The sequence below is a fragment of the Odontesthes bonariensis genome, chromosome 21, assembly GCF_027942865.1.
Source record: "Odontesthes bonariensis isolate fOdoBon6 chromosome 21, fOdoBon6.hap1, whole genome shotgun sequence".
Classification (NCBI taxonomy): domain Eukaryota; kingdom Metazoa; phylum Chordata; class Actinopteri; order Atheriniformes; family Atherinopsidae; genus Odontesthes; species Odontesthes bonariensis.
The window spans coordinates 27,214,281-27,449,484 of NC_134526.1; the positions used below are offsets into that span (position 1 = coordinate 27,214,281).

Below are 235,204 nucleotides of genomic sequence, written 5' to 3' on the forward strand. Positions count from 1 at the left end.
GTACCGAACCGTGACCCCCGTACCGTGACAAAAATAGTTTCCGAAAATCATGAGTGTGAAGACCACGGTGGAGAGAGCAGTAGTATGCAGCCTGCCATTGATGCTGCTAATGCACCTGTCGTTAGAGGGGATAGCGACTCACACGGGGAAGGAGATGAAGAGGACGAGACGGATGATGGGCACTTGGAATCTGCGAGAAATAGTGATGGCGATGAAGCAGGTATTGTCAGGGACACTTGCGATGGGCAAATCTGGACGGACGCCCAGTTTACACAGAAAAAAAAAAGTTATCCATGGCTGAGGAATATATTTTTCCATGCTGTGTTTGATTATTGGGTGGTCTATGGTTTAATTTGTCTGCAAATCTATATTGAAATCGTAACTTCGTAGAAATCGTAATTCCCAGAAGGCAGTGTATTTTTTTTGTTCCCTTATCTATAACACCCATACTGAGCCGCCAGATTCACCCCCCCCTCTGCGTTCCGGCACCTCCCACTTTACAAATTAAGCACTGCCACAGCGTATCAAGCCTCAAATATCACCTCAACGCTAAACATGTAGCAGCTAGCGTGGAAGCTAACGGGGGCCCAACGCAGCTTAACATCCAAGATTCTACTGTGTTTTCATGCATGCTACATTCAGATTTCAAATAGGGATATGTTCTGTGTTTGTTGAAATATTGTTGAAAATGTTAATTTTCTAAAGGATAAAGTATATGCGATTAATTTCGATTAATTAATTTCAAAGCCTGTAGTTAACGCGATTAAAAATTTTAATCGAGTCACAGCCCTAATATATATATACACACATACACATAAAACAAGACCACATAACAAAGTAAGAACCAAAAACAAAATCATATACATAACCTACAAACAAGACAAGAGGGACTTTACATCAAGAAGCATTAGATTTTAGAGATTTTAGAGCCTTTGTGGCCATAACCTGACCCCCTGAGGAGGTTGTGCTCGACTTATCAAGAACTGGATCCCACACTGCATCTACAATGAAGGAATATTCTGTTAATTCTAACATTTTTGATGTAATTAAATTGTAGAAATTGCTGTTGAAATCATTAGGAGCATATGCTGATATAAGAGCTATTTTCCTTGCATTAAATTCTATTCTAGCAATGACAAGCCTACCCGTGTCGTCTGCCCAGGATGTTATAGTTCTCATTGGAAGACTGCTTCTAGCAACAATGGCCACACCTTTAGTTTTCGTGTCAGCAGAGGAGAATGCTACAGTATTAAAGAATCTATTAGCAAGACGACCAGCGTTAGCTGTCAACAAATGCGTCTCTTGCAACAATGCTATGTCAATGTTCTTTCTCTTCAGCATACCAAGAGTGCTAGCACGTTTGTGAGGAGCATTCAAACCACCACAGTTCCACACTAAAATGTTAAGTTCACCCATAATCTAAAGGAAATGTTCTGAACATGGTCAAAGACAAAATGTTGCTATAGCCCTCTTTCTGAAACAATTCTGACACAAGTGCAACCAAAGCAAAATCCCTCATTACACAGCACAAACGAGACGTGGACACAACATATAACAAAGGAGAAAAAAAGAAAAAGAACATGAACATATAAACATATAGTAAACTGTAAAGTAGGTCTGTGATCATATTGGATATGGGGCAGCCAGGGGGAAGCAGCAGCCCAGCATCATAACAATAGCATTGATTGTAGCTTGGGTAAAATATATCTGTGAAGCTGAGGCCCCATACATAACATAGAGGACTCGTATTTTAACTTTCAAACCATCCATATAGCCTACCGAGTAACGTTAGGTACCACCGTGCCCACAAAATACAGATTTAACTGAACATAATGCAAAAATAGTCCTACTGCCATAATAAAACAAAACAATAATGCATCAGCATAGTTATATCAGGCTTATTGGCAGCTTACCAACTGGAGAGCATCAGGTGGCTAACAAAGCGCCGACTAAAAAGTTACGGTGCGTTCACACCAGACGCGGTCGGGCGACGCGATTACATACAAAGTCAATGCAAAGACGCGATGAGACGCGGATTCGAGCCGGCGGCGCGATGAGGCGCGTTGGGGCGGCGCGGTGAGGAGCGGTGAGGCGGTGGCCGCGCGAGTGAAAATATGCGATTCGCGCGAGTTAAAAAAATCCAACTTTGGCGAGATATTCGCGCCAGACAGCCTATCAGCGTTGAGATTCTGGACGACAGTGACGTGGAGACAGATGGACAGGCGCCCCGCAGCTGAAACGGAGCCGCGGCCCAGCTGCGGAGCGCCTGCAGCCGGCGTCCCGCCGAGAGATCACGGCACCGATCCTCCCGAGCAGGCCACCAAACTGGGTCCCGGCGAGCCCGAAACACCGCTGGAAGCGGCCGCCACGGGAGGAACGGTGCCGTGATCTCTCGGCGGGATGCCGGCTGCAGGTGCTCCGCAGCTGGGCCGCAGCTCCGTTTCAGCTGCGGGGTGCCTGTGGTTGGTGTCCTGCCGAGAGATCGCGGCACCGGTCCTCCCGAGCGGGTCGTCGGGCTGGGTCCTGGTGGGCCTGGGGTGCCGCTGGAGGCGGCCGTCATCCAGACGGAACTCATGGAGAAGGCGGTGAAATTATCTGAGCTGAATGCACCACCGGATGATGTCACTGACGGCATGTGCGTTTCAGACGAATCTCGGACTGCCACAGCAGGTACAAGGACGCGATGGTACTTATATCAGCCATGGATAGCCCCTTGAGCTATTCACTCGTTTTTTTACTCGCGTGAAAGAGGCGATTGAGGCGATTGAATTTAATTTACACCTGCGGCAACGATCGCGCGAGTAAGGCGGTGCGAATATTCGCACCGCGTTTGGTGTGAACGCACCATTAGTCCTCAATGTCCGGTGACAGCAGGATGTCTGTCCTGTGAAGTACTGTGATAAAAACGAAGCAACAGCCCACACGTACCAAGTCTTAAATTCGGCAGGTAGCTGATCCGCTAGGCATCACGCAAGGACAGAGTTCTGCCGCAGAAACTGTCGGTGTGAGTCTAAAGGCTCTAGCATGGTTGCCGCGTCTGCTAGCGCGAGCGGTGTTGATGACGTCACGATTTCGTGCCCGCCATGTATAGTGGCGCAAGCAGCGCAAGTCGATGCGCCAGTAGTTGCAATTTTCTCCGTCACAGAGGTGGCGCTGCTACGTGAAGGTTACCGCTCCTCTACAACCACGAAAGTGGAGAAGAAAACAATGCTGCTGTCAAGAGCAGGAACACTGTAATTAATGATACTGCTGCAGTATTCGGATCATTTTAATTTTTTAATTCAGTTAATAGAGGTGAAGGTTTGAAGCCCCCGGCATCAACAGAGTCTCTGCCCTCTTCTTTGCCTTCACGTATCTGTCCCGCAGCTGCTTCCACACATTCTTACAGAACTCTCCCTCTTTCCCCAAAGTTCTGCCAATCTCTGTGCACCAGTTTTGGGAGTTTGCGTGCTCCCTGTGCTGTTTCACTGCAGTTTCGTACAGCTGCCTGTACAAACGCACCTCCTGACTGAGTCGGTCTCACATCGGTCCATCCGGTTCGTTGTTCTCGGCGCAGCCAAGTTACAAAAATCGACTGGTGCATGACAACGCGCAGCGCCGTCTTTTCAAGGCAAGCGCCATGCCTGAAACGTCATTTTGACGTCACGGTCCGCCACCGCCGTGACAGACGCGGCAACCATGCTAGCGCCTTAAGGTCAAGGCGAGGAAGCGCCGTCCTCCCGCGCCGAAGTCTCCAGGCATGGAGCCGGCACCGCAGCCAGAAAATCCTCCACCTCCTTGGGTGAGGTGAAGGCTTTGTACCTTAACTTTCAGAGTCGCCGAATAAAGTAAAAAGAATTCCAGACCCTTAGCTCGAGCTGTATCTATAGCCTGGTGAAAACTTTGGCGTCGTTTGACGGTGAAGTTGCTGAAATCTGGAGAAAAGCGAATCCTCCGATCTCCAATGGAGAGAGGGTCTTTCCTGGCCGCACGCAGAATGTCCTGGCGGGTCGAGTAGCGAAGCACGTTGAAAATCAGGGTGCGGTTAGCTCCTCGGTTGCGGGCGTTGTCGTTGTAGATTCGGTGCGCTCTCATAATCTCAATCTGGATGTCACCGAGAGTGGGGAACCATTTAGGTAGAGAGTGTGAAAGAAATTGAGTAGCATTGGACCCCTCAATCCCCTCTTCAAGGCCAGTGACGCGGATATTACACCTTCTGTTCCTGTCCTCCAAATCGGCTAGCTTGAGCTCCATAGCCTGAAAAGCCTGGTCGTGCCGGTTCAGTGTACTGGAGTTGTTTACGACGGTGGTTTTCAGAGTATTTACGTCGGATCTAATGGTGCCAAGGCTGGCCGCCAGCATGGCAAGCTCTGCCTGGATAGCACTTAGCTTCTCGTCGTTATCTTTCCCCACCTGTTGAATCTGGGAGAGGCGCGGTTCAAGGTAGTCCCGCTGCTTCTGCAATATGGAGTCGGCAATGACGTCAATATCTTGACGGTTGCTTTTGTTTTTAGTAGACATCGTTGTTATCTGTCTTTAGCCAACACAATAGACCAGTGTGAAAACCTATTGCTCCGAGAAAATCAACAATTTGGCGATGCTGGGCCGAGAGCTGAAAGCCTAAGCCGCCATCTTATCCAGCCGATCACGTGACTCTATATTGTGCAACTTTTAATGTGTGTCACTGTAGCCTATTGTACAAGTAAATTTCCCTCCACTATTTAAGCTTGGGCTCTGACTACGTCTTAAAATGTCTCTTGGCATATTTAGTACCCCGTGAAGTCTACGCTACGCTATTGAGTGAATATCATCTTGTTAGTATGGCTAAGGACACACTGTCAAATACATATGTGATGAGTTAAACATGAAAATAGCTTAGTGGGTAGGCCTGTGAGAGCCCAAAGACCTTACGGTGCAGGCCCGTAGGCAGAGCGTGTTCTACAAAGTCTAAAAAGATGCTTGTGGAGGCATTACAAAAATGTATATTTTGAATTCGTATTCTTCATCGAAAATGTATACATTCTTTGAATACAATACTGCCTGAAACAGTTATCTACAGTCTCCGTTTCTTACTTTGAAATCCTCTCAAAAACACAGGAAATGCAATTTCAGAGGGTTGAATTTTCAAAATTTTCCGGGAACAAAGTCCCAAAAATATACAAAAAGAACCCCCCCAACCAAAATCCTGGCTAAGGCCCTGGTTGATTGCACTAGGGACAAAGGAAAAGTTGTATCTATTGCACTTTTCCCTTGGTAGGTGGAACTGAAATGTAAAAAAATTGACTTTAAAGTCTGGAATGTGCACTTTGATCACTTATGAATTGAAACTCAAAGTAAAATGTGACTCAGTCCCAAACATTATGGAGGGCACTTTATTTAGATTAAATACATATGATTGTCTGTGACAGACACAGCACACCTGTATTCAGATTACTCTTGCATTCCTATCTCCAGTTTCTTACTGGCTACATATTCAGATTCTCTGCTCAGCCTTTTAGTTTTGTAGACAAACGATCACTGTGATTTGTTCAGTCAACTGTCTGAATCTGTTATACTGGAAATGTTCTAGAGTGAAGACCCTATTGAAGATTGCCAGAGTAAACAAACACAGACTGAGCTATGACCTTCAGGTATTGCAGCTTCAGCTATGGACTGGGCTGCTCATGGACACTTAGGTATGTACTGATGGCCCCGTTGTTCTGTGTGAAGTGAACTGCACAGGGCATTCAGCCTTGAGCGATTATATAAGGTGGGTGAGTAGGTGAGTGGGTGAGTAAATGGGATGGGAAGGGGTCTTGGGTGGGGGGTTACAGTGGAGGCCAAAGCTCGGGGGGGAAAAGCTGTTCAGTCTTCTTGTGTGGACTTTTATTATTTTTTAGTGTTTGCCTGATGGTAGAATTACAAGGAGAAGGTGACCAGGGTGTGATCAGGGTGAAATGATGCTGCTGGCCTTCTTCCTCAGACGGTTGGTGTCAGTCCTACCACAGTGTGGTCTTCAACCCGAGGTGTAGGTCTTTCTGCTCGGTAGCGGTGCAGCTTTTGTACCACACCGTGATGCAGCTTGTGATGATTCTCTCAGTGCTGGTTCTGTAGAAATTCAGCAGCAGTTTCTGGGGGAGCGGTACTTGTTTCAGCTTTGTCAAAATTAAACAATCTTTGTTGGGCTCTTTTGACCAGGCTTGAGGTGTCGAAGGTTCATGATAGATGATTGGACAAGGTGACTCCATGAAACTTTGGTCTATCCACACTCTACTGCTTCTCCATTTATGAGAAGTAGGATGTGGGCTGTACTTTCTGTCTTCTGAAGTCAATAATCATCTCCTTGGTCTTTCTGGTGTTAAGGACCAGGCTGCTCTTCTCACACCACTCAACCAAATGTGCCACTTCAAGCCTGTGTTTAAGCGTTGTCAGTAATCAGCCAAACGACTGTTGTATCATCCGCAAATTTTATTATAGTGTAGGATTGCTGGATGGGGGTGGAATCATTGATGAAAAGCGTGAACAGCATTCGACTCAGAACACTGCCCTGTGGAGTCCCTGACTTCAGCATGATAGAGATGAAGAGGTGCCTCCCCACTCTGACTTGCGGTGGGCGGCTGATAAGGAAGTCTAATATCCATGACATCGTGAGAAATTAAAGCCCAGGTAGTGCATTTTGCTGACCAGTTGTTGTGGAATTATAGTGTCAAATGCGGAGCTAAAGTTCACAAATAACATCCTGATATAACTGTTTGGTTTCTCAAGATGTGTCAAGGGAGTATGGAAGCCAGTTGTTATTGCATCCTCCATGGAGCAGTTTGCCAGATAGGCGAACTGATTTTTATTAAGGTCAGGTGGTATGACGGATTTAATACAAGACAGTACTAGTTTTTCAAAGCACTTCATCACTACCAGTGTTAGTGCCACGGGCCAAATGTCATCAAGACACTACACATTTATTGTTTTGGGCGGCGTGCGTCGATAAAGTCATCACACTAGACGCGTGTGCAGAAAGCTTCCTATAAGCCCCCCGATAGCCCTCAATAACAACAACACGGCAGCTATGAGCTAACAGTGCAATAGTACGTGTTCAGTCATTCATTCGGCTTAAAGTATTGGTGAAATAAAGACAGATAATGCCTTATTTAGAGGCTGTATTGTCTATGCCCTGTTCTTTCCCGTTATATGTATATACGCGGATCTCGAGTAATCTAAATATCATACGAAGGACGCCGACTTTCACCAAACTGTTATCGGTCAGTAGATGAACGTATTTTATGCCAGAAACAAGGTCCAGGTTTAAAAAAAACGAACTTCTCCTTTAAAACAGCATGGCTTCGTAGTAGAAGAGTCCAGGTGCTGAACTGACCTGCCTGCAGTCCAGACCTTTAATCTACTGAAAACATTTGGTGCATCATGAAACTCAAAGTACAGCCAAGAAGTTCTACATCAAACAAAAATGGGACAACTTCTCTCTCAAAGTTCCAGCAGCTGGTCTTCTGAGTTCCAAGATGTTTACAGACTGCTGTTAAAAGATGAGTGGATGCTACACAGCGGGAATCAAGGTCCTTTGGCAGCTTTTTTAAAACATGTTGCTGCATCAAATTCAAGATGAGTTAATATTTTTCATTAAATAGTAAAATGTCTCTCTTTCAACATTTAATATATTTTCTATGTTCAACTGCAAATAAAATATTGGTTCATGAAATTTGCAAATCAATGCATTCGTTTTTTATTTACATTTCACACAGCGGCCCAACTGTTTCGGAATTAGGTTTGAAGCTGAGAGAAGGACACTAACTGGATTACAAAAAACCTGTAAAATGAAATGTTTCAATTTATGGTTAAGTCAGGCGAATCATAAATGGGCTAAAAAAAAAATCATCAATATGACCCATATCATTTTATTTTTCAAAGAGCTGTAATTCATAAGCTGAATTTAACCCTGATTCGCCAATAACCACTGCACCTACAATGGTCTACAAATGCATCTGCTGCAACATACATCCTTAGAATGACACACCATCACAAAAAACAAACAAAAAAAACATCCACTTACCGAGAATCTGTTGCAAATTTGTAACATATAAGACAATAAAAACAACTTTTTTTTTTACCACCCAATACAGAATCGTTTCATCCATTACGCCCATCCTTTCACGTTGTCAGTCCTCAGTCTTCTATATTTTTTCTTTTCAAAATGAACTCTAAAAGTCTGGGTTTTAATCCCACGTCGAAACATCCACCCTCCAATAAGCAGAAGGATAAACACTTGGTGCACAATAAAAGCAACATCATCAACGACATTAAAAACACGAGTGTGGGACTTCACGCTGTGTCTTTAATCGCACAATTTCAGTATTTTACATTCCACATATGGACATACTCCTGAAGGGATTGTCGTCTTTCTCCACCAAAGAGTGCAAATATGAGTGGGGGTGGGTTTCTGTGGAAATGGGTGAGAGTGGGGGGGGGGACACTCAATGATGGACATGGAGAAAGGGGACTGAGTTGAGGATGGAAATGGGAATGCGTAGGACGGGGTGGATGGACAAACACTGCAGGGCAGACGTGTTGTGAGCAGATGTTGCTTTCCAGATGTTTTCCCTGGGTAAGTGATAAAGTTGAAATGGTCGGTTGTTACAGTTTTGTGTAACAAGCTCAGCATCAATTTCTTTTTTTCTTTTTTATAAAAATAGCCTTAAATCTGAGAGAAATAAGAGCAGGAAAGATGAAGACTGTCAGGTTTATTTTGTTGCTTGGTTAGAAAGACGGTAAATTAAGTGGATACGGATCGCAAGTTTTAAGGTAACTCAAATCCTTCTTTTGCCTGACATTTTACTGCCACAATAAAAAGTGTTTATATCCATGTAGCTTTCGTAGCTGGAGCCCTTCTTTTGCTACCCCTTGTGGCACCACTCAGGCCATGTTCAAACATGACTTTTGTGTTTAGGGGTTTGTTACTGGATTAAAAAGAAGGAACTGATGAATTCCTCACTCATTAATGCAAAAAAAAAAAAAAGAAGTTATGAAGCTGTTTTAGTTAAAATAAGCAGTTCCAGGTCATTATTTTGTCAGAGCACATTGAGCTGTCATGCGGAAAACGTACTTTTGTGAGCCTGGTTGTGCTTTCACGATGACAGCCAAGGTCATAAAGATGTCACCAATAGGTGGAACTTCCTGCTGCCCGAACATAGCTTTAATATGGCATTAATGTCCAGGTTAAAGTGGCTTTGTGGTGAGGAGGATGGCTGCTGTCTCTCTGCTGTGCTGGTGCAGCCGATCATGGCTGAAGGCAGTGTGCTGTAACGTGCTGGTGTGGTTTCTTTAAGATAACAGGGAGAGGAGTTGTCTAGTGATCATTTGACTGAGAAAGAAAGACAGAGAGGCTATGCTGCCAGCTCAAATCTAAATCAAAAAGCGTAAAGCTGACCTCAGTTTTCCCAAAAATAAAAAAGGGAGATGGAGAGGAGACTTGATCTAGAGGTATGCAACGGATTGGTGAGCGGAGAAGTTTAGTTAGTAATTCCAAGGTAAAGAAAAACCATTGTAATGTACCATGACAGCTGAAAACCATTCATTAATATCACAGATAAAAATACAAGTGAGTGAAATGACACCTTTTTGCTACCAGACGGATTTGTAATCTGACTGAGGTTGGGAGCACAAATTTGGCCACTGGTGGCTCCAATGCCACACACAGCCGTGTGAGAAAGAAAGTACGTCCTCTTAAAGTTTAAAATTTGATAAAATCATGACTTGGAAAAAAACCGATGGGTTCTTACCAGGTCCTGAAATGAGGTCAACACAACATCAGATTAACAACACATGACGTATTAAACGGTTTCATTATTTATTGAACAAAGATTAGGCCCAAATGCAGAAGCTGTGTGTGAGGGGAACTCGCTGGGATGTCCACTCCTGGGAACATTCGTATCTTGAATGTTTTTTATTTGTCAAAAATGTTTCTCTCTGTAGAATGATGGACACCCAGATTGATAGAGCAATTGCTTCACTCAGATCATTGCTGATGTCTTTCCTCCTTGGCATTGTGTTAACACACACCTGAACGCTCCAGGCCAGAAAACTGACAAAACTTCTGCTTTTATAGAGGTGCTCACACCTGCTGATGATCGATTATTCAAGAATACTGACTTAGCGGCACCTAACTGCTACTTAGCCTTTTAATTCATGAAGAATTTCTTATTAATTTTTCACACACTGGTTCTGAAAATCCCACTTTATCCAAGTCAGAGTTTCAGAGGTGCTGGAGCCAATCCCAGCTGCCATTGGGTGAGAGGCAGGGTACACCCTGGACAGGACGCCACTCCATCACAGGGCCCATTTTGGCCTAGTTTCCGTTAAATAAATAATGATACACAGTAATATGCCATGTGTTGCTGTTCCTTGCATTTACCTAAATTTAACCTGGTTAAAAAACAGGTGATTTATCTTATTTCCTGATGGGTAAAAGTATTGAAAGAGGTTGTACTTTTTCTTTCATGACTGTACAAGAGGCGTAACATTTATAAAGACAGCATATCAGCATATCTAAAAATATGGAATATCTCTATATTGTATTGTACATATTTGGGTTATGAACCTCTGTGAGGCACATTAACATATCTGAATCAATAAGCCAACAGTCGCCTGTCTGAGGCATGATCCGGTTCATCAGGGCGTTCACAGTGATATTGAGCAGAGTGCAGATGGCGGGTGTAAACTAGCACAACTTCATCATCCTGTTGGTGTGTGTGTGTATAGTGTATAGTCAGCACGTTCCATTTACATACCCTACAATTCGTAACACTGAGAGTAGTGGCGCTGAAAGGCCATGTCTGAGTCCCTGTTGCTTTTAATAGGTGATTAAGAGATGACACTGCTTTTATATAGGAATATTATACGACAGCTACAAACAAACAGGAACACGAGAGATGTTGGAGGAAAGAAGACGGGGCTATTAGGGGATACAGACATTGGGGTTTTAGTGCAAAGAAAAAACCTGATAATTAATTGTAGTGAATGGCAATTGGAGAGATGGTTGGTGGAGATCTTTTCCGCAGTGAGTATCTCTTACTTAAAGTTTCTGGGAAAAGATGGTAGCACAGATAGTCTTTTCATTGGCTTGTCCAGCTCTGATGCAAAGGTGAGGGGAAGAATCCGAAAGGGTCCGTTTTGCGTGGCGATTGCTGGTGAAATTTCCTGAGTCCCATCGCCAAAGTCATGCCCTTACCTCTTACATCCGCTTGTTAAAACCATATCCACAGGCGAACACTGCTGACTCACTTGCCGTTTATTCACCTCGGGATAAGGCCAAAATGGCTTCAACTGCAGTCCCAGCTTCCAGCTGTCATTGTCCCTTGACAATTTTCTTTTGCTTGTCACCCCGCACTTGTTGTCAGTTCACGTTCCAAAATAAAATCGGAATTCAAAGTGACTTTTGGTCCCACGTGTGGTGATAAAAATGAACAAGAGGAGAAATTACAAAGTCTGCCATGACAGCTGTCAGGTTTGATCCATGGTCTGATTAAAAGACCCACTTGGTGCTGTTGAAGGAGCAGCACACTCAAAGGGTCCATGCAGCCAATTTCTTTGTGCACTGTGTGTACATATATGTATATATTTACATGTATATCTAACTGAGCATGTGTATTTGTGTTGCAGACAGAGGGGCAGCTGCACTGAGATGAGGAGGTGAGGTAGAATCTGTTGGTTTTAAGGGGGGTACAGGCAAAAAGGGAAGGCCTGCAGAGGTAAGTGACACAATCCCCTCCCGACCACCACTATGTGCTTAGTGCTGAATCAGAAGACAGTGCGGGGCTGAGGGGAGGAAACTGCAGAGCAACTAACAGGACAGGGTCGCTAATGATAACACACGCTGATACACTGCGACAGGTAGTGTGTGCAGCTCCCTGCTTTACGGGGAGAAGGAGATGAGTAACAAAACCAGTGAGGTACAGTAAATACAGGTAATGGGTGTAATGGGAGGTAAATATAACAGAATGGGTATGTGTCGTGTGCAAGTGTGCGAGGTAATGAAACAGGAGGTATGTGTTGGAGAGGTATTCTATCTATTTATACAAATAAGCAAACATCCTGTGCAGGATGTTTACTTATTTTATAAATGATAAAAGACAACTTTCTTTTTGTTAATGTTATGAACAAAAAAGTACTTTCTGTAAACATATTAAATGAGAATAGGCAAGATCACATCGCTATGCCTCTCTTTCTTCACACTCTCAGCACAGTAGGCGATACTAATACTTTCAGTTAAGTCACAGCAGTAACATGAAATGATTGATTTTTCTTTGGAAACCTAGGGCCAGCAGAAAAAAACTGTGAACACAATACTAACTGAACTCGAGAGCTTACTTTTTCTAAGTAACTGCTTGCTAACAGTTTTGTCCCCTGGGAGAAAGTTACTTGACATAAATCCAGTTCTGTGTAAGGCGTACCCCTCAGCACACTAATAGTAAGCATTCTACTGGCAGCAGGAAAGGATTTAACGGGCTGACATTTGTGTACGTATCAGCATAGAAAAACCTTTAAACATGCTATTTTTGGTGAAAGAACACCTACTGGTCTCTCTGGCTTTCAGTGTTGTTATAGATTTTGTTTTAGAGTGTGTTTCCCTCAAAAGATTACTTCAGCTATAAATGCTAAAGTAAGGTAAAAGTAATAGCAGCGACCTGAAAGACTATAATGAATTCCCAGTACTAATCAGTCAATTTAAGTTCTTCTTCTGGGGAGATTTGGTAGAAATTAAGCTTAAAACGTAGTGTTTAACGCTGGACCTCTTTTCAACATTTCGAGAATGATTGCTTTTTGCTGCAAGTTTTGGGAGAATATTTTCAAATCATCGTCTTCAAAGAGAGGAAATGGCTACAAGACGTAATAGTGAGAGCAAAACTGGAAACGGGAAAGCAGAAATCTGGCTCTATCCTCTATGCCAGTCAGTCATCCAACTTTCAAAAAAACCAAAAGAATTAGTTAATTCTACTCTTTGGACAGAACCAGGCTTACTTTTAACCTCTATTTCTGGAAAAAGCTAAGCTAACTATCCGCTGGTTAGCTTGATCCTGTATGGACATTACTTGTCTATACAGGACAATGTCCTCTTGGACATTACTTATCTGTACTTTTAGGCAAATAACTGGCCCATTTTTTTTTTTTTAAACAATACTTTTTTTCTTCTTTTTTTTTTTTAACAGATGAGTCCTGCTGTAGCAACACTACTTATTTAGTGATTACAGAATGCACTGTGATGCTCTTGACATTTTGCTACTTTCATGCGTGATAATAGTTGTCATGACTTCATACACAAGACGCGTATATATGAAACACAGAGGTACTGAGGCCTGCATAGCTCCATGTTTTCTACTTGGACTAAAACCCCCGAAAACTAAACAAGAAGAAACATCTTACAGGGTATGAGGTAATAGTGTAGGGATGTGTTTTGTGCATGTCCATTCTGTGTGTGTGTGTGTGTCTCTCTGTGCGAACATGTGTGTGAGGGAGGTAGGTTGACAAATGTTCACAGGGCCTCAGCGGTTTGAGGGGAGGGCTGCAAGCGCAGACAGGAAAGAATTGACTGAAAAGAGTGGGGCAGGGATTGTCTGAGGAGCTAATGGTCAGGTCCCAGACATAAAGAGAAACACTTGCCTGAGGTTGCAGGTGGGTGTGCAGCTAGTAGAGACAAAAACAAGCCCCTCAGTTTGCATTAGACGTGTAACAGTACAGCTTTCCATGCAGATGCAATTTGTGTTTGCATATAGATAAACTGTATTTTTTTGGCAGTGTGTTCCAACTCTGTAAAAACACATGTATATGTGTGTGTGTGTGTGTGTGTGTGTGTGTGTGTGTGCACCTCTCAGACAGCAAAAGCATAGCCAAATTTCCTGTGTGTTTCTGTTTCATGATGCTGATGTGTCTTTGCTGGTGGCAGACAGTAGTACTTATGAGTGTCTGACAACAAAAAGGGTGGGGAAAAAAATAAGTTTATCGGGCACGTTCTCACTGATCGAAAACAAAATCCAGTTATTCCTCATCTCTCGTCCATTTCTTCTTTCACCAAAAAACGGCCCCAATACTGTACTTTTATCAGAGAGAACAAAGTCACACTTCCTGGTCCTCGAAGACCTCCAAGAAGAGTGGGGGAAACAGTTCATTGGGACATTCGACCTTCATGTGGAGGAAGCGGCTGGCGTGGCAGGCCCCGATCATGCGCAGATCCGTCACCTTCATCAGGAGCTTGGGCCAGAAGTGGGGAATGTTGTGCTTACGGTAGTTGATGTAGTGCTCATATGCCAGCAGGTAGGCCTCTTGGCACTGCTCAATCTTCTCCATGCTGGTCAGCCCTGAACGGTCTGGAGCAAGAAAAAAGATATGTTATCCTGGATATACAACTAATAAACGGATTTTTCAGCCTACTGTTTTTCATGCATTTTTTAATTTGTGCATCATAAATCTATCTATCTATCTATCTATCTATCTATCTATCTATCTATCTATCTATCTATCTATCTATCTATCTATCTATCTATCTATCTATCTATCTATCTATCTATCTATCTATCTATCTATCTATCTATCTATCTATCCATAGCATACATAATATGAATTATATATTTTCTATAAGTATAAGTAATGCACAAGCCATAAATTGGCTGAGTGTGAAATCTGTGTTAGACCTTGTAGCATGTACTGACTGTACTGTAAATACCCCCAAAAATCTGTCTGGATAAGATTTTTTATTCTCTCTTTTCTATCAGAAAGTCATAATTTTTTTCAGTCCAATTTCCATTTTCATGTTTATGGATGGAATCTTCTTATAATTCATTGTCCAATAATGACAATACTACAATTTTATATTTACAATTAAACAAATGTGTGAGAAATGACATGAAACATGAAGAGCTACATGAAATTCCTTGTTTGTATTTCATGTTTTTCTTTCTGCACTGAATGACACCATCATGTAACCTATTTGCATCACATTAAACTAAAATAGAATGATGCTTTATTATTCCCTAAAGGGAAGATGAATGAAGATGAGGGAAAGGTTGTCATATGAATTATTGAGGAAAAATTCTTAGAATTAATTAAAATACAATTAAAACCATTTGAAAAGCTGTTGTAAATTGGCATGAAAGCGTTGGGGTGTTTGTAACCTGAAAAAAAACAAGTTGATGATGCAGAAGAAATGTCAGCAGCTGCGCAGGGCGGCACACATACAGCTGACAAAATATCACAGGTCACCTCATTTGTTAAACAATATCAATGGAAACTCACAATGTCCAAGAGATGCAGCTTGTCTATATTCCCAATGCCCATAATTACACCATCTGTTGTCAACAAGCACTGCTTTCCCTCCTTTTTTCTTGCCTATGTGTCTGCCATCCCTGTGTGCACATTTAGTCTGAAAGTGTGTAGAGAGGCATTCGTGTCCGATATAGCCTACTGCAGCCATATCTCAGTGAAAGACAGTACATTCCTTAAATTCCCACTGTGTCCACATCAGTGCTCCAAGTTTGTCCAGTTTATCAGTGTGGGATCATGCATTCCTTATTATGATGGATGGAAGAAATGTTTTAAACTTCCTCCTCCTTGCCTTTCAATTTGGCTCCAACCCTTCCTTCTTGCCTTTCAATTTGGCTCCAACCCTTCATCCTAGATGTCTTATTGCATTGCTCAGGCTTTGGAAACCTCGATCTGGTCCTTTATGTAAACAACTCTCCCATTGGCAGCATTATGCATCATATGTTAAAAAGTTCCAGAAATAGCAGCAGAGATTATTGCAGCAGCACAGCATTCAAAACACAGTTGGAAAATATTTCAAAGATTCATCTTTAAACAGAAAGTCTCAACAAAATGCCATACAGTCTGCTCAGACCAAGACACTTATTACATTTGAAAGCCCCTTCAATATCCACGTTTGCATGCAGACACACAGGATACCCACGGACATTAAGACGTAAACTGAGCAATTACACCTACACTGGCTCTAAGACAGCTCACTGTGAGAGCTATCCCTCATCCATATCTTGGCTATATTGGCCAAAGGACTCACCATTAAACAACTCCCTGCCTTGAGGCTAGTTCAGCATACCTCAAACAAAAGGTGCTTTCAGCTTTCTGCGTCTTTTTGACACGATGCATGATGGTCCTGAAGCAATGCTGGTTAGAAACGTGGTCCAACTTTTACTGTCAACCTTGTCACATGATACTAAAGCATTGCAGGACTGAGGTGGCTGCATGTGACACACATAAGATACTTCAGCTGCTCTTCACTGGCTCACCTCTCTAACTAAATAACTCAACCTGTAATATGCAGAATACTTCACTGACATCACAACATCTGAAACGTCCTTATTCTTGGTTCCTCAGATCAGTTTTCTTCTGTGGTTATCTCGACTTTGAAATTAAATTATAAAAATAAAGTAGTTACAAAAGTTTTAAAAAATGATATAGTAAAAGAAATGTGGGATAGATTTGATACTTCTCTATGATTTCTGTGTCACCAACGTCCATTGAATTGTCAACATTTCATCAAAAGTTCTCCTGTGCTGAAAACTGTCTGATAAACACAATTTCCCTCCACAAAACTCTGTGGCATATTTATTTAGTCTAAAAGGAAATCTGCATTTCTTTGTAACTGGATGGAGAGATGTGTTAGCTATATTGTACATTTGATGAACAGTAGAAGGAACTTTCTTCAGTATGCAAAATTATTTTATTGCTTTAGTCAATGTGAAACCCCACTTGTTTCTTATCTTCCAGAATGAGGTAGGCAGTTTTGAGTAAGCAGTGAAATAAAGAAGTAATAGATAAATACTAAACCAGGCTAAGGTTTTTTTTGTTTAAATTTACATTCAACCTCCGTGTAGGCTGCTACTACTGCTCTCATTAAAGGCCAACTTCCACTAAAAACCGGTTTTACTCGCTCCTTCTGAAAAAGGGAGGGTCACCCCTATTTACATACACATACCAGGCTTCCAAGTGTTGCGTCACCTCTACAGGCTGTGTTCCCGAATTTACAGAAACAATGCAGAGCCACGAGCGAATCAGAAAAGCCTGTACATTCTACGTCAAACTGAAAAAAGGCGTTGCCCACTTGGGATTATGCCCGCCCATGGAAACCCGCCCCCCTCGGACGGGCCCTATAACTAAGCAGAAACCTGTAGTCTGTGGGGCTCCTCATTCCTCCTCATCGAGCCTCTCACTACCACCTTTCCATCAACTACATTTGACACTGAGCATATACAGAATGTTATTTTCAGGAGTTGCTAAAAAAAACAAGCAAATAACTAGCTTAACCTTTCCTTGGCTAACCTAATACTAAAATGCTAACGCTGCACACGGAGACTTCATAGCCACCATGGCAAATTACATAGACCGCGGAACGTGTTTGAACAAGGGGGGGCCACAATCGCAAGAGGGGGTCACCAAAATTTTAGGTCGGACTTGATGCATAGCCGAGGCTATGCACAGTATACACGGACACGCACGTAATGCCATCAGTCATGTCAGCCAGCACAGAACAGCGCAGAATAAAATGCACAAGAAAGGTACATCGGTGGTCGGTGGTAACGCAACTGAAGCTGCTTGCTTGTACCAGTACTAAAGCACTATGAGAAACACTGAACTCAGAGAAGTGCACGTTCTGTGGTGCTTGGTCAGAGGAATGTATGGGAATATGCTTGCTGTTTTATCAGAGCTGGGCGTGCGCGCATGTGTATATGAGAGAGAGAGAGAGAGAGGATGCGGATGCACATCACGTTGCCAGGATGATTTTACTTTAAATGTCCAAACAGCCAACAACACTAATAACCCAAGTCCAAAATATGCCAGCACAGAAGTGCGCAAATTGCCAAAACAGTCAACACAGCACAGAAGGCTATAATAGCCTACATAGATGAATCAATGGTCATGACTTTAGCCCACAACATGCCAGCACATAACTGTGCAGAGTAAAATGCTCAGTACACAACAAAAGCACCTCAGTAAGATGTTAACTCAACTTAAACTCGCTTGTATCAGTACAATGCAGTATAAAAACATTGAACAAAGAAGAGGGACAGGGACGTCTGGGTTTCTCTGCTCAAGCTGCTGCCCCCGCGACCCGATCCCCGAACAAGCGGAAGATGATGGACGGATGGAAGAGTGCACACGGCGGTGCTAATAAAACCATTGACTTACCCTTAAAACTTCCCAAAGGCCTGCCTGCCTCTCAATGTCCACCACTACTCCGAAATCACGCTGGTCGAAGCGCCTATCGTTGTGAAGAACCTGTCCCTTGCACCCTCCTGGTTCTTTTTAGCACATCGGGATTGCTTGGTTAATGAGGCGTTGTAAGATCCGTGTAGCACTCACTTGAATAGTGCCCATGGCTAGCCTCAGCGAGGTTTGGTTCGGTTAGCGTAGTAGTTGAAGATTCGGTGAACATTCGTCACCAGCCCCTTTCACACTGAGACCCGCTACCATCGCGGGTCCAAATTGCCACTTCGACCCGCGTCGAGCAATGTGAAAGCTTGGCGTGTTAGGTGACCCGTGTAACTTGATGTAAAACAGAGTGAAACTTGTCCTCACCTGTCGGTGTTGTTCTGAATCAGCTGTCCATTCTGTCTTTTAAACTCCTCACGTCACGCCACGCCCACGTCCGACCCGCGTCAATTGCTTTCACACCAAACTCGGCTCGGCAAAAAGACTAGGGTCCGACGCGGGTGGAAAGGCGAGTCGAGTTGACACGCCAGCCCGGGTCGTCAGTGTGAAAGGAACAGCGGACACGCTAAATTCGCGAATTAAACGCGGGTTCTTCCTCAGTGTGAAAGGGGCTTCTGTTGCTTGGTTGGTCCACAGTTGAAGGTTGGGGCACAGCTGTCCCATCAGATGATGCTGTGCTTTTTACTTCTTTTGCTTTGAAATATTCAAAAATGGGTTTGTGCCTTTTCATTTTGGTTGTATATTCCGTGCCACGAACAGTCTCTACAGTCTACCACAATCACTACTTCTGCTGCGCGATTTTCAGTGCTGCGCTGTTATAGGCCTACATTTTGCAACATTGACGTGTGACGTGAAAAATATTTGTTAAGGAAAACGCCTGATTAAATTATTACCGCATGGGTTGTGTTTAAGTTTGATCTTCAACAGGTTTTGAGTTGAAAAAAAACTTGCAGGCTCTTGGATATACACAGAGCGGGGAGCGGGGGGTTCATTCATTCATTCATGGGAGGGAGCCAATCAGAGACGCCTCATTATCGCGTCACGGATATGCATGAGAAGGACCGGAAAACCCTGTTGTATCTCATCAAGCCATTCTTCCTGCCCACAAAAACAGCTTGAAACAAAGCAACCACAACGTTTTTTTAAACAGAACCAACGCTTAATCCATTCAATAACAATGGTGACCACAGCAGTATTAATGAAATGACGATGGAAGTTGGCCTTTAAAGTGAAGTTGGCATTTCTACAAGATCAACTGCGTTTGTCAGATACTCGCGTCAGATGTCATGTCAGCAGTTCTCATTGGCACATAGACTTTATGTGCCCCAGGCCCCAGGCAGGCACCTAAAGAATGGGCATCAGCTTTTATCTTTTACTATTCAGCTTACCAATCAGTACAGTACAGTATAGTGGGCTTAGATAAGGTAGGACTTAAAGAGATAAAACCTTCAGACAGATGGAAGAAGATAGGAGCTAATTTCAGCAATGTACAGTGTGAAGAAAACAAGGTTTTTCAATTATTAAAATGTATTCCACTAATCCGCAAAAGTAAAAGGATAATGTGGGCTGTTAACTAACATTAGTTGTGTCCCCTCACCTGAGCTCATGAGCAGCACAGCCTGCATCAGCGCCACCTCGGTGTCATCCAAGTTGAACTGCGCCAGACTCCTCCCCAAATCAAAGATAGCATCCGACACCACCCCCAACCCGCCGTTTTTCAGCTGCTCGCGCTTCACAGCCATCTCTCCGTTTAATGTCAGCGTCTCGCTTTCGGGGTCGTAGCGTACGGCGGCGCGCAGCGACATGATCTCCATGCAGCAGCCCTTCAGCAGGATGATCTGGTCTTCACAAGGCAGCTGAAACCAAACAGGGAATGATAAGAACATGTAGACCTATAATGTAAAAGTCCTTCTCTGCTATTACTCTATTTGGTAAAGCTAACTTCAGCTACTAAAGCTGCATGGAACCAATAAAGTCCCCGATACCTTAAAATCTACTTCTTTACTTTGTTAACATGCTCATATGGTGTTTTTTTTTTTTTAAAGTGTTACAAGACATTATGAAGACTAAGACTAATCATAAAGTGTGACAATGTTCCAACCATTTAACTGAGAGACAGTAAGTACAAGCAGTCATGTTTGGTAAGTCATTTTCTTTACACCTGCTTTTTCACAATACATTAGGGCACAATACATCTGCCAGAAGAGGTTCCCTGCAGCAGCCACCTGCTCCGGCTGACTGGCCCAGTGATGTACAGGCAGTGACCCCTCTCCCTCCCTCTCTTGAATTTGAACCAAAAAATTTTTTTTTTTTTTAAATCGACCGGGTTTTCCGCTAAATTATTTATACCATTCATACCTGCCATTTATCTAAGAAACACCATGAGTATATCCAGACTTAATGTGTTTTCAATCTGTGCCACTGTTGTTTGCAAATAATAAATCCATACTATAGTGGAAAAAGCCATGAGCAGCCTGCCCACAAATCAGACTGTCTGTGGCCCACGGTTTTAAAAGATCTTCCCAGCGAGGCGGCAGGCAGACAGACTCATACAGCTGTACCAGTGTGTTGCTGAAAATGAATTAAGTGCAAGGCGTTGCCGCATCAACTTAAAGGTGTGAGATGATAAAGATGATATGTCAAGAGTTTGTTTACAGCTGGTTTCCGCTGCCCCCAATGTGGCCTGAAAAATCCTTAAAAACAGATGTATCACTGATCACCGGGAAGTTCCTCCTGTAAAAGAGAAATCTTCGTACACCACCTTAAAGTAAGGACAGATATTTTATCTTTATATTTAATTCTTTAAGGTAAGCCCTATCCTCGGCCCTATCCCCCTGTTTTTTGCATGGATAAAAGTTTACTTTTACTTTGGGGATCAGCCATGGACCATTTTGATGGCTCTCCAACTTTGACCTCACCATGAGTTTGATAGTGTCTTTCCACAAGCTACTTGAGGTTTTCAGGAGAAAGCAGCAAAATGAATACAGTAATTAGGAAAATGACAGATAAAATGTTCTCTTCTATTCTTCCATTTAAAAGCCGTACGCATGCCTCTTACCTCTGAAAAGAGGGGCAATTTCTTGGCAAAGTCAACAACACGAGTAATTGCCGGCGTCATGATCTTGGTGAACTCGCTGAAGACCTCCAGGTCGACCTTATCTCCATCTGAAGTGAGCACCTGTGGACCCTGACCTATATCATCAGGCTAGAAAACAGGACATAATAAATGTCATGAATCCAATCATAGCTGGGTCGAGTGAGATAGATATACTCTATTTATATCGATACAAATGCAGGCAGAGAGCATGCATGCAGAGATTTGATCAAAAAAGTGTCTTTATATAAAAGTGTCTGATTCAGAGAGAGAATGCTGCCAAATATTCACAGCTTTCAGTTCACAGCCATAGGAGACTTTGTGAACCACCAGATGAATAAGTGAGGGTCATTAATGGGATACTATGAATCAAGAGGACATAAATACACCATATACACTGACATTACATTTTCTAAAGAAGTGTGCACTGTATCAACATATCTGTAATTTGCCACAAATCCCCTCTTAGTATTGTATTTTTTGCTAAATGCATATAATCAGGTGCTCTTTTTTAACAGGAGGAGAATCATTAAGTCATTTTTCAAGAGAGTTTCCCAAGCTGGGTCTCAGCAAATCACAACCAATTCAAATTGTAAAAGCCGTCGCCATGCAGCAGCAACAGTCACTGTGCTCTGATTGGCTCTGACACTCATTCCCAAGGACAGAATGCACTCTAAGCTCCTGGATGTCCTTCACTTTTTCTGATCACAAAATCTTCAAAAACCGTATTTAACTGTAAAACCTTCCTTGCTTTTAAAAAACAGTTGCCAGGTAACTGTGATGTGATCTTGGTGTCAAGGTTTCCATCGAAGGCTGAGACGCGAGCAACAGCCTTGCATGCGGCGCCGATCACGTTACTCAGGTGAGGCAGTGAGCTATCAAAGCATCTGTTTTTCTGTCATGTTGACTTTTTTGAAGTTGAAAATACTTATGACTCGCTATGGGGAAAACGTTCTGGAATAACAATCCTCATAAAATAAGGAATACATGGGTATTAAACAGCAGCCTGACCAACATGCCATTTAATTTCTGGTTACAAGTTTTAAAAAAAGGCCTGAATGAAAAAAGCTTAATTTGTTTAAAGGGATGTAATTCGTTCCAAATTAATCAAAGCAACCACTATTGTGCTCAGTATGTACTACATAAGGCTCTGTTTGTCCACAGATAATAGCTTACTAAGAACTTGCGCTTCTGTTTCCAGCTGGAGCCTTGGGCGTTGGTGTGCCGGTGGGCCTCGGTCACCATCCTGATCAGCTCCCACTCGGTGGTGTCTGGCTCCGGCCTCACCTGCAGCGTCCGCACCATCTCTTCTCTCCTCCGTCGCTCTCGGTTCTCCTCAATCAAGCGCCGCTTGGCCACGCGCTTGGTCTCATCCAACACCACTGAAAAGAAAGGTGGTTGGAGAGAATGTTGGGGTGAGCTGGTGCAGCCGGACCAGTGCTGGCACAATGCTAAATGTCTGGCAACGTGAGACGACTCCTGCTGCTGTGAATGATAAAAACATCTGTGATATGCAGTTATGTGAAAAAGAAAGTAAGTAAGTGGAAAGTAAGTTGCAGCCAGATCTAGATAGTTAAATGATATGCATTTAAGTGTGAGCGTCAAGTGTGAGCTTGAGTTTTGGCAGTTTGCTAATCTGCAGCATTCAGGTGTATGTTAACACAATGCCAAGGAGGAAAGACATCAGCAGCGATCTTAGAGAAGCAATTGTTGCTGCCCATTAATCCGGGAAGCGTTATAAGACCATTTCTAAACTATTTGGACTCCATCATTCTACAGAGGGAAAGATTATTTACAAGTGAAAAACATTCAAGTCGACTGTCAATCTTCCCAGAAGTGGTTGTCCCAGCAAGTTCACCCCAAGGTCAGACTGTACAATGCTCAGAGGGGAAAAAACCTCAAGAGCTACATCTCAGACTCTACAGGCCTCAGTTAGCATGTTAAATGTTAAAGTTCATGACAGTACAGTTAGAAAAAGACTGAACAAGTATGGCTTGTTTGGAAGGGTTGCAGGAGAAAGCCTTCTCTCTCTAAAAAGAACATGGCAGCACAGCTTAGGTTTGCAAAGCTGCATCTGAACAAACCACAAGACTTCTGGAACAATGTTCTTTGGACAGACCAGACCAAACTGGAGATGTTTGGTCATAATGCACAGCAGCACGTTTGGAGAAAACCAAACACAGCATATCAGCACAAACACCTCATACCAACTGTCAAGCACGGTGGTGGAGGGCTGATGATTTGGGTTTGTTTTGCAGCCACAGGACCTGGACACCTTGCAGCCATTGAGTCTACCATGAACTCCTCTGTATACCAAAGCATTCTAGAGTGAAATGTGAGGTCCTCTGTCTGACAGCTAAAGCTTGGCTGAAACAGGTCAATGATCCCAAACACAGCAGCAAATCTATAACGGAATGTCTGAAAAAGAAAAGAATCGAGCTGTTGCAATGGTCCAGTCAAAGTCCAGACCTCAGTCTGACTGAAATTATGTGATGTGACCTTAAGAGAGCTGTGCATAAACCAATGCTGCAAAGGTCAAAGAACTGAAGCAAAGTTAGAAAAAAAAGTGGGCAAAAAAATTCCTCCACAATGATGTGAGAGACTGATAACATCATACAACAACGATTTTTAGTTATTGCTGCTGACGGTGGTTTTACAACTACAGAGTCATCGAGTGTTTTTCACACACTGCTTCTGCATTTTAGTTTAATTTTTGTTAAATAAATAATGACACAGTGTAATAAGTCACATATTGTTCCTCATCTGAGGTTGTATTTAGCTCATTTTAAGAGGTTTGTTCAAAACCAAATGACTTTTGCCCTTAAACGTAAACTCATGGAGTTGAAAGAGTGTTTACTACATTTTTCACATGACTGTAAGTCACAAGCTGAGATGACTCACGGTCCATGGCCATGCCCACAGCGATGCACTTCTTAAATCGGCACAGCTGGCACTGATTGCGGGTGATCTTGTCGATGATGCAACAGCCTTCATATTTACACGAGTAAGCTGGATGGAGATTTTTCTGGATGGTCCTGCGGAAAAAACCCTGAAGAGAGATGAAAATGGAGAAAGATTGGAGAAGATACAGTGGAGAGGAACAAATCAGGTCACACAAATCAAAATGAATAAATAAGATGCAGAGAATTCAAACACGATTCTTTGGGAATGCATAACTTCATAACGACTAAATCAAATCAATCAATGAAGTGTTCTTGTGCTTAGGATTCTGATTAGGATTAAATAAACAGATGGGTGGCATCACATGGTGACTGTGTATCTGCATGCCAAGAACAGTTAAATAACTAAGCGATGACCCGGCTGAACATCTCTTACAAACTGCTTTCCGAACACTGTTGAGAATGGAGTCCCACTGTGGACATGAGTTACAGAAGCCAGATTTTAAGCAGAAAAGATAGTAGAGTAACTAAATTTACTACGCTACCTTGTCAAATCCCCCAGTATAAAACACAATACAGGAATAGCACTCCCCTTAAACTGTTGCTAAAAACCCCATTAAAACTTTAAAGCCACTCCGCTGCTGGTGAAATATATCAGAACAATGAAACATGTATTTTTGTACAGGTATTGAGGGGATAAACCAAGTTCATTTATCTGTCTAGACACTGCTGCAGGATCTCTGTGCCTTTAGTTTTCAGGCTTCCTTCCTGAGGAAGCAGCCGTCTGCTTGGGTGCGAGAACATTAAAGTGAAGTCTAAAGTTCATCTCTTTTAAAGAGCCTATTCTTAATGTGATCAAAAGCCTGTGATCTATTTGTTTGAATATATCTTTCTTTGTTTGTCTTCTGTAAACAGCCCACCATTTTTTCTTCTTCATGCTTTTTACCATTTTAATTTGCTTTCACTAGTGGTTCTAGTGGTTAGTGGTACTAGTGGTTCTTCTTTATTTTCACCTTCTTTCTTAGGATGTTTTGTCTAAATTTTGCGACTACATAAATAGAGTTGTGTTGAGTTGAGAAGCTGAAATAACATGCCGAAATATTCCTCAGACACGATATTTCAGCAAGATAAGGGAACTCGGCAGCTAATATTTATGAAGCCCTGTATCATCATACTCCTACCTCTGTGTTTCACTGCTAGGACTATGTATTCACTGGGGTATTGTTGGCCAGGGTCTCAACAACCATACTGGGCCCTAACTAAGCTAGAAACACTTATCTTCTTATCATCTGACCAAAAACTGACCAAAAACTGTGTTCTGTGTTTTTTTTCCCTTTAACATAAGTTTATGTTATGCTACAACACTGGAAAGAACTTCCAGCGTCAGACTTGTCGGACCTCTTATACACTTAAGTGACATCAAGACGCCAGGTCTTCCCACGTCACGCCCAACTGCAAACTAAGCCACACCATCTACGGCTGCACCAGGAGACATAAATCTCCAACACAGGAGGGGGTGGTAGTCAATTACACTATTCAGCAAGGTAAACCGGAAGTCCACTTACATTAAAAAACTTAGACAAAGCTGTGTTTGCATGTGTCTTCATGTCTGTATTGTCTGAATGGAACAGTGACAGCAGTGTACTCCTTCTATAGGAAGAGGCGGACCCAGTACCGATTCAACATGCTGATTCGGCTAAATAGAAAAAAAAAACAGTCAGTAGTGTCCAACAGTGCTGTAATTCGTTACATACCAAAGACACTGGAGAGAAAGAAGTTCACTGATGTTCCAAACGGCCGATTATCGGCTTAGTCCAGGAGGACTGTTTCACAAACTCTGATTTCCACTAATAACTGCTGTAACAAGTCTGAAGCACCTGTTCAAAGCTGGGAGTTTGTTCACCGTTGGAGAGGGACTGCGGCTGCAGCTCTGACGTCGAGTTCTACACCTCCTGATTACTGCTGCAACTGTGTCTCATGTCTTTTTTTTTCTCTTTTAGCTGCCTTCTGTATCTTTTCCATCTTTGAAGTCTCACACACTTCAAAGTTGGAAAGGTTCCCTGGTGGTTCTGTTTGATGTGAAGCCATGGTGCAGAAAGTTCATCATTTTATAAGCATCTCCATCTCGCTGGGCTGATTAGAGATCACGTGTGCACTCAAGTTTGGTCTCACTGATCACAGATTTTCTAACTTGTGTGTCTGTGATGTGTTTTATTTTTTTGAAAACTGTCATGCCTATCATCTCAGTTCAGGTGATGGTTTAAGTGAACATTTGATTCTCCTCACATAAGCCTGGCCCTCTTGTGTCAAAGACCCTATTAGTAAGTGACAGACTGTACCTTGCAACCCTCGCAGGTGATGCAGCGGTAGTGGTATCCGGTGGCCTTATCCCCGCACACCACACACGGCTCGTCCTTCTCCAGATAGCTGGGGATGTACCCTGGAACAGAGACGCTAAGAGCTATAGGAGAAGAGGAGCAGATTGATGAGGAGGTTAGGATGGGGTAGATATGCAGGCGGGGAGGGTGTTTGAGGGAGTTTGACATGACAGGGGCCAGAGAGGGGGAGAAAAAGAGTGAGGATGGTGATGAGGAGTGGAGGAGGGGAGGGAAGGAGGGGGCTGAGCGTTATCACAGGAGCCTCAACAAAGCACCTGCACACAGGGCCCCAGGAGACTGGGAAACAGGGTGGAACACAGTCATTTCTGCACACAGGCCTCACGTCATGACAGCTTATGAGGTTCACACTCCCAGGATTCACGAAAGCTTTTCATCTCAAGTTTTCATTTGCTTATTTATCACTCTTGAAAGGTTTCTCTCAGTCCTTTGATCCTTTGAACTCGCACTTCCACAGGCGCATGTAATCTGCTTCTTTAGATCTCCAACCTCTAAGCTCCCGTTGTTGCAGGGGGACACAAATATGCTTTTGAATATTTTAAGCCACTGACATAAATATCCAACCCCCACACCGCTACCTCCACGCACATCTTTATACACACAAAAGTCTAACAATCCAAGTCAGCACACACACACACACACACATGCAGAGGCTTCGGTGAAGCAGAAGGGCTAGGAGCACTCCAAAGAGGGAGGATTTATTCAGTTGATCTTCTTATGAAACCATACCAAGAGAAAAGCTACATCCCTCAAGTCTGCACAACTACATTCCTTTTAACTGGAAAGTGGCAGCTTACACTCAAGATAATCGTAAAAGCTAATAACTGAATCATCGACATGCTTTGGAAGAATATTTCCAATTTATTTAGTATTTAGTATTCTGTACCTTATTACATTTTCTCTTTATTAAATTTGGAATCTTTGTTCAAAAGCTTTCACTTAAGAGTCGTAACAAAATGTTCTTTAGCGACCTAATTTCTGTGATTTCTATCCTGGATCAACTGTATCAATAATTTTGATGTTTTATTCGATCCATACAACTGATTTTATGAGGTAAACGCTTCTGGAAATATTCACGATTACAAAAAAAATAGAGGAGGACTCTGTTAAAGAGCTATGATTATAAGTCGACTAATGAAATAAAGAATGAACAGAGGGGCAGATTTTCTCAGAGAACAGACGAAATGCGATTCATCATTAGATTAATTCTTATTCAATTTGATATGATAAACTATTCGAAGAATAGTTTATATACATGGAGTGTTTTTACTCACAGAATTGTATTTTCACGGGATTATAATATTCTCTGATAGTTCTTTGTAAATGTTGTGTCTTTGCTTAATGATGTCAAATATTTATTCTATGTTCTTAGGATGTTTACCAAGGCTTTAGCTTGAGATAAAACTGCACACGAAGATGATTCACATCACACTGCCACCTTCTATAATGAAGCCTATTTTTCACTTACATTTAACCGAAAGAAGTTTTTTTTTATAAATGATTTAAATAAAAACAAAAGGAATTCCCACAAATCACAGTTCAGTTAGACAGGACTAAGGATGCATCGATGGCAGTTTAATTTTTTTATTCTGATTTTCTTTCTAGGATTTATAATCAACGGGTGTAATTTTTTAAATTGTTGTTTTACTTAAACTTTAACTTTTAGATGATCTCCAGAATTACACCTGGCTGTGGGCCCTTTCTCCCCCCTAGTGGACAGGGAATCCAAAAAAACCTCAAATGCTCCCAGTCCCTGGACAGAGATATTTGTTCAAAATCCAATAGAAAAGGAATTACTCTATATCCCCTTTAGGCACCAGATTATTGGTCCAAAACATTTTTCTCTTTTTTTACTCATCTCAAAATATAAAAGTGCATCAGAGAAAGGCTGTATTTGTACTTTTGGAATTGAAAACCAATGTACCGGGTAACAGAGGAATGCAACAGAGTACCTCAAGGTTGTTTTCAACAGATGAAGGTCCAGTAAACTGAGTTAAATATTAATGGCAAGCTTTTCTTCAAACAAACAACATCTCTGCCTTGTTGCCGGATATATTTTTGCTGTTTATCACATTTTCACCTAAGTTAGACGCTCAAAGGTATTACATAATGTTAGATTTCGGTCTTCCTTACTCACGATGAAAAAGCTGTAAACCGAAAATGTGCTTGCCTGAGGCTGCGTTGCTGCGAAAAACAATGTGTAGTTCATGATACTATGTTCACGGTACCTTTACTGACCGAAGAAATATGCTGAATATCAGTCGATCCCCCAGGAGCTAACAGTGAATGCTTTTTTAAAATGTAAATGTCAGCAGTAACGTGTAGGATCATCAGTAGCATATATGTCCTATGGTCAAGTGGGGAAAATTACATTTGGTTATGAGGGATGCTAAATAAAACAAGCTCCAAATGATGTTTGCTGTTGTAATTGACTCTAATTGAATCTGGTAGTTGTTTACTTAAGCCATGAACTTTGATAGTTCTGTTAACAGCTCTCTACGACAAACCTCGTCTAGGTGAGCAACATAGTGTTCAACTTAGCCTGTAAGATGTAAAATGACGATAAGGAGGTAATCGTGTGACAAAGAGGAGACCACTCAAGGCTCAGGGTGGAGTGGCAGGCCACCCTGCTCACTGAACAAATCCGCCAGCACACGAAAAGCCTGAGCATCATCGTGGAAATCTGTTGTTATTACTTCGTTGTTTGGTGGTGGCAAAAAAAAAAAACAGCAAGGAGAGGACAGAGTCGATGAATTCTTACCAGACATGCTCTTCACTGAACACTGACTGTTCTTCCTCTTTCTCTTTGGCACATCTGGCCACCTGTGAGGGAAGAAAGGATGAGAAGGAAGAGTGAGGCAGATAACTAACAACAGACATATATTTTTTTATCTTTTTACATATTTACATATTTTATTTGGATTGATTTGATTGATTTTCAGTGTGGATTGACTCTTAATTCACGTTCTTACATTTAAAACAATCTAGAAGAAAATCAAATCAGCTCCGCTGTAACTCACAAACCTGTTTTACTATTATCATTATTTTCAAATTCATGCCTTTAGCTAGCCTGGCTGACGCGTCCACATCTCGAACTAGGTGGGAACTAGGTGTGCATTTTCTCGTATTTGAGGCGTGGTTTACGAATGCCTGGAGCCGTTTATTGGGCGCTACGAATGTCTATCAAATGGCGTCTGGTTCTTCCCATGCTGCTTTGCGTGCAATTCATAGCCAATTGTATCACTAATACCAGATGAAGTATGTAGAGCAACAGAAATTCGACGAAGAAGAAGAAGAAAAAAAAGTCAAATAAAAGTAAACTTGCGTTCTAAGCCACTTAAAACACTTTCTAAGACTGCGTCGAACGGTAACGTTGTGTCCGCTGCCATGTTGGATTAACACTCTACAAGCTTCGGTGTCGCGCATAGACGTCGTCATCGTCTTGCTGCCCCCCCCCCGTTCTGTGATTGGTTCCCTAACTCAGGCAAAAATAAGGCCGGTGGTTTCCAGGCTGCCTTTGCAGTGTGAATGAAATCGCGCGCAAAGCAGCATGGGAATTCCCAGGCTAGCCTTTAGCTGCATGAAAAAGAAAAATGATAAACCTCATACAGCTCATTGTTAAAAGAGGAGTGGATGCTACACAGCGGTAAACATGGCCCTGTCCCAATTTTTTTGAAACACGTTGCTGCCAACAAATTCAAGGGAAGCTGATATTTTCCATGAAACAGTAAAATGTCTCAGTTTCAACATTTGATGTGTTTTTCTATCTTCTACTGAGAAAAAAAAGAATTGTTTATGATATTTACTGGCATCGATAGACTTTCATATATTAAGCTAGTAGCACAAACTTAAGTAAGCTGCAAATATTATTTCTCATGAAATATGAATTTTTAGTCATTCCAATGGAATTCGTCTGAGGAGGTAACTTTTATGTAATTATATTGCACTACATAAAATACAGGTAACGATCACATCCGGTACAATGGATGCACTGCCATGAAATTTGAATGACATATCTTACTGAGTTTTAGAAGATACATAAAATTTTTATACGAGCTTGTGTGAATTACTTGCGCGTAGTTAGTGTCATACATACAGTAAACAGCAGTTTATTTTCTCTCAGTTTGGATAATCATGGAGAATTCCTGACAGGAAGAGTGAGATTTAAAACAATTCAAACTTGAAAAATCTAATATAAAGTCCCCTATGTAGTGAGTTAGCCATTTTGTTACAATGTATGAAAATGTAACTGTCTTCTTAACATCTATTATAAAGTACAGTACAAACTCATCATGTATACACTAAAAGTACTCTTCAGAAGCTGTAAAGAACACTACGTTCGTTAAAATAGACCATAAAACATATTAAAGCTTTTGTTCAGCTCGTTATCATAATTTTCTCATCCGTTGAGAACAATATTACTTCTCAGACACTTCAGCCATGAAGTGAGAAGACAAATGCATCAGCAGCTGGCTGCACCATTCCCTTGTGAGTTCTCTATATAGAGAGCACTATATAGTGGGTGATGGAGTGAGTGAACAATATGAACACAGCCAAAGTGTTGGTCTGAGTAGCGGTTAGCTTGGCTCAGTGGTCAGAATACGGCCCTCCTGAGAGTTAACTAACCACAATCTACTGCAGATAAGACCCTAACTATTCACAAGTACTTCACACTACCCATATAAAGAAGAAAAACAAACAAATGTCCCTTTTAGATTCTCTAACCAAGCTTCAATTGTAATTTTTAATGTGCTCCTTGTTTAAATATTTATGCTCTTCAGTCAATGTCAATAGTTACTTGCAACACAACGACAAGCTAACATTATCACTGTGAGCATTGTTAGCCTGCTAATGTGAGCATTTAGTTTTGTATGCTCAAAAGAAAAACAGAAGAATTATATTCTGAAAATACTGTTGTTGGACTCGGTAGTAAAAGGGGATGTTTAATCTGTCACTGCCAAAATACATCTATCCATCAATATATCTATTTATCTATCTATAAGAAATGGTCTCAAATGTAATTTTAGAAGAAACACGAATAATGTCAGGTTAGCACACATTGTGCTTTCAATGGTTTTAGGGATTACTCACTACTCAGTAAATCATATCAATAGACAAACACATGCACACACATATTCAACACCTGCAGATTTCCAGGACAGAGATAATTCCTTTCCACATCTGTTCACCCCTCCTCTCTGTTTCTATGATTCTCTGTCCTTCGTTTTTCTTATACTCTCATGCTTTCTGTCTATCTACACGTCTGTCTGTTTGCTTCACAGCCCTGCCGTTGCCATTTTTCCTCTCCTCCATAAAATCTCCCTCTGTGCCTACCATTTTGCTTACGTTGCTATAGGCAAAGCTGTACTCCCTTAAATGATATTTTGTCCTCCCTGTGAATTTTTGGTTTTCTCCCTTCTTTTCATCCCATCTCTCTCCTCTCCTCTTCTCTTATCCATCAGCAGTATTAGGTAACACCACTGCTCTCCTAACAAACCCACTTTCCTCTTCCAACCAAAAGCAAAAAAACACCTACTAAAAAAAATAAAAAAACAAAAAACCAAAAACGCCTCTATCTTGGTGCTTGGAGCAAACACATTAACTTTTATTGCAGTACACACGGTCAGTAAGAAATGTGGTAGGAAACTTTGTTCTCTGGTTTCTTATCAAAGTGAGTTAAATTACCCAAACAAAAAATTATCATTTTCAAGATGTCTCCCAATTCAATAAATTATGAGCTTTGTGTCAGTGTTGACAGGTCTTTGCCCTCTGTATGGTTCTGATACCATTACTTTAAACTGTAATGATTGAGACTGCTGTCTAGATGCTGCTAATTCAACGGTTTGTGTGTGAACAATGACTTAAAGCAGACAGCAAACATAAAAAAATAGATATCAAAACTGTAAAAAGGATGTTCTGTACAACTAAATTTTGGATTCTTTTATTACTGATTAGCAGACAGAAGAAAAAAGAAAAAACAATTGAAGCATTTAATGTTTTATAACGTTACAAATGTTTTTTTTCACGGTTTTTCTAACTTTTTGCCATTCCTCCAATATATGAAGCGAAGAGGTTGGGAAAGAGAAAGGAGGGAGAGCAAAAACTAGCTTGAGGATGAAATCAAACCTGGGTGTAATTCTATGTTACTACCACAGATAGCGAGCTATGTTTACACTATGCTATCAATTTAGAGCATCTGTTAGAACATGGGGAAACTTTAAACGTTAACTTTGAACCCATTTGAAATAAAAATAAAAAATAGTTCCCTGTCAGTGCTTCAGACCATAGGATGTGTAGATGGATGCAGTAACGAACGAAGATAAGACCATAAAGTCACATAAGTATGTCAGCATCAGGTGTTCAGTGTTGTTTGACTGCCTGCTTTTCACCAGTACAGTCTGCTACACCAGCCCCTTTGCAAGGGGCTCATGAAAATGCAATCAAGGGGCACGATATTCAAATACAAAGAGTACATTTCAAGTAAAAATACTTTTCAGAGGAATTTGTCGCCCATTTTTCGCATAATCTTTTTTATTTATATTTTTGAGGTAGCTCCACACAGAACTTACGATGATTTTACGATGTATAGAGATGTTTCTCATCTCTGTACAACAGCATCAATACAGACAGCCCTACAAACATTTTAATGGGGCCTAGCAAAGTGAAGTCTTCTTCTGTTGTTGTTTCATGGAGACTGGCAAACAGCTTGGTACATAACTGCCACCTTGTGGCCATAGGAAATCATTACTTCCTGTTGCAGGTTGAAATAAGGCCAAGTATAAGTCCCATACCTAGATGATAGCAACATGTATTATTCAATATATAATATTTTAACAACAATTTGAAGATCATTGCCCATCCCTTTTGATAAATGTTGAATTATAAATTGAGTTGATATCATTGTCAAAAGCACCGTTGTCAGTCTAAAGCTGTTAAACCTCTCTGTTTTGAATGGTGTCATCAATAAATGAAAAATCATTGCTTAAAATAGCCCACTTCGTAAATGTATGTATTGTTAACAACAAACACTGCAGTTATAAATACAGACAGGAGCCAGTCTGGGGCTCAGCCTGGGGGCATCAGCTCAGAGATCACTGCCTGAAAGTCATGTTGTGGGATGGGAGTTTTGACAACAGATTGATTGTTGAGCTGGAATGGTTTATAGTATCACATGCAAGTCCCCTTCCCCAAAATCAAATGAATAAAACAAAAAAAAAACAACTGAAGAAACACCAGCACACTGACATCACATCGGCACCATGTTCTCTTTCCGTCTCAAGCAACAGGAATGACGCAACACATCAGTTTACCAAAAGTACATCGAGAGTCATGTGAATCTTTAGCAGATTAGAGGTTTCAGTTCAAAATGCCAAACATTTAATTGGATCAAAGTCATTTAACGTGATCATCACTTGGAAATTCAATTTGTCAAATAATATTATCAACTCAAAACTAGAATATTATATTCCCTCAAACACACCAACCTGTTGATGCAATATGGTTGTAAGATATGCATGTTGCTCCCTTTGCAGGAATATTAGAAGAAGAGAATGTAAATCAGCAGCTTTCTCTGCTGTTCCAGCCTCACTGGATTTAGTGCACGTGTCCCATCCAGCTTTGTTCACACGAACACAGACTGCAGCTGCAGACCTTAAATTCCTGACAGCCAACGTCCCAAATGGATGCAAAGTACAGTAAAGTCGAACTGGAGTTGGTACTCTCAGCTGGTATATCTGTATCTTCACTGCCTCAGACTGGCTGCTGAGAGGGGACGGCAACTCTGTTTATTTCCCGCCCCTCTCTTCTCTCCCTCCCTTTCAGCTCTTGCGGTCCAGCCTTCCTCTCTGTCTCCCTCCTCCCAACCCTGTCTGCATGCATGTGTAGTCCCTCAACCGATGGCATGCTCTCTTGTCATCACAACACACTGCTGTCGTGCTCCCATCCACATCATACATTCCCTCTTGCTCACTTATGCTTACTGCCCTTGCATCACTCGTTTTGTCTTGTTTTTTTTTAACTCAAAGTGGTTAAACTCTTTCTCTGTCATTCCTGGGGATTTTTGGACATTCAATTGCCGTCTGTTTCTCTTGCATGTTCTCTGCAATTCTTCCCTTCTTATATTTAGGTCACTTTTCATCTTTCCCCAGTGAAAAAAATCCTCCCTCTCCCTCCAAACTCAGTTAAGCTTTAATGTTAACCTGATTGCATAACAGACGAATGATGCAGTCTCTCCAGTGCAGCTGAGGGAAGGCTTATGAGGACACAGAGATGCAAGATATCCCATTAAATTAATTAGACCGGTCTGTAATCTCCTTTGGCTCTGAGTTTAAAAGTTATTCTAAAGACCACAAATACAGTTGCATGGAAAAAATTTGCAGCTGATAGGTTCATCTGAAGCATAACAGCAGCACAAGATAAAGCACAGATAAATACTGAGGACCCGTTTTGATGTATCTTTAAAATAAAAGTTGGACATTCTGTTATGATTCTTATCTTCAAAGAAGCACAACCCATTCAGCAGTTTTTCTATGTAAATGCCAGTATGTTAACACTCTGTTGGAAGCATTTTTCAAACTAAAGAAAGGCCAGATTTCAACAATGACAAGGCAGAACAATTACATGTACAACAATACATGTTATCTTTCATAAACTAGAGCATGAAGTTTATAAAACTTAAATGAAATTGCATAAACAAATTCAGTCTCTGCTTCAAATTGATATATGTGATAGCTAAATACTATTTTCTAAAATATTCATACAGCAACTGAGGGGATACAGGGACATCAGTACGGGTAGGGTCAGTACAAAGATTACCACACTGCAACACACAAAATCCTTGATGAAGAAGTGCTAAGACAAAAAGCAACAGCACCATCTTTTTTTTTTTTTACAGAATGAGATTAAAGTATCATCGAATATGATATAAACATACTTATTTACTTAACTGTTTGACAATATCAATTCAATTTCTATTAATGTTGTTTCCATTGTCATCTGTCATTGCAGCCCTTTACCGCCTTATTCCTCTTTCATTTAATCGACAATGTTAGCCTTTAGTCGAGCTCCAGCCGAGCACTAACTGTTTTAGCAACACCTCAAGGTAAATTCCACAGCAGCAGTTATGCATCAGAACAGAACAGAACAGAACAGAACAGAACAGAACAGAACAGGGAACAGCATTGAAACTTAAAAACATTTATTTTAAAGAAAACAAAGGCTAAGCTTTTACGTTTCTTATTGTTGACTAGTAATTATTCAGTGTTACGTCTAAATCACATGGCTGCTCTTCGACCTTACAGTAGGTATTTCAGTTGGTTGCAAAAGAGAGATGTCATACACTAATCCATCCTTTTGTGTGCGGTCATGCGTAAAAGTTGAAAAGCCTCCATGGCTGTGACGAGCCCCCGAATGTCATTGTCTCAGCCCCATAAATTAATTTGATGTGGGAGGAGGGCTAACTGGGTGGGCCACTGACCTAAGGGACTTGAAGAGGGCTAGTTGCTTTCTTCTCTATCAAAGCAAACACACATGCACACACCAATGCAGTTATGTCATTATTAGTGCCTTCACACTCATGTTCCACAGTGCTGGTGATACTTCCTAAAGCATTTGTAGTCAAACTTTGTATGAGGTTTTGGGCAGACGCTGGTCTTTTTGTCCCATTTGCCTCATTAGCACCTGTATTTTTTAGTAGGACCTTAACAGAAATTCATTAGTTTTTTGTGTTAGACTACAAAATTAAACATGTCATCAAACAATAAGAATAGAAACAAATTAAAGTCCTATTCAAGAAGCTATTATGAAAAAAAAAGTCAAGAGTTTAAAAAAAAAATGCTAATCCCTAAATTTTGGTCACAAAAGCCCTCTTAGCCATGGAATGGCTTGAATAGGATTCTACACCATCTCCTCATTCAGTGAATGGGATCTATCAGTAAAATGATTTGCCTTCACTATTATCTGTTCACTTGCCCAATTATTTTCTAACTCTGTATATTTGAAAGCTATTCTTAATTAGAGACATACATCTTGTCTTGTTCTCGGGTTGTCAGGAGGTTATGACAGAACTGTAGCCATGCTTGACAGAAACATCCTGATGAGAAGCCACAAAACCATCTACGTTGCACAAAGCATTGGCAGCAGAAGGAGAGCCTGAATCAGAATTCAGAAGGACATACACAATAAACATCCAGTTGAAATCCAAATGTGTATTTATAAAGTCCCATGGCATCTTAGCTCTGTCATTCTCCACCATATTTGGAGGCATCTTCCACCCTGAGTCCAACCCATTCTCCAAACAGATGTCCTTGTGCACTATTATCGGAAGTGTCTTTGCACAGCCAGCTCCTGGGCTCTTGTCTGGTGTTGTAGATCCCAGCCTCTATTACTCTTGTGCTCAGGGCCTGTCCCTGAGCTCCCACAATCAGTATTTCCAAGACCAGCCATTTCTAGCCACTGATAGTACTACTTGATATCAGCCACCTCAATCTGTGGGTGGTATCATGCAGAGGTTTATCTTTCCATGATGATTCTTCCTCTTTCTCCCTCATCCTCCTTCCTGTCACTGTGTGTCAGCTACCTGAGGCAAGAAATTAGCAGCACTGGGGCCATCTTCCTGATGTATTTCTAGATCTTCATGGTTGATGCCACATTCTATGGAAACTAGCTTTAAACTGGCCTATAGGGTTGTCCACCACAGTTCATTTGAGTTCTTGATGAAGGCTCTTAGTGGCCTGTTAAGTCCATGTGTGAAGCAATGAGTCATAGGTCTGATCTTACAGTCTTGAGAGACAGTTCTTTCGATCAGCAGCTGGTGTTGAGATCCTCTATAGTTATGCTCAATTCACGTCTGGGATACACTTTTTTTTTTAGCCATATTCCTACTCATCTTATCAGTTATGATGCCTAAGAGAAGCTTCCATGTTGTATTGAGGCATGTTGTTGTCTGGTAGTTGAGTTTCATGCACAGGACCATAATCTATTCAAGGCCTTCAGGGAAGCAAGGTATTTCCAAAGAACTTTTATCTAACTGACAAAAATCATTCCCACTATAAAATAAATAATCTACAATTGCTTTAATTCTAAAGATTGCTAATTTCTCCAGCCAAAGAAGTCTTTATGAACTTCCAAAATTTTTCCCAGGATTAATTGCAGTTAAGCCTTGCACTAGTTGATGTCAAAGTGCTGAGCCTAAAATCAGAAACAGATGATATAAATTTAACCTGTTGTCCAAAAACAATTAGAGCAAAGCATGTTTCCAAATAACACATATAGTTAAAGACCAGGCCCTCTGGAGTAATGTTCTCTGCTTAGACATAGAGCTGTTTGGCCACAGTAGGAACCTTTCTGGATGAAGAACCTCGTTACTCTTTAAACTGCTTCTCAATTCCACGTCTCTACATTCTGAGCTAGGTGACGACAATGCGGAAGCTAATCCATCAATCACTGGCCTTTGGTTTGAGTATCCTGATAATGATCTATACTTATACACACCACATCAAATCAGTTGGGATTCCCCACTTTGATTTCTGGTTTGTCAGGACAATTTGTTCTTTTTTTTTTCTCAACACGTGTGAACATTAAGATGAGCATCAAACTGTTTATGTAAACTGTGCTTCTCCGTGACGTTTAGTTGCTTAACCCATTTGGTTTTCATCTTGTTGTTAAATGGTTATGTAGTTATAATTTCACACTATTGGTCACACATTAGGAGAAGAGCGTGAGTTTAGATCAAAATGTGAGTTAGCCAGTTGGATAGCAGTGGACTTTTTGATCTTCTTACATACTCCAACATACTAGAAGTGAGCATAAAACGTACAGTTTGAGTGTAAGGCCAAGAGTGTTTTATAATAGAATAGAATAGAATAGAAAAATACTTTATTCATCCGTCAGTGGGTGAAATTCAAATTAGTCAAGTAGCTCAAATTTTTTTTAATATTTACAATGATTGTATATTAGACAACTAATACTAATACTATTACTAATAATAAATGACTAAATGTTTTAGGAGCCAATAATAACTTACCTGCCGATTAACTCTTACAGGAGGATTCCACTCAGAGGCATATCAAATAACTTACAATATACAGAACTTCCAGATTTGCAAGATGTAATTCCAATTTGCATTTTAACATGGTTAAATTGAACAAGATTAGTATTTGGTTGATGTTAAGATCAGGGCAGAAAACAACAGCTGTGGCATTGTAGATGGGATTTCCATCCATCCATCCATTATCTATACTGCTGAATCCATCGATCGGGTCGCGGGCGGGCTGGAGCCTATCCCAGCAGTCAATGGGCGAGAGGCGGGGTACACCCTGGACAGACCGCCAGTCCATCGCAGGGCCACACAGAGACAAATGAGACAAACAACCATGCACACTCACACTCACTCCTAAGGACAATTTAGAGATGCCAATCAACCTAACATGCATGATTTTTTGGACAGTGGGAGGAAGCTGGAGTACCCGGAGAGAACCCACACATACACGGGGAGAACATGCAAACTCCACACAGAAAGGCCCCAGCTGGGTGTTGAACCTGGAACCTTCTTGCTGTGAGGCGACGGTGCTAACCACCACACAACCGTGCAGCCCTGCAGATGGGATTTAAGGTCCCTAAATTTTTATTTGATTTGTGGACGTATCCGATTTTTCTTATTCAGGCTAGCATGCTGACCTCATCTAATAAGTCTGAAACTGGCAAGTCTGCTCCCTTCACAGGGAATCCACTTAAGATCAAAAGAGGAAGAACTGATGACAGTAATTGTTGGGAGGCAGATTCACAGCAGTTTGTCCAAAAAAATAAAAAAATCCCCACAAAGTGTTTATTTACATGTGCCTTCTGCTTCACGTGTAGCAAAAAAAATATATATACAACAAAAAAATATAACTGAACAGTTAACTTAGTTGAACTAAATAAAAGTCAACATAGAACTAGTGATGTTACCTCCAATGACCTCCCCCAATCATGTTCCCCAGAGTATAAAAGCAGAAATATTACAGCACTTCTTCCCTTTGTCTCTGAACACATGGTATGGTGAGTAGCACACTTAAATGTTAATTTAACTTATTCTAAGGAAATATAATTCAATAAATTATAACTGAATTTAACAATACTTGTCAGTGTTTATTTAAACCAAAGATGTTGAACTGTGAAATATATAAGCAAACATAATACAAAAAACAAACCCGGGATAGTCTGTATCTGTAAAATGATGATTACAGATAGTAAAATTATTGAAAACAAACAAGTATGGTGAACTAAAGATGGTATTAATAAACGAGACTCATTTATGGTATTAGTGGTCTCACCCACTTTGTTACAGTAATGCTTTCCATGCCCTTCCAACTCATTAAACCCAAGAAGGTGGTGAGTAAGCATGCGGAACAGAGGGTTAATATGGGCGGGATGACAAAGACTGATGAACATTGTTAGAGAACTTTAGAGAGAATAACAGCCTATTGCTATGATGAGGGTTCCTAATGGGGTACTCCATCCATTTTTGCACTTGAAGTTCACTTAATATGTCACATTGAGTTTTTACTTGCTGTCTTCAATGTCCCTGGAGAAACTTGCACAGAACATTAAGCCCTCATTACAAAGTACCAGGGTTGAGGTTTTCAAACTATAAAGATGTCCTGGAGGATAGTGAAGCAGCTGCCCAGAATCATCTCCATGGCTGAGGTGTCAAGCATCCTGCAATTCGCTTGTGTTGAGTCAAATGTCCCGAGCTGCATTGGATAACCCATTCACAGCTGGGCCTTCTTAACAACCACACTTCCTGAGATGGATAACATCGCAGGGATCGAAAAGCACTAACTTTCTTATTCTTCCTCCGTCCAAAGAAGAATGCTTTACTGTAATCCGCCACCACCTGCTTAGTCTTACTGATGTTAGAGGAGAGGTTATGCGGCTGGCTCAGCTACAACATATCTCTATACTTTAGCTCTACAGGCCCTGACAACAACTGCTGTGGGCTTTACAGTGAAGCTGCAGGCAGGTATGGTCCTATAACCAACCGCTTAGTGGGAAGACAAGCTATTCAAAAGAGAACATTAGAATTGATTTACAATGCATAGCTGCTGATTATAGTTGATTTGGTGCAAACGGTGCACAGGATCTCATGTGATGGATAATTGTCACGCTTAAACAATGAATAGAATAAATTTCTCTGAGAAAAATCCCTGCCTGTAGCTATTATCTCATACTGCTGTCACAAGGCCAATGGTTTAATATGTTAATGTGCCTGTGTGTGTGTGTGTGTGTATAAACTATCATGTGATAAAGGACAGGGTCTTTCAGTTTGAAGGTTTTATGCATCATGACATAACAAGAAATGATCTGGTCTGTGCCAAGTCTTAAAATGGAGTAAATACAACCTAGAACAACTCATGACACTCTGCTATCACATACTGAACAAAAGTTATAATAAAATGGAGAGGCAGTGTTTGAAAAACTAAGTCTACCCTTGCTGCTTCCACAGATATCTGGGCGGGAAATGACAGCTTGGTGCTCCGCATGAAATGCACTTCATTTACTAATTATCTGCAAGTGTGAACACCTCTAAGAGCAGACGTTTTGGCAGCTTTCTGGTTTGAAGCGTTCAGGTGTGTGTTAACACAATGCCAAGGAGGAAAGACATCAGACTAGGGTGCATTAATGCCTTTGGAACTGGAGACTTGAACTTGTTTCCGACGATACATTGTGAATAAAATATTGGTTTGTGAGATTTGCAGATCATGGCATTGTGTTTTATTTAAATTTTACAGTGTACCAACAGTTTTGGAGTAGGGTTTGTAAAAACACAGCCTTGGAGACGCACTGTACAATCTTCAACATTATGTTGTGTTGAAACAGCAACTCTTCTTGAAACCAAACACTGAAACAAAAATACACCTCTGTCCTGAATTATTCACAATTTTGAGAAAAGCAATCCTTTCTGCTCACGATGCAGCAACCTTCACAGGTGGCTCGGCAGGCAAAACTGCTACGAGGCTTGTGCTGCTATAGGTGATAAGCACAGGTACAGAGAAGACAACGCATCACTACAAGAGGACAGATGGCTTTTTGTAAAGAAGTGGAAGAGGGATGAAGCCAATTTAACAAGCTGAGTCACGCGGTTTCTGATACAGTAATCGCTATTTGAGACTAGATACAAGATAAGATATTTATCTGTAGGAAAACAGGTAAAAACATGTTTGAGCATTCTCAAACATAATAACAAGGGCCAACAGTCCATATACTGATATTTAATGACAGATTGCATTATACTCTAGTTGAATGTGTGTAGAGGCTTAAAAATAAACATCAAGTGCAGTGTTTACTTTAGCACGGACCGCCGTCATCAGTGTTTTAGCTCATAAACAGAAATGAGACCCAGTGTGATCGGACAGGCATGATCTCTGCTTCATAAACAACATAATTGTCCAAAACAAAATAATCAGTTTGTGGCTGTGCCAGCGTACAAATCAATAATCACTTTAACACTTAACTTCTCCGTATAACAACTCAGAGGCTGATGTGCGGGCTTGTGATGCAGTCCTGCTCAAATTTCCTGCCCATTAAATGTCCAGATTCTATAAACTGATTCAAGGTGCTTTGCAAGCTGGGGCCCGTTGCACAAAAGTAGGATTAAGACATCCAGGATGAATTACTTAGCCAGGTTCAAGGAATCCAAAACATGGGCGCCCAGGCTTAGTTGGTTGCACAAAGGCCAAGCCAGGATGAGCAGACACGGATTCATCAAGCCAGGTGAAAGCGATCCTGGATAAGTGCTGCACACGGCTTGCTTAAATAGACCCCACGATCGATCATAGATTCACTGATTCACCATGGCAACAAGGGCGGCGTATTTCTCCCCAGCGGAGCAAGAATTATTAATGGAAACCTATGAAGAGGTGAAGGAGAAAATAAACAAAAAGGAAATACTGCCACAGTTAAAAAACAAAGGGAGCAAGCGTGGCAAACCATTGCTGACCGCCTGAATGCGTAAGTAGTGCACAAATACACACTCACCACTCCACTGAAACTATCACAATTAGGCTACAATCCAAATAAAATGTTAATTAACATATCGTCACCTTCCTAAAATAATCGCCCAAGTCATTTTTTGGCATCAAAGGTGTGGTCCAAAAAATGCCTAAGTCATTTATTTAATCTTAGTTTTTATGAAAAACAATAAGTGTTCTTATGTCAAGCATCCTTTGATACATACTTACTGACTGAAATTATTATTTTATGCTATAATTTCACTTTTGGGGGGAGTTTTTTGTGTTTCCTGAAAAACCTGAAAAAATGACTTATGCGATTATTTTAGGAAGGTGACGATATTTGAAAACATATTTGTAGCCTACTTTGATTATGAATAAGTTGAAATTGACTGCATGTGAGTGAAACTATGTAAATGTAACTCCATGCTCCTCCACTGTTCATTGTGTGTGTGTGTGTGTGTGTGTGTGTGTTTTTGTGCGTGTAGATTTAACATGACTGGGCCAAAACGGACATGGCAGCAAGTCAAAGTGAAATATAAGAACATCCTGCAGAATGGTAAGTCCCCTGACAAATACTTAACAAGTGTACTTTTTATTAAGAATGTGCCTGCCCACACATTGCCTGTACTGTGCATTAATTGGTTTAACATCTTATCATTTCAGATGGTCTGCAATGCTAACTATTTGTTCAGTAATGTTGTGGCAAAGTGGCCCGGCTCGGTCCACGACTCCCGAGTGTTTCGGAACTCGGAGATCTATCGGCGCCTATCACAAGGTGAGCCACAGAACCTCTATTGATAACCACTTTTAACATCATGGCTGTGTTAAGAATGTCACTACTTATGAGGTTGTGATGGTAACATTTTGTATTCACAGGTGAATTCCTGGGTGTATTGCTGGGTGACAGAGGGTATGCCTGCCAGCCTTTTCTGCTCACTCCATTTGCAGACCCTCTGGAGGCACAACTGGCATACAACCATGCCCATGCCAGAACAAGGGCCCGGATCGAAATGACATTTGGCCTACTGAAGGCACGCTTTCAGTGTCTGACCCACCTGAGAGTCAGCCCAGACAGGGCATGTGATATCATTGTGGCCTGTGCTGTCCTCCAGAATGTGGCCTGCCTGAGAAAGGAGAGGGCCCCCAGAGTGCCAGCTCTCATAGACTGGGACATTCCTGCCATCTTCCCGGATGACGACTGTGGTCGACTGGTCAGAGACCAATGTGTTAAATTATCTTAATTAATATTGCATGTTTATTTAAGTTGGGCCTGCAATGGCAGAGGATTTTTTGTTAGGTTTTTGTGCTGTATAGGCAAGGCAATTTTATTTGTATAGCCCATTTTTACAAACAGTTTGTCTCAAACGGCATGCTTTGATTCTGTGCTTTTTGTCTTGTAGAGCACTGTGTGACTTCAGTTTTGAAAGGAGCTGATGGTTTACTTGCTTTGATTCATCCTTGTTCAATAAAGGAACATCATGGTACTCTCTAATGTGTATTTATATGGTGATGTACTTTATGTGTAGTCTGTGGGAAACTAAATTATCTAGTGGTTCATCTAAAATCATCAGTTATCTAAAATGATTGTAATTAATGATCACAAATGTTTCAATAATGATAGTGGGTATAGTTAAATGTTTTAACAATATGTTCTAGTCAGTGGAATAAATATTGGTTTTCATTTGTGGCGACCGCTGACTGAGATAAGGAATGAGATTAAATAGATCCTGGAACTTAGCCTGGTATGGAGCAGGCTAGCTACATAGAATAAATCTCCATGGTAACTTAGGTCTGAACATATCCCACTTCCCTCTATCCCACTTTTGTGCAACTGGATCACGGATAAGTTGATCCAGGATAGCCAACATATCCCGGCTTAATCCCTTATCCTACTTTTGTGCAACGGGCCCCTGGTGTGTGTAAGAAACCAGGCTGATGTGTTGTTTCTCACTTTGCATCCCAGTTTTTCTGGGGCTGGAGGATTAAAAACAGAATGGAAAAAAACAAACTTCAACATAGGCAGCCTGGTTATAGAGAAGAAAGCAGTGGGGGCACTTCATTACAGCAGTTGTAATCATGAATGAATAATAAATGTTGTAACTGCATCACAGTCACTGCCACTAAATCTTAAATTGCATTGATTTATAATACAAACTGTTAAATAACTACATACCCTAATATTTAGTTTTTAAATGTCAGAGCTATGTCACCTGTGTGACTGGATGCTCTTTTGACAAATTTAAAAAAAAAAAAAAGGTTTTAATTAAGGTACTGAAAATTTCCTAATTCTTTTTTCTTTATTTAGTGTTTGCAATAATGACACAAACAGTAAGCACCAACCACGATACAAACTTTGATTTCTAACTGAAAACTGGAAAACTACAGACTGTGCAGAAGTCTTGATTCAGCCCTGCATTTTTTCATATTTTGCTTCCAAAGAGCCAGATCATTTAAAGAGGTCTTAAGCAATAGTTATCCAGGCTTTCTGAAGGTCATTAAAAGTTTTTCATTGGACACTGGCTGCTTTTTCACACTTTTTCAATCCAGTTTATACCTGATCATTTTGAAAGGAATATGTTTTTTGTTTGCCACTTAACACTCACCTAGGATTCATTCAAGCATGAAAAAGGCATCTAACTCAAGGGATGAACCAGTGTTGTGTCTACACATAACAGACAACTTAGTAAAGAACTTTGTTTTTGTGGCAGGATGTGAAGAAATGTTGGGTACGCAGCACTTTATGAAACATCCCACCGACATGACTGTGACCTGATGAAGAGTTTTGTAATGAAAGCTGACATCTGTGCACACGTTGGGTTTTATGAACTTATTGGAAAGCACTAGCTAGATTAAATACACTCAGAATTAAGGCTGATTTATGGTCGGAAACCAGGTCGTCTGCGTGTGTGTCGCAGTTAACGCAGACATGCCCCTGCCCCTTACGCAGACACTCTGGTGCACCTCCCCAAATTGTAACTCACCGCAGACAGTGCCGCAGATATCGCCGCAGGGAGGAGAGAAAGGAGGCCTCTGATTGGTCAACTCTACATCCGCTCTACACTATGCGTATTTCCGGTTTGCTAACCGGCTAATGGTGACGCTAACCGTGCTAACCGTGACGATTCTTTCGCCTCTCTGCCAGCTCCAGTAGTAGCAATATTTCTTTTATTTCTAGATAGATCAGCTGCATCTCAATCAAAGCGCGCATTCGTCCAGTCGCCACCCACCACACCCACAATCCTAGCTTGTTCGTGATTGTCCCTCTTGCGTTGTGGCGTGGGATTAACATAGCGCAGACAGCGCTTCAAAAGTAGGCATAAATAAAAAATAACTGCGTCGTGTCTGCGACACGCTCACTGCGACACACTGCTGCGAGAGTATACATGGCCCTTTAAATGGTAAATGGACTGTACTTGTATAGCACTTTTTTAGTCTAGTTGACCACTCAGGGCGCTTTAATTCACGGACGCATCGGTAGGCAACGTGGTTCAGTGTCTTGCCCAAGGACGCTTCGACATGTCCGGAAGCCGGAAGTTGAACCGCCGACCTTGTGATTGGACCTTCCATAAAAAAAATCTAAAATATATACTTAGATAAAACTATTGACAAGAGTAACTCTTTTAGCCATTTTCACCAAAACATAATGTCGGCCGCTCGAGGGGACACAGCTAGTACGACTAACAAGCTACGAATTAAATGAGATGTTGTCACCTTTACTGTCCAACTCTGAGGGAGGGAAGAGAATCACCAAACCTGTTGCACAGAGAAGCCCAGATTTAACCAGCTTTTGAAGACCATGGTGCTTCGGTAAGCTGAAATTATAAAGATTACTGTACAGAAATCTTTTACCTGCACTCTACAGTTAAATTAAAGCCCAAGTGAAGGATTCTCTGACATGTGAGTAGCCATCACGTGTTTTGTGAACTTCTTTGGCAACTGACTAAAATAAAACAGATTATGTACGGCACAGAGGTTGGTCTCTGAAAAGATGCAGATATTGAAGGACAGCATTCTGGTCTTACAGAGCGCTAAATAAAATATGAATTCAGATGGATGCATGTCTTAATGCAAATGTAGGTATATGTGTTTATATACTAATTTGAGGATCTGAGACACTGAGATGCATTTAGTCGATAATTCCTGGATCTTAAGCAAATCAAATTTTGTAGCCAGCCAAGAGTCATTGCTCTAATGAAAAAAAGTGTTTTTCTTTTCAACTGAAAATTCTAAGTTGGAGTTTTGGGGCCGTGCAAGAACATTCAAAATTGTCTGAGCACAGCCTTTAGGAAAAGTTAATGGAACTTTAGAGCTTTCAGAAGCAAAGTTACAGCCACAATGTTCCATTGCTCCATTTAGCCGACTTCGTAAATCTCAAGCTGATGAGAAATACAGTTACCAAACTGTATGAGGGACACCTGATGTCCCAACGTACGATATACAGATATCTAAGCAGCTTTTTTGAAAATACAGATGAACGGTAAACAAGTAGAACTGCATATTTGAAAAAATTGTGGCTAAAGAGTGTTAAAGAGTCCTGCCACAAAAACCCAGTCATGCTCTTGATTTCCTCCTTCACCTCGTTCTGCCCTGCAGAGAAGCAGCTGTCTGTCATCTGCATACAAACTAACATTCCCCGAGTTATTTTACAGGACAACCAAAAAACACAGACTTAGTTTAAAGGTGATTTTATCAAATGATGTTGCATCTGTAAAACTAGAGTCTGTGAATACACATGTAGTCTCAACATGTCTTTTAGTAGCTATTTCTCTATTCTACTACTACTCTCACTCTATTTATAACTTACAAAAATAGAAACATGACCAGTTTTATTAGGAATTCACTTGTATTTAAATACAGTAAATGAGAGCAGAGATAGCGGAAACGAAGCAAACAGATGCTGACACTGCTGACAGTAGATAGAATCCATATATTTACTGTTCTATATGGTGGTGCGGTGGTTAACACCATTGCCTCACAGCGAGAGGGTTCCAGGTTCAACTCCCAACTGGGGCTTTTCTGTGTGGAGTTTGCATGTTCTCCCCATGTATGTGTGGGTACTTTGGCTTCCAAAAAACATGCATGTTAGGTTAATTGGAGCCTCTAAAATTGTCCCTAGGAGCGTGTTTGTCTGGTTTGTCTCTGTGTGGCCCTGTGATGGACTGGTGACCTGTCCAGGGTGTACCCTACCTCTCGCCCGTTGACTGCTGGGATAAGCTCCAGCCCCCCTGCGATCCGACCGATGGATTCAGCGGGTATAGGAAATGGATGGATGACAATCTGAATATTCAAATAACCATATCTGAAAATGTAATTTTTTGGCTATATCACCCAGTTCTAATGCAGCAAGAACACACTCTTTGTTGTGAGGTCATGGAGGGGACAGCAACACATGACTCTCGCTTTCAGGTTTTCCATTTGCAGACACATTCGAGCAATGTGCATAAAAATGCTGATTCCCTGCCAGAGCACACTACACACTGAAGGGCATGTTCACGGGGTTAGCACCCGCTGTCAGAACCCTCACATTATACTTTCATCTGCTACATCATACAGCATCAGTAATGCAGAAAATGATTAAAAAAACACTTTCAATCAGAAATGCATCTCTTCAACTATGTGTCTCATCTTCATGTTTTTCCTCAAAAAAGCTAAAAGCTAAACCAAAGCAGGCTCGCTCTGAGATTTTGGTTTTGCTTCTGGATACAGGATTGATGACAAACTTTCACACTTTAGCGCCTTTAAAACCAGCTGACATGGATCTTATTAGTATTCTACTTGACAAATACACAAGGATAATCTAAGCGCAAAAAAATATAATCCTCTCATTTGCAATATGAAATAAAGCCTCTGAAAGCTCTCCAGCACATACACACAGTTGCAATCCTTCTATTTAGATTTGAACTGAATTGCATTGTTGAGCGCCAACTGTCTCCTGAAATATTCATAGGGCTTCACATTGTAGTTGATTCTGACACAAGCGCGTGCACACACATACACACACACACACACACATAGACGCACAGCAAATTCTATTTCAGACCCCTACTCCGGGCTACGTGAAGCTATGTGTGTGTGTTCGTGCATGTGTGCGTACGCTCAGTTGTATCAAGAAAGCTGTGTGAGTCAGAAATCACAGAGGGGAGGAGTCGGGGCATGAGGCAGCTCTCATCAGAACACGTGCATGCTCACTGACACTATGTGAGAAACGCACATGCGCACAAACAAACGGCTGAAATCCCCTGTTGATGTTCACATTTTGGGCCGTCCTGAGGTTTTCGTCTGCATTCTGAGGCTTCATCTGCGCTCCATATTTCTAATCCAGCTGTCTGCGCTGCACTAATCCACGCACACATCTAATACTCGTGCATGTAAGCCCACACACACATATAGCACATAAAGCCAGCTGCGAGTGGTTTGTAAAGCTGCATAAACAAAATGAAAAAGTAAAGTTTTTTGTTTATTTAAATAGCTTCAAGCTTGTTGATGTTATCGAGAAAAAGATTTGCATTGTTGCCGTTGCTCCACTTAAAATAAGCCAAGTTGCTAACTTTGATGGCTTAAGTACAAACAAATCAAAGCCGAGCAATTACTATATCTTACTTGTCACATAATATATCTCTGCGGAATGAGACACCGAGCCCGGGGTGTTCTCTGTAAAGTAAATATCTAACGATGTGTGTGCAAGATGTAAACATGGGGGTAACTGTGTTTGTGTCCATTATGCAAAAATGTTATACATGAAATGAGTCCAATAATCTATTGTCTAATGAAATCCCTGTGTGCTGCTCTGGTGACATGTATCTCTGCTAAATACATTAATAAAATTCCCCTAAGAGGCTGCAAAGAGGAGTCTGACTACTCCACAATACTATATAACCAAACATCATTTTCACTCCCTATTGGCCATTGAAAATAATACAACTTGAGGCGACTTGTGCATTAGTTTAATTCTTTGGATCCAGGGGAAACTTCCATCTTTTATATTCAGTCTTCATAATTTACTAATGCTACTCTGTATCAAATCTATGAGTTTATATATTTAACCTTGTACAGCGCCTTGTGAGAGCATTCACCCCCTTGAGGTCTGTTCTATTTTGTTGCATACAGCCTGAAATTCAACCTAAAATGTTTTGGGATTTTATGTGATGGAAAGTCACAAGATAATCCAAATACCTGCAATGTACTGGAAAATAAACACACTCATCTCCTTTCTTTTGAAGCTCTAAAATTAACTAGCTAAAAGAAACTTGTAGAAAACTCTAAGCAGCATGGAATCTTTTAATAGAAATAATATGGCACCATAACACGCCTCCCAAGAGTGTGTAGACACCAAAACAGAAGAGGTAATAGAAAGATTTCACTGAAGTGGTCTAAGTGAGTCTAAATAAGAACCAGTTCTTTCTGTTTTGACGGCTAAAGCTCTGACTCCAGTACTAAAAAAAATGTGGTGCTACTCTGGCAAACTCAAACCACTCTTTGCTGTGCTAAAGCAAAGTTGCGTTATGGAAACCAACCAGAACAAGTAAAACGTTGCAACCACCATGTTTTTTCTGTTGAATTCAAAAGATAACAATAAAACTGAACTGCAACATGGATGAAAAGTCAAAGCAGCAGAGGAAGAACATGAACTCAGTATTCATGTCATGCTGTTCAATTTTTTATATTCCACAACTATGAACGCTTCCCAATGCATTGCATAGAGCGACATTCACAATAACAATAAAAATGTCTAAATGAATACTGTCAGGTGTTTTAACAAAACCAGCTGGTGTGTACAGATCCTGCTTACTGTGTTTATATTGCTGTTCATTATGACCAGTTAGTGTGAATCACTGTTCGGCGTTGCAGACAGTGTTCACATACACCAACTGTTTTTTAAAAACCCTTTATAAACTTCTGTTGACTGTTGATATTAAGACATCCATTTGCTGGGAAAACGTAACAAACATTGTGATCTGCTGATTTGTGAAAATCAACTGTCCACAGATTTGCAGTCCATCACATTCCATCTGTCTCACCCTTTCTCGTCTCCCTCTGATGAGTTGCTGTCCTGCTTGTTGAACATTGGCTCCATTCTGCCTCAGTCCCATCCAGTGGCCAATCACAGGACAAGGAGGCGTAAACCAAAGTTGTCAGCCTGCTCAGCATTGGCTGGCAGCCCCTTCAGCAGTCAACCATCGGTGGCGGTGTGTGTGAACTGGCTGAGAGGAGCATGATGGGTGGGACAGGAAGCTGTAAGGGGCAGAGAAAGGACAAACATCAACAACACCACCTAAAAAGAAACCAAACTCATTTGGGGTTTTCTTCTGTTTTTTTGGGAGGTCTTCAACACTTTCTAAAACTGCTATTCCATCAAATATACATCTTATTTATTGCATATTTCTATAAGAAATGTAGGCTATACGGGCTTCCTGTGCATTTAAAGCTAATATGTATGTTGTCAAAATATTGCAGTTCCATTCCATCAGATTGAATTTAAATACATGATTTAAGCAATTAAATTCTAGCTCAGCATCTGCTCTCCTTGTACTCTGTTATTTAGATAAATTAGATAACTGCATTGCAGTCTAAATGTTATTCCTCACTTATTGCTGAAAGTGGCTTTAGATAAAAGCTTCTTCTAAATGACTAAATGGTTTTGGCTAAAAATAGAGTGCTCTGGATAAATTTGAAGTGGAAAAATGAAACCTCTACAGCAGTGCCTGTTTTAGCATGTGTTTGCTTTGTCTAATTTCAGCCTCCTCGCCTCTCCATCCTCCTCGTCGCTGAATTTTTTACATCCAAATATTTTGTGAAGAACTTTCAGTTTTCTAAAATACACCTGGAGGGGAGAGGAGGCTTAACAGAGAAGCCATAAGCGAGGACATGCCAGTGTATCTTTTACGGTAATTTTTTTTTTGGTGCCTGCGACTTCTTGGGGGTGTGTGGCACATGTTTCCTGCACTGTAAATTGAATTGAAAGTGAATATGTATACTGACAAACAGATATAATGCTCATTTGACATGTGCTCATCCGGCTATGTGCTGCAACAAAACAATATTATGTGTCACATGTCTACTTGACGTGAGTTTAAAATGATGCTCTGAAGCAAAGACATGTCATTAAGTTAAATGCCTGTAACCTCGCCTCCCTGGTGGGTGGGACTGAGGCGCAAATAGAGGAGTCGAGTGGAGGAATTGAGTTTGTACAAATTGGGAAATGAAATTTAAGGATGAAATCAAGTGGGAACAAACTATTTCGTCATCTGGTTATTGATTGATTCCTTCAATTCCTTGGCCTGGCCACCATTGTAGCAAAAAGACGACATCTGTTACAGGTAAAATAATCAGGGATGGCTGTAGCTCAGGACGCAGAGTGTTTTTCTTTTAATCAGAAGATCACTGACTCGATTACCAACTTCCCATTCCGCATAAAGGTAAATTAAAGCTCCTCTGATTGACATTGTTAGATTGTAATCTTTTAACGTGTTACTAAAAAGTTGTTGTAATTGTATTTACCACGGGCCTCAAAGACTGTTGAAGAAGACAGAACGTTCTGGATATTACAACAACGTGTAATGTTCTTAACTATTGCCTTATATGCGGATTTGCTACTTTCTGGGTGATACGTTTAAGATCAAAATACTAGTCATCATACAACACAAAATTGCCAAACAAACCTGAAGATCTAGTTCTTAAAGCAACTAAGACAAAAATCATTTGGACAAAAACAGCATGAGTTGCTTGGAGAAGCAGAGAAACCTGGACCAACAGGTCAGAGTGAGGAGGTGAGAGGAATATCGAAGGTTTTTCATTCTTAGGTATAATCGTCTGAAAAGTCTGAAATTGACTTAAATGCATCTGCAAACATGAATGGTAATACTGCAGAACCATAAGCACGAAATGTTTTGGCAAGTTGATTTTCTGTACCCATTTCAGGGCTCCAGACTGTGACCATTAAATTGCATTTTGCTACCATTATTTTAGACACTACAATAACATTTTCCAAACCACCAGCACTTGGAAAATTCCCATAATTTATTTTTTTCCTGTCTGTTCTTTTTATTTATTTTGAAATTTCCATCATATGTTCACTGAAATAACAGGAGAGAACAAGAAAAAAGTCTATGTTTGAGAGTATAATATGAGTGACGGATTATACCCTTATAATTCCGCATGTTGAAGTATCCTTGGGCAACATACTGAACTAATATTGCCCCCAAATGTGTCCCTTCACTGTACCTCACTTTTGATAAAAGCGTCTGCTAAATGAATCACTGAGTGTAATCACTCAAGTAGAAGAACAACTAAACATGACAGAAGGGGGATGGAGAGTTGATGAACAGAAAGAGAGAAGCCACAGCAAACTGCTAGGCTAGAAGAAATAGCACCATAGAGAATGTGAACATGACATCACGCTGCAATGAATTTCAGATTGTTTACGCATTTATGCTGAAAGCATAAAGCACTGAGGCTGTTCTTTGTATGCAGGGACCCTGAGCAGTTCAGGATTTTCTTTTGATGCACACACTTTAGGCTGTCCTTCTTTCTACTGAATGATAAACATTTCTGACTATGACTTTATTTCATGAACACACAACTGAACCCAATTTCAATTCAGTTTATTCACACAAAAGTCCCCAACACAAGACAACTCATGACACTTTACAAGATAACAGGCTAATACAACTCTAATAAACAGTTTGATTAAATGTTATCCTAACTTAATCAGTCCAATTCAATATAATGTAATTCAGGTTAATTCATGATAGTTGAGTTCAGTTTATAAATGTGAACAAATGTATGTGAGAGCGACATGTTTGGTTTACTTTACTAAATTACCCCAAATAAAAAATGTAAAAAAAGCGGTGGGGGGTTCCAGGGATTCAAAATTTGGCTCATTAGTTTGTAGAACTTACACACAGTCACTTACACACAACTCACGCAAAGTACATCCATCCAGTCCAAAAGTTAAGTTTACAGTGTAGAGGAATCTGAGAAGATGTGGGACATCGAATCAATAATCCGGTCCAACGTACGGATCTATGATTTTCATCTTATTCCATTCCTCAAGATTAAATCCATTTTCTCTCTGTTCCTGTCTCAGTCTCTCTGTCCACTGAATTTGACCATTTTCACAGAATTTTTAGCCAAACTAATCCAAAGCTAAGTAGGCAGTGAAGATGGCATTTGACAATAATGGCCACATGCAACGTCTGGTTCAATGAGCAGAAAACTCCTGAGCACAAAAAAACTCAACACAAGAGCAGTCCCAGTGCATCTCCCAATGCTGCATAAAAAATTCCTGGATCCAGATCCGTATCAAAAGTTAATCATATCTATGATGGGCCTCGTCCCACTTCTGGTAAAAATTTCATACAAGTGAGTAATCTTACAGAAAAAAACAGTAGCTGAACCAACCACAAAACCTCCTGGATGGAGGTAGGAGTCTCTGTGCAGGGATACTTAGTGTCGTTAGACCAGTCAAGGTAATTCAGTTAACCACAGCGGAGTGTTAATGCCTGAGTGCAGTCTATGAGTGACATAATACACTTACTGCAACTGATATCAACCATCAACACCAAAACAGAGAGGATGACTGCGCTCACCGTTTCACACACACACACACACACTGATGTAGAGTCCTAAGCAGACAGAGCGACACGTTTCTCTTTCATCATGTTCACATTGTTCTGAAATGTCCTGACCAAAAGCCTTGTGCTCAAGAGTTGTCATTTTTCTTGCTGGTGGATCCAAAAGGTACTGTACATATGTATGAAGAAGAAGTTATTCATTTCTTTATCCTCCGTATATAAGAGACTGGCCAACCCAATGGGAACACCAATAGTAACGCAACAGGCTTAACGGATTTGTAGAAGAAAACAAAGCCCAGCATGTTAGATGTTATAGTTAATTTTGTGGGCCTGTTTGTAGATCAAGAAAATGATGATAAGGATACAAAAGTTTCAACGATATTTGTAGACATAACATCTGTTCTTGAATGAATCTCTTGACGGATTCATCGGACCCTCACGTGGAAGCGCCCTGACACAGACCTTCTGTGTATATTCCTTCTGCTTTTACAATACACCCTCTGTGTTCTCTGTTCCCTGCTTCAATCCTGCATCTATTAGAGGAACCAAACCTAATTTACTATAAGCTACTTAGAAGTACTCTTACAGGAATTTCGTCTAAATTGTTTTCGTCTGTTTTCATGGGTGTTTTTCTGACTTTCTATGCTCTAAAGTTCACGGCTACATATCAATAATATGTACAGAATTAAAGGTAAATTAAAGCTCCTCTGATCGACTTTGTTAGATTGTAATCTTTTAACGTGTTACTAAAAAGTTGTTGTAATTGTATTTACCACGGGCCTCAAAGACTGTTGAAGAAGACAGAACGTTCTGGATATTGCAACAACGTGTTGGTTCTGAACTATTGCCTTACATGCGGATTTGCTACTACCGGGTGATCCATTTAAGATCAAAATACTAGTCATCATACAACACAAAATTGCCAAACAAATCTGAAGATCTAGTTCTTAAAGCAACTGAGACAAAAATCATTTGGACAAAAACAGCATGAGTTGCTTGGAGAAGCAGAGAAACCTGGACCAACAGGTCAGAGTGAGGAGGTGAGAGGAATATCGAAGGTTTTTCATTCTTAGGTATGATCGTCTGAAAAGTCTGAAATTGACTTAAATGCATCTGCAAACATGAATGGTAATACTGCAGAACCATAAGCATGAACTTTTTTGGCAAGTTGATTTTCTGTACCCATTTCAGGGCTCCAGACTGTGACCATTAAATTGCATTTTGCTACCATTATTTTAGACACTGCAATAACATTTTCCAAACCACCAGCATTTGGAAAATGTCCCTCATTATTACTTTTTTTCCCTGTCTGTTCTTTTTATTTATTTTGAAATTTCCATCATATATACACTGACGTAACAGGAGAGAACAAGGAAAAAGTCTATGTTTGAGAGTATAATATGGGAGTGACGGATTATACCCTTATACACCAAACTCTCAATGAGATGTTGGCCACATTTGGAACGTTGGTGAAGGTCTGTCTCCCTTTGTTTTTGGTGTGTGCGCCCTGTGGCAGTTTTTAGACTATTGGCTTCTTTTATTTCAGCTAAGTCAACTTATAAATCAGAGTCAGGGCTGATGGTGAGGGAGCTCACACTGATGGGCAAAGGAAAGCGGTAGTGACGACAGAAAGCTAACGGCTAACTTAATATGTTGCACAAAACAATGTCATTTCTTCTTGTAATTCCAATAAAACAAGCACCACTTTGAAAGCAATGTTGCCAGGTGGAGTGAAGAAACCGAAAACCAACAGATAGAAAACACCTCTGTAATACATTACTGAAAAATACAAAGTACACTCTAGGGCCGGCACGGTATATGTATTCGTACCGAACCATCACCGTATTATTCACTGAGTCTGGTCCTTTCTTTTATTTTAATTTTTTATTTTCTTTAGCACAAGTTTCTTGTGTTTATATTGAATCCTAAATTGTCTTTGTTTTCTAAATTGTCTTCCCATCTGTCTAGGTACCTGACTTATCGCACTTACTCTAGCACTAGTTTTGCTCTTAGCTGTTTGGTTTTGGAAGGAAATGCACTTATGATTTCTTGTGACCTGAAGTTCTTTTGCCTTCCGATGTTGAACGCACTTATTGTAAGTCGCTTTGGTTAAAAGCGTCTGCAAAATGACCGTAATGTAATGTAAATGTAATGGTAAGGGGGTCACGGTTCGGTACGCGCATTGCCACGCAGTATACACACGGTACGGAAGTTTAATATTGATCTGAACGCGGAACTGTTATTTTGCAAGAGTTTCCTTCAGGACCCATTTAAACACTGCCACATGCAAGCTCTGATTGGTACGTAGAGATATACGCTTTCGGACAGAGTAGTTATAAGAACGCAGTTGTCAGAACTGTCCTACTCGAATTTCGTTCTGATAACTGTCCTTCCCCAGCGGAACTGTTTCAGTCTGCATTCGCACATGAGTCGGGATTGATGCGCAGCCGTCTGCGTCAGTGACGTGTTACGTTAGCCGTTTAGCGCCACATTCAACAACAAAACAAAACAAAATAAAACCAGCAAAAAGTAAGGAGAGAAGAAAAAACACCACAAAGAAGCTAATATGGAGAGCGGGGAGGCCACCGTGTTCATGGTCTGCATGATGGTGATATTAATCATGGACGATCACATCAGGCGTCTAATATCGAGGCTGGAAGAGCTCACAGAGAGAGTCAGGATCAAGCGCAGGCGATACTTCTTCGTTTCATGAAGGAAGAAAGGAGAGCAGAGCGCTGCAGACAAAGGAGACCAGTGTAAGTTTAACTTATTAAACACCCGCCGGGTTCTGTCTGTGTGGTATGATGAAACATTTCAGCCGTGATAGCATGACATGGGGTGTAGCTACCGACCACCAAACACGTCCGTCAGATGCGTTCTATAGAACCATGAAAAGACCCGACCAATTACGTCTCCCAAATGTATTACAACAACCCCTGGATAGGAATACATGCAGAGCAAAAAAAATTACCGAAGCAATTGGAATTTACATCGTATCTGCTATGTGCCCATATTCCACTGTAGAAGAGGCAGGATTCAGATATCTATTACATGTGCTCGAACCTCGCTACACGCCTCCTTCGGCACTGTACCGAAAATGTACCGAACCGTAGGGTCCAAACCGAGGTACGTACCGAACCGTGATTTTTTTGTACCGTTCCACCCCTAGTACACTCTCATCGTTACTTCTATTTTAAATCTATATGGTGTTCTCGATCCCCTTATTGCCTAACCTACGAACGTACAAGGGCTGCATGATGATGTAGTGATTAACACTGTCATGTCAAAGTTAGAAAGTTCCTGGTTAGGCTCCAGGTCCCTGTCCGACCTTGAAGTGTTTTAAGCGGGTTATAGAAAATGGATGGATGGATGCATGTCCCCCTTCTGCTCTGGTGCGTTCTGTCTTCTCATACAGCTGCAGCTAATACGTCCTGGCGGTTGTCTTTGCTGTGCATTCATGTGCTACTTTATTTGCCTGGACGCTGGCCACGAAAGGATACACAGTAGGGGACTTTTTGCCACTATTGGTTTTTCGCGATGGTTTGGTGTATAAGAGCCCTATGTTGAGGCTCCTGTTGTTGTCACAACAGAGTGGTTTGAGCTGTTACCTGTACCCAGTCCTCCTGCTATTCTTCCCCAGACCCTTAAATGACACAGCCAAACATTTTTAATGAGAACATGATGAGAAAATTATGTACTGAAAGGATAAAAGATGTACTTTGTGTTTCAACAGTAAATGCTCATGGTGCTGATAGGGTAACTATATTGAAAAGAATATGAAGGAATGCACTGTTCTCTGTGAGGTTCAATATTGTCGAGAAAGCTCGACCACAAATTGAAAAAAAAATGTTCGTCACACCGCACTATCGAATTGCTCTCCCGTTACCTAATTTTAAGACCATTGTTGCCAGGATAGATTTTGTTTTGTTTGGCTAAAAACTGTGAAATCTAGAGTAGACGAGAAGAGACGGAAAAGAAAAAACTAGAAAGGGGATGGACGTTACCAAAAATGTCTGAATTGCACCATTAAATGCAAGATTTGCTAATTAAAAAGCTGGTATTCTGCCGAAATCTGATCCCTTGCTAAATCCGGCCCTGTTTTTTAGCAAAAAACATATTATATTCAAGTCATCGAAACAAATACTACCAAATACATTCATCGATGTGTTTACTGTATGAAATCATATGCAGTGGATTTCTATTGAAAATAAAAATTTGTTCTGATATTGAAACATGCATGACGACAGATATGTTTCACATTTGTGAATGACAGTTTGGAAATAGAACCTGATCTCACAGTTTGAGCCAGGAAACAATGGCCCTCATTTATCAAGCCGTCGTAGAAAGCATCGTATATATGAGCGGAGAACTCGTCGTACGCAGAGGCTCAAGTGAGATTTACAGAACATGCGTACCACACCAATCCCATCGTAAAACCGAGCGGCTGTTGATAAATCCGGCGGCTGAAATCCATCGTAATGATCCTAACCACGCCTTCTACAAAAGGCCGCACCTCTAGAATTTGCGACATGGATAGACGAAAGGCGGCAAAGAAACGCTGTCAACAGCGTTGGCGATGTAAATCGCAGACCGGACAAGTTATGTATTTTCCCCTACTGTGATGGTCAATAAAATGTGATGAACTCCAGATTAAATGAAATCTAAAATTGAACGATGTTTTACTTTTTCTCCAATAAGATCAGGAAGAAGTGGTCCGATATGAAATTGGCCAAAAAAAGAAGGTCGCAGCTGTCCCACGCAGCATGTGGGGGGGGGTACAATCCAGGTTTGGATTTGAGTGCCTTGGAGGAGAGGGTGGCTGGCCTGATTGGAGCTACGTCCTCATCGGCGTGCCAGGGAAACTTGACACTGATGCGCCCATGTCAGAGCTCAAGAATGGTAAGAATGACTGCACACCCCAGACGTTTAAATAACACAGTTGCTTTAATATTCAACACAAATGAGTTTCCTAATCAAACTAATATTTTTCATTCACAGATGAATCCGAAGTGGCATCCGGGCAACCTGACCCGCGCGACGAATACGCGGCCCCGTCAACATCCGAAGCCTCTGCCTCTGCCCCCCGGTCTGCAGCGTCACACCGGCCAGCCGTGTTGACCACAGAGGTCCTAGAAAGACAAACAGAGATCGTGAAGTGGATGATGGCTTTAACACACACCATGCAATCTATCGACAGTACATTGAAAGACATAAATGAAACACTGAAGTCACAGAATAAATGCTGAAAGAAATCCTTGTTCTCCTTTCTTTTTTCCTTGAATAACAGAATGCTTACCAAAAGTCAGAATCGCTGAATAAGTTCCTCTCTCCTCCTGAGCGCTCTTGGCTGTGCAGGCTGGTGGTAGGGATCTCTGGGTGTGGGGTCCTCTGGATGTACATCTGGAAATGGCACTCCAGTTTTTTGGGCAATGTTATGGAGATCCCCGCATGCAATAATAATATTGCATACCTTTTCGGGCGTATAGGGTTCCCCCCGCAGCCGAGAGACAGATCCAGCTTTAGGAGCCCTGTGCACCTCTCCACAGTGGCACGCGTGCGCGTATGCGCAGTGTTAAAGCGCCTCTCCTGTTCGGTGTGAGGGTGCGCGGTTGAATAATGAGCCATCACTCTTCCAATTACGGAGTTGTACTTGTTTAATTTATTTAATTTGCGTTTATGTTTATATTTATGTTGAAGTCAAATAAAACATGGGCCTTCTTTGAAGTGATAAGTCTGTAATTTTAACCAAGGGATTTGTTGCGACTCCTGAGGCACGCACTAGTGACGCTGCTGTGTTGCAGTCACCGCAAGTCAAAATGGAAAAGTGCGTACACCGGCCTCAGACCTGTCGTGGCGATTTCATCTTTCCTGCGCTCACGATGGATTTGATAAATGCCAACCTTTGCGCAGAAAAGAACGTACACACGACCTACGCACGTTTTTCGTCTTATGCAAGTTTGATAAATGAGGGCCAATATCTCTGCACAGTGAAGGCATTTGTGATTTTTAGAGCACTGTTCTCTAAAGTTCATAAAGTTCTTCTTTACTGTGTGTGGTTTTAAAATTCATGCATTAGGGCAGTTTGGTCTTTCTTTAAATAGTTTATAATAATGATGTCTGCAGAAATGCAGTTAAAATGGAAAAAATATAAAAATTTTACAATAAAGTTCATTTAAGTGGTGCTCTTACATTTTGTGCTGGTGCTTCTAAATTTTTAAGTTAAGAGCACTGGTGCTATAAGTTAGTCTGGATCCCTGCACTTGTGAGACTGATGATGTTTTTCCAACATTTGAGAAAAATAATGTAGCCTTGGTTAATCATCACTGCTAATTGTGTCATTTTTCAGTGCCAGCAGTGTTCAGAGCGGATTATCCTGCTAACACCATGGACCTCTGCCAGGGATTAAAATATTACTGTCTATTCATAGTTTTGGGCAGCACTCTTAATCCTTTTGGTGAGGAACAGTACATTTGAAATTAGTCAACTCAATAACGCTGTTTCATTTCACTGTAAAAATTCTCATAACCTGTAATAACACTAATTTTCAAGACTTGTGTGACCCTTTACGTCTGGCTAGATTCAAAAACCACACCAGTCACATGTTTGGCACAGTTCCACTGCATTACCTTACACATGGTAGCACACATGGCCAGACGAGGGCAACAGCCCTACCACAATACTATTAGCCTGGATGCAAGAGTGTCCTGAGCTGACCCGGTCGCTACAGGGATCAGCCTTCAGAGGCTGTTCTCACTGCATGTAGCACGGCCGCAGAGAGCCTTCAAAATAAGCACTTGTGAATCGTTGCTGATTTGCAACGCAGCTGCCTGTGCAAACTACCATAATATGTTATTTCAAAACTTAAACTTACGTGCATATTTAGTTACAATCAGGAAGTGCTCGCTCAAAGAGAACAGTTTTGTAACTTCACTGTTAATTACCTGGAGGAGACTTGTGCTGTGACTTGGTGCTGAAATAATAAAAACTCATGAAGAAGACACAGATCATCATTTGCTTGTTTTTTGCTTTATAGAATAAACAAGTTGAGGACAATTCTCTTTATTTGTATATTATTAACTGATTAACCTGAATCCATTTCGACTAATTGTTATGATTACCTGTTCATCATTTGATCCCTTTCCTCAATCATTTTATAAACTTGTTCTATGAATACAAAAATATTGTCTAACCTTTAATGTCACATTCTGTAAAACCAACAGTCAAAATCCCAGAAATTCAATTAACAAAACTAAAAATAGGGGTTAGACTTGGTATCGAAGGACTAGAAACTGTAACTGGCATCTGATATAATTTGTAACAACAAAACTTCCCACAACCCAATGTTATCTCATAAAAAGTGCAGGATTAGGAAAATGCCATTTGCAAGCAGACGTTACGTAAAAACATTAACCTGAAAACCTTCGTAATGAATAAGCTGAAAGTAGGAAGTGTGTATTCTTGCTTTATGTGATTAACGGAATCAGTGCAAATATTTCACAAGAACTACTTATTTTGGGTATTAGGAATAATTTCTCTCACTTCTTTGATTTTCTATAAACCACATTAATCACTTAGCCTAGTCTATCATGTATTTGTATATTAATTAATCTATTTTTAAAAAACTACGGCAGAGTGGGCACGTTAAAGAAGCTGCATTCAAAAAATGAGTACAGTTTATTTCAGTGTTTTTAGACTTTGTCACAATGAGTACTATTTACTAGTTTCATTTCGGTCACTATCAATATACTTTCCATGCTTTCCTATACTTAACCTGCAGAAAGTAAAGAAAGCCGAGTTCCACTTCTCCACATGTAACAGTAGATGGCACAAGAGTGTGAGAGATCCCACATATTTTCTGCCTTTCTGACATGAGTATGAACTTGTAACATTCATAGAAAAATTCAAAATAAATATAAAATTGATCTCATTAAACTTCTGAAATAAACCTAAAATGAAATATCTTAGAATACACAACTTATCAAATATACAAAGTCTGTTTAAGAACACAAAGACAAATGAAGCTATTCTGAGACAAACAATAAATTATATGTAGATGTTTTTTGCTATCTGAAGGAACCTTTAAACATGATTTTTTTCATGCATAACCATGACCATGTAAGTTCCAAAATATTTTAGAAATGCCAAGGTAATATACAACCCCTCCCTAATGTCCAGGTTGTTTAACTGTTGACCTTTGAGCTAATCTGAATACATTTGATTCAGATGTTGTTTTAGACCATCAAAATCACACGCACAGATCTCAGTTCCACTCTTTGCCTGACAGGTACACATGTACACTAATTCACTAAATCACCTTTCAGCTGCACGTGCAGCTGAATTCAAACACACCTCAAGTCTTTCACTGACTATGCCGGCTTTGGCTGAAATCCAAGCCGATTAGACAAAGAGAGAGCAGTGCAGAGTGATCAAAGAAGACTGGGTTTCCCTCCATACCCCGAAAGCACCTTCTCTTTCTCTTTCAAAGCATCTCTCCCTTTAACCTCCTCCAAATTCATCACTCATTTCCTATTTATGCTCTCAAAAAGGCTGAGCACATGCAGCACAAAAGCTACTTTGTCAACAAGCTGTTACTTCAGATTATCTACATTTAATCATTTCATTTTATCAATCAAATGTACTCTGAAGCTCTAGAAAAGCTAACAACTGAGCTTTAAAGTGAGCCTTTGTCAACAGTGAAACTGATCACTGACTTATAGATAGATAGATGATAGATAAGTACTTTATTCATCCCAATTTGGGAAATTGTTGTGTTGCAGCAGCATACAGTAAAAGATATGTAAACAATTAAAGTGAAAACAATAAAATAAAATAAAACAAAATAAAATAAAATAAAATAAAATGGGATGTTTATAAATAAATACTAAAAAGAAAAAAAACACACAACTAAGAAAAAGTGATAGAAAGGACTAAAAAGGTGAAAAATCACCGGGAGCTGCTGCAACAGGCTGATACCTAGGGTGCGCCAGAGGGATATGTCTTAAATTATCTTAAACAACTTGCCTTTTCATGGCTTAAAAAACAGTTGGAAACATTGTCTTATATCAAAAACAAAATACTTGCTTCTTTCGTACTGAAAGGCACACCTCCAGTTACGCCACAGAATTAAAGTTTGTTCTGACAGCTGCCCTTCTATAAGGGAGATGAACTCCAGATACTGCAACTGGTTAGAACCTTAGAACAGCTGCAATTTGATGTGTTACAGTTCACTGAGCGATCCTAAAATGATCTATGATGTGACAGCAGTTGTGAGTCTCATGTACAGTCCATATTAGCTTATGTGTAGCTTAGCTGAGGATAATGTGCAGATCCGAATCAGCTGCAGTAAGATATCAGTAGCTAAAGCCTCATCCAGCCAGGCTGAAGTAAATTCTTAGAAGGCCAAACTGGGGTAAAAAGATTAGGATATTCTGGGATAAGATAATACACAGTAAATGAGCTAATCACTGTTGGTGGAGAAATTCTAGAAATTCTCTCACGTGTCGTTAACCTGGCCTGGATCCAACAATGTAAGCACTTGACATGGCTCGCTTTCATCTGACAGGGTACAGGCTCAATTTACATCCTACCAGCTACTTTGAGTGCTACCATGCTAACGATGACAATGCTAAAATTATTAAAAAGGAAGTTCGTTTTTTTAAACCTGGACCTTATTTCTGGCATAAAATACGTTCATTTACTCATCGATCAACAGTTTGGTGAAAATCGGCGTCCTTCTGACGCTATTTAGATCACTCGAGATCTGTGTATATCCATATAATGGGAGTGAACAGACAATTGACAATACAGCCTCTAAATAAGGCATTATCTGTCTTTATTTCACCAATACTTTAAGACGAATGAATATATGAATTCGTACTTTTGCACTGTTAGTTCAGAGCTGACCGTGTTGTTGTTATTGGGGGCAGATCTCGAGTGATCTAAATAGCGTCCGAAGGACGCCGACTTTCACCAAACTGTTATCGGTGAGCAGATGAACGTATTTTATGCCAGAAACAAGGTCCAGGTTTAAAAAAAATAAACGAACTTCCCCTTTAAGGTCCCATCACAGCAGGTGGAAGTCTGGACTTTGACTGGACCATTGCAACAGCTGGATTCTTTTCTTTTTCAGACATTCTGTTGTCGATTTGCTGCTGTGTTTGGGATCATTGTCTTGCTGATGACCCAGTTTCAGCCAAGCTTTAGCTGTCAGACAGATGGCCTCACATTTCACTCTAGAATACTTTGGTATACAGAGGACTTCATGGTGGACTCACTAACTGCAAGGTGCCCAGGTCCTGTGGCTGCAGAACAAGCCCAAATCATCAGCCCTCCACCACCGTGCTTGACAGTTGGTATGAGGTGTTTGTGCCCATATGCTGTGTTTGGTTTCCTACCAACCGCGCTGCTGTGCATTATGACCAAACATTTCCACTTCTGGAAATGTCTGGTCTGTCCAAAGGACATTGTTCCAGAAGTCTTGTGGTTTGTTCAGATGTAACTTTACAAACCTAAGCTGTGCTGCCATGTTCTTTTTAGAGAGAAGGCTTTCTCCTGCAAGCCTTCCCAACAAGCCATACTTGTTCAGTCTCTTTCTAACTGTACTGTCATGAACTTTGGCATTTAACATGCTAATTCAGGCCTGTAGAGTCTGAGATGTAGCTCTTGTTTTTTTTTACAGTTTCTCTGACTTGCTGATGAACTTGCTGGGACGTCCCCTCCTGGGAAGATTGACAGCTGACTTGAATTTTTTCCACTTGTGAATAATCTTTCTCTCTGTAGAATGACGGACTCCAAATCGCACCTGAATGCTCCAGAGCAATAAACTTCTAAAACCTCAGAGAGCCACAGAGATGCTAACACTAATTGATGATCAATAAATCAAGCGTATTCTAAATAACAGCTAACTGGCTGATACTTACCCTCTTAATTCCTCTTACAGGTGTACTAAATAAATTAATAATCAATGACACATTGTAATATGTCATGTGTTGTTGCTAATTTGTGGTTATGTTGACATATTTGATAAAGCTTGGTAAAATAACTAGATCATTTTTATTACATCCTGATAAATGAACCCTGTGAATTCAAAAAGGGTGTTACTACTTTTTTGCATGACTGCATACTATTACTGTGTCCTTAACTTTTCTTTTCTCTGATATTCTCTGTTATACCTGCTCTGGTGTTTTTTTGTTTTTCAAAGTAAAGATTCAATGCTTTATGTATCGGTATTGTACAAATACAATTATGCTGAATGAATTGGACTGGACTGGAAACAGGATTGCATGTAATTTTACGTGAACTGAACTTGTTTGCTTTCTTTATAAAGTGCCATTAGATGACCTCACTTGTCCTAATCAGTCTGGGTCAGATAAATGCGAGCTCATAATGGGAAATGACAATTTATTCTCAATCGACATTCAAGCTCCTGCAAAACACGTGTATCACGTTTGCACATATTCTAGAAATTACAAAGCAATAAGAACATTGAGCTGAAAGCCAAACAGCTCAGAGAAGATGACAGTTGAGCCTTTGAAGGTCATCTTGGAATTATTCCGACGCTCAACCTTTTCTTCTCCTCCTTCTTCACCTGATGAAATGATCACAGTCCCTTTGACATTTAGTTTTTATTAAAAAGTTCTTTTGTCTGCCAAACTGCTCTGCACATGCGTTGAAAGAGTTGGTGTAAATGTCCTTATCCATATTTCCATCTGACACAAAAAGGAGACGCTTCATTCCAAGTGAAAGCGTTCCCACCTCAGGCTGCCCATCCTCGAACTTTTCCCTCGTTTCTTCTCTGTCCTGCTAATTCCCACTCCTGGTTCTCCGAGTGCCAGCAGCGCCGTGTCTTCCTCCACTACTCCCTCGCTCCACTTTCAGTCTTTTATTTACAGCCATCATCTGCTGTCTGTTCATTGTTTTCCCTGCTCTCATTGACTATGTATGGCCGCCGTTTCTCTGCCTGCTGCTGTAATTACGCACTGATGAGAGAGTGAGGATGTGTGGGAGCCTGCTTTTGTGTGCGTTTTTCTGTCTTCTCAGTGTTTTCATGTGACTGTGGGAGATTGCCTGTTTACGACCATGTATGCACTAATGACTTAGTATTTATGTCTCGCCCTCTGGTTTGCAGCTGTGTGTTCACTTCATTGTGCATCTTTGACTTGCGTCTTATCTTGTATCACTAAAACAACATTAAAACCATCTTCTTTCTCTCGATTTGACACTTCTCTGCTCCATCTGTGAACACTTGAGAGGGGGCCAGTTCACGAGTGAACAAATGTTAGCAATAAAATTGCATTCCAAAGTGTTTCTTTCAGATTCCATGAATTATGGATATGATACGCCCCACAAGTGCTGTCATATCATTACTACAGCATGTCTCTCTTTGTATGAATAGATCCTCTGCCAACTTCAGGTATCTTGAAATAAGCTTTATCATTGAGATTTCATAGAAGAAAAGTTGCATTTGTAACACTTTGCACAAGCCAAAGCGGGTGTTTTACAATTAGATGGATTTCTAACACCAAATCTGTGATAAACACAAATAAATGTGTTAGATGTTTTAGATTCAGCAAATGAAGTAGAGGTGACAGAACAGGGGATTTTATTCAGTACCAGCATCTGTAAAAACACCAGATATACTCGTATATAGTGGGCCCAATTATTAACTTGTTTCATTCCTAATTTGTTTTTTTTTTTGTTTTTTTTTTTATGTCAAGCACTTTAAAGAGGAAAGCCAACACTTCAGTGCAAAGTTGACAACAAAACTGAGTAACTGTGATATTGCTGACATAGTGCTGAGTTCACTTGATATCTTAGGAATAACAGCAAAATGTTGAGTAGCATCTTTCACTATAGAAACAGATCCACGGTGATACGCCGACCACTAAAAGAAAATATGATAACAGCATACATGGAGCATTTTGTGCAGAAGAAGACTTAGGCACTCACAGACAGGCAGTCACACATGTCCACTGAATTCAAGCAGTGTGTTTCACTTCTTAATTTTAACGTTGTAAAAATGCCTTTGTAACATAGTAATAACTTAAAACAGCAGTGAGCTAATGGTAATCTCAGTGTGTACAGGTCAAGGATGGAAAGCACTGTTGGATATGTGTGACCTTGGAGCCCTCAGGGGGCACTTCATGAGAGACCGTCATGCAGCCATTATCAGTAAAGTCAAGGGCTCAGGAGTACCTTGGAAAACCATTTCCAATCTGACCTGGAACTGTGTTACACAAGGAGGGAACCATATATCCAAGTTCTCTAGAGACAAGCTCATCTCAGATGGACAAAGAGACCGTGAATAGATGTTCCGTGGTCAGATGAGTTCATGTTTCGGTTAGTTTTTGGAAAGAACTGACGTCTGGTCAGAGCTTGGAAAACGGCTACAATGGACAGAAATTTTCAAAAAAAGATTAAAAAAAAACAAAGTTCTGCAACCTTCACAAGTGGCTTCTTAACAAGTCTTAACAGACCAAACTGTCCATTAACTAAAGTAACTGCAAGGGAGATGATTATCAAAAATACAAATGTGAGGATATTACCTTTCTCGTGTCTCTTCTGAGAATTTGGACCGATGAGCAAAAAACAGTAATTCCTCAACTTCATATATAGCACTTTCAGATAACAGGTGCAGTCTAATGGGCTGAGAGTTTCTTAAAAGACAAAAAAAGTGTGAAAATTAAACAAATATATGATGTTTGAGGGTCTAAACCACAGGAAAAGTTCCTACCTTTCTCCTCTGCAGTGAACAGTGTTACAGCAAAATACGAGGCTACACTGTAACTTAAACAAGAAGGCTGGCTGGAGCAAAAGTGACATGTTTGTATAAAGCCCAACAAATGTGAAACGCTCATAAAAATCCAAACATACTTACTTTGTTCTCTGTAGTTGTGAAATTGACGCTTTCAACTGTTCGTTCTTTATGACATGAATAAGCTCACACATACACATAAGCAACTTAAAATTCAACACTGACCTTCAGCAATCAAAGCTCTCCAGCACTCTCCACATCCCTGCAGCCTCTCATCCTCCACCTCTCCCTCTTTGTTTCCATCTCCCCGATCCTCCGCGTTCTCTCCCTCTCTAATGATCAGCCACTGTGAGGACTGCCAAGAATGTAAGTCTGCCATGGTTGACCTTCCTTTCGCCTCTCCTCTCCGTTTACGTGGATGCGTTAGAATGACGGCACTCCCCCTCATCTCTCTGTCCACTGTTAATGTTATTCATTCAGCAGGGGCCGAGGCCCGGCTACAGCTGCATAATTGGCCCTGATGCTGCTAACACGTAGGAATAATCATGATCCGACACCCAGCATGCTGACCCAACAAAACAAAAGCAGGGCTGGTTCAGGGACCATTGCAACAACTAATTGCTCCACTCTATTTTGTTCAACTGTATGTGAAATCCTAGCAGTTTCTCATTTCTACCCAGCTGAAATATCAGTTGACAAGAACAGAATTTATTAGGCACTTTAAATGTTTTTCAGTTGATTGTAGAGGGTTTCAGTATACACTTGAATGTAACACATCAATGATATAATGAAAGTTTAAAGCTACAGACATATATACCAAACAATAGAAAAAGAAAACGATAAAGCGTGCCTTCTACCAAAGTTTAATGTTGGTAAATGAATCGGAAACTTGAAATTGGAAGACAAATTTAGGCTTCCCTGAAACAGCGATTAGGGAAAAAGATAAGAAGGTGACTGAATGAATTGGTCTCGGGGCTCCAAACAAATATTTTGCACGGCTGCACTGGTGCACCAAACTTTTCCTCACATACCATATATATGAATCTATATATTTTATGGAAGGTTGGTGTGGCATCATCGTTACGCTTGGTACCACCAAGAAACCTCGATACTAATATAAGCAAGAGACATAGAATTAAAGCCTAAATAGATTAGACGTCATCCGGATTAAAAAGATTGCCAGGACTAGGGCTGTGCAATATATCGAATTTCGATCGCGATAACGATATTGGTGTCAAACGATCTCAAAATGAATAATATCGAATATAAACGATATTATTAAAAAAAAAAAAAAAACGCTGAAGAGAGATTAGCAACAACAACATTGGAAATGGAAGATATAGGGCAGGCTCAGTTAATTGAGAAAAAAGGGAGAAAAAGTTCGGTGATCTGGGACCACTTTAGATTTGAAGAAAAAGATATAAGTGTGTGTTTCAAAATGTGAGCTTATACACCCTTTTCTGTATGGATATGTCTAGGTGTTTTAGTAGGGGTCGTTTGGACAAGAATAAAATATAGTCATAATTATGACTCATAATACAAAATATACAGTGTTAACAAAAAGGTACTACTGAAGCCTATAATAATTATACTGTATGTGCTTAGCACTCAACAAGGTGTAGCTCTAGTAGAGGTAGACCTAGGCCAGCAGAGGGCAGCCCATGGGATATTTTTTGCCGCTGGCAAAAAAAAACAACATATATATATCGTTTAAAATATCGTGATATATATTTTGACTGAAAATATCGTGATATTGATTTTTCCCATTATCGAGCAGCCCTAGCCAGGACATACTGATGGCAAGTGGGCTACTGGAATAAGACATTCGTGGAACAGAGTGGAGAATCTCCCACTGTTGGAATGCTACCATTCCAGCAATCCCAGTGAGAAGGGATATATGTGCCAGGGTGACAGGTCAGGGGGGATACATCATCATTCTCAGCATCCGTGAATGGGTACCGAGCCCCATCAGAAAGCCCTGATAAACTTAACACAAGGGCAGCTGACCTGGGATGGAGGATCGTGGATGATCTTGATACTTGAAGCCTGCGTGGCCTTTTGCCAAGGCTAAGCTACAAAGTAGAACAATAAGCTGATGTACATCACAGCTGCAGTGATCCTGTGTGAGGCAGTACCCCCCGTTGAGATGAAGGTTGGAGGCCAAGATCGAGGCAACACGGAGGGAGGTTAGCTTCAGAAAGGTACAATGAAGAGGGAAATCCCTAAGAAATACAACAAATTCTCCATACTTGAGGCACTAGAGACTGCCAAACAACATTTCACAGCTCTGGATACACCTATGAGAAGGTACACTGGAGAAGATTAAGCTAGAAGAATATATGGGATGTTCTCCACCTAACCATCCAAAGTATATGGTCAGAACAATACTAGTAGAGTATATAAGAGAGAAGCATCACATAACACCAATGCTCCATGGCTAGTGGATCTGAGAGCTGACCACAGCAATCGCCCTGAACAGGAACCAGTGACCATAATGGTGGCAGACATCCAAGAGTCTCAAGGAAGAAGAGCTGGACAGCACGAGGTCTGATACACACGACTGGCTAAAGAAACTAACTGCCCTCGATGAACATCTAGCAGCACAAATCAACCAGATGCTAATGGATGGAACCCACCCAGACTGTGCACCACGTGGATCCTGAGACGTCCAGATCCAGGTTGACAAGCAGGTGATGGCAAACTACAGAAGATGTAGCAATTCCAAGTGACAGCTACATCAAGAAGTGAACGCCCGTTCCTCTTATATAGCGTACTACGTGCTATATAAAACCGTTTCTACCTGCCTCCCAATAGGGATTAGTGTGGGCGCTCTAATTATTAAGTGGAAAACTAGACCAAACTCCAATCACGACAAGGTGCCTAAATTAAGTGGTTTTAACTATTTACAGCTATAATATAAATCAGGAATGTGACTAAAAATATTAGAAGCATTTATATGTTGCAAGTGCAAACACATAAACATAAACAAACACTGTTTTATGCACAACTGAGCTGACATGCAGATAATAAAAGCACATCAGAATACAAGTATCTGAGCAGAAAAAAATCTTGTGTGAATAAATCATGCAAACGTCTCCAACAGCGTTGACTGAAGCACCACATCGAAGGCTTGATTGCTCAAAAAAGCTAAGTGTAGAAATGGAGACTGAGTGTTGCAAAGGCTGGAGTGGTTGATTCAAGTAGCATTGTCAATAACAACCTCCCCCCCCCCCCAAAACTCTCATTATGGAGGGTGACCGCAAAGCTCAAAGCTCACACAGTGCTGGGGTTTAACAGAGCAGCTTAACCACAGAGGGTTATCACTATTGACCCTTTACTAGGAAAGAAACATCCATAATCATGGATGTTGATCTGCATTATGTGCTCATTTTCTGTGTGAGCAAAGCGACCAAAATACCACTAAGAAACGGATGTTCTTTTTGCAAGGACCTTATGAGATTTTAAATCTCTTCTAAACCAGGACAAAAACAGAAGTACTGGCCATCGGTCCAGAGGCACACAGAGAGGAACTGTACTCAAAACTGAAATCGCTTTCCATTAACCGGTCGGACGAGGTAACGAACCTCAGAGTTTTTTTATCCAATTTTGAATTTTACATCCCACATTAGAAAAAGAACAAGAGAGGGTTCTTTCATCTGAGGAATATTGCCAGAGTGACAGTGACACTGTTCCTCTCTCAACCCAAAGCAGAGACACTGATTCATGCTTTTATCACATACAGAATCAATTACTGTAACACTCTTCTTTCTGGTCTTCCTAAAAAGAACATCTCTCCACTCCAGCTGTTACAAAAATCAGCTGCGTGTCTGCTGATGAAGACCAGAAGGACAGCTCATATTACTCCAGTTTTAAAATATCTGCATTGGCTTCCCGTGTGCTTCTGGATTGATTTTAATATTCTTTTATTGGTCTTTTAAAACTGCAGTCGGCAAGTTTTCAAAATTACGAGTCTAAAGTCGGAAAATTCGAACTGATACAACTTTCAGGTCCCTCCCCCAACCTCTACCAAGCTCCGAATCGCCCCCCAAACCCCTCCCCCTCTGTGAACGAGGTTGTGCACGTGAGTTCACACCAGTGTGAGCGCACACAAGCTGGGGCAGACTCACGCTCAGCAGCGTGTGCACAAGCTGTGATCGACAGGTAGGATTCCTCCACCCTAACTTGATTGGTTAAAAACAGCCGGGAGCGCTCGGTTTTTGCAAGCATGATTACAGGCTTCAGAGGGAGCTACAGATTTCGTTATTTTTCCTAAACAGCCTATTTAATATTCTACTTCCAGAATCCCATGACAGTTCAAGCTAATATGACTAAAAAAAAGTTGCCGACTGCCGCTTTAAAGCTCTTAAGGGTCTTAAGGGCGGATTATACTTCTGCGTCTATCGTCTTGACGTGTTGCTTTGCTCTGGTCGCGAACCACTTTTCATGTTATGGTTCTGCAACCTCGGTCTGGAATTTCTCGGGACGCACAGCAGTTTCCCCTCGCGAGAATTTCGGTGGGCGGTGACGAGAACTTCGGCGGCGCTGGCGGAAGTGTTTGTTTTTACAAAAAAGAAAAAGTGTATGCAAGATATGGATTTGGAGTTGCTCGACATCGAAGAAGAACAGCTTTTTTTTTGGAGTTGGCGAAAATGCAAAGGTGGAAGCCACACAGACAACCGGAAAGGCACACCGAGGACCAATCACAGCCGCTTTTGTCTGCGCACTTCCGTTGGTGGTCTGCGTCCGTCCGACGTGTAGTCAGGATTTTTCTGAGGTGCACGACGACGCGCGCAGAGCCTCTGCGTGGGGGAGTGGTCAAGATTTTGACGCTCGCAGAGGCTCTGCGTCCGAGCGTCAGAGGCTTTGCGCCTGAAGCATAAATCAGGCTTTAGTCCACAATATCTATCAGATTTGCTTTTATTTCATGAACATCCTGGGGCTCTCAGCTCCTCAGAAGCTGGTATTTTATTTATTCCCAAAGGGAGGACAAAAACTTACGGAGAGGCGTCATTTAGTTATTACGGTCCTCGTCTCTGGAACAGCCTTCCTGAGGACCTGAAGGCTGCTGGGAGTGTTGATACTTTTAAGAGCAAACTTAAGACCTTCCTTTTTAGTAAGACTTTTAGTTGAATCTTATCTGTTTTAATACATAAATATATTTTATTTACATTTTTCATGCACACGATGGTGAATGCCATACACACATGTGTTTGTGTGATATGTGTGTTGCTAGGTTGAGAATTTGGATGGGTATTGGGTGAGTGTGGCTATTTTATTGTTGATTGAAAGAACTTTGTGCTATGACTATTTTGTATGAAAAGAGCCTTGTAAATAAACACTGATTGATTGATAAAGTCTAATAACACAGGATTATGGCTTTAGTAGCATTTGCTGATGAAGATTTACATTTCGGGAAGGGATTTTCTGAGTGTTAAGGTTCAGCTCTGGATTTTAAGTATCGTCAAGCTGATTCACTTCTAATCAGATGCATTACCATAGCAACTCATGCTGGAGACGCTCAAGATAAGAGGCCAAACCATGTAAAAGCACCACCCTCTGACCAATCAATTCACTGAGGAAATTAAAAAGTGAAGAAGACGTCAGTTTGTTTACAGTCAGGGAGTTTGTGAGATACTCTCTCACTGTTGTTCCTGTTGACAGATTCTTGTGGCTTATCAAACTTGCAATCAAATTATGAGAAAACTGAAAAACTTTTTGTTTTGCAATAAAGAGCTTGGCTGAGAATAAACTTTTTACGATAACTTTACATCAATGGTCCCAAATGGCCCGATATGGCCCGCCACGTAATTTTTTATGGCCCTCCAAAATATGTCCGTAATGTATTCCATCCCTCCCGCACAACCATCAGTCTTATTTCTCCCTGTTCATTCTCTATGGCGACTCCAAACAAGTACATAATTCCTTTTTTTTTTAGCCACTGGTAGGTGTTGGCTCCTGCACTAATCTCAAAGGAAATAATACCTTTATGTCTTCAGATGGCTTCTTTTTTTAAAGATTTTATTAAAACAGCATTGTGTTGTTAAATAGGCTGAGTAATAGTAAATTAGACTTTTAGATTATTTGCAAAATAAGTTTTGCAATATGTAGGCCTATTGATTTATTGATTAAGAATGTGAAAGAAGTTGTGTAACTTTCAATTGTCAAAACAAAATGTGTTAGCCTACCTGTTGGAATGCAAAATAAGTTCTGTCATTGGCGATTTATGGATAAACAATTTTAAGCCATGGTTTTATATGGCATTAAAATGTTTTTTTTATGGCAAACAGAATTGTGTGAGTTCACAAATGTTGGAATAAAATGTGATTTCTAAAAATGCTTAAAAAGGCTTTTATCTAACATTATTCATGTTATTATTCTTATTTTGTGATTTCAGCTATTTCCATTTAAGACTATGCTATATAATTTTTAACATGATAGTAGCCTAACATAAATGATACATTGAATGGGCTAAAATTTAGCTAAGATATATCTTCTGTATACAGTAGGCATATTTACTGTAATTTACATGGAAAATCTCCAGCCTCCGGCCTTCTCCAAGGGCCATGCAGAGCGAGCCGGCCCTCTTTAGAAAAAGTTTGGGGACCACTGCTTTATATGAACAATAAGGCCACGGACTGCTTTGAATCGCTTTTATGCATCTATGTTTCTTTGTTTGGATGCAGCAGCTGTGTTAGTTTTCAGCCTAACAGAAAAATGTCTGATTGGTCAGAGTATGATTGGTCAGAGGCTAGCAGCTCCACCTGTTTTACATGAATGCACATGACCAGTCAGAAAACCTGGGTGGACTTACCAAGTTGATAACCAGAGCTGTAGTACAGCTAAGTGAGGTCTCCATTGTTAGGGTTAGTTAAGCCAGATCATCTTAAATTATAATGGATATGTTAAACCTGCCTTGTAACACAGGCCTCAGGTCTTAGAATTGAATAAATACGATCTCAAATTAACAACTTGCGACATTTTAAAAGTGCCATTTTTTATTGAACAAAAACTAAAACAAAATGCTGTAAGTTAGGTGCACCTAGGAAAGATCATTGGCAATCATCTTACAGAAGAAATTGTTGCTGCTCAATAATTTAGGAAAGGTTATAAGGCCATTTCCAAACTATTTGGAGTCCATCATTCTACAGAGAGAAAGATTATTTACATTTGGAAAAAATTAAAAAAAAAAGTCAGCTGTCAATCTTCCCAGGAGTGGACGTCCCAGCAAGTCATCAGCAAGTCAGACCGTGCAATGCTCAGAGAAACTGTAAAAAACCAAAGAGCTACATCTCAGACTCTACAGGCCTCAGTTACTGGTTAAATGTTGAAGTTCATGACAGTACAATTAGAAAAAGACTGAACAAGTATGGCTTGTTTGGAAGGGTTGCAGGAGAAAGCATCTTCTCTCTAAAAAGAACATGGCAGCACAGCTTAGGTTTGCAAAGCTGCATCTGAACAAACCACAAGACTTCTGGAACAATGTCCTTTGGACAGACTAAACCAAAGTGGAGATGTTTGGTCATAATGCACAGCAGCACATTTAGAGAAAACCAAACACAGCATGTCAGCACAAACACCTCATACCACCTCATACACCTGATGGTGGAGGGCTGATGATTTGGGCTTGTTTTGCAGCCACAGGACACAAACACCTTGCAGTCACTCAGTCGGCCATGAACTCCTCTGTATACCAAAGTATTCTAGGGTCATATAACAGGACAATGATCCCAAACACAGCAGCAAATCTACAACAGAATGTCTGAAAAAGAGAAGAATCAAGGTGTTGCAATGGTCCAGTTAAAGTCCAGACCTCAACCTGATTGAGATGCTGTAGTGGGACCTTAAGAGAGCTTTGCATAAACCAATGCTGCAAACCTAAGTGAATGTGAGCAGGATTGTAAAAAAGTGTGCCAAAATTCCTCCATAACAATGTAAGAGACTGATTATATTATACAGGAAAATATTACTTCAAATTATTGCTGCTTAAAGGGGAACTCCGGGGCATTTGAAGCGTGTTTCCATTGCTAGGGGTTGTCAAATAGTAGGACAGATAGATAGTAGGACACAGAGAGGTGCGTATCTGCGCTCCCTGTGTGAAGATCGCTCTGTCCGCACAGCATGTCATGCGAGGCTAATACGTGGTGGCTAAGGGGCAAGCGCTAACCCTTCCACGTAAAACAACAACTTGCACACTGCAGAAACGTCACACCACTTTATAACCCATCCGACAATAAAGTCACAAGCCTTACCATCAAAACCATATGCATGGTTCTCACATTACTGGCATGGGGACGTTACAAAACAACTTTATAAACAGCATGTAACTCACCGGCTGGTTGTAGGCTCGCGCATGTGAAAGCCCAAAAGAGTCGATGGAGAATAATCCCATATACAAAACAATTATCTTCTCTAGAAAAACTGCGTTCAAGTATTTAAAACATTACAACAATACATGCCCAGTAATATTCTTGTAATGTTTTAAATACTTGAACGCAGTTTTTCTAGAGAATATAATTGTTTTGTATATGGGATTATTCTCCATCGACTCTTTTGGGCTTTCACATGCGCGAGCCTACAACCAGCCGGTGAGTTACATGCTGTTTATAAAGTTGTTTTGTAACGTCCCCATGCCAGTAATGTGAGAACCATGCATATGGTTTTGATGGTAAGGCTTGTGACTTTATTGTCGGATGGGTTATAAAGTTGTGTGACGTTTCTGCAGTGTGCAAGTTGTTGTTTTACGTGGAAGGGTTAGCGCTTGCCCCTTAGCCACCACGTATTAGCCTCGCATGACATGCTGTGCGGACAGAGCGATCTTCACACAGGGAGCGCAGATACGCACCTCTCTGTGTCCTACTATCACTATTTGACAACCCCTAGCAATGGAAACACGCTTCAAATGCCCCGGAGTTCCCCTTTAAGGCTGTGCTTTTAGTTTTCACTGTTGTAAACAGTAAATAGAAAATCTATAAAATCTTTGTGATCATGATCTTTGTGGATTCATGACCTAATTCTAGATAAAATGCACTTCTTTATTGTATCTTTAATCTGTAAGTCATGTCCAATGGTTTCATTTCCTTTGTAAAGTATATTTCTAATTCTGTTTGTCTCTGATAAATAGTATATTTTAGTACCTGCAGCTCCAATGGCTTAATTTCCTTACTGGGTGATTAAAAAGTCACATATTCTACCAATATTTAATTCTAACATCTTACGACCTATCCATGCATGTTTCTTTTCAGCCAGTAATTACCTTCCCAAAGTATGCCTAAAAAATCCCAGATTGCTTACTCACAAGAACAGACGACAGCTTATTGTGAACATAGCAAAACACAACCTAATACATGCAGATAAGTGATAAGCAATGTGTTCAAACCTAAAAACTTCAAATATGTTTGGTAAGTTTTGCATATATTGAAGGGGAAATGTCACCTGTTTTGTGTGCTGGGGAACATATATTTGGGAGTCTTAAGTCACCACAACTTGAAATGTAAAAGAACCCCACAACCTTCGTATTTTGTTTTGGGCCCCCTAAAACCAAAAATATGTCTTTAATGGAGCTGTTCAGATTTGCAGTAGAAACATAAGCACTCTACAAGGTTATTCTGTCTTATTTTCTCATCATCCTAAATTCAACATATGCTGACGCTGCATTTGCTGTACCTCAGAAGTGAGAAGCTTAAACTTTCTTTCTTTTTACTTTGCTATTAAAATCAAATCCCATCAATAACAATAGAGCTCAAATAACATAATGCTCTAGGAGAATCTAATCCTTTTTAAAATCCCGACAAGGAAATCAGACTTCTTATTGCCATACAAACTTTTTACCGGTCGAAAGATTGAATTACAGATTTCCCCATGGTCTTTAAATGCACCATCATCATAACACCCAAAAACCATAATATATAAACAAAACATGTTATACTGGACATAAAAGCAACAGTTCCTAATGGTACCCACTAAAAACCTAATACAAAGGAATGGAGCAACAGTGGAGTCCAGAGTTTAAGAAGCAGATTTGTGATGGAGGAATTGTGATTGGAGTTCGTGCACCAGTTCAAAGCATGACTCGGAATGAGATTGTGCTTAAAAGACGGATCAGTAGCCTACTATCTGTCAATGGTCCAACTGCAGATAAGGGAAATGGAAGTAAATGAGAATAATCTAAAGCCTTTTTTTATTATTAGTTTGATGTGTGGTCTGAGCTACCAGTCTATTATCTGGATGCTCTCTCATTTTGTGTTCCCACGGTTATTGAGTACTACAGATCTCAGAAGAGGCAGACCCGAGGCAGAAAGGGGAGTTTTTGTCCAGTGGGTCACTCCACGCCCTAAAACAATCCGCTTGCATAGAGGAGAAAATAACTGCACAGCTGTGCAGGTTTAATGCCAGCTGTTAATCAGGGTTAAAGATTCAAAGAGTAAGGATAGTTGAACAGCCTTATAAGCAGCGATGAGAGGTGAAATAGTACTTTAATCTAAGAAACTGGGACTTGACACTACTAATCCCAGAGGGAAATTATATTGTTGCAGCATTAATAACATATTTAGTGTTTATAAAGAGCAGAAGTGAAAAAAAACCAATAGACATACAAAGAACAAATAAAAAGGCATTTTATATATGATATCAAATGAGTCCACCCTCCTGGAATGGTCTTTATAAAAAGGAAATCCACGTGCATCTTTAAATGCATTGACTTGTTCACAGGTGAACCGTAATCAAATCGTTGAGAGAGCAAAGATTCAGAGCTCTACTATAAAACAGGTTTACATTCAGGCTGCCACTGAGCCGAAACTAAATCAGACAGTAACGTGGTGATAAACTATGTCATGCTCTTTAAATGGCTGTGTAAAGCCGTTTGACTGCTGTATGTTAGATCGTTTGTTCATGTCACAATAAAAAACCCTCACATTGTACATTTAAGTGAAGCTGTAATGGACACATTCTGTGTTTACATTTAAAGGCATATTAATAAGCAAGTGTCAACAATAATTATATTCTATTATACCTAAATGTGTATCCATGCCTAAACTTATACTACACATCATGTATAGATGTTTGTCTTTGTTCGGCAGGGATAAAACATTCGTGACCCGTAAAATGCCCTGAGGAAGCATGTCATTAGAACTGAAGCTACTCGAAATGACAGTGTTCCAGACACACAATATCAAGACATCTACAAGTACTCGTTCAACTTCTCCATGCCACTGGCCTGGAGGAGTACTAAATCTGGATATATGATGGTTGGCTTTCAATCAGACAAAAATATCTTTTATCCTTTGATACTTAACTTTAACTTCACAGTTGTGTTAGCATATGCAAGCAGCCACTGGGGAGGATTCATCCCTTCATAAGACCCACTGATTTTCAAACCACTTCTTGTGTCATTTGGCATACCTCAGCCTTTTCTCCCCGTTTGCCTTCCTTAAGAATGGCTTCCTGACAGCCACCCTTCCATGGAGACCATTTCTGATGAGGCTTGGGCCGACAGTAGATGGATCAACTGAAGGTTCAGATGCATTGTTCATTCAGATTGTTCTAGAATGCGCTGCTGAGGGTGGCAGCACGTTGGAGTAGCTCTGTACCTCACATTGAGATTTATTCTTTTTTCTAAATTTCATTCCTGTTTTTTCTTGGAAGAAATTGCATTTTTTGGACAACTGTTCCTTCCTGCCTTGGATGCTGTGCAGCTGGATTGATTTTTCCCAACACTTTTGTATATTTTGCTCTTTTGTTATGATGCATAACCATAGCAACAAGGTGGTTTACAACAGGGAGCAGCTGATTAACATTGGAAAAGCAGAAATAATTCGACAACTGAAGCCAGAAATCCCACTGGAATTGAAAAGGAGGCGTCGTGGATGCAGAGCAGGAGCAAAGAGGAGAGAAAGAAAGAAGAAGTTCAAACCATCTCTGCCATCCGTCATCATGGGCAATGTAAGATCGTTAGCTAACAAGTTGGATGAACTTCTAGCCTTGACAAGGACTCAGCAAGAATATCGGGAATGTAGCATTATGTGTTTTACTGAGACATGGCTGCAGGATCATATCCCCGACTCCAGCGTCTCTCTGCTGGGCTTCCTGACTGTACGAGCAGATCGAGATTTAAAGAGTAGCAGGAAAAGGAAAGGGGGTGGATTGGCAGTGCTTGTCAACAACAGATGGTGTCACCCAGGACATGTTACTGTGAAGAGTCGTCTCTGCAGTCCTGACATTGAACTATTGGCAGTAGGTTTTCGTCCATATTATTTGCCAAGAGAGTTCACCAGTGTTGTTTTGGTGGCTGTTTACATTCCACCCTCAGCTGTTGCCGACACTGCATGTGATGTCATCAGTTCCGTTGTTGCTCAGATACAGACACAACACCCCAATTCTTTTGTGGCAATATCTGGTGATTTTAATCATGCCTCACTCTCTGCTACACTGCCAACTTTTCAACAGTTTGTCAGCTGCTCTACCAGAGAAAACAAGACATTGGATTTGTTTAACACAAATGTCAAGGATTCATACATTTCCAAATCAAGACCTCCCCTGGGTAAATCAGATCACAACCTTGTTTTTCTCTGTTCAGCATATAAACCCCTTGTCCAGAGACTACCTGTCACAAAAAGGACTGTTAGAAAGTGGTCACATGAAGCTGAAGAAGCCTTACAGGGTTGTTTTGATTCAACCGATTGGATTTCTATTTGTAAGCCACATGGAGAGGACATTAATGCCATGACTGAGTGTGTGACTGACTATATAAACTTCTGTGTGGACAACACCATCCCCACCAGAACAGTGAGATGCTTCCCTAATAACAAACCCTGGCTCACCAGTGAGCTAAAGGAACTATTGAACAAGAAAAAAAGAGCCTTTAGGGAGCGAGACAGGGAGTTACTGAGGAGTATACAGAAGCAGCTCAAAGTCAAGATCAGAGAGAGCAAGGAGGTGTATAGAAAGAAGCTTGAGAGTAAACTGCAGAGGAACAATATCAGAGATGTGTGGTCAGGAATGAAGAAGATCACAGGCCTCAAGCAGAGGGAGGATCGGATGGATGGAAGTCTGGACAGAGCAAATGAGCTGAACACATTCTTCAACAGGTTCAGTTCAGGAACAAGCTCACCATCCTCTCCTCCTGTTCCCAGCCAAAGAGACATCCCACCCTCCTCTGACTCACGGCTTTCCTGTAACATCTCCACCTCCACCTCAGTCATGGATTCTTCTGCTTCCACTAGTTTGTCTTCAACCCAATCAGGAGATGCTGTTGTCCCCTTTGCCTCCCCCTCCCACTTTTCTGTTTCTAGAAGTCAGGTGAAGAGGCAGTTGGAGAGACTGAACCGGAACGAGGCTGCAGGTCCAGATGGTGTCAGCCCCCGAGTCCTGAAGGCCTGTGCAGAGCAGCTCTGTGGGATTCTGCAACACCTTTTCAACCTTAGCTTGACCCAAGAGAAGGTACCACTGTTGTGGAAGACATCCTGTCTGGTTCCGGTACCAAAGAAAACTCACCCTTCAGTCATCAATGACTACAGACCTGTTGCCCTGACATCCCACATCATGAAGGTCCTGGAGAGACTCCTGTTGACCCACCTGTGTAAGCAAACCAGCACATATCAGGACCCCCTGCAGTTTGCTTATCGCCATGGAGTTGGAGTTGAAGACGCTATCATACACCTGCTTCAACAAACCCACTGTCATCTGGACAAAGCTCCTGTCATCTACAGAAATATTCAGATGACTCTGCAGTTGTCGGGTGTATCAGAGATGGACAAGAAGCTGAGTACAGAGAGCTGGTGGACCGCTTTGTGGCATGGTGTGGGAACAATCATCTCATCTTGAATGTTAACAAAACAAAGGAGATGATTGTAGATTTCACGAGAAACAGGGTTAGATCAAACCCTGTTTCCATCATGGGAGAAGAAGTGGAGGTGGTTGAGGAATATAAGTACCTTGGTGTTCATGTGGACAACAGACTGGACTGGAGACACAACAGTGAAGTCATCTACAAGAAAGGACAGAGCAGACTGTACTTCTTGAGGAAGCTAAGGTCCTTCAAGGTTTGCAACAAGATGTTGCAGATATTCTACAAGTCTGTTGTTGAGAGCGTCATTTCCTCTTGCGTCATCTGTTGGGGCAGCAGCATTAGAACCAGGGACCTAAAAAGACTCAACAACCTGATAAGGAAGGCTGGTTCTGTTCTGGGGACGACTGTGGAACCTCTGGAGACAATAATGCAAAGAAGGATATGAGAATTATGGACAACCATGAACATCCTCTCCATGAGACTGTTATCGGAAAACAGAGTCTCTTCAGTCAAAGGCTTCTTCAGTTTGGATGCAAAACGGACCGCTACAGGAAATCTTTCCTGCCCACAGCCATCAGCATCTATAATAACTCCTTGATTTAATTGAGCTACATCAACATTTAATTTCCCTCTGGGATAAATAAAGTATTTTTGAATTGAATTTGAATTTGAATCTCTCAGGTCTTTGCTGGATTTCTTTTCATATTTCTTAAGAAAGAATCACTTTCAGATACTGTTCAATTGTTTTTTAGGCCTGACCCTTCTTCTTTTGTCCTCAACTTGTCCAGTTTCCTCAAAACTTTTTAAAACCACACTGCACACCATGCTGAGATATGCCAAGTAACAGCCAATAGCTCTCAACACTGCTTCATCCCTTGAGTTATTTGCTTTTTTATGAACGAATCACTTTAAAAGAAAAAAATCAGGTACAAAGACTGGACTGAACCAACACCCCCCCCCCCCCCCCCCCAAAAAAAAAAAAAAAAAACTTGAGAAAGCCTGAAGAACTATTGCTCAAGAACCATTTAACATAAAGATATGAGGAATGGCAGTAACAGGGTTCAAGGTTAATTTAATCATCATTATTCAGTCAGAGCTTGTATAGGATAAATAAGAATTCCCCTTCTTGAATTAATTAGTTTTTGCCAGATGAAGTGTGAGTGGACGAGCAGCGACAGCAGGTGAAAAGATTAGCAGCTAGGTGTCATTACACTGATACCACGAGTAAAACTGGTAACACTGCAGCTGATCCCGCCAGTCGCTTTCATTCAGCTCATGAATGGTGAAACTGTGTTAATTCCTGGAGCTCAGTGAGTGTGTCATTACCGACACGTGCAAGTCTTGACGTGCCTCTTTGCTGCTTTGATTGAGAGCAGTAGGTTGACACAAGATGAGAAGATGGATGCACGGCACTGCAGGAGTCATCAGGCTGAAGATGCAGCCAGAAATAGCTGGACAGAAGAAAGATGATCTCCACAGGAGAACAGCAGGGAAGATGTAAGGAGGATATTGAGAGACAAAAGAATTAGAATAAAGAAACACAGTCTCTAGAGAAAACAAAGTTCTTTCTTGGCAAAAATTGTATAAGAGAGATGTGTGTATGAGACACAAAAAAAGATGGATTTATAAAAAAATCTTTTAAACATTTATTAGTTGGATTTTATCATTTTTGTCCAGCACAGGGCACACTGAGGTCTTCCCTTGGACAAAAGAGCTGAAAGAATGACTGAGGGTAACAGATTTTCACTCCTCATTGAATGCACCGGGCGCATAGGAACAAAATTACAGACAGTCTTTTAAGCAAGCATGTCATTGGTTTGGAGGTGTTTCCCTGTCAGTTTGTTCATAGGGGAGACTCAAAATTCTCACAATCTGATATTCCTAAAAGAATAAATGTCTACTTTGTCTGTAAAAGAAGTAAATGCAAAAACAAATATATACACTATATTGCCAAAAGTATTCGCCTTTACACGCATATCAACTTAAGTGACATTACATTCTTAATCCATAGGGTTTAAAATGACATCAGCCCATCCTTTGCAGCTATAACAGCTTCAACTCCTTTGGGCGAGCTTTCCACAAGATTTAGGAGTGTGTTTATGGGAATTTTTTTTAGCATTCTTCCAGAAGCACATTTATGAGGTCAGACACTGATGTTGGACGAGAAGGCCTGGCTTGCAGTCTGTGCTCCAATTCATCCCAAAGGTGTACTATCGGGTTGAGGTCAGGACTCTGTGCAGGCCAGTTAAGTTCTTCCACACCAAACTCGCTCATCCATGTCTTTATGGACCTTGCTTTGTGCACTGGTGCGCAGTCATGTTGGAACAGGAAGGGGCCATCCCCAAACTGTTTCCACAAAGTTGGGAGCGTGAAATTGGCCAAAATCTCTTGGTATGCTGGTATACCGCATCCGACGCTTTGTATTGCACTTGGTGATGTGTGGCCTGGATGCAGCTGCTCATCCATGGAAACCCATTCCATGAAGTTCTGTATGCACTGTTCCTTAGCTAATCTGAAGGCCACATGAAGTTTGGTCTGTAGCGATTGACTCTGCAGAAAGTTGGTGACCTCTGAGCACTATGCGCCTCAGCATCCATTGACCTCTGTCATTTTACCACTTCGTGGCTGAGTTGCTGTCGTTCCCAATCGCTTCCACTTTGTTATAATACCACTGACAGTTTACTGTGGAATATTTAGTAGCAAGGAAATTTCACGACTGGACTTGTTGCACAGGTGGCATCCTATCACGGTACCACGCTGAAATTCACTGAGCTCCTGAGAGCGACCCATTCTTTCACAAATGTTTGTAGAAGCAGTCTGCATGGCGAGGTGCTTGAATGTATACACCTGTGGCCATGGAAGTGATTGGAACAACTGAATTTAATTATTTAGATTGGTGAGTGAATACTTTTGGCAATATAGTGTATCTGCCGATAAGGTGGAGATGCTTTTATTTCTGAAAAAAAAAGAAAACTATTTTTAAGTGATTTCACTGGGCCTAAATTTGTTGACAGAAACTGAAAGGCATCTTGCTGCATTCCCCTGTTTCTATTACCTGGTACATCAGTTTTACATCACTTCCATAATCTGCGATTATCAAAATAGAGCAAAAGGTTTTGACTATAATCTGATGGAAGGGGGATGTACTGTAATCCCTTTTGCTGTTGGATTTCGATGTAATAGGTCGATCTGGGATTTTTTAAAGGGCACTTGAGCCCTTTGGCCTGGTAAAGTTTCAGAGAAAAGGCTAAATTTGTGTCTTTTGGACATTGTTTTTGGAGTACTGTTATTCTTGCTTATGACAGCAGTCAACATCCACAAACTTTGAATAGGTTTCACCATACTGTCTTACCAGGTGACTTTTCAGATGTGTTGTGCTACCACTGGACTCATTCAATGCCCTAATCAGCTCGGTGATCAGCATGCAACATTTTCAGTTGACCTATCTGCAAAAACCTCTAATGTGCCTCTAAGCTAATTACTAACCACCAGAAAACCCAAAAGGGAAAAAAAAATACAATGACCTACCAGTAGACTGAGGAAGATTTAGAAACATAGGAGAGAACGAGTGTAGCCAAAAAGAGCCACAAAAGTGTGGGTCAGACAGAGACTGAACTGATGTAGGGCCCACTATATCCATGATATTGAAGGGGTTTGGATTCAGTAAAAATGATAAAGAACAGATGTTCTAAAATAGTGTGCAAACTTTGTCATCGCTTGGTGAATGCCAAAATGGGGAACACAACTTATTTGTCCAATCACTAGAACTGCTGCCAGCCACTCATAGAGAGCATGAAAATGTGAGCCGATGTTACTCGGTGCACCAGTTCGTGTAGTGCAAGCCTCAAACAGAAAAACATCATCTCATCATTTGTGGATGCCATCCCATAAAAATAGCATTCAAAACGAAGTAGTTTCATATTTCATAGAAAAATGATTCAGTCTTGTGATCCAGACTTTTATTTGGAATTTCTGATTACAGTTACAGATTTTGGTTTTAAATGAATAGTTTTATAATTCATTATAAGGAGAGAAACGCTGAGTTCTCTCTGGTCAATAAACTGTTCTAGAGTTTATTTGTTTGATGTTGTGGTCATTTCTAGTATTTTTTTTTTAAATTGACAGCATTTATAAACTCGAGATCGATCAACATAGAAAATAATATCATGATAATATTTTTTGCCATGTCGCTCAGCCCTACCCTTTTATACAATTGAATTAGATTAATTTATTTTCATTTGCTTATTCGTTTTTTTCAGACACGGAATTTTAGATTTTATGATGCATTACAAACTCTGTTTGTATCAGACATCTTGTTTTTTGCTTGTTCTTCACAAGTAGCAATGCACAACAAAAAAAACACATCAAAAAACCCTGGTCCAGTCGCACGTCAGTGTCATGTGTGAAAGTACATGAGGAGTTGTCTGTGGCTGACATGCTTCTGAGCCGGAAAAGGAGGTAGTAACTGAGGTGAAATGGGATATGTGTGTAAGGGCAAGCTCTCATCGCCAAACGCACCACTAGGGATGGGAATTGATAAGATTTTTACGATTCCATTTTCGATTCTGCTTAACGATTCGATTCTTTATCGGTTCCCTTATCAATTCTCATTTGGAGAAAAAGGACAACAAACCGGTCGATTAGCATTAACTTTGTTTAGTTTAGGAGTAACACGAGTCATGACCTTACAAACCCAACAACGGTGAGGTCCACATTCGTCTATCATGGCCTGGGTAATTTAACTCTTCCCTGCTCTGGTGAAAGGAGAAGCTGGAGGTAGACGTGAACTGGGGGTAGTACCACCAGCCTCTGGCTCTGAGCCAGTCAGGCTCTGCCTCTCATGATTTCATCTAAATGTAATGCCTGAGAAGGCATTCATTTAACCTTAACCGTTACTAATAGCAGGTTTTACAATGAGGCAAATGGCGCTAACATGATAGGCAGTGTTTGTTAGTTAGATAGTTACCTGCAGTGTAGGCCGAGGACATGCTAACGTTGCTAACGTTGCTAACGTTGCTGGGTTCAGATTCACCAACGTTAGTCCGGAGCGGATCGAAAGCGTGACATTCATTCATAGTTATTGCATGTTGGTAGTATTTCCTCCCTTTGGTGAAATATTCACTTTGCAAGTTGCCCTGTTGTCATCTTTTTTAGGGATGTGTAATCAAACTTTCAAGCGTTTGTACCGCTTGGGCGCCATGTTTACTGTTGACTGCTGGCTGCACTGGACTCGCCACACAATGTTGCGTGGTGACGTCATTCGCGCCCACTGGAATCGATAAGGGAATCGTTTGCAAAATTGCCAAACGATTCCAAGGAATTGAAACACTGGGAACCGGTTCTCAACAAGAACCGGTTTTCGATTCCCATCCCTATGCACCACTCTAACCAATGTTGCTGTCGTCACTCAGCTGATTCCTCAATGCCAGCTTGATGTGTGTAAGCATACAATGATGCGGGGCTGAGTTTCCTGTTTAGCATGTGTGAATGATCAAAGAGTAATAATTGTGGGTTTATACGGATGTCTTTTTGGCGCAGATGAGAGAGAAAGGACTGGTGTTGACTACAGTGCTGACAAAAAGCTTGCACCTCCTTATTAAGACAAGACTCACCAGCAACATTCAGTTTCCAGGTGATTTGCTCCTACAGAGCAAAAGGAGGTCTTCTGTGTATCTGTTTCATGTATCATACAAGTAGAGTCTGGACAGGCAGACAGAGCTGCTTTTCCAACATTTTCCCGGTTCCTATTTTCTACCATTTTCTTAAGTAGCTGACTGAGGAGAGTCAACAATGATGGCGTGTTTATAAAATGTAAAAAGATTTTGAAAAAAAGAAAAAGTTTTCCTTTTCCCAAGGGGAACTGAAGGCAGCCACATGCCACCCATACACTCTCTTAATCTAAAACAATTGTGAAAAGCTGCTGGGGTTCAGAAACTTACAGCGCGTGGATACAAAACCCTGTTGTAAATTTCAAAGGATCCAAGAAGCATATAAATCATATGGTTTCTTCAATGTTTAAAAATCAGGTTATAATTCCAATGGATGCATCTCAACACCCCTAATATTTGCCAGAACGTCAAGTAACTTATTTTAACACAGAGAAAGTGGTGGGAGCAGCCTGCCTTGCTCTCTACAGAATAACGTCAAAAATAAATAAATAAATGAAGCACTAATGTATCTAAAGCTTTGTGATGAATGCGGTGTGTCTTGTTTGCTTGATTCACAGACTTATAAATGATACACATGAGGATTTCAACAGGCTCCACTATAAAGGATTCCGTAGAGAACTACTGACAGAAATGCAATATAGTATTCATAACTATGTTTTCATCTGTGTAGAATCAAATTACAATAGCAGTCGTGTTTTTGATAACTTTGAACAAGCCACTTATATCTCCAGGCAGCACTCTTCCCTGAAGACTTTTGCTTTTTTCGCTGCTAAAATTACAGGAGAAATATGCGCTGCTCAGACTGCTTAAGACACAAATATTGATCCCGGGGCTCAATGTGCAGCCATCTTCTTTTTTAATGAATAGAATTTTGTCAAGGAAATAGAGGGGCTTCTTCTTCTACTGTTATATTAGCTTTCAGACAGGCAGACTGAATGCCTGCATGTTTCATTTCTGATCACCGGTTTTTTGAACGCACGCAAAGATGAAGATATCAGTGCCTGTACTCATAAAAACCAGTTAGCTTTATGTTACACATCAACACACACACCTTTTTCACACACAGCGTAACTGCTGCATTAGTCTCAGAGAGCCACAGATGACTCATTCAGTGATCCAATTTCATATCATACAAACACAATCACACTTGCAGACACACAACGAGATAATGTAATCTCATCCTGCCTTTTGTTGGCCCCCTGTGTCCTTTAATGCAGCAGTAGATCAATGTGCCACTTAAATATACTGTACATATGACCTTACACACACACACACACACACACACACACACACACACACACACACACATCTGAGTGTGTGAGCCCCTCCAAAACAGGGGGAAAAAATTTCACACAGATGCACAAGTGCTTGGCTCATGTTCAAGCTCTTGGTCTGACTGGCTGACGCCAACTCTGTCTTCAATACATCACTGCGAATCAGCCACAGGTGGTAAGGGGGAAGGGTCTGTGTTGCCACGGTAACACAAAGCAGAGGGTGGGGAAAAAAACACAGGCATTAAGATGTGAGGAGACTTTCAACGAAGAAGAGCGCTGCGTGTGAGACTGCCTCTAACTGACTGAAGCTGAGGGGTCCTGAGGTGAGGCCAGGACACTGTTCCTGCTGGATCCCGCCTCATATCTGTCTTCACGTGTAATCTTACCATCCTGATACCTCCCTCCAACCTTCACTCTTTGTTCAACAACAAATAACAGGTCCGATATTGTATCCATGTATGCCGCAGAACAGCGTAAACATGCAGGGGTCACACTGAGCATTACCTCAGCAGCTGTCTTCCAACTTATCAAAACTGCTCCATGTTCAAAGTAAATGAACACAATAAACTAGGCCATGTTGCTTCCTCCCTTGGGAAGCTTTGGTGTTACATTGATGACTGAAAAGTCTGCTTTCCATGATGCAGGAGAAAATATCTTTTGATCGAGATAGATAGATAGATAGATAGATAGATAGATAGATAGATAATTAGATTTATAGAAATGTATCTATATTAAATAGATCAATTTTTATTATTCATCTAATTTCTAATCCCAGCATTTATTCCTGTATTCATTTTTTGTCACATTTTCCCACAATTTATTTCTTAAATACATTTATTTCTGTATTCTATTCTTTTATTTAAATGTTTTTTAAGGAAACTTTTTAAGTAAATAAGTAGGAGGAAGATGAAGCCCAAATCACAATATTGTGATAAAAATGAAAACAAACACTAAAACAAATTTGAATTAATAAATGTAACAGACAATTAAACAAAAAGGTGAATAAAAATAATAAAAACTCGAGCAGCAATAATAATAGAACATTTTATGTTGTTTTTTTGTAGAATTTGCTGGCATCTTCTTTTATTCATTGAGCCCTCTATGTAGTTTTCTATTTGTTTGGAGTTTTGGCAGTTCAGTCCTCCATATTCTGCAAGTAAATGAAAAAATCTGATCCAACTGGTCTAAACACATAATTTTTGAGTGTATTGTCATCATGCGTGTCTGTCCGTCTGTCTGCTTTGGACAAAAATGTCCCCCTCCGCGAGAAGTAAACTTTAAAGTTCTACTTCAGTTTCAGGACTTATAGGGGAGTTAAAGGCACCGAAACCATCTCCCCATGAGCTGTGGAGCCATATCTCAAAGACCGTTCTTGTACAATAACTGAATGATGAGAGGCTGAAATACTGACTGATAATTTTATATTTACTATGAGCTTCTTCTCCCAACAGTCTGTGAGTCGAACTATTTTCCCATTTTCCAACATCTTCCCAAGAAGTGCAGTGTGCTGTTGCAGGAGAGTTCAGTTTCAGTTAATGACATTTACTACACAGTGGACCCTCTATCTTTCCGTAATCTCTAGTCTGTCTCAACTCTGCATCATGTAATACAGCGGAAATGTCATTTAAATGTCACACAGTGATGCGCAGGAATTAAATGATAACAAACGAAAAAATATACAAAATTAAAATATTCCTCTATTATTCACTGGGATAAAAAGTTGAGGGATTGGACCATATGAGTAACACTTGAAAACAAGCCTGTAGAGCTTCTTAGTGAGAAAATATAAGGGATGGATACATGGATAAACAGAAAACAAGGAAACTCACCACTGCATTCTTCTTTTAAAGCTGTTTTATGCTCCCCCTTTATTGTTCTCTGTCACACAATACGAATCTTTTCCGACTTTATTCTCTTTAGATCCTAGGGTGCATAATGCCCGCCATTAGATCTGCAAGAAGGTATCTGTTCTTTGTGTCTTGTCTGCAGAGCAAGAACAAATGATGAGGCTATCAAGATTGTCCTTGGATTGCCTTCATGTAGTGATGAGTAAAGTCGACACAAAAGGGGTAACATCTGATGTGATCTCTCAAAGCTCCATGGGTAACTGCTGTCTTGTGCTCCTGCTTAGAATTGTTTGGTTTGTGTATGATTTGCAAATGATGTGAAGCTTCCAGCCAACCGGTACTCCTGAGTCACTTTGCTTCTCCAGAGGCCTCCCTGGCTACTGTTACTATACTGTTGCCCCCGAGGCAAATGATAGAAGCTGGCATAAGTTGTCTACTGGGTAGGTTGTAGCACCAGGTTAGTGAGCATGCGTTACCTGCCGGGCAGATTAAAGCACCAGGATGGATTCTGTTGCTTAAAGTGTTTCTCCAGAAGCTGTGATAACTGAGGTATATAGTTGCCTGCCAGGTACACCATGCAGAGGGGTGAGGCTACAGTCACCTTCCAGCAAAAACACTAGCCTCTGGTCTGGGCTAATGTGGATCAGTTCAGTTAACTAAGCAGGTTAGAGCTGGCAGGTGGTTTGAGGTCTAATGTCAATGCTGGTTATTAGTGAAGAGAGCCTGAAAGGTAATACAGGTTGCCACGGTAACAAGAGCTACAGGTCACAGGTGTGTTCTCGCCCTATATTAGTCCGTACCTCTGGATTAGGTAGAGGAGGTAGGCGGTGGGAAGGAGTCCCTGAGGTTAAGTGGAGACAGGTTGCATGTAGTGACAAAAAGAAGGAACTTCTAACAGATGATGAACTGCTGGTACTTCCTTTTTTGTTCCTTTTGGGAGGTAGAAAGCAGACGGGTCTTCTCTGACCAGGTCAGAGTAAGATGGAGGGAGGTAAACTTGTGCTTTAATCAGTCTCGAGTGTGCTCTGTTTTATGTTTTTCATAAAAAGAATGCTGGTAATTTGCCAGGTTCCATCTGAAATTGCTTCTTAGATCCGTCTCTTCACTAACAGGTCGGTTCTGTCAGGGTGTCCGTCTGTAGAGGAAGACAAACACAAAAAAAAACATTAGAATAACCACAGCTTGGCTGATGGACATGGATACTGTTAGTGATATTCATGAGCACAATCTCCAGTCACAGATGGCTATCGGATGGCGTTCAGTTTGGTTGCTTCAGGGAAACTTCCAAGCAACCTGAAAGCCTTTATCAGTGCAAACATAAATAATTAGCATCAGCATCAGCTTCCAAAATGTCACATGGATTACTTAAAGATGCTTTCATAAGCAAGCAACCAATACATTCATACAGTACCATTGAATCACATTTCACAAGAAAAGAATGGAACTTAACAGGACTCCAATGGGACTCAACAGTCGTCCAAACCCCTGGATAAGCTTGCAACAAAGCAGTGTGTTGATATTTTTATGCTAAAATATAAATATCTATATTTATAAATATGTATTTCAATAAAATATTTTTACTACGTGGCCCTGTAAATGGGATGGCTGTCCATGAGAAAGGAAAAAAAGTTCCCTCTGAATCATACATGTAAACCTGATGACATCATCATTTTCACTAAACATGCATGCACCCGACAGTCTGGGAAATATTTTAGTCGAGAAAAAAGCTCATCGACCAACAGATTAAAATGACCATCTCTGACCATCTACACGTTGCTCTTACAGCAAAAACCCCTCCGCTGGGTCTCTTTATATCTCCATCTTCTAACAACAAACAAAACAGGTCTTGAGCACACTGAAAAGATGACATCCAGCTACCGGTCAGGATGTAGAATCTATGCCTGTGTAAGAAGAGATATATTGGCGTCACAGAGGATGAATTACGTCCGGTATACAATGAGGGAGAGTGGAAGATGATATAGATGATTAAGAAAAAGCAGCGGTTTTGAGTAACGTCATACAGAGCTGGTCTGTCTTAGATTGTGATTATCAATTGATCTTCAGTTTTTTTAATCCATGTTCAACGTGTTAAAGGGGAAGTTAGTTTTTTTTTAAACCTGGACCTTATTTCTGGCATGAAATACGTTCATCTACTCACCGATAACAGTTTGGTGAAAGACGGCGTTCTTCGGACGCAGCTCTGAACTAACAGTTGAATAGTACATGTTCAGTCATTCATTCGTCTTAAAGTATTGGTGAAATAAAGACAGATAATGCCTTATTTAGAGGCTGTATTGTTGATTCCCCGGTTCATTCCCATTATATGGATATACGCGGATCTCGAGTGATCTAAATAGACTAAATAGACTTTCACCAAACTGTTATCAGTGAGTAGATGAACGTATTTTAAGGTCCAGATTTAAAAAAAAAAAAAAACTTCCCCTTTAAATAAGATTAAAAGAACGTCAACGCAGTCTGAAATACAAACAGAAATACAAGGGCGGACTGTTGCCTTGGTGCATAAAAAGCATGATTTACTTGATACAACTGTTTTTGTGAGGATTTTTGTCATGCCATACTTAGACCTGCTGACAGTTTTATCTAGCTGTTTAAACACACATCAAATGGGTTTGATATACATTTTTATCCATTTTGACCTGATTATATCCCAAATTCAAATGTTCAGAGCTTTAATAGATCAATTTATGATTCATGTACCGATTTATTTGCTATCACTTGCCATTCCCCTCTGCTATTTATGAGGGAACTAAACTTACAACATGAGGTTGAACGCCTTCCTTCAGAGACATCCATCCATCCATCCATTTTCTATACCCGCTTAATCCAATTGAGGGCATGGAGCCTATCCCAGCTGTCATCGGGCAGGGAACACCCTGGACAGGTCACCAGTCCATCACAGGACCACACAGGGACAAATGAGACACACAATCACTCCTAGGGACAATTTAGAGTCACCAATTAACCTAACATGCCTGTTTTTGGACGGTGGGAGGAAGCCGGAGTACTCGGAGAGAAACTACGCATACACGGAGAGAATATGCAAACTCAACACATAAAGAGCCGGGATTTGAAAGCTCTTGTTGTGAGGCGACGGTGCTAACCAGCACAGTACCATGCAGCCCTTCTTAAGAGACATCAACAGCAAAATAAAAGTATTGAAAATCAGTGTAAAATCGTAATTACATGTAGAAGTGCAAAATATTTCCTCTCTGCAACAATAATACTACCTAAAATCACAAGTAAGCATGTCTGTAACTGTGATGATTAATAAAACATGAGAGTGATTACAGCAAAAGTGACAGTTCAATATGTGTTTCTGCATGCACCAGTCAGCAACAGCATCAAAGTCACTGACAGGTAAAGTTTAGATCTTGCATCTATTTTTTTTACAGATTATATTTGAAGAACGTACGGACATTCAAAGGGCACAGGTGATCTGTTGTCTCCATCCCAGTAGGACGCTGTCAGTTGGTCTTTGGTCAGAGCTCTTTTGGTTGCGACCTACAGAATATAAGTAAAATGGTCATAATATCATGTCTAGGGATGGTAATCGAAAACCGGTTCTTGTTGAGAACCGGTTCCCAGTGTTTCAATTCCTTGGAATCGTTTTGCAATTTTGCAAACGATTCCCTTATCGATTCCAGTAGGCGCGAGTGCAGAAAGCAGCCAACAGTAAACATGGCGCGGTACAAACGCTTGAAAGTTTGGTTACACTTCCCTAAAAAGACGACAACAGGGTAACTTGCAAAGTGAATATTTCACCAAAGGGAGGAAATACTACCAACATGCAGTAACTATGAATGAATGTCGCGTTTTCGATCTGCTCCGGACTAACGTTGGTGAATCTCAACCCAGCAGCAGCAACGTTAGCATGTCCTCGGCTAACACTACAGGTAACTAACTAACTTACAAACACTGCCTATCATGTTAGCGCCCTTTGCCTCATTGTAAAACCTGCTATTAGTAACGGTTAACGTTAAATTAATGCCTTCTCATGCATTACATTTAGATGACCATCACTAGAGACAGAGTCTGAGTGGCTCAGAGCCAGAGGCTGGTGGTACTACCCACAGTTCACATCTACCTCCAGCTTCTCCTTTCACCAGAGCAGGGAAGAGTTAAATTACTCAGGCCATGACAGACGAATGTGGACCTCACCGTTGTTGGGTTTGTAAGGTCATGACTCGTGTTACTTCTAAACTAAACAAAGTTGATGCCAATCGACCGTTTTTCCCCCAAATGAGAATCGATAAGGGAATCGATAAAGAACCGAATCGTGAAGCAGGATCGAAAATGGAATTGGAATCGTAAAAATCTTATCAATTCCCATCCCTAATCAGGTCTGATCGGTATGTTAGAACTGCTCTGTGGTGGAGACGGACGCAGTGACAAACAAATATGGAGGGTTCATTCTGCAACAAAAGCCGCAGAACTTGTTCAGTCTGCAAAGCTGCTACTGTATGGAAAATCTATTTGAATGCACATAATGTACACTCACACAGGAGTGCATACACACACAAACACAAACTCACTATCCCTGGAAATCTTTCTCTATCTGTGCAAGCTGCTTCTAGGCTCCTTGTCCTTGTCGGACTCACAGCTCTTTATGACGCTTTAATATAACGTTTGTTCCCTGCATAAAACCCATCACCCCTCATCTCCACAACAATCATTTTAGTCAAGCTTTGTCCTCCATTTTTAAAAGCATTATACATAAATGAAGGCTGAGGCCCAAGGATGCTGTTAGTGCCACTTGTTGAAGCCCTAACAACTTAAAGAGTAGACATACATTCTTAGACTTAATGAAATCATTCTAACATTACACTCACCTGCTTACAAGGAACAAGTTCATCTGTCAACTAAACTGGGGCCAGACTAGTATGCTGGTTAAAATTACACCTCATCACAGTAATTGTCTTCAAAACACATAGAACCATCCAAGGCAAACAGGTGAGAACACAAAAGGGATGTAATTAACCATCAGCAGGAAACGACAAATGACAGAGGCACTGAGATTAATCTTATGAAAGCAGGCCAAAGGAGAGAGAAGCAGGAATGAGGGTAGAGTCGTTTCATACAATATGCATCACCCTGAAAGCAGGCAGGAGGATGAGTTCCATCCCCCACCAGCCACAGTGACAGATGTACAGTGTTGGCCGCAATAGAAACTAACTAGAAATACCGTACAAGTGTTAGAAAGTGAAAAGAGCTGATGGCTGCCTGCCAGTTTGACAGTGAAAGAACAAAAAAAAAGAGACCACTGGTCACAAACTTACCAGTATCTGGCGACAGGGGAAAGAGATTTCAATTGCTCTCCAAATTCTGTCTTTTTCTCTCCGTCTCTTATTTCATATGTATCAATGATAATATGTGTGTCCACAGCCCAACATATTTTGTTCTTCTTTCTACGATCAAAATACATTAATGAACACCATTCTTGCTCATACTGAACCCAAGCACAAGAGGTAGGGAGGAGAGATTAGATAGTATTAGAACATATTTAAAGGTGCACTGTGTAACTGTAGGGGCGGCTGTAGGAGAAAAAACAGTCGCCCACCAAACGGAGGGTCGGTGGTTCGACTCTGGCTTCCCTGGGTCACTTGTTGAAGCATCCTTGTCAAAGCGTCCATGGGCAAGACCCTGAACCCCACGTTGCCTATCGATGCATCCATCGATGTATGAATGTGTGTGACTATAGAAGGAATGTATAGCCCTTCGTAAAGCTAAAACTGCTTATTATTCATCATTGATAGAAGAGAATAAGAACAATCCCAAGTTTTTTTTCAGCACTGTAGCCAGGCTGACAAAGAGTCCGAGCTCTGTTGAGCCAGGTTTTCCTTTAACTCTCAGCAGTGATTATTTCATGAGCTTCTTTATCAATAAAATTGTTTCTATTAGAGAGAAGATTGATGGAGTCCTTCCCACTATTATCAGTGATGTATCATCAAGTACAGCAGCTTTAGAAGTATCTTTAGAGCCTGATTTGTATTTAGACGGCTTCTGTCCAGTTGATCTCTCTGAACTAACAACAGCAATAGTGTCTTCCCAACCAGACTGTTCAAGGAGGTTTTCCCATTAATTGACACTTCCATATTGGATTTGATCAATCTGTCTTTGTTGACAGGATATGTACCTCAGCCTTTTAAGGTTTCTGTAATTAAACCTTTACTTAAAAAACCTACTCTTGATTCAGAAGTGTTAGCTAATTATAGACCTATATTCAATCTCCCTTTTATGTCTAAAGTTCTTGAAAAAATAGTTGCAGCTCAGCTTTGTGATCATTTACATAGAAATAATCTGTTTGAAGAGTTTCAGTCAGGATTCAGAGTGCATCATAGCACAGAAACGGCACTGGTGAAAGTTACCAATGATCTCCTCTTAGCCTCTGATAGCGGACTTGTGTCTGTGCTTGTCCTGTTGGATCTCGGTGCTGCATTTGATATGGTTGATCACAGTATCTTATTACAGAGACTTGAACATGTTATTGGGATTAAAGGAGCTGCATTAGGCTGGTTTAAGTCATATTTATCTGATAGATTTCAGTTTGTCCTTGTAAATGAAGAATCTTCCTCACACACCAGAGTAAGTCATGGAGTTCCTCAGGGTTCTGTGCTTGGACCGATTCTTTTCACTTTATACATGCTTCCATTAGGTAACATTATTAAACAGCATGGCATAAGTTTCCATTGCTATGCTGATGATACTCAGTTGTACTTATCTATAAAACCAGATGAACCCAATAGGTTGGTCCGACTACAAGCATGTCTTAAAGACATAAAGACCTGGATGACTCAGAACTGTCTGCTTCTAAATTCAGACAAAACTGAAGTCGCGCTTCAGGGAGAAATTGTCTAGCTATATAGTTACTCTAGATGGTATTTCCTTGGCTTCTAGTTCTACAGCGAGGAACCTTGGAGTTATTTTTGACCAGAATTTGTCATTTGACTCGCATATAAAACTGGTTTCTAGGACTGCTTTCTTTCATCTTCGCAATATTGTTAAAATCAGGAACATCTTGTCTCAGAGTGATGCAGAAAAACTAGTCCATGCATTTGTTACTTCAAGATTGGACTACTGTAATTCTTTATTATTGGGCTGTCCCACATATTCTCTGAAAAGCCTTCAGTTGATCCAAAATGCTGCAGCCAGAGTTCTGATGAGAACTAACAGGAGTGATCATATTTCTCCAGTTTTAGCTTCTCTTCATTATCTCCCTGTTAAATTCAGAATAGAATTTAAGATTCTTCTTCTCACATATAAAGCTCTTAATGACCAAGCTCCATCATATCTTAAAGATCTCATTATAAGATATTTTCCTAACAGAGAACTTTGCTCTCAAACTGCAGGTTTACTTGTGGTTCCTAGAGTTTCTAAAAGTAGAATGGGAGGTAGAGCCTTCAGTTATCAGGCCCCTCTCTTGTGGAATAAGCTGCCAGCAGACACCCTTTCCACTAAGACCAGGCTTAAAACTTTACTTTTTGATAAAGCTTATAGTTAGGGATGGCTCAGGTGATCCTGAAACATTCCATAGTTAAGCTGCTATAGGCCTAGACTGCTGGGGGAGCTCATCTGTCACACCTTTCCTCACTTTACTCTCTTTTTCCCTTGTTTAATTTCTCAAATGATATTATGTACATGTGACATTATTGTGGTCATTAACTCGTGTTTCCCTGTTCCAACAGATATCCTTTGAATGGTGTTACAGTGTTTTTTTCCCCCTCTTTTCTGTCTTCTCAAACCCTAGCTGGTCGAGGCGGATGGCCACCCTTCCTGAGTCTGGTTCTGCCAGAGGTTTCTTCCTGTTAAAAGGGAGTCGTTCCTTTCTACAGTCTCCTCAGGCACGCTCAGGATGGGAGATTGGACTGAAGACAAGTTTTGGTGCAATCTGTTGGTTTCCTTAGCTAGGAAATTGTTTTTGAATTGGCTCTATATGAATGAATTGGATTATTTCATAAATAATTATGATCACAATGAATTGAATTCCAATTGGCTTGAATTGGACTTTATTATTTAAGTGCCTTGAGATGACATTTGTTGTATTTGGCGCTATATAAATAAAAATTAATTGAATTGAATAGACTAAGACATGCTGTGTGTGTGAAACGCTATACAAGTACAGTCCATTTACCATTTAACTGTAATAATCAACTAAATCTATCAACAGAATGTGAGAACAAATTAACTATAACATACCAAAGATAGCAGCTAGCACTGACTTGTATCTCTGTGCAGTACCAGTTTGAAACTAATTGAGATGGGGTAGTGAGTCCCGTAGCGTCCAGTTAGCCCACGGCCAAATAGGAGAAAAGAACTAGTGTACTAGTACAATGCTTCTCTTATTCAGTTTATGATTCCAGCCTTAATGCTGACAGACAGATAATTGATGACTGAATCCATAAACACAACAATGGCTGAAGGTCTTGACAATCTTTAAAGAGCAAGTTAAACAGGACAGCTGACCATATTTTTTTTTCTTTATTCAGTGTCTTATCAGCCACACACAGCAGTCAGAGCGCTCTCAGTTTGGAGAATCAGGGAGAAATTGTCAAGAAGAAGCTGAGCTGACAGCTGCTCAGAACAGTGACACAGAAGGAAAAATGTTTACCACGGAAAACTATCATAAATATCATAGCGGTTCTAGGTGTGCACGTGTTTTATTTGTCACCGTTTTCTCCTCTGTAGTAATACCTATAATACTAGAATCTTGCAAAAAAAAAAAAGTCCTTGTTTTCAGTTTGATCCTAATTCAAAAACAATTATTAGCTTTTTCTTTGTGAGACAGAGGGGGGGCTACTTAAGCCGCATTCGGACAGAGCAGTTCTAAGAACGGTCCACCTCTAAATCCGTTCTATGAACTGCCCTTCCACAGGGGAACTGTTTCATTTTGCATTCGAACATGAGTCGTGACCTTGATAGGGACTGATGTGACGCAACCGTCTGCGACAGTAACGTGTTACTTTAGCGCCACACTCAACAACAAAACAAAACCCGCAAAAAGTAAGGAGAGAAGGAAAAAACACCACCAAGAAGCTATCGTGTTCATGGTCTGCTTGATGGTAATATTAATCATGGACGATCACATCGGGCGTCTAACATCGAGGCTGGAAGAGCATACAGAGAGTCAGGAGACGAAGAATCGAGCGGCAGGCGATACTGCTTCATTTCATGAAGGAAGGAGAGCAGAGCGCCGCAGACAAAGGAGACGGCGTGTAAGTTTAACTTAATAAACACGCGCCAGTTGTGTCCGTGTCGTATGAGTAAACATTTCAGCCGTTATTCTACTGTTTGCGTTGAGGAGATTAGGAACATGAAGAAGCAGAAATCTGACAAGGGGCGTAGCTACCAATCACCAAACACCTACGTCAGATGTGTTCCTATGGAACCCAGAAAAGACCCTGCCTCGGAGAAGGAGCTAAAATGGACAGTATGTGACTGAAAGGTCATCCTTAAAATGGAGTATCGTTTTTGTGGGTCCCAGAGCTATAGAGTAATACAGAGTTACGACAAGCTTTGATGTCGCCGCTATGCTGTCACGTGGTTCATGTAAGCCTCAATAGTTCCAAACGTCACAGCGCTGTCAGTCAGTTTGAACGGGTCTTAGTGGGAAGAAGCACAAAAACGACAACTTTAAAGGGGAACTGCGGTATTTTCAACATTAAGCCTCTTTTATTTGACATTTTGTACTGGATGTTCGTTGATATTACTCCGCCACCGCTAAGAAAATAGTGCGAGCATGAACGAGCTGCCAAATAAAACACGACAGACGCAACTTTTCGCAACGAAATTTGATATGGATTACCAGTGCACACCAGGAACCACTCCAGTTGATTATTTTGAAAACGGACATTTATTGTGCTTTTACGGACCTTTTTGGACATGCGCATGACTTGCCATTCTGAAGCAGGTTGAGAAGAATCAAAATTAGGCAAATACCGGAGACAGCAGTAAACATCAAAAAAGCGGTGAGGGGGGTTCTAAAACACTGCAGACGACTCAGAAAAGAGGCTTAATGTTGAAAATACCGCAGTTCCCCTTTAACATTTACGACGCAATTTTTGGTAAATATTGACCAATAATGTGCATTGATTACTACACTGACTATTTTGTATTTTGTCAACGTTTTTCTTTTTTGGAGCGGCAGAAACACATTTATTTTAAATGGTAGAGGGTACCCCTGCATGCTAGCAGGGGACAGCTATACCTTATCCTCCTTTATACTTAAATCATGCCAGTGGTTCAGCTTACTTTCAGATATAGATCCTTCAACAAAGCATGATATTACTGTCTGTTCCCAGGATTTTTTCCTGTTGTCCCAAACACCATCTGTAGAAGATGTCATTCAGTCTGTCTGCTCTCTCTGGTGTCAGATGGAAAATAAGCTGAATGGCAAAGCTGAGCTAAATAAATTATTTTAAAGAAGCTTTAAATGACTTGGAGGGAAATATGTGGCTGTGGATGCTTTGACTGATGAGTTGACGGATGAATTCTTCTTTTCTCTAGAAGACATAATTGTTCTACATTTCATTTTTTGATTTTCATGTGAACTGAATACACGTATCTGTAACCCTGTTTATTGTGCTTCAAGCCAGAAAACTATTGTAAAATATTAATTCATTGATTAAAATATGAATCTAAAAACTTTTTTTCTGGTTAAAACCATATTAAATGACAAAATAAATGAGTCAGTTGTGCAAACATAAACAGATATCAACCAAACATTTTATTATAAAATGTCATCATGGAAAATGTAAAACAAGCCTTAATAAAAAAGTTTATTTACTGCTATTTATACTGTTAGGTAAATCAATCTGTAACAATGAACTGTATTTGATCAAATTTATGGGTTTGGACATTGTAGAAATGTGCTGAAGCCCTAATGAGGGATCCGTGGCAGCAGCGACCACCACACCTGCTGACCTCCCTGACAGAGAAATTCATAAATTCATTATCACAGCTGCAAAGTCATGCTGAAAAAAACTTACTTAATTAGTTAAAGACCAGTCAGCTACTGCCTCACAATGCCATAAAATTTTGGAATTTCATCAACTTACCGGAGAAAATACTTCAGAAATACCAAAATGTATTAAATGTATTATTACTATAGGCCTATAATAGTATTTTGGTAATGTTTTAAAACCTAACAATCAAAACAACTTTACACAATATCACCTGACAATAAAAAGTTAACGGACTTTAGTGAAATGATCACATTAATTACCTCACGTTAGCCTCCGTTACCAAGCTTTCAGTTAGGTCCCTAAATCCATTACATTTTTAACATCAACATCGACATTTCATGCAAACCAAATGTAAAAATAACGATGTCTAACAGTATACTTCTGAAAGATAATGCTTAAAAATTTAAAAAACGTTTAAAATGCTGTTATTTCATTAACTTACAAGTAATTGTTCTTGACGAGCAATCGAGATCAACGGAGCTGCGTCTCTTGTTTGGAATTATTGGCGTCTCCGTGACCCACGTGACTTCCGCATTCCTTTCTTTCTATAGGTCTATGTGTCGCCACTCTCTTTTTACACCACTCTGGATGGACCCAAAAGAAAAAAATTGCTGAACAATAGCAACTAATGCAAAGACTTAGTCTAGAACTTTTCTGTTTTTCTTTTCTTTTAACAATGACACAACTACACAGTAACTGCAGTCACATTCTTCAACATCAATCAGATAATAGAGGCAAAAATTATGCGCAGGAATGTTATTGCCAATATGCAAAAGGGGAAAAATTCCCAGTAACTTTTTTAAATCCAGCATTGTTGAACATTCTGTACACCTACCAATCTGACCTTTGTAAGGGGAAGTTAGTCAACAGACCATCACACTGTTATGTTTACTGTGTCCAAGCACGCTGACTCATCTACTGTCAGTAGAAATGCACATTGACCTACTGCCTGTTTTGCTGCATATAGACATGAAGTCGTACAGTAGCTCAGCTTTTTTTCTTCATTCATGGTGATTCCTCAGTGATTTTGGATGTGGGAATATTTGGAACCTAGAAAACAGACATCACCCATCCTACACACACTGTAGGTATTCAATCACGTGTGTGTGTGTGTGTGTGTGTGTGTGTGTGTGTTGAAGTGTTACACTACTCAGACCCCTCATGTTAACAGTTTAACATTTACTGACAAGATATACATGCGCTCCCAGTAGCTGGGATGTAAAATTAGGATCATATGCTTGTTAGAGCATGTGTTACATGTCAGAGAAATGTATCATACAGTGCATGCAAAGTAGAGGGAAGAAAAGAAAGCCGTGGGATGCTAGGAAACTGGTGCAGCCGTTTTTGCAGTGCTGATAGCTGTATGAATGTACACACCAAACACCAGGCATGTATGAAAAAGGGAAATTAAATACAAATATTTCATTACCTTACAGCAATTTTGTCAATTATTTTAAATATCATAGTTAAAGGGACACTGTGTAATATATTAAGTAACTTATTAGCTCAAATCAACATATTCATTCATAAATTAGTCCTCATTGGTGTAAAATTATTTCTGTCAACAATCTCACTTATCTTCCTGAGCGAAGAATCACTTGTCTGTATCTACATAGAGCGGGCAAGCTCTATGGAGGCTGCCATGTCCTTCCGGTCTATGAAAAACAACGAAGTGCCGAGAGGGACATAAAGCACTTCGAATCGCGTTTTCCCCAACGCCAGGCCTGATAGCGGAAATGATGTCATTTTGACGTCACGTTTGCACGCAGGTATAAACAGAGCCAGTCTACGCCATTAGACATTCTCTGGTATAAACCAGCCTGAACGGCATGCACTTTTGTTCGCAATGAAAGACCATAGTTATGCCACGCCACAGGAGAAGGGATCCTCATTGCCAAAAAAGCGAAAAAGAGAATCTTGACACATACCACCTGCCGTAGTTCAACAAGTTGCAACGCACATTTGAAAACGCGAGGCGGTAGAGAGCAAATTCATTCGACTTTGCAAAATAAAATTGCACCACTAGATGGGGGAAGAAATAATTTGATGTATTTAAAAGGACTTCATTCTAAGATACCAATTCTTGTCAGTGATATATTGTCTTCATTTTATTTTTGAGGTGTTCGGATTTTCAGCACTTTCTACAATTTAAGGTCCACAGAGCTGCTTTTTTAAAAAAAAATTTTATTCAAATCTCAGGACCAATAGAAAGCACTAAGTTAAATTTGAAGCTTTAATAAGCCACATGCTTAACCTGTCTCGATCAACTTTAATCTGTTCGTCAGACTGATCAATCTGTATCAAAAACATTGTCTGCTTTTTTAAAATTAAGAAATTATTTTAGTTCCCTAAAGACTGGCTGTCTGGTGCTCTTTGCTTTGTTGAGGTTACAGTTAAAAAAAACAACATTTTGTAGTAAGAAGCTAGTCACAGATAATTCTACTTTTAGTCAGGGCTGGGCCTGCATTGGAACTCCTTGATACATGGGAACTGAAATTTCTCAAATACTGACATTCATAGTTTCCAAAGTGGCCAAAGCTGTAATTTGGAGGCCTTTAGACACAAATCTTTCAGTCTCACAAATAGATATAAGCTGATTCTGGTCTTGTTCCTGTTTTATTGTGAAGCTTCTTAGCTGAAGAAAAAGTTTTTTTTTGGTGGAGTAAAACCTAGTAGTTTGCTCCTTCCGTGCTGCAAGGCATAGATTCACATGCAGTGAATACAGCGCACCGCTATATATAAATGATATTTTCTGGTTGAAATGATAAGCTAATGATAAACATAACGCTGTGAGGAAAATCGCCTGCTCTGCATGTGGAGTCTCTTTACGTTCTGTAAATAACTTTATATCATCTTTGCTAAATTGGAACCCATCCAAAGCAGCCTACTAAGGCAGAGTTAGTAATGCAACATTTTCCATCGGCACTCATTCCGTCTCTGCTCCTCATTAAAACTGACTGAGTACACTTGGCTTCTTTTCAACATCCACTAAAAGATGATGCACCGGCAGTGTCCCCTCCCCCCTTATCTCCTCTCCTTACAGGCTGATTTCCTGCTAAATGACTCTGGACCAGCTTAACACAGATTTTCATTGAAACGAGGTGCCGGGTGATGTCTAAAAAAGATCTTGAAGTAAAAAGAGAACATGTCACGTCCTTACAGTCATATAGCAGATCATCAACAAGAACTGATCAAATTATAACGAAGCTGTCACTGTCAGTTACATCTCATTAATGCTTACATTTTGCACTCTTCGTGAGCAAACTCTGAAGTGTGGGCTATTTGCACTAAATTTAATCTAAATCCAATGAAATACATAATAGGTCGATGCATGTGCTTGATTAATCTAACAAGACACTTGTTTATGAGATTTATGAGATCTGCCAGCGTTAACAATGCGAAATTCCCAACCTCATTACGTAAAAGCAACGCTTTTTATCTTTTAAAATAAAATAAAAAAGATGTTTCAATCATCAACTCTTGACACAGTTAGCAGTGTTTTAAGCATTTTTAAGTAATGATCTCAAATAATTCCAGAGACGAGTCTGCACAAGTCAGTTACCTGCTACAGTGGAGGAAGCAGAAGCCAAACTCTTTATTCATTATCAGATGGTGGAAAAAAAGAGCCATCCGTCTCAGAGCTGTTGCCATGTTTTTTTCTGAAAGACTTGCAGCCCTTCACTGCAGTGGAGGCGGGGGTAAGGTACACTATGTGGTTACTACTTCAGAATTGTTAATAATTAGTCAAGTAATTCATCTGCCAAAGTTTTAGTGTTGAGTTAGAGCTGTCCTGACAACCGATTTTGATTAATATTTTAATTGTGTAAGACCATGTTTATAATATCATGAGTTGTTGCATGTTGAACCACTGATCCCAGGTGTGTGGTTTTGTGACTGAATTACAGCTATACAAGGCTGCTCTCTGCCCAAATCAAATAGGTCACCATTGGGTGTTTGTACATGCAGGCTGAAATTGACAGTTATTAGCAACTTGATAAAAATCCAGTTGTATCTAATAAATAGGTTTCTATTAAATCTAATGTTAAAATATACGGTGGGGTATGCTTCAGTGTTGCTGCTCACTATATTTCTGTTTTAACATAATAATGATAAAGTGTCAGAAAAAGCAGCTAAAAGCTTCATTCTGCTTATAACGTCATTTTATTGTTCATTGAGTTGGATGTTTTTTTTACACACCTCGGCAAATGTTAATAAATATTGACATCAGCATCAATAACATTCCAGCACTGTATAGTATGTGCTTATACACATTCGCATAGTGGGTGGGTAGTTGGGGGATGATTACAATGTTCTTGTGCGTATCTATTTTGAAAGGAAAAATGTACTCATGAAAGTGAACGTGAGCACTAATTGAACAAATAATTATCAGTGAAAATGCACCCTTGAGCATCTTTCAGCTCTATCATTTGCTTCCTCTATAATGACACATTTCTGCTGCTACTGCTGCTGTCGTTGTCATGAGTCAATATTTGCAGGGTAAAGTGTCTTCAGACAGACAGATAGACAAGAGGTCACACAGGTTTCCAAGACCACAGCACATCGCCTCCTATATCACTGGCTATGCGACCACAGGGTACACTTTCATGTGTGCACGCCGGCCAAAGCAGGAAAAACAAGGTTACACACATGAGGACAGCGCACGAATGAACTGATGTTACCGGGAGGAACAGAGACGAAATCAACAATTCGAATGTTCCCACAAACCCCATTTTTTCCCCTGTTAGCATCACTGTTGAACTCTCATTATGTTCTCAATAGCAGCTCAAAGACGTGATTACTATACCGTGATGGCCTGAAAACAAATAGACTGCCTCATCACTGCAGAACTGTGCATGATGCACATTTCAGCTTAGTGGTGAATAACATAGTTAAACCCAGCATGTGCTCAGACATTTTTTACTGAATACACCTCTTGTGAAGCCATAATGAGCATCCGTGAAAGTAGCAACTGTTTGTGGTAAGTTTTCAAGAGGCAAAAATTGATTAAGTGATCATGGGTTTACCCTTTCATATGAAAGAATTCTCTTAACTGATACACACTCATAAACTTACGATTCTATCTTATGGTTTTTGGCATAAAACATTCCCCAGTCCCTTACCCTAACTCTAACCATCACAGATAAAAGTCCAACTCTAATCCTAACCCTAATTAGACCTAATAATAACCAGTGTTGGTCAAGTGACTTTTAAAAAGTAATTAGTTACAGTTACTAGTTACTGCTCCCAAAAAGTAATTGAGTTAGTAACTCAGTTACCACATTGTAAAAGTAATTAGTTACTCAGCAAAGTAACTGTGGCGTTATTTTTTTATGTTCTATAACGCTGTTACGTTCTATAACATCTTTAACATCAAATATGTTTATATTAACTGATTGAAGAATAAAAACACTATATACAGTAATTTAGAATATTCGGTATTTATTTGAACTCAATAGATTGCAGCCTGCCATATGATGCATAGAAATAAAAACACAAATATTGAATATAAAATGGTGATGGTGGTCACCTGTTTCCGACCCCAAAAATGGAGTGTTGTTTGTTTTCAAGTGGCTCGTTTCCTTCGCTGGGGCTCACGCTAGCTGCATTTGGGCTTGGGCTTGGGTTAGCAGCTGCAGAAGCAACAAGTGTCATACTCGCATGGGTTGATGTAAGGTGCTTCATTAGATTTTAATTACTTGAGGCAGACGTGGATAAAGTTTTTTTCCCTGGGCATAGTGTGCATGTTACATACACATTCTTGCCTTTTATAGTAGTGCCGGTACTTCCAGTTAGAGAACGCTACCTTTGAACTTCCCTGGCTCGTCGCCATTGTCACTGTCTCGTGTGTGTTTAGCAGTAGTCGTCAGCGCGTGCAGTGAGACAGCGTGAGTAGGTCATCCGCCCACCCAGCCAATCATCATCGCATTTGCAACGGTGTCATCCCCACCCCTGCTCTCTCCAGGCAGCTTGCAGCTGATGTGTAGCCGAAAGCCTACAACCAAATTGTAGTAACGCGCCACTTTATATTCTCAGTAACGATAACGGCGTTGTAACGATGGGAAAAGTAATTAATTAGAAACGATAACGGCGTTGTAACGATGGGAAAAGTAATTAATTAGATTACTCCGTTACTGGAAAAATAACGCCGTTAGTAACGCCGTTACTCCCAACACTGATCATAACCTAATTCTAAACTTAACCTTAACCTTAAAACCAAGGCTCTCAAAAATCCCTTTAAACGGGTGAGGCCCACCCTTAGGTCACAGGAAAACATATTGCCAAAGTATAGTAGGCACCTTGTTTTTGGACCCTATAGCACAGGTGGGAAAAAATAGTATAACCATGAATGGGGATAAAGTGACAAATCAAGCAGAAGAATTGTGAAAGATGGAGGAGATGTAAGGAGAAGAATATTGGGTAGAACGGCATTAAAGAGTAGAGGGAGAGGTGAATGGTATATTTATGGATTAGCTGTATATGACCTGTATATTGTTGAATAGCAACCATACGCCTGTGCAAACTGCCAGAACAGTTTAAAAAGAAGCAATCTCCTCTTTTCAGTGGCTGAACTGCTCCTTCATTTGTGCGACTTCTTGGCAGAAGCAAACCCCGTGCAGCTCACAGAGCCAGAACGGAGGAGGCGAAGGCATGATGACGGAGGAGAAGTTTCAGGGATGGGGAGATGAACAATGACAACGATGAAAGGACAGCAGAAATAAAGAAAATGAAGTTTCAGAATGGAAAATGGGAGAGGCGTGGCACGATCACATTCAGTACCAGCATGAAAAAAAATTAACACAACATCATTGTACTTCATTTCTGCTTCACCAAGTACAATAGAGTTGCAACTGAGAACTTTTAAAACAGACCAAATCTACAGTTATCTTTAGACGGAAATAAAAACGTCAGCTTTTGCAGGACTTTTTCAAACCTTGCCTGGTGATGAGGACAAGAAAACCTACTTTCTTTCTATTGTAAAATAAAAAAATTTAAAAAGGCAATAAAAAGTCCTCGAATGCTCAGTTTTGATCACAGCATGGTTTCCACTTAAAGGATAAGATCGGTTTTTTGACATTGGGCCCTTGATTTCACATTATAGCATGATGTTCTACTCACCCCTGCTTGTTGTTGAACATTTGGAGCTGTTCCGAAGATATTCGAGAGGCGTCTGGCTGCTCTCTTGAGATATTCGGCCATGAAACGGTTTCCTATGGGCAAGCTTATACAGGCACAAACTATGCTGTTTATAATTTATTAATTACTCTACACTAGCACTGATAACGTGGAGGTGCGTCGCTTACTTAAAAAAATCCGGGTTATTGTAATTTTGATTTTTTTGTCGTAAAGTGGGTGTTACTGACGTCATCGTCGTGCTACTGCCACAGACAGCCCACAGACCTGCTGCCTATTTATTCATTCGGCTAAAATTCAAAATTAGTAACCCGGATTTTTTTAAGTAAGCGACGCACCTCCACGTTATCAGTGCTAGTGTAGAGTAATTAATAAATTATAAACAGCATAGTTTGTGCCTGTATAAGCTTGCCCATAGGAAACCGTTTCATGGCCGAATATCTCAAGAGAGCAGCCAGACGCCTCGCGAATATCTTCGGAACAGCTCCAAATGTTCAACAACAAGCAGGGGTGAGTAGAACATCCTGTTATAATGTGAAATCAAGGGGCCAATGTCAAAAAACCGGTCTTATCCTTTAAGCAGGCTCTTTCTTCTGCATAGCAACACCAACACCTAAGACAGGGTGTCAGCATCATATCACTCAGCAATGTCTTGCTTAAAAATAAATCACACATAAAGGAAACAGGAGTTAAAGTGTCTCTCTCCATCTACAAATGCCTGTGATAATCACATTCCTCTCTATAGAATCATAGCACTTAATTTCTACCTGCTTCAACCAGAGTCCATGATACTAAGTAAAAAACTAAAAAACACTTTTTTTCTCATGATGTGAAAGAGCTGTTAAAAACAGAAAGCGATATGGACACCTTTTTTTTCTTAGCTAAACAAAACCTCTACCTAATTATATACTGTATGTGGTACCTGTCGTGAGTTTCAAAAAGCAGAATGAGAGAAACAGCCTTCAGCAATCCAGTTCCTCTCCTTTGGAACCAGCTGCCACTTTGGCTTTGTAAGAGTCTTCTTTCTATCCCTATTGGGATCTCTTGGTCCCTGCATCAAAAAACCTTTTCTAAATTGTGCCAATTTAATTATGGAATTACTTTTAAAATGACCGCCAGCACAGTGGTCAGAACCATTGAGGCTAACTAATGACTTCGGAATGACTTGAGGGGAAGTGTACCGATCTGGTATTTCATGAGTTGTCACGAACATGGGGTTTTGCGCCATGTTTTTAGTTTTGTGTTTTATCATGTTTTAGTCTCTCATGCCTTGGTGTTTAGTCTTAAGTTTTCTAGCTCATGTTTAGTTTTAGTTTTGCCATTGTTTTTCCCTCACTCCCTATGTTCAGGTCATTAGTTTCACTCACGTCAACTGCATTCGTTTTCATCAGCTGCACTCATTCACTCATCAGTCCCCACAGTATTTAGGTTCCCTGTTTTCTCACAGTCAGGGTGAGATTCTTGCACATTCACCCTTCATGCCACTCCACGCCACGCCAAATTGAGTTAAGTCAAGTCTTTTGTTTTTTCATGATCATGTTTTCTTTTCATAGTCTCGTTCTTGTCATCCGGCTCCGGCCTTATGTTAACCTTGTTCTGTTTCTGATTAATAAATCAAGTCTTGTTTTTGAAGTCTGCATCCGTGTCCTTACGCCTCGCAACCAACGCATCGTAACATGAGTGAAGTTGACATTTTTTAACGGGAACATACAGAAATATTTTAAAGCTAACACCTAGCAGCAATCAGTGGTATTCCACATTAAGGCACTACTGCATTGGGTTCTGTCACTTTTTCTTTCAAGTTCAAACGTCTGTTGGAATGTGGAGACACTTTAAAGGGATATGCCACCCCCAGGCCAAATTAAGTGTATCCCCGCATTCCCGAGACATAAATAAGTGTGTGGGAGCGTTTTCCTGGCGACCCAGGCATTGTCCGAATCTCACAGCACTGACCACTGCTTGGTTGCACGTAATACATACATGCTAGCGTCGCCAGTGTCGCCAATCGAAATATTTTGCCCAACGTGAATTAATTTACTTGATTTACCTTCTAATTACTGTGTGAGTGGTGTACTTTCACATCGAGTGCAAATAACTGTGTAAATCTACACGGAAGGTTTGGTTTGCTCATGTCGGTTTGGGAACTAGTTTCCAGTGCAGAAAACACAGCCGAAGCACACTCCACGCTACGTCTTTGGGAATCCCCACCCCCGACTTCCTCAAACAAACCAGCGTGAAGCAGCCGGTGGGGGGGGTTCCCAATGACGTAGCGGGGAGTATGCATACCCTGGTAACATCACAGAAAATAAGCCAATGTTGGGTTTGCTATGTTGCTATGAAAATGGAGGGTGCAAAACCTTCCTCACAGGACAGTAAAAAAGGCAAGACATCTACTGTCTTGCTTGGCACTGGAAGCACCACATATATGTGAGTCAGTGTCTGGTGTTTACCATCATCGGACTGCCTGCAATTAGGCACAGTGAGCTCATAAAAAAAAGCCATTGCCTACAAAGCAAAATAATTTACATGTAAGGATATGTCCATTATGCCTAATGGTACAGTTTCATGAGAGGGGTTTCAAGTTATCATGATGGAACTGGAACTATTCTATACCCAACAGTGACATCCTGTTTACTAAGGAACTGACAGGAAGCCACAAAGCTGTTCATGTTGCAGAAGTCATCAGCAGCATACTGGACGAATCCAACATCTCTCATAAGGCAGTTGTAGCTGATGCCACGGACTACGAGTTCAGAAAAGTACAGAACTTGACTTTTGGAAGGAGTGACTGCCTTGTCATACATTAGCTTAATCTCTAAGAACAGAAGGCAACAAACATGTTCCATATGTGGTCAATGGTTTTGCCAGATTTCTTTGCTTAAAAAAGTGTTGTATGCTCCTCTTGAGTAGCCTCTCACTAAAACATCCAAGTAGTTTATTATGTTACTTCAGAAGACAAACCCATTAATCCCTGCACCCTAACTTTAATCCCAAACGGTGGAATTGGATGTAGTTGAATTGGAGTTTAATATTGGCAAAGTTGGATCATCCCACTGTGAGTCACGGCCAGATATACTTGTCTATTGCGAGGTGTCGTGGCCTTTTAAATTTCCAAATGATATATTTCCAAGAAAGGCCGTGGGTGGCAGCAGGTGGTTGTGTTCTTGACTTGCACGCACTTCAGTTGTTAAAATATATAAAATATATGTAGTTTATTTTTTTCTTTTACCAACAAAAAATATGAACAAAACAATAACAAAAAATTCTTACGATTTAGATGAAAACAAAAGTTAACTTATTTGAAATGAATAAGATCTGAAAGTGGTCAAAAAATCATTCCACCACCACCTCCCATCCTCACACCAGACATTTGACAAACAAAAAAGAGCCCCTGGTGTGTTCTTAATCTGTATGATTAATGGGCGGGTCCAAAAGTCACCAAAATAATATAAACAAATCTCAAATACAAAATGAACCCCAGATCTTGACTCCAAATTAACCAAAGTATATTCCAATATCCCAAAGAAAACCAAACCGATAGAACCCATGTGGTGCTCCTGTGCTGCTGATCACCTGGTTAGACACAAAATTCTTCAGTCTGACAAACTGTGGTCTGTTTGTCAGGTAGTCATTAATCCAGGTAATTGTTGAGGCCTCCACCTGAGTCTTCTGGAGTTTCAGACGAAGCAGATCAGGCTGAATTGTGTTAAATGCACTGGAGAAATCAAAGAACATGATCCTCACAGTGCTGCCTGCTTTGTCCAGATGACAGTGGGTTTGTTGAAGCAGGTGTATGATAGCGTCTTCAACTCCAACTCCATGGCGATAAGCAAACTACAGGGGGTCCTGATATGTGCTGGTTTGCTTACACAGGTGGGTCAACAGGAGTCTCTCCAGGACCTTCATGATGTGGGATGTCAGGGCAACAGGTCTGTAGTCATTGATGTCTGAAGGGTGAGTTTTCTTTGGTACCGAAACCAGACAGGATGTCTTCCACAACAGTGGTACCTTCTCTTGGGTCAAGCTAAGGTTGAAAAGGTGTTGCAGAATCCCACAGAGCTGCTCTGCACAGGCCTTCAGGACTCGGGGGCTGACACCATCTGGACCTGCAGCCTTGTTCCGGTTCAGTCTCTCCAACTGCCTCTTCACCTGACTTCTAGAAACAGAAAAGTGGGAGGGGGAGGGAAAGGGGACAGCAGCATCTCCTGATTGGGTTGAAGACAAACTAGTGGAAGCAGAAGAATCCATGACTGAGGTGTAGGTGGAGATGTTACAGGAAAGCTGTGGGTCAGAGGAGGGTGGGATGTCACTTTGGCTGGGAACAAGAGGGGAGGATGGTGAGCTTGTTCCTGAACTGAACCTGTTGAAGAATGTGTTCAGCTCATTTGCTCTGTCCAGACTTCCATCCATCCGATCCTCCCTCTGCTTGAGGCCTGTGATCTTCTTCATCCCTGACCACACATCTCTGATATTGTTCCTCTGCAGTTTACTCTCAAGCTTCTTTCTATACACCTCCTTGCTCTCTCTGATCTTGACTTTGAGCTGCTTCTGTATACTCCTCAGTAACTCCCTGTCTCGCTCCCTAAAGGCTCTTTTTTTCTTGTTCAATAGTTCCTTTAGCTCACTGGTGATCCAGGGTTTGTTATTAGGGAAGCATCTCACTGTTCTGGTGGGGATGGTGTTGTCCACACAGAAGTTTATATAGTCAGTCACACACTCAGTCATGGCATTAATGTCCTCTCCATGTGGCTTACAAAGAGAAATCCAATCGGTTGCATCAAAACAACCCTGTAAGGCTTCTTCAGCTTCATGTGACCACTTTCTAACAGTCCTTTTTGTGACAGGTAGTCTCTGGACAAGGGGTTTATATGCTGAACAGAGAAAAACAAGGTTGTGATCTGATTTACCCAGGGGAGGTCTTGATTTGGAAATGTATGAATCCTTGACATTTGTGTAAAACAAATCCAATGTCTTGTTTTCTCTGGTAGAGCAGCTGACAAACTGTTGAAAAGTTGGAAGTGTAGCAGAGAGTGAGGCATGATTAAAATCACCAGATATTGCCACAAAAGAATTGGGGTGTTGTGTCTGTATCTTAGCAACAACGGAACTGATGACATCACATGCAGTGTCGGCAACAGCTGAGGGTGGAATGTAAACAGCCACCAAAACAACACTGGTGAACTCTCTTGGCAAATAATATGGAACCATTGAACCAACCATTGAACCAACAAGGTCTCCTCATGACCAACACTGCACGAAAAGAGGGATTTGTGTCACTGTGGACGGCAGTGAACTTCCGCGAATTTGCCTAATTTTCGGACGCACCTGGGCGCTTGCAGGCAGACAAACTTTAAGTTTGTTGAGCGAGAAAATCGTCGGAAACGAACCCGACTCGCGGCGGGCTCTCACAGCGGGTGCTAATGGCCCAGCGATTAGCACCCCGCTGTGAGAGTGCCTGGACCTTTCACTGGCCTCGCTGGTATTGGACGAAAAAGGCACGTGATTACATAAAAAAGCTCCTGTAAAGCTGACCGCCCATTGGCCAATAAGGTTAATATATGCATACTTTATATGGGCATATCACTCAGCAATTATGATTAATAATTGTAATTATGATTACTAATATTCCTGGGATGTTTGTGTACTTCATATATTCACGTCATTCTTATAAGCTGCACTATGACTAGGCTAATGCAGACATGAATGACGTGAATCTATTGAGGAAATGAAAAAGGAAACTTTTTTTTTTTTAAAGCGCTTTTATTGCCACACCACACAATGTACATAGCTTACATTGTAATAAGAACCATATTGATTATAAAGAATTGAAAACTTTATACACACACACTGCTGTAGCCTACAATATACACAATAAGCCTAAACGCCGCCGTTTGGAATCCGCATTCTTACTCCGGTCCCTGCAGGGTCTGCGGGAGTTGTCAGACGTCCTCATCCTGGATCAGAAGCTGGCTTCTGGGAGCTGTTGGAATAACCAATAAATAATCAAAACATAGTCTATCCATGCACAGCATATTGACAACTTGTCTATAAAGTAACGAAAGTCATATTGACAGCGTATATGTTCTTACTCTCTTTCACTCTTCTGTGGTGAGACTGTGAGTATTTCGGGTTGGCTTCAAGACGCGCCTGTAGCACAGCACACAGGTCCGTCACGCAGCTAAAAAAAACAAACAAGAGGAATGAATAAAATGACCAGTGCTTAAAAGTGTCAGTGCCAGAGCCGTGGTAAAAGTCAGCGCCGCTCACCCTCGATAGTGTCCCCGTCTGCCTCTCTGAAGTTCGGACTGTTTGTCACCGCCTCCTTCAAGCGACTCGTTACATCCATATTGTGAGGTGACAGTAGCCTGTAAAAACAATAGGCCTATGGTTAATAAAAAAAAACTGCATTGACGTAACGTAACATCGGGTCCAACTCAACTAGATATTGGGAGAACATTCACTTATTCTTACCCTTGACCTGGATTATAATGCCACGGTGAGTTATGCAGGCGGCGAACTGCTTCCTATAAATTGAAAACACGAAATTCATTTTTTTAAATAAAGCAACTCACACTGGTTTTCACGTGATGGACACAATTAAGTTGAGTTTAGCCTAAAGCCACAGTCAATAACCTACTCTTACCGCGATTTTCGGATTCTGTATCCGCCTTCTCTTGCGCTCTTCAACTTCTCTGGAATGTAACTTCAGTCCGTTCTCGACGGCCATCTTGCCTCCAACCTAGCGAATCTCTGGTCGATTCCCTCCAGAACCCTCTCCACGACCGTATCCACAGTGCTGGCCACCATACGAGACATCCCGGTCATAGCATTCAACAGGACTTTCATTTTATCTGCCTGTAAGCAAGTGAGTAAGTAAGTTTAATAGACAGCACATTTAAAATCAGCGAGAACTGTCCCAAGTGCTGTACAGTGTCAACAAGACTAAAATTAAACAATCAAATGGTCATGTGCAAGTAGAAAAAAACACACAAACCTGTAGACCCGCAGAGAGTTGCTGGGGAGTTGAAAGCAAGTCGTCTTCCAGCCATTGTATTCCGCAAACCAGGGCAGTTTTCACAGCACGGGACTCTGTCTGCCTTTCTGTCTGCCTTTCTGCCGCCAGATCTGCTCTTTAAACTTTTTGTTTACACTGCACGACACAATGTTTCTCATACGTGATTGAACGAGAGCTTATGCGAGCCGTTAAGCTCCACCAATCATATGCGTACACGTCATTACACGGAATACTCGCGAGACAACCTCCCGTCCTTTTGCTATTTAATGTTGTCTGACCACAGCTGGCAATTTGCACTGTTTTGACACAAAAATGGACTCTGCAAGGACAAAGAAAAGACCTCGGCGATATTGTGACCATTGTGACACCGAATTAAGCCATACACAATAAAACACTGAGCGCACTACTGCACATTATGTATACAGGCCAGATTTCTATATTTTTATTTCTATATTTCTATTTTATTTAAGAAACCTTTTAGAATATTGCTGCTGCATGCTTATTTTATCTTTATCTTATCTTTATTATTATACATTTGGACATCCAGTGCGGGCAACAAAGAAAAGAATTTCATTGTTCAGGGAAACACGTTTCTAACTGCACATATGACAATAAACCTTTGAATCCTTGAATCCTTGAATTTTGCCCACAAAAAGCGGTATTACAAAAGAGGTGTTTGGGAGAAAAAAAAACAGATATGCATCACCTGTCACCAGCAGACAGCGTGCACCTCTTCTTTTTCAAGACAACACAGCAACAAACTTGGCTGGAGTTGGAGGTGATAGTGATGAACGTGTAGAAACAGGCCTGCCCACCCCCCACCTCACCTCACCCCACCCCACTTGAAAATGACTGTGGCAGCTCCTGACCTGATCACTGGCATTTACATATTAAAGGCTCTCCTAAGTAGGGGAGGGGAGGGGGGCATGGGGGAGCAGTTGCCAGGTCAATTTGCGACAACTTGGGCCAAGTTTTCACTTTTACCACCGCAAATGCAGGGGCTTAACGTATGCGGACATGTAAGGGGCCACATACATCCACAAATCCCTCTTTTCATGCAGTGCAAGTACTGTCATTAAAAACCTGCCCAGTATTAGATGTTGAGAACCAATTGGGTTGTTGCTATGATGGGAATCTTTAGATTATGACCAGAATTGAATTAGACTCATCTTACAAGAGCATTGTTATTGCAAATTTGATATTGATCTTGTGCACTTCAACCTCCCATTTTCATTCTTGTTAAAATAATCCCATACCATATGCATGTTTTTTATCATCTGAATCCAATGATTTTATCTCTTTTATCTCTTTTTTTATGAAAGTTAGTTCATATTTAGTGGATAAGAGGTGTATATTCACTCAACAACAGCACTGTTTCAAAATGTAGAGACCAATTGGCAGGAATATAGCCCAAAGACTTGCTGGCTGTTGCATGCTGATCCCTCAAGGAAACTTTCTATAAGCAGCTTAAAATACCACCATTGAGTTACTGTTTCAGTGACAAAACAGGTGAAATGCATTGCTTTCTTCCATTGCAGCAGCCTTCTTTGTTTGTTAGACCATACTGAGTATACCAATGTCAAATGTAGCAACCATCAGCGCTAGTTGGTGGACAGCTCTTTAAAACCTCAAGTTCAGTTTTAAGCAGTTCAAATTTTAATCTTATTTTTAACTGAACAAAACACTGACCTTTACATTTTCTCCCCATCACAAGGAATTAAAATAAAAAAGTCCTAGTATTGTACTGGTATTTGTTAAAAACTGAACAGAAATGAAAGGTTACTTACATACTGTATATGCTGCTCTTTATTCACAAAATATTGGTCCTAAACCTTTTCCTCTCTTTTTTTTCATTTTCTTTTTTTTTTTTAATTCATCTCAAATCATAAAAGTGAATCAGAAAGAAGCTGCATTTGGACATTTGGAATTTAAATCTAATATACCATGTGATAAAAATGGAGGAATCCTAAAATGTACCAGTAAAAGTTTTTATTCACAAATAGAATAGTCAGTTTTTTTGTCTACTGCATTTTCAGTCAAGCTAGACCCGCCACCCCCCCCCCCCCCCCCTTCACATATCAAAAATTTCTAGCTTTGGGTCCTTTTACTCAAGTGGAAAAGCCAAAGACATGTCGAAGCATGGCTGTGTCTTCACTGACCAAAAAAAGATGAAACTGAACTAGATGAAAATCATCCAATTCTGAAAGCCGGAATATTTCCATTATTTATAAGTGATCGAGAACTTGAGGACAGTTAATATTCTATCTTGTAAAAATTCCCAATCATGAACAGTTCTCACAAAGGGACAAATGTACATAACTGTGCAGTGTAGTTGGGCATGTCACTGTAATATGGAGTTCTGTTTGGTTTGATTTAGCTTTGGAACCACCTTCAAGTGGACAGTTAGGGAGCTGTAGTTCTTGGGAACTCTACGTTAGTTTAATTTTTAAGCGTCAAGTTTGTCACATCAATGGCAACTGGGAGATGGCCACCTGCCATGGACTAAATGCAGTGGTAATTTTCTCTTACCAATCAGTGGTAAGAGAGAAATCTCTAAGTATCAGCTTAGCTCACTTTGAACCTCAACCAAGGTGGTATCAAAAATGGTACCAGCAACCGAGTTTCCACTATGGAAGGCCAAAAGACTAGAGTTGCATCGAGTTGAGCTTACCATGCAATATAAAAGGAAATATAATAAATATAAATAAAGTAATAAAGTATGTCAATATCTGATGGGAAAAAAATATATAGTAACAAAAGTCTTTCCCCATCCAAATCTTTCCAGCCATTCTGGGGAACTGCTTTCTACACTCTTTCAATTCTCTGACTGAGGAAATCCTGCTCAGTTTCAGATTACACACAATGAAGTGTTTGTCTTTTTAAAGGCCAATAACCCATTTAGGATGTCTACAGGCACTTTGCACCTCCGCTGCTTTACAGTTTGTAGTGTGTTGTCCTCATTTCCAGCCAGGGTTTCAACAGCTAGCGAGCAATGTCTCAGGGCCAAAATTTAATGTGAACATGTTGTTTTTCATTAAGAATTTCATGCTTTTATGATCGTATAAAGAAAAGTTTTGCACATAGGTTTCCTAACAAGCCTTAGCCTATATAGAATCCGACTGGCGGTCCAAAGAGAGATATTCAACATGTCAAGAGTTTGATAGTATTATCTTCCTTGCTAACATTTTACAAAATAGCACAATAGAAAGGACCTGCATTTCAAAATAACTGGCTTCAAACCAATAATTCCACCAAGCATGGGATCCAAAGCTATGGAGTCCAAGTATTTTTTTGATAATAAAAGGTTATGGTGGGACAAATGTTTCATCTTTCTTACTCTACCCCTTTAACTAGCTCCATTATGACGCAGAACATGTTTCTTTATTTTCACGTCTTGTATAGCAATTATCAATTTGTTAGAGCGTCAGTTAGACAGATAAAGTCAGTTGAAGAATGCATTTTCAACCAACTGCGTAAGCTTTGTTTTGATTATCTGCTTAGCAACGAGAGATTAAATACTCTAGCATTACTTGTCATATCAACCAGAAAAATCAGTGGTCAGCACTCAGCAGCCAGAGATGAAGATTAAAAAATATTCACTCTACTTAGGACAGTTGTGTGTGTATTAGTACTTGAAAGTCAGTATATTTGAAGGATGAATCGGTTTTGTGCTATAATGGGCTGAGACAGAGAGTATGTGTCATTAGCATAGAAAAAGTCATCAGCAAGAACATATTAACCAGATGCAAGCATAAGAAACCAAAAGAGAGCAAAAAGGATGACGAACAGTGGAGGTTGTAAACAAACACACCACCTCAGTCATGATGGACAATTCTGATGGTTACACGTGTGTGGAAAAGAAACACATGATTATCTTAGCATAGTCTCTTATTTAACTAAAATAATTAAAAGAAATAAAGGTGGTCAGTGGCTAGCATTTCATCTGAATATTTTACTACAGAAACACCAGAGGTTATTCGGCAATGAAAACGCTCTCTCCACCTCTACCACTATCACCCAACCCCTCTCGAGACATAAAAAAACCTGTAAATTTACTGGTTTCATACAGCTGACACAACTATCAAAAAGCCAACAAGGGCCTCGATCAAAGGACTCGGTTTGAAACACAGGCAAACATTGTGAGTTAATGCTCATACCTCCAGTCCCACTGTCATTTCTTCAGGTTGAAATATAGAAAAATAAAGAAATTGCCTTTAAATGGGTCATCACGCGACCATGTGCCTGAACCAAAGTTCTTTGATTCTAACCAGATGATAGGTTCAGCTGAAGTTTCAACATTCAACATAGAAATATAGAGGATGACACACAAAGGTAACGGTGATGGTAGCAGTTGTGATGGACACTTAGATAAGAGCAAAAGCTCCCTTGTGTTTTCATGTTTCATAATGTCATGTGGAGAAGTTTTTTCCAAGTCTGATAAGCTTAAACAGCCTGTGAAACAAAGAGATGCACGGAAATGTCTGTCTCAAGGTGACAACAAAGATTTCACATCTCAGTTTACAGAGATGTTGCTTTCATTAAACAGTTTAAGTATTTTTTCTAAATCGTGCAGAATAATGCTGCATGAGTTCGGGAAAAGTGCATATTTGACTGCTGACTGTAAATATTTAAAGTTACTATGCAGTTGACTTTCTAGGAAGGATGCGACAGCCAGCTTAAGGAAAATAATGGAAAGCTAGAGAAATTAAACTAGATGCACATATTTTCAGTTTGCAGATAGTTTCAAAATGTTATAGGGATCTGAAAGAGAAAATCCGACTCACTGACAAAGTGGAAATGAATGACCTACACGAAGCAGCTCCGCAAACCTGCTGAGATGAACATATCAAAGGTTCCATTCTGTCAGTTTCACAAGCAACAGACCCTTCGGATATTCTCCAACCACAGAATTTTCTGCTGCTCCACTCATGGGTGTCTTGTGAATGTAAATCATTTCTATTCGAGCCACATGTGTTGCTTTGTTTGGTGGGTTTCTCAAGCAACAGAGAGATCAGCATCAAAATGTGGCTTGGCCACATTGTGTGCCATTGCCGTCACTGGTCACATCTATGGGTTACATTTCACTTCACACCTATTTGCTATACCTGTGCTCAGGGCAGACTGAAGACTGTCCAAAGCATGGTACATCATAAATATGCTACAAAATAAACAGCAACCATTCATATTCACAGTCACACCCCCAGAGTTTGAGTGTAGACCATTTAACAAGTTACACAGCTGTGCTACATGTGATATTGTAGTGTGACTTGGAATCTCTCCCAGAACAATACCAACTGGGTGATAGAAAAGATAATACAAAAGGGTGGAAACACAGAGGAGATGCATCATTTTCTTGAGGTTTAAAGCTTAGTAAATCAGGAGTGTGTGAAATAGAAATTGACACAGTAAAAGAGCTGGCGGGCTGCACGGTGCTGTGGTGGTTAGCACCGTCGCCTCACAGCAAGAGGGTTCCAGTTTCGAATCCCGGGTGGGGCCTTTCTGTGTGGAGTTTGGATGTTCTCCCCATGTATGCATTGGTTCTCTGTGGGTAATCAGGCTAAAAACTAGCTTGAACGGCCATTGGTAGCAAACCCCTTAACTTTTAAACTTGAATGTAATCTACTAATTATGACGGAGGAAATTAAGATATAGCTTGGTGAAGTAGGCGACAAATGTGGAAACAAATAAGGCAGTAAACTGTAGCTCCACGCTAGCGGCGCTTCGCGCCAAACTCCAACGTCTGCATGCTAAGATGCACACACGGTCAACATGCCGATGTTTAGTAGCTAGTAGGTTTACCACATTAGCCATTTTTGTTTAGCATGTTAGGAAGATAAGTGGCACTAAACATTACACACACCAACACCATCATCAAGGAAACCCTGCTACTACTGGGGCTGATACAAATTAAAGCTTCGCTAAAATATGAAAGGCACAATGTTCTTTTGAAAAGAAAGTATTTCAAACTTTACCTCAGCCTCAATACAGCGTGGAGCTGGAGTAAATACCTGATCGAGGCTCGTCTTTAAGAGAACAATCCACCTTCAGCCCCATTAAGATACTTTTCCACTTTGTACCTTTAACAGAGGGGTTTCTAACTTAGGATTTTGGCCACGCATTCGCCAGTGTTAATGATGTCCTCATTGTTTAATATTCCTGCTACGAGATTCTGAGTGAACTGACTCATTGTCATACACTTTTTGCTGCAGTATCCACACATTACACAAGATGGCCACAGGCACTGCCGTGAGGTCTGACATCAGTCAAGTTTCATTCAATATATTCAGGATCCATTCCATATATTCAAGGTTTCATTCCATATATTCAAAGATTAAATTCCTGAACATTTCCTGAATGTATGTATGTATGTACAGTATATGTAAATATGTATCAAAAAGTAGACCAGACCACTTCATAATGGAATTTATTGCAAAATATACAACAAAATACTTGGCTCTGGTTGTCCTCATTTACATTTTCAGTACATATCGGCCCCTTTTAATCATTTACATAATTTGACAGGAAGTTGAAAACAGCATGCAAAAGAGGAGATGGGATGAAGATGTGTATGAAAGGGGCTTGCAGAGGAGGCATCAAAGGTATGAAGGCTGAAATGGCTTTTTTTATAAGACAGCCTGTTTGACATTTGCAAATTGGATGCACTGAGGGGCATCAACTATCAGCTTATGTAGTGGGACTGTCAGCTGAGCCTGGCTTACATCACATTCTCATAAATCACATGAGTACATTTCAGAACTCATATGGACAAAGCACCCAGAGGCAGCCCATGGACCACCTCAATTAAGTCCAAGACTTCATTAGATAAAAACAAAATGACCCCTGACATTCCTGCATTTTGACAATTTTTTTCGTACTGTAACGACAGTGTGTCCAGAAGCAAAGCAAAAATAAATAAATAAATAAATGAATAAATAAATCACAAAATGGATGCAAATCGTCATAAAAAGCCTCCTGGTAATCCACTGATTAATACTTTCATGACAAAAATGGTCTTTTTTTTTTTTTTGAAGGTCAGTTCAGTAAAACACTAAATTGCAGATGCACCTTCATAGTGATGGTGGCTGTGCCTCATTTTTAACATATTCTGTCTCATAACTCCAGTATGCATGTAAACATTATTGATTTGGTGATTTCATAATAAAGCCAGTGTCGTCAGCTCTGTATGTGCGCCTGTAGAAGCTTCAATGTTGTGTCTGCAGTCCCACAGGCATACGTTACTTTCTAGGGCTGTTATCAAATTTAAACTAGGTTCTCTGCGTTTTCTAATAGGTCACAACTAGGTAATAGTCCTCGACAGACCTCGATGGACAAATATAAATGATTTTATAACTGAGCCCCAGAACACACTTTGCAGTTCTAGAACAGTTATCATTTTACTTTGGTTATGCCATGGACAGGCATTTTAGGTCAATTTTCCTGTATAGGGATGGAGTTAACCAAGAGCAGACATCTCCATACTTTGTCAAAACTTTTGGTTCAAAGGTTGCATGTTTAATATGTCAGATAAGATTGTTACATTCAAGGAGAACAATATCAACTTTAAACCTCCAACTATAACTATACGAAAAAAAAAAGCCTGAGGTTGCCACCCGACTCATTAATCAAGCGTATTTTTACAAAGCATTGACGATGTTCCAGTTCATTTAACAATGTGGGACCCTTTGATTACTTTAACTAAATCAAAAAGAGGAGAAAAGGTTACCCACCCAAGTCCAAGAACATTAAAACTCAATTAGATCACTGGCATTTACCTAAAAATTAATCTCAGGACACTTCAGGGGTCCGTTTCACGTAGCAGGTTCAACCAACTCTGAGTCTATTCCTGATCTCTGAGTTGATCTACTCTGAGATAGAAAACCCTGAGTTTTCGGTTCCACAAACGCTGATTTGAGTGAGGTTAATCAACTCTGAGTAAGTTCACCTTGAGTTTAGCGCGTGCACCACAACTTTAAAAAGCCAGCATCAATGGAGCCCCGATTCGACGAGTCACCTTGGCAACGGGGAAGAGGAGGGGCTACGTTTTTCACCAACCTCGAATTGGAAATCTTAATGCGCTCATACGGCGAGTTTCAATACGTTTTTAGAAATAAGTGCAACACCGTTGCAGCAGCAAAAGTGTAAGTTTAAATGTAGTCCTTTGCAATCACAATAATATTACAGGGAAACTGCTTGAATCGTAGCCCATTCATTTATTTCATTTAGGTGCAATCCCGCAGGAGAGAAGCGCTCTTGGCAGAAGTTTAAGATGAAATATAAAAACATTGTTCAAACAGGTGAGACCTCGGCATGGAGGTACCTCATTTTGATCATGTTTTACACTGTAAAATAAATATTAAGTGGCTATTTGACTGTGCAGTTATTTTATTCCCAACATAATGCTGTTTTCACACACATAAACTATGTCTTCTCATCTATACCATCCATCCATCCATTATCTATACACCGCTGAATCCGTCAGTCGGGTCGCGTGGGGGCTGGAGCCTATCCCAGCGGTCAATGGGCAAGAGGCGGGGTACACCCTGGACAGGCCGCCAGTCCATCACAGGGCCACATAGAGACAAACGAGACAAACAACCATACACACTCACAGTTAGCCTGGCGACGCCATCCTACGTACTTCCGCCCAAAGATTTTGGCTCCGCACATAGTCTGGCCAAATCCCCCTACCTCGGTTCGCTCAGTGTTTTGCCAATCAGCAAACAGTTGCGAGTGGTGACGCAGAACTCACGCGCGGAGTCCATTGTAGTCCATTTAATTGTAGTTCAACCGCAGCGGAAATAAACGTGGCGACGGAAGAACGCTAGAAGCTATCCATGAAGTTGTCTCAACTCTGGAGAGCATTACACAATTAAAACGAGAGCAAGAGGAATGCCTCTTCAATATTGTTAGTGGCAAGGATGTCGTAGCTCTCCTTTCAACTGGCTTTGGGAAAAGTTTGATTTATCAAATGGTACCGGTATAATGAAAGCGGATGTGGGAAGCGTGATTCGCGAGCTAGAGCCTCGCGAGAGTAAGCATGAACCTCGGCGCATAACTAACGTCATTTCTAAACATTATGATTGGTTAAGGGAACTCCGTTACTCCAATGAATTTAAGTTGCTGGGTAAGGTCCCGCCCTCCATGGAAACGGATTCCTCTTGGGTTTTCCCAGACTGTTTGACAGAGTCAACAGTCGGCTTTCGCCCAGGCTAACTCACAGTCACTCCGAAGGACAATTTAGAGTCATCATCTATATCATGTTCTGTTAAATAATTAAGCGTATTTAAACTAACACAGACTTCTACTGAGCCAACAGAAAGAAGGCAGATGCCCGTAAAACGGGTGGTGGGCCACCACCTCTAACGGGAGGCCAGTGGCTGAGGGAATCCACCCCCAAGACACGAGTGCCTTTATAAAATATAATAGGCCTATATATGTCTTTTTTAAGCCTATTCATACAAATATTTATTTGTCTTTTATGTCTTTTTTTTCTTTTGTCCCAACACATTCTGATGGTGCCGCTCAAAAAGATAATTGTCTGTAAATGCAAAAATCTATGCGCGGTCTGATAACCATCTCCGACGAATATTTATTTCTCTGCGCAATAATGCTGCACCTTCATCCACGGGATCGTTGTCAAAAGGACATGTTCGTGAAAAAAGTTGCCTCCTACTGTGCCTAATGGACTTATAGAAGTAGAAGAACTCGCTCTGCTGACTGAATGAATGAGGAAATCAAATGGCGTGTGTGGCTGAAAGAGGGCGGAGACAGAAAGAAACTCGAGGTTTCTTGAATAAAACCTGGTCCCGACCAGGTTAGGTTCAGAGAGTCTGTTACTCCGGTAACTGATCGAGAGGTTAAGTTACCTCTCTTTGTGAAACAGGCTAGAGTTACCCCTCTTTCTCGGGGTTGAGTTACCTCCCTTTGTGAAACGGAAAACTCAGGGTTTCCCTCATTTCAGGGTTAACCTACTCAGAGTTTTCACTAAACCTGCTACGTGAAACGGACCTCTGGCCACTCAACCCAGATTCAAGATAATCTGTAAATCACTTTAGTCCAATACAGCGAGATCTGTCCTTAGCTCACTGACCTGACAGGTGTGGGAGATGGATTCATAAATCTGGTGTTTGACACTAATTGAATATGATCTGCATTAAATAAAGATGTATCTGTCTTAACTGAAAAGAACTGTGTCCTTAAGAAAGAAGAGCCAATACCCAGAGGTTCTACACTATTGGAGCACATTTAGAGAGATTTACAAAAAAATGTCATCTGGGGTTGGGCAATAATTCGATCTTGAAAATTTTGATCGATCTCGATAATCTTCTCGTGACCTACATTTCATAGGCTATCACATGGCAAAAGTAAACACAGCAACAGTATCAGAGGCTGCAGGTAGGACACGCCCACTTCCCTGTTGTGAGCAGCATGGCTGCAGTTGCAGAGAGAGACAGAGGGAGAAGAAAAAGAAAAAAAAATAAGTTGGAAAAAGGAAGAGAAAGTTAGTGAAACAGGGGGGTCGAAGAAGGCGAGAATAATGCAGAGTACGAAGGCGACGACATATCCACACCTGAATCCAACGATAAGTCCAACTTCAGCCAAAGTCGGGAACCGCACTTTATTAACCCCCCAGTATTATAGTGAGTTGTCTTCACGAGCAGTTGTGGTCTCTCCAAGGTAGGTCTACAACTGAACGACAGCACCCACTGATACATGGCTCAGTGATGCTGATTCTTGCTCATCTGCTATTTCTTTCAAAAACACTGTCCCAAGTTGGGACAGTGTTTTTGATTGGGACAGTTGGGACTCCCAACTGCTGCTGGGAGGTGGTTCTCCATGTTCTTCCTTTGCCTCTCCTCTGAACACCCTCTGCAGATCCAGCTTCAGCATCTCCTTAGCTCTCCATAGCAGCACTGATGTCTGAGAAAAAAAGATCTTTGTACCTAAAATAGAGTAAATATATTAGCTGTTTACAGATAAGTTTGTGAATATCAGTTACATTTCAGTCACATTTTACCTTCATCTAACTTAAACCCATTGTGTACTTTTTCATACTGCAAAATCTTTCTTTATATCATACTCTCTCACACTAAGTAAAGAGACAAAGAAAATACACAGTTATACAGAAAATACACTTTACCTCAGGTCGACTACAGTTAAGATGCAGTAGAGAGGATTTTTCTCCTTGTCAACAAAGCATCTCTTGATAGCTGCAGCTAAAGTCTCCTTCATTGTTTTGATGCCGTGGTCCTCGTCTGTTTCTCTGTTTAGGAGTCTCAGAGGGACGGTCACAGCAGGAATGACATCCGAAGCCAATGAATCAGAGGAGCTTACTTTTCGTGTTAACTCCTCAAACGGAGCCAGGACAGCTATAGTCTTTTCCAAAAGTGCCCACTGGTGAGCGGTGAGATTTTCGGGAAGCTCATGCTCAGATCCGTATATTCCCAGGGCCCTCTTCTTCTCCAGGAGAGACTGCAACATGTAGAACATACTATTCCAGCAAGTCTGCACATCTTGTTGGAGCCTCTTCACTTGCTGGTTGAGCTGCACCTGGATGTCTTCGAGGCACGAATAGGCAAGAGCAGAATGTTTAAAATGTCCAACTATTTTACGTCCCACTGCTACAGCATCAGCAACACTCCTCTGTGCTAAAAGATCCTCATGCACTGCCAGGTGGAGGGTGTGAGCGACACACGGCAAGCTCAGGAGTCTAGCATCACTCATGGCTTTAATAATGTTTTTAGCGTTTTCATGCAGCACAACATTAAAGGGATGGTTCGGAGTAGATTCACCCTAGGGTCATTTGAACTGTGACATCCAGCCAAGTAGCCCACCCGAAGTTTTTCCGATCTTGGCCGAACATCAGCAGGGAGCTTCAATGTAAGATGAGGGTTGATCTTAAGAGGTCTAAAGTTTTTACGTTGCTATATTCTACATGAATTTTTATGTTGTAGAGTTGTGAATTTATTTTATCAATGGAGAAATTGAGCAGCCTTGCTTTGTTGTCTACAGTAGTAGATCAACCCTCATCTTACATTGAAGCTCCCAGATCAAGGAAGTGACGTCGACGCAGCTTTAGCAGCAGAGAAGCTATTAGGCTTGTGTTGATAATAATAAACTCCTGGACTATGTACAAACTTCCAAATGCATCGTTTTGTGAGTACAGACCATATTTGTACTACTGTAGAAGTTTGGTGTCATGGCATGTGATTTTAGTGTGGTAATTTTGGAGATACTGCCAGGGTCCGTTAGCGCTTGTACTAAGCTATTCGGGATAACTCGGTAACTCAGCTGATATTCGGCCAAGATCGGAAAAACTTCGTGTGGGCTACTTGGCTGGATGTCACAGTTCAAATGACCCTAGGGTGAATCCACTCCGAACCCTCCCTTTAACAGATGTTTAAGGATCCCCCAGGTCCGAAGCATGTCATCAAACACACCTGCGTGGCTCGGCTATTATGTGAACCCCAAAGTTGTTTTGCATGCAAGACGACTCTCTGCGGTGTAAAGTCTCCGTCGATTCACTGTGCAGTTAAACTGATAAGGGACACTGGACTAACACTGCTTGTCCAGATATCAGTGGTGAAGCTAACGGATGAAACGCCTTCTAACAGGCTGTGGACGTGCCTCTCACAAAGTGGTGAAGCTTTGCTGAGCATAAATTGCAGACCGCTTTAGTTTTGTCACCATCATTCACTTCGAAATACCTCCACACGGCTGACATAGCTCCATCTTTTTTACGTTACACGTAAGCCACGTCGTGGTATGTTTCCACCCCTCACTTGACTGGAACATGTAAGCGCAAACACATAGCAGGAAAATTAAGCTCCTGTCACACTGGTATCGGTTCTGTAGTATCGGAACACTTTCATGAATACTGAGTACAAGTACGAGTACACGCACATGGTATCGGTACCGATATTGATATTGATCTACTTAAAAGTGAAGTTGAAATGCAGCACCACAGATGTTGGGGTTACATACCAGCTCGGAGAATCAGATTTATCTTGTATTATGGTTGTTACAGACTGTATGTGCACATAGTTATAGGGGATGAGCAATACCATAATTCATAGGGATGTCACGAGAATCGATACTTTGGTGCCAAATCGATGCGACAATTCTAAAAACGTAACGGTACTTGTTTTTCTACAGTATCGTAAGTACCATAGGTACCGGGGATGCAATTCCTCCTGATGTAACGTGGGCACCATATTCACCTACAAGTGTTCCAGTGTGCCATTAAATGCCAAAGGAACACGGAAGATGGCAACTGCAGCGACGACAGAGTTGTGTCTGGAAGTACTTTACGTTTGAGGTGGATGATCAGGGATTAGTAATAGATTCACAAAAACCTAAATGCAAACGGTGCCAAAGAGCTTTTCAGACGAAAGGAGGAAACACTTCCAATTTAGCAAAGCACCTGAAAGACAGACATCCCAGATTTATTCACAGAATTCAAGGTAAGTGAGTTTCAAGTCATGTTAATGTTCACTTTGCGGGCAGATTAACACCCATTGTTCTCTGTTGAATTACTCACGAACTCCCCATTGCATAGATATGAAACGCATATCACAACAAACAGCGGAAACAGAGCTTTGCAAAGAGAATCTGTACTGAAATAATCACATAATGAAGACAAACAAACAGAACAAAGTTATGTCTTTGCAAAGTACGGCTACATAAGTTGCAAAGTCCACGTCACTACACAATGCACCGTATATCAAAATAAACAGCAGAACGTACCCTTTCAGAAAATATTCCTCGTTTCTCTGTGAAAACGCAAGTTATCCGGTTTTGATATACATCAAATATTGTATCTGCTTACATTGCAAAGACTAAAGTTGTGTTCAAAAGACGTGCGCAGATCACCTGTGCGCCAGTAAGCTAAAGCTACAGAGCACATGCGCAATAGGCACTAAGCAGATATTTTTTCAAACTAGAAAGCTGCAAGCAGCTGTATGCGGGACCGAGTGTGCGCACGTTGGATGTGCGCACGTTGGGCATGCGCTGGAAGCCGTAGTCACACAGCTCTGCCCACACGCACGATACCCTCTGCGTACGTACGAGCACATAATAACCCCAATGCAGAGGTGTTTTTGAAAATTTCTAGGGGGCGCCACTGAGCCCACACACGATACCCTTTACCTACGTACGAAGGCGACAGGGTGGATGTGTGTGCAAAGTTTCATGACTTTGCGATGATGATAAGGTTTTCAAACCACAAACGCCATCACACGATTTTCACCGCCTTGCCACGGCTACGCCCTTTAAGTTTTGAAAAAGTTTCCCCATGAATTTTTCCCCCCATGTCTTAAGAGTAACCTGGCCAAGTTTGAAGTCTGTAGCATTAAATCTGTAGGACGAGCTCGATCTTATGCAAGGCGTGGAATCGGTCAAAAATGGCACCAAAATGCACTTTCCATCTAAAATGGCCGCCTTCCTGTGGATGTGGGACCATGTCGGCAAGAGACTTTTTTGTGCGTCTGGGCATGATGAATGAGTGTACCGAATTTTGTCATCCCACGTCAAAATAACCCCATTGCGGGGACCATTTTTAAATATTGTAGGGGCATGGCCACTCCCACACCGTTCAGAGTTTGAAAAAGTTTCTCCATGATTCGTTTCCTCCATGTCGTAGGAGTAACCTGGCCAAGTTTGAAGCTTGTAGCATTCAATATGTATGAGGAGTTCGATAAAATGCGAGTTGTGGAAAAAAAAAGAGACGTTTCCAACGACCAGCAGGTGGCGCTATAGGAGGATGTCACTATGATAATATGTACGCGTTCAAGCTGGGTCCAGCAATCACCGTATGAAGTTTGGGACAGATTGGATAATGTATTTGGGAGTTATAAGCGACTTAATTTTTTGAGGCGAGTGATGGTGAGTCATCAAACTTTGAAGCGTCGCCACGGCCACGCCCTTTAAGTTTTGAAAAAGTTTCCCCATGAATCTTTCCCCCCATGTCTTAAGAGTAACCTGGCCAAGTTTGAAGTCTGTAGCATTAAATCTGTAGGACAAGTTCGATCTTATGCAAGGCGTGGAATCGGTCAAAAATGTCACGAAAACGCACTTTCCATCCAAAATGGCCGCCTTCCTGTGGACGTGGCACATTGGCGGCAAGAGACTTTTTTGTGCGTCTGGGCATGATGAATAAGTGTACCGAATTTCGTTGTCCCACGCGAATGTAATCCTATTAAGGGGACCATTTTTAAGAATTATAGGGGGCGCTACAGAGTCAATGAGCGACCCCCAAAAATATAAAGTTTAGATTCTTTCATGTCGTCGACTGACAGGTGGCGCTTGCAAAGAATAAGAAGACGGAATAATAAACCTTACAGATACAATAGGGTCCTTGCAGTTTCACTGCTCATAAACCTTACAGATACAATAGGGTCCTTGCAGTTTCACTGCTCGGTCCCTAATTACTAAGTTATAGAATATCCCACTATGATGGTTCTGATATTGCCTGATTCCAGACATTCTCTCATACACAAATATTCTCTACTGACAGCATTCTATGATGAGATACATGCAAAAACACAACAATTTCATAAGATGAAATCTTTTTTTTTCCCTTCATATATAAGCTAATATAAATTATGTGCAAGTATTATTATATGAAAGGATAGGATATCTGGATTGCCTAGACTGTTTTGAAAAAAAACAAGATAAAACTTGTATGGCTGGCTCTTATAATGACCAAGATAAGTAAAGGTAGTGAAATCATCCCGAAAATAGTCTCGGGCCCATAGGGTTAAAGGTATGGTAGGTAATCCTGTTCAGAAACACATTTTGTAATACTGGGTGAAATGGTCCGTCTATCCTGAGAGAAATCTATACAAGATGTATTTAGAAAAAGGGACGGAAATAATCAGACCTCTGTGGCAGCTGCAGGACTGAGAAAAAGCAGACCAATCCGAGATCAGCGGGACGCTGATCTCGGATTGGTCAGCCTACAAAAAACCAATCAGATGCATCTGCGCTTTCTGCCTACGCCCCCCTCTGTCGGCTCCCTCTTCCGCGCGCGCACGCGGTTCTAAAACGTTCTAAAACGACTTTATACCGCAAGAATGACAGATAAAATGCAGCCGAAACCACCAATCCCCTTACTTGTGACGGCTCCCCCCGCTAAAAAGGGAAGAAAAAGAAAGCCGGCGGCAGAAACGGCTGCTACTAAAAAGGCTACGGATAAAGCCAGAAACAACACCAGAGTCAACATCGGTCCAGCGTTTGAGCGGTGGAGACAACTGAGGGATCTGAAGGGCCTGCAAAGCGATGCAGCTAGTGATGCTCCGATCAGCATTTTTTGGACCAATCACCGATCACCGATCACCAAAGTCATGATCTGCCGATTGCCGATCACTGCCGATCACGGAAGGAATCGGACATTTCCATGCCTTTCATCTAGCAGAGAGTGCACCATTTATAGAAATTAAACCGCCAGAGGTAGCTGGGGACATGTAGAACAAGAATCTGGTGGAGTTTGCAGAAAACAATTGTTTTTTTTATTTTCTATTAATATTTTAATCTGCCCATATACATCATCCACTGGGTATGATTTCAGCATCAGATTATTAAACAATGATGCAGTGAAATAACTTGAAAATCTCCAAAGAGGTAGCTGGGGACATGTAGAACAAGAATCTGGTGGAGTCGGCAGAGAACATTTTGATTTGGTTCTAAAGGAAGTTTTCAAATCTGACTATGCAGAAATGAGTTTGATTCTGAATATGCTTCAATAATTTTGTTCTATCATTTTGTTTTAATCATTAAAAAGAATGTAGTAAAAAAACAACCAAGTAATGACAGGCGTATGTATTCCAACAAATGAAAAATCAACTTCGATATAGATTTCTGAGTTTACGGGGTGCACTTGAATGCACCATAAATCCGCTCACACGCTTTACCGTACAACGCGATGTAAACGGGCACTCAATTTTCAAGTGTAGCTAGCGCGAAGCGCAGATGGCGTGACCGCAGTAAGTTTCACATCTTTCTGACACACTTTGAAGAAATTCCAAACAGGAGAGGTCATGTTGTCGAGATGCACTGTAGAGGTTTTGCCTGTTCGGTTCTGTACACACGTCACGTACCACATTAGAAAGTGGTCGCTAGTAATTTACGTCAAAAAAAAAAAAAAAAAAAAGCTAGTAATTATGTCACATGATCGGCTTTTTGATCGGCATATTTTTCCGATCGCCGATCAGGCTATTTTTGGGCATTATCGGCCGATCATGATCGTCAGCCGATCGATCGGAGCATCACTAGATGCAGCGGTTGCTTTCTTTCTGTTGGACAGGTAATTATTTGTTTTGCTTCGGGGGGATTTGTTATTTTCATGAAATATGTAAGGTTTGCCAACTTGGCTACTTTTGTAGCTCGTATTAGCCTAATGCTAACATTAGCGTCTTCTCCGTGTTGTTTTTAGCCATGAGAAGGATCCATCAACTTCCACGCCGTCGAAACACAGACTGATGAGACCCCCTCCCCCACCTGTGTCAACAATTTATTCTTCTGAATCTCTGTCCGACCGGTGAGTTCAACTTGCTGCTGCTGTGAACATGGCTTTGACAAACGTTGTCTTTGTTGGGATATATGTCACTGGCTCTTCTATGGACTATTTGCTGGTATATGCTATGCAGAGAGGATGGGGGCAAACTGAGGATCTTCTCAACAGTAAATATCAATCTTCAGGCTGTTTCGGTCCATCAAAACATCTTCCCATAAACTGCCAAATCAGTGCTGCAGTCCTGTGTTGCATCCTTGATGAATGAAGACATTTTTTATGTTGATGCTGTGCTGACAATATTATATAATTGTGTAATCTTCACAGAGAGGATGACTTCTCACAAGCTGGAGTTCAGGAGTTAAACATTAGCTGCCCAGAGGAGACAGCTCTCCAGCAATTGGATGCAAGGTATGTTATGGTAGTAAGATAATGTGTCCAATTATTTCCAGAATATAACTAAGAGTAAATTCATGGTCTGTGCATTATTTCAGCGACATGTGGTGATGTAATATTCCCTAATTTTTGTGTGTGTGTTTTCTGTCTTTTTAGCATGTCACCACTGGACCTGAACATTGATGTTGATGCAGATGAATTTAATGACATTCGAAACTCCATGTAAGTTGCTGTGTGGTGTGCAGAGATGTTTTTACTCTCCTGTTTGTGGAAAATTGTATTCATTTTGTGAATTTTTATATTGTTTTCTCTGAATTTCTTTTTTTTATAGCATTGACTGGGAAGATGAAGATGAATCCTGATATGGAGACACTGTCAGTGTCATCATTAGAGGAAGATGCAACCAGGGAAGTGGACTCAGATGATGATGACAGTGACGATCCAGATTTTAGGCCTCGTATTTGTGTTAGGTAGTTTCAATACCTTCTAGCTCCACTTAGTCAAGTTATTGTGTTTTTTATTGTAATTTCTCATAGCTGTTCTTATTACAACAGGACTGGCGGTGCTCTGAAGACTACAATTTGCTTGGAATCACTTCAAGAAATTAGCATGGAGGACACTGTACATGATGCTCCAGACAACGCCCCAGATCCAACTATGGCAGACATGTCAACACTCCCTGATGCACTAAAAGTCATGGTTGAGGATGACATAATTGGCCATCCGGCATCCATTGCATATCATGACAGCTTGAAGCAGCTTGCCGAGTATCTCCTTCTCCCTGTCAGCGTGTGTTCTGCCAAGGACCCAAATAGGAAGGGAGAGTGCAGGACACCTGGACCATTCGAAATCAATATCAGGTCCAGGGGAACAGCTGCTGTCATAGAATGGGTGAGTCTTTATTTTGCATAAAATAGTATTACGTATATTGGGACATTTTTTTTTTTTTTAGGAATCAACTTTAACAAACATAAATGGAAAAGCTTATAACATAAGTGCTGTAGGGTGGAGGTTGTCAAGGAGAAGAAGAGAGCCTTTTAGGTCAGGAAACAAGGAGGCGACAAGGAGAGCTCCTTCAGCGACAGACTGAAAAAAATAATGTGTAGTATTAATCATTGTAGTTGCTATAATGTGCTCTTTCTCCGCCTGCTTTTTTCCAGGTGTGTCCTCGAGGTCACACTGTTTGGAAGTGGGCTTCTCAGCCAATGTTGAAATATGGGATGGCAGTCGGAGACTTCATGCTTTCCACTAATATCCTGCTATCGGGCAACAATTACGCCAAGATCTCACTACTGTTCAAGTTTATGAAACTTGGGATGGTAGAGAGGTCGTCATTCTTCAGGATCCAGGACTCCTACTGTGTGGACACTATAAAGGAGTTCTGGGATGACAAGAGAGCCGCAGTCATTACCCAGCTCAAGTCAAAAGGGCCTGTTGTAGCTCTGGGTGAGTTAGAAACACACGCATGTGTTCACAGATACACACACAAGCGCACATGCATTATTCATATGAAGCACAATATAATCTAAATGGATTTATTTCCAAGAGATGGTATTTGGCAAGCCATATGCATATTGATAGTAAGACCAAAAACTACACAAAATAAAATAGTTGAGTGTAGACATTGAAGAGTAGGATAAAGTATACTAATATTTTATCGGGGGATTTATTTGTAAGATACGAAGTGCTGGACTGACATATTGCACAATGGTTTTTCATAAAGTTGGATCAGCATAAAATGCCCTATTTGGGACAATGTTTTTATAACTTTTTCTCTGTTTTTGTTCTAATTTATTTTCAAAGGAGATGCTCGCATGGACAGTCCTGGATTCTGTGCGCTGTATTGTACCTATACTGCCATGGACAATGAATCCAAACAGATAATCTGCATGGTCAATATCGACAAGCGTGAGACCATGCGGAACTCTGTCATAATGGAGAAGGAGGGCTTCGTGCAAACATTTGAGAAATTACGTGAAGAACTCAACATTGAGGAATTCTGCACAGACGCTCATTCACAGATATCAGCCCTCTTCAGTAAATTTATTATCTTCTTTTGCTGTAGGAGATTGTTTCAGCAATCCAACTTTGTGCATATAGTCCCATGACACAATCATCACTTACATTATTATGAATCGATGATGATTGGTATTATGACTTAGTATTTATCCTCAGACTTTTTTGTCCTACAGACAACAAAGGGAAATATAAAGATTGTGGTGTCCGACACACCCTGGACATGTGGCATGGGTCCAAAAGTTTGGGGAAAAAAATTCATGCAGTAAGTTCATGATCTCTCTGTAGATATAGCTGGATAAAAAAAAATAAAAATCATCTACGCCAATTATCTTCTCATAAACCTATTTGACATCCCAAAAATGTATTTGTGCTCCATTGTCAAGGCAGGACAACAAAGGGGGTGCACCATCCTTCAGATGTGGAGTAAGGATGTTTGCAACCACTTCTGGTACTGTTGCAAAACTGCAGACACATATGAAGATTTCTTTGTAAGTATTATCAAAATTCATCTATCTAGGGCACACTCTATTGCTGAGTAGTTATTGGGCAAAAATGGTTTAAATTTTTATTGACCAAATTTTTCACAACATGTGTAATTTTTTTTACCATAGGACAGGTGGACTGGACTACTTCACCATGTGACAGGAGAACATGCGTGGGCCCTTGGTGCCTGTCATCATGGTCCCTTGGTGGAGGACAGAGAGAAGGAGTGGATCCAGATGGGTTCTATGGCACACCAGAGACTGAGAGAAGTAGTCCTTGATGCACGCTGGCTAAAGAGCATACACAAATATCTACATTTTAGGTATGTCAGCATAGTTCTATGTTCAACTTACTGTTTTCTCCTATGAAAATATTTCACTGTACTTCTGTATTTGCCCTGCTATTTCTTCATTTGTACTACCAGAGTATAAAGCAATTTTATCTTTCATCTGTGGTCTCAGGTCAACTGCAGAGTTGGAGTCCTTCCACAATCATATTCTCATGTATGCCAGCAAGAGCTTCTGCTTTTCACCGCCCGTGTACACTGCTCGAGTCCTGTTGGCTGGCCTGGACTACAATCACCACGTTGACAGACCAGTCAAGAGAAGGGCTGATGGCTCTATTTTGTATGTTTAATTTTATGTGGAAAAATTAAATACTGTACATTGTAAGATAATATGAATGTATCACTAAGCTTCTAATCTTTTCTCTAATGGCAGATACGGCAAGGTGTACAATAAAAAGTCCAGGAAGTGGAGCCTTTACGCACTAAAGGTGGAAAAGGACTACGGTTACATTGTGGACCTCCAAAGTGCAATTCTGCGGCACAGATTGTCCGTTGCTGGGGGTTTGCCACGGACTGCAAGGAAGAGGCCTGACGATCCCCGTCAACATGGGGTTCTGTCAGGTGTCCCGGCCCCATCAAAGCAGGAGCTTTTGCAGAGACAACTCAGCAGAGGGCTAGGTGAGTTTTCTTGCAATATTGTAGCTTGATCACGAATATAATTATAATTATGTGCAAAAGTTAGTTTTAAAAATCCATGTCATAATTTATGATCTAAAATAATTATCTAAACAAAGCCAAGGATGTAACACTTAGAAAATTGTCACAAGTGTTTGTTACTGTGTAAAATGGAAACAAAGTTGTAAGTGTTGTCATTGTGTCTCTGAAACGCAGTAATTATTGTCAGATGTGTAATTTTGATATTCTTCCTAAAGGTAAATCGCTGCCAAAGGAATAGATCGCCACATGCACAGCCTGACCAGTCGGTCGGCCATCCCTGGAAATATCTTTTGCATTTTTTTTTTATTTTTTTTTACAATAAAAAGTGTTATACCACATTTGTTGTCATTATTCATTTAGAATGTGAGAAGGTGAGAAATGTAATACCTTGTTTATGCATAAATTGTAAAGGAAAGGCATTTATCATTTTTAAAATTTTATTCAAACTTGACAAAATATAAATAACAATAAAAAGACAGAACTTTGGACAGTACAGACTGTAAACCTGAGTGCAAATTTTAAAGAAATATGTAAACACTAACAGTATGAATGGCAGGGCTCAAGAGCAGATAATATTTATTGCACTGTGCTTACCCCCTACTGGGGATGAAACCTTTGTACTGTCCATGTGGATCTGGGTAGCGGTCTCTAATTTTCCAAACACAGCAGCTAGGAATCACTACTCTGTGCCCAGCTCCCAGTGCCCCATATTGCCACACAACATATTGCCGGTATGCAGCATGGCGGAATTGTTTGTTGCTCTCCCCTGGGTTTGGAACATCCTCCACAGCCCGTACATTGTTCCAGATCCTTCTGGCAAGTCGCAAGACCCCCTCCTGCAAAATGTACGCTTCAAGGTGAGGCAGCGTGGAAATGCAGGAGTCGGGTTGTTGCCCACAACACTTTCTTTCGACATCTGTGGGCATCTCCCGGCAGTTTCGGCACACACACCAAGTGGGTTGACCTGGAGCTGGAGGGCATGGTGGAGGCACATCTCCTGATGTTGCTATGTGCAGGATATCAAACATGAGACTTGGGTCCCTTGTCAGGCAGATCTGCAGCAAGCGATGGGATTCTTGCAAGCTCAGTGTATGAATTCTGGACTGTAAAACAATTCATCAAGAAGATTAGACTTTTTTGACAACTTTGTTGTCCTCTAAGAGGACTTTTATGTCCATAGTAGGCCTATATGGCAGGTCATCATTTATAGTTATTGATGATGTAGAGGTGCGAAAAATATTAATTAAAAATGCTATTTTAAATAGGTTACCTGCTCATCTGCAATTCTTTGAGCTTGCAGATTATCCACTCGCACAATGTCTTCATGTAGAAGTTGTTCTCCGGTCGCAGTCCGGCTTGCTCCCCGTCCTCTACCTCGAGTTCCTCGGCTTCTACCCCGTGCACCACCTCTTGCACGGCCCCCTCTTGCTCGAGCATGAACTCGCTGTCCTCTTTGACCTAAAGACGTGCTCGGCTCCGGACTGTAGCTAGGATCAGAGCCGCTCTCGTCGTGGGTGCTCTAACAAGCAAAATAACAAAGACATATCTTTAAAAAAATCAAAAATCACGTTTGCCAGGGGAAAAAACGTTACGTTACATACAGTGTAATTTAGCAGACGCTTTATCCAAAGTGCCGTACATTTGAGAGTTCCCTCTTCTAACAATGGCGTGGGGGTAATGGGGGACGGTGTTTATCATAGCAGCCTCGTGCAAAGTGTGGAAGAAATCTAACACTAAACTTCATGCTAAACATGACATGCTAGCTGGAGAGCTGAATCTGCAGCCTCTGGGTGTGCAGAGACATACTACGGTACTTTTTTTTCTTTTTCTTTTAAATAATCGTTGCAATAATAATATAGTTTACTTACAGGTGAGTGAGACATGTCGTCAGAGTCCCAGCGTCAGATGCGCGTTCAAGTTTGTGGGGGCGTGGCTTTGGATGAAGCACTGACGGAATGGGGAGGGGGGGTTGGAGCTTAGAGGAGGGGCCACTTTCGAATCTTGCTAGCTCTCTTGCTAGCTCTCTAGGATTACCTACCATAGCTTTAAATAATTAATCTGTTTAGCCAACTATGTTGCATACGACGTCTGCAATGGCTAAATACTAAAGGCTACCGTGATTAGGCTAACGTAATTTAACCATAACTCGTAGTATTAGGCTAACGTTCAGTCTGCCATCTATCATCAACATATAACGTTTGTCTTTTAAATAAATAATTGCTGTTTTTTTAAAGTAATTGAGTTATACCTATAAACTGAAATTTCAAGTCATGGAGATGCACTCCTGGTGTTTAGGCTGTAGCAGCCTGAACACAAAACACACAAGTGAGAGTTTGAAGGAGGCCTTTGAAGAGAAGATCGAAGGGCTCAGTGGTTAGAGTGGGTCGCCCAATAACCAGACGGTTGGCAGTTCAGAGGTAGCCTGGGCGAAAGCTGACTGTTGACTCCGTCAAAGAGTCTGGAAAAACCCAAGAGGAATCCGTTCCCATGGAGGATGGGACCTTACTCAGCAACTTAAATTCATTGGAGTTCCCTTAACCAATCAGTAATGTTTAGAAATGACGTAGGTTATGCGCCGAGGCTCATGCTTGCTCGCGAATCACGCTTCCCACATCCGCTTTCATTATACCATTTGATAAATCAAACTTTTCCCAAAGCCAGTTGGAAGGAGAGCTACGACATCCTTGCCACTAACAAAATTGACGAGGCATTCCTCTTGCTCTTGTTTTAATTGTGTAATGCTCTCCAGAGTTGAGACAACTTCATGGATAGCTTCTAGCGTCTCTTCTTCCGTCGCCATGTTTATTTCCGCTGCGGTTGAACTACAATTACATGGACTACAATGGACTCCGCGCGTGAGTTCTGCGTCACCACTCTCAACTGTTCGCTGATTGGCAAAACACTGAGCGAACCGAGGTAGGGGGATTGGGCCAGACTATGTGCGGAGCCAAAATCTTTGGGCGGATGTACGTAGGATGGCGTCGCCAGGCTAGTTCGGAGGTGCCCTTGAGCACCATACCCCCACCATACCCCCCTTTTAAGACTACACGTGGATCCCATGTTTTGGCCACAATCTAGTGCTGGGCGGTATACCGGTTCACACCGAATACCGGTTTATAATTTCGTTATGATATGAATTTTTAATATACCACCATACCGGTGTATTTGATTACACAACGGGGGGAACGCTGCGTCGCGCGACATTGTTTGAGACGGGACCCTTTTCAGTGTTGCGCTTCTAAACACGCATGTTTACTGTCTATGGGTGCGAGGTGGTAATAAGCACTTGCGTTACGCGAAGGTGAAGGTGGATAGGATAGACATGGAAAGTTCCGAAATTGAAGCTGCAGAGCTAGTAGAACATGCTGACACAAAAAAGGAGCCGGTGTTCTGTCGATTTCTCCTACTTGTCGAGAATTGCTACTTTGTGGTTATGCGCATGCGCCGAGCCAATTTTCTAAGTTTCGTTTTCACGCCCATAATGTTTTGCTACCCTGCATCTTGGTGTGTAACTGTAACATCCTCAAAATCCTGATTATTTGCCATGCAAAGTAATAAAACACTTATCGTATTAACACATTGAGTTGCCTGTGGTATGAAATGCGCTATATAAATAAAGATTGATTGATTAATTGAACAAGCAGTTAGCTTAACATGCACAAATGGGGTGTCTGAAATATGACGCATATTTGAGCATGTTGAATAAGTGGAAGGCGCCTATGAAAGTTACGTTATCCATGAGGCAGTGGCTTTTCTCTCTCACAATAAATACACAATTTTTCTCTTCTATATAAAAACATTAATTAATAACAGCGATGCAGTTTTTAGGAATGGAAGAAAACTGGACTACAGTTCACAAGTACCTTTCTGAGGGACAATTCTGTCTTTATTTAGGTGACTCTGCTCCATCATTGTCATGAATGCATTGAGAACAGGGGGAGCATTATTTGACATGGTGTTATTGGACTATCAAAATGTGCTACCCTCTTAAATATTGATTAGAAAATGTTATGAACATGCTGCCATTCATCCTACAGTGGCAGTGAGGTGATAAGTCGTTTTACATGAATGCATTGAGAAGGGGGAGCATTATTTAACAGCGTGTTATTGGACTATCAAAATATGCTACCCTCTTAAATAAATCAATTTCATTACACTTTTTATAATTACACACATGAGAGACAAAAAAATTTACTTTATGACTTTATTTGATATACAGAGGTAGAAAACCATAAAGTAGCATTTTTTTGATAGGGTAGCACAAATCGATAGACAAGCCTATTGGTTTTTGCGGCGGTAGCATTTCTCGACGAAGTAGCACAAATCGACAGAACACCGTGTCTGTAGTTTGGAAGTTTTTTGGTTTCAAAAAATCCAACGTCGACCAAACAACCATTTCATGCAAGTGTTGTCGGGCTACAGTTATCGCTGGAGGTGGCAACACAAGCAATTTGCTCCATCACCTTAGCCGTAAGCATGTCTTAGAATATCAAGAATGTATGAAGTTAAGGTCAGCACCCGCCACATCAGCAGGTAACACGGGGAAAGCAAAAGAAAAGTCGAGCCAAATGTAACTTTCAAGACGCACAGTAAAAGTTCTGTATTTTGACTGCAATTGTGTTTGCATTCCAATTCCTCACTTCATTAGAATCATGAGTAGCACTTCTTTGTAAACAGCATCATTTTGTGGGGCGTTATTCTATGACGGTAAAATAGACCATCCTAAGTTAATTTACTGCAGTAATTCTGTTCTCAATCTGTAGAAAATGCTGTGAACACCTAATTATGCATGAAAAAAAAATACCGTGATATGCCGTGAAACCGTGATACCGTGAAAAAATACCGTGATATGTATTTTTGGTCATACCACCCAGCACTACCACAATCTGCACCATGCAGTCAACAAAGCCATCAATATTGACAGGGTATCTATAGCACTGTCGAGGCTTCGGAAAACTATATCCACCTTCACCCGGTCACCAAAGCTTTCACGTCAACTCAAAAAAAGAAAAACAGACGGACACCTTACTTACAGAACATAAACTCATACATGATGAACCCACTCGTTGGAATTCTTCATATGATATGGTGGAAAGATTTTTGGAGCAGCAGCAAGCTGTGTGTGCGGTGCTGGCACACAACAGAAAAAAATGGCATCTGATGCCGAAAGACACTGACATTACAACTTTAGAAACTATGAAAGAAGTCCTTGGACCACTGAGTCCTTCTACTGATGCACTCAGTTGTGGGAAAAACACGACCGTCTCTTCTGTTTTACCATTGATGTGAAAAATATTCATGTCTCAGTGATGAAAAGGATGACTCTCCACTTGCTAGGGAGATAAAGGGTTTGATCAAAGAATATCTTAAGCAATGCCTACCGCAGCAAAAAGAGCACAGAGGATGCAGTTTCCGTTGCGCTACACTCTGTGCTCACACACCTGGACAATAATAACACATATGCACGGATGCTGTTTGTTGATGTCAGCTCAGCATTCAACACTGTCATACCCTCCAAGTTAAACTGCAAACTTAGAGACCTGGGTCACAGCATCTCCCTCCGTCACTGGATAATGGACTTTTTGACCAACAGACCCCAGTTTGTTAGGTCAGGACACACCTGCTCCACCACCACCACACTCAACACAGGCGTACCACAGGGCTGTGTTCTGAGCCCATTCCTCTACTCCCTGTTCATCTATGACTGCAGACCTGTACATGGGTCTAACGCCATCATCAAGTTTGCAGATGATACAACGGTGATCGGCCTCATCAGCAACAACGATGAGACAGCCTACAGGGAGGAGGTACAGCATCTGGCCGCCTAGTGTTCAAACAACAACCTGCACCTCAACACCAGCAAAACTAAAGAACTCATTGTGAACTTCAGGGCAAAAAGAGGGAGCACACACAACCCCATTCACATAAATGGGATGGCTGTTGAACGTGTCTCCAGCTTTAACTTCCTGGGGACCCACATCTCGGAGGACCTCTCCTGGACCACCAACACCTCCAGTCTTGTAAAAAAGGCTCACCAGCGCCTCTTTTTCCTGAGGACACTGAGGCGACACCACCTGTCTTCAGATGTCCTCAGAAACTTTTACAGCTGTGATAGAGAGCATCCTGATTTGAAACAGCTGCTTTTGAGTATACAAGGAGAAAAGAAAGGCACTGATGCCACATCAAATCAAGCAGGGTTCTCCCTAAGTGATAAGTTGAATGGTGACTTTCTGGTACACAGCAAAATGCCAGAACTCAGTGCTGAGAAAGATCCACTCTCCTGGTGGAAAACCAATGGAACTACATTACCTCAGCTATCCGATTTTGCCAGAAGGTATCTGTGTATTGCTGCATCAAGCTGTGCTTCTGAGAGAGTATTCAGTGCTTCAGGGATTATTTTCAGTCCAAGACGGTCAAGACTGACTCAAGACAACATTGATATGTTGGTGTTCCTTTATAAAAACCTTGAATTGGCATAGAAAAAGTTCAAGAAGCCATGAAAAGTGATGCCATTCTTTTATTAGAATCTAGCATCTTCACAAAATGGTAGCCCATAATATTGTATTCTGTACTGTTGCTATTTTTATGTAAAGCAGTATAGTTTGAGCTGAACATTTCATAGTTCCTCAACTTGTGTCAGGTGATTTTCTTATTGTAAGGCTGTATGCCAGTGCTGCACTTGATACTTGGAGCCTGGTCAGTGTTCTTCTTATTCTGATCTATACGTTTAGCTTTTTTTTGTCTCAGCTAGGTACAGCTATTGAAATGCTGTGTCATAAAAAGTTGATTGATTGTACTTTAAGCACAGTATTGTTTGTTTTAAATACTTTATACGTAAATTATTACTTGAAGGTTACATGCCACTGTTCTTTCTTTGGAATCTTAATAGTGGTTTATTTTTATTTATTACTTGAACGCTACATGCCAGTGATCTTTTTTTGTAATGTTCAAATGTTTTTAATAAATGAGTATGTTGAAGTATATGGAATTTATTGTTTTGTTTTTGTTAGGGCTGTGACTCGATTAAAATTTTTAATCGCATTAACTACAGGCTTTGAAATTAATTAATCGAAATTAATCGCATTTTAATCGCATATACTTTATCCTTTAGAAAATTAACATTTTCAACAATATTTCAACAAACACAGAACATATCCCTATTTGAAATCTGAATGTAGCATGAAAACACAGTATATAGAATCTTGGATGTTAAGCTGCGTTGGGCCCCCGTTAGCTTCCACGCTAGCTGCTACATGTTTAGCGTTGAGGTGAGATTTGAGGCTTGATCAGCGGCGGTGCCAGCGATTTTTCGTTGGGGTTGCTATGCAGTTGCTGCATGAATGTGAGGGGTTGCGAGTCAAAACAGCACACACACCCCCGCGCGCATCAACGCAACAACTTTACCTTGCATACTGTAAACTTTATGTTATCAGCGGAGCTTACTGCTCACAAGCAGACAGATGTCGCACTGTGCGTTGTGGTGGAACAGCTGCAGATCCAGGGGCAGACAGCCCCAGCCCGTGTTCACAACCACACACGCACACACAGGCATACCTGTCCATCTCATTCATTCATAGCCCGTTCACTAAGGATGAAATAGCCAATCCACAAAGGTTACTTTGCCCACTGTGTTCCTCAAATAAGTTTTGATCAACTTCATCTTGGAAAAAAAAGAGCTGGGAGTGAATGAGCTACAGTGCGGACTTTCTATTTCATCTCATCTGACGCACAACAGTTGTAGGCGACAACTTTCAAGAGATAGTTCTACCCGGCGGGCTTCCAACAGTAGCCTCGTACAGTGCTAAATCACACAGGCACAACATTACGTTCAAACTTGTTGCTCACACCAGTCTGTCCGCTGCCACAGCGGACACATAGCCTACTCAAGCCAATCTACTCGCATCACATTAAGGCAGAGGAAGCACGCTGGCAACCTAACATAAAGTAAAAAGTGTGTCCGTTATTTTCAAAAGATGGTGCTAACTGCACTGACACTAGGCTACTTAGCAAGTAGCTCCAGATAGACTGCAAGCACCTAGAGTCGACTAACAAACCAAGTCACAAGAAGACTATTTGATAATAGTGTTTCGGCGAGCATATGAAAAACAACTGGGATTTCCTACCTTATTTGTGTTACTTGAGGAAGGACATCCTCAAAATCGCCATATTCCAGTTAGAATCGCCAAATATCCATTTAGAATTGCAGTTTAGCTATGTTATGAGTGAATGGGTGCTAAAATGAGAGGAAAACTGTAACATATGACTATTAAAAAACTAATTAAACTGAGAATACAATTAAATAGGGTTTCTATTTATCTCCTAAATCTGCTTTATGGAAATATTATTTTAGACCTCCGATTTCCCAGGGTAATTTAGAACGGACGTGATTGGCTGACTGTAGAATGACATCACCACAGGTACTGTAGATCTAGGAACAATGTGGATAGCCGTTTCACCAGTAAAGCTGGTGTTTTATACCTTTCCATATGTATATTTATCAGCTAAAGAACGAAAAACGGGGATAGGCTACCGAGCAGCAACATACGTGATTCTTTACTTCTTAATATTGTTGTCGTTGTTGCACTGCACTACTGTTCTTTGTGAGCAGCAAACCTGCCTCTAGCCCCAAAGTTGGGGTAGCTATGGGGTTGCTGACCACGCTCTTGTCGACGCTTCCATCCGTCTGTATTAAAAAAATAAATAAATAAAAAATTATAGTGTGCGATTAAAATGCGTTATTTTTTTTAACGCGCTAATATGTGTGTAGTTAATTAATCGAAATTAACGCGCTAAAGTCCCAGCCCTAGTTTTTGTTTTTTATCGTGGTATCAAATTGTTTATAGAGAATTGTGGAATTTCACTGGTAGTGGTATCGACTACTAAATGTCTGGTATCGTGACATCCCTTATAATTCATATTTCAGTATTTCTGGGCTGAAGGGCGATATAAGATATAGATCCATATTTATTACAAATTGGGCTAAATGTTCAGTTACACCTCAATGCCACACGTGTGATAGTGCTGGGCGGTATACTGGTTCACACCGAATACCGGTTTATAATTTCATTATGATATGAATTTTTAATATACCGCCATACCGGTGTATTTGATTACACAATGGGGGAACGCTGCGTCGCGCGACATTGTTTGAGACGGGACCCTTTTCAGTGTTGCGCTTCTAAACACGCATGTTTACTGTCTATTTTTAACGCTTTTCAAAAAATACTCGTATTCGTTAAGCTGCATTTCCTTTCCCTGCTCTCCCTCCGTCTCTGTCAGTCATGCGTCTCTCTCACATAGCCTACTCACACACACACACACACACACACAGCCCCTCCCCTCCGTGCACACCGCGTGTGTCTCCATCAGCGAGATCATGCCTGGAAGCTTGCTAGCTTCAGTTAGATTAGCTCAACCGAAAGAAGACGGCTGGCGAAATTCACAAAAGGTTGGTATCACGTGCAACTTTATAAAATCACACATTTAAAAGTCCTATAAAAATATTTTATATCTTTAATACAATGTTGTCCCGTCCCGACCCGACCCATAGCAAACAAGCGATTACGCCTTCTTTATAAAGTTAACTAGTCGCAAGTTTGCCGTAAAAAAAATAAAAAAATAAATGTAGTTGGGTTGTCGAGGTCAAAACACTAGCAGCTGTGAATCAAATAAAGTAGGTTTTTTAAACTCTTACACTGAATGTTTGCTGCTTCAATCCAGATGAGTATTGAAAAATATTTTCCGCGATTGAAAAAGAGTGCGTGTTGAGGATGAGGACCAGCCTGAACCGGAGGTATCAGTCTGAAACAGCTGAACAGTCCGACCAGTGTAATTAATGTTATTAATTTGTTTACAATGAAGATGTGAATATTAATACAATAAAGTTCTGTGTGACCAATTATTAACAAAGGAATTATTTTGAAGAATTTTTATTTTAATTTTTAATTCTGTTCTCAATCTGTAGAAAATGCTGTGAACACCTAATTATGCATGAAAAAAAAATATTGTGATATGTATTTTTGGTCATACCGCCCAGCACTAACGTGTGACATCATAAGCTCAATTATTTAACAATTGAAGTCGAATTCCAACACCTCCAGGTTGTTCTTTTCTTCTCAGCAAAGCATAGCTGTGTGAATAACAAATATGCAAAAAAGAATAACACCCCCTCTCATTCTGAAATTATACACAGCACATATAAACATAAACTATGCATAAACTGGCTCTGAATTGGTTTAGAAACTATGATTCCAAAAGCACTCAATGTGTTACTGTAGAAAACTCCACATCAGCCTCTCTGACAGAAACCACGTGTGCTCCTCAGGAATCTAATTTAATCTTATTTTCTGTTTTTATTAATAAGCTAGCACCAGGAATAAATCAAGTCAAGGTACATTTTTATAGTGATAGAATTGAGGATCAATGCCAACACCCGCCTTGTTTTTATTCCTAGTAACAGGAATACACTTATACACTTCCAAATGTTTTAATCAGTCATGTTTAGCTTAGTGGCTATTAACGCATGTTCTGTGATGTGACAAACTCTCAAAGTATTTCTATTTCATCTTCACGATTACTTTTTGAGCTCTTTCCATTTCTCTCACTGGGAATGTAAATTTGGATAACAATGTTTTATTGCAGTTTAGGAAATCTTTAATCAGACATTTCTTACCATTGTGTGGATGGGTGAAAAATTTGACCTCTGACCTACACACATTTTACTCTTAAAATTAAGCCAACTATTCTTGGATAGTGTATATCGATTCCTCAAAAAAAAAAAAAAAATAAAATAAAAAAAATCCAAAAATAAAAAATGCAGTAGCGGCAGATAAAGCTACTTAATTAGAGGTTGAAAAATTTCACTTTGCAGATTACTTCAGTTGAATGTTTTTCTGTCTTAAACACAAACTGAAAATTGTTATACAATAAACTTGTTTTGCATGCTTTCCATACTTTTATGACCTACTATTCAGGGATCTGCAGCCCTTCATCAGCAGATGAAGGAGATAAAACACAGTATGTAGGGATCATGCCAACAAACTCATTATATCACTCATCAGATCACTCCAGGCCCCTCCCATCCACCTGTCTACATCTGTAAGACCTGAGCAGACCGTGGGACCATGGGGACTGAAACAGCCCTGGTTATGTCAGCAATCCCAGATGCACGCACATACATTCACACATATGCTGAGGTGAGGAGGGGAGACTTTTCCTGTCTCTTCCTTCCTCTCCATCCTTCCAACAGCCCCACTTCCATCCCTTGCTCACTTAAACCAGGACACTGGCCTGAGAGCAGAGGAGGAGGAGGGGAAACACACACACACACACCAAATGAGGTCACGTCTGGCTGCTAGCAGAGATTATTGTATGTGAATATAGAACACAAACACCAGTTTAAGATGGGCTAAATTATTTCATCATTTTCTAAGAATAAATCCTTCCAGCTAGTACTTGCAAAATATATATAACTAAACTATTTGTTTGATGTCTTCATAGGATGTATCAAGAATGGTTGCCAGTAAAACTCTCCTTTATACTAAGTTGCAAACGTCCTCTAGAGAAAGGGCCCATAAAGACATAAAAAATATCTTTAAAAGATTGATCAAATTGAATAAAACCAGCAGCTACCTATAACCTAACTTCTAGGGGAAATTTTGTAAACAATGTCAGTGAGAGTGCTTCTTGTGTGATTTCATAAAGACCCGACTTTTGCACAGCATGAAAATGTTGCTTTTTTGACTCCAAACTCTGCCCGTTTCACATACAGCTGTGCTGTTTTGAGAATGTAAACAGCGTTGTATTATGAATGTCTCATGTATGTTCATTAGGTTTGAAGATTTAAGACAAAATCTGTACAGCAGAGTGAAAATTTTGCACCTTACTACCAGAGAATCCAACTACATGACCCTGTGTCCCTACACAAACTACATCACTGTATGAGCACCCTAGGGTGGACAAAGAGGCTGGGTGCAGGATCCCCACCCAGCGGCTCCCAGTTCTGACCCATCCCTCAAACTGTTACCCTCAAGGCAATGTGTGGCAATGTTTTTTTTCCAAGGCTGCCAGTATTGTGCCTCTGCGTACCCCATTTGCCATCCTATGATTGAGATGTGGAAGGAATGATTTGGCTCAAAAAATGAGGGGAGCTCTACTATCATGGGCTGCTATAAACATTAGTGAAGTGGATATTAGGCTACGTCTTAGCTTCCCCCATGATAGAGTAAACCATGTCACAAACATGGGCCGGCCATGGCTCAGTGGTTAGAGTCGGTCGCCACTCAAAAAAGATTGGTGGAACTGACAGGTGTCACGGCCGAGGTGCCCTTGAGCAAGGCACCGTACCCCGGGCGCTGTGAATTGCTGCCCACCACTCCAGGTTGGCATCTGTCTCTGAGTGTGTGACCCTGTGCATGTGTGTCAACAGGTGCCAAGCTGGAAGGGTTAAAAGCGGAGGACAAATTTTGTGTGTATGCATGTATGCATGACTAATAAATCTGATCTTAATCTTAAACCATGTTTACTTGATTCTTTTTCAATAGATTTAAATAAAAACAACTTTATATGCGACAAAAATATGTTCAAAAAAAGCATTTCTACAGGTTTCTGATGGCACTAAAAGCTTAACTTTAGCACAAAAATGTTTTTTTCTAAGAATTTTTCCTTACACTTACCCACACGTCCAAAACAGTCTCCCAATCCAGTCTTAAAAAAATTGGGAGATGACGTTTTGGTGGGCAGTTGTTTTGCATCAAGTAGCATCTCATCTCATAATTCTTGACCAGCTACACCTAACCCTGTATTTTTAACGCCTAAGTGTAATCGTTATCAGATGGGAGAGAAGTAAAAAAAAAGTCGACAATTGTGCAAGGACAGCACTAGAAGCGTGAAAGGGCCGTGGGAGAGTTTGTGCAGGATGGGATTTGAATCACCAATCTCTCACTTGAAGAACAACTTGAGATCATTTCCCGTGGTTGCCAGAATCACAAAGAGGAACCCATTTTCCTCTGGATTTTCACAATAGAAGTGAATAATGGCACTGTCGGTTTTCCATAGTGTGTGCTCAGTACGAAGGGATTTTTCGGGGTCAAGACTTAAATTAATACTATGTAACATTTCTACCTTAAAATAACAGCTTGAAAAAAATTGTGCGGCTAGAATGAGTTTTAATATTACAATTGGCCTGTCTCCTATGCCCTTCGGGGGTCTGAGTTGGAAAAACTGCGCTATGTAACTTTGCTGGACCGGCCCGGGAGCGGCCCGGGAGCTGAGCGGAAGTACTTCGACTTGCCTTCTGGCACACCTACCGCAAAAACAAATAGACCCCTCTCACGCTCCCAGGTACATTTGATTACTCTTACCTTCTCGGTCAACATAGCTTGCACCTTCTGACTCCTCGCCAGTTCATCAACAAACGTGAAACGTGAACACGAAAGGGTGTTGTATTTACGACAGTGTAACCGTACATCACCTCCAAGCCTGTAGGGGGAGCTCCATAATGGGCTTTTTGAGAAGTTACATTGTATTGCTTTAATTTTAGGGTTAGGGTAAGGGGCAAGGGAAGGTGGAGACTCCTTAAAGGCAAAATAATCCAGACGTGATGTTTACCTTTTAGGCTTTCCGAACAAAAATTGCATGCGAGATGTGCCACAACCATATCAGGGGAAAGGCATACAGTGAGAGAACATTATACTCTGTACAAACTCAGTCATCTCTATTAAATTATGAAAAACAATGTGGAAATATTTTTTTATTTTTGTTCCAATTATAGTATTGAGTAGTGCACTGCATTCCCAGTATGCTACATGTGCAGAGAATGAATAAAGTCATCAGGTCACAGCAACGGTCAGGTTCAGAACCTTTCCTGCCAAAATCGCTGAAAGAGGTTTCATGCAATTTGCTTCTTGCAGCATATAGTTTGTATTTATTTAATCATTTAAAACTCCATCAACAAACCTTCAGCTGGGTCCTCCAGAGTGAATGCTTTTTATTACTGTAAAAGACATCTGCGTTGGTTGGCAGGACCAAACAAGAAATCAGATTACTGTATCACTGGAGCCTAAAGCAACGCCATATTAATAATAATTCTGCAGTGCTTCCGTTTATCTAATATCTATCTAGTTGCATCATCTACAGTTTGGGAGGCACTTTTCATAACTCATGGTGCTCATGTCTACCATCATGTCTCTAGGAGGATTTCAACAACATTTTAGCACACACGGATACGTCTACTTGGACATGTCTCAACAACAGAAAATCAGCTCTCCCTGCCAAGATCACATATCGGGAAGCCCACATGCATACGACACTAAGAACATGCTCGCGCCTCGTCTCCAACTTTCCTCTTGACACCTTTAAAAACCTGCAGGTTTGTAAGTTTCTGACTTCGCAGTGTAAGGCTAGAGACAGCAGAGGAAGTTGAAGCCACCGACGGATTTACAAAGGTCAGACAGGACAGACACTTTCACAGGGAACAGTGTTGCACTAGCGGGGCTTGCCTGCATTAACCTCCCGGCAGAGTCAGAGTCAGCAGGCCGGCGCAGCGGCCGGGTTGACGTGAGGACAGCGCTCACCTTGTGCCGCCGACCAAGCGTTCACTGCATTTCAATAGAAGTGCAGTAAATTGTCACACTCACCGTCACTCGACTTCTCGCATGACTGCATCTCCCGAACCGTATACATTAAGCCCGTCAGCAGGACCAGCAGAGTTAACACGAAAGAAAGAAAAAAAAAAAAAAAAGCCCTGCGAACGCATAGAATTCAAAAGCTTTTCGATGTCGTTTATGTCAGCGTCAGCGGCTCTGCCCGGGAGTTAGCTTCCTCTTTTAATCCGCTGTCATGCGCGTGGATACGGGGGGCTGCGTCCGGCGAACGGGACTGGGACTCCCAAAGTCACGGTCATGGTCTGCAGAGGGAAGTCTCCGGCTTTCAGTAGATCGCTGTGCGCGGTCCTCCCCCATGCCTGTACAGTACGGTGAATGCGGGTCAGGGGGTGGTTTATGACCAGGCTCCGCAGCACCTCCTACCGGCCGGAGACGAGCATTGCACCCAGGCGTGTTTCGTTATTCTGATAGACATAAGAATTAAAAGGAATTAAAAGGAGTTTTTAATTGGTGAAGACGGGGCGTGGCTGCTGGGGGGGCACTGCACAAGTCCTGCCCCCCTGAGAAATGCCCTGTCCATCCAAAGAAAACTGGCCAGAAAAAAGGCCACGATTTATTATATAAAGCATATATCTGCAAAGTTTATAGCTTTATTTATTTTTTGTTATCGTGTTTGCCCCCTCTGTAACCTTAACCCCTTGCTGCTGAAAAAAAAGGGGATTTTCACATTTTCGGATGTTTTTGTTGTATATAATGATCTGAAATGTAGACTTAATGAAGGTAATAAAAAGCTGGAGTTGGCTGGACTTGGTGAACACATTTCTTGTGACCCTGATGGCGTTGTAATGGTGCGTTTGCATGCATCATACAAGTTCTACATTTCTTTACAAAAAAACAAAAAAAAAAACACTTCATAAAAAAATTCCACACTTTTAACAAAATTGACAGTCAGGATTTATGCTAGTGTGACCATATTTTCATTACCGAATTGAATTATTACTATTGTTTTTATTATTATTATTATTATTATTATTATTATTATTATTATTATTATTATTATGCTTGAAGTTGTAGTAGTGGTTTTTTGAAGGGTAATCTAAACTTAAGAAATTGTATCTAATTCAAATTATGCTGCTGTATATTTACATTTATCTGGCTGTAATCACAAGTAGCACATTTTAGATAGGAAACTAAAGGTAAATAGCTTATTACAAATCTAAAAAAGGATTGCCTTTTTATAGTGCACAAGGCTTTTGTGTTTGGCGTAGATTGCTTTGTATACTTACCATTTTTTTATTTTTGCAGGCTTAGTTATAGATACATTGTTTTAAAATTGAATTCAAAGCATGATGGGATGGAAAAACAGAAAAAGATTTTTGATCATTTTTTTTTGTGTCCCAATAAATTCTCAACAAACTCAAGTCTTTACTGAGTACATATGGCATACATTAAGGCCCACAGAGATGAGCAGTGTGGAAAGTTTGTAGATTATTTAAGCGCAGACACATGATGGTAGGGGAAGCTGTCTCGCCACATTAGAAAACCAAACATGAAGCTTTATGGCTGAGATCACATGTAGAAACTTTAGATCACTGTAAACTCAGGTACATTTTATAATGTAGTGGGACAGTAATGACATTCATTAAACTGTATTACAGTTTACAGTTGAAATGTGATAGTATCACTAAAGTGTAGGACTTACAGAACTTCTACATACTACAGTGTGTAATAGTATTGTACTCATTTATTTTGTTTTTTCCCAGAAAACGAGTGAATACTGGCAGCAGTTTATTAAAAGGTGCAAACATAAACAGAACAACAGTATCTAAGACAAAAACAGTCCCTGTAAGATTCTAATAAACTCAAAAGTCAATATTTGGTCTGAGCACCTTTATTCTTCAACACAGCCTGAACCCTCTTAGTCAAGCTTTCTGTCATTTTTTTAAGCAGTCTTCAGGAATAGTTCTCCAGGCTTCTTGAAGGACATCCCAAAGCTCTTATTCGGCCACTGGCTGCCTTTTGTTCTGTTCTCTGTCAAGATGATCCCACACTGCTTCAATAATTCTGAAGTCCAGGCTCTTGGAGGATTCATCCCTCCATAAGACCTGTTGCCACTGATTTTCAGTCCACTTCTTGTTTCATTTGACATACGTCAGCCTTTTCTCCCTGTTTCCCTTCCTGAAGAAATGACAGCCAATTTGCCATGGAGACCATTTCTGATGAGGCTTGAGCCAACAGTAGATGGATCAACTGAAGGTCCAGATACATCTCGCAGGTCCTGCGTCAGATCTGTGCTGATTCTTCCTGTTTCTTTATAACATCGCTTTCAGACACTGTTCATCTGCTGTAGATATTTTTTTAGGCCTGACACTTCTTTTTCCACCACTTATCCAGTTTCCTCAAATATTTTAAGGAAGATCTATACACCAGATTTGCAAAGATTTCAGTTAATAACTCTTAACTTTGTTGGAGCAAAAATACTTTTTCATGTCTGTTAAACTGTATTATCTTGGACATTTTTTCAATGTAGATGCAATAAAATAAATGGAAACAAGGGATATGTCTTTGCAACAGGCTTACAGCAAAGTGCCAAAAGATACCATTCAAAATAGTTTCTTTGCTTAGTTGGCTGTGATGTATTCACCCAACACTGGTTCATTTCCTGAGTTAGGTGCCTACTTATGCTTTATTGATGGATATGTCAGTGTCTTAACAAACAAAAAAGGAGCATTCCTCTGAAAATTGTTGTTTACAAGGACTGGTCGAGGTGAATGGCAAGCCTTCCTGAGTTTGGTTCTGCCAGCGGTTTCTTCCTTTTGAAAGGGAGTCGTTTCTCTCCAAATTCGCCTAATGGACCGAAGAGAAGTTTCGGTGCAATCTGTCGGTATTTCCTTAGCCAGGAAATTGTTTTTGATTTGACTCTGTAAGTACGAATTGGACTCATTTTCAATTTAATGAATTGGATTTGAATGGATTATGATTACAAAGAACTGGACTCTAATTGGCTTGAATTGGACTGTTATTGTGATTTGGTGCTATATAGGTTAAACTGAACTGAATTGAATTTAACTGTAAATGAGTGAAAAAGCATCCATGTCAAAAGAAGAACTTAGGAAGAGTTAAGAAAGCCTGGAGAAATATTGCTCAAGAAGAAGCACAAGAAGCAAACGTAAAGAAATTACTATTTCACTTGCTGGTTGATATCTTTGTGGAGAAGGACTCAAGAACTCATTAAAGCTCTGAAGAACCACTTGAAGAACAGAGTAGTTACGTAATGGTGAGGACAGGAGGAAAACCTTGACCCTGCTGAGTATTTAGGCACTTGAAGACTGAGAAAGTCATACTTTCCTGACATGACTACAAGTTCCTGAGGGCATTGTTAAACCCTGCAGAAGAGGTTTCTACTTTCTTATCATTTGCATGGTGCAAAAAAAGGGCCTATGCTAACATCTAGCTTTATCACCAGCGTTGTTATTTTCATTTTACCATGGCTCCCTAGTGTTAATTACACCTAGATTTGTTCAATTTGGTATAGTTTATACATGGCTCAGTTTTTAGATAGGTTTCCCTTGCAGAACCTTTTAAGAAACAAAATCCAGATTTCCACCTGGCCCTCTGGCACAACTCACTGATGAGAGGGGCAAAGGCATCGTCGTAGACAGCAACATTTCTCTGATTCTCATATTTCAGCAAGGAAAAAGCAAAGTGTTATCACAGCTTATGACTTACATATTTCTAAGGTTTGGAAATGTATTCCAGGTGAGAGAGGTTTACGAGTGGTTTGGACAATAGCGTGTTTGTTGGTAGACAATAAGCAGCTTAAAACCATCACCAAATGGCTTTCTAAGATAATGTGCAGCCTCAGGGAAGACAATTCCCTCAAAGCCAGCGGCACTTAGGACTCTGACCGGGGCATGATGATATGGATGAATGTCCCGTCCAGCATAAGCGCCTTTGTTCCACTATAGCAGTGATACTCACTATTTTTTTCACAAGAGCCACATTGGCAGAGCAAAATCAAGGGAAGAGCCACTTTTACGACAACGTTTGCAAATATGCATTTCTACATATAAAACATCCCACAAAAAAAGAAACAACACAGCCAATACATTTTCAATTAAGACCACATTTACCTTAATACTGGGATGAGCGGAAGCTGGCATGCATGTTCTTGACTTTCTTCATGTTGTATTTGTAGTTTGTTGTTGTAATCATAGTGAGACATTCAAGATGAGCATGGTTTTTTGTGCTGGTTTTTGCCCTTTTTTTCATTAAAAACCGATCCATTGTGCCTGCATCTTGCGCTGGCTAAAGGAGTTAGCATGCTCTGCGGTCAAGTGTGACGGTGATTTAAGCGGGCTGCGTTGCCAGGTTTAACAGAGCCCCCTTTAGGAAACACCATTAAGCCTTAATTAATACTTAATAAAAATACTTAATACTACAAAAATGCACACTTAATAAAAATACTTAATACTGTGCAGTATTCGCTGTATGTTATTTGAAAAAAATTATTGTTATTGTTACAATATTGTTATAAGCTACTATGCGAGTGGGAGCCGCATGTGGCTCGCGGGCCGCGCAATGAGTATCTCTGAACTATAGCATTACATTCATCCAGCTAGAGTCTATTGAAGATTTTGCATAGGCTTCATGTTTCTCCACAGGATAAATCCTGGCATTTTTTATAGAACAATACTTAAGACATACAAATTATGAAATAACAACAATACAAAATCTGCTCGATAATCTGATTCTTCAAAGTACACTTACTTTGACGGGAGCTTTGCAAGCCTTTTGGCATTCTCCTGGCCAGCCTTGTGATGTTATTACCTAGAATGCTTTTCGAACAATTTTGAGGTTGAAAATTAAATGATGATCCACTAACCACAAACCAGATGGCCTGCTACTGCACAATCCTGTATAAAAGATCTCAATTAAATGTGTCTTCAGTTTCTAATAAATCACTTACACAAGCAAAGCACTGCCACACAATTGTGCTTCCTCCCCCATGATTTACAGTGAAAACCACACATGCAGATACCATCTGTAGTCGTTTCTCTCCACAGTCGCCTCAGGCACGCTCAGGCCGGGAGATTGGACCGAAAAACAAAAAGTTTTCAGTGCAATCTGTTGGTTTTCTTAGCTAGGAAATTGTTTTTGAATTGGCTCTATATGAACGAATTGGATTATTTTATGAATTATGATTATTATTAATTAATTGAATTCCAATTGGCTTGAATTGGACTTACTATCTAAGTGCCTTGAGATGACATTTGTTGTATTTGGCGCTATATAAATAAAAATTAATTGAATTGAATTGAATTGAATCTGTTCCCCTTCCCTGTGTCTCACAAAGGCATGGCAGTTGGAACGAAAAACACAAAGAAGCACAATCTCCATCGGTTGAGCACAAATATCCTCTACTTTTTATTGGCTGCCCTCAGTTGTGGTTTCTTTGCAGGATTTCAACAGCAGGTAAACTTAAAAAGTAAGTAAAATGTACTTACAGATGACAGCTATAAAAACAAAATGCTTTGTAGTGATAACATAAAAAAATGCTGATTTTTATATGTTTCTGCCACTCAAGTCTCTGATCCGAGGTGATTTCTGAGGGTGTAGACCTTAAAAAACTTGTCCTCTGCAGCAGAAGTGAGTCTTGGCCTCCCTTTCCCAGATAAGTCCTCATGACAGTCACTTGCATCAAAGTGCTTGATGGTTTTTGCAGCTTAGCTTGAACCCACATTCAAAGTTCTCGCATTTTTCCAGATGCCTGAAGTAAAGATAATCTTTTCTTCGTTGAGCAGTTCTTGACATATTATGATTAGTACAACTGCTTGACTGCAGAACGCCAAAAGCATTCCAGTTGATGACCTCATGAAGCTGGTCGAGAGAATATCAAGTGTGCAAAGCAGAAGAATGTCAAATTTGCAGCATATTTTGTTTCATCCCTTGCACTCATCATGAGATTCAATAATTGTTATTTCCTTCATTTGGATGTCTTTAGTACTGTACAATGTAGGAAATAGTCCAACTAAAGAAAACCTATCCATGAGAGGGTGTTTCCAAATTTTTGACTGAACAAATATAAACCTCCATTAAGACTGAGACTGTACTTTCACGCCCCGTGCATTTTTGCTGGTAGGCTGACGCACTTTGGTGCCGAACCAATCTTTTGTGACCAATCATGCAGTGGCAGCTGCCCACTGATTTATCTGCTGACAGTTGACAGCACAGGACAAATCATATAGTGCCACAGGTGAGGCGATGAAGTACCTTGCACTGCCCTTCTTCTTAAGTTCTCATGCAAAAATTGACAGACCATGGCAAGGGCTCGAGAAAATATATTAACAATCAGAATATAATACCAAACAGTTCATTCCCTTTAGTCAGGCAGAATTTGGTAACTCTGACATTGTGTACAAAAGTTCAAGAGAGGCTTGTCACATTTTATTTTTTGATCACACAGAGAGCAGCTTAACAAACCTCAGTCTTATGAATCAGTCCAAGGCCTAAGATTAGTTTGAGCTCTTTTGAATGCTTGATGCCTGTTATAGTGGTGTGTGACTTGACCGCCAATAGACTGCAGTGGTAGACCACCTGAACCCAGCCCTGATTATTATAAGAGCACGTGGAAATGTGTGGAGTTAAGTTAGACTAGACAGGCAACAGATGGGGGTTTCATTTTGTTGTGCATATGCGATTTTTTATTGCAATAACACATCTGCACATTGACACATACACACATACACGCATTATCAATGGTCAGAACAAAACAATAACTTTTGTATTTTTGAACGATGAATACATGGCATTAAAAAAAAATACACACAAACTGACCACCAGATGTCTAAATCTGATCCAGATACACACAATTAAACAGACACGCACACACAGGCTTCCACTCAACTGCACAGTCACACACTCAGCAACATGCAGCATTTGACTCCCCACACATGCACACTAGCCAATAAAAGTCCCGGAGGAGATCCAAAGAGATAAGTACTGAAGTACTGGAGAACTGTACTGTTTGAAACACAGACAGACAGGCCAACAATCCAATGTTCACTTTCACTATGACACTAACCCGGTAAAGTCGGCACAGCCACAGGGAGGAAGATCAAACTGATAAAGTATGAAATATTCTTATTCTGATGATATACTGTATTTAGCCAATATATATATATATAGTATTTACAGAACATGATCATACTGTATCTTTAAAGGGATTACATTTACACACGGAAGAGCCTCTTTTTACAGCCACTACATATTCACTAAAAGCCTCTTGTAAATTCACGTGTTAATATTGAAATGGCTTCAACATTTTTGTTCCGTTTATACTGGTTGTAAGGTGCACGACGATAACTACCTTCAGCAGGGCGAGACATATGCAACAAATACAACAAATAGAAGAGCTAAAAACATACGTTGCTTCTTCTTTTTTTTTATCTTTACGCACAATGCACTAAACAACACTTTTTACAATCATCTATTGCAGATTCTTTACAGGTAACTGTATTTTTGACAGTACGATTTCCAATAGTTTGCTGTGATATGTCAGTAAGTACCGGCAATGATGAGTGGGAAGGAGGTGATATTTTGCCTGTGGAAACATGCTGAGATAAAGGAGAAATTATCTCTTCTTATACTGGACCAGGTTTATATATAGATATATAGACCGATGGGTGGGTGAACAGACAGACGATCTCTTCTTCTTTTTCTTCATTTTCTCCTCCTTATTGTCTTCTGGTGGTGGGTTATAGCAAGATCCTTCTCCATTATGCCAGCTCCCTCTACTCATATACACTGCGACCTCTAAATAAAGAAAGAAGTCGGGAAATGAAAGACAGATTTGTTTCACTTTTCTGCAGGTTGTGTTGCGTTACTACCTCCCCTGCTGCAAACATTGAAACCTATTGAGCTAGACTCAGCAAAAAAAACTCCCAAAAACTAGTTGATGTTTTAAAAAGAGCATATACCAATGAGCAGCATTTAACAGGCTATAAGAGACATGTAATAGAACCATAACAAGTTCTCAAAATTACTTCAATGTTGTTCTTTTACAGTGGCTGTAGGATAGATTTGCAGTCAATGGTTCTTCATTATACTCCTTTATGGCTGAGAGCCATGCAGGTATTTACCCTTAACTGTCAACAAGAATAACCTGGGTCTGACTGCACCAATTATCAATAACGTCTACGCTTGTGCCTTCATTTCTTCCTATATTATTGAGACTATCCTTCTGCTCAAAACGTGACCATTCACAGGCAGATGCAACCTATAGATACCTTAAAAAATATGTAACCTTTGCAGGCAAAGAGTAAAAATCATGCCGCAAAAAGAATGTATTTTAGCCTTAACCATGATTGTTTTCTAACCCTACCCAAAAGCCTTTAATTTGTAACCCTTATCATGTTGCATATGGCCAACCAGGACGTGATGATGTTTTGTCGTAACGTGTTGTGATTATCTGTAATCAAGGCAACTTGCAAAATAGCATCAATAGAGAAAATGGTTTAATTGTAAAAAGACTGCATTTCAACCCTAGCCGTGATTGTTATCTAACCCTAACCAAGAAATGCTATTGTCAATCCCACCAGGGAAGTGACAAAAATGACAAATTTGAACTCATGATGAGTTAATGCAACGCGTTTCTGAAACCTAACCCTAAACACATGCTGTTCAAAGAGCAGGAGAGTTATAGTCAGAATATAAAATATAAAAAATGGCAACAAATGGAACATTCAATCACTCAGAAAAAGTTATCAAAAGGAAAAAAAAATTGTGAAGCTGTAAAATAAAGATAGAGGGTGGATAAAATTGCAAAGCTTCCATGACATTAAAAATGTCATGTTACATAAATTAAGAACATCTGAAGATTATGAGAGATGGAAGTACCTGTTGTAGTCGGTTTGTAAGCTAAAGCCCAAGTAAACAAAGATGTATTAAAATAATGTAGCAATTTAGCTAATGATAGGGATGTAAAAATGGAAGGACAAGGGACAGATTTAAGGAAGTCCTTTTGAGGAATATTATCTTCCTTTATAAATTAATGGTTAGATTCAAACTAGATAAAAAAAAACACGCTGGTTCTCTCTTCATCTCTAATAGTTTAGGGTTGGTCTGGTATAAGGCAACCAATATTTGGTAGGTAACCTAAGTTAATGTTAGCAAACTGCAGATAAAATGTGTTAATGTGTAAGTGATGTTCGATTAACCTGCTTATGGCTCTCTTGGTATTTGCAGTTTTCATCTAATTGTCAAAGTGAGTAAAATCAATAAAACTGGTGATCTGAAGCTAGCTGCTACTACTGTTGAGGTTCTACATCAGTGGGGAAAATAAAAAATGTATCTAATCTAAAAGCTAATTGTGAAGCTAAATAACCCACCAGCTCCAGCCTCATCACTCTGTTGTTGACCTTACCAGTAAATAGCAAGTGTGACACAGCAACAGCTTAAATTCGGATTTGGTCGCCTTCATTCACCCTGGTGATTGCAAAAATAAAGCCATTTAGGTTAGTAATTGTTCATAAGAGGTCAGTTACTATAAGCCTTGTTCTATGCTGTTAGGACAACAAATATCATTGTGTCATGTTCTAGGTTTAGTCTGTCAACTATGTTGATGAAAATAGCTAAAAACAAAAACAGACACATGAAAGGAAGAAGCATGACAATGAAAGGTTTAGGTTTTAAGCAGATGGGGACTATTGACCAGAAATAAAAGATAGAAAATATAATTTGCACAGCACTGTTGTACTCACGCTCCCTCGTCTCTGAGCAGAGAAAGGAACTTGGTCACTCTGTAATCTGGTTCCATCTACAGACAGTTAAAAAAAAAGAACAGCAGAAGAAGAGAGAGGTATTAAAAAAAAAAACATTTTGCGCCCTGTTGTCAGATCATCAATATCTCAGCAAAATCAAATCGGAGATGCTTCTCTAAGATGCTTCACGACATCTTAAAATTTCACCATCTAAATATGCTAATTTGCCTCCTGGCTGAAAGCTGTAAAAGAAGATTGGAAATATTTTGCTTATGTGTCGATAATGTGAAGATACACCACACTGTGTTCCATGTTAGGACTGGTGAGTCATCTTGTAAGGCATGCTTTCCCATTACCTCCGTTTACAACCATCCCTGCTTGGTTAGATTTTATTTTGTTTGGCTATAAATGGTCAGATGTTGTGGAGAGGGGAAAAGATGGACAAACTACAATGGAAAAAGAAGACGCACCACTATTTGACAAGTTGGTATTGTGCTGAAATCTGTACCCATTGCAAAATCTGACCCCCGTTTTTTTGGGTAAAATTATTAAAGTAAATAAATTAATCACAATACTTCCAAATACAGTCAGCAGTTGTTTGTTTTTTTTAGTTACATGCAAAATGGGTTTATTGAGTCATGACACTGATTAAAAAAAAGAAAAGGATTAGATATTTTAACATTTGGTTATGAGGATTAGAATTCAACTGAGACATTATTTAAGAACTTAAGTGTAGAAACAATACCCTAAACCTAGAATTCAGGTTCTGTGCATAAAAAGAGACATTAGCACATAAACTCAAGACTCAGATGAAGCTAACTCAAGTCAAGTTTGGGTTTGAAAATCTATTCACTTTGCAGCTATTTTTTTGAAAACTGGAACTGTAAAACTTTCGGGAAGGGAAACGCCATTTTATTCAGCATGAAGAGCAAACATACATGGTCTAAACTAAGCTAACCAGAATGAGTTAGCACCACATTTTGATCTCAAGCTAGCCCTGGCAATATCTTAATTAGCAAAACACAGAGAACAGCAAAAAGATTATCACACTAAAGGGACTAAACGTGGAGAAAGTTAAAGCTTAAATGCAGTTTAATAAAGGTGTGATCCTGGCTTTTGTTAGTTGATCAAATGTAAATTAATTCTACACATCATGGCTCATAAGTGGTCTTTCAGACACTGTTTGACATGTTCCGTACCTGCAGTGACATCTCGATGAGGACCAGGAGTTTCTTGATGCCGATCCAGACTCGCTTCGATTTGAGCTGATGAGCAATACTGGCTCGCTCTTTATCTGTGAAGCCTCCCAGCAGCTACAAAATCAGCAAAGACAATATTCAGGCCTATCTTGAAAGCCTCCAGTGAGAGCAAAAAAACATCCTGATAATAATGCTTAAATCACTTCACAATTTTTCAGTACCTTAAATTAAGTTTTTCCCAAGTTTATAAATCTCTCTAGGTTGCATATGTGCATGATTGTGTGCTTTTGAGAATAGACTGATTGATTCTATACATCCTCTTCTGTGTGTCCTTATTTCAATAAAAAATTGCGAATATTCATCTCTGCAAGCATTCAAATGTATGCAACAAACACCTATGATTTTATGTGTGTGTACCTCTAAGGCGTCGACTAGCTGTTCCCCAGTGGAGATATTCGGGATGTGGATGGTGGTGCTAAAGGCATCCAACATCTCCATCTCCTGCAGGACGTCCTTCCTGCTGCTGGTGCCAATGATGAGCAGCTTCCGGCCCTACAGGATTGATATAGGACTTGGTTTTGTAGGTTTTGATTTGATCACGCTGTCATTTATCTCTTTTCCTTTTTGTCATGTATTGTTTTTTAACAACCCGAAACACAGTCAGAGTTAGGAAAAATACTGCAACCGAACAAAAAATGGTTTGTCCAACAGGAATCCAGATTTTTTGTTCAGACTAAAGAAACAAGAAATAAAGTGTCAAAATGTTAGCAGCAAAAATGCTAGTAGGTGGCTTTTGTTCCCTTTTGGACAGAGCCAGGCTTCCTGTTACACCCTGCTACGTTAAGCTAATTGAACTGCTGGCTGTAGCTTCTTGCTTACAGTGCAGGCATGAGAGTGCATATTGATGCTATCATCTAACTTCCTGCACGAAAACAAATTTCAAATTATTGCCAACACTGGCGTTATTACCAGCCATGAAAGCAAGGCTCATATTGTTTCACATTATGAGTCAGGAGAGATCTATTGCAGTAGGAGGTCACACAAATGTGGTTGTTAGTTTTTTTCAGCAGTATTTAATGCCTCTCTGCCTTCGGTTTTGTCGATGCAATAACACCACAACTGTGTCAGATACAGTCATGAAACTTTACAGGTGTCCAGTTGAGATGAACACATAGACCTGGTTTGAAAATTAGGGTGGTTTGTTCCAAATATATGCAGTCATGGACGACGGAAGTAGGAGCCCATAATCATCTTCCAATTTTCTGTCACACATTCATATGTCTCTGTAGGAGGTATCTGTGTCTGAAGTATAAAAAATCAATATATTCCATCGTTGATCATGTTTAGTTTCGCATTTTTCTGACTCTGAATAATTGCATTACATGACCAAAACCAACTATGTGCTGGACCATCTCTCAATACTTTCCAAGTTCCAAGTACTCACTGTTTAACTTAGCTTTGACTAAATGTATTACTACTGAAAATTAACATTTATAAACAGGTGACAAATGCTGCAGGCTAAACTTTCTTTAGATAAACTAAAAATTGAAGTAAATTTTATTGGCAACAATTTTTTTGCCGTGGAACAAAATTTTCTAAGCTTGCGATAGCTTTAAGATGACAAACTATCCCCTTATTTATGAGAGAAAAAAAAACAATTTCTTCCGCTTTTCTGTTTATAGACCATTCAGATTTATCCCTCAACCCAAAGTTACCATTGCTCATCTGCCTGTGGGTTGTCAAACAAAATCAAGCCCGTGCAGACAACAATGCAGCTGTATGGAGAGTAGTCAACGTACAGTATGTATACAGATTTTGTAATAAACTCTGACCTTAGGTGGAGGTTTCTTGAGCAGCACCAGCAGAGCCTGTAGAACCAGATTGGAGAAGCGAGGCCCGATAGGGACATAGTCCAGCAGACGCTCAATGTCATCCACCACCACGCAGCTGAGCTGGGACTTGTAAGCATCGTCGAAGACCTGAAACAGCAGGAGAGAGAAGGGAAAAATAGAAAGCCTTAATGATGGAGCACAGGGCATAGGGAATACGGAGGGGGGGTGGGGGGATGCAGTAAAACAGACATAACTGGTATTACGGTACAGAGATGCTGCAGCTCTTACCTTTTTTATTGCCTGGCACTTGGAAATCTCGGAGTTTCCAATCATCTTGTCTGGAGAACAGATCTTAATGAAGGGGAACTCAGAGTCCTCTGCAATCTTAGCTGCCAAGGCTGTTTTCCCACTGTGTGGTGGACCTTTGTGTGTAGAGCAGGGGCACAATTTACGTGTCAGCTTGTGTTTGTTTTTTGTATTATTGTCCGGTAGTATATCACAGACTCATGTAGAGTTGTATTCTAGAACTTGGAAATAGGGTGTTTCTGATGTCTTACCCTCCAGTAACACAGCCACTAGCGGTGTGCGATCACTGTTCTTGGTCTGCTGTACAAGCAGCTCGCCATCATCCAGAACGTGGGTGACTGGGTCGCCCCATTTGATGATGCCATTCATGATGTAGCTGGAATAATCCTCTTGGTTTGTACCAAATGCCTGGAATAAAGAGAATAAGGAAAGGTTAATGGACCTGTTTTACCTTTTTTCCATAAAACAGAACTTTCATACATCATCTCTGACAGCAAATGGTACGCACTGGTTTTATGTCATTGTTGAGGGATCCCTTGAAGTCATCTCTGGTAACCTTCAGCTTCTCCGCCCTCTCCATGTCCACCTCAACAGTAGATGTAGCCTAGGAGAGAATGAACTTTGACATTAGAACTTCATGGAATATTCTGACAGTAACTATAGACCTCAATTGTTTTTATGACGGATAGTCTGTGTTATTCATCTCTATTTAAATATAAAACTCGGTGTGGGCATAAACGAAGATGGTAAACAGTGAATGGTAACAGTATTCCATTCACTTAATAAGGGTACAGAGGAGGACAAGAGAACAAAAGACGTGTCAAATGTGCTTCAAGCTAACTTCGGTTTCCACAGAAACTAGACTGTGGCTTTGTAAAAACTTACTTTGGCATTTTCTAGCGTTGTAAGATTTGATGGAAGAATCATGAATGATCAATGAACCACAGAAAAAATATGTGTCGTAAAACTGATATCTAGGTGAAAAAATTATTCTGATCTAATTAGATCACTGTGTATGTCAGTGAAACTGTTACACAACAGCGGGTGAGCGAGTGCATGCCAAGGCAATAGGGTTGATTGGAGCTCCCTCTGGGCAAGGGTCCAGAGCTTTTGGCTCAATAACTGTCCTTCCGACAAACAGAGATAACTGTGGTATGAAGCGGTGTGAAGTTGAAAGGAGGGGTTTACTGGTGGGTTGAGAAGCAAAGGTTCAGCAGCTTAGCAACTGTCTATTTCTTTCGTCTATGACGCAGTTTTAAAAATGACACAGACATCATCGGGGTCTGGCTGTCTGAGGATACTACGGTTCTGCTCAAGGGGGAGTCTTCAACTTGACTTTTTTTGTCCCAAATTCCAACTCTCAAAGACAATGCAAGGGTGCCCTGTGACTATTGGGGTATTTCTCCAGTTTTAGGTGTTTTTCTATTTTTTTCCTGAGTATAAAGCTCTTAATGACCAAGCTCCATCATATCTTAAAGATCTCAAAGTGCCATATTTTCCAAACAGAGCAATTCGCTCTCAGACTGCAGGTTTACTTGTGGTTCCCAGAGTTTCAAAAAATCAGGTGACTCAGGGGACCCTGAAACACACCATAGTTATGCTGCTTTAGGCCTAGATTGCTGCGGCACCTCCCACGATGCACCTGTCCCCACTCTGCTCTCTTTACTCTCGATGTACAAATAACATTATTGTTTAGCTTGTGTTTCTCTTTCTCAGCAGGTGTCCCTGGCCTGCTGTTATGGTGTTTGTTGTCCCCTCTTTCCTGTTCTCTAAGCTCTAAGCTGGTCGAGGCAGATGGCCGCCCTTCCTGGTTCTAGTTCTGTCAGACTTTCATCCTGTTAAAAGGGAGTTTATTCTTTCCACTGTCACCTCCTGCATGCTGCGGACAGGGGATTGGATCGAAGAAAAGTTTTGATGCAATCTCTATGTTTCCTTAGCTAGGCTCTTTTTTCTTTTAAATTGGCTCTGTGTGTATGAATTGGACTAATTTGGAATTTAATTGACTGGATTTGACTGTAACTTGCTCGAATTGGACTGCATCTTTGAAGTGGTTTGAGATTACATCTGTTGGGAATTGGGGATATATAAATAAAACTGAATTGAACTGACTCAGCAAACCCAAAAAGTATCCCCACTTTCTTCCTCTAAGATTAAGATTAAATTTATTTGTCATGCATACACACAAAATTTGTCCTCTGCTTTCAACCCATCCAGGGTGGCACCTGTTGACACACACATGCCCAGGGCCACACACTCATAGAGACAGATGCCAACCTGGAGCGGTGGGCAGCCATTCACAGCACCTAGGAAGCATGGGGGTATGGTGCCTTGCTCAAGGGCACCTCAGCCGTGACAAGGAAGTGGACTGACACCCATCCAGCTGTCAGTTCCACCAATGTTTTTGAGTGGTGAGAGTGGGTATCAAACCTGCCAACCTTCTGGTTATTGGACGACTGACTAAGCACTGAGCCACGGCCGCCTCTAAAGTTCAGCACAGATCATGGATGATGATGGAAAAAAAATTATCCGCAGTCTTTGTGATCATGGCAGCTGTTGAAGCCATTTACCATGTAGTATAATTCCTCACAGCCCAGTCTCACCAGAAATCATGTAATAAGTATGTTTTACTATGTCACCAAAATGTAAGTGTCCCACTCTGTGGTTGTGCATTGTAAGATGACAAAGAATTCCCACAGATAATAAAGCTGTTCAATTATGAAGATTTTTGTCATCGATAGTATGTATTCTGTGTCCTCTAAATCTAACCACTGACAATAGTTCAACCCTTAACCATTTAACCCCTAACCCTGACCATTTGCTGGCGAGAGCAAAGGACAAAAGTGAGAAACTCCGAATGCGAGTTGAAAGTAGAAAAGTACACTGAACTGTGTAAAACTTTGTGCCAAATTAGAGTCAAATTAGCAATCTTTTGCATCGAGGTCTGCAGACTAGTAGGCTACCCTCTATCCACCTCTTTTTTCTCTTTACAAGTATTTGTGACCAAATTAACTGTGGTGAGATGTGGAAACGTGGCGCTTGGAGTTCAAAACGCAGGCAGACGTTTTCTGTTTCACATGTATGTAGTCTGTTGTCAAGGACAATTTTTCAGTTCTAACAAAACAAAAAAGCTAATATAATTCAGTATATTATTGAATGGGACCAGACTGATCTCCATCATGCTTTGGGTGGTATAAACAGAAAGTATGATGTGTGTGTATCAGTTTGCTGTGGAATACACAAGCAGACAGCTGGTAGGCAATCATCAGTTGACTGTTTTTTGCTGTATTTCAGCTAATTTTATTTACTTCCTGTTGATAACTAAAGCTGAAAGTGGACACACTGTGGGTTTGACATTTAACATACATGTTTTCTAGTCTCAAAAGAGTGTTGGCTCCTCACCACAACTGAACCCAGATATGAAGGAAGCATGGAATATTTGAAAATGTCAAGTGACCTTGATGTGTCGGTTCATGGCGGTGGACTGCGCTGCTCTGACCAGCCCCTCCAGCTCTGCACCGCTGTAGTTCTTAGTCTCCGCTGCCAGTTCTTTGATGTCGACGTCTGAAGCCAGCAGGCCGAAGTTTCGCATCTTTGTGGTGTGGATGTTCAGGATCTGGACGCGGCCCTTCTCATCGGGCAGACCTGAAGAGGAAAGACAGGCACACACATTTTGTTAGTTTTTTTGGTTTTGGAGAATATAATGTTTTTGATAAACCACCAGACCTCAAGAATGTGCCATCAATATGCTTGCTTCCCCCCGAGAAATAGAAACCCCCTGAACATTCTTGGAAGCTATTAATCCCTGTGGTCATTAAATCTATGGTGGCATCTTGTAATTTTATCATACAATCCTGTGTGAAGACAAACAAATTTCATCTTAAATCTAGAAGATGTTTCAGTTATGTAGTGAAAATGTATACTCTCTATTATAATTCCCTCAAATGGACACATAAAAACAGTCTGGTAAATAAAGATCTTGTGGCTGCCCTGACTCATACTGAGCACAAACATTTTGTTCCAAACAATTTCACCACAGAAACCATAGAAAATCTATTTCCAGCAGTTAATCGCTTTGCTGCATGAGATATGTGAGTACCGTGTACAATCATTTTCATACATCTGGAAACGGTGAGTTCTCACATACTGGAACAACTCAGGGCACGGGCCGAAATATAGAAACATTTAGAATAAGCCGTGCTGAACAAACAGAAGAATTAAGTTTTATTCATTCATTTATTCTGGCTATCTATTAAGATTTTGCCAAATTTATAGCTCCAACGATGTGTTCAGATAACGATGCGCTCCCTTGTGTTCAGAGAAGTGCCAAACCTTGTTACAATTTTCCATTATTTTTCATAGAAGAATATTTAAAAGTGCAATTGTTGATCCTATTACGAGACACACACAAGATGACACACACAGGGGTCCAGAACTCCTGTGCTTGGATAGAGAGAGGCTTGTCCACCTCAACTTAGAAATCTAAAATACGTATATAGCTAATAATAAATTAGATAACAGTCAAGTAATAATGGTTTTGAAAATCACAAATACTTTGAAAGTATCTGTGTTAAATAAGTACTCAAAAAAAGTTTTGAGAAATTTGACGTGGTCAGGGAATGCAGCATTAGAAAGGGCAGCAGCTGTCAGTCAAAGCATTTCCCCATTTGACAAAGGTGCCTTCGCTCAAGCACATAGATACTTTGGAAAGGTTACTGTATGGTCTTACAGTGTAAGACGTGTTCATTTACGTCCCTCGGTAGAATAAAACACATCTATAATTTCAAATAGATTGGCACACAGCAGATGCTGCCAGAGTTTGATTTTCCTTCCTGTTCTGCTGGTAACTGGTTCACCTCACGTTGACGTACCAAGACAAGTCTCTGAATCACTCACCGATTTCCATCTTCACCTCAAACCTGCCAGGCCTCATCAGGGCGTCATCTATCAGGTCAGGCCTGTTGGTCATACCTATGATAGAAGAAAAGTGATTTTTACTGTATGAAATATGTACGGAGGAATTTTCCAGAGTGACGAGAGTGCAGATGCAAACAAAGATGAAGGCACACCTTAAACTTGTCACACATACATCTGGCATTATTAGTAAGATAAGTTTAAAAATGAAAGCTGAGGAGGACACTTCCAAGCATGGCCACCAAAACATGTGTGTTGTGTTGAAGTACTTCAGCTTCTAAAATGTACAGAGTGGGTTTAACAAACAACTGGAGCAACATCAGATGATCAGTGTTTGCTGACTCCCCCACCCTCATGACAATCATTTAAAGCTTGCAAGAAGGTCACCATCAAAAAGTTAAGATTTAAGCACCAGCAAGTGTGTCCTGCTACTGGATAATGAAGGAAATAAGCCACAATCTTATATTCCAAGTTAAACTATACTAGAAAATACATATTCGGTGTATTGTGTTGTATGGGTTGCGTTCAATATATCTTAATCTGTCCAATAAATGTAAAATCTACTAGAGAGTTGGAATAATATGTTTATGGTTGTGGTGGGGAGCACAGGTAAGGATGATATACTGTATGGGGTGAGATCATGGGCGTCGCACCCGTGGGGGATGGGGGTGTTTCGACACCCCCACTTTTACAGCAAGATGATTTCACCCCCCCACATTTTCCAAAGGTAAACCCATTTGCCCACCCTCGTAGTGCACCAACATACTAAAATGGAGCGCACCTCAGCCCTCTTACGCTGCACGAAAAGGCATTGGTCAAACTGAACGGACATTCACCCAATCTGCGACCTGGCCGCAGGCCCGGGAAATTTGATGTTACGTCAGAGACAAACTATATCGGAGCTTCTGTCACTTACCGATGTCTGACAGTGAATAAAATTGAGAAAAGAATAGAGAGAAGAAGGAGGCCGCAGAGATGCCAAATAGGAAGAGGCAGCAGAAAATTTATTTCTTTTTCAAGTCAAGTTGTCATGTGTGAAAGACTCAGTCTAACACCAATTGCACGCCCACGTCACCATAAGTCACCTCAGGACTTTACTGGGTCTGCTTCTGCACATGTGCATTCATCCCCCACTGAGTACTATCCAGCAGAGTACTACAAAGTTCTTGATGTGGTGGATGTCCAGATAAGAGAACGATTTGAGCAGGAAGGGATAAAAATGATAAGGAAATTGGAGCGAGTCCTCTTAACTGGATAGATAAATGATGCTGTGCAAAAGTATCCAGAGCTCAATGCAGAGAGCCTGAACTTGCGATGTTCAGAGTAAAGTGTGCCCAGAGATCCGTGGCCTCTTTGATCAAGTTGAGACACTCATCAGACTGCTTATTGTTGTGCCAGTGTCATCAGCTGAGACAGAGAGAGGGTTCAGTGGACTACGGAGGCTGAAGACATGACTCAGGAGCACCATGATGCAAACACGGCTGAACAGTGTGGCTGTGTGTCATATTCATAGAGAAAAACTGGACACAATGGCCAGAGAATTTGTGTCCCGCAAAGAAAGCAGAAAGAACCCTTTTGGTTTTTTTGGTTAGGTAATGTGGGCAGTTTTTGTCAACTAAAATCTGTGTTAATAGTTTGAGATTTTCACCCATAATTGTTTTTTTGACAGGTGATGTTGTTTTATTTTTAGTTGAAAATAATTTAAAAATAATTAAATTAAACATTGTACAGGAGAGGTGGATCACAGATTAAATTTGTTTTAATAAATATGCATGTTCATAATGAATAACTCTCAGTTCATAATGACTGACTATGTTGGAAGAGCCTCTGAATGCTGTCAGGGAGCATTAATTTGGGAGAGGGAAACAGCCAAAGGCAGGCAGGATGTGGTGCTCATGTGCCACCCCTGGAACACCTCCACATTTAAAATCACTGCTCCACCCCTGGGTGAGATTACCGATGACCAGGATGTTGTTGAGTTGCTCCACGCCATCAATCTTGGACAGAAGCTGGTTGACCACAGTGTCATGCACGCCTGTGCTGCTGGCGCCCGTGCCTCTCTGCTTGCAGATGGCATCCAGCTCATCAAAGATGATGATATGGAGGCCACTGTTGGCTCCCAGCTGGAAACGAAAATGATTTTTTTCAGTTGTGTTTGATAACTTGTTGAATGCATGTGGCAGAAAAGAAGATCAGTGGTGTCTCACCCTCTTCTGTTCATCCTCTGCATCGGCAAACAGTTTGCGGATGTTGGCCTCAGACTCTCCCACGTACTTGTTGAGGATCTCTGGGCCATTGACTACCTTGGGCTCACGGGCGTTGAGCATCTTGCCAATCTGCCTGGCCATCAGTGTTTTACCGCATCCTGGTGGTCCGAACAGCAAGATGCCCTTCACGTGCTTACACCCTGGAACAAAGAGAGCGAGGCACGACAAATATCAGGGACAAAGACCAAGAGGAAAAAGATAAGTAGGAAAGAAGAGAGGTTTTAAAGAAAGAAAAGGTGAAATCAGAATAAAGAAACAGGGACAAACCAGAAGACGAAACACTGGGAAGATAACAGATAATAAATTGTAATGACATAAAATGCTTCTATGTGCGTAAATCCAGAGGGAGAATAAACCAGATTAATAAAATAAATCTGAACACCGATATTAAATTGTGCTGTTTTCTCTCTTTCTCTCTCTCTGTGTGTGAATAGGGAACCAAATGCAACTGTGGCTAACATTGTTACCCTCATTGTTGGTACTATCAGCATAAATTGATTTTCCCATCAATTTTAACCTATAAAAAGTCACAAGCTGCCAGCTTTGTATTTGTCAGATTAGTTGAGATATTACATTAGAACAACTTTTCTTTTAATCAGCCAAAGGTTACAAAATGTAAGAGAGTGAGACTGTAGGAGCAAAAATATTGAAAAAAAAACTGACAATCTAGCATGGTTTAAATGTGAAAAGTGGCAAAAAGGTAGGGAGGTTTCTCACCCATCTGCTCCACTATGTCAGGAGGGAAAACCCGGGAAGCAAAGGCTCTGCGGAAAATGTCAGAGAATTCCTTGTCCAGACCTCCAATTCCCATCTTCTCAAAATTCCAGTCTGGGTTGATGATTGTCTGTCGTGCTTCCTTGGTCTTTGCTTTACCTGTTAAAACACACAAGGGAGTTACTTTGCGAGCAAATCGCTGATACATATACATACATTTTCCAAAAGTTGGAGAGAATAGAATAAGTTGTTGCATAAAAGGTTTTAATGTATAATAAAACCCAAAGTTTGTTTCTGTTAAGACTCTCCTAATATTTCCTTTAGCAGATACCACTGTGAACTCTACAAAGATCAATTCAATTTCAATTCAGTTTATTTATATAAAAAATTACAACAAATGTCATCTCAAGGCATTTGAAGATGATTTGTGGAACGTGATGCTTTAGTGACGATGTGTTCTTGCTGCCATCTTGTGGAACAATTAGATACAGGACCATTATTTTCCATCATGTTTCTCATGCAGCAGCCTGACATTTGAGAAATATCAGCTCCTTGAGATGAAAAGAAAGAACGTACCAACAAGTGTGAGGGAAGAACTCTCTGCCTTCTCAAAAATCACCTGGCTGTTGCCCACCATCAGACCGATATCGATCTTTCAGAGAAACCAGAGTTAGAGTTATTAATCCATTTGGAAATGTGGAATGGTTACAGTCATTCTTTGGTCATTAGCCTACCTTTTATATTTAGAAAAAAAACAGCATTATGTAATCAATTACTAATTTTTTTAAAAATGCAAGACCCTTTTTTCTTTATAAAGATATTTACATCCTGCAAACCTGAATTGGATTAAGCGAGTATAGAAAAAGAATGGATGCATAGATATTCACATCTATTGTGCACAAATGATTAAACGAAAATGCTATTACATCACACTGAACAGTAAAAAGCAAAAAGCAAAAAAAAGCGAAAACCTTTAAATTCAAATAAGCAAAAGTAGATCCTACGAATATTTGAGATTCATACAGTAACACCATATCACGTCAGTGTCTATTTAACATAAATTTCACCTTCAATAAAAAAGGTTAAATCTTTATATTTTTCCTTACTATTGAATTACTACCTAAGGTTGCTGCTGGAAAGACACAAATGACATCTGTGCTAATATTTTCAGATAGCTAGCAAATTCTGCTATGCTAGCTTGACTCTTTGCATCAAAGATACATGAATTGAATGGAAATTTTATGTTATGTTTGTTTTTATCTGACTTGAAATAAGCTGTATGGTAAGGGTATACAAAAAGTAAATTAATAATAATAATAAAAAAAGATCTTTGTTGTTTTGGTCACCTCATTTATGTGGTCCATGATCTCCTTTTGCTAGCTTCTGTGTCTATGGAAGCTAATGTGTATGACCTTGAAAGAATAGTTTATTAAGCCCTGTTTACAATGAAAAAGTAATATACATGATAAGAAAACCACAAGGAGAATTTAAAAAATGGTGTTAAGTAATATTTGTATTAAACAAATGTTATTTAAGTAAAGCCATATTGTTTTAGAGAGGGTGATATTGATATCACACCTTCGTTTGTTCAGACGCCATATTGTATTCTTGCTTGCTCTGATGGTGTTTTTAGTATGCACAGACCCGGAATTGTGACTTCGGGATAGCATAAACTGTATAATCAGCCTCTAAAATACTTACACTTATCATTCCTCTTCTACGCCTCATAACCAAATACTAAACATATCTGTCCACTGCAAACTAAAAACACGAGTTTTGATATTTAAACACACTTTTGTTATCGAAGTAGTGGCTCAAAAATCTAAACTACAATGCTGAGTGTATTTGAAAGCACTATGATTAATTTAAACTGGAAATTCAGAAGCTCAATTCTAGCTTCTTTCAGTAATCTCCTTTCTCCTTTCTTTTTTCTATCTCACTTTTGACCATTTTTAGCCAAACAAAACTAAAACCAAACAGGCAACAACAGTAGATGGCAAAGTTAATGTGAGAGCAATCCTTACAAGATGGTGCTCCTGTCCCAGCATGCAACACAACATCATGTACCTTCACATTCTCTTTTGAAGTAGTTAACTTACATCTCCACTGTATATCTGGCCATCAATATCACTGTAAGATTGTGTTCCAATTTATCATGACCTGACTGCAATAATATCTGGTGCGTTCCAATTCTGAAAAGCAAGTTAATTTCAAGCTGACTATCTATGGTTTAATTACTGAGGGGTAATGTTGTTGCTCAGAACAATCAACTATATCCCATGGGTTCCAAAATTGAGTTGCAGCTTGACTCCAATCAAAATTGAAAGGGATCACAAAGCTTTCCATTAACAGTCTAACAAAATTCTCATTTTCCATTCTCATCAACAGAGAGGTCCAAAGACATAACTCTGAGTCATGAAGCAAGACCTGACTTCACTGGTTTGGTGTGGTCTCAACATAGGTCTAATACCTTTTGCTTTTTTCCAGTGCCTGGTTCTCCTTTAAGGATGCTGGCATCCATGGCCTCAATGTCCTTCACCATCAAGCCAAACAGCTTGTCGCAGAAACTAAACACAAACTGAAAGACAGAGAGAATGAAGGGATTGACAAAAAGAAACACAATGATGTATGTACTCTGTGTCTGAGTATGTGTGTGAGATTTGCTTTGAGGCAGGGAGGTACACACCTGCTGAGTAACTGAAAATGCTTGGTTGTTAAACAGTTGGATGAACTCGGCAGCCATTTTGTCTGAATCGTAGGGAGAGGTGTCGGTGCTCTTCTTTTGCAGGAAATCAATTTCGATTGTCATGGCACCAATGCACTGCTTGGACTTGTCAAAATTGTAGTTGGACACTGAAAGGACAGACAGGCCCACAATTATCTCTCACAATAACAGAAATTCAGTCCAGAGCTGTATTTTCACAATAAACCCTAAATCTATATACCAAGACTGCAAACACTAAAAGTGACAATAGAACATCTAACAGCTAAGACTGGATCAGGACAGATTAGATATACAAAAAGTGATTATGCTAGTCATGGATGATGCAGATGTAAGAGCAAAATCCTTCATGAAAGCAATTTGAAAAATGTTTTTTTTTTTTAAATTCATAATGTCCGGTATAAAGGATAGATTTTCAAGAACTGGATAATACAATGTTGTCTGAAATACAAAGGGATGCCGACAACAAAACAGCTCATGGCTGGATCACTTTATGCTAGTCTATGGTGACTATGGCTCTGCTCCACAGTGACCATTCTTTAAGGCAATGATGTTGTTACAGAGGTTCAGATGTTGGGTAATTGGCTTCTATTCTGCATATAAGCCAATGCATTTGTTAGGCCAATGTTGGAACATAGCCATAGCAGAACAAGTAATCAGAAAGAATCCTTTATCAGTTTTGTGGCTTAATCGATTGGCTTAACAGGACATATTTCAGCCAATAGTCAGAACGTATTCCACAGTGGCATTCAGCTGAGCTACAATATTAAGAGCCTACCAGCAATAACACTTAACTAAAAGGGGTGTCCTACTGTTTGAAAAACACATTCTGGTAATAACTGATCAATTTTACCATGGCATGAACTATCATTTTGCTTGTGCAATGAGATCCAATAATTAAGTATGTATAACATTACTTCTAATTTGACATAAATTGCCTAAATTATTAGAACAGCCACGTGATGTTTGATCACTGAGAGTACTGTTTTAGAAAATAAAATCAACAGTTTATCTCGCCCGATGACCGCTGGGATGGATGGAAATCAACATTTCATATTCTTAATCTGTCATTCTTAACATCCCACTGTTTGAAGCATTACTTGTAATTTAGAGTATCAAAACACATAAAACTGCATGTGTGCCTGGGTAACAGGCATTGTAAAAGGCAATCACAGAGACTAATATGCAGTGTTTATGCCGTAAAACCTTGTATTCATAAGTTAAATATAAAAGCTTTTACCTTCCACTTCCTGGCCAATAGAGAGACCAGCCCATTTCCTCTACAGGAGAGAAAAAAGGAAAATCTGAGCATTTGGCAAACAGCTGATTAGTAATGTGTGTGCATGTGCGTGTGTGTACCTGCGGCAGGCTGAAGGCAATGGATCCAGGTGCTACAGTATGATGGGTCTTGACTGTAAACGCAAACTTGTGGTTGGGTGTGGTCTTCACAGTCACATGCCTGCAAAGATAGGCCGCATAAACTGCTTATTACATGTCATGCAATTTTTTAAGTGTAGAGGGGGACAACTTGACAACTTGGCAAATATTTCTTATTTTGCTCTTGTTTTGACTTATCTACCAAAAAACTACGGGAATCGTCCAAGTTAGAAAAAAAGACTCCATGTGTTGTATGAATGTGTTGGGTGATGAAAATGACTCATTGATAGTAAGATACTTTTTTATACTATAAATTACAAATGTTGCTAGTACATCCCTAATTTTTTCCATAAAATACACCACAGTCATTTTTGAAGCACTCATCTCTCATCTCATCAGGTGAGAACAAAGCAACAAAGTATCAGTGTGGTTGGAGAGTGTACATTGACTGGCAGAATTCATCAAACCAATTCTCACAAGTTCTTATTGGTTAACATCTGATGGCCAATAGGTTATCAGCAGCTTTAAATTCATACTACACTCTTTGATGACTACTTTATTTAGAGAGAGATAAACACTAGTTGAGGTATTTCACCCCTAGAGCTGTTTGTAGAGAGATGTATGTTGCACAAGCTTCAAAACATCACGGACAACCCTACACACCCACTACACAACAACGTATCCTTCCACAGGGTCTTCAGTCAGACGTCTCTTCAGCTTTGCTCCAATTAAATCCAGTACAAAAATTCATTTCTACCTAGCTAAGCCGAATAGCGTAATATCAATAGTTTTTTTCCCCCAAAAAAATACTGAAAAAAAAACAACTTCCTTTGGGGACTAATAAAGTCCAAGTCAAATGAATTTCAATGTAATTCAGTTCAAGTCAATTTGAAGGAATTGTTCCATTGCAAGTAAGCTTATTTATTTCCTGAATTTAATAATGCAAATGCTTGTCATCCAAATACAAAAATGTCTGATATGTCAAAAAAGTTGTAATCTACAATAATGGGGACTATTTTCTACCTAAATGATTCTACATTAGCCTAGTGAGAAGAGCAGGCACAGTATATTATACCAACACCGTTGCTCTGCATCATTAAATAATTGAGACAGACAGTTACCAGTTACAATGGCACCAAAAAAGGGACAACACAAGGGGTAACAGGTAGTACAAATAAGCAAGAGCCCTTGAGTGCCCCTACAGTAAGCTACATGTCAGGCTAAGTATTTGACCTAAAAGAATTCTAAGATATTCTAGTTGTGCACTCATTTGCTCTCTTGTTAGCTTTACATCGGAAAATCAGAACTACTTCCAAGATTGTACAACAAACAACAAGCTAAGAGATGGTTAACTTGGGTTAGCACAGTAAGCAAACATCGAGCTTGGTTTTGTCCAATGGTACGGTTAAATTTTTGTTGCATTATGTTAAGAGTCAATTAATGCATTCAAACTCATAAGTTGTGTTATACTGAAAGTAGTGAGTCATTTGCACATACAGACAATACACAGAAACTGTCTCTTGCAAGTGATCAAAGATAAAAAAAAAAAATAGGATGTTTTAGGCTTAAAATTGCAATTCTATATAATTTTCCCAATCATTTTCTAGAAGCTTGAATTTTTGTTATGTCATTATCACGTGGAATAATAATGATAATCATGCACTGCAAGCCTCTTATCTGATTCCAAACTGTGAGCTTCAGGATGAAAGTTGAGTGAGGAGGCGGGTAGATAGATGGAGACTGGGATAGGTGATTGGAGAAATGTCTGGTTGTTTGCCTGCAGGCAAACACAGCGAAAATGACTACTCACTGTCCTGACTGCAGATCCTTCTCGCTCACAACTGCACAATTAGTCAGCGACAGCTCATCTGTGGGGCATCGTGCCGCTTGCATGGTCTGCAGACACAGACAGAGGAAATGGGGTGGAGGAGAGCAACATTTAAACAACGCTAAAAATAAAACATGATATATTACAACAGAGCTGTTTTTTTTTAATCTTCATGATTCAGTTAGTGTTTTCACACAACATGGATTTTGAGCCTGTTACACATCATATCGGAGGGGGAAAAAAATCAATGCTCTACTGTGACTTGCACACTGACCAAAGACATTAAGTTCAGTTTTGTTTTTGTCAGGCAGAAAAAATGGCGTTCACTGATCAACATTTTAGAAAATCCTAACACAGTAAAACTACAACTCACATTTTAAAATATATCACTATCTAATTTTACTTTTACTAAAGTAAAGAACTGAAATAAAAATCTATTAAGCAGCAGAATGAAACAACCTCAGTGATTCAGTTCTCACCTAGACTCTAAGAATAGAGAGGTGAAAATTGTTCCTGCAGAAATGGTATGTTACTGTATGTGTAAAAACTATTCACACAAAGATGCAGCATATCTTTTAATTTTTGTTATGTGAAGAATCAGCCGTAACCCTTGTTCATACCCTTCCATTTACACTGAATTAGTCTATGACAAACCAAAAAACACGCTCAGCAATGTCTCAGGAGAAAAAGAAATGGGCGTATCAGATGTTGTATCCCAAAGTGACTCAAGCATTAACACTGGCAACCTTTTAGCATTTCCAAGAAAGTGGTAAAGCATAGATGGGATATGGCTTATATCATGCTGAGGTGTTATTTCTGTTTTCTTCCAGTGTCTTCTGTTTAAGCTAAGTCCATTAAATGTTACTAAGATGTCTGAATGGAAATGAGTCCCACTGAGAGAAAAGTATGAATCCCTCATTTCAGTACATTCACTTTTACATAGTCAGGTCAGTGAAGAACACCCTGTTCTTGTCTTCAAACAAATTGAAAACCCTTTTCAGAAAATGCCTGCCAGCAACAGAGGAGAATAGGCAGAGAGAGAAATTCCAACACACATTGCTTAAAGATGAGCATGTAGAGTGGTAACCAAGGAAACTGCATTAGGTGATATGGAAGAGCCAGTAACACTTTATCAAGGTTTCCTCTTGGCTTATTTATCACAGGCTTGAATGATACGGTTTATTCAATTCAATTCAATTCAATTCATTTTTATTTATATAGCGCCAAATACAACAAATGTCATCTCAAGGCACTTAGATAGTAAGTCCAATTCAAGCCAATTGGAATTCAATTAATTAATAATAATCATAATTCATAAAATAATCCAATTCGCTTTATGTTAGTTGCCTGTATTGTGAAGATTAAACAACACAGGTTTGCTGACACACACTGAAGAAACTCTCCCTTTAAGAGCTAAAATCATAGACTTTGGTGTTTACCAATCTATTTGTCATTTACCTGTGCACATTTTGTACAAACCAGGGTGTTAATGATGTGCATTTCAGACTATAGTCAATCCAGGGGAGGTCTTTGAAAACAAGTGCCTGAAATCTCAATCTTTGAGGTGGCAGCCGTATGAGTCATCATTCATTTGCAGATTATAGCAAACAAAGACTGGCTACAACCACTTGAATTTTGATTTCATTGAGACCTATGAAAAGGTAGTGTTTTCTCATTTATTTTAATATTGCTGAGGCAGGATGGTTGTCAGTACTGTCTGTCAACATAGCGTAGAGGTCGATTGTTAAATCAAAAAAGGATTTTTATTTTGAGAAGAGGAGGGGACCAAGCACAGATCCGTGTGGGACCCCATTAGAAAGAAAGTGACCACCTTCAATACACTGTAAGTAGTTCTGTAGTATCTGTAAAAAAGATAGTAACAAAATTGGCACCATCATCCAAAAATGCCACATTAGTTAAATCCCATCTTATTGAATGTTAGTGTCAGTGGTGCTGGATAAGTGCAAAGCAGACTTGTTCAAATCCCCCTCCACTAGAAAATCAAAATCTTCAACTATGTTAGCATAGCCACAAGATTCATATTAAGTCTGTTATTTGTGTTATCATGAGAGAAATCATCCATCAACTTTATTGCTGGGGATTTCTGTTTTGAGTCGGCAGTGTACTGCCAAAAGTTTGGGCGAGGCAAGTACAGGCAAAAATGCTCCACTTCAACCACTGGAGGGTACCAACTTATTGCTAGGTGAGGCTGTACCTCCATTTTGCATACACAAAAAAATTATTAAATGAGAAGCTAGCGCAAGCTTTGAGAAGAGGCTAGCTGAGGGCTAGCTACAAATAACGGTCACTTGAACCTGCTGGATGAGCTGGAGCTAACCACAAGCAGCTGGAACTTGGCTTGTCAGAGGGACTGGTTGCTAATGTATAAACCTAAAATGACCATTTTGAGGAACTGTTGAGTTCTTTGAGGAATATTAAGAGCTGGAACAAAGCTTTAAAAGCTAGATAAATAGTGGCTCTGCCATGAGATTTTCTGGTAAATTACACCAATTTTGATGAGCTGCAATCTCAAAAAACTACACTGAAATAATCTTTAATTGATGCTGTGAACATGAAATTACCACTGACTCCAGGAGCAATTACAAGAGTCTGTTAGATGTCAACTAACTATGCTGTACTATACGAGCATTTAGTATTGTTTTTACATGTGGCAATTCAAAATTAACTGACAAATACTGTCAAAACCGCAGCCTCTGCAGCAATTCAAGATCAGGATTTATGAAGATTATTCCCTGCCCAAAAAGCACTTAAATGCAATGCTTTTTAGCAGATTAAGTGTTAGGTCTGCTCATTTGGTGTTTAGCTGTGGACACAGATTGTTTCATTGGTGAAATGCAAGGTCTAAACATGGACATCGAGCAACAAAACAATCTTTGCCAATGCTTGCCACCTAAATGTTCAGTGCAACCAGAGATAAAACAATTTTGTTTTAAAGACGATACACTATACAAACAGTACAAATATGTATTAACTGTGTGTTTTTCAGACTGATAAAATGAAAGAAGGAAGGAATTGGAAGAAAAAGCACAGTGAGACAAACACTGCAGTGTTGGCACTGTGCCACATCACCTGCACCCCTGCAGTCTGGCCACAGAGAAGTAAAACAGAATGACACATGAACTTTTAAAGAGGCTTTTCCCTTTTAATAAATACTGGCTCTTTCCTGCTTATGTTCGAACTTGTACTTCTTTTCCTAAAGACCATAATATTGTTTGCTGCATGGATATTTTATTGATTTGTGTTTCATTCTTACAATGTCCTTCAGAGCATCTACAAATTTGTACTGAAATCTACCAAAGACACAGTCTTGATGACCTGTCAACCAACTACAGTCTCAATAATTGTACCAGGTAAAGCTGAGTTTTACTGAGCTCAGAGAGGATTGCAAATTGTGCTTTACTGACTGTTTTTGGAAAATTTGAAGATATGATTAATTCTATAATGAATACACAAAAGGCTGACATCCAGTGATGAAAATCCAACTTTGATTGAAGATAATGCTTAAACGAAGCAAACTTTTAAAAAAAATGACTCGTTGGAGCTGAATGAATATGGACACATAATGAAGAACATTTTGTATGTAAGGCAGATGGGAAATATTAGTTTCAGCTGGGGTGGCAAGGTGGCACATAAAATCAATATGAGCAATAAAGAAGCCAGTAATGAGCAAAAGTGATGAAACACAAAGTCAGATCAGGCCTCTCAAAATTTTTATTCCATCTGCATCCCATTTAGGCTACCCTAGAAAGCATCTGCATAGCTAAGAAAAGAATAAATCAACTTCATAACATGATTTATTTGAGACCAAAGCCTGCATGACTGAACTAGTTGGCATCCTTTTCTGTTTGGTTAACAAATACAGTATTTGAGAGCCAGTATTTAATTGCTTTTTAAAAGAAAGAATAAGTCACAACAGATGATAGTGTAACAATAAAGCAGTGTCATGAAAATCAAGCCTTGTGGAAGTAAACATGGGATGTGTTGGGTTTAAATTTAGTATGCAATGTCTTTGTACATTTCCAGGTACATCTACTCTTTGAAAAATTTTCCGGCTTTCTTTTTTTCTGGAGCTTCCCAATACAACTTAAGGCTTGATCACAAAGAGTTGAGTGAAATATAGTCCAATATAGTCCATAGTCCACAGTAAACTCACTGCTCCACTGTTAAAATGCACATATAAGTTGGTTTAATTCCCAAATGGCCTGACCTTTACTGCATGTCCTTACTTGCTGTACAGGTAACATGTCAAAATAAATAAATACAAATATTTTCTAGTCATCCTGACAGAGAGGGGTGGGCTGTTGCTATATCACCTGCCAAGTGGCGAGTAAGAAAAAAGCTCAGGTGGAGATGCAACACTGTGTATATATAAATACTGTGTATATATATATGTATATACATATACATATATATATATGTATATATAAGCCTGCACCTCATCACACTGGTAATTATTCCACAGAAGAACATTAAAGTCTTGCTTATTACCAGAATCACTCAGATTGATCTTGAAGATGCCACATGCTTAGCAATTAGCCATTACCACCTAAATATAGCAAGCACACTTCCTCATAGCTGTGTATCATCAACAAGCAACAAAAGTCTGTGGCGGGGTAAAAAGGAACAAAGTTTGTTGCTGCGCTGTTCATACAAAGTTGCTTGTTAATGGTTTCAAGAAGTACTGTAGAGTTTCCATATGTGGGTGCTTTGAATGTTTTTCTAGTACATACACTTTGACCTAAAACAAAAAAGGCCTTTCAAATCAGGATGGTCTTGGGGACTATCAAAAATGTTTATGTCCTCATTTGGTTTGGTTCACTTTCACACTACATTTTAAAAGTGGACCTAACTGGCTGGGCATCGTCACGCAGTTACAACAGCTGCTCGGACCAGGAAGGAAAAAACATGAGGAAGAAGAAAACCCTGCTCATCGACTGGTCAGGACCAAAAAACGGAAATCCATCCCTTTCAGTAGGCTTGTTCGCAAAAAAAACAAACAACAGAGAAACACCAAATTTATGCAGTCTTGGGGTTTTTGCTTTCACTTTGGTGTTAAAACCTAATTGCTTTTTCCCAAGAAGCTGCTCAATATGAGAAACAGGCGAGGCAGCAAGCTATCCACCATGTTATCCATCTGGATAGTCTGTTTGCATTTCCCCCCTGTAAACAAGCTAGACCAGGGTTAACTTGCAAGCGAACCAAGACCCGCCTTTTCAATACGTGGCGGACTAGAGCTTGCTCATTTGGTCCGCACCAGAGTTCAGATGAGTTTTCACACCTGCCCAAACGATGTGGATAATCCAAGGAAAATATTAAAAAAAGCTTTGGAAATCCGCCTTCAGCACAACCCTTTGTCTGACTGATCCAGTGAACTCTTGAAGAGAGCTGCATTAGGATTGGAATCCAAATCCTGGCAGTTTTAACTTTGCCATGAGTGGTCCTAAAATAAACTTTGGGTCCAGCAGTAATGATTCTGGTAGTTAGATATTATTTATCACAGTACTAAAGACTAAAGGAAGGAACAAAAATTATGAGATTGTTTCAATTTACTTATATGTTACCCACTTTGTGACCTTATAAGTGTTCTTTTCCTCATGTTGAAATGCATTCTTGAAAAAAGTATCATGTTCAATTCTGTTTTTACTATCAATTTACCTTGTACTTACTTTTACTTTTTATTTATTTTTTGTTGTAACACAAGGTGCTCATCTATAGACCTTTGTGCAAAATAATGTTGGTTTAAGACTAGTCTTGCTCAATATGTTTTGCAGAATTTACAACCATGGAGACATAAAAACAGATGAAAAGTAAAAGTAAAAACTGATTTATTAAAAGTTCTAATCAACCAACTTTGAACTTTTTAACCTTCCTCAGACAAAAGAAGGCCCACTGCCCTTTTTTTCATCTGATTTCAACATAATTTACAGTCTAAGCTCAGCTAATCACAATACTGCATTGTACAATATTTCTAAAACTCTACAACTTATCTAATCTGATCCACCTCAAATTTTAAGAGAAAACGTGAAATTATCACGACAAAAAACTTTGCATTTGTTCGCAAGAACACAAATTTTAGATTTCATTTTTCGTGCCCCACACTTTGACTTTTAAATATCTTTTTACAATTGACAGAATTCTGCTTTCAGATAATCAGGACTCTGTTAGGCTAGTTTAGTGCATTTTTTTAATTCCAATTGGCTTGAATTGGATTTTATTATCTAAGTGCCTTGAGATGACATTTGTTGTATTTGGCACTATATAAATAAAAATGAATTGAATTGAATTTTTTGTCGCTGTCACTTTCAGAGCCTCCATATGGAATGTTATGATCTGTAAAAAACAAATTTGTGAAGACGTTGTCATTTGACACGGGGCTGAATGTTGATTAAACACTTCACACCGCACTCAAGAGCCAGCGGCTAGCGCATGTTAGCAGATCTTATGTGTGGTTTGTGAGGGGTTGGGACTCAGCAGCCAGTAATCCAGGTAAAGAATATTTTGATACATTGGTCAAATTTTTTGTTTTAAGCAAGTTATGATGATTTATTAATCTTAACCATGTCAATTTTTAATGCTGAACCTTAACCAGTTACTTTATAGAGCAAAGTAAGAGTGACTGAGAGTTCAAGGAGGCAGCTGATTACATTTGAGCTTGGTTGTTTGGATTGACAGTCATAAGTGTGGCTCAACAGAACACTCTGACCTTGACGTGTGTGATGGAACAGTTGTTTCGTGACTGCGTCATGAAAAATGGTGAAACTGTTTTTCCCTATGGAGTTATTTTTGGTCCAGTATAATGAAAAAACATTGTCTGTGGAAACAAATCAATTAATCGAGTCTTTAAAATTTTGCGATGAGATTTAATCAAATTTAGTGGACATGTTCAAAGTCACCAATAGTATCATATAAATAAACATCATATAACAATCAACCTCACTCGGGATAAATCTTTTCTAATGCAAACAATTTTCCACCTGAATCAAAACTTCAAGCTCCAAGTGGAACCTTTCCATTTTGTTCTGGCCTTTAGGGACTTGCAGTACAACAGGGGAGTCGATTAATGGATGCTAATGAGCTAGGGTTTCCATTCAGTTAGCATGTAACACCAGCTTGACATTGCAGTTCAGTCACTGGGTTGCAATGCTGTCAGACACTGTATGGCTTTGCATTGTGTACATCTTCTAGGGTGCTATCCAGCCTGCAGCGACGCACATCCACGACACAACACAACTCTGCAGTCAGAGAGCAACAGATAGTCTGAGCAGCAATGACAAATATATCCCTTCTGACGGAGAGGGTGGCAGCTCGCTTTGATATTATGTAGCCATACATACCTTGAAAAATATTACGACCTTGTGAGGACCAGCGTAGGCAAGCAGAGAGGAAGGACAGAAGACAGTGTTTGAGACGGAAGGGGATTCAAAGCAGCAAGCTGCTGGAGCTGAGCTGTGAGACTGTGATGGTTGCAGACAGGTGAAACTAAGTGTGGATTTACTCAAGCCATACATCCACTCACACACACTGAAAGAGATCACCTGCAGGGGTGTCTCTGCATGCAGGCCAGAGTTGGGGTTTGCTTGTACTTAATTCTACATTTTGATTTCTTCTTGGAATTATTATTTCTTATTGCCGAATGTACTCAGGTTCCATTTCTAATTTACGCCCCAAGTCTGGTGGTTTCATCCCAACCGTGTAATGTAATCACGAGGCGGCATCTATTCACCACATTGGACACTGTGTCAACTGTCCTACTGTGGTGACAGACATGGATAGCAGAGAAAAAAAATCAGCTGGTTTTGTTCTCTTATATGTGAATGATGAATGAAGATGAGAATGAAGGGAAGGGTGACAATACAAGGCATGAGAGCTTTTGATGCAATATGCCTTTAGATTAAGTTCCATACATTAATAAAGCAGTCAGTCACAGGCAGTATGTTTCAAAGGTTTTAATAATGAAACCTGACTAAAAGTCCAGGGCGGTGGTTTACAGCAGTGCTAAATATGTTTTTATGGTGCCTAATATGACTTTTTGGGCTGGATCAATTAGTATTAGCCAGCATGCTCAGACAAAACAACAGACAAGACTTCACAGGTAGTGTAATAATGCAGAAGAAAACAATGGACAAGCTTTTTAACAAGTGGGCACTTTAACATTGGTTGTCTCATATGCATTCTGCACCATGACTTAGCAGAGCCTTATTTACCACAAGAAGGCTACACTCCAATGGACCAGCAGAGGAATGCTTCTTCCTTCAAAACCAGTTGGAAAATTTCAAGGAATGCATTGAAGCAGTAGCAGAACAAGATGGAACGATATTCTTTCATTTCACATCAGCTTTGTGTATTGTGGACGCTTGATAATGTTGGCTTGAAGTGTGTCATCTCATCCAAAATGTGGTCCTTGCATAGAGAGCACAAACACCGACAGCCACACGTTGACCAAATTCATCTGATTAACAAGCAGCAACTGTTTTTTCAAGATCAATTAACAGTAATCTAAATCCTTAGTTCAACTCAAACCCTTAAAAAAAAAACCTATGAAGGAACACAAACCTTAAAAACAAGCAACACAGTTGCTCTCTACAGTTATATCCTACTGCAATACAGTAGATATCATCATCACACAGTCTGCACACATTAAATAGGACGTCATAGTCGAGATCATCAGATGTGTGTCAATGGCTTAAATCGCACAGTGTGTACCTGCTTTAATGGTGTTGCACAGAATCGCCTAAATAGTGTTTTTGGTTCAAAAAAATTTGTAAAGCATTTATTATTTAGAAGAATTATTTTCACAGTTCTTTAGATGACTATGCTGACTGCTTATTTTCTTGTGCTTAAGCTTGGTTTAACTAATAGTTCTATCCTTACTATGTTTAGAAGACGGTGTATTTACAACATTGACTTCAAAATGTGAAATAACAGGCACTGGCTGAAAATATCATTGTTTGGGCCAGTGAAATCCCTGTTCACATTCGGAAGTGAACCATGATCTGAATGAAGGCGGGTGGTTTAGCTCTGTGTGGGATTTAAAACTTCCAATTCTTTTCACTCTTCTGTCAGATGTGAAACCCCACTGTGATAGAAATGGTTGACACTCTTCAGATCAGGAGACCATAACAGTGATTGGAGGATTTTTATCCCAGATGCTGCTGGACATGCGTCCGCCTTTATTCGGTGGACCGTTCATTTACAAACGCTAACAGGGCTTTCACCAGCCCTGAAACACGCATTTTCACCCAATGTGAGTGGAAAGATCTTGCACCATGCAACAGTAGAGCTACTACTAAGTGACTTGGGGAGCTGAGAACGGTCAGATAAATCCCACTGTTTGCAAGTACAAAAGACTTGTTAAAGGAGCACTAGGTAGCATTTTCACCTAAAATTATAGCCTTCAGGAGTTTAACAAAGGTTAAACAAGTCAATGGTAAGCGAATGAAGCCTGTCTCGCTCCCAACAGGGGTCTGTATGCTGAAAATCCCATATGTAACTTCGGCAGGAGCGACCCGCTTCTGAAGTGTCGTGATGCGCGAGAAGAGTCGTTTGTGTTTACGGCACTTAGCTAGGTACTGTATGCTAGCTGTAGTTGTAGCTATGTGTTCGCTTGCGTTGAAGAGCCAACACCAAGCGTTTCATATTCTGCCTTTCACAGACTGAATATGAAACGTTCGATGTTGGTACTTCCCATCTTTGTGAAATTTCTCCAAGCGTGATCTTGTTCATCTACCATAGTGACCTGCGTTTTAGATCGTGAAGAGACAGGTGATGACGGTGCTCTAATTCCTCCTGAGTTCGAGACGTAGCCTAGCTTCAGAAATACACGGACTGACCTGATTAGAATAAGAATGGCGTTTTGATCCGAACAAGAATTGTTATCTACAAATGAAAATTGATTCATTTGTGATTGTAATCGGAATAGTGTAGAGCTAGTCTGCGTTTATTGCGGCGTGTGTTGGTAGTGCCTGCGCGCATCTGTCTAAGATGTAACTTTTGTAAGTGTCTGCTAATACAAAGGAATCACTCCACGAATACACCATGATGAGGGAAGAATCCCATTCAAGATCAGCAACAGTCCATCCATACATCCATTATGTGCCGCTTATCCGGGGATCGGGTCGCGGGGACAGCAGCCTGAGCAGAGAAACCCAGACGAGCTGTCCCCGGCCACTTCCTCCAGCAACAGTATTATAGCATATTATCTTGAGTTCTCTCTACAGAAAATCTCTGATTATAGTATCTTACGTGGGCAGTCTACACTTGTGAATCAGATGACCTAACTGCACTGACTAAATAACACAACGGCAGCATTCGCCACGATGGTTAGTTAGTGGGTGTGTACAGGTGGGCATTTTTACGACAGTGTAGAATTTCAGTTTGACCAATAGAGATCGCTATACTGCTGCTAAACTACCTTGTATCCCTTTAATCACTCAATAAGTGTATGATTCTGGGAATAACACTTTCCTCCGGGGCTATCCATTGCCTTATAGTTTTTCTTTTTCGTATGGTTTGCTGGTTCTTTTGTGCAAATGTTAATTTCATTTAAAGCAATACAATGTAATTTCTCAAAAAGCCCACTATGGAGCTCCCCCTACAGGCTTGGAGGTAATGTACGGTTACACTGTTGTAAATACAACACCCTTTCGCTTTCACGTTTCACGTTTGTTGACGAACCGGCGAGGAGTCAGAAGGTGCAAGCTATGTTGACCGAGAAGGTAAGAGTAATCAAATGTACCTGGGAGTGTGAGAGGGGTCTATTTGTTTTTGCGGTAGGTGTGCCAGAAAGCAAGTTGAAGTACTTTCGCTCAGCTCCAGGGCTGCTCCCGGGCCGGTCCAGCAAAGTTACATAGCGCAGTTTTTCCAACTCAGACCCCCGAAGGGCATAGGAGACAGGCCAATCGTAATATTAAAACTCATTCTAGCCGTACAATTTTTTTCAAGATGTTATTTTAAGGTAGAAATGTTACATAGTATTGCTTAAAGTTTCTTATAACTTTAAATATTCTTAAAAAAACCTTACAACAAGACTTTCAGGAATCCTAGAAGGGAAGTCTTAACTTAAGATGCTTTGTGTAACTGGCTCCTGGATCTTATGGAGCTGTTTTTTTTTTTTCATAAATTCAAGCAAGCGTATAAAAGGGAATCCGATCTAAATGATACCATTGCTGTCCTACAATGAATTTAACAATTAAATATTGTGATGTTTTATGGTTATGTATATTGACAAATTGTGTGTTTACTGTTTTCTAGCTATTTCTCACCTGAGCTGTTGTCTATGCCCAGGACACTGGTGTAGAAGAGGTTTTACATTTTAAGATCTTTGGATAAGACCTGCCCTGTAATGGACTGGCAGCCTGTCCAGGGTCTACCCTGCCTCTCGCCAAATGACGGCTGGGATAGGCTCCGCCTAAGTTGCTTTTGCATAGTTGTCTCACCTACTTCGTTGTTCAGTAGGTGAATGTAGTGTCGAGCCAGAAAAGGATTTCCTGTCATTTTCTTTCCATTTTCCCACTCACAAAACATAATTTCTGTCATCTGTTTAATTTCAGTCTGCTTTTTCAGCAAAAATCCCTATGGCTCTCTCTACCTCGTGTTAGTAGAAAAGACCAAATCCTGTAGCTCTCTGTGAAATGAGTTTGGGTTCTCTGGGATGTCCTCATCTAATACATTTCTGTTCATTTCAACAAATGCTATTATCCCCAGCACAAATTCTGACTCATCATCATTTCTACCACACCACCACCTTTTTAATATGTTCATTTATGCATACCTTTTATCCTCCATTTAGTTTTCAATTAATATTCTTTACATCAACCACTTTATGTCATTTTCTTACTCTGACTCGTATAATGGGTGTAAAACTGCAGAAGCAGGGAGTGTCTGAATTTCAAAACTGTGCCTCCCTGCATCTCCCCCTCTCGTTCTAAATATTCCTCCATTCAAAGTATACCATTAAATTATTCATCCTGTGGTGCCTCAGACTATGGACAGAGCCAAATGTCTGCACTATTGATTGGTAATGCTGCGGCAGATGCAAGGGGTTTAGGATAGTGACAATGCAGAGCATCACATCTGCTGTACTCTTTTAATCTGGACAGCACAATTAATCAAAAAGATGTGTGTAGTTAAAGGAAAACTCCGGGGCATTTGAAGCGCAATGCCATTGCTAGAGGTTGTCAAATACTGCTAGTAGGACACAGACAGGTGCAAATCGGCGCTCCCTGTGTGGAGATAGCGCTGTTTGCGCAGCCTGTTATGCGAGGCTAATACGTAGTGGCTAGGGGCAAGTGCCAACCCTTCCACGTAAAACAACAACTTGCACACTGCAGAAACGTCACACCACTTTATAAACCATCCGACAATAAAGTCACAAGCCTTACCATCAAAACCATATGCATGGTTCTCACATCACTATGGGATTATCGTCCATCGACTCTTTTGGGCTTTCACATGCGCGAGCGTACAAATAACCGGTGAGTTACATGCTGCTTATAAAGTTGTTTTGTAACGTCCCCATGCCAGTAATGTGAGAACCATGCATATGGTTTTGATGGTAAGGCTTTATTGTCGGATGGTTTATAAAGTGGTGTGACGTTTCTGCAGTGTGCAAGTTGTTGTTTTACGTGGAAGGGTTAGCACTTGCCCCTAGCCACTACGTATTAGCCTCGCATGACAGGCTGCGCAAACAGCGCTATCTCCACACAGGGAGCGCTGATTTGCACCTGTCTGTGTCCTACTATCAGTATTTGACAACCTCTAGCAATGGGATTGCGCTTCAAATGCCCCGGAGTTTTCCTTTAAGGTTTCTTGTAGTTATCAAGTAGTTCATGTTATTGATACAAAGTTTATGTTATGTCAGAAGACCCTGTCTTCTTGAGTCATATCTGTCATCCACTTCCTCCACTTATTTTGAAATGACAAAGAATCTCATCCTGCCTTGTTATTGTCCTACTTTTACAATTCATTTCAACCTCTGCGATTAAATCGAAACTAGTGACTATTCATATGAAGAATAGGTAGTGTGAGTGGTGGTCATCTGGTATATTACAAAACTTCCAATGATTCGAATACCAATGTTGACTTAATAGGAGAATTAATTTTTTACTTACATTTGTTGGAAACACAATAATCTGTCATGTTCATGGGGTTTTCCCCATGTTTTTAGTTCTATGTTTTATCATGTTTTAGGTTGTTTCATGTCTTGATTTTTGAGTTCATGTTTAGTTAGGTTTTTCCCATGTTCTGCTCATTAGTTTCACTCACATCACCTGTATTCATTGTCCCCAGCTGCACTCCTTTGTCAATCACTCCCAGTTCAGGATTTAGTTTCCAGGTTTCCCCATTAGTTTTGTGAAATTCTTTCTCTGTTTTTCACCCCTCATGCCACGCCATGCCACATCTTAAGCTAAGTGCTTTTCATGCCATGTCTAGTCCTTTGTTTTGTTTTTGTCACAGTCATATTCATGTTTTGTTCTCCACAGCTTAGCTTTGTCACCCGGCTGTCAACCGCGCCTTGTTTTGTCTTTTGTTTTTGTGAATAAATCAAGTTTGCTTTACACCTCTGGAGTCCGCATCCGTGTCCTGCCAACCCGCACCCTGACAGAAGGATTTCACCAACCATGGACGCGGCGGACTATGCGGCCTACTGGGAGCTGGTCGGGGACTTCTAGAGCCGCTCGGGACCGAGCAGCACCTCCTGGCAAAAGCTGGACAGTGCTAACAACCTTATGGACTTATTTTTGCAGAAATAGTTCCTGCAGAACATTTCGGGGATGTCACCCATGTGGGCGGAGGTCAGCGTCCACAGAGCTAGCGCCCATAGTGTCCACAGAGAGCCAGAGCCAGAGCTAGCACCCAGAGAGCCAAAGGTAGCGCCAGAGCCTAGAGAGCCCAGAGAGTCAGAGCTAGCGCCAGAGCCTAGAGAGCCCACAGAGCTAGAGCCCATATAACCACAGCCCAAGGACCCACAGTTTCAAGCAGGCTAAAAGCTCTATCAAATAAAGAACAAGCAAAACGTGAACATTATTCAAAACTCTGCTCTGGGCCAAAACTTATTTAAAATGGTCGGAAATCATGGACACTGCGTCCTCCGGATTGAAGAGTAGAGGGAATTATCAGCACGTAGTTTAAAAGCCTGCATCACTGGTGGTATGGGTATGCGTATGGAACTGGCATCTGGAAAGGTATCATCAATGCTGAAAGATATATACAAGTTTTAGAACAACATATGCTCCCATCCAGATGACGTCTTAACCAGGGAAGGCCTTTCATATTTCAGCAAGACACTGCAAAGCCTCATACTGCAGTTGTTACAACAACATGGCTTTGTAATGGAAGAGTTCTGGTATTGTACTGGCCTGCCTGCAGTCCAGTCCAGTCCAGTAGCTAGAATCCTCTATCAGACAAGAATGAGACAACATTCCTCTCACAAAGGTCCAGTAACCGGTCACCTCAGTTCCCAGATGTTTACAGACTGGGGGATGCCACACAGTGGTAAATATGGATCCGTCCCAACTTTTTTGAGATGGGTTGCTGCCATCAAATTCAAGATGAGCTTATATTTTTTTTGTGAAATACTAAAATGTCTCACTTTTAGTAAATTGGGGACAGAAATTCCCCAAATCAAATTCAGGGCTACATTAGAACCTCCTTGATACTTGAAGCCAGACACAGACATATCCAATATCTTCCATCTGTTCCCTCTGAGCATATGATTAAAGTAATAGGCTCCCTAAGGAAGCCAACTGCCTTTCCCTTTTAAATAAATCATATTAAGTAACTTCTTGACAGTTGAAGATGACATTAAATCAACCAGGTTTCAGGGCACTCTGAATTTTCTTATGAGCTGTAAGGGTGCTTCCTGAATTTGTTATAACAGAGTCAGTGTTATTCAGAAACACATTGGCATAGTTCATTCAAAATTTTGATTAAAAATCATCATCAAAAACTTGTTAGAGTGAACGAGCAACTGCAATGGAAGGTGGACGACCTTGAAAATAGATCAAGAAGGTGCAACATTCGTATAACAGGCATACCAGAGAGGATGGAAGGCAACAAACCAACCTCCTTCATTGAATCCCTCCTGGGAGAGATCTTCGGCCCCGATGCTTTCCCTCGCCCTCCAACCGTGGATAGAGCACACAGGCTGGCCATCCAAAGGAGACAGGACGGCGCGCCCCGACCCTTCATAGCCTGCATCCACCATTTTCAGGTGAAGCAGCGAATTATGCAGCTTGCCCGAGAGAAAGGCTCATTGACCTACAGGGGCACGGAGGTTCACATTTATGCGGATTACAGCGCTGAGGTGTCCAAGAAGAGAGCCGCCTTCACCCCAATTAAGGCCGAGCTAAGGAAAGCGGGATACGAGTTCAGCCTGCGCTTCCCCGCAAAGCTCCGCGTAATCGCCGAGGGGTCCCGATACGAGTTCAACACCCCTGCTGAAGCCGCCGCGTTTCTGGGTGAGCGACAACCAGCTGGGTGAGACCCCTCAACAACCATGATGACAGGGACGTTATTCCTTTCTACCACGACCCTGATGGATTGTTTGGTGAGTGAACTTAACTACGGATCTACAATGTCCGGCACCTGAAGCCTGAACAGTCATTCTTGCCTGAAAAAGCCGCGGCCCCTTTTTTTTTTTCTTTTTTCTCTTTTCTCTTTCTTTAAAAAATTATTTTCTATTTTACCCGCATTTAAACGAACAGTATTTGGCAAATACAGACTTATACCAGGCGTCTTGGACCCTATACACACGGCGGGGTGTGAAATATTTAATTTATTTATTAGGCTACAATTGCTGTTCTGTGTTGAACTTGGCCAGGGGACTGTTTAAGCAGATGGCCTTGATCACTCCGTTAATGACCCGGCTATTTCCTTTCTCCTTTTTTCATAAATAATGCCGGCTGGTTTTAAAGGACAGACTCCCTAATTTACTGAGAACCAGTTGCCTTAGTTCACAGTTTTAAAGGCTTATATCCCTAGTTGTTTGTTTACCGGGGTGATTTAAACATAATCTATAGAATTATTTTGAACACAGCTTTATGCCTTGATGATGTCTGATGATATACTCGCTGGTTATTTAAACTTGTTTCTTATAGGCTATCAATACTGCCTTTCACAGTACTGCTGACTAAGAATCAAGCTTCTTGTTTGGTTTTGCTTGGATACTTGTAAAATAGTGGTCCACCAAACTCAATCTTACTTTTTTATGTATTCTATGGAAATGTTTTTCATAAAGACAGAGCTTTAAGTGCAGAGTTTCACAAAGCACAAATGAATAAAGGTACTAGCCGAGAGAGGACTGTAGGTTTACACACACACGATTGTAATATTGCTTTTTCTGTTCTTTTTTTTTTTTTTTTTTTGGTTTGTTTTGTTTTGTGCCCCCCCCCCGCCACCACCACCAATGTTTCCTGCTGCCAAATATCACCTTGTTGTCACTATTGCATCTCCATCTATTCTCTACTACTCCTAAATAAATATGAATAACAATCTCAATAAGGGGATAGCCAACACCACCAAGTTCATATCCTGGAATGTAAAGGGAGTCAACAAGCCGGTTAAAAGACAAAGAATTATATCCCACCTGCAGCAGTTGAAAGTAGATGTTGCATTTTTACAAGAAACACACCTCTGTAATGCTAATGCTTCCAGTCTTAAGCAAAGCTGGGTTGGTCAAGTCTTCCATTCCAAGTTTAATGCAAAAGCAAGGGGAACAGCCATATTAATTAACAAAAACATCTCTTTTCACTCCCAAGAGGTAATTAGTGACCCCAATGGCCGGTACATTATTGTTGTTGGACGGCTCTTTGCCAACCCGGTAATTCTGGTGAACTTATATGCACCAAACTGCGACGACAGTAACTTTTTCGAAAAACTATTCCTGACAATACCAAAAATTGATAATGGATATCTCATAATAGGAGGAGACTTTAACCTCGTACTGGATGTCACCCTTGACAGGTCATCAACCAACCCCCACAATCTTACCAGGTCAGCGGGAGTTGTGAAAGACTTTATGGGTCAGTGTGGCCTTTCAGATGTCTGGAGGTTTAATTTTCCCCACACCAGAGCTTATTCCTTCTTTTCAAACGTGCATCACACTTACACCCGCATAGATTATTTTTTACTTGACAACAGGCTGTTACCCAAGGTTAGAATGTGTTCATATACTAATATTGTAATATCAGATCATGGCGCCATCTTCTTTGATTTGGACCTCCCAAACCGCCCTCCCTCCAATAGGATTTGGAGGCTCAACCCCCTTCTGCTATCAGATGAGAAATTTGTAGAATTCATTTCATCCCAAATTGACTTTTTTCTGGAGACAAATACCTCCCCAGAGATTACACAGGCGACACTATGGGAGACTCTTAAAGTATACATTCGAGGACAAATCATAGCCTTCGCCTCCACACGTATAAAAGAAAAAAAATCAAGATTACAAAATATCTCTCAACAAATATCAGATATTGACTTAAAATATGCTCAAAGCCCCACCCCAGACCTCTATAAAGACCGCCTAAGACTAAAAACTGAACTTGACCTGTTAACCACTGATGAAGCAACAAGTCTCATTATGAAGGCTCGGCACAACACTTACGAGTTCGGGGACAAAGCGAGTAGACTACTAGCTATGCAAGCTCGTCAGGCAGCTGCCTCTCGCTCAATTACAAAGATTCAGTCAAATACGGGTGAGATACTGACAGACCATGGTGACATAAATAACACGTTCTTGCAATTCTACTCCGACCTTTACACATCGGAATGCAGTAGTGACTCCGATCTCCCTCGTAATTTCTTTGAAAATCTGACTCTCCCTGCTGTGTCTGAGGACCAAAATTCCAAACTGGGTGCGGACATCTCAATTTCCGAAATTGTTACGGCTATAAAATCCATGCAAAATAACAAATCACCTGGTCCTGACGGGTTTACATGTGAATTTTATAAAAAGTTTTCCCTGCAATTAGCACCAACACTCCAAGCAATGTTTAAAGAAGCACTCTCACTAGGGACTCTCCCTATGACGCTGAGACAAGCCTCAATCTCCCTACTTGCAAAGAAAGATAAAGATCCGCGTTTATGTTCATCATATCGACCAATCTCATTGCTAAATGTCGACTTTAAAGTACTATCTAAGGTCTTAGCTAGGCGCCTTGAGAGTGCAATTCCCAATATTATCTCGCCCGATCAAACAGGATTTATCCAGGGCCGACATTCGTATTCTAACTTGAGAAAGCTATTTAATATAATCCACTCGGCTCGGTCAAAATATCCTGAGGTAGTAATTTCACTCGACGCAGAAAAAGCTTTTGACCGGGTCGAATGGAACCACTTATTTTTCACCCTTCGCAGATTTGGTTTTAAAGAAGAGTTCGTCGCTTGGGTCAAATTGCTTTACTCCTCCCCTCTAGCATCGGTAATTTCTAATAATATACAGTCTGCTTATTTTCCTCTTGGAAGGGGGACAAGACAGGGGTGTCCTCTGTCCCCCCTCCTTTTTGCAATTTCAATTGAACCTCTAGCAATAGCACTGCGACTCTGCAGGAGTTTCAAAGGCATACAGCGGGACGGCTTAGAATTCAAAGTATCTTTATACGCCGATGACTTACTTCTATACGTCTCTGAACCAGCCTCATCACTTCCCTCCATTCTAGACATTCTGAAACAATTTGGAAGATTCTCAGGATACAAGTTGAATTTGCAAAAGAGCGAAATGTTTTCCTTAAAAGCTGAAACAGATGCTCCTCTCTCTAGCCCTCCCCCCTTTAAAATGACCCAAAATGGCTTTAAATACTTGGGAATTGAGATTACCCGCACTTTATCTACTACTTTTACAAAGAATTTCACTGCTCTCCTTAACAGTTGTAAACAGGACATGAATAGATGGACCTCTCTACCACTATCAATAGCTGGACGTGTTAACCTTATCAAAATGATAGTATTGCCTAAATTTCTATATCTCTTCCAAAACATCCCGATTTTGATTAAAAAATCTTTCTTTAAAACGCTTGATAAAATCATTATCTCTTTCATATGGGGTAGTAAACCCAGTCGTATCAGCAAGATCCACCTCCAAAGACCAAAACACTCAGGAGGGCTAGCATTGCCAAATTTCCTTTTTTATTATTGGGCATGCAACTTTCAAAAATTAATCTATTGGCTTGAAGATGAACCAATCACAGGAAGGGCGGACTGGGTGCAATTGGAACTCTCATCATACCGATATCACTTAGGTTCAGTAATTTGCGCAGCCTTGCCCCTCATCTGTAATAATTTGACTTCAAATACAATAGTTAACCATTCTATAAAAATTTGGGCTCAATTTAGAAAACATTTTGGAATACAAGGCCCTTCTATCCTCTCCCCTATTAAGTTGAACCACATGTTTACTCCCTCTTATACAGACCCTACATTTACCCAATGGTTCGATAAAGGGATCAAATCAATCTGTAACTTATACATAGAGGATACATTTGCATCTTTTTCGCAAATATCCCAAGCCTACAATCTACCTAAAAACGATTTCTTCCGTTATTTACAGGTTAGAAGCTTTGTACAAAAGATGTTTCACTCATTTCCAAATAAACCCATAAAATCCCATACAGACTGTATTCTAGGACTGAAATCAGACAGTAGAGGACTGATCGCCCAGATCTATGACCTCATTCAGAAAATTGACCCACACTCGACGGAAAACCTAAGGAAGGCCTGGGATTCTGACCTTGGAGTAGTTTTCAGAGATGATCAGTGGAAGTCCGTCTTAAATCTGATACATACATCATCTACATCTGCTAAACACGGCCTAATCCAACTGAAAGTCGTACACAGAGTTCACTTTACCAGGGCTAGGTTGGCAAAGATTTATCCGAACCTTGACTCATTATGCCCTCGATGTAGGGGTCAACCTGCAGATTTAATGCACATGTTTTGGCTATGTCCGAACCTTTCTACCTTTTGGACAAGTATTTTTAAAGCCCTCAGTGAGATGTTTGGAACCCGATTAGATCCCGACCCGATTTGTGCCCTCTTTGGTGTAACATCTGAGGAATCTAGAGCTGCGCTACCGACTAAAGCTTGTGTTGTCATAGCTTTCACTACACTCCTTGCAAGACGCTTGATTCTTTTCAAATGGAAGCAACACACGCCTCCATCCTTTTCTCACTGGGTCAAAGACACCATGTACTTCTTAAAGTTAGAAAAAATCAAGTACACACTTAAAGGATCTTCCCAATCATTTCTCAAGGTATGGAGGCCCTTTCTTGATTATTATGACTCATTACAAGAACCCCTTGATAATGAGTAGACTTGAACATAATACATGACCTTTTGCATTGGTGGAATTTCCCCCCTTCTATTATTTCAAGTTTGTATGTATTTATTTCCCTTTTATTTTTTTTTTATTTTTTTTTTTTTTTTCCCCTCCTGGTTGTCTTCTTTTATTTTTCTAGTTTTCATTTGGTTGCTTAAGTAAATTGAGTGTGTTTAGGAACCTGTAGCCCTATGGGTGGGGGTGGGTGGGGGTGGGTAAGATGGACAGGGTGAACTCCAATGTAACTGATGAGCATTGTACCCTGTGTTTTAGAAATGACTGTAAATGGATAGAACATGTACATGTGCTGTATTCTTGTGGGTAAAAATTTCCAGAAAATCAATAAAACATATTTACAAAAAAAAAAAAAAAAAAAAAAAAATCATCATCAAATATTGTTTTCAAAGAAACAGAGATATGCATAAACTGACTGGACTAGTAAAGAAAAACTGCTATTGAGTAAGCAGTCCAAATTCACTGGAATTACAATCTCACCGTAAAATATTGATAGCAAGGTTTTGCAAAGTTGTCAGTGGCTACAACAGCCCTTTTTGGACAATTGACCCTAATCTACATAAAATAATACTCTAATTATGGTATTACTTTAGTTACACGTGGGATATTTGAAATATATTCCTGTTTTTCTAACTATAGAGGAGGTTGGAACTGAGCTCAGAAACTTAAGTCAGGGAGGGCTTCAGGCCCAGATGGAGTCTGCTCAAGGCTTCTGAGGGACTGTGCTGGTCAACTAGCAGTCCCTCTTCAGAGGCTCTTCAATATGAGCATTCAGATGGAAAACGTCCCAGTGCTGTGGAAAACTTCTTGTCTCATACCAGTGCCCAAATTAGGGCAACCGGTGGAGCTGAATGACTACAGACTGGTGGCTTTGACATCTCATATCATGAAGACCTTGGAGAGACTCCTTGTTCGTTCCATGAGATTGCAGGTTGCTGAGGCTCTTGACCCCCTCCAGTTTGCCTACCAGAAACACATAGGAGTGGAAGACGCGATTCTGTACATGTTGTATCGGGCATGTGCTTATCTGGATGTGCCTGGTTCATATGTGAGAATCATGTTCTTTGACTTCTCCAGTGCCTTCAACACCATACAGCCTCCCATACTGAAAGACAAGCTTCTAGGTATGGGTGTGGCCCCCTCCCTGACATCATGGATTATAGGCTATTTGTCTGCCAGACCACAGTATGTCAGGATGGGGAAATGTGTTTCTGGAACACTGGAATGCAGTACTGGGGCTACACAGGGTACTGTTTTAGCTCCTTTTCTTTTCACCCTGTACTCATCGGACTTCAGGTCAAAAGAATTTGACTCTGTATATAACAAGGTCAATGGGAAGCAATTTAAATTGCCTAGGACTGTGCTGCTGCAAATATGCAGCTTGCTGGAGCCACAACTCCACAGAGAAACACGCCGATCAAACCCAATTCCACCACATGTCCAGGTCCTCACCACCCTTGGGTTTTTGGCCACGGGAACCTTTAAGAGGGAGATTGGAGACAGATCGGGTGTGTCCCAGTCCTCTGTGAGTCGTGTGCTCCCCTTGGTCATCAAAACTCTCATCAGTTTATCACCCATGGTACATCAAATTCCCATACGCCGCTGTCGAACAAGTACAAATTAAGAGGGACTTTCATGCCTTGGCAGGACTGCCAAACATAATCAGAGAACTAGACTACACACATAAACGGGTGCCGTACCGTTGTGAAGCGCACTATTGGTGAGCTGAAGGCCAGGTGGGTGTGTCTCGATACAGCGGAGGGGCAAACTGCTCTATAGCCCAGAGAAGGCATGCCAGATTTGCACAATATTGCCATGAACGAGGTTCTCCTACAACCTGAACCAGCCCAGGCAGACCAGAAGGTGTGGTGCAAGAAGACCCCCCTCATGGACCACCCCATCAAAGTGCCATCATGTTGAGGCAACAACTGATTGCACGGCTTTAGTTGCAGTCATCGAGCGCCTGGCCATGGCGAGACGTTTTTTTTTTTAAGCCATTTTCATATTAAACCATTTCTTCTTTATTTCGGTGACATTCGGTGACAACAGGTGTCACGGAATTAACAGCACTCGTAATTGCTTCCCATTTCTTCGCTTTAGCAGGTCCCATGATTCCACTGCTAAAAATGACAGATTTTCCTTTTTGGATCTCTGAAAGCAGAACTTTAATCTCAGAGCCCGTAAAATTGTTCTTTTTGCGCCCTGATGCCATTCTCATGACTCAACACTCAACACTCCGTGGCACAGGAGAGAGGAAGCACAGCCTAATAGGTGATAATTTTGGGCGTGGAGTATGCAAATCTACTATCCTCGTGTACGTGCACTTAAATACGCACGGGTGGCATTCATCATTTACGCAGGTCGTTTACACACTTTTTCCGAAGTTAAGAGCGTTTGTTGAATCTGACGTGGCATATTCGTACGAGGCCTTCGTACGAAAAAAGTAAGAGAAATTTAGAATAAAAATACGAAAATGTTCTTGCATGAGGCCCAATGGCTTAATCTGCTTAATATAGAAATATTGCGGTGCATGTAACCATAGCCTCCGTGTGAAGTGAGAAGCAGCAGGTAGAAAGTGCACTGACAGTGAGGTAAACGAAAGAGTCTTTTACATGCCAAGGTATGACACACACACACACACACACACACACACACACACACACACACTGTAATGTTAAAAAACACAGGGTTTAAAATAAATAATAAAAAAATCAAAAAAGGATTATGGTTCTCATACATATGGGTTTGCTCTGTTTTACCACTTCATGTTTTGTTTTGTTTTTTAAATCAGAAATCCTCAACCACTTTTTATGGCACCACAAAATCATCTTGCTGTTTAATCGAAAACAAATCACTGATGGTGCAGAGGTAGAGCTGGCAGTACCGTCTATCCCAGCAGTTACTGCAGTGCAGCAGTTAGCAGTGTTGGCTCAATCTGTGTGCATGATGAGGATGCATTTTTCTGGTGTTTTTTTCCCCAGTTTGCACTAAATGTGATCCTATGCGTTTATGTGTGTGAGGAAAAGAATGTGTTTTGTTGTGCTGGCTGCCCCACAGCAGAGTGGAGCTCTCCAAATATAGCTACAGCTCAGGGCTCAGAGAGGAAGGCCCTGCATCGAGGCAGCCAGGGATTAACCTTACCCTCTCTAACTCACACACGCATGCACTCCTAGACACAGCTGCTGACATCACAAACACGTGAGTATAGGATATACATAAACATTAGGTAAGCATGTGTAACAGATAGACACAATGCTATGTAGAAGATCAGTTAGTGTCAAATCCATTAATATAATTAATGAATCAGTTACAGGAAAAATAATAAAATGAAATGTACAACATTTCTGAACTGCTCTGGTGTCAGCAGGAGGTGGTTGGGATGGATGCTGAGGTGATAGATTTTGTTCTGTGAATGTTCATATTGTTATCTTGGAATTCTGCTGAACAGAAGAATCTGAATCTTTTCCTGCTTTAATAAACTGATTTAATCAAATTAAAAAGTTGAGTTACACTGTTACATTACTTAAAGGAGATACTGTACCATATGGTGGAATAACTTGGTGACATGGATACCTTTATGGATAAGTTTAATGTCAAAATACTTACAGTTGACCAAATATTTCAATCATTGTTTCCTCCCAACATAAAAGAAAATCTAATCTGGCATCATGTTTTCTTCCAAATATACTTGACGGTTTAAGGGTACAATTCTTTTTTTAATTTTTTAAGAAAATTTAAGTCAGGGAAATACAGTGATAATTTCTACAATTCCACTTTCCTGACTGGTAACGATAAGATTTGGTCTCAATTTAATCAGAGCCCCCTACTTTGACCACTGCACTGAGTTCTCTTTTTCTAAAAGGAGCAGTGTTGGTTTGGCTAAACGAATTAAATAAAAAATTATAAAAAAAACATGTAACAGGTATGTTTGTCTCCATGTCCACAAAATAAACTGTGATTTGGTGAAGTTTTTCTTTGGCTGCTGTGTGGTACGTGGCAGCATTTAGTTTATGTGGTACAAAGCTGTAACCTTATTTAATTGAACCATTTACTTATGTAACCATTTATTTATTCATTTTTATTTTTCATGTATGTTTAAGCCAAACCGTCTGTTTTGTATTCCCGTAACACTGATGACAGATTTTGATACTCAGTCTAGAAAATCTTTGGGCAATACTGAATCAGAAGGAACCCGGAAATGGTTCTCTTCCCAGACCATCTAACACCACCTCTAGCCCCCTCCAACCTCTTTATAAGCATTTCTGAGAGAATGTTATGCTTCCAAATATGAGCCCATGAGGCATTTGTTCCTGCAGCCCAAAACGGCCCATATACAGTATGTTTGAAAAATGTGCCTCTAGGTTGTGAGAGGAACTGCATGTGAACTGTAAAAAAAAAATGGAGTCCATTCAGGTAAAAGCCAAGTCATATAAGGATGTATTTAACCCCTAAACATGATCATTTTCTAACCCAAACTAATATTTGTTTTTATTTATAAAACCAGAACCACGTGATTTTTTTTTTTTGTTGCAAAAACCACACCAGGCTGTGACAAAGTTTTGTTGTTCTAACCCAGTCCTAACAATAAGTCTTTTCTAATCTGAAGCAAATGGTCATCATTTCTGTCCAAGCAGGATGTGACACAACTGTTTCTGTCAAGTGCCGTTGAGTCATTAACCAAATTAAACTATTTTTCTCTCCAACTCACGTCATAGATGTGGTAATCTTTGAAGGCGGGGCTCATTATTGTGACATCTGACCCCCAAAAGACATATTACCATTTTAACTGGAGGTCTTTCATGTTGTGCAGAAAATTAGTGTGCAACAATCTGCAAAAAGGAAATTGGAGGTATGTAAAGTTTGTGGACCAGCGTTACAGATGGACATTCTGGAGTGAGACTGAATTGGTGGTCCAAAGCTATGAAGGGAATACTAAATGAAATCTAGGTAGAAACAATTTGATGTCAAATTTAGTAAAAGGGAAATGCAGAACATGACAGGGCCCCTGAAATTGAGTGTGGGTGCTAAAACAGACAAAGGTGAGCAAAGAAACAAATAACAGGCGCTTGAGAAATGACTTCGTAACAATAAATGGATGAACTACAGGGAAATTACGAAAATTACGAGGGAAACATTCTGCTCACTTCATTCAGGTGGAAAATTAGACCACGGAGAGGGAGAGACGCATATTAATCAAGCCGCCGGCTTCTGCAGCCCACTCGCATTTTCCATTACATATGAAGGCATCTGTTTCTTTTTCTTTCTCAAAGAGTACTGTCAAAAGAACCTTGTCTGTAGTTATTGATTTTTTGACACAAATACATCAGTCAGGCGTTCCTTGAACGCGCCTACTTACTGTTGGAGGACTGAAGAAAAGCTTGCAGCGATCAAAAGAATTTCAATTCAGTATCAATTCGGTATTAATCCACTTTGATAACATGGGGAACAGCAGCCCCTGTACATACACACAGATCAGGTCTAATGAAGAAAGGTTGAAAATGCTCAAACAGGTTTTCGATTTCATAGAGAAGAGAAATGCCTTAAAAATATCAAAGCAATAAGATGTTGCTACACCAAAACAACCCATAGTCCCATGTAGTAAATAAAATAGTTTGATTAATTATGGAAATTATGTGTTCAATAGTTTTATCCTGAAACTTTTGTAACCTTGAAACTTTCTAATCCATGGCTATTATTGAGATCAGATGGCTGGTGAGACGGTATAGCTGGCAAAAGGTGGCCAAAGGTTGAAAGTCCACCCCAACGCAAGCAGAGTTCAAATGTCTTTCTCGCACTCCCTCCCTTAAACCTTGAACTGACTCTCTCCAGTGTAAATACTGCAATACAAGTCAAATAAAGTGTCCTGACTGGCCAGGCAGAATCTATGAGAAAGCAAATCAGTTACCAATGGATAAATTTGGTATTGATATTTGTTCCCTGATATCAACAAGCAAAATGACCGTAATGTAATGTAACAAGCAGAAGATGTGTGACCATGTGCAAATACTGCTAGGCAATTTATGGGTGTTTATCCTTTGCAGGATGGGCCGCTTCAAAAAATTGACCTGAAGGGGAGTAACAGGAATTGGAATTTTTGAGGATATCTTTAATGTTATTCACTACTGATGTTATATCCCAAACTGTTAAAGGCCACAAAAACATAAAATCTATTTTGTGGGGTGAAGTGGATAAACTCATTGAAATTAAGTTATAGCCACTTTTTTTTATACTTTTGATAAAAGCAAACATTTGATCAGGTGTATATTCACACGCTTACAGCTGTACATACTGTGCATCTCTCCACACCCACCCACTGGTTGGAGCAACAGTCAAGCCAGGGATCAACATCTCACAGGCAAACCACTAAAGTTTCTTCTTTTAATATTGCACCTCTACAGGGAAGCTGGAGGCGTCTTCTACTTTATAGAGTATCCTGTTTATATGACGTTTGGATCTGATGAACTGCTGACCAGATTCAACATATACATACATGCACGTCTAGAGTGTGCCTCAGATCTTAATGGGTTAAAGTGCAGCATGGGATTTAGAGGATTTGTGTTGTAGTGTGAAAAGGGATAAATAGTTTTTTCAGGTATTCACTAAATCAGCATGAATATCGATAAAGAAAATTACATATTAACTGCTTTAGCATAAAACACCAAAAAAGTATTTTTTCTAAGTAAGAAATGGTAAAAATCAAAAGCTTCACCTAAATGTGTTTTTGTCATTACTCTGATTACTAGTCTGATGTAGCCTAGAAATCTAGACGCCCCTAGCGACCGCAAATTGAATTTGCTCCCGGGCTAGTCTAGTCACTTGTGGTCGTTTTGCGAGGCTGAAAATCGAAACTTAATCAGGCCAACCAAATCGTGAGGAGCGGGGTCGGAGACCGGGCTACCTAGTGACGACAGAGGTGCTACGTTTCAGTGTGTAGTTCCAGAGAGAGGTAAACAATGGCTGTGCCTAGCGAACAGTCTTTCGAGTTGGCTTTGGCAGCGACTCTAGAAGATTTAAATTAGTGGTGGGCATAGATTAATTTTTTTAATCTAGATTAATCTCACTGAAATCTTGAAATTAATTTAGATTAATCTAGATTAAAATGGCTCATTCAGGGGTCCGGCAATCCGCGGGGTTCGCGGAAACAGACGTGTAAACTTTGGTTCCTATCCAAACAATAGTCGTTTAATCCTGAGACTGTTGCAATTGCCGTGTCGAGTGCTTCAATACAATAGTGTAGTAACCCCACGCATACCTTTCTCACTGCAATTAAGTTTTATTTCTGATTTATTTCGGATTTTATTTCGAATTTAGTTTCTTTTTCACAGCTGCCTCTGCTATTCCTGCTCTTCTCAGGTGTACCTAATGTAGTTTTACATCATTTGTAACGTGATGTATGTCTTGAATAACAAATTGTAAATAACAACACGTTTATTCGTGTCCCTGTCCTCACTTTCCTCATGTTTTTTTCTCGCGGGGGTGCTGCACAGCCGCGGGTCCCTTAAGAATTTAACATTATAAATGTGACGTTACGAGCTACCAAAGCAAATTCTCAAGCGAAGCTTCTCCAGCGAGGTCGCTCTTGGTGTACACGCAGCAGGCAGACCAGCTTATTCACATGCATGGCTCCAGCAGTTTCTCTAGCTTCGCCAACTTCTCATATTCAGCACTTGTTGGGAGGGCCAGGTGGTGCTGCTGTTGCGTTGTGTGCAGTGCGTCTCTGTTGCGCCACACGCGCTTGATCATCTCGAGGGTGGACTTCCACCGTGTTGGAACATCTTGCACGAGCGGCTCCTGAACTTGCCCAAGGGAGGTTTGCTGGACTTTCAGCTCGTCTGCGTTGGCCGGACTGTGTTTGATATGTCCCACCATTTGTCGACACTTGGCAAGTGCAGCATCAAAAACCCCTTCTCGGAGTGACATTACAATCGCTCTCTGTACAACATGTGCAACACACGGCAGATGCTCGAAGGGCAGTATCCTCCCTGCGGCCACCATATTAGGAGCGCTGTCTGTTCCAACAGATCAGATTTTGTCAACTACCCCCACAGATTAGCGACCTCCATAAACTACCTAGCACAGGCTTCTGCAAAGTGGCGTTCTTCTGTTTTCATCACACCTAACGGCAGACAAAGTACATCGGCCTACACCCGAACTAAAATATCAAGGTAAAAGTCATCACAGTTTGCTTACCTATTTTGACCCAGTTCCCAACCCAAATTGAGAATAGATTAACGGCGATATTTTTTATATCGCCCGATAAGACTCTCAAATTATCGCAGCACGTTAACGCCGATAACGGCCCACCACTAATTTAAATATACATTTTTCTTTGCGAGACGAACAGATAACTGCACTTAAGTTTTTCTTGAAAAAAAAGGACGTTTTCGGAGTTTTGCTCACCGGGTACGGTAAAAGTTTAATTTACCAGCCTACTCCGTTGGTGGGACGACGCTCTGATTGGTTGTTGCGCCATCCTGTTGCCCGCCCATACTGCTATCCAGCGTCACTAGACCCCTGTACAGCTTTTTGCTTTATGGGTCTGGCTTGCTAGGCTAATCTTGACGATACTGCCTCTATTTCTATAAAGTTTGTGACAAAAAGAGAAGCTTTAACATTGATGACCTCCTGCTGAGGGAAGATATGGTGATTCTACAATTTAGTACTTTTCAATAAACCGCATTTAAAACTGTTGATCACAGCATCCTATTATATCAGTTACATTGTTTAGAGTCATGGGTTGAATAATTGTATTACTTTCATACCTCTCCAAAAGTGCTTTTTTTTTTTATCACTTTGAAAAACCCGAAACTTTAGGGGTTCACCTGAGTTGTGGTGCCCCTCAGGGTTCAGATCTTATCCTCCTACTGTTTTCTGTGTACATGTTACCTTCTAGTCAGATAGTATTGATATTTTCCCTATTGGCTCCAAAGGTAATATCCAATCTTAACCTCTGCTTTGATTTTATTTTTGACATATGTAGGACAGACTTAGGCGATCAGAAGGTCAACATTACTGTGACGCTTCTCTAATCACCATTTTCAATACGGTAAAAACAGTATTAATATTTTAATTTCCTGGTTACGCTTAACATGATATTCTCTTTTTTTAAAAGACTAAAGTTGACCTCCTCATGGTGTCTGTTTGTGTAACCGTTTGCTTTTTCCTGACTTCGTGTGACAAGCCTCAGATTGCCCAGCAACAGTGTCTGGCCAAGTGTGGCTGAAAGCTACATGAGTGTGTATGTGTGTTTGACAGCAGTGGGGAAAGTCAAACAACACGCCAGTGGGTACTTTTGACTCATGTTGGATGACCAGGAGTTGAATACACACATAGAAAGACGAACAAACACACTCACACACACACACACACACACAAAAAGCTGTACACTTGCTTGAGAAAATATGAAAAACAAGATTTACTTTTACTTTTAACTATTTTTTTACATTTTTATATCCACATAAATTTATATTCATAAGATTAGATCGTTTTAATCAGACCTTGATTAAATTTGGTTAATAATCCATCACACATAAACAAGGGTGGTGAGGGGGAACAGAGCAAGTCATTTCCAGGAAAATGCTTTTTGTCCATGCAGAAGGGTTTCTGACTGACTCATCCCACAATTTTCATTTAAACTCAAGCTTACTGAATATAGAAATTTAGTTCACACATAAAATCCTTACTTTGAAGGACAAAAGCAAGTATAATGTATGTTTAGGAAGGATGAATATGTTACAGTTTGAACTATGGGGGGTGATCTTAAAAGCCTTTATCATGTAGCAGTAAGATTCTAAAATATTGTTTTAAATATGCATAAATATGTAATCTTCTTCATATGTCTTTTACAGAACGTGGATCATTAGGTGGTAAAGATGCTAACTTTTTGACAGAGGTCAAGCAGCTTAGTTTCAGACCTTCAGCTCGAGCCAATTTACTACATCCTTTTTCACAATCCACATTTAAAAATATGCCTGGTGAGAATAACAAATTGTCAGCAGGTGACTGCGGGAGAGTTTCAGTTCTTTTTTGCAGCTTGCATTAGTTTAGCTACCAAACCAGTTTGAGATATGAGAAACTATTTTTGTGATAGAGAAAATAGGAACCTTTTCTCTCAGCCAAAAATTAGAACCTTTATCTTTACATGATTCTCATGTAAAAACGAGTCAGCTAGGAACATTTCAACAACTCATGGCGCCAAAATAGCTTAGCTGCCAAACCAGTTTGAGAAATGAGAAACCACTTTTGTGACAGAGAAATGAAAAAAAAATTTTTTTGTCAAAAAATTGGATACTTTAACCTTTACATGATTCACATAGCAGCTAGGAACATTAAAACAACTAATGGAGCTAATATTAGCTCAGCTACCCAACCAGTATGAAACAATGAAACAATGACATACAATTTTTTTTAATAAAAAAAATTCAAATCTTGAAATCCTAAATTCGCCAAAATTGTTAAAAAAATTCCATAGGTTATGTGCAAGAATGGTTTAGGTTTAGCAACCGTGACCAAAATTCATTAACTATGGGTCATGAAAAGACAATAAAATACTTTGGCTTCCCTTCACACAGGCCTGCAACCTTTTTCAAATAGTCTTAGATTACGCTTCTGAATAGCTTGAATAGTTTTTTCTTACCTGTCCTTAATATTTTGTGGAGGTTTTGAGTGTATTTGGGGTTTTCTTTTTGTCTCCTTTTTTTTCCATTTTGTGTCCATTGTTGTGGCTTCTGTTGTGCTTTCGCTTTCTCTGTAGTCATTTAGTGTTTATATTGTGGATTTAAGTCTCTTTGTGATGTTTCCCAGTCTCTTTTTGATAATTTTTTGTCTCATCTTAGTCATATATTCCAATATAACTATCTCACTTAGAAAAATAAATAAATCATCTGCCTGGTAGCTCCCCTGACCACTTTCTTTAATAACACAAGTTTAAGTTTCTGAATTTCTGAGAAAGAAAATAAGACCATTTTCTTAAAAACAAAAAATTAACAGGCTAATTCTTTAATTGTGAAAAACCTTACAAATTAAAATGTGCGACCTTAAGAAGCAGTATTGACCAAGCTATCTTGTGTTCTACCCTCATCCATAAATCACCCAGCTGTAGGATTGTTAAGACCCAACAGTGAAACAAAATGCTGCTGTCATTGCCCATTTGGGCTCTGCAGTAAAAAAAGAAGCAAATGTACAGGCAGATCAGTTCCATTCAGCTTCATACATATATTATACATATTTTTTGTTTGGTTTAAACACAGGTGTTTGGTAAAATGGATGATGAAAGGAGTTCCTCTGTAAATCTAATGTCTGCTACATTAGATTTACAGAGGAACTCCTTTCATCAATATTTCTCCTCTGACAAGATAAACTAGTGCACACGGCTCTTTAGAAAACAGGACTAAGCTAATGGCTTATGCATGTCCTGTTTTCCATATTTCTCTTTCACTATGTGATCAACTCTTCACAGATGAGCCTCCGACTGAAATATACTATATTTGCCAGCACAGAGCTACACCCTTAAATGCACATGCTTTCGCTCAGTATAACATGGAGATAATGAGACAATCTTAATGAAAAATACTAAAGCTATTAGCAACCTACATCCTACCCAGTACGTTCTACCTGAACCCACATTATGATGTCAACAGTCTGACATGATATTGATTTAAAAAGTATGATGAACATGTGTAATGCAAGATGTCCAGCTGTGGATTTAAAGCAGTATTGCATTATTCCCACTACAAAATGGCTGCTTTTCTCCAACCTGTGGGCCGTTATCTCTTCAGGGCCACAAGCTAAAGTTCGAGGGTCCTAGAATGATTAACAGGATGTCTTATCTTTTTTATGAAATACTGTATACGTATTATGCTGAAAAGCCACTTAAATTGGGAATCATGTTAAACCTTAATCTCAGGAGGAAACAAAAGCCTCAAACACTCCTGCTCCTGTCTCATATATAAATGGCCAGCCCTGTGCATCTGTTCTATACCTCCCTTCTGCTTTGTCTGCCATCAAAGGAGCTGGATCTGATCAACAACTACACTCCAGCTTTGTACCCTTCTTCATGAGCAACAACATCATACATTACATTCTCATTTTATACACAATCATCTTCATATCTCTGATGGTATGGCTTCAAACGGAGTCATTTCAAATTTTTGGCTTGACTTACACCAGTCAAAAGTTCAGATAAACCTATCCATTAAATTTGAAATAGTAGATGTGTCCACCTTTAACTGTTTTTTTTTTTTTTTACATAGTAAACATTAGGGAAGATTAAGGTGACTTAAATAAAGAATTGAGCTGATGCTGTTGATGAATTTGGTGCATTTATTGTGGACGTACATGCAGCAGCAGAATGCATCTTGCTGCTTTAACATACCCTTAGTCCACCTTTAACAATTTGTGTTTCAAATAAGAGATTGTCACTTTTAAGATGCTGCAAACAAAAACAAATATTCTTCTTTATCCTGTCTCTGGAATGTAAAGCTGTGTTTAACAAAGGAGGTGATCTGGGAGAATTAGGGGTAATTACATAATCTTGGCCTCAAGAACTGCCCTGCATGTTATTGTCAGGTTTTCAGACTGAAGCCCTTTTATTAGATGGATCCACCTCTTTCTTAATCTGGGGTACAACGAGGCTAAAAATTCAAATGAAAGGCCAGAAAGGCAGGCTGACACCAGGTCCCTAACATCATCTCCCTTGTATGTGGACAGGCTGTACACTCAAGCCACTCAAACTGGTGAAATATGCACACAATCTACCAGTCAGCCCAGCGCTGCTGTGCCGCTCCAGCGCTCACCAGAGGACTGCAGATGGGAGGCTGAAGCAGAAACACCGATCTTTTTTTTTTTTCCAGTGGTATCATCAAATGCATTCTGACATGCTGTTTTCTACGTGTTCTGACCGCTCTGTGCTTTCCACACAAATACCTCCACCCCAGTTATCTCGAGAGTTTATCTAAAGGCTGCTTGTTAGGGAGTCGCGGTGGCTTCAAGGGCAAGCAGAGCCTTGGATTACAGGCGACACTACCTATGAATGCAGCAGTTAGCAGGCTGAGTTGGCCCATGCAGACCTGGTCGAAATGCTTTCATGAAAACACGAGCCAAGGTATACGGGGCTGGGAAATAACATCATGTTAAATAAGCACCCTGATCAGCAGACGCGATGACATTCAGGCGCTGAACGCACCGAGACTGTTCACAATTTAAAGGGAGATTAGACTCGCCCGACATTTTGCGCCATGCTTATGGGGGGGGGGGTTGCCTTTTTTTTTTCGCTCGAAAGAAGCACGGGTATGATTTACTTCCTACAGGAATAAAATAAAGCATAGATCTCTTACCCGGGTAGCCATCTTCACGGTTGCTGTAGATCAGAGATGCAGCTCCCTTCAATGATTCATAGGACGGCGGGGATGGTGGGGTGAGTGGCTCGACAGCAGATCGGTTTATAAACTGCAGCGCATCCCGCTCTGATTGGCTGATTCAAGCGGAAGCGTGCAGACCTGGTAGGTGTCAGTATTTAGCTCTTGTGCTAACGTCAGGATCACTGCTACGACACTCACGTGGCAATTTAGGGGAAGTTGGCAAAGCACCATTTATTTACAGCTTGTTCTGTTGATATCGTTGGAACGGAAATATGATGAAGGATGCCAGATACGGATGCCAACACGACAGATTTATTTTACCGAGCTGATCCAATTTCAACATGTAATAACGTAATTCAATAAAGCGTCATCTTTTATTCTGTTTTTTTGAGCTGAGGTGTCTATCAGCACCATGGACAGCGCCCCGTAGGCTACTCTGTATTCACTGGTCATGAAGTCCTGTACCATTACCTGCAGTAACTTGAATATCATGCAAAATACAAGGTGAAGCACTATTCTCATAGAAGTGCAACAGCAGAAATTCATGGTATTAAAACATATTTGCTTGTCCTGGATTCAGCACCATGGACCATGGAATCTGCTGCACGCAGTTATAAAAATTCTGTTTATGATATCTATATTTTTATTTATTTTACTGTGACATTTTATCAATTATGATGATAGATGAGTTGTGACACTTGTTTTTTCCAACATAGTCCGAGAGCAGCAACAACAGAAACAGAAACATAGCCATGAGCACTTTTGTATGCATCACACAAAGTGAACTTTCCAAAATCGTCAGTGAATGTAAGTCGCCAACCTCAGATATTGTTCCTATACCCACGACATTCTTTAAGCGAGTCTTTATTATAAACACATCCCTTAGAACTGGCATTTCCCAGATGCCTTTAAAACAGCTGTTGTAAAGCCCCTATTAAAGAAACCCAAATTGGATAACAGTATACTAGCAAACTACAGACCGATATCAAATCTTCCATTCATTAGCAAGGTATTGGAAAAGATAGTATTAGTTCAACTAAATTCCTTTCTTGAAGAAAATAACATCTTAGAAGTCTCTCAGTCAGGTTTCAGAAAATTTCACAGTACTGAAACTGCCCTCACCAAAATAATCAGCGACCTCAGACTTAACCGTGTTGCAAATAAAGTATCTATCCTTATCCTGTTAGATCTGAGTGTGGAATTTGATACCATTGATCACGACATCCTAATCAATAGTATCACTCCCAAAATAAACAAATATCAGAAATGTGAAAATATAAATGCAAAGAAAAATAAACAACCCACAGTCAAAGAAATTTAAACAGCTAAAAATAGACTTGAAAATTTTATTGGGTTCACTGATAGTGTACTAACCTGGATCAAAACATATATCAGAGGGAGGAAGTTCTATGTTAGCCTAAGAGACCATATGTCTAAGAAATATGAAAACTGCTACGGGGTAGCACAAGGGAACTGCCTGGGTCCATTACTCTTTTCTCTTTATATGTAACCACTCGGTGACATCATCAGAGGACATAATATAGATTTCCATAGCCACGCGGATGACACATAATTGTATATATCCGCTGAATCTAACGATGTGACAATCATATATTCCATCACAAACTGCTAGCTGGAAATAAACAAATGGATGAATGATAACTTTCTCAAATTAAATGAGGACAGAACTGAAGTTCTACTTATTGGCCCCAAATAAAATTAAAAAAAAGAGATGCTAACCAAGAATCTAGGAGGTTTAACCCCCTAGCTCAAATCTGTGGTGACAAGTCTCGGTGTCATCCTGGACACAGATTAGAATTTCAACTCCCACATTAACAAAGAGACAAAAACAGCTTTTTTTCACTTCAGAAACATAGAGAAGGCACGACCATTCATAATGCAAAATGATGCTGAGAAATGAATTCATGCTTTCATATCCAGCCGGTTAGACTACTGTAATGCACTCTTCACCGGTCTTCCAAAGAAAACCACTGAAAGACTCCAGCTCATTCAAAACTATGCAGCTAGATTATTAACAAAAACTTAAAGGAGAGAACACATCAGTCCTGTCCTAGCTACTTTGCACTGGCTTCCTGTTACCTTAGCACTTTGAGATTTTTTATTTTTTTTAAATGAAAAGTGCGTTATAAATAAAATGTTTCATTATTATTATCTTCAGAATTGACTTCAAGATACTCCTCCTCCCATACAAAGCTCTAAATGGACAAGGACCCAGCTACAATGCCAACTCTCTTACAAAGTACACACCAGCTAGAAAACTGCGATCATCAGATGCAGGTCTTGTAGAGGTTAGTCGTAAGAAGATTGGTGATGCGGCCTTTGTCACCTACACCCCAAAATCATGGAACACATTGCCCATAAATATTAAGGAAGCAGACACGCTGGACACTTTCAAAAGGCATCTTAAAACCTACCTTTTCACAAAAGCATTTTATTGATTTTATCTTACCTGTTCAGATAGCTCCATGGATAAATGAGAGATTTGTTTATTATTTTTTTTAAAAATGTTTTTCTTATCTTGCACTATTTATTCATTTCATCTTGTTTTATAATTTTATTTGTGTTTCGAAGGGTGCCATAGCACTGTCCTAAACCATATTGTGGCTTCAACATGCTGAGGTATGTTCTATTCTTATTGATTTTATGTAAAGCACTTTGAACTGCAACTCTTGAATGAAAATTGCTATATAAATAAAGTCTTACTTACTTACCCTTTGTTTATCTTTTAGAGCTCATTTATATAAATGATCATCATTTATAGAGCTGTTGCTGTTTATTATTGAAGCCTCGAAGCAGGCAATAACGTTAAGTGTGAAACGGCTGAGTTGTCAGAAACACTTTTAGTCACCAGGAGACAGGAGCTCAAAACTAAAGAGTAAGTCAAAAACGGTGATGATTCAGTGATGGCTGAACATTTCAGTCACCTACCAGAACCATGAATGTTAACTCCAAATCTGTCTTTGTTGCCTTTTTGTGTCCCTTCTTCCCTTTTATCTTGGCAGTTTTTGTCATAATGGTGGTGTGTGGCGTGGTGGTGAAGGAGGACCCGGATGCAGATATTCCAACAAAAACACTTGATTTATTTAAATAATCCAAACGAAAAGCATGGCTGAGCCGGTATACAAAAAAACTTAACTATGACTATGAAAAAAACTTGACTTGGATTAAACATAAACAAAAACCTGACAATGGCTAATTCTGACCTGACAACATGAGTGACAATGGCATGGATGACAGTGAGGATTTGGCAATGGGCATGAAAAAACCTGGAGACTAAATACTGAGGAGGATGATTGGTGAGTAAATGCAGCTGAGGGGAGAAATACAGGTTACGTGGGTGAAGCTGATGGCAGGGCAGAAGAAACTGAGGAAAACATGGCAAAAACTAACCAGGAACATAAAACATGACAAAACTATAGACATGACAGTTTTGCTGCCTGATAAAATAATAAGATGCTGCCGCCTTTTTGTAGAACTAAGTAAGGTTCAGTTCAAAGATAGATTTGGTGTTATAGATGTGTCCATAAATAAACTATGAAATTGAGTTAACACAACTACAGTACCAGTCAAAGGTTTGGACAAATGGATCCATTCATTTTGAATTAGTGACTATGTGTAAACAAATATAATTTTTATATTTACAGATAAGCCATAACATTATGTAACATTAAAACCACTGACTTACTTTTACTCCCATTTTTTTTGTACGAATACAACTTCAAGGACAAACTGTTTGTTTGTTGTGTACCGTATCCCACCCATTGCAACATGCGACTGTAATGACATAATCTTTTTTTTTCACTTCACCTATCAGTGGCAATAATGTTATGGCTGATCGGTTACAAGAAAGTATTCCATTCCTTGAGGCATTTGGTATTAAAATGACATCTCTCAGGCTTCAGTTGTATCCACTCTATTTAGCTCTCAAGGGCCACTACAACTTATTATATGTGCAAGAGATCCAAGAAGCAGTCATGTAATTGCCTTTTACGGGATTTCCCACTGGATAAGGCCTTTCAAAACCTCAAAACACTTCCTTCAATGACTTGCTACTGCCGTCCCGAGGTCAGACGAATGGGTCATAACATGTACACTTTTTTTAAAAATCCCCTGATCTGAAAACAAACAAGGAACACAAGGCTTGTAAATATTTTTTATATAAAGTACCTGTAACAGTTGATCAAATTATTCTTATTTCTCACATACATATTCATACATCCACATAGTGACAGACTGCAGCATCAGCACTCTAGAAACACTAGTAGCCTTGAATCTTGTTCAACAAAAGTTCTAGTTTATACAACATGAGTCACAAATGAAAAGGAAGAAAAACTGTACCGACTTCATCACATACTTTTTGTCTTGTTCGTGTTGCAAGAGAAAATATGGCACATTATAATGAGTTGATTAATGATGAGAGCATGAATAGGAGGGGGCGTAGTCAACCCATACTTCTCTCTCCGACTTGAGGGAAAGGTTCAATCAGTGGACAAGTCTTGTTTCCTCTCTTTAAGTCTTTTAAATAATTGTCCCTTCACAGCTGACAGGGCCAGAAAAGTTAAGAGCAGATACAGTGATACATGTTGAGAGCTGTTTTCCTTTTGTTTCACAGACATATATTATCCCTGTCTGTCAAATGGTGTCATATATACTGAGTCATGACATTCAGTGTAGGAGTGTGTATTCTCGAGGACAGGTTCGGAAATTTGAACAGGAAGAAGTAGCTGTTAAAAGAATCTCCCCTTGTAGACTGGTTGTTCAGTCGTAGCTAAGCAGTTGTAAACATCAAGCTTTTAGTTGCTTCATAATCTGACAAGATGTCCATGTTATTTAAAAAAAGATTCCTTTACAAAAACCCCAGTAGCAACAAACTAGCTTATTAGCTTGTGCAGCTAACTATGTTACTATCAGTGCTAGCATGTAGCTTTGCTCCAGTCCAAGCAGCTAATTTTTAACTTAAAAGGGCCTTGTACATTTAATTTATTGTATTTCCACTGTTTTGCTGCTGAAATTAGCAGCAATCAAAATTTTAAGTCAACAGTAGCTCTTTTCCACTATTTGTTGACTTTTAGTAAATTACCACTCCAATAAACCCTGCTAGCATTACCTCACAAAACGTAAGCCTCTCACTTTAGTCTTTTAACATTAAAAAAGAAAGAATAATCTCTGCAAATTGACATTTTTTCTTATCACTGTTACACTTCCATGATTAAATGGCACTACATTGCAAGAATAATGCTGTTTATTTTTACTAGGTGCTGAGGACATTGACTTTTAGTCAAGGACTTAGCTTTTGCCTCAGTCTTTTAGCCTAATATAACCTATTTAGCCATGAAATGCATAGTAAGAGCCCTTTTACATTTTTTAAATCAGTCATCCAGAAGCATGAAAAAGAAAAAAGAAAAAAAAGTCATGTCAAAAGGGGACACTTATTTTGTGTACTTAATTCAGAAATTCAACGACCAGTTGTTTGAAACACTACAAATGAAAGTCAAAAGTTTAATAGGTGCTGTGGAGATTAGCAAAACCTAAATGTAACCTAGGTTTAGAGCATAGAATCCTATTACTGGAATATGGATCATTGAGTACAACAAATTATGTGTGTGTATATATGTGGCAACAGTCGTCTTAGAAATGCCATTGTGAGAAATGCTACTGTCTCATCAACCCATCAATAAGGAGGAGGGACATGTAAACAAGTTTGTTTGCTTGTTTCATGTGCATAATTGTGGTTTGAGGTCTGACTCTGGATCAAGGCTACATGTTTTTTCTTCATAGCGTGTTAGCTGCTGCAACCCAGTCAGATCATATCAGGGCACAATGCAACCACCATAAAAAGAATTGCCTGCATAATGAAGATGCCCAGTCTTGAGTCTTTCACTATAATTTGTAAATTTTTTTTAACATGCCAGTCCTCATATTTTAAAATCTATGTTTTCTTAATTCCATCAAGGTATTGTTTTTTTAAATGATAAAATCGCTAGAGATTGTTGAATGGTTCATTTTTGGATGAATCCAATGTTGGCATACATTTAGCAAACGTACACATACAACCTTTCAAGTTTTTACCATAGGAAGAAAGTCCCTCTTCTCTGCTCTACATCTCTGGTATACAATGTAGCATCATTATGAAATAGCTTATTAATGATGCCTTTATAGTCTCTGTTGTTCAGCATTAAGATACTCTGTGGTGGGTCGTGATTCTTTTTGTCTTTTTCTTGTATGAAATAACAAGTCTTTAAATGATATGGCACAGGATCTCTGTCTTAAAAAATAATTCTTTGGGCAAAGAACCTTAGGGCAAAAGTTTTTGAGAAATGAAGACAGTTTATGGGCTATGGATAGACTCTGTGATCTCATATTATCAAGGTAAAGGATCTCTCCGGAGGGAACAAATTATATTCCTGCTATTTGTAACTAAATGAGGGATTGAGCAAACCCCTCTAATTTCCTCACAAACTGAACTGAACTCCTCTGTGAATTCAGGTGTTTTTATTAACCTAACCAATCACTGGCTTTCATCTGGGAAGATTATTTATTCTTTTAGGCCCATGAGTACCTTGTTACCAAGAACAGAGAAAATCTGGATGTAGGGCTGATGTTGGCAAATTTCTGTTATAAATGTATTCACAGGCAAGCCGTGGTTACAACCAGGTGTGTCTTTGCTACCCTTTCCCTCATTAGAGATTCCTTGTACTGTTGCCTTGATGTCAAATCACTCAATTTCAGAAGTTCAGTGTGGTGACCACTCAGTTCTTTTTTTGTAACATGGGGTGCGGTGTGCCCAACACAAAGCAGCATGCTAGGAAACCTATAGAAGCACACATGCATGTCAAACAACTTGGTGACTACATAAGCCATCAGGTCACCTGACCAAGAGTTCTAAATATTGGATAGCTGGACTGGCCTTGACTGGACTGGACTGGACTGCATCAGACAGAACAGAACGGGTGTCAGACCAGACTGGACTGTGGGAGAGAGAGATTTGATGTTGTTTTAGTTTGTCCGGGTTGCTGTTGAGAGCACTGAGTGGAAGAAATGCAGGTGGGTGTGGAGACTTGAAACAGCAGCCGAGGTCTCTGGAACCAAGTGGCAAAAGCAACATCACAGCTTTGCTTCGGAAGAGGAGTCCCATGTAGACATAGCATTTGCCTCCACCCTCCAATAGAATCACATTTTCTTCAGATTTTGATGTTTGTAGAGATTGGCAGATCACATGAAAAATCACATGATCTAGTCTTTAAAAATGTCTTTCATGACCACAGGTCATTTGTAAGTCTTTCTTATTTTTCTTTCTTTCTTTCTTTCTTTCTTTCTTTCTTTCTTTCTTTCTTTCTTTCTTTCTTTCTTTCTTTCTTTCTTTTCTTTCTTTCTTTCTTTCTCCAGTGGTCAGCACCAATATGGAGTATGGCTAAAAGTGCAGGGTAATTAAAATAAAAACCGTCCCCATGTAAAACGTGCCCTGGAGACGTGAGTATTGCATTTTCCCAGTTTTTTTGTAAAAGTAAACATCTTAAGGGAGGGCTCGCTTAATGATTATTAATCGGTGCCAGAGGGACTGACATTTCACATACATTTCAGAATAGATAACCCATCTTCAAAATCCTCGAGAATTTGACAAGGCGAACCAAAATGTTGTCTCAAATGTACAGTAGATAACATAGTATGTGGATGGAAAGATCCACTACAGTACAATTAAAGTGGATGGGAGCGTGAATTTAACAGTTTGCAAAGACTGCAGACAAGGTGACTTCAGCTCTTCCTTGTTATTGAATTAGTAGATGTTCTGCACGTTTCAACAGAGTCTCACATAGAGCAACTTTATTTGAGTCCACTAAGGTTGAGCACGACTGTAATAAAAACATTAAGAGGAGTTGGAAAGTTGGTGGTCATGTGCAAGAACATATAAAGTGAACTCAAGCAAATGCATGTATATGTAGGGTACCAGTCAAAAGTCTCATAAATTTCAAATGAATTTGTAAGTTTAGCCAAACTTTTGACTGGTACTATAAATATATATATGTGTATGAGTGCATGTTTGTCTGGCGTCTCTGGCCCAGTGTGGAGAATTTCAGGTTTTATTTCTTATCTCACTAAAACAAGGTACAGGTCAGACCAATGAATGTCTCTGTGACTGGGGCAGAAGATTAACATGATAGATATCTCAAACTGACAGCCTGTTAATGTCACAACGAAACTCAGCTGGCCAGGCTACAGATAAAACACGATTGCATCTCTACTTTAAAAAACTGCTTTAAAACTCGTCTCGCCGAGCCTAGAAAACTAGATGGTGAATACCAACAAGTAGCTTTTCAGTCTTGAGATTCTTATCAGACTAAATCATGTCAGCTTATGTGGCTGATGGTGAGGGTACCACTGCAGTGAACCTGATTTTTATCTGCTTTGTTATGGTAAAACTGCCCCATAGGCCAACTGTTACCTACAGGCATGACACGGCAGATAATTTACTAAAAAATCTGTTTGAGTTTAACTGCCGCGTTACCCACCTAAAATGGTTTAAATCTTGTTTTTAATATCAGAAGTTCTTCCCTCTGGGCCACAAATAGGAAATTTGGTTATTCATAAATCAGTAGAGACACCAGACAACAGATCTGCTCCAGGGTAGCGCTACACTGCTTTACATTTGTCTTCCTGACTGCAGCCTATTAACTTTCTACCCTTCCATCCTTACTTACCCCCGCCCAGCACCCTTTTATCGGTCAAGGCCTATGAAGAGTTTGGTCTTCTCCTCCTCTTTCTTGCTTTCGTTCTTCAGGTCAGCAAACACCTGGGTAAAGAAGTGTGGGTCGGTGTTGATCTGAAGCATCTTGCCACTCATGCGGTTGATGATCTCCAGGCAGCGGTCCCAGAAGGCCTCTTTCTCAGCTTCGACCAAGAAGGGCTTCAGTGGATAAGAGATCTCATTGCCCATGTAAGAGTAGGACAGGTAGAGGCAGGTGAGCAGTGAGGCCTGCAGCTCGCGCTCCGAGGCCACCTCGGCCGAGATCACGTCCCGGCACAGCATGTAGAGGAAGACCACATTGGCCGGAGTAATGAAGCCCTGATCCTGCCAGCCCTGCAGGAGGAGGGAGCGGTCCACACTGCGCAGCCACAGCACCGGGTCAGTTGGGGACAGACGCTTTAGTCTATAACACCGGCGGCACAGGAACTCACCCAGGCTACGCATCAGTTCACTGGTGGATGCCTGGGTTCAGAAAAGAAGGAAAAATAGAAGGATGATATGTGAGTGAAGGATCTGATGAACTTACCTGGAATGAAATGATGATATTTTATGATTACAAGAATGACATAGTAAAGGATACCTGGACAATGACACGTTTTGGGGTTCCAGCAGCAGTGGGAGGGTGGATTCCAGGTCCTGTAAGGTAATTCTTTTTGGCAACAACAGTAGCTACGTTTGCCAGGGTCTTGGAGATTGGCATGTGGGAGGAGGTAGTGGTAGTGGTAGCTGAGGGGTCCTGGCCAGACGAAAAAGACGAGAGGTTAGCACAGGACTGAGACTTCTTCAGCTTCAAGCTATTAGAGGCTGAGTTGTTTGTAGGGGCTCCATGGCCATCTGGTGAACTCCCCTTGCCACCATCCCCGCCTTCTGATTGTAGTTTCTTGGACCCCTTCCTTTTTGCCGATACCGCCACTATGCGTTTCCATGGCAAAGCACTAATGATGGAGGGGCGTTTGAGGGACTTGGCTGCTGCTGCCGCTGCATCCTTGGCATTCTTGCTGTTCTGAATGGTTGTGTAGTGGCCCACAGTAGCCGGGCCATCCTCGAACAGTGCGGCCTTGCGGTAGCTGGGAGACAGCGATAGCACGGTACCCATGATGCTTTGTGAGGGACAGCAGATTGGAGAGAGGAGTTGTGGGAAGTAAAGCTTTTTGTTGACTGGTTAGAACAAGGAGTGGGCCTAAGTCGGGAGGATATTGCACCTGAACAGAGAAAAATAGTGAATATTAATATTCTATATGAGTAACATTACATGGAATATTTAGACAATCAGCAACAAGAACTTGAGAAATAATTATTAAAGTTAATTAGCTAAAGATGACACGGAATTAAATAGTGTGCTAACTGCCTTGTTTCAAAGCTTGCAAGGTTTTCCTCAGCAGATGGAATTCTTACCATTGTTATTATCAACTAAAACTGCATCAATTTATAGAATGAGTCAAATATTTGTTGTTTTTTTGTCTCAAAAGGCTAGAATCTACCCTCACACTTAAGTCTTAACTGGTATTTGGAAGATGTCAGTGAAGACAAAGATAATCCAATGTCCACTAAGCAGCTCCACCAAGAGCTTTTAAGAGTATTTTATCGTCTTCTTGAGAAGATGAAGTTGGTTTGTTTGTCATGTTGGCATAACAAAGCCACAAAAAGCCAGCAAAAGACTGAAATTTTTTTAGAAATTAATGAAGTAAACACTTATTTGCCCTTTTTTTTTTAACTAAGGTTCCTGTGTATGTAAATTTTCTAATTTGGTTGAAAGCTTGAAAACCACAAAATGTCAGTATAATTTTTTTTCGAAGGGCTGATGTGAACTCTGATTTTTTTTTATCTTTAAAGATTGAATAAGAAAAGTAATTTCCTGATCCAAATAAAAATCTATCTGTTGCATTACTTATTCATACTTATCGAAGGGAATATAAAGCCATAATTGCGGAATGAATTTGTACTGTGTTATCTTTGACAATTATGAACAGTGTACAGTAAAATGGCATTCCATCACAGATGTAAAGTATATACGTGGTACCGCCACATAATGCTGCATATGTAGGCATTGTCGTTTGCTTGGCTCTTGCACGTGTTACCAGTGTTCATCAGGGTTATATAAGAACCAAGATAAGGCCATAGAGGCAGGAAAAAGAAATGTGCGCAAGCATCCATCTTAGCTCCAAAATGGAAGCCTTGAATCCACCCCCTCCCTCCCAACACCAGTCAGCTTAACAAACACCAGCAGAAAAGCTGCGCTTTGACACATGCACGGCCTCAACATCCAAAACTACAATGCCCCGTTTTTAATGAATTTGTGTGACTGCTTTTGAGCAACATGACATTACAGGGGCGCTCTGAGTGATGATGTTTCAGCTTGTTGGCTTCATTCTTCAGGCCTTTAACGGTGAGCTGTTTCATATATTACCAGTTACAAAAAGAATTATGTTGCCACATACAGCAATCCTCCTTGTTCTCCTACCTTCTAGTTAATCCACTCTTCTCGTAAAATCCATATATCACGCCCTGACACACAGACACGCACACCCCGCCCCCCGCCCCCCCACCCCCACCCACCCTCGCTGCTGGGAAAAAGGTGTTCAAAATGTGAAGACGCCGTTCGACTTCGGTGTTCACAGCGCCATAGGAGCTGTCCGCTGTCCAGGCTCAGGTTGTGAAAACGGTTCAGTCCAGTATAATAACCTATATAACCCCCCCCCCCCCCCCTCCCCAACAGCTTCACAGGCCGACAGGTTTTTCTCCCGATTTGGGTTCTGCCTTTTTCAAACCTTCATTTATTAAGAGTCCTTCACTCTTCGATGAGAATACAGATAAAAAAATAATGTGAATATATGCTTCAGTCCTTCGCTCGGAGCGAGTGGAAAAATGTCTTCCATTGAGAAGCGAAAATCTAGACGGTCGTAGCTGTTGATGTCCCGCTACGATGCGCACAGCGCGGACAAAGCTCCTCCAGCCATAAATAAAACAACAGGTATTGGTCTAAAAACCTAAATAAACACAAAAGCTGAAAAAAGAAAGAGAAAAAAGCGGCCACTATGGTTTCCAAAAATAGATGGTCGCTTATTCCCTCAGCTATGTAAACCTGCCATAGAGAGAGAGAGAGACCCGTTGCTTGGATGCGGGCATCTGCAGTAAATCGGGTTGGATGTGGGGGAGAATCGACACCCTCTGATTGGCTGCTGACGGGATGCTGCTGCCGGTCGTTCCTGTCTCAGCCGCGTCGCTGAATCCATTGGCCGACAACAGCTTCCAGCCTATCGCGAGGTTCGCTGTCCGAAGTGCTGAAGCAGCCGTGTCAGAGCGGCAGCTCCAGTGGGGGAGGCTGCCTGCAGTGGATTTTTGTGAATCATCTCGAGCAGGCTCCTCCACCACTACAGTGGGTGCTAAATCCCACTGGAGATAAATATCATTATGGCATGTTATAGCTTTTATTCCTGACTCTTAGAAAAGCTCTTGACTTGGGAACCAGTGGCTCATCTTCACACAGACACAACTTGCTGCACCAGTAATAATCTGAAATCAGCATAGATAATGGGCCAATTAATGGTAATTTTCTTGTGGAAGAGTTCTTTTAAAATGCTGATGATACTCCAAAGCTTTTACGACATATTTTAGCAGGAGGAGAAATTACGACATATTTTTACTTAGCCTATAAAAAATTTGAGAAAATGTCTAATCGTCCTCTAAAACCATTCACACTCAACAGGAAATATTCAGACCTTTCTCACAACAGGCATTGACTTGTCAGAGTGGGATAAGCAGAAGTCCTCACAACTCCTGACAAAGAACCAGTTCACACAACCTCAGCACCTCTTCTTTCATATAGCAATCACTGATATGCTTGTGTTTGCTTTGAAAAAGATCTATTTGGCTTAGGTCAAACCACCACTGCCTGATGACCATTTTATTCAAACAGTCATGCCCTGCAGATTATGTTGATTGTTGTCCTGGCAACCATCCCCATCTTCCTATAAAAAGGACATGACGTTGAGGGGCCGGGGAAATGCTGGGCATTACGTATTGTTGTCAAGGAGCCAAGAGGAATAAAGTTTTTTGGACTGTTTACAAGAGCCAGTCGTCTTTACACACTTCTACATGGTGTCAGAAGTCAGCCTCTGTGGAATATGGCTCAAGCACTTCGACGGATAGATCCCCTCGTTTTCAACGAAAATGTTGCAGACAACTGGATGAAGTTTAAACGTGAGTGGCGCATATACAGCAATGCCGGTCTATCGACAGCCAGCAAGAAAGTGAAGGCATACACGTTCCTCAACCTGGCCGGACCCGATGCTCAAGATAAGTTTGACACTTTCACGTTCGAACGGAACGAGGATGCGGAGGATCCCGACACACTGGTAAAGAAATTCGAAGAGATTTGCCTGCCCGTAAAAAATGTTATCATGGATAGACACGCATTTAACTCTGCTAATCAGAAACTGCACGAGACTGTACAATCATATGTTGCCACGTTGAAAACTCCCGCCAAGAAATGTGAATTTGGCACTTTGCATGATGAACTGATTAGAGATAGATTAGTGTGTGGTATCCAAAATGACACTCTCCGTGCACTGCTGCTAAAAGAAAAGGGACTGACATTGAACTTAGCAATTGAAATATGCATGCTTCACGAACAATCTGAAAAGGGTAACAGAGAACTGAGACAAGGTGCCGGCTCCAAAGACACAAGGAAGGATGAGGAGGTTTGTGTCATGCAGTATCGTCCCTGCTCAAACTGTGGTGGACAGCACCCGTCTGAACGCAGCAGTTGCCCGGTTTTTAACAAGCGTTGCAACACATGTGGCAAATGGAACCATTTTTCAAAATGCTGCAGATCAGGCAAACCACGCACGTACAGCAGACCTGGACAAGGACCATCACAGGCAAGTGGACCTACTGCTTATCGCACGGGGGGAAACACACACAGGATAAATGAGCTCAACACACAATTTGCAGAAGAGCCAGCGGATTTGTTTTATTGTGAAAGTGTGGAAACATCAACTGAGAGGGGTGAGATATTTGCCGTCCTGTCAACATTGCACTCTGAAAAGTAACTCAAAGTGAAGATAGACACAGGTGCTCGTTGTAATGTACTATCCATGGCCACTCTCCTGCGCATCAACCCAAATGCCCACATTGACTGTAGCCATGTCATCAATCTCGTGGCCTATGGAGGTCAGGTCATAAAGACTGTTGGCATCACTAATGTTGATTTTATGTGTGGGACACTTCAGTTTCACGCTGTGGACAGCAATGTGAAACCATTATTAGGTCTCATTGACAGCGTAAAGTTTGGCTTCGTGCACCTGGGGTCAAAGGTACACTCTCTCCAACAGGAGGCGCCAGAGCTCACAGAATACAACGATCTGTTTGACTGTCGTACTATAGGCAAGCTACCTGTAGTGTATCAAATGCGCCTGGACAGCTCTGTATACCCCACAATATGCGCCCCCAGACGGGTGCCACTGGCTATGAGAGACAAAATAATTGAAGAGCTTAACAGAATGACTAGATTGGGGGTCATAACGCCTGTTCAGGAGCCAACTGAGTGGGTATCCGCTATGGTCGCGGCATGCAAAAAAGATAATAGCATAAGGCTGTGTATTGATCCTGTTCACCTTAACAAAGCCCTCCTTCGACCACATCACCCCATGAAAACTGTAGACCAAGTGATCTCTGGCATGCCGGGCGCCCGAGTGTTTAGCATTCTTGATGCAAAGTGTGGTTTTTGGCAAGTGCCACTCAGTGAGGAATCATCAAAACTGACTACCTTCATGACCCCAGTTGGTCGCTATGCCTTTCTTCGCATGCCGTATGGAATATCGACTGGTAGTGAAGTCTTTCAGAGGTGCATGGAACAACTTTTTGAAGGTCTGCCATGTGCAATTGTGGTTGATGACATACTAGTCTGGGGCCGCACGAGTGAAGAACATGACGTGTGCCTTCGCCAGGTAATGGAAAGAATACGGGCCGTCAACCTCAAACTGAACCCGGACAAGTGTCGTTTTCGTGTATCGGAGGTGTCTGTACTGCCTTCAGGCAGATATAAATAATTTGGGACCTTTATTCAATGTGAAATGCATGTGACAGGAAGATAGACTTTTATTTTGACGAATATGTCTTAGTTAGAAACAGGAAGTGGGGAGTGGCTAGTTGGTTGGAGCAAGGCAAGCTGTTAAGATTCTGTGGAAAGGCTCCTGAACAAAAGCGATTTCATTTGCCCCAGCAGAGGCAACACTTGTAGGTATTCCTTTGGTAATGTTATTAGACTAAGTTGTAATTTGTAACTTCATAGTTTATGTCGAATTTATGTTCTTAAAAAGAGTTATAAAAGTAAATGGTGGATGATAGATAAAAAAAAACGATTTCTGAAGATGCTAAAATGTTAGCTAAATAGCTAGTTATAGGTCAGTTTAGGCACTGCTATTTACAGTGAATGTGAAGGTCATTAGCTAAGCTTGTTTAGTTGATGTCTGTTAACCTTCTTCGCTTGTATAGAAACGATGTAGATCCTAATTATATTCATTGTTGTTTTATTTTTAGTTTCACTTTCCTGACTTTGTGAATGAGGATTCTACATGTGAAGGATTTCAATAAAACTTTACATCACGGATAAAGGAAAGTTTAACTTACTGTCTAGCCTGGTTCCTACACCATAGTGAGGACAGTACAGTGTCATATGTTGGTCATCTGTTGACTGAGCAGGGTGTCAAACCAGACCCTAGCAAGACGGCTGCAGTGAGACTGATGTCTCCCCCTGAGGACAAGATTGGAGTTCAAAGATTTCTGGGAATGACTAACTACCTCTCCAAGTTCATCCCAGGCTACAGCGAAGTCACAGCGCCTTTACGTCAGCTTCTACTTCATGACACAGACTGGAATTGGCAGGAGCATCACACTGCAGCATTCACTAAGCTCAAGGACCTACTCACCAGCCCTCCTATACTCCAGTACTTTGATGTTCACCTCCCAGTGGTACTGTCCGCTGATGCCTCACAGCACGGCCTCGGTGCTGTCTGCCTTCAGAATAGCAAACCTGTGGCGTTCGCCTCCAGGGCCCTTACGGAGACTGAATCCCGTTATGCCCAAATAGAAAAGGAACTATTGGCCCTTGTCTATGCCTGCCAGAAATTCCACGACTACATATATGGTCGGCCTGTCACAGTTGAGACAGATCATCAGCCGCTCATCACCATCTTGCGAAAACCACTTCACCTGGCATCCGCACGTCTGCAAAGGATGATGCTCGAACTGCAGCGCTACAACCTGAATGTCATATACAAAAAGGGCAAAGAATTATACGTTGCAGATGCACTCTCCCGTTCGTTCCTGCCTTCCACTGACCATGCTGAAACTGAGGAAGAATATGATGTCATGACAGTGGAGGTACTCTCCTCCAAGAGAATTGAGGAGCTCAGACGCGAGACAATGGAAGACTCTCAATGCAGACGCCTGCTAGGCATCATCACAACAGGCTGGCCTGAGTCCTCAAAAACACTGCCGCACGATCTGAGGCAGTTCTACGCAATGAGGGACGAACTCACATCTGACAATGGCCTCCTGTTCCGTGGCCAGCGTTTTATTATTCCCCACACACTGCAATATTATTACATCAAACAGCTGCATCAGGGCCATCCTGGCGTCGAGGCCTCAAAGCACAGGGCCAGGGAAACGATGTTCTGGCCCAGCATATACCAAGACATTGAAAATGAGGTATCCCGATGCGGCCCATGCAATGCACTTCGACCACACCAGACTAAAGAGCCACTGCACCTGCATGAAATACCCGACCTGCCATGGACTCTCACAGCTGCTGACGTTTTCGAGTGGGGAGGAAAGGAACACCTCGTACTGGTCGACTCTTATTCTGGCTGGTATGAAATAGATCAGCTCCCAAACATGACTAGTGCAACCATCATAACCAGGCTAAAGCGTCACTTTGCCACTCACGGAGTGCCCCAGCGACTTATGACTGACAATGCAACATATTTCACAAGTGGGGAATTCCAGGAGTTTGCCAGTGCGTGGGACTTCTGCCACGTCACTAGCAGCCCCCTTTACCCCAAGTCGAATGGTCTAGCCGAGAGAGCCGTCCGCTCAGCCAAACACCTGCTAGAGAAGTGTGTGCGTGATGGCACAGATGTATATGCAGCACTCCTCAACCTCCGGAATATCCCGAGAGAAGGACTACCATCGCCAGCCCAACGCTTACTCTCTCGCCGCACTAAGACCCTCATCCCAATGACCAAAGCCATGTATCTGCCAAAGGTAGAGACACAGGTCCGTGCTGCCCTAACTCATGCACGGCAACAGAGAAAAACACATTATGACAAGTCAGCAAGACCACTCATGCCTTTACAAGCAGGGCAAACTGTGAGACTGCAGACAATAAGGGGACATGACAGACTTGGAACGGTGCTAGGGAGAGCACAACAGCCTAACAGTTATCAAGTCCAAGCTGGTGGAGCCATGTATGTGAGAAACAGACGCCACCTGCTATACACGCCTGAGACACACGTCCCTCCTGCCACTAAGGAGGCACCACCACGTACGGCTGAGCCCCCGCCATCTAATGCAGTTGAGCCTCCACCAGAACCTCAACCTGGAGTTGTTCAACCAGAGACAACACGGCTAGAAGACCCACCCATCACTGTCACCTGCTCAGGGAGGATTTCAAAGCCCAACCCTCTCTATATAGGCTACGTCAAGTGAAAAAAAAAAAAGGGGGGGTGAAATAGATGTTGCCTGTACATGTGTTGGGTGTTCATGCTCATACCAGAGATTATGCTGAATTTAATTTAGCATACTCCTGTACTTTATGATGTGAAGCACAAAGAGTTAACTTTTCCACTGTAACTGGTTGAAACTTGGTTTAGGCTGTTATCTGTTTTAAAGAAGGGGGATGTAGATTATGTTGATTGTTGTCCTGGCAACCATCCCCATCTTCCTATAAAAAGGACATGACGTTGAGGGGCCGGGGAAATGCTGGGTATTACGTATTGTTGTCAAGGAGCCAAGAGGAATAAAGTTTTTTGGACTGTTTACAAGAGCCGGTCGTCTTTACACACTTCTACATGCCCTAAGCCAGAGGTGTGACCAGAATGGCATGTGTGGATGGGCAGAAAACAATACCTGAAAAAATCGGTGGAAAACCACTACTACAACTTCAAGCATAATAATAATAATAATAATAATAATAATAATAATAATAATAATAATAATTAAATTCAGTAATGAAAATATGGTCACACTAGCATAAATCATGACCGTCAATTTTGTTAACAGTGTGGAATTTTTTTATGAAGTGTTTTTTTTTTGTTTTGTTTAGTTTTTTTGTAAAGAAATGTAGAACTTGTATGATGCATGCAAACGCACCATTACAACGCCATCAGGGTCACAAGAAATGTGTTCACCAAGTCCAGCCAACTCCAGCTTTTTATTACCTTCATTAAGTCTACATTTCAGATCATTATATACAACAAAAACATCCGAAAATGTGAAAATCGCCTTTTTTTTCAGCAGCAAGGGGTTAAGGTTACGGAGGGGGGGAAACACGATAACAAAAAAATAAATAAAGCTATAAACTTTGCAGATATATGCTTTTTTAAAATCACCATCTGCATTTATTCTATCAATACAAGACACAAACAGAGATAATAAATCGTGGCCTTTTTTCTGGCCAGTTTTCTTTGGATGGACAGGGCATTTCTCAGGGGGGCAGGACTTGTTCCTGGGGGGGGGGGCAGTGCATTCAAACATTCAAGACATAACTTGCTTAATTCTCAAACGTTTAGGTTATTATAAACATCAAAGTAGTAAGCTAATTATCACACTACAGACGAAGTCCATATTTATTTTTTTAAATAAAAACGTAAATATTTCACATTTATTTGCCCCATGACTCAACTTTATTTATCACTTGGGATGACTCCCTCAGGGAAATTCATGTCCACAGTAGCTCCAAACACACACATATGATCTCTATAAATCTAAAATACAGTATAATATAGAATAATTAATATAATATATAATTAAAATATAATTAATATAGAATAATCTAAAACAAAGTGTAAAAAAGAATATAGGCTATACAAGATATACAAAGTAAAGAGAGTTAAATAAAATAAGTTATAGCACTATGGTTGAGTTATTGCCCATATTGCACTACCTTGTGTTAATTACACATTGTATGCACATAGTCTGACCATAAATAGATAAGATATTGCACAGTAGTGACGTGAATTATTGCACAGATGACCGAATAAATAAAATATCGCACAGGGTCTTTTAGTATGTAAAACAGTGTAAAATCATCGAGATTTCTGCGAGATAAGAGTAATAGCGTCAGAGCAGATCACTTACCGTAACTCAGTTTACCTCAGGTTTGACTGTCTCCTGGACATCTCACCCTGTGGTAAGATGGCCGACTTGTGCGGACGTTCTAAACTCAGACGTAACACATCTATGATAGATATGTATAGAATGGCTAGATGTGTTACGTCTGAGTTTAGAACGTCCGCACAAGTCGGCCATCTTACCACAGGCAAGCTGCCTGGCGGGAGACAGTCAAACCTGAGGTAAACTGAGTTACGGTAAGTGATTGTTGTTTTCTGCAAACTCCACCAGATTCTTGTTCTACAAGTCCCCAGCTACCTTTGTTGTGATTTTCAAGTTATTTCACTGCATCATTTTCTAATAATCTGATGCTGAAATCATACCCAATGCATGATGTATATGGCCAGATTCAAATATTCATAAAAACAAAAATTGTAATTGTTTTATGCAAACTCCACCAGATTCTTGTTCTACAAGTCCCCAGCTACCTTTTGCTGTGATTTTCAAGTTATTTCACTGCATCGTTTTCTTATAATCTGATGCTGAAATCATTCCCAATGCATGATGTATATGGCCATCTTAAAATATTAATAGAAAAAACAAAACTAATTGTTTTCCGCAAACTCCACCAGATTCTTGTTCTACATGTCCCCAGCTACCTTTGTGGGAATTTTCAAGTTATTTCACTGCATCGTTTTCTTACAATATGATGCTGAAATAATACCCAATGCAAGATATATATGGCCAGATTAAAATATTCATAAAAACAAAAATTCAAATTGTTTTCTGCAAACTCCGCCAGATTCTTGTTTTATATGTCCCCAGCTACCTTTGTGGTGATTTTCAAGTTATTTCACTGCATTATTTTCCAATAATCTGATGCTGAAATCATACCCAATGCATGATCTATATGGCCAGATTAAAATATTAATTTAAAAAAAATTCAAATTGTTTTCTGCAAACTCTACCAGTTTCTTGTTCTACATGTACCCAGCTACCTTTGTTGTGATTTTCAAGTTATTTCACTTCATCGTTTTCTTATAATCTGATGCTGAAATCATACCCAATGCATTATGTATATGGCCAGATTAAAATATTCATAAAAACAGAAATTCAAATTGTTTGCTGCAAACTCCACCAGATTCTTGTTCTACATGTCTCCAGCTACCTTTGTGGTGATTTTCAAGTCATTTCACTGCATCATTTTCTAATAATCTGATGCTGAAATCATCGGTGACATCCCCCCATTTCTATATATCACTCTTCTTCTTTCCATCCATCCATCCATCCATTATCTGCCGCTTGTCCGGAGATCGGGTCGCGGGGGCAGCAGCTTAAGCAGGGAAACCCAGACGTCCCCGTCTTTCTTTTTCTTTCCTTTTGCATAATGTGGTTTCATTTCACCATTTGTGCCTTTTTACTTGCTTGATGTCCTTGTATGTGTGTGTGTGTGTGACCATATTCCTTATTGGACATCCAGCCCTCCCTGTACCAGCCCAAATCAACTGGTCATCTCTACCTTGTCTGAACCTCTCATCAGTCCACTACAGCCAAACAAGGAAGAGACAGAACCAAACTGAAATTATCACCAGAACACCTCACAGTGAGCAGTTTAAAAAATAAGGAAGCTAACTCAAAACTGTGTATGATGATTATGCACATGCTTTGTGGTTTTGTGCGCCTGTCCAGAAGTTTTGGCTTGAGGTCTGTGAGGACCTATCAACATGGCTTAAGTGTAGTATTCCTGCATGCTCCACACTGTGCATACTGGGTGACTTGGACAACATCAACATGCAAATTAACTCAGCACCCATGGTCCACACAGTGCTATGTATCGCAAAGAAAACTATTCTCGTGAACTGGAAAGCAAAGAACAATCTATGTATTAACCAGTTTAGAAATTTTCTTTTAGATTATATTGGAAACAATGTCTGCCTCCTCAAAAGATCAACTGGCTGAATTTCATTCTCTGTGGTCCCCGCTGATTAGCTTTATCACATAGTGGGGGTGGTGTGTTGCTGTCCCGCCGCTCTGGGCGGTTGGTTGTGTGCTGGGGGGGGCTGTGTGGCTTCGGGTGTCTAGTGGTCTCTCGGGTCGTGGGGGCCGGGTTGATCATTGCTGGGGGGGACTGCGTGTCTGGCCTGGTTGGCAGTTTGGGGGGCTTATGGGTGGAGCTGTCTTGCGGTGTGGGGCATGGTCGCTTGGGGGCCATGGGGTGGTGGCCGCTGGCTCTGAGTCGGGTGGCCGCACCGCTCTGGCATGGGTTGTAGTGCTGGGCCTGGCCACATGATCTGGCCCACATGACAAGAAGTATTGAATCTAGAAGTGGAGGAAGTTACCCAAACAGAACCAGAAAGGATCCCTGACGAACCAAAGGAGAATGTTACACCAAAGATCGCAACTGTAGAAGAGTTGGCTTCACAAGAAGTATTGAATCTAGAAGTGGAGGAAGTTACCCAAACAGAACCACAAAGGATCCCTGACCAACCAAAGGAGAACGTTACACCAAAGCGTTGGCGCAAGAACAAGAAGACGCCAGAAACCATCGTGAAGAACGACCAGCCTGAAGGCATCCAAGAACCACAAGACACGGAGGACATTCCATCACTGATTGATGTCCAGGAACCAAAGATCTCCGAACCCGTGGAAGAAGAAACAGAACCAGAAATGGCCTCTGCAGACACACAGGAAGTGGTTCCATTAGACTTGGCTCATCAGGCCAGAACTGGTGAGTCAAGTCGAAGTGGAATTAGTCCAACAGTCAAAAGATGTCTCAGAGCCGCCCAAAGGAAATGTTTCCTCTGAAAACCAAATCCAAGAAAGACTCGTCATCGTCACTGAAATGGAACCAGCCTCTAAACATCCAGAGGACGATGAACCATCAGCAGCCTTACATCCCACAGAAGACACAGCAGTTCCAGAACAACTCGTGGACCAATGTGAGCCCTCAGAAGAAAGAGCAGAGGTGCCTTCAGCGTGGAGGAAATTAAAGAAATACATTACGCCAAAACACCGCCGCCAGTACAAAGAGAAAACCATCGAGAGAGGAAGAAACAGCAGCGTTTGGAACTTGCACACAAGACTCGTCAACAGCTTGTCAACCTCAAATGAATATAAAACCTTCTCCATACATCATATTATAACATCAATAAAATATGATTTAAATTCATGTAACTTTTGTTCATCTGTATCTTTTCATCCTGAACAACTGCCTGAAAGCATCAGTGCATTGTTCTCTCAGCTGTTAACAGCATTAAAGTGTCATTCAGATAAGAATGTGAAGATATATGTTCCATCACTAATCATCATTGTATTAATTTACGTGTTTAAATAGAATAATCAATGATTAAAAAAAAAAAACTAAATTACACACTTGTTTGGATGCTTTAATCAAAATAAGGTTAAAAAGTGATTTTCTTTAAACAAATTGAAATATTGTTGATATCTGGTGGGAAATTTGAATATCTGCAGCATAATTCTCACTTGGAGAAGCTGTTATTCATGTTATGCTTTGTTATTTTTGCACTTTTATAAATCCAGGGTTTGTATCTACTTGTCAGATGTGTCAGATTACATTCTGTTTGTCTGGATTAGATTTAGATTTTAGAAATTAAACTTGTTACTAAGAGAAATCTACGAGGAAGCATGTTCCAGGAATCCACATTAATCAATAAGAATAAAAATGTATTTGTGGATATTTAAAATTTATTTCTTCCAAGGACAAATAATCTGAAATGAGTATTTTAAAGGGATGATCTAATGTTTTTCTGAGCTGCACATCCAGCATCAGCACTGATAATGATCACTTTTTTGGTTTTGACAGGTGTAAACTAAGTTAAAGAGATCTTAAAATGTAATTTCTACTCATAAAGAATGTTGTTGTGGAAAAA

The 235,204-nt window shown here is 40.5% G+C and overlaps 3 protein-coding genes and 3 long non-coding RNA genes across 9 annotated transcripts; 3 read left to right on the top strand and 3 right to left on the bottom strand.

The window, feature by feature from the left end:
* Positions 1-7,848: 7,848 nt before the first annotated feature.
* On the bottom strand, positions 7,849-151,934 carry LOC142370742 (thyroid hormone receptor alpha). Of its 2 annotated transcripts, XM_075453174.1 has the most exons (10): positions 151,630-151,934; positions 90,441-91,593; positions 50,578-50,791; positions 29,332-29,393; positions 26,514-26,635; positions 24,176-24,323; positions 22,451-22,656; positions 21,239-21,385; positions 19,778-20,036; positions 7,849-14,324 (listed from the first exon to the last, which is right to left on the bottom strand). In XM_075453174.1, exons 3-10 carry the CDS (start codon positions 50,631-50,633, stop codon positions 14,074-14,076), a joined length of 1,251 nt encoding a protein of 416 aa, XP_075309289.1. In that variant the 5' UTR covers positions 50,634-50,791; positions 90,441-91,593; positions 151,630-151,934; the 3' UTR covers positions 7,849-14,073. The 2 variants fall into 2 exon arrangements, with proteins under 2 accessions (XP_075309289.1, XP_075309290.1); XM_075453175.1 differs by lacking the exons at positions 50,578-50,791; positions 90,441-91,593; positions 151,630-151,934 and adding an exon at positions 34,055-34,182.
* LOC142371687 (uncharacterized) lies at positions 42,483-43,690 on the top strand. Its single transcript, XR_012768092.1, has 4 exons — positions 42,483-42,557; positions 43,045-43,115; positions 43,223-43,334; positions 43,436-43,690. It is a non-coding gene; the product is annotated as an uncharacterized LOC142371687 (long non-coding RNA).
* LOC142371981 (uncharacterized) lies at positions 133,369-133,843 on the top strand. The gene is made up of 3 exons (XR_012768158.1): positions 133,369-133,503; positions 133,645-133,710; positions 133,820-133,843. It is a non-coding gene; the product is annotated as an uncharacterized LOC142371981 (long non-coding RNA).
* On the top strand, positions 135,339-136,219 carry LOC142370745 (uncharacterized). The gene is made up of 4 exons (XR_012767876.1): positions 135,339-135,525; positions 135,681-135,769; positions 135,891-135,995; positions 136,119-136,219. It is a non-coding gene; the product is annotated as an uncharacterized LOC142370745 (long non-coding RNA).
* A 6,402-nt stretch (positions 151,935-158,336) lies between the features above and the next one.
* On the bottom strand, positions 158,337-212,326 carry LOC142371665 (vesicle-fusing ATPase). 2 transcript variants are annotated; one of them, XM_075454379.1, is made up of 21 exons: positions 212,195-212,326; positions 178,496-178,581; positions 176,668-176,767; positions 176,549-176,588; positions 175,273-175,439; positions 175,057-175,164; positions 173,163-173,238; positions 172,590-172,745; positions 171,813-172,012; positions 171,563-171,728; positions 169,588-169,662; positions 168,149-168,336; positions 165,203-165,298; positions 164,946-165,102; positions 164,677-164,810; positions 164,389-164,535; positions 162,974-163,108; positions 162,557-162,670; positions 161,358-161,413; positions 161,021-161,082; positions 158,337-159,411 (listed from the first exon to the last, which is right to left on the bottom strand). In XM_075454379.1, exons 1-20 carry the CDS (start codon positions 212,204-212,206, stop codon positions 161,052-161,054), a joined length of 2,244 nt encoding a protein of 747 aa, XP_075310494.1. In that variant the 5' UTR covers positions 212,207-212,326; the 3' UTR covers positions 158,337-159,411; positions 161,021-161,051. The 2 variants fall into 2 exon arrangements, with proteins under 2 accessions (XP_075310494.1, XP_075310495.1); XM_075454380.1 differs by lacking the exon at positions 161,021-161,082 and having other exon boundaries at positions 212,195-212,325.
* Positions 212,327-216,380: 4,054 nt separating this feature from the next.
* On the bottom strand, positions 216,381-223,660 carry LOC142371768 (cyclin-dependent kinase 5 activator 1-like). Of its 2 annotated transcripts, none has more exons than XM_075454504.1 (3): positions 223,539-223,660; positions 221,563-222,184; positions 216,381-221,444 (listed from the first exon to the last, which is right to left on the bottom strand). In XM_075454504.1, exons 2-3 carry the CDS (start codon positions 222,076-222,078, stop codon positions 220,953-220,955), a joined length of 1,008 nt encoding a protein of 335 aa, XP_075310619.1. In that variant the 5' UTR covers positions 222,079-222,184; positions 223,539-223,660; the 3' UTR covers positions 216,381-220,952. The 2 variants fall into 2 exon arrangements, with proteins under 2 accessions (XP_075310619.1, XP_075310618.1); XM_075454503.1 differs by lacking the exon at positions 223,539-223,660 and adding an exon at positions 223,444-223,515.
* Positions 223,661-235,204: the final 11,544 nt, after the last annotated feature.

Bases quoted from the DNA above. Each gene is read 5' to 3' on its own strand.
- LOC142370742 (XM_075453174.1), bottom strand. From the start codon at position 50,633: ATGGAGCCAATGTTCAACAAGCAGGACAGCAACTCATCAGAGGGAGAC. The intron at 22,657-24,175 runs GTGAGTCATCTC...CTTTCTTTTCAG, and splicing joins TGTGGGCATGGCCATGGACC to TGGTGTTGGATGAGACCAAG. The intron at 20,037-21,238 runs GTAAGAGGCATG...GTTTGGTTTCAG, and splicing joins AATTGCCCCTCTTTTCAGAG to CTGCCTTGTGAAGACCAGAT.
- LOC142371665 (XM_075454379.1), bottom strand. The intron at 168,337-169,587 runs GTGAGTGATTCA...TTTCCTCTTCAG, and splicing joins TGAGGTGAAGATGGAAATCG to GTCTGCCCGATGAGAAGGGC. The intron at 164,536-164,676 runs GTAAGAGCTGCA...CTGCTGTTTCAG, and splicing joins AGTGCCAGGCAATAAAAAAG to GTCTTCGACGATGCTTACAA.
- LOC142371768 (XM_075454504.1), bottom strand. From the start codon at position 222,078: ATGGGTACCGTGCTATCGCTGTCTCCCAGCTACCGCAAGGCCGCACTG. The intron at 221,445-221,562 runs GTATCCTTTACT...TTCTGAACCCAG, and splicing joins CAAAACGTGTCATTGTCCAG to GCATCCACCAGTGAACTGAT.